This window comes from Lithobates pipiens, unplaced genomic scaffold, assembly GCF_037356315.1.
Source record: "Lithobates pipiens isolate NorthernLeopardFrog02 unplaced genomic scaffold, aLitPip1_a1.2 Scaffold_25, whole genome shotgun sequence".
Lineage (NCBI taxonomy): Eukaryota > Metazoa > Chordata > Amphibia > Anura > Ranidae > Lithobates > Lithobates pipiens.
The window spans coordinates 181618206-181906563 of record NW_027507787.1 but is presented as its reverse complement, the minus strand read 5'-3'; the positions used below and the strand labels follow the sequence as shown (position 1 = coordinate 181906563).

General features: G+C 43.7%; 1 protein-coding gene across 1 annotated transcript; it reads left to right on the top strand.

Annotated features, from left to right (window-relative positions):
• The first annotated feature begins 93322 nt into the window (after positions 1-93322).
• GABRP (gamma-aminobutyric acid type A receptor subunit pi) lies at positions 93323-271790 on the top strand. Its single transcript, XM_077455241.1, has 10 exons — positions 93323-93526; positions 143095-143177; positions 153729-153841; positions 175060-175127; positions 177436-177653; positions 184532-184614; positions 221188-221325; positions 243039-243191; positions 246501-246694; positions 266846-271790. The coding sequence occupies exons 2-10, from the start codon at positions 143134-143136 to the stop codon at positions 267113-267115; spliced, it is 1281 nt and encodes a 426-aa protein (XP_077311367.1). The 5' UTR covers positions 93323-93526; positions 143095-143133; the 3' UTR covers positions 267116-271790.
• The last annotated feature ends 16568 nt before the right edge of the window (positions 271791-288358 follow it).

Here is a 288358-nt window from a genome sequence, read left to right as displayed (position 1 = left end):
CCAGTGTGAGCTATGGAGATAGAGAGAGAGAAAGAGGAAGCTGGAAATCCTCCATCAAGTGGTTCACATGTACAATCCTCTCACTAATCGAGCTCTGGGGCTTTGTTCTTCACTGCGTTCCTGGGTTGCACAATTAAGCCAACCACAATATTCATTCCAGAGAGGAGATGAGTGTAAAAAGAATGTAGGCCAATTGGAGGCATGTAAATATGAATTTTGATGGTGGTGGGCAATTGATTCCTAACCACACAAATATGCATAGTACCAAAACAGTTTGAAATCTGATTAACTCGCTCCACTTTCCCACCTGCAGCCTGGGAACGCCATAGTGAGTGCCACTAGGTAGAGAGGCGGGAGACCAGAAAACCCGCATTCACTGATCTCCCCTTTCTAGTAAGAACCTGGATATGATGTGCATTACATGACGTCTGTGTTTGGCTGTCAGCTGGCTGTGGAAGAAGCTTATGGAGAGCAATCTTTCCTCCATTATTTTCGGTGAAGGGCAAGTTAGACATCAAGGGTCAAACAGACCCTGTCTCAATAAAGAAAACCTGTCTCATCAAAATAGTATCACTTTTGGTTCTCTATCTGGTATACTCTTTAGTAGAAAGCATAACAAAAATAAAAATAAAAGATATAAATAGGTGGACCCAAGCACTTAAACTATATTTGAGCCAACCCTGCCCCACATATATACACATTCAAACGTAAACACACACATCAGGGGTGCTGATTTACAAAAACGTTGATTATGCTACACATTTTACATTTTATCATGCACACCTAAGTGAGAGCAATAATTCCATCATTCACAGTTAATTCTAATTTGAAGGCTGGCAAGAGCCTCTAAAGCAGCCATTCTCAACTAGGGTTCCGTGGAACCCTGGGGTTCCTCCAGAGGTTGCTAGGGGTTCCTTGAGCTGTGGCTTATGAACCACCTTTTTGATGGTGCCTACATAGTTCGAGGTTCAGCATCACTTAGCAAAGCCAGCAGTATGACACTAAATATCTTTTTAGCTGTCTTTAAAGGTGGCATTCTGAGCACCACTTTAAGGGGGACATTCTTCCAATTGGCCACCAGTTTAAGGGGCTTTGTTCCTATTGACCCCTGATAAATTGGTTTTAGTAAGGGTTCCTCGAGTCCTGAAAATTATTTTTGGGGTTTCTTTAGGGTTAAAAGGTTGAGAAGGGCTGCTCTAAAGCATTAGCCATTTCACCTCATTTTATATTTTACCAAAATTTGGGCAATATATTGTGTGCCCTAATATTACATTTGTGCTTCATAAACCACTGGACAAATATTGAGTGGCAAAACATAATTGGAACTACCACTATTGTATCCTCTAGGAACCACGCTTTTGTAAAATATATACTGTTTAGGGGTTTTAACAAATTTTCAGACCTAAAAGGATTTTCTAAACGTATGTAAAAAAACACAAAAGAATCTCTGGCGGCAAAAGAGTTAAAGATAATCTCCGGACAAAATTTTAAGATCTGGAAAAGTGCCGCTTATCAACTCATACACACACTCACAAGCTGTAAAAAGAATGCCTGCTTATTTATATGCCTCCGTTTAGACAGGATTCATTTTAAAATCTCCTATTTTCCTGAATACTGAAGTTGCCTTAAAGCAAAATTATACTTTTTAAAATACGTGGCCTCACAAACTTCAGATCACAGGGCAACTTTGTTTATTTTATATATATACTGTATATATATATATATATATATATATATATATATATATATATATATATACATAGACACACACAGTAGCTCACAAAAATGAGTACACCCCTCACAATTTTGTAAATATTTTATTATATCTTTTCATGTGACATCACTGAAGAAATTACACTTTGCTACAATGTAAAGTAGTGAGTGTACAGCTTGTATAACAGTGTAAATTTGCTGTCCCCTCAAAATAAAGCAACTCACAGTCATTAATGTCTAAACTGCTGGCAACAAAAGTGATTACCCCCCTAAGTGAAAATGCCCAAATTGGGCCCAATTAGCCATTTTTACTCCCCAATGTCATGTGACTCGTTAGTGTTACAAGGTCTCAGGTGTGAATGGGGAGCAGGTGTTTTAAATTTGGTGTTATCGCTTTCACTCCCTCATACTGATCACTGGAAGTTAAACATGGAACCACATGGCAAAGAACTCTCTAAGGATCTGAAAAAAATAATTCTTGCTATACATTAAGATGGCCTATGCTATAAGAAGATTGCCAAGGCCCTGAAACTGAGCTGCAGCATGGTGACATAGACCATACAGGGGTTTAACAGGACAGGTTCCACTCAGAACAGGCCTCACCATGGTAGACCAAAGAAGTTGAGTGCATGTGCTCAGCATCAAATCCAGAGGTTGTCTTTGGGAAATTGACATATGAGGGCTGCCAGCATTGCACTGTGAAACAATAAAAATGAAATATTCCTTTAAATATTGTGCCGGGCGGAGGGGGGGGGGGGGGGGGTGTATAGTATGCCTGCAAAGTGGCAAATTTTTCCCTGTGTTTAGAACAGTACCACAGCAAAATTACATTTCTAAAGGAAAAATTTTCATTCAAAACTGGTCTCGGCAATATATATACAGATAATTAAAAAAAAAAATCGTGAGGTCCCCCCCCATCCATTACCGGGCCTTTGGGTCTGGTATGAATATTAAGGGGAACCCTGAATAAAAATGTAAAAAAGAAAAAAATTGCGTGGGGGTCCCCCTAAAATCAATACCAAGCCCTTTGGGTCTGATATGGAAATTAAAGGGACCCCTGCACCAAATATTTTAAAAAAATGGCGAAGGGGTCCCCCCTAAAATCTATATCAGACCCTTTAGGCCTGGTATGGATTTTAAGGGGAACCCTGCACCAAAATGAAAATGACAAATGAGTCCCCCTAAAATCAATACCAAGCCCTTTGGGTCTGATATGGAAATTAAAGGGACCCCTGCACCAAATATTTTAAAAAAATGGTGAAGGGGTCCCCCCTAAAATCTATATCAGACCCTTTAGGTCTGGTATGGATTTTAAGGGGAACCCTGCATCAAAATGAAAATGACAAATGAGTAGGCCCCCCCCCAAAATCCATACCAGACCCTTATCCAAGCATGCAACCTGGTAGGCCGCAGGAAAAGAGGGGGGATGAGAGAGCGCTGTACCAGGCCACATGCCCTCAACATAGGGAGGGTGCTTTGGGGTAGCCCCTCATAGCATCTTGTCCCCATGTTGATGGAGACAAGGGCCTCATCCCCACAACCCTTGCTAAGTGGTTGTGGGGGTCTGCGGGCAGGGGCTTATCGGAATCTGGAAGCCCCCTTTAACAAGGGGACCCCCAGACCCCGCCCTTACCCCCTGTGTGAATTGGTAACAGGGTACAAATGTACCCTACCATTTCACAAAAAAGTGTCAAAATGGTAAAAAAGACAAGAGACAGCTTGAGACAAGTCCTTTATTAAAAAATAAAAAAATAAAAATGTCCCACGGTTTAAGTTTGCAACCGACCCGCCTCCATGGGCTGTCTGAAGCGTCTTCGCTGAGACAGCTCTTCGCTGAGACAGCTCTTCGCTGGGGGCCACTCAGCAAAGTAAATGGGTGACCCCACCCCCTCTGACATCAAGGGAGCTTCCCCATGGCTTCCCCCATGGTGCCAGAGGGGGCAGGGCCACCCAGTGATGTAAATGGGTCACCCGCCCCCTCTGACACCACGGGATAGCCATAGGGAAGCACCGTGGCATCAGAGGCGGAGGGGTCACCCGGTTACGTCACCGGGTGGCCCTGCCCTCAGTTATATAAGGGCTGTTACAGCGAAGACGCTTAAGACGGCGGGAGCCTCCCATGGAGACGGGTTGGTTGCGCTTTAAAAAGCATTAACAAAATCACTGCTCTTGAAAAAATGGCCATTTAAAAAAAAAATTTGCATTGATACATGTCCCATGGGGCAGGACTCGGGTCCCCAAACACTTTTTATGACAATAACATAAGCCTTTAAAATTAGCACTTTTGATTATTCATGTTCGTGTACCATATACTTTAACAGTGTTTGTGTGTTCTGCCAAATTTTTTGCCTGTTCACATGTTCTGCTGCGAACCAAACAAGAGGGTGGATGAGTACAAAGACAAGTGTGTCTTGCCTACAGTCAAGCATGGTGGTGGGAGTGTCATGGTCTGGGGCTGCATGAGTGCTGTCGCCACTGGGGAGCTACAGTTCATTGAGGGAACTATGAATGCCAACATGTACTGTGACATTCTGAGCAGAGCATGATCCCCTCCCTTTGGAGACTGGGCCACCAAGCAGTATTCAAACATGATAATGATACCAAACATACCTCCAAGAGGACCACTGTCTTGCTAAAGAAGCTGAAGGTAAAGGTGATGGACTGATGTCTTCAGACCTAAACCCTATTAAGCATCACCATGGTCGACCAAAGAAGTTGAGTGCACGTGCTCAGTGTCATATCCAGAGGTTGTCTTTGGGAAATAGACATATAAGTGCTGCCAGCATTGCTGCAGAGTTTGAAGGTGTGGGGGGTCAGCCTGTCAGTGCTCAGACCTTATGCTGTACACTGCATCAAATTGGTCTGCATGGCTGTCCTCCCAGAAGGAAGCCTCTTCTAAAGTTGATGCACAAGAAAGCCTGCAAACAGTTTTCTGAAGACAAGCAGACTAAGGACATGGCTTACTGTAACCATATCCTGTGGTCTGATGAGACCAAGATAAACTTACCTGGTTCAGATGGTGTCAAGTGTGTGTGGTGGCAACCAGGTGAGGAGTACAAAGACAAGTGTGTCTTGCCTACAGTCAAGCATGGTGATGGGAGTGTCATAGTCTGTGCACACAGCATTACAGCGGGAGAGAGTATCATGTCAACATAGGAAGAAGACCGGAGGGAAGAAGATGACAGAAAAGACCAGGCCACCGCTAGCAAAAGAGCGGCAAAAGAACAGAAGATAGCGGAGGAGCCAGGGAGAAGAATCGGAGAGCAGGAGAAGAACTGGAGACCGGGAGAGAAGGCCGGAGAGCGGGAGAAGAGGCTGGAGAGTGGAGGAGTCGGAAGAGACCCCTGGAGCTGCCTAATAAATTACTTTAAAAACCTGTCTAGTGTGTTTTTTTATTGACACTTTTTTCCTCCAGGTGATTGGGTAAGGTTACAATGTAACCGATACTTATTCACATAGGGTGGGGGGCCAGGATCTGGGGGCCCCCTTATTAAAGGAGGCTCCCGAATTCCGCAGACCCCGAAAAACCAATGGCCAGGGTTGTCAGAAAGAGGCCCTTGTCCTCATCAACATGGGAACAAGGTGCTTTGGGGCGGGAGCGCTCGCTCGTCCCCACCCCCTTTCCTAACCGGCCGGGCTGCGTGCTCGGATAAGGGTGAAACAGTGAAAGGTGGTTCTTCAAAGTATTGACTGAATACAAATTCACCCCACACTTTTCACATATTTATTTGAAAAACATTTTGAAAACCATTTATCATTTCCCTTCCACTTCACAATTATGTGCCACTTTGTGTTGGTCTATCAAATAAAATTCCAATAATACACATTTACTGTTTTGAAAAATTTCAAGGGGTGTGAATACTTTTTCAAGGCACTGCATGTGGCATGAACTAATATAAATGCTATTGGGAAAAGTAGACCGGTAAAAGAACATATCCATAACAAAAGAATAGAATGATATACCGGACTAAGAGATTGTTGGACTAAATTGCCATATCATATCCTCATATTACCAACAAGATTGTAGTCTGTGGTTTACTAATCCCCATCCTCAATCCTCAGCTTTTGGGAGGGTGTAAAAGATATAACACTAAAAGTGGAAAAAAACTGTTACACTGGTATAAAGCTGCAAAATCACATGCCAAAAATCATGGACAGGCGGACATTCCCACCAGATATGCAGTAGTGAAAACTGGTGGAATGGCAGCACCAACATAAATCCAAAACATTCCGTTATATCCTTTGTAGCAGCGTTGGACATCTATACCAAGAGAGAAGTCTGAAATTCATCTCATGTGCCTTAGTTGCTAGTGACATTCAGTGAGTAAGAGTAAACGCTTTCCCCCACTCCTCTGTTTTAATGTTAACATTCAGATCTAGTGTCCATTTATTTGTAAATTCCAGGAGATGCGGATGGAGTTTCATAATAAGAACCCTATATACCACATAGAGAACATGGTCTGGTGTAGTATCTTGTAGAACAAGAGACTCAAAGGTATCTGGTTCCCTAATAAATACATTTCTTGGGGAGAAGGAAGACATAAATTATGCTAATTGTCATTATTCTAACCAATGTGTAATTGAATGCTGCTGTGTAAGAATCAGACTTGACAATAGTGGGAGAGTTCCCTGACAAAAGATAAGAGATATTCGGCGGTTTGACTCCATATTACAAGTCAAAGATATGTCCAAGTCAGGGCCGTCTTTAATTTTGATTGGGCCCTGGGCAAACATTTTCTTGGGGCCCCCCCCTCCATTCTGAGACATACAAAAAATAGCAGGTAGACTCAAAATCAGTTTACTGCAGCAGATCATGCAGTGATTGCAATTGTTTGCCAGAGGTTACAGCCTATCCTTACTGCTTGCTGGCTGGTTGCTAGATGTTACAACACATAATTTCTGCTTGCCGATTGGTTGGACAATCAGAGACTGGGGACATACTGCAGGAGACAATCAGAGACTGGGGACATATTTCAGGAGACAATCAGAGACTGCGGACATACTGCAGGAGACAATCAGAGACTGGGGACATACTGCAGGAGACAATCAGAGACTGCGGACATACTGCAGGAGACAATCAGAGACTGGGGACATACTGCAGCAGACAATCAGAGACTGCGGACACACTGCAGGAGACAATCAGAGACGGCGGACATACTGCAGGAGACAATCAGAGACTGGGGACATACTACAGGAGACAATCAGAGACTGCGGACATACTGCAGGATACAATCAGAGACTGCGGACATATTGCAGGAGACAATCAAAGACTGCGGACATACTGCAGGAGACAATCAGAGACTGCGCACATACTACAGGTGATGGTCAGAAAACTTTCAGCAACGCACAGCTTGACAGTTGAATAACACAGCTCAGGGTTTAAGCAGTCAGGCATTTTATGGGTGCAAGGACATACCTGAGCAGCCAAACACACTACATACATTTAGAGGTATGTGGGCGGGGCTTCCATTCTCTGATCTCACTATAACAGCCGGGAGCTCCACTATTGCTTTGTAGGGGGGCCCGTTACCCGTGAATTGGGGTTCCGATGAAGGTTTTGCAGAGTACACAGAGGACACGGGAGGTTGTATTCCCGCGCTAGCCAGCTGAGAGGGGGCGGGGCCGGGAGCTCCATTGATGCTCTGACTCTGCCCCTGTGCAGCCTGTATGCTCTGAACAGAGCGACTGTAGTGAGAGCCAGTGTTAGGAGTGGGAGTGTCAGTGGAGCTCCCGGCCCCACCCCCTCTATACTGGCTGGAGAATAGAGGTCCGGGGGTGGGGCCGGGAGCTCCACTGACGCTCCCACTCCAATCACTGCTCTAACTACAGCCGCTCTGTTCCGAGCATACAGGCTGCACGGGGGCGGGGTCAGAACGTCAGTGGAGCTCCCGGCCCCGCCCCCTCTCAGCTTGCTAGCACGAGAATACAGCCTCCCGTGTCCTCTGTGCACTCTGAAAAACCTTCATTGGGGCCCCAATTCGTGGGTAGCAGTGCGGGCCCCCATACAAACATTGGGCCCAGGGCAGGTGCCCCGTTTGCCCTGCGCTAAAGACGGCCCTGGTCCGTAGGCGTTCCAAGTACGCAGGCAAAATGATGCCATGCCGTGCTTGCGCTGGTTTGTTTGGGGGACAGGAGCCACACTGGGGCGGATGTTTTGTCAGCTCTGCAGGGGCAGGCCGAGAGGTGGTTGACGCCACGCCAGCTTAAGCCAGGAATGGTGCTTTCCGACAATGGCACCAACCTCCTCTCCGCCCTCCGACAGGGACAACTGACCCATGTGCCCTGTGTAGCTCACGTCCTTAACCTGGTGGTGCAGCGGTTCTTGGGCAGGTACCCGGACTTACAGGATGTCCTGAAGCAGGCCAGGAAAGTCTGTGTGCATTTCCGCCGATCATTTAATGCCTGTGCTCGGCTGGCTGAGCTCCAAAAGGAGTTGAACCTGCCCAAGAACCGCCTTATATGTGACATGCCCACCAGGTGGAACTCAACGTTGGCCATGCTGCAGCGGCTGCACACGCAGCAGAGGGCCATCAATGAGTACCTGTGCGACTACGGCACCAGGACAGGGCTTGGTTTTTTCTCACCACGCCAGTGGGGCATGATCAGGGATGCATGCACTGTCCTGTCACCATTTGAGGAGGCCACAAGGATGGTGAGCAGTGACAGTGCATGCATCAGTGACACTGTACCTCTTGTCCACCTCTTGGAGCATACGCTGCATGGAATAATGGACAGGGCACTTGAGGCAGAACAGAGGCAGGAAGAGGAGGACTTCCTTGCCTCTCAAGGCCCCCTTTATCCAGACAGTGTTCCTGCTGTGCCATCCACCACACAGGAAGAGGATGAGGAGGAGGAAGAGGAGGAGGAGGATGATTGTGTCAGCATGGAGGTGGAGGCTGGGACTCAGCATCAGCAGCAGCAGTCTTGTAGGGATGATTTACAGTCCCAAGAAACCCGTGGACTTGTACGTGGCTGGGAGGAGGTAGCTTTGGATCATGTTGTCCTTAGTGACCCAGAGGACTCCGGACCGAATGCCTCAGCTAACCTACACTGCATGGCCTCCCTGATCCTGCAAAGCCTGCGGAAGGATCCTCGTATTCTTCGGATCAAGGAGAGGGACCATTACTGGCTGGCCACTCTCCTTGATCCACGGTACAAAGGTAAGGTTGCCGACCTTATCTTGCCATCGCAGAGGGAGCAGAGGATGAGACATCTCCGGGAGGCCTTGCAGAAAGGTCTGTGCAACACGTTCCCAGAGACTGGGAGGTTACAAACTCCTGGTCCTGGACAACGTGTTGCTGAGGCATCGGTCAGAAGGTGGCCATCTGACTGATGCTTTCAGACAATTTTTTAGTCCGCAGCCCCAAGGTATGATCGGTTCCAGCAACCATCGCCAGCGTCTGATTTACATGGTGCAGGAATACCTAGGGGCAAGGTCAGACTTGGACACCTTTCCCACCGAAAATCCTCTGGCTTACTGGGTCTTGAGGATGGATCACTGGCCAGAGCTTGCACAGTATGCAATTGAGCTACTGTCCTGCATCCAGCGTTCTTTCGGAACGCACCTTCAGTGCTGCTGGTGGCTTTGTTACCGATCACAGGGTGCGCCTGTCCACCAAATCAGTTGATCGACTGACCTTCATCAAGATGAATCAGTCTTGGATAACCCACAGCTACCAAGCACCTGAAGCTGATGTAACCGAATAATTTTTTGGGAAATATCACATCCCTTCAAGACTGCCTATGCTGATGCTGAGTGACTGTCCTGTTATGTTGATTGTCTATCCTCTTCCTCCTCCGCTGATATTTTGGAAGAACATTTCTGGTTCTGGGTGATGCCATCAGCCCAATTTTTCTGCCCCTGTTTAACAGGGGTGTTTAATTACAATTTTTTATGCAATGCTTTGCAGCAGGGCTAATTCCTGCAATAAAACTAGAGTATATGGGAGAGGTTGCAGTGTCGTGGCACCAGCACCAGTGCCTAAGGCCCAATTTTTCTGCCCCTTGTTATGTTGAGAGGTAACTGGAACCTCTAAGGGTATTACAGGTCAAGGAATTGCTTTTCTTTTAGAAAACACAGCATCTCTGCCATTAAAGTGGCAGTAAACACCGCTTGCTCACTTGTACCTACATGTAAGCTTATATTAAAGCTTACAGATAGATACAAGGAATATCTGTTAAACGTGTACCATTTAAGAGATATTTATTACTTCTGCAACTGGAATGGATCACAGTGTTTTCCAGGAAGCTCCACACTTACCAGCCCTGCCTTGGTCCAATCAGATGCCGGTGGCATCACTTCCTGTTCCACGGGCTATGCTGGTCAGTGTGGAGCTTCCTGGTTCCTTGCTCCTGGAGAAACACCATGATCCATTACAGCCAGCTACCTAAACCTTTCCAGCTATCTGGAACAGCGGTGGGACCCGCAGAGCCATATGGAATGCCAAGACTGCATTTTACTTTGACGAGCATGCACCTTCTATCAGCTTGTAAGTGTTTTTAATTGTATCCTATTAAAGTCATAATTTTAATACACTCAGGTCGGCACCTGCCCCTCCCTGTTTTTTCCTTACTTGGAATTCATAAAGACTGGCACAGGCAGATTTTGAGAAAATGTCTTTTACACATTCTAAAAGTGGTGAAGAATGTGCCAAATTCATCTGTCTAGAATTTGTACTCAAAGTTAACTCATGCTGTGACACTTTTAGAATGCATGTAGGACAGGTTTGCAAATTTTTTTTGAGTCAGTATTTCTCTCTGTACATTAAAGAGTGTTGGTCTTAATTATCTCCACTTTTTACATTTGACGCATTCAGTGCGACACAATGAAAAAGTGATGCATTTTTGAATTGCCTGAATTTGGTGCACGAGTCGCTGCCAGAACCAAAAATTTTGCAAATGCTTTATAAGTTTGGCGCCATATATAAACAAGAGGGATTACATCTGGAAAAGTGGCAAAGCAGCTTTATTGAATACACCATGTTCATGGAGTACGGGAGTCTGAGAGTCATTCAAGGGGGGCATGATGGTTTCTGGCATATGAAAGAACAGGATGAGTAAAGCACATGTGGGGTTTGAAGCAAAGCCACTACAAGGGATTAACTTGGCAAAGCAAATTGGAGGAGGACTGCAGTTGCTATGGATAACCAGTAACTAGTGCAAGGCACAAAGCAGCTGGTCATGAAGCGTGGTACCTGGCGAAAGTGACAGGTAATAAAGAAGCAAGGGGGTTGGTGATCTGGCTCCCTCTCTAGTGGTCAGTTCCCCAAGGCATCTGGGAACGAACCCACGGTGCAGAGACCTCATGCACCTAGCTGCATCATACAGGAGAGTGAAGGAGTTAGGTGAGAGCATGCTTGGGGTCCATGCTAGGTGCTCGATGGGACCCCATTCTGTCACTGGGAGTGAGGTGACAGAGCTACACTGGACTGGTGGAGAGGGAACGGGCTCAGCATTATCCCTCCTAAATGCAACATACATCAAGCAAGGGTGTATAGTAACATGGGACAGAATGCTTCACAAAAGAACTCTATACATTTACTGCTGCACACAGTGTATGACTGACCTCTAAGCTGGGGTATCACCATAATGTTTGACTTTCACATGAACATGGCCCCGCCTGGTCCTGGGCATTGGTGAGTGTGTAAACGTGAAAGGTACCCCCATGTGAAAGGTGAAATACCCCCCACAAATATGTATGGAATTTTGCTAAGCTCAGAAGAGCTGCAATGTTTAGGTATTGTCCCCCATGCTTTTTATAATACCAGTGCAAGGCTACTAATAACCTAGGATGACGCTAGAGCTTTTAGCATCCCCAAGCACACCAGCTCTTCCAGTTAAGTCTAGAATCACAAAGCTTCCAGTTTGGGCTTGGAGTAATAACTCAGAATGGTCCCTAATTTGCACAGTTCCCTTTTGAACATTATTTCCAGATTACAATAGCTCACTCAACTTTATGGTCAGGTCATATCACATTTCTTCAGCAAGTGGTGATGCAAGTGAAATGTAGGAAAAACTGTTTCTAGTCCCTATAGGCCCTGGAATCTGAAATGTGTGATGAAAGTCTACCCATTTTCATACTTAAACAAAGGAAGTTTAATTTACTTGGAAATTCCCTTCAAGCCTACCGTTCAAGAGAAAAAAGTCAGACCTGGAATTCAGCATCTCTATGCAAAAAAAGATGATTACATCTGCGAAAGTTCTATGGTGTAAGAAGAATGAACAGTGAAGCAGACATCCTTAACAAATATATCACAGACAAACACATAATTGACCTTATTGAAGACACAGCTATATTTATTTGTCTTTCAGTTCTCATTCCCATCCTCGTTATACATGCAGGATGCTGCCAGTACTCTGGCTAGATTAAATCAGCCTGCAGGTCCTTTATCTTCCTCTGTTTAACATATTCATCTGCTTGCTTTTATTTTTCCTAACATCAGGTTTTAAATCTTGACTTTTTAATATTAATTTAGAAATTATTACATTGCCAACAAACTGATATTATTTTCCTTCATTATTCTTCATCTTCCTTTGCATACGTTATGTTACAAATGATAATTCTAGGAAAGATAAATAGGAATGCTTTCCAGGAGGTGTGTGGCAACATCTGCAGCATGCCTTGCTTCATTTTCTAAAATTTGAAGCAAAATATCTATATATTTTTGCCCTAACAGCACAGCATATATAATCTTTCTAATCTAAACCAGTGGTCTCCAAACTGTGGCCCCCTTGCTTGTCTATACCTGGCCCGCAGGGTACTATTCCTCACATGAGACACCAATCTTTCTGCAGACACCAACAGTGGGGCATAATCCTCCCACTGACATCAACTATGGATCAGAATCCCTCCCACTGACACCAACAATGGGGCAATAGTCTTCCCAATGAAACCAACAATGGGGCAATATTTCTCCCACTGACACCAAGAATGGGCAATATTCCTCCCACTGATACTGACAATGTGACAGTATTCCTCCCGCAAACACCAACATTAGCGCAAAGTTCCTCCCTGCTGACACAAATAATGGGGCACTGTTCCTCCTACTGATAACAACAATGCGGCACTATTCCTCCCACTAATACCAATCATGGGACACTATTCCTCCTCTCACTGACCACAGGTAATTTTTTTTCCACTGGCAACCAAGCTAGTTTCTTGGCACCAGTACACTCAACCTGCAATGTGTGTCTTTGCTGTGCTCACGGAAGTCAGCGTGCATTCCCAACCCAGAAACCGGAAGTAGCATTACTGCAGGGACCGGATATGGCGATCGCTTTACTGCCGCTACATGTTTCCCAGAACCAGGAAGGCTGAGTGTATCGGTGCAGAGAAACTGGCCAGCAAAGAATGCAAGTTCATTATTTTATACTTTGTGGCTATTTTTACCTAGTCAATAAATACTGCACTATGAGATTCTTTATCTCTTCGTGTGTGCAATACCTATTCCGTTGAGAGTTACAGCAGCAACAGTGGGGAAGAAGCAGGTCTGTTAATGGATAAAAATTTGGAGAGCATATCTGAGCCTTTGGATTAAGCGCTTATGACCTACCTTTGCTAAGGGGGTGAAAATATTGTGGCAAGTGCATTGGAGTGCCACATGAAGTGTGAAATACTATAAGAATAAGCAGAAGCAGAGAATACACATTTGTGTTGAAAACACATTATTCACACGGGTGGATGGGATTTTATTGTTTTATTGCTTGTTTGATGGTCAATTAAGAAGTTTCATTTTTATTTAAAGTTTATTTGGAGTTTATTTGTAATTTCATAGGGTGATATATTTATACTGTTGGTAATTGTTAAGTGTCTAACACACTTAAACGTTTTTTTCACCAGAAAGGACAAAAATACTTTTCTGATAGGATAGGCACCCACTATTTCATTAAGACTTTTGTAGATCTACTTACTGGCAGGTAAGCAGATGGAGCTTACTATAGATCCAGGAGCTCACATACATATTTTATTTCTCCACCTGTGACAGACAGAACACATCCACACCGGGATTGGACCAGCGTTCTGTCTGTCACAGGCGCTGGGTCAGGAGGCTAGGCTGTGACTGCGTGTGTAGGAAATTCTAATGTAAGCTGTTACAGCGGGCTATCCTCGCTCTGTGATCTGGCCAGCTCTCCTCTTCCTCCACACTCTCTTCCCCTGGGAGAACGGCTCCTATTCAACCCCACATACCGGTGGTGCTTGCCACCTGCTCCCAGGCAGCCCACGCTCGTCAGCCCCCATTTTGCATTTGCAAAATGCGAGTAGGCGTGTGGAAAATTTGAGGGCTGCTATAGACTAAGCCCCTGTACACACAGTCGGACATTCCGACCACAAAATCCTTCTGATTTTTTCAGACGGATTTTGTCCGAAACTAGTGTTGCATACACACGGTCGGACAAAGTTGTCGGAAAATCTGATTGTTCGGGGGGTGATGACGTTTGTTCGTTCCGTCGGGACTACGTTCAGGCTAGTAGCCAATAGCTTTGCTCTCGTACTTTGATCTGAGCATGCGTGGCACTTTGTCCGATCAGAATTCTCTACAAACGATTGGAAAAAGTCTGATCGGATTTTGTTGTCGGAAAATTTGAGATCCTGCTCTCAATTTTATTCCGACGGAAAAAGTCCGATAGAGTCCACATACAATTGGATTTTCCAACAATATGATCTGATCAGACCTTTTCCGTCGGAATTTCCAACCGTGTGTACAGGGCATAAGAGTGGGATGCCATTAAATTTCATGTGCATTTAAAGGCAGGTGTCACAATACTTTTAACAATGTAGTGCGTGTATATATGAAAAATTAAAAACGCAACAGTTTTGTGCTTGCCCCTATTTATCATGAGCTGAGCTCATAAAAGCCTATGTCTCTCAAAAATTGTTCACAAATCTGTCTAAATATGTGTTAGTGAGCACTTCTCCTTTGCCGAGATAATCCATCCACCTCACAGGTGTGGCAAATCCATGACTATTGCACAGGTGTGCCTTAGGCTGTCCATAATAAAAGGCCACTCTAAAATGTGCAGTTTTACTTTATTGGGGGGAGGAGTCGGGGGGTCTGAAAACCAGTCAGTGGGGATGAGCCGAACACCCCCAGTTCAGTTCGCACCAGAACATGCAAACAGACAAAAAATGTGTGCGAACATGCAAACACTGCTAAAGTCTATGGAACACAAATATGAAAACCCAAAAGTGACCATTGTAAAGGCGGGTACTGCCCCAGGTGACATGTATCAATGCAACAAAAAAAGTTTTAAACAACCGTTTTTTTCAGGAGCAGTAATTTTAATAATGCTTAGTTAAAGTTAAACAGTAAAAATGAAATATTCCTTTAAATATCGTGCCTGGGGGCCCCCTTAGTCTGCCTGTAAAGTAGCACATCTTTCCAATGTTTATTACAGTACCACGGCAAAATGACAAAATCCATACCAGATCCTTATCCGAGCAAGCAGCCATGGCAGGCCAGGAAAGGGGGGGTGAGTGAGCGCCCCCACCTCCTGAACCATACGAGGCTGCTTACCCTCAACATGGGGAGGGTGCTTTGGGGTCCCCCCAGAGTACCTTGTCCCCATGTTAAGGGCCATATTGATGGGGACAAGAGCCTCATCCCTACAACACTTGCCTGGTGGTTGGGGGGGTCTGTGGGCAGGGGGCTTATTAGAAACTGGAAGCCCCCTTTAAGAAGGGGGCCCCCAAATCCCAGCCTGCCCCCTATGTGAATGGGTAGGGGTACATTGTACCCCTACCCATTCACCAAAAAAAGTGTCAAAAAAGTAAAAATGACAAGAGACAGTTTTTGACAATTCCTTTATTAAAAAAAAAGAAAAAAAAGTGTCCCACGATGTCTTTAATCACAACGCCCGATGACTGGAAACATAGAAAAAAAGCTCTGCTTCGATGGAAGGCATTCTACTGGCTGCTGTCTCTTGACTGTGACATCTGTTATATAGGCAAGGGCGTAACCAGATAAACCCACCCCTTCTGTCAGAAGGGGGCAGGTCACCCGGTTTAGTCATCAGGTGGCCCCTCCCTTGCATATATAACAGCTGCCACAGCCAAGAGACAGAAGTCGGCGGGATGCCTCGCATTGAGGTGGAGCTTTTTCCCCCTATTTTTCGGGTTGTCGGGTGGAATGATTGAAGATGGATGGACATCGTGGGACATTTTGTTTTAAATGAAAGGAATTGTCTCCTGTAATTTTTACTTCTTTGACACTTTTTTGCTGAATGGGTAGGGGTACAATGTACCACATATCCATTTACATGGGGGGCAGGATCTGAGGGCTTGTTAAAGGGCGCTTCCAGATTCTGATAAGCTTCCCACCCGCAAACCCCCACAATCACCGGGCAAGGATGTGGGGATGAAGCCTTTGTCCCCATCCAGCTTTGGGGGTACCCTAAAGCACCCTCCCCATGATGTTTAGGGAAAGTGGCCTGGATTGGTTCAGGAGGGGGGGCGCTTGCTTGCCCCCCCTTTCCTGGCCTGCCATGGCTGCTTGCTCGGATAAGGGTCTGGTATGGATTTTGGGAGGTCACCACTCCATGTTTTTTTTTTAATTTTGGAGCGGGGTTCCCCTTAAAATCCATGCCAGACCTAAAGGGCCTGGTATGGATTTTGTGGGGACACCCACGCCATTTTTTTAAACATTGGTGTGGGGTTCCCCTTAAAATCCATACCAGACTTGAAGGGCCTGGTATGGATTTTGGGGGGACCCTCACGCCATTTTTTTTTTATTTTGGCGTGGAGTTCCCCTTAACCACTTCAATACACTGTGTTATTATACTACACTGCCTGCACTGACTGAATATAGAGTCTACACTGAATATCTAGTCTACATTAACTGCAGAGTATATATATATATATATATATATATATATATATATATATATATACACCCCTCACATTTTTGTAAATATTTTATTATATCTTTTCATCTGACAACACTGAAGAAATGACACTTTGCTACAGTGTAAAGTAGTGAGTTTACAGGTTGTAGAACAGTGTACATTGCTGTCCCCTCAAAATAACTCACAGTCACAGCCATTAATGTCTAAACTGTTAGCAACAAAAGTGAGTATACCCATAAGTGAAAATGTCAAAATTGGGCCCAATTAGCCATTTTCCCTCCCCAGGGTCATGTAACTCCTTAGTGTTACAAAGTCTCAGGTGTGAATGGGGAGCAGGTGTGTTAAATTTGGTGTTATCGCTCTCACTTTCTCATACTGGTAACTGGAAGTTCAACATGGCACCTCATGGAAAATAACTTTCTGAGGATCTGAAAAAATATATATATTGCTCTACATAAAGATGGCTTGGCTATAAAAAGATTGCCAAGAGCCTGGAACTGAGCTGTAGCATGGTGGCCAAGACCGTACAGCGGTTTAACAGGACAGGTTCCACTCAGAACAGGTCTTGCCATGGTCGACCAAAGAAGTTGAGTGCACGTGCTCAGCGTTATATCCAGAGGTTTTCTTTGGGAAATAGACGTATGAGTGCTACAAGCATTGCTGCAGAGGTTGAAGGGGTGGGGGGTAGCCTGTCAGTGCTCAGACCATAAGCACACTGCATCAAATTGGTCTGCATGGATGTCATCCCAGAAGGAAGCCTCTTCTAAAGATCATGCGCAAGAAAGCCTGCAAACAGTTTTCTGAAGACAAACATACTAAAGACATGGATTACTGGAACCATGTCCTGTGGTCTGATGAGAGCAAGATAAACTTATTTGGTTCAGATGGTGTCAAGCGTGTGTGGTGGCAATCAGGTGAGGAGTACAAAGACAAGTGTGTCTTGCCTACAGTCCAGCATGGTCATGGGATTGTCATGGTCTGGGGCTGCATGAAAGTTGCCGGCACTGTTCACTGAGGGAACCATGAATGCCAACATGTACTGTGACATACTGAAGCAGAGCATGGTCCCCTCCCTTTGGAGACCGGGCCACAGGGCAGTATTCCAACATGATAACGACCCCAAATACACCTCCGAGACGACCACTGCCTTGCTAAAGAAGCTGAAGGTGATGGCCAAGAATGTCTCCAGACCTAAACCCTCTTGAGCATCTGTAGGGCATCCTCAAACAGAAGGTGGAGGAGCGCAAGGTTCCCAAGTTCCGTGATGTCACTGCCTTAACCCTCTTGGGCATGGAGTTCACGAGAATTTCACAGGTTGCCACTGGAGTCCTCTTCCACTCCTCCATGACGACATCACGGAGCTGGTGGATGTTAGTGACTTTGCGCTCCTCTACCTTCTGTTTGAGGATGCCCCACAAATGCTCAATAGGGTTTAGGTCTGGAGACACTTTGCCAGTCCATCATCTTTATCCTCAGCTTCTTTAGCAAGGCAGTCGTCATCTTGGAGGTGTGTTTGGGGTCGTTATGTTGGAATGTGAGGGGTGTACTCTTTTGTGAGATACTGTATATATACTGTATATGAAAGTTTTTTAGCCAGGAGTTCTGCAGTTTAGCTTTAATGATCAAAGGAAAAGCATTTTTTAAGTATGATACTGTTGAAATGCAAAAGTATTAATAGTGATTTTTTGTGTTACTGAATGGCCACTTCACTTTAGTTGCTTGTGTGCACTAAACCATTCAACTCACTTTTCTGATCGGTACAGTTGCAGCGGTTTAGCAGTTTGAATTGTGTTTATGTTTGACATGTCTGTTTCTTATATTCTTTGCTAAATAGCCAAACATCCTATTATAATCTGGCCCTGCTATTGTTATGAATGTATCATCTTAGAGCTACCCCACCCCTAATTCTCTATTATCCCACATTCATTATGTATCTTGTTGTGTTTTGACAGATAGCGTTGTGGCAGGGCACAGTGTGTAATTGTGCACGTTTCTGATAATTATTCACTTCTTGCTCAGTTTTACCGCCATGGTAATTATCATAATATCGCATATGTCAAAACAGAACCTTGAAAAGGAAATATATATCTGTATTCTTATCTAGCTGGCTTGAAGGTGCATAATGTGATATAATGAAGCGTGTAATTAAAATTTGTAAAATACCTTGTAACGTTTGGTATTTTAATCTTACAGTCAGAATTTCTGACTGCAAATGATTGAAACAAATGAACTGCAACATTTTGCAGTCATTTACTTACACTATTAAAGTCATCATAATGTCTAAACAGCGGTGCTCATTAAAAATATTTAGTTAAATTTAACACAGACATAACCCAAATATGCTTAGTAGGTATCGCTTGTATTTTGCTACTCTAGCTCTGTATTTTGGTGTCTGCCAGCAAATCCTAATCTTCTCAAAAATTGGCTAAGCTTTTGCCCTGTCAACTCAGCTGGAACAAATCACTGTACGCTTTTCCTAAGAGCAGAACATGGGCTGGGGTCACTTTAGTAAAGGGTTTTCACAACCAGAAACAGAAACAGTTTCAAACAAATATGAAGCGGTCCTTCAACACTCACCACTTAGTGGCATTATGTAAGGTGACACTGAACTCTGGTTTAAAAAAATAAAAAAAATAAAAAATTCTATTCAAGTATGTGTTGCTCTCAACCTCCTCCAAATCTCCACATTCCCTTTTTTTTTTGCTACTGTAACCCAACTTCCTTTTATAAGGTGGCCACATGTTTTCTTCATGGTCCTAATGTATGTAGGAGCATAGCCACCATCTCTTTCTTTACTACAATATGGACTATGGACTACGAAATTTGTCGTTTTTGAAATTCCGACACATTTTTTGTTATTCGGAAATCCGGATGTACCGTATATACTCGAGTATAAGCCGAGATTTTCAGCCTCTTTTTTGAGGCTGAAAGTGCCCCCCTCGGCTTATACTCGAGTCATCGCTGTCTGCCTGCTCGATCAGCGTGTCGAGCAGACAGACAGCGGCCATTCTATAATTCAAAAGCCGCGCCTCCGGCTCCGCCTTCGCCTGTGATAGGCGGAACACTGAATTTCCCAGCAGCCTGTGTTCCGCCTATCACGGACATCGTCTCATCCTCGTACTACGGACGAGGATGAGACGATGTCCGTGATAGGCGGAACACAGGCTGCTGGGAAATTGTGTTCCGCCTATCACAGACAGGGAGGCGCGGCATTTGAACAGGGGAATGGGCGCCGACGAAGAGCGGTGATCCTGGGACGGGACCGGACGGAGGCTCGGCTCGGGACGGGACGGGACGGGACGGAGTCTCGGGACGGGACGGGACCGGACGGAGGCTCGGGACGGGACGGGACCGGACGGAGGCTCGGGACGGGACCGGACGGAGGCTCGGGACCGGACGGAGGCTCGGGACACAGGTAGGCTGGACACACAAGGCCACACACACACACACACACACACACACACACACAGATGGACACACACACACACAGGGATGGATGGATGGATGGATGGACACACACACGCACAGGGATGGATGGATGGATGGACACACACACAGGGATGGATGGATGGATGGACACACACACACACAGGGATGGATGGACACACACACATACAGGGATGGATGGATGGATGGACACACACACAGGGATGGACAGGCATATCTCACCCTCGGCTTATACACGAGTCAATAGGTTTCCCAGTTTTTTGGGGGTAAATTGGGGGCCTCGGCTTATACTCGGGTCGGCCTATACTCGAGTATATACGGTATTCGAATTACAATAGTAAAAAATTTAAACCAATTTGAAATAACGAAAAAAAATTGCTGATAAAATTTGAATTCAAATAGTTTTCGAATATAAATAGTTTTCAATTTGAATTCAAATTTCCCAAGAGAGTAAAATAGAATAGAAAATAAAGGAATAGAATAAAAAAGACTGTAAAAGAACAGAATTTATAAAAACAAAACAAAAAAAACCACAATAGAATAGAAATAATAGGATAGCATAGAAAAGAATAGAATAAAATGGGGGGAAAAAAAACAATAAAATAGAAAGAATATAAATATCTTCTGAAATTCAAATAGAATAAATTCAAAATCAAATAGAATAGAAAAGCATAAAATAGAAAATAAAATAATAGAATAGAACAAACAATAGAAAAGAATAGAAATATTATAATAATATAATTTTGAATAGAATGAATCGGAGTTTCGAATAGAGTACATTGTAATTTCAACTAGAATAATTTCAAATTTGAATATAAAATAAAATAATAGAATATAATAGAAAATAAAATAATAGAATAAAAAATAGAACAGTAATAAAATAGAATATAGACAAGGGAGTTTTTTTGGGGGGATTTTTAAGGGTGCCAGTAAATAGTAAATACAAATACTAGGCTGTATATAAAAAAATATAACAAAGATTCTATTATTACATATAACACGTTTAAAAAATGATTGTGCTTTTGGTACACGAGTGCATGGAAACATCTTGCCTTCAAAAATGTTGGAGTCTAGCCACTCAAGGTGACAATAGAGTAGTTATCCCAACATGTTTCGCCACCCAGGGCTTCTTCGAGGGATATATTTAAAGACAAAAGATGTAGCACTGCATAAAACAAAACATAATTAAGAACAAATACAAGAATTTATTACAGAACATAATAAATTACAATATCAAAAGCCATGCTCCATTTTATTATCGCTCACCCACACTTTTTTGTAAGTATGCCATACTTGCATATGGTTTATATCTACATATTTAAATATATTTTTGCATTCATTTAATAACGTTTTTCACATGTTCTTTACATACCTTATAGCTTGTGACACATTTTATTGGCTATATTCTTAGTCAATAATTATTCCAAATTGAATAAGCTTATTACACTGATATACATACAGTTCCCAGCCTGGTCTGTTCGGGCATTGATTGGTCTACACATGGGCAACCTAATGACTGCTGTCTTGTTTTCTGGCATCCAGCTATAGGCAGAAGGGGCCTTATGAGTGTGAGCAATAATGAAATGGAGTATGGCTTTTGATATTGTAATTTATTATGTTCTGTAATAAGTTATTGTATTTGTTCTTAATTATGTTTTGTTTTATGCAGTGCTACATCTTTTGTCTTTAAACATATCCCCCGAAGAAGCCCTGGGTGGCAAAACATGTCGGGATAACCACTCTATTGTCACCTTGAGTGACTAGACTCCAACATTTTTGAAGACAAGATGTTTTCATGCAATCTTTTAACCATGTGTTGTATGTAATAATAAAATCTTTGATACATTTTTTTAAATATAGTCTAGTATTTTTATTTGCTACTTGCTGGCACTCTTAAAAATACCCCAAAAAACCTCCCTTGTCTATATGGCCATTTCAGGGATGTTGGGGCCTTCTTGACATTGTCACCAACCTATATCCCTATCCCCGTCCTAGAATGAAATAAAACAGAATAGAATAGAATGGAATAGAACGAATATAACCATCTTCCAAAATTCTAATAGAATAAATTCTATTTAGAATAGAATTCAATTTGAATAGAATTTGATTCGAATTTTGCAAACTTGGTCAAACTGAGTTCAATTCGACTGAATTCAAAAAATTTGAATCAATTTAAATTTGAATAAACAAAACAGATCCCGAAAACCAATTAGACGAATTGAACAAATATAACTAAACATATTTAGGTAAATACTGAATCAAAACTAAGCAAAACACGTTTTTTCATTCTGCACATGTCTAGTCTGCAAGACTACAAGTGAGGGGGAGAAGAAGAAGTTAATGAGCTTAAGGAGGATGTTACAAAGAGGCTGATAAACACAGTAAGAATTTTTTTTATTTTTTTTAATCAGAATAAAACTTTTAACAGTACAATAAACAATGCATATTCCAAAGTATTGCATTATACAATACATTCACAAAATACAAAGTAGAATAATGTTCTTGTACATAGCCAAAGCAGGTTTTTAAACAAATTGAACCTGAGATATCATTAGTCCTCATTAAGGATGAACTTGGTGTTCGAGTTGAACACATGTAAAAGAGGTGCATTTAGGAATTTGGTGCACAAGTCACTGTCAGAGCCAAAAGTGTTGTATATGCTTCATGAATTTGACGCAATACTGTAACAAGAGGGATTAATGCTAGCAATGTTTTGTAAAGTGATGGCATTTGAAATTTTGTATAATTTACATTTAAAATGTACAGTATATCATACATATCTTCTTTTTTTTTTATTTGACAACTATATTTGCAGGGACTGGAAGAATGTGGGCTAGGGTGTTTAGTTTTTCCAAAGATGTGATTTTCATATGACTTTGCTTACGCCCCGAGTCTCAGTGATGTAAAAGATATATATGCCAAATTTCAAAGATTGGATAATATTTAGGGGTTGCAAACAATGATCACTTTTATCAAAGCAAAATCTGTGGGCTTCACTTTATAATAAGTCATATACAACAATGCTTGATGAAGAAAGTCCCATTCAAGGTTTTCTAGAAGAACGACAAGTGAAAATGGTTAACTACATCCAAAATGTCCTAAAAGACGGAAGTCATCCAAGAGAAGACCACAAAGAGTTATTACACCTCTCACTCCTGTACCTAGGAGGTTGGTCTAAAAACGACTTCAGTTTCAGGATCCCAGGGACACTGCATCAAGCAAGGTGGATGGCAAAGGCAATATATGCACTTAATTGTCCTTTTCACTAAACTAAGTTAAATATTCCTCAACGACAATTGGAAGGAATGAAACACATTTTGTCAGCCTCATATACGTTTGCTTTTGGCATGAGGCAATTGTAAGTCGATGGGCTCCAAAGAATGATTTGGATATGCTACAGCAATTACCCAGATGCAGACGTCAAAAAATATGCTCTCACAGTTGCTAAGAGACACCTTTGGTGTCTGTCAGAAACAAATGTAGGATTGGCTTTTTTGGACGAACGTATTACTCAGGCTGTTAAGAAAAATATGACAAAAAATTTTGAAACCAAACCTGCAAAGAAAAAGGAAGTGAAACGATTAGAGGGTAAAAACATGGTTTTTGCAGGAAAAGACCTGAGCCATTTCGTTACTAATAAAACAAAGACGTTCTTTGAATTGTTTGGGATCCACGACATGACAGAGTACAGGGGATTGCATATTCAAAGTTGATTAATATAACACATCTTTTATCATATTACTTATTAATCTTAGGCCGCGTACACACGGGCGGACTGTCTGGCCAACTAAGTCCGTCAGACAATCCGAGAGACAGTCCGTCCTACTTTTGAATGAACGGACTTGACCACACACGATGAACAGACAGTCCGCTGAAAGCTTGCGCGATGACGTGTACAGCACGTACGACGGGACTAGAAATACGACGTCCAATACACTGCAATGCAACCTCCGGCCGTGTAAATCCTTTCTGAGCATGCGCCATACTTAGTCCGTCCAACTTGCCTACTCACGAGCGGACTGTCCGCTGAAACCAAAGTTGGACGGACAATATTACGGAAATTCCGAAAGACTTAGTCCGCCAGACTGTCCGCTGAAAAAGTCCGCTGAAGCCCACACACGAGCGGACTGTCCGCTGAAACACGTTTCAGCGGACCAAGTCCGTCAGACAGTCCGCCCGTGTGTACGCGGCCTTAGTGTATAGTTTTAATAGTATTTTTTTGTGATTGTGATTTCTAGTTTTCCCAATGAAAGTAATTAACATTGAAAAATGATATTTCTTGCCTACTTTTACAAAACAGATCAGTGAAAAGTGTGCAACCTCTAAATATTATCCAATCTTCTTGAAATTCAGCATATAGATCTTTTACTTCACTCAGACTCGGGACGTAAGCAAAGTCTGAAAAAAATTTACAGTTTACAATTTACAGCTTATTATCATTTCAGAAACCCCTTAGATGATTATATATATATATATATATATATATATATATATATATATATATATATATATATATATATATATATATATATATACACACAAAACATTCCATCCATTAGCTTGGATACAAGAAATACTAGAAAAAGTAAAAAGGAGCCAAATTGAACGGTCCCCTTTCAGTGCAAAAGGCTATGAGTGAGGTATCTTTCAGGAACATATGCATGTGCCAAGAATTGGGGTTGATTTACAAAAGGAGCAGAGCATGTTTACTGTGCAAAGCTGTCTTGAATCATGCAATTATGTGCAAGCAAAACTCACGTTTTTTTAGTTTTTCCCCAAACATGATTGTGTATTATTTGCGAAGTGAATTTTCTTTTTAGCTTGACATCATTCACTAAACTAGGCGAAAATGTACTATGCAAAGGAATCATGCTCTACTTAACCACTTCAGCCCCAGAAGATTTTCTTGCTTAACCACTACAATACAGGGCACTTTCGCCCCCTTCCTTCCTAGCCCAATTTTCAGCTTTCATCGTTCTCACAATTTCAATGACAATTGCGTGGTCATGCTACGCTGTACCCAATTAAATTGTTATCATTCTGTTTGCACAAATAGAGCTTTATTTTGGTGTTATTTATTAACGAGCGGAAATTTGGGAAAAAATAAAAACAATATTTTCTTCTTTCTATTTGAAAAGAAATCCAATAAAATCAAATTTTGTCATAAATTTAAGCCAAAATGTATTCTGCTACATGTCTTTGGTAAAAAAAATTTGGTTAAGTGTATAATAATTGGTTTGTTTGATCACGGACATATGTACGCAAATGATCATATACATATGTGTGCAGGTGATCACGGACATATGTGTACAGATAATCATTGGGACATGTGATTTTAGTGGGACATATGTGGGGGACATGTTTTTATTATTAGGGACATGTGTTTTTATTATTTGGGGACATGTATGTTTTGGGGACATGTGTGTTTTGGGGACATATGTGGGGACTGTGTTTATACTGTGTGGTGTGTTGTGTGTTTACACTAGGCTGGTGATCAGTGAGTAAAAAGCTGTAAAAAAAAGCTCATACTCACTGATCATCAGCCGGCTGCAGCGATCTGCTCTCCTCTCCTCAGCGATGACTTCTGTGTGAGGGGAGGAGGAGCACGTGATTGGACACAGCCGTCATGTGATCAGGAGGGCCAATCACAGAGCCCTCCTGCTGATCCAAGATGTGCCGTGTCCGGGTGACACGGGCGCATCGGGATCGCGCCGTTGCGCAGGCACGCGCGCGCGCGATCCCCCTACTTCTGATGGACGTTCAGGAACGTCCACTCAGAAGTAGAGAGCTCCCACCCGGCCGTATATGTACATTGGCCAGGTGGGAAGTAGTTAATGACCAGGCCATTTTTTGCGATATGGCACTGCACCGCTTTAACTGACAATTGCGCGGTCGTGCGACACAGTACCCAAACAAAATTTATATCCTTTTTTTCCCCACAAATAAAGCTTTCTTTTGGTGTATTTGATCGCTTCTGCAGTTTCTATTTTTGTATTTTTATCTGTTTTTTTTTTGCGCTAAAAACAAAAAAGAGCGACAATTTTGAAAAAAACAAAACAATATTTTTTACTTTTCTCTATAATAAATATCCCCAAAAAATGCTTTTAAAAATCAGATTTCTTCATCAGTTTATGCTAATATGTATTCCGCTACATAATCATTTTTACATTTTTTTGTTAATCTAGACCAGGAGTCTCCAAACTTTCTAAACAAGGGGCCAGTTTACTGCCATTCAGACTTTAGGGGCCAGTGGGAAAAGAAAATCTCCTAATGTCAGTGGAAGTAAACAATGCCCCATCACTGGTATTGGGGGGAATAATAGTGTCCTATCATTGATATCAATGGGAGAAATAGTGCCCCATCATTGGTATCAATGGGAGGAATAGTGCCCCATCATTGGTATGAATAGAAGGAATAGTGCCCCATCATTGGTATGAATAGGAGGAATAATGCCCCATCGTGGGGGTTAGTGGGAGGAATAGTGCCCTATCATTGGCATCAATAGGAGCAATAATGCCCCATCATTATGTCAGTTGGAGGAACAGTTCTTCCTCATTGGTGTCAAAGGGAAGAATAGTGACCCATCATTGGTATCAGTGGGAGGAATCGTGCCCCATCATTAGTGACAGTGAGAGGACTAGTGCCCCATAAATGGTGTCAGTGAGTGAACTAGTGCCCAATTGTTGGTGTCAGGAACTATGCCCCACTGTTGTTGACAGTGGGGGGAATAATGTTCCAAGGGCTGGATAAAACCAGACAAAGGGTCACATTCAGCCCCAGGCTGTCGTTTGGAGACCACTGATCTAGACTATAACTAATCAGAAAATGCCAGGCAATACAGCTGTACTTTTTCGTTGTTGTTAATGACTATCCCATGTTAATGTATTACCTTCTATTGGCTTCAACTTCTATATAAAATTGTCTCCTGTCGGGCAAATTTATATATATATATATATATATATATATATATATATATATATATATATATATATATATATATATATATATATATATATATATATATATTTTTTTTTTTAAACAATCTTACTTTGTGTGGCATGTCATACTTACCTGCTCTGTGTAGGGGTTTTGCACAGAGCAGCTTGGATCCTCCTCTTCATGGGTCCCTCGCAAGCACCCCTGGCCCCTCCCCCTTTCTTGGTGCCCCCACAGCAAGCAGATTGCTATTGAGCCACCCATGCAGGCACGCTCCCGAGCTGCAGCTTTGTGTGTCCATTCACACATGGAGCCGCGGTTTGACTCTACTCCCTCCCTCTTCTGAATGGCTCACTGGCTGTGATTGACAGCAGTGTGAGCCAATAGCTCCCACTGCTGCCAAAAGCCAATTAGGAGTGCGAGTCCCCAGACATCCAAGGCTCTCATGGACATCGGTGGATCGAGAGGGGGCTCAGGTAAGTGTTAGGTGGGGCGCTGCTGCACACAGAAGGTTTTTTACCTTCATGCATAGAATGTACGAAGAGTACGAATCTTGTTTCTTTAAAACCACTTTAACAAAGAATGTACTGTACTTTGAATGCAGTAATCAGGAATAAGAATCATAAAACACATCAGCTTCTATCTTCAGCTTGTTCAGCTTTAAAAATAAAAGCTATGAGCTTATTGGTTGCCATGCACAGCTGCTCCAAATTCTCTCTGCTCTAGTTTTGATAAATTCCCCTAAGGGCTCATTCAGACAGGCGCGGAGGCAGGTCCTGTATGCTGAGCCACTTTTTGCTGCATCCGCATCCACCAGAGAGCTTCACCTATAGTGGGTGCAAAGAGCCAAATGCAGACATTGTTGGTTTGGATACATCTCCGCACGGTAGGCGGCCATCACACTGGGCATGGATGCATATGCGCCATGTGAATGAGGCCTAATTGTCATGTGGGGCAGATAGCAGAAAAGAGGAAATGTTGGGTAATTAAAAGAGTAGCATGGGAATTTTATTTATGCATCATACTTACCTGGGTAGATGCTGTATCTGTCCCCTGCCCGCTCTAAGGCTGTGAACCGAGTAATGAAACAGCCAATCACTTAGTTCTCATAGCTCCCTGAGCAGAGAGCTGGTGGCTGTCAGTCTCTGGCTCTGCCCCCCTCCAATTCTCACCGAAACACTGGGCTGTGGAAGGGGTGGGAGTGGCCGGCTCAGGCTCTCACAGCACACCCCCCAGTCCAGGGCCTCCGGTGTACTCCCCTCCTAGTCCAGGGCCTCCTCTGCACCTCCCCACTCCAGCACCTTCTCTGCACCCCCCCCAGTCCAAGGCCTCCTCTGCACCCCCCCAATCCAGGGCCTCCTCTGCACCCCCCAGTCCAGTGTGCACCCTTCCTAGTCCAGGGCCTCCTCTGCACTCCCCCCACTCCAACACTTCCTCTGTATCCCCAGTCCAGGGCCTCCTCTGCAACCCCCCCCCCAGTCCAAGGCCTCCTGTGTACTCCCCTCCTAGTCCAAGGCCTTCTCTGCACCCCCCATTCCAGCCTCTTTTTTTTGCCCCTTTTCTACACCCCCCCAGTCCAGGGCTTCCTCGGCACACCCCCCTCAGCCCAGGGACTTCACTGCACCGCCCAGTTCAGGGTCTCCTCTGCACCCCTCCCCCCCCAGTCCAAGGGCCTTCTTTGAAGCATCCGCTTCCCTGGGATGCCTCACGCAGGACATAGGCTGTTTGGGCACTGGGCAGGACTAGGAGGGAGACTTCACAGCACTCTGCACTCAACACCAGGGGTGCCGCTTGCACCGTGTGCCTCTGCTCTGGGGTTTCACTGCCTCCGGTTCAAGTGTAATGGACAGGCAGCGCTTTCTGCATAGCATGCCAAATACTGGAGAATCAAATAGGAGGGAGACCACAGAGGTGCACTGGGGCCAGAATCACTCCTCTCCTCCCGTCCGGCTATCCTATAGAAAAGCATTCCAGAGAAACACTGCAGCTACTGTTGCTTAACAACATAGCAATAGTAGCAGAAGCATCACTCTGGAATGCCTTTCTATAGGGTGGGCGGGAGGAGTGGAGTGATTCAGCGCTAGTGCACCTGTGCAGTCTCCCGCCTATTTTATTCTCCAGTATTTGGCAAACTATTCAGTGGGCGCTGCCTGTTCATTACATTTAATTGGGTGGCAGTGACACCCTTAGCCCACGTACACACAGTCGGAGATTTTGCCAAGCAAATCCATCGGATTTTGTCCGTCGGATTTAGTCCGACGGATTGTGTCCGAAACTGTTGCATACACACGGTCGGGCCAAGTTGTCTGATTTAGCGGTTGCCAAGAACGCGGTGACGTAATTTCGTTACGATGGGACTACATTCAGGCTAGTAGCCAATAGCTTTGATGTAGGAATTTGATCTGAGCATGCGTGGCACTTGGTCCGATCAAAATTCGCTACACATGATCGGATTAGGTCTGACCGGCCCAGTTGGTCGGGAATTATTTCCAACATGTTGGAAAATTGGGTCCGACGGAGATTCGAACGGAATCAGTCCGATGCATACCACACACAGTCGGATTATCTGATGACACGGTCCGATAAGACACATTCCGACGGATTCTCCGACCGTGTGTACGTGGCATTAGAGCAGCAGTTCCCAGTGCATGTGGGGGTGGCACCCCTGGCGGCGCCCTCTAGATGCATCTCCTGGGGCAGGCACCGCCCTGCCCCCCCCCTATTTTCAGCCCTGATATACAGTAATAAAAATTAGCTGCTCTGCCTCTACAAGGAATGTTTCCATGATAATTTTGAGCAGTGCCATCTCCTGCTGTAATGCCATGGACACGATGCACAGATACTTATATAGGCATAAGGGGCAGGGTCACCAGGTGATGTCACCCGGTGACCCCACCCCGTATGACGTCACAGTCCCGGGGCATGCTGGGACTGTGGTATCATAAGGGACGGAGTCACAGTATGCCCATATAAGTCGCCGCACACTGTGTCAATGACATTACAGTGGGAGAGAGAGCGTAGTGTCAACATCGGAAGAACAGAAGAAGAAGAAGATGGCGATGATGATGACGAAGGAGAACGCTGGGCCACCTCTAACAAAAGAGCGGCAAAAGAGCAGAAGATAGGGGAGGAGCCTGGGAGAAGAACCGGAAAGGGTGGACGGAGAAGTCGGAAGAAGACCCCCAAAGTCAGAAGGAGAACCCCGGAGCTGTCTAATAAACTACTTTAAAAACCTGTATAGTGTGTTTTTTTTATTGAAACTTTTTCCCCCAGGTGAATGGGTAGGGGTAAGATGTACCCCATACTTATTCACCTAGGGTGGTGGATCGTGATCTCGGGGCCCCCTTATTAAAGGGGACTCCCGGATTCTGATAAGCCCCCCAACTGCAGACCCCGACAACCAACGGCCAGGGTTGTCGGGAAGAGGCCCTTGTCCTCCTCAACATGGGGACAAGGTGCTTTGGGGTGGGGGGGTCGCAGGGCACCCCCCATCCCCAAAGTCCCCCCCAAGGTTGAGGTCATGCGGCCTGACGGGCCGGGCTGCATGCTCGGATAAGGGTCTGGTATGGATTTTTGGCATTAGGGGTTCCCCTTAAAATCCATACCAGGCGACGGGGCTCGCAAGGTGTCAATCTCGCCGATGAAAGCTGCGAGATTGACTTCCCTTTCTAGTCCCGTTGCACCTGGAGTCACTTTCAAAATGAATGGACAGGCAAGTCCGTTCATTTTGAAAGTCCGCCAGGAAGTCTTTCAGACCTAGTTTGTCAGAAAGTCTGTTTGTGTGTACGCATGTCAGCTCGTTCGGAAAGTCCGTCGGACCTCCGCCAAAAGTCCGTCAGGAAGACCGTCGAACCTAGTCCATCGAAAAGTCCAGTCGTGTGTACACGCCATTAAAGTGTCACTAAACCCAGAACCCTGCATTCACTATATCTGGTCTCCCACAGTACACAGAACATGGGAATGTAATTACTTTAGTAAATGTAAACGGCTAAATACCTTTACTCATCAGCAGTCTATAGCAGTCTTGTGACTTCTATCAGTGTCTGGTTAAAGCTTGTAGGAGGAGTTTTAATTTTACTCTAACTTTCCTATAAGGCTGAAGGACCCCTGACCCTCTGTCTGGATAGTGCTGATTGGCCCTGTGCTGATCAAATGCACCCTCCCAAGGAAAAAAAAAACCTCTCCAGCAATACACATCAAACTGAGCATATGCAGAGTGATCCCAAAGGCCTGTTTTTTCAGGAAATGGATTGGGGACAGTAAAAGAAGGGGTGGATCAGAGATGACAGGATCAAACAGCCTTTTTACACAATGCTGAGGATTAACCCCTTAGGTTCAGCAGTGATTATAACAAGCATGCTTTACTGCATATACAGACTGATTTTACTGTTGGGGGTTTAGTAACACTTTAAGGCACTCCCCGTAAGCATCTTAAGATTTTATGTTCCACTATGACTAGAGTCCACATTTAAGTCTCCATATTTTATTTACTTAATGAAACTGCACATTTTTAAATATCATAAATTTATGAATATAAAGCATACATTTTCAAATGTGCATTTTTTATGGTCATCATTTTTTAAACCGCTTTTGTTCATCTCAATTAGGATACACCTAAAATTAAAAATAAATACAAAAGCAAACTCTGTTTGGCCTGAATGTTGATTATGCAAACATAAGCTTTCATCTAGCTTGATGGACTATGGAAAGAAGTACGTTTTTCTTTTAGAATAGAGCTGAAAGAAGAAAAGCGCTTTAAATTTAGATGTATGTAGCCAGAAGCAATATCCAGAGCTAGACATAGTTCATCAATTACAGGACAAGTCAAGGGATGTCATATGCAAGAATGTCAAATCTACACAATTTCACAACCAATCACTTATACACTTTGAAGAGGAAGTATCCAAGCAAATGATTGGCAAAATAATTTTTTACATTAAGTGTGACAGCATAAATTTATAGACAACGCAAGCTAAGTGTTGCCTTAAAATGACCTTTAGGCATTAACTGGTTCTGGTTCATTATATTAGATGTTAGTAAAGAAACAAAGCATACGTTGTCTCTGTACAACTAAACCGACTGGCCAGTGCGGAGTTCCCCTCAATGTTATTTTGTACATTGCTAGAATACCGACTGCCTACTGCCAGGTGATAAATAACAAATACGTGTGTTCTTCAGTGAATTGCCTGATGATTTATCTCATTTCTATATGGTATTTACCTCACATTCAATATTTTACTTTGGTGAATTAACTCTCTTATTATCTCATGTAGTATTTCTAAAGACCTCATGCACACAGGACATTTAATTATTTAATTTAATTATAGCCCAATGAAGGCCACAGCGCGGACCTGAATTTGAATTTGACAGCCTCCCCTTTGCACGCACCCTGTGCGCCCCCTGCAGGGCGTGCACTGTGATCACCGAGTCTCTGAGACTCAGATGATCACAGATCTGAGTAAGGGGCCGGTCACTGACCCCTTACCACGTGATCGGCTGTCAGCTATCATGTGAGCTGTCAGCTCACATGATGTAAGCAAAAGCTCGGTAATCGGCTTTTTTTTCTCCTCACGCTATTAGCTTAGATCACCGGCTTATGTGCAAGGGACATCAGCCCCGAAGAGGAAGAGGCAATTCTGCCTCATCTGTGCCACCAGTTCTCCTGCCAGTGCCACCTGCCAGTGCCCACATTGCCCACCAGTGCCACCTATCAATGCCCACAAGTGCCACCTATTGAGGCTACTAGGTATTGAACTTCCTTATATTTCGTTTTTTTAGTCCTTTTTCTAGCCCCGTGGTATGTGTTGTACGCAACCGCGTTCTTGGCGGTCGGAATTTGGTGTGACCGTGTGTAGGCAAGACAGTGAGTGAGAATTCTGATCGTGTGTACGCGGCATTAGGGCTTGTAATACAACTCTAAACTGATGGGTTAGCCATTTGCATTTTTGGTCATCTTTGTATACTGCCGTTCGCAAGCGGGTGTAATTTACTGTTTTAATCTCCCTGGCAGGATGGTTATTTCAAATTTTAGGTGCCGAAAGCCGTACCATTATTTTGCACACAATCAGTGCCCATCAGTTCCACCTATCAGTGTCCATCAGTGCTGCATATCAGTGCCTCTTCATCAGTGCTCATCAGTGCCGCCTCATCAGTGTCCATCAGTGCCACCTCATTAGTGCCCGTCAATGAAGGAGAAAACTAAATTTTATAACAGAAACAAAGAAAAACTTAAAAAGAAAAAAAAATGGTCTTTTTAAGCTTGTTTAGCAAAAAAAAAGTAAAAAACCCCCAGAGATGAACAAATACCCCCAAAAGAAAGCTCTATTTGTGGGAAGAAAATTATGAAAATTTTGTTTGAGTACAGTGATACATGACAGCGCAATTGTCATTCAAAGTGCGACAGTGCTGAAAATTGCCCTGAGCAGGAAGGGAGTGAATGCGCCTGGCATTGAAGTGGTTAATGTTCATTGCAGGTGAGGCTCTGCCTCACCTGCCTCCCCTGACTGCATGTCCCTGGTAACTAGCAATAGCCAGGACACAGTCTCACCTGGCACCACCTGGTAGTGTATCTCGGGGGTGGGATGGGGGTTATAATGCAGTGAAAAATGCCATATTGGAACCCCACTTCTCCTGATATATGCTTATCAAATCTTGTATCTCAAGGGTCTTGCAAGTTCTAAGTTCTTCCGCTCACAGTCACCTTCATCAGTTGCTAAAAGAGGTAGTCTAATTGTCACTGCCCTCAGGAAGCTTACAATCTAAGGTTAATCTCACATACATACTAATGGCAGTTCAGACAGAATCCAACATGTCTTTGAATTGCGGGAGGAAACCAGAATATCTGGAGAAAACATTCATACTCCATAGAGGTTGATTTACTAAATCTGGAGAGTGTAAAATCTGTTGTAGCTGTTGCATGGTAGCCAACCAGCTTCTAACTTCAGCTTTTTCAATTAAGCTTTGACAATAAAACCTGGAAGCTGATTGGTTTCTATGCACAGCTGCACCAGATTTCGCACTTTCCAGTTTTAGTAAATCAACCCCCATCGTGTTCTGGCCAGGATTCAAACCAGGCAAGGCAATGCAAGGCAGAAGTGTAAACCACAAAGCCACCATGCTGCCCCATAACCCAAATCCAAATTTCTCTAAACTCTTTGTGTTTTTTTCAGAACTACAAACCTCAGTTGTCTTAGGATATTTTATCAACTTTTTGCCTATAAAATGTACAACATTTTTCTTTCTATCCAAGATGAGGATGAAGGTTCTGTGCATTGACCACTACAAACCACCTTCGGACATTAATATATATACCACTATAATGAATTCAGGAGGTATTAAAGTAACTATCCAATATATGAAAACCTACAGTAACTTAATTTCAGACTCCCTTACCAAACCATTTCTTTTATATAATAATTCAGATGAACTGCAATATAACTGCATGATGACAATATTATCCATACAAAGCACAGAAAAACATAACCCACCAGAGGATAGAGACAATAAACACATAATGGTATGAAATTGCATTGTTGTCTCTCCTGTAACATAATGTCAAATAATTTAATTCAAGATAATTAAAGCCATTTTTCAATGTTTAGTAACAAACAAGTGTGAATGAATATTTAGGGAGTCTGATTATCACTCTCCAAATAGCTCTTACAACAACTTATTCTTCTTAAACAATAAAAGAAGATTAAAAACATTTGCTTTAGGTATTCCTTGAGAATGTTCCAATCAGACGCATGGATTCTAATCGAAATTGCTACTTAATTTCCAGGAAGTGGTATTCATTAGCTGGTGGGTGTAGAACTGTGTGAGCTTGACATTGATTAAATATACCTGTTGCGTGTTCTTTCTGTATAAACTGCCATCTGAATATTTATGCCTGTACTCAGAGGTGGCTGCACATTCAGATCTTTATTCTGGTTGTTCAAATCTGTACATTCACATCATTCGGGTCTTCAGATCTGCCAATACTGACTGCTGCTAGAAAGTCAACTATTTGATTTGCCTCCTACACCTAATTATTGATTAGTGAGACTACACATAACATTAGAGACAGCAAAGGGAGGCAGCAAAACCTCCCCTTCTACAGTAATATTGCCTCTCCTGTTAAACCCCAAAGGGAAACTCAAAGGAAACTGGAAGTGAGAGAATATGGCGACTTCCATTGCTGACCTTTCCCTCTAAAACTGTTGATTCAGTGCCTTTGATACTTTCTCAGGTACTGCCCTGGAACAGTTATACAAACTTTACTTTGATGTTCTAATCTTCATGCTTGGTCCAGGGCAGTGATTCACACTATCAAAGCCAGGCAACTAGAATCATTAATAGAAGGTTTCCCTTAAAGCTGACCTCCAGGTCTTCTGCCCAGCTAGACAGGGCTATGCTGTGCGGTAGAGCTGTGTAGATCTCAAAATTGGATAAAGAAAAATACAAATCCTTTGACAGCTTCCTTATATGCTTTGCTTTTGACTTTATGCCTGAATTAGCGCTCCAGTGTGTTTATTGGGAATAACATGGTCTCAAGAACCAGGTAGTGGAGATACAACACTGTTTACTACAACACTGTCTAGTACACAGGGCTTTTTTTTTCTCAGAGAACGGATGCAGGAACTCAACCACTCCCCCCTCGACGAACCGCATTAAACGATGGGTATGGCCATATTGCACTAACTGTGGGAGCATATTAAAGCGGCAATAAATACCAAGAGTGCTTTATGTGAAGTGTTCAGGGGTGTGCTACATACATAGTGCAGAGTTCAGAGGTGCACTATGTGCGTAGTGTAGAGTTCAAGGTAGTGCTATGTACCGAATACAGAGTTCAGGGGTGCTCTACATACATCTACCCGGCTCAGCTCTAGTACCCACCAGCAGTGTAGATGGAAACTCCTCTCTCTCTCAGGTAGATCATTGGTTGGCATCTGTGCACCCAGGCACAAATGGGGTTCATAGTGCAGCTTACCATGTATGACCACATCCCACATGGCACCTTCTGTGTTTACAAGTGACAGAGGTGAGAAGGGAGTGGAGGGTTAGAGCTGGAGGTGGCGGAGCTCTGTTCCACCATGTTGCTGAAAAAAGCCCTGCTAGTACGTCTTGGTACAGTTACACTTCTTGGTGACTCTTCCAACTCACAGAAAATAAAGTTTCTATCCACAGATGGATGCTGCTTTCAGATGCTGCAGTGGCATCTTTATATTAGGCTTTTTTATTTTTTAAGGAGAACAGATTTTATGGTTTCTTTGTATTATAATTTCTTTAATTAAAGAAGAATTCCAGGTATGGCATTTTTTTACGTAGTTACGTTGGTCATACTTGGATCAATGTAACTATGCATATACTATACCTGTAGAATCCCTCTAGAAACTGGAAATTGCTACTCCAGTGATCTCCACTAGCTTTCGATTCCTGTGCCAGGCGGCTGCCCTGCTAGATTCTGAACACAGGAGGTCATCTGTTTGGCAACGGAAGCTAGTGGGAATCACTGGAGAAGTCGTGTCTACAACAGGGATCTCCAGCTTCTAGAGAGATCCCAACTAAAGTGATATTAAACTCAAAAGCAACAATGTAATATATTGCCACATTGGTGGTGGTTGCATTTCCAAGGTTCCTAGGTTTCTACGTTTTTTTTTCTCTTATTTCACCCGGGGATCCAGCCAACAACACAGTTCTTGTCTTGGGGTATCTGCATTTTGGCTGAAGTAGTAAAACAGCCTTTGGACAGGAGCATTGCCAGTCTGGGGGAGGGAAGTGGTAGACTAATAGATTTAGATGTGCATGGACTAACAAATTGAAGCTCAACTCGATCTAACACTTTATAAGCAGTCACAGTGAACATGTTCAGGAAAGGAGGTGTAGATTGCGATAGACTGACTCGATCAGTCACTGCTGTAAGGTATGTAGATGTGGGCAGATGGGAAGAGTTGGATCCCAGGTATCTGTGCTCAGTTGGGGGAAAAGGAGGTGTTGGGCCCTGTTGGGGTCTGGGCTGCTACCTTAGGGAACGGCCTTAAGGTTGACTCCACATATTTTAGAGGAAAAGTTCGAGTAAAGGAGCACCCGGTATCCGGTAAAGGCAGATATTAAAAACATTTGAACGCACAGTCAGTGTTTGGACATCAATCAGTCCGATCTATCTGCCAAAGGCAACCTCTAACAGAATTTTTTTTTACAACTTTCAACCCTGATGAAGGGGCAGTCTTCAGACCCCTAAATTCATTACTCAATTTATTACTGTGACTTCAAATAAAACATTTTTAATACCTGCCTTTACCAGATTCCAAGCGCTACTTTACTCTTACTTTTCTTACAGTAAACATGTGTTCCTTCTGGGATTAAAGTTTTGCAAAAACTAATAAAAGCTGACCATTGTAAGCCCCCTTGTCAGGGTTAAATGGTTTGTCACAGCTCTCTAAGGCTGGATTCACACCTATGCATTTTTTGTGCTTTTTGTTGTTTGCAGATTTGCACTACAGATCGAGTTCCATATGAAACAATGTTCAATGGTCTGTAGTGCAAATCTGCAACATGCAAAAAGCACTAAAACTGCATAGGTGTGAATCCAGCCTAACTTCTACTTTGCATGGACAGCTTGATTTGTTAACCACTTCAGCCCTGGAGCATTTGGCTGGCCAAAGACCAGACCAAGTGCTGACCAGAGCACTTTTTGCAATTTGGCACTGCGTCGCTTTAAATGACACTTGTGCGGTCATGCGCCTTGGCTCCCAAACAAAATTGACGTCCTTTTTTCCCATAAATAGAGCTTTATTTTGGTGGTATTGATCACCTCTGCAGTTTTTATTTTTTGCGCTATTAACAAAAAAAGAGCCTTATTTTTAACTTTTTGCTATAATAAATATCCCCATGAAATATATTTAAAAAATTTTTTTTCCTCATTTAGGCCGATACGTATTCTTCTACATATTTTTGGTAAAAAAAAAAAATCGCAATAAGCGTTAATTGATTGGTTTATGGCATTTGTATGAATTAATAAATTTTTTACTAGTAATGGCGGCGAGCAGCGATTTTTATCGTAACTGCAACATTATCGCGGACACATCAGACACTTTTGCCGCTATTTTGGGACCATTCACATTTATACAGTGATCAGTGTGAAATGCACTAATTACTGTGTAAATGTGACTGGCAGTGAAGGGGTTAACCAGGAGGGGGTGCTGCAGGGGTTAAGTGTGTCCTAGGGAGTGATTCTAACTGTGGGGGGGGAGCTGTGTGTGACACAACTCTGATCACCACTCCTGATTACAGGGAGCGATTATCAGTGACAGTTTCACTAGGCATAATGGAGAAATTCTTGTTTACATCATCATTTCGCCGCTCTTCCTCTCCGTCAGACGATCGCGGGTATACCCGCGGACATCGAGTCCGTTGGATCGGACTCATGGAGATCGCGGGTGGGCACGCGCGCCTGTCCAAGCCTTCGCGAGATCACATACAGTAACGCGATTTTGTGCAGCGGAGCCAACCTGCCGCAGTAAAACTAAGTTGAAAAATATCAGATCACCAGATGAAAATAAAGGAAAAAGTCGAAAAAGATAGAACTAATGCCGCCACTGTATCTAAGAATTGGAAAGCTTAAATTTAATACATTGTTAGTTTTGGGTTTAATACCACTTTAATTGTTGCATGTGTAATTAACAAATTCTTGGTTGCAGCAAGTCAAATACCTAAATTTCTTAGATCTCCATGCATGTTACAATGTTTGTACAATTAAAATCAGGACCCTGCATTCAATATAGCTGGTCTCCCACAGTACACATAACATGGAAATGCAATTATTTTAGTAAATACAAACTGCTAAATACCTTTTCTCATCACCAGTATATAGCAGTCCTGTGACTTCTATCATTGTCCAATGAGGATGCAGGGCCTGTGCTAATCACATGTACCCTCCCACCCAAAAAAAACTCTCTAGCAATACACACCAAACTGAGCATGTGCAGCCTGTCTCCTGGCTCTTTAATATCAGGTTATTTTTTCGAGACAGTGGAAGAAGGAGATGATCAGAGGAGACAGGTTCAAACAGCCTTTTTACACAAAGTAAAGGATAAACCCCTTAGGTTGCACAGTGAATATAACAACCGTGCTTAACACTGCATATATGGACTGATTTTAATGTTGTGGGTTTAGTAACAGTTTAACTTTAGATTTACCAAAGCTATGTGATTTTAGGACCTTCCTAAACCATTTTGTATCAGACAAGCCCTCATACTACAAAGTGGTTTGGTAAAACTAAAGGGGATTTTACAGTCAGATTTTAATGTGTTTGGTAAGCATTACATGTGACCCATCTCTCTCTCTCTCTCATCGGTATAACTCCTTACCTTGCCACAGGAATAGCCTAAGGCTCACACATGGGAGCTACTGCGGAACTCAAACTTTACTTAGCTTTCTCCTCAAATGTCTATTATTCAAAATTGAAGCAAAGAGGGCTGAAACTGCCATGGTTGGCCTCAGAACACATACCTAGTTCGTGTACACATCATCCACTAATCGGTTGCACCCTTCAAATGTTCCGGAAGGCCTGTAAGGGGCACCGTATTTCCTCGTTAAATGGTCCCCTAACCCCAATTAGACAGAATCCGGCATTCCCTGCGGGCATGTCAACCTCTTTTTTGTCGGAATTTTGGCCCCATGATGAGATGCAGGCAAGACACTTCTTTTCTGCGGGGTCGTTTTTAGACCGGGCTGATATCCCCTCACGGAATGTTGATCGCGCTTGCCCTATGTGGACTTATTTCCAATTGCGACACTTCTTAAATGATCCCCATAAGCGCAGTGACTTCTCTAGACAACCCACCTTGTTTGAAAATTTGTGCTTGTAAACAGAACAACAAAGACACGTAATTTCTAATATCTACCCAATGTTGTTTTCGACCCATGATCCTAAATCTAATGTGGCCGTTCGAAGCTGGGAAAGAGATCTCGCCCTTAATCTTTCCCCAGACGAATGGGAAAATATCTACACGCTGATTCATAAAGGTTCTATTAATGTGTCAACCCAAGAGAATGGCTTTAAGATCTTCTCAAAATGGTATAAAACTCCGACCATCTCTTCCAAATGCTGGCGTTGCTCGCAGGATACAGGCTCCATGCTACACATATGGTGGTCCTGCCCCAAACTCCAACCCTTCTGGCAAACTGTACACCGACTGACTTCCAAGATCACGACTTACCAGTTAGATTACACTCCTGGGCAAATGTTATTACATCACTCTTCGATCCCCTTTAATCATTATCATCGTTCATTAGCTCTCCACCTAATCAATGCGGCCAAGATGTGTATTCCCACATTTTGGAACTCCACGAAAGTACCAACAATTGCGGATTGGTTCAACCGCATTTCTAGAATTGCGGAAATGGAAGATCTCATACACCAAGCTAAAGACACAGCGTCTAAATTCACGAAGATATGGTCCTGCTGGAACCACTTTAAGTTATCTGATGAATATAAACTTCTACTTTCACAATGAGAGAATGCATCCCCAGCTTTCGATAGCTTAGGGTAATTGCGGTATAGCCCCCCCTACCACCCTCAGGCTGGCTCTGAGGGCAGCTGTCATCCCTTAGCAGTGATACCACATCTGACGTATATGTGTGTAAGCAGGGCATTTACTTCCTAGTCTGGATACCCCCTTTGTTTGTATGCATCACTCTTGGATCTCTCCATGTCCCTTCTCTTCCCGCTCCCCTCCATCTCCCCTGTTTTGTTGTTGGTTGTTTTTTCTTTTTTTTCTCTTTCGTTTTTGTTTTGGTTTTTCTGTTGTGTAGCTATATGTGTATTCTCGGGTAGCAATCACAGGGGGGTCGCTAGGGGTCCGTGACCGCACCCCCACACCTCTCCCGGCATAGTAATACGGCATAATTGCTACCAATTAAATCCCCAAGCTCCTGGGTATTAAAGTTTCCAGTCACCTTTATGCTTGACTCATGATGACCCATTGTTAAGTTTGTTACGCATGCCTTAGCACGTACTTTTCCTGTTTTGTTTTGTTCTATCAACACGCATTGTTCAAATTTTCCTTGTGTCGGTTCTTGATCTAGAGGAGATTTTAGGTATACGGGGCAGTTTGTTCATGACCCTTGTCTCCTCTAAAGGTTTTTGCCTTAATTTGTAGACATGTGTTTTGTTTCCTTCAATGTTCCTTGATGATTAATCGACTGTGACATCACTGTGATATACTGCTCTGATGTGTTGAACTGTAAGTTTTATGCAACTTTTACAATAAAACTTTTCTTGGAAAAAAAAAAAGAGGGCTGAAACATGTGAAGATGCTGTCATCTTGTTACCACTTATTCCTTTCCTTTTCAGATGGCATTGGAGCCCATAAATAACTCAGGTGGCACCTGGCACTCATGTAAATTCCCCAGTGAATGGCTTATTTGCTGTCCAAACTAAACCTTAAAGTGTCCAAACTAAACCTTTAGCACTGAAAAATACTATACTTGTTTATGATGGGGCTGGGTAATTATGTTTGCCACAATTAACCTTGTACTTCCCTGGCAGATCTCATTATCTGCTGTAAATCGGATTTGAACACTGTCTGAACAAAAAGTTAATGATATAGCAACTGGCCTCCTGTAATGGTAACAACAGGAAAGTCTGTCCATGCCTTTCTTTTGGGGCAGACTCATTTTGAACTTATTCAGAAATGCTTGTAGTCTGCCATTACTGTAGGGATTTGTTGCACTCTATGGTCTGTAAATGGCTATGCTGCTAATGTCACAGAGTTATGTATAATTATGTATCAGCACTTTTTGTCTCTGATGCCGCATACACACGAGCGGAATGTCTGACAGAAAATGTAATACGGAAGCTTTTGATCGTACATTTTGATCGTGTGTATGCCTCATCGGACTTTAAATATTTCTGACGAAATCAATTCCTATCGGGAAAACCCCTCATCTGTATGATGTTCCGACGGACCAAAAACGATGCATGCTTTGAAGCAAGTACGAAACGGAGGCTATTGGCTACTGGCTATTGAACTTCCTTTTTCTAGTCCCGTCGTATGTGTTGTACGTCACCACGTTCTTGACAATCGGACTTTGGTGTGATCGTTTGTACGCAAGACAGTTTCAGCCGAACCCAGTCGTAAAAAAACCTTCAGAGTTTATTCCGACGGGAAAACCGGTCTTGTGTACACGGCATGAGAGGTTGAATGTTTGTTATATTGAAAAGCTGCTGCTAAACCAGACCAGAAGGAATTAATAGGTGCTCCTATGTTTAATATTTTACTATTGTTGCCCTTAGCTTCTGATGCATATATATATTATATGAATTTAGAAGGTGATTGGTTACTATGCACCAGATTCTGTGTGCACAAGTTTTAGTAAATCTCCCCTAGTGTTTATGTTTGTGTGTGTGTGAAGTGGTAACTTTGTTGTATGTTAGTTGGTGAACCTGTTTATTGGGACAAAGTTTATATGCAGCTCCTGGTAATCTATATGTAGCGGCGGGCTCCTGAAGAGCATGCGCTATGTGTTTTCTTGTTTTTTTTGTTTTTGCCCAAACTACAGTTTGGTTTGGGTCTCTTTGCCTAAATTTGACTTCTGTGTCAGTCTGACTGGGCTGTGAGATGTTCAGCCTGGCCACAGGGGGGCGCTGTCTCTGATGGCAGGTGTGGAACTATGGTCTGGTTAGGCGTTTAATTTACTCTCTCTCTGAGTCAGGTCAGTGGGAGTGGCCCTCTCGCTGTGCCCTCTGGGAGAGGGTATTCAAGATGCGGACGTCACGTGGTTCGGGGCTCCGGTCCAGTATGCTGTGCTGATTACATGGTCCTGGTCCTCCTGACCAGCCCCCAGGAAGGCTATGGCCTGGGGTGCGGATCCACCCGACTTTAATGCCTCGGCAAGGGAACTAAGGAAGGATTCCAAGGTGGATGCTGTCTCCGGTTTGGGAGAGACCCATTGAACTTCGAACATTCCAGGGGGGGACTCTTTAGAAGAATACCACGTGTGATATCGCCAAGCAGGCTGAAAGATCCAGGTATCCTACAAGTGTTCTACAGTTTAGTTTCCCTATGTGTTCTGTAACAACATCAGTGATAAAGACTTTGTTCCTGAATTAGCACCTTGTTGGCTGCTGGCCTTCTGAGAGAGGGACTGTCCAACCTGAGTGTTCATCCAGCTGCGAATGTCTATTCTCTGGATGCAGGCAAAGTAAGCAAGTTCTTTAACATTTATAGACTTTGACATTGAGAGTACCTGAATTCCTTCCCAACCCTCTGATCCCAAGTTAAAGACTGTTCAATGGTTGAAGTTTGCAAATAAAATCCATTCAAGTGGATCTATTGTCAGTCTCAAGTTACTGGGTGACCTACCATGGGACATCCCCTAGACGTTCAACAAGGAGAAGCGGAAGGTGATGGTAAGCCCAAAAATAACCAGCAGCTCCTTCGGTGGTTAGCGTTACATATATAACCCTGTCCCTTCTGGTCTGGGAATTTTTTAGCTCAGGGCTCAATAACCAGCATAGGCTAGAGGTAGGTTAGACATCTAACAGCCACTTCTGATAGCTAGAGAGCAGCAGTGGAGTCGGGGGGGGGGGGGGGGGGGGGGTTGGGTCTGACCGGGGCTATAGCCTAGCCCCGAGTGGGCCACCAAAAAAAGCCCAAAGTCTGATATTGGTCATTTAAAATTATTAGCTCCGAGTCCCAAACCTGGGGTTGGCCAGGAACTCAGGGTTATATGGAGCCGGACTACCCGGCACAGCCCAGTGACATATGAAGTCCCACCTTCAGTGGACCAGGTCCTATGATGGACGTCACACTGATCCAATGCCAGAAGGTGTGACGTCCATCATAGGAGCTGCCGATTCAGGAGGTGGGACTTAGTGGACACTGCAGTGGAAGATCCTCGCTCTGTGTACATTGGCGGGCGGCGGCTCTCATCTCCCCATGGCAGCCTGGTGAGGTGACACTGATGGGCACTAGTGACTGGCAAAGCTTCATTGATGAACACAGGTAAGGCTGAACTGATGGGCACTGATCAGGCTGTATTGATGGGCACTGATCAGGCTGCATTGATGGGTACTGATGAGGCTGCATTGATGGAAACTGAGGAGGCTGAATTCATGGACACTGATGATGCTGTATTGATGGTCACTGATCAGGCTGCATTGATGGGCACAGGTAAGGCTGCACTGATGGGCACTGATCAGGCTGCATTGATGGGCATTGGCGAGGCTGCGCTGATGGACACTGGCGAGGCTGCGCTGATGGGCACAGGTGAGGCTGCATTGATGAGCACAGGTGAGGCTGCATTGATGGACACCGATCAGGTTTCATTGATGGACACTGATCAGGTTGCATTGATGGGCACTGATCAGGCGGCAATGATGGTCACTGGTGAGGCTGAACTGAAGGGCACTGATCATGCTGCATTGATGTGCACAGGTAGGGCTGCACTGATGGGCACTGATCAGGCTGCATTGATGGCACTGGTGAGGCTGCATTGATGGTCATTGGTGAGACTGCATTGATGGGCACTGATAAGGCTACATTAATGGGTACCGGTGATGCTGCATTAATGTGCATTGGTAAGGTCGCATTGATGGGCACTGGTGAGCCCGCATTGATGAGCACTGATGAGGCTGCCTTGTAGGACACTGATGGGCATTGGTGAGGCTGAGCTGATGGGCAGGGTAACGCCACAGGCGCAATGGGAACCCCACACCAATTTTTTTTGAAATGGCGTGGGAGTCCCCCCAAAAATCCATAGCAGACCCTGCTCATGCAACTGGCAGGCCACAGAAAAAGAGGGGGGGGGGGACGAGAGATCATGGTATGCAATAGGGATTTACAGAAGATCAAGGAAGACATCAATAATGTTGAAAAAATACTCAAAAGCATCATTGATGTTTTAGGCAGAATCTAAAACACACCAATATTTTTCAAATTGTCTATATTTTTTAACTTTTTAAAAAAAAATTGAAAGCCAAATTTTGAAGATGCACACAGTGTGTCAACATGTGCTATCTGCCCTTACGGGATATCAATGTATGCATTTTTTGGGTGCAACCCCTTCCTCAGAACTAAAGTAGATGAGAGGAAGGGGTTGCACCCCTGAAACACGTCCATTGATCCCCCATGATGGGAGCTAGCACATGTTGACCTTAGGCATGGGATCAGGAGGGAAATTTGTGTGCATCTTCAAAATTTGGCTTTCACAGCGGTGACATCACCCCATCTGATGAAGGAAATATCAGCACAGTTTGGCCATACTAATGTCTGATATTGCCTTCAATTTGTCAAAGTTGAACTTTGTAAGTTCCTGAGTTGTGTATTGTTTTATGGTTTTAAGCATGCCTATTTATCACAAAAAAGGATATTTCTACTGTCAACATTTTTTATTTTTTTTTTAAAATATGTTGGTTTGTTAAAAAACCCTTTTCCAATGCACATGTGAATGTGCACAGAATAAAAAAAAAATCAATTCAACAATGTGTGGCTTCTTCTGTCAATGCTCAATAGCAGTTTTTTGGTAGTAAGTTGGTGTTTACAGTGGCAATGGGGGTTATTTACTAAAGGCAAATCCACTTTGCACTACAAGTGCACTTTCAGTGCAGTTTCAGTGCACTTTCAAGAACACTTGTAGTGCAAAGTAGATTTTCCTTTAGTAAATAACAACCACAGTGCTTTATAATTTGCAACAATCAGGCCATTTTATTCACTCCAAAAAATGAATTCATAATGCTGAAAATGATGAATATTTTTATCAGTAACGCATTACATACATTAAAAACAAAAACAAGGTGTGTGTGTAGCAGACCCACAACATAATAATTAGCTAAAGAAGAGATTGTCACCTCATGTATCAAAGAAATTACATTTGCACTATTGAAGAAGCCAAAAAGAAATGTCCATTGGACAACCTAGGAGACAGCTAAAAGAAACACAAGCAGTAAATCAAACAAAATATTATTTCAGTTTAAAATAAAAATGTTTTTTCAAAATGTTTCTTAAACAATGGCCCCCCTACCCGCAAAGCACTTCATATATTTGAGACGGTCCTCGCGGGCGCTTTGGGATGGGCAAGCCAGGATGGCTAGCTTCAAGCGTCGTCAGGGTTTGGTCTTGAAATCCGGCCTCAGGCCCAACTGAGGCCACATAGTTCACCACTCTTCTGGCTCTGGCCAGCCGATAGTTAAAAACCCTCTGGTCTGGGGTGAGGGTCCTCACCCGGAACGGTCGCATCAGGTGATCACCTAGTCCAAGCGCTTCATTAGCGACAAAGACGAACGGCAGACCAGCCACGTTGTCTTCTGGAGGTGGCAATCCCAAGCCACCACTCTGGAGCCATCCGTAGAACTAGGTCTGGGAAATGACTCCACCATCCGACATCTGGCCATTCTTCCCCACATCCACATAGAGAAACTCATATGTCGACGACACCACCGCCAACATCACAATACTATTAAACCCCTTATAGTTGTAATAGTATGACCCCAAATTGGGGGGTAGGATTATGTGGATGTGTTTCCCATCTATTGCCCCTCTGCAGCTGGGAAAGTCCCACTGCTGGGCAAATTGGGAAGCCACAGTCTGCCATTCCTGTGGCGTTGAAAGAAACTGTGGAGTTAAACAAGAAAAAAAAAATTGTACTTTTGCACGTAACATTGCAAGCAGATTAAACACAAACATTCTTGGCCAACATCAGTATAACATTTATTTGAAGGAGTATTTAAAGAAAAAAAAATCTAAGGTCCACTTATCAGATACCTCACCCCCTCTGATGGACCATTGTAAATTTTTTTTAGGGGGGGGGGGTGTTTTGGACAGGTAGCCCTCTCCACTTCATTGAGAGCTGAATGGATAAATAATTTGGACAGCCCCTCTTTACTTTATACTATTGGCAGCCCACTGGACAGATAAGAAGTGTCATAATCCAAAAATATAAATACACACTGTACAAATTGAAGCACATTTTTACATTCTGCAATTACCTATCAGGATAATAGGAGAACACAACTTTAAACAGTACCATTTGAAAGTATGCAGGCAGGCCCTTTCACTACATGCTTTGGTGAATTCATCCATAAATATGAACACAAAAGAGGTAGGCATAGTGAGTATGGGTTTGGCAAAGTCAGCAGATAGAGGATTGGTATTGATTGACTTAGCATTTGGGAGGAGGGTTCCAAATGAGTTTGGGACCCCAAAGAAAAGCCTCTGGCACTCTGCCTGAATTTAAGGACACAAATAACATTTGTACACATTTTAGAGGTGTTTAGGGTAAAGCAGCACAATGGAGCTGACAAAATACATTGTTAAGTGACTAGGCTAGGTGTATATGGGCCTAGGATAGCATGCTGGGGAGGTTAGTGAGGGCAAATATGCATGAAATCTTACCTTAATATAGTCCTTTTGCTGAACCTGAATGATGGCAGAACAGGTCTCTGTAATAATGATCCCCAGAGCTTGGGGGGTGATGCCTGTCGGGAACTTGATGTCCTGCAGATATGTGCCCATTGCCAAGTACTGCAACATGGTGACTAGCCTCTGTTCAGGAGTGATGGCTTGCTGCATGCAGGTGTCCTGCTTCATAATATAAGGGGACAGCAAAGCCAACAGACGTTGAAAAACAGGGTCTGTCACCCGGAGATAATTCCTGAAATCATTAGGATTATTCTCATGGATCTCCCGCAACAAAGGCATGTGAGAGAATTGGTCACACTGGAGCAACCAATTCTTCATCCATGAACTCCTCCCTGCCCTGTTTATGGACTGGGCATGGGTCAAAGTAAGAACACCAAGCCCCTGCACAGCATGAACTCTACGATGAGTATGTATCCGCAAAAACCGTTGGCTGGTCAGAACGAACTAACAAAATGCACTGAAAATCAGAAACGAGCGGAAGGTCAAATACGTAATATAAAAATATGCACTGAAAACCAGATACAAACCCACAAGCATAAACTGAAGAGCAGTAACGATCTGAAAAGCACGAGGCTGAAAAGCGCAAATCGTCTCTCACCAAACTTCTACTAACACGGGATTAGCAGAAGGAGCGCAAAGGGTGGCACACTGGCTATTGAACTTCCTCTTTATAGTGCCGTTGTACGTGTTGTACGTCAGCGCGTTCTTGACAATCGAAATTTCCTACAACATTTGTGCGACCGTGTTTATGCAAGACAAGTTTGAGGCAACATCCGCCCGAAATAAATCCCAGTATTTTGTTGTCGGAAATGTCTGATTGTGTGTACAGGTATAAGTATTATCTAATAGGTAAGAAATATTTGTAAAACTTTTTTTTCAGATATGCTGTGTGAATGGGAACACATAGCAAGCATACAGTAGGGTTTTTACTCAAATTCTACTGCAAAAATGGAAATACACTTTAAAATAAAAGAAAAATATAGCTACTGACTGATTCATTGGCCAGGAGAAAGCCTCTGCATGCAGCGATCTACTCACAGAGAAGTCCACCAATTGTTGACATAGGTCATAGAAAGTCTTTAGCACTTTCAAGAGTTATTCTGTTTAGAAAATGTAAAGAAGTTCACCCCATTTTCCTCTTACATCTTACAAATATATCCCTCTGGTATCAAATCCTCCTGGCACTTCTCACCCATCAGGAAGGCTAGCGCTAGACTTCATATTAGCGGCTTACCCTTTGCATGAAAAGCAGGCAAAAGTGTTAATTGGTAATACTGCATTTAGCAATTTCATATCTTTCTTTTAACCAGCCTCATTTTTGTTTGCGTAAAACTATGGTCTAATTAAAACTTTTAATGATAATAATAATAGCAAAAGATTGAAAACCGCCAAAGTACAATTAGTTTGCTAAAAGGGTGTCAACTTGCCCTGACTAAGGAAGCATCCTATAATTTGTACAGATTTAACCTACGGCATCAGTCAGCAAGCCAGAAAGTTTAATGAAAGGATTCTACCTTATGATAGTAACATGTTCTAACAGCTTGAGCAGATGGAGGGCTCTGCAGGGATGTCTCAGACGTCAGCTCATCAGTGTATTAGTCATGGCTTAACTGTGATGCAGCACAAGTGTTACTTTCACAAAGATTTTAGGGAATTGATATTGTTTTTTTTTTATTATTTTGAAAGCGGAATTTGTTTGGAAAGTTGCAGAGTCTGTGAGACTGGGAAAGATACAATTGCTAAGGTCAGACACGTATTCTTTGATTATCTAGAACACCAAAGTAGTTCAACCATAAACGACATTGACCATTTCCTCACCTGCCTATTTTAAGGTTTAAAATGCATCCCCAACACAAAGGAATTAACAATGAGTTTAAACTTTACGTGAATGCTGTCTATGTAAGCCCAACTCCAGCCTTGTTTGTGTTCCTTCTTTGCCCTCCTGAATGAGTGACTTGTATAGCGCTACCTACCTATGTGAACTGAATCGCCTCAGGGCGCTTTCTTGCCACCGGTATCCATCTGCAGCTTTTTTATGCGGTCCTTTTAACCTGTAGGGTCCTGACACACTTACAACATTGACATACACATATTATGGCCAATTTCCAAGTTGTAAATGCATTACACACCTTCTCCATGCTACAGTGTTGCTCTTAGCACCCTCCCAAAGCTGTGGTCACTGCATCACTTCCTGGTTGAATGACATCATCCAACCCCTTCCTGTGGGGCCCACAAAGTCATGAACACCGCCCCTGGTCCTCGGTGTCATCAGGCTACATAGATGAGAGCTCACAATCACAAGATTTTGATGCGATAGTCGTATGGAAGAACATCTATAGCCCATACAGACAATGCTTGTGACATGATTGCAGTAAAATTCACATAATCAAGGCACATATTCCAAAAATTATTAAAAGATAATGTGTGGTCCCCCCCCCCCAGGGTTGTGCTTTATTGTAAAAAAGTTTTACCATTATATGAATGAAAATACAATATCTAGATGATATCCTGTTATCTCAAAAATTACTAGGGGTAAGGGTCTAGGTCGAGCTTTATGACAAAGAGAAAGCCAGATGAGGGAGAATCTTTAAAACATCATATACTCTCAAGGAACTATGGACAACCAAGAAAGTACAAATTCAATGTAACTAAGCAAAGATCAATGACAATTCTTTAATAAAAGTTTCAAACTTTTAAATATTAACAATCACATTTTAAAATTACTTTAACATGTTTCCCCCTGCTGAAGCAAATTGGATTCTTATTGTTGTTTTGTTTTTTCGCCTTCCTCTGAATAATCTGTGGATACAATATTATTGTGTAAATTGAGGTTTTTTTTTTTATTTTATTTTTTATATTGGTTGAATTAGATGGACTTGTGTCTTTTTTTTTTCAATCTAACCATGTAACTATGTTAAAACTTATATAAGGTTTTAGTGATTGGATTTAAATATACTTTAAAGTTAGCCTGTCATTAAGTGCAGGGGCCACCATTACTGACCCTCTGAGAATGTCAGTCGACATTTAAGAAGGCCTACATTGTGACCTTGAAACTTTTCTTTAAAAATACAATCTCCCTTAGTAGTGTGCAGAGAATCCGATGATATACTAATGACTTATATACAGTAATGCCCTATAGACACGATAGGATTTTCCGACAACAAAATCCATTTTTTTTTCTCCGACGGATGTTGGCTTAAACTTGTCATGCATACACACCGTTCCACAAAGTTGGTCGCAAATTCCAAATGTCAAGAACGTGGTGACGTACAACACCTACGACGAGCCGAGAAAAATTAAGTTCAATAGCCAGTGCTGCTCTTCTACTTGATTGTGAGCATGCGTGTCACTTTGTGAGTCGGAATTGTGTACACACGATCGGAATTTTCGACAACGGATTTTGTTGTTGTAAAATTTGTGAACCAGCTTTCTGGAAGTTGTGTGCGCCACGTACGAGGCAGCTGTTTGATTGAAACCCCCTGTCCCCAGTAGGGGTGTCAAACACAGTCTAATCCAGACAGTTCAAAGCATTTATGTCAGAAACCATGAAACAGAGTGAGACAGAAGTACAATCAAATCACACTTGTTTATTAATAAAAATAAAAAGGTAAATAGAAAAAAGCGTAGTCAAGCATAGCCAGAGTCCTGTAGCCAGATCGGGTAGTCAGCCAGTCCAAAGTTCATTAACCAGATCGGGGTAATCAGCCAGGCCGGAAGTCAGGGATCCAAGGAGAGCAACCGCAAGCAGGATAAGAAGCCAGGTGGGATGTCAGCAAGCCAGTCTTGAAACAAACAGCAGGAGATGGTTCCCTGTGTTGTGACCAACGCGAAGGCAAATGAAAAAGTGAGCAGGAAGGCTTTAAATAGGCAGGTCAGACGAGCATCATTGGGAACAGCTGGTAACTGTGGAAAGAGAAGAGAGGCAATTAACCGATAGCTGAGCGGCCAGCCCAGAGGAGGAAGGGCTAAGCCAGCCCTGACAGTACCCTTCCTCAATGACCCCTCTCCCTCGGAGGGCCACTGGGCTTGAGGGTAAACCACCTATGGGACTCGGAGGAGGACAGGGGCATGTACGTCAGAGGATGAAACCCAGGAGCGTTCCTCTGGACCGTACCCCTTCCAATGCACCAGGTACTGTATGCGCCCACGGAACCTACAGGAGTCAACAATGGATTGTACCTCATACTCCTCATGGTTCTCAACCAGAATAGGGTGAGGACGTGGCACCGAGGTGGTAAATCGATTACAGACCAACGGTTTCAATAAGGAGACATGAAACACATTAGAGATGCGCATACTAGGAGGAAGGTCCAACGCGTAAGCTACTGGGTTAATCCTGCAAAGGATACGGAATGGCCCAATAAAACTAGGTGCAAACTTCAGTGAGGGAACACGAAGCCGGAGGTTGTGGATGACAGCCAGACCCTGTCCCCAACCTGGTAGGAAGGCGCAGGCAGGCGTCTGCGGTCAGCATGGAGTCTGTACCTATCATTAGCATGACGCAAAGCCTCCTGGACTTGTACCCAAGTGGAACGAAGACCATGGAGATGCTCCTCTAATGCAGGAATAATCTGCTGAACAAACAAGTCAGGCAACATGGAAGGTTGGAAACCATAATTCGCCATAAATGGAGACAATCGGGAGGCATAATTCAAGGCACTGTTGTGAGCAAACTCTGCCCAAGGTAATAGGTCAGGCCAGTTGTTATGATGGTTGGAAATATAGCAACGTAAGAATTGCTCCAAGGACTGATTGGCTCGTTCTGCTGCCCCATTAGACTGCGGGTGATACGCAGAAGAGAACGCAAGCTGGATTCCCAACTGTTCACAAAACGCTTGCCAGAAACCGGAGACAAACTGACTGCCCCTATCCGAGACAATCACCTTGGGTAGCCCATGTAAGCGAAAGATCTGGGTCAAAGCAGTGGTCACAAGGTTTATCAGGAGGAGCATGGACCTGAGCAGCAAGAATTTTGTCACCCAAAGGAGAAGTAAGACTGGTGCGAACCGTAGCCAAGATACTATCAGGAGGAATCATAGGAACCGGAAATGACTCCGACTTGGAAGTGGAGGAAAATTGTTGTGACAAGGCATCAGCCCTTACATTCTTAGTACCGGGTAAGAATGAGACAATGTAATTAAAGCTCGACAAGAAAAGAGCAAATCGCGCCCTTCTGGGAGAGAGTCACTTAGCCTCAGACAAGAATGTAAGATTCTTATGGTCAGTAAGAATAAGAACGGGCACAGTGGTACCTTCAAGGAGATGTCTCCATTCTTTCAGGGCTAAAATGATCGCCAACAGCTCTCTGTCACTAATCAGATAATTGCACTCAGCAGGTGTCAATTTCTTGGAAAAGTAGCCACAAGGATGCATAGCGCTCTCAGAGTTAGGACGTTGAGACAGAAGGGCGCCAACTTCCGTCTCAGAAGCATCAACTTCTAGGATAAAAGGCAACATAGAATCAGGATGTGCCAACACAGGAGCAGAAACAAGAATTAGAAATAGACTTGGGAAACTTAACATTAATAAATCACTGGGACCAGATGGCTTGCACCCGAGGGTACTTAAGGAAATCATTCAAAAAATTGCCAGACCTATATGCCCAATCCCAAACCTGTTACTGGTGGCTAGGACATTGTTGGCTATTTTTTGCCTGTTTGCATGTTGGCTGCAAACCGAAGACCCAGTAACCCAGTGGATGCTCTGTTGGAGAGGTCTCCAAGTCTGCTCTTGCCCCTAGATATTCCTATACCATGTAATGCAGATGCTGGCAATGGTTGCTTGAACCAATCAGACCTTTCATTGAGGACTGAAAAATAGTTGAAAGGCATCGGTCAGCCGGCCACCTTCTCCACTGCTCTTCATCTGACTGAACGAATCCTCAGCAACCAGGATCGGGAAATTGTAACCTCCCAGGGTCTGAAAATGCATTGCACAAATCAAGGCCTCCTGAAGATGTTTCATCCTTTGCTCCCTCTGAAAATGCAGGATGAGTTCTGCAACCTTACCCTTGTAACATGGATCAAGAAGGGTTGCCAGCCAGTAATGATCCCTCTCCTTGATACCACAAATCCTAGGGTTCTTTCACAGACTTTGCAGAATCAGGGAGGCCATGCACGTTTGCAGAGGCATTCATTTCAGAGTCCTCTGGGTCACTAAGGATCACGATCCGTAACAACCTCCTCCCAGCCAGGTACAACCCCTTGGATTTCTGGAGACTGAAAACTATCCCTTGAAAACTGCTGCTGAGTGTTATCCTCCACGTCCATGCTGGCACAATCCTCCTCCTCCTCTTCTTCTTCCTGTGTGTTTGGCGGAATGCTATCTGGATAAAGGTGGCTTTGAGAGGTAAGGAAGTCTTCCTGTTCTGCCTCAAGTGCCCTGTCCATTATTCCAAGAATAGATGAGAGGGACAGTGTCACTGATACATGCATTGTCGCTGCTCACCATCCCTGTGGCCCCCTCAAATGGTGACAGTGCATGCATCCTTGTTTAGTAGACACTGTTGTGGGGAAAAGAAGCCAAGCTCCCCTGATCCTGTCCTGGTGCCATACTTGCACAGGTACTCATTGATGGCCTTCTGCTGCATGTGCAGCTGCTGCAGCATAGCCAACATTGAGTTCCACCTGGTGGGAATGTCACAAATGAGACAGTTGGTGGGCAGGTTGTATTCCCTTTGAATGTCAGCCAGCCAAGCACTGGCATTGTATGACCGGCGGAAATGGCCACAGACTTTTCTGGCCTGCCTCAGGAGATCCTGTAAGTCTGGGTACCTGCTCAAGAACCGCTGCACCACCAAATTCAAGATGTATGCCAAACATGGAACATGGGTCAAGTGTTCCTGTTGGAGGGCGGAGAGAAGGTTGGTGCCATTGTCGCATACAACCATTCCTGGCTGAAGCTGGCATGGCGTCAACCACCTCTGAGCCCGCACCTGCAGAGCTGACAGAATCTCTGCCACAGTGTGACTCCTGTCCCCTCTTTTTGCCTGACAGCTTGCGTAGATCCTTGAATGCTTACGAAGCACCACTGGTTCAGAGGACAAATATGCAGAAGAGGCCATAGAGGAAGAAGAAGAGGAGGGGTGGAGGAGAGAGCTGTGGCAGAATCACCACTAGCATTGTGGAGGCGTGGTTGCAGAACAAGCTCAAACAATAATGAACCCTGTCCTGCATCCTTCCCAGCTGCCAGCAGAGTTACCTAGTACGCCATGAAGGAAAGTCCCTGCCCATGCCTGCTGGACCATGAGTCAGCGGTAATATGCACCTTAATGCTGCCCGCCCTGTCCATCGAGGCCAAAACATTGCCTTCCACATGTCGGTAGAGAGCTGGAATGGTCTTCCATGAAAAGAAATGGCGTTTTGGAAACTGCCACTGAGGTACAGCACATTCCACAAATTCACAAAGGGGGCAGAGTCTATCAGTTGAAAAGGCAGCAGTTGCAGTGCTAGCAATTTAGCCAAGCTATCATTCAGACGCTGAGCATGTGGATTTCTGGGACCAAATTTCTTTTTTACAGTTCAGGAACTGGGGTAGGGAAATTTTCCTGCTAAAATCAGATTGTGGTGTACTGCTACCAGATTGGCTGCAAGAGTACTTGGGACACCTATCGCTATACCTTCTTTCCTCTCAGTGTAGGTTTTTGAGAGGATTGGAGGTATAGTGGGGTTGTAGATCCCAGATGAGGAACAAAGAGAAGTCCACCTATTTTCTTTGATGTGGGTCTTCCAAGTACTGTTGCCAACAGACTGCATGGCAGGTCATCATATGTCTGGTCAAACATGTGGTGCCCAAGCAGCTGCTGTTCTGGCCATGCTTGATCCGCTTCAGACATAGGTTGCAAACAGCAACAATGCGATCTGCTGCAGGCGTGTCGAAAAAGGCCCCCACCAAGGTACTTTTAAAAGTCAGCAGGGAGTCAGCAGCGTCCTTCACCTGCAGAGCTCTGCGGTGTGATGCAATAGGGTGGCTGCCATTAAGCTGCCCCCTAGAGGCCATCCTTCCTCGTTGGAGTTGTGCCTCCTCCTTTCTTCTTTCAGGCACCCATGTAGAGTAAGTGCCCTCATCATCCCCTTACTCCTCATCACTGAAGCAAACTTGGCAGTATGCTGCAATATGCTGCAGCTGGGGGAACATGACTGCCAGTATCTTGTCCTTCTTGGGCACCTCCTCTCTCTAGGCTCACATTACTCCCTTCCTCAACCTCTGAGCCTTCAAATCACTGCGCATCCTCCTGACACTGGTCGAATAGTTCTGGGGACTCTTCCGTGCATGATGGTGGGGCTATGGAAGGAGTGACTGTGGATAAGGAGCCGGTGAAATAGGCCACTTTGGCAGCTGCATTGGAAGGCAAACTACTCCGAGCCTTGGTAACAGAGGATGAGGATGGCTTTGTTATCCAGTCCACCAACTCTTCTGCATGTTCTGGCTCAATAACACTACCAGCAGCAGAAAAAAAGGACAAGCGTGCCCCACGGTCACCTGCAGAGGATGCACCATGTCCACGACCAGCACTGTTGACTGTAGACACAAATGCTGCTTGCCCTCTTTTAGTGGCCTATAAGCATCTGCCTCTGCTTGGTGGCCTTCCGGACATGATGTATATTTTGTTTTGCAACACCTCACTACACTGTATTAGATACTGTGTACACCACTAGAAGTTTAGTAGAAACTCTACACACTGTATTAGATACTGTTTACACCGCCTGCACTGTATTAGCAAGTGCACTATGGCTGCACTGTATTTTACGCTGTATACATCACCAGTTGTGTAGTAGACACTGTACACTGTATTCGATACTGTGTATACCACCAGAAAAGTAGTAGAAACTGCACTACGGCTGCACTGTATTGTGTACAACACTAAAAGTTTAGTAGAAACTCTACACACTGTATTAGATACTGTTTACACTGCCTACACTGTATTAGCAAGTGCACTATGGCTGCACTGTATTTTATGCTGTATACATCACCAGCAGTGTAGTAGACACTGTACACTGTACTATGGCTGCACTGTATTGTGTACTGTGTACACAACCAGAAGTGTAGTAGAAACTGTATACACTGTGTACACCACCAGAAAAGTAGAAGAAACCGCACTACGGCTGCACTGTTTTGTGTACACCACCAGAAGTGTAGTAGACACTGTGAACACTGTATTAGATACTGTATACACTGCCTGAAGTGTATTAGAAACACCACGTACTGCACTGTAGATATAGGCTACACTGGATGCAGAATATATATATATATATATATATATATATATATATATATATATATATATACAGTTGTGCTCATAAGTTTACATACAATGGCAGAATTTATGATTTCTTGGCCATTTTTCAGAGAATATAAATAACACAAAAAATTTTTTTTCACTCATGCTTGGTGTTTGTCTAAAGCCATTTATTATCAAGCAACTGTGTTTACTCTTTTTAAAATCATAATGGCAACAGAAACTACCCAAATGACCCTGATCAAAAGTTTATATACCCCCGTTCTTAATACCGTGTATTGCTCCCTTTAACATCAATGACAGCTTGAAGTCTTTTGTGGTATTTGTGGATAATGCTTTTTATCTTCTCAGATGGTAAAGCTGCCATTCCTCTTGGCAAAAAGCTTCCAGTTCCTGTAAATTCATGGGCTGTCTTGCATGAGCTGCACATTTGAGATCTCCCCCATAGCTCAATTATACTGAGTTTAGGAGACTGAGATGACCACTCCAGAACCTTCACTTTATTCTGATGTGATCTAAAACACATGGCCAAGTGACAGGTCGACTTGGCCATGTGTTTTGGATCAGTCAAGTTGGAAAGTCCAAGTACGTCCCATGCACAGCTTCCTGGCTGATGACCGAATGCAAATGTTCCTCCAATATTTTTTAATAACATACTGCATTCATCTTGATAACAATTTTTACCAAATTTTCTGTGCCTTTGTAGCTCATCCCCAAAACATCAGCGATCCACCTACCTTTCATCATAGGCCTTGTTGACTCCTCTCCAAATGTAGCGTTTATGATTGTGGCCAAAAAGCTACGTTTTGGTCACTTCAAATGGCTTTGTGCCAGAAGGTTTGAGGCTTGTCTCTGTGCTGTTTGGTGTATTATAAAGGATACTTTGTGGCATTTGCGTAGTAATGGCTTTCTTCTGGTGACTCGATCATGTAGCCCATCTTTCTTTAAGTGCCTCCTTAATCTGCATCTTGAAACAGCCACACCACATGTTTTCATAGAGTCCTGTATTTCACCTGAAGTTATTTGTGGGTTTTTCTTTGCATCCCAAACAATTTTCCTGCCAGTTGTGGCTTAAAGTTTAGTTGGTCTAGCTGCCTGTGGTTTGGTTTCAACAGAACCCCTCATTTTCCACTTCTTGATTTGAGTTTGAACACTGCTTTTTGGCATTCTCAATTCCTTAGATTTTTTTTATAACCCTTTCCTGTTTTATACAGTTCAACTACCTTTTCCTGCAGATGTCAGTGCAGCACTGGATGAAACCCCTTTGTGTCAACTTGTGTGCATGTTATCAGGCCAAAATCACTAGGGTATGTAAACTTCATTTGGGTAGTTTCTGTTGTCATTGTGATTTAAAAAGAGTAAACACAGTTGATTGATGATAAATGGCTTCCGCCAAACATTAACCATGAGTGAACGAAATGTTTTTGTCTTATCATTCATATTCTCTAACAAATGGGCAAGAAGTCATCAATTCTGCCAGGGTATGTAAACTTATGAGCACAACTGTATGTATATATATATATATATATATATATATATACACACACATACACACACACATACATACATACATATTCACACACACACACACACGAGACACACAAGACAACGTTACCTCATTTCGCTTCGCCTTTTGGCCACTAGGGGTGAGCACCCACAGCGTTTGCCCAGAGCCAACGCAAGTGCCCAATGGGCGCGATGACTGCAGGGCACCCACGATTGCTCTTGACAGAGCGAGAGCCGGAATCTGACAAATCCAGGTTCATTCAGTGGAGTAGAGACAGATCCTGTGTTCTACTAAGTATGAACACTGATCTCTCTCTCCTCCTAGACAGTCCCATCCATCTTACAGTTAGAACACACCTAGGGAACACAGTTAACCCCTCGATCGCCACCTAGTGTTAACCCCTTCCCTGCCAGTGACATTTATACAGTAATCAGTGGCTACAGCTGATCGCTGTATAATTGTCAATCTGTCAAAAGTGTCCAATTTGTCCATCGCAATATTGCAGTCCAGATAAAAACCGCAGCTCACTGCCGTTACTAGTAAATAAATAAATAAAAAAGGCATAAATCTATCCCTTATTTTGTAGAAGCTATACCTTTTGCACAAACCAATCAATATACCAGTGATGGCGAGCCTTGGCACCCCAGATGTTTTGGAACTACATTTCCCATGATGCTCAAATACACTGCAGAGTGCATGAGAATCATGGGAAATGTAGTTCCAAAACATCTGGGGTGCCAAGGTTCGCCATCACTGCAATATATGCTTATTGTGATTTTTTTTACCAAAAATACGTAGAATACATATCGACCTAAACTGAGGAAAAAAATTGTTTTGTTTTTAAAAGTGGGATATTTATTATAGCAAAAAGTAAACAATATTGTTTTTTTCTTTCAAAATTGTCTCTATTCTTTTGTTTATAGAGCAAAAAATAAAAACCGAAGAGGTGATGAAATAAAGAAAGCTCTATTTGTGGGGAAAAAAGGACGTCAATTTTGTTTGGGTACAGCGTTGCATGACCACGCAATTGTCAGTTAAAGTGACACAGTGCCATATCCCAAAAAACGGCCTGGTCATTGAGCAGCCAAATATTCCCGGGTTGAAGTGGTTATGACACTGTCTGAAGTGCACTGCCTCAGGGCCCCGGACCACTAGGGGGCCCCGTTAGGGTTGCCAGCCTCAGTAAAACCAGGGACAGTATGTAAAAATCTGTGGTTTTTTTTTTACATCTGTCCCTGAAATGTCCCTTTACTGACATCCTTTTGGCCTGAAAATCCTGAGATTATAGCTGCCCTACCTCTCCAGTAGGCTTGTGCAATTAGTTTCGTAACGAATCGAAATTCGGCCAAATTTTGCATCTTTCGGACATTCGGATGCATCCGAATGTCCGAATAAAAAAATAACAAATTACAAAGAATACGAAATAAATATAACGAATGAATTTGAATGAATTCGACATGATTCGACATTATTTCAACTGCATTCGAAATGATTTCAACATGATTCGACATTATTTCAACCGCATTCGAAAATATTTTGTGACCCGACTTTAGGGCCATGTGTCTCTGGGTAACTTGGTGCTAGTACTATTGTGTTTGCATACCAAATTTGGGGTTTCTAGCTATAAGTGACCCCGAGATATGTGGCCCCAAAATCGGGTCGCAAAATGTCATTCTCTGCTCTAATAACTAATAACATTTTGCGATCCGATTTTGGGGCCACATATCTCGGGGTCACTTATAGCTATGCAATGGTATGCAAACACAATAGTACTAGCACTACAACATATCCAAATTTGAAGTGTCTAGCACCAAGTGACCCCAAGATACATGGCCCTAAATTCGGGTCACAAAATATTTTCGAATGCGGTTGAAATAATGTTGAATCATGTTGAAATCATTTCGAATGCAGTTGAAATAATGTTGAATCATGTTGAAATAATTTCAAATGCATTCGAAATAATTTCAACATGATTCAACATTATTTCAACCGACTTCGAAAATATTTTGTGACATGTATCTCGGGGTCATTTGGTGCTAGACACTTCAAATTTGGATATGTTGTAGTGCTAGTACTATTGTGTTTGCATACCAAATTTGGGGTTTCTAGTTATGAGTGACCCCGAGATATGTGCCCAAACCCCAAATTTGGTATGCAACCACAATAGTACTAGCACTACAACATATCCAAATTTGTGTCTAGCACCAAGTGACCCCGAGATACATGGCCCTAAATTCGGGTCACAAAATATTTTCGAATGTGGTTGAAATAATGTCGAATCATGTTGAAATCATTTTGAATCCGGTAGAAATATTTTCGAATGTGGCTGATTTTTCAAATTCGGTAGAAAACTAAACGAAATCCGAAAAGGAATTTAAGGAAGTTAACGAATATAACTAAACTAAATTAATTAATTAACGAATTAAAACGAAACGAAACGAAACAAATTTTTTCCTTTTGCACATGTCTACTCTCCAGTACTTCCTCAGCCAATAGAAACACACTGTATACGCCCCCCTTCTCCAGGGCGGCTTATTTGTCTGTAGCAGAGGAGATACAGACTGCTGGAGGAGAGAGAGTAGGGGAAACAGCCTGCAGTGTGGGTACGGATGGCTGCCTGATAGAAGGTAAGCTAATTGCCCCAGCTAAATGTATTCTTGTCAGTGGCTTACCCTGGTGAGCGGGGAGGAGGATGTGTTTTCTCTAGCATGGCTCCTCCTGTCTCTGAGACGATTCGGTTGTTTTTCTGTGTAATAAGTGCACTGCTTCTGGAGGAAGGACTTTCTGAATGTCTCCCCCAATCTCTGCTACATCTCCCTACTCATTACCTGCCCACCAGTACAGACGGGCACAGTTCCCTCCTCTCCTACATTATCAACTAATGTGTCTGTGAGATACTGGGGCACTACAAGTACCAGCATGACAGGAAGATGGGGCAGGAACAGTGTGTTCTATCAGGATGATTTCTAGATGGAAAGTGCTGGTGTGTGTGTGTGTATACTGTGTATATACTGTGTGTCTGTGTGTATATATGTATGTGTATACTGTGTGTATACTGTGTGTATACTGTGTGTCTGTGTGTATATATGTATGTGTATACTGTGTGTATACTGTGTGTCTGTGTGTATATGTATACTGTGCATGTGTCTGTGTATATACTGTGTGAGTATTTATGTGTATACTGTGTGTATGTGTATACTGTGTCACATACCTGATGAAGGGGTCCTGCGTGGCTCCAAAACATCACTTTTTTTTTTTAACTATGTGACCATTGATTAAAATTTTGGGCTCAGTTTTGGAGATCCCGGTGTGCTGGTGACATTCTCTTTCTATGACTATATGTGGTTCTAGCCGATAGTCACTTCAGCACCCAACTGAAAATACAGGCATTTCTGCAGGAATGTGTGCATTGGGAATATTGCATTGGACATTGTGCGTATGCTGTGTGCATGTCCGTGTATACTGTGCGTGTGCCTGTATGTGTGTATACTGTGTGTATATGTATGTGTATGTATATATATATATATGTATATATATATATATATATATATATATATATATATATATATATATATATATATATAGTATGTGTGTACATGTATGGGTATACTGTGTGTGTGTGTACTGTGTGTTTATGTATGGGTATACTGTGTGTGTATGTATTTTTTATACTGTGTGTGTGTATACTGTGTGTATATGTATGTGTATACTGTGTGCATGTAGGTGTATACTGTGCGTGTGACTGTATGTGTATACTGTGTGTGTATACTGTGTGTATATGTATGTGTATTCTGTCTGTGTATGTATGCGTATACTGTGTGTGTATACTGTGTGTGTGTGTATGTGTGTGTGTGTATATTGTGTGTCTGTATGTGTCTGTATACTGTGTGTGTGTGTGTGTGTGTATGTATACTGTGTGTCTGTATGTGTGTTCTGTGTGTATGTATACTGTATATGTATATTGTGTGTGTATGTATGATGTGTATGTATACTGTGTGTGTATGCATATACTGTGTGGCCCCATAATCTCCTATTGCCTGGGGGCCCCATGAGTTGTCAGTCCGCCCCTGCACACAAGTATGAACTCTTCTACTTGCAATGAGACTTTAAATAGGAAACTATTTAAAAGAGGGACTAACACTTACCGATACAAAGGTGTTAGCGCTTATTTGTACAACAGGGAATACAAGTGTTGATGCAGAGTATAAACTGCATGATGGTGGACAAGTCTATGAACAACAAGTCACTAGAAATCCATAAAAAACATAATATTTAATCTCAGACACTGCATTTGTAAAACCATTTACAATCACTTAAAATTCAATATAAATTATTCCTCATATTAATTAACTTGCTTTTCAATTGTATCTCTTAGCCCACCAAATATAACGATAAAACGGTTGTCTTTCATGTTTCGTTAAATCCCTAATTCTACAACAAGGGATCAACATGATTTGAAAGCTACCCAGAATCCTTTGCAGCAGTAATTTGCCATAGTACCAAGATCTGTGCTCTGGTTTCCTTGAATCTGTATTTTGGCTTTATTCTTTCACATAAAGGAATAAAATCATTCACATTGAGTCATCATACTCTGTGTGTGTGTGTGTCTGGGCAATAAAGATAATGCCGTCACGATACATAAAATTCATGATTAATATGAAGCTCATGCTTGACTGGTTAATAAACTCATCAGTCTTTTTATTTGGGAAAAAAAAAGTAGAAGTCTGCTCATTTATTACTCTTGTACTTTCATAATTAGAGCCAATACTTTTCAATTATGACTTCAGTCGGGTTTTGTAAAATTGATAGATGTGTAAATTGGAGACATTATATGAAAACTATCCTGTAATGCACCCGTATAACGCGCTTAGACCTCAGATGAACTTGTGGGTATGAATTATACTAATGTGTGAGCAGAGATTAGTGGCAATGTTGCAGAATCATTCGTTAACCACAGCAGGGAAATAATTGCATATCGTTATTCTTTGTTGTTCACTAATTGCATTTAAATATTTTAAAATATATTGCTATAACATCAGTTATTAATTAGACACAAGTAAAGCAACACTATTCAGAGTTTGTCTCTAAATGTAAGATGTTCAAATTTTTCTTTAGCTGCATTATTCAAGAAATAAACGTATGGTTTTAACACAGAGAACCTAACACTACGGGCTCAATCGAGCCAAAACTAAAAACTGAGCCTTCTGCAGAATATGACACATCAATGTCCACAAATGAGTTTGTCTTCACTTTGAGGTTTCACTGCCAAGATTCTGCACTTGTAGTTCCCAATGTATTTTCACTGTTGCCATTACAGTTGGCTACAGTTTGATGCAAGGTGTTGAAGTCGAGATTCTACCACTTAATTCTCTAGCCATTAGTGTAAAAAATGTACTAAGGAAGTTTTTCATGAATCTTAAAAAGACAACCTGGCAACCCAGGGGGTGGGCTGTTCTTTAGAGAGGTTCTACATCCAAACCGCCAAACCGGTAGTACCAAAACACCATAACAGACTTTTAAGGTACATCACAGCATAAAGAATAAAAATGGCTTTTGGTATTATTACATAAAAATTTGTTGTTTTTTTTTTGTCCACAATATAAAAAATTGCCCTATTAAGCCTCCGTACTTGTATATAAAGACGTATCTGCTTTATGTTAATACACAAATATTACATAATCAATAGTAATAGCCAGCAAACAAAGACCATTTGATCAGGATCCTAAATAACACTAAAAATCGACATATGCAGGACTTATAATGTTATAATAAAAAGTCCATACACATTTCAATTTGTCAGTATTCAAACTACTGGATCCATGTAAAGATGAAATAGAAGAACCCAGCTTCAATTGTGATGGAAGACAGCACTCAGCACCAAAGTGTTCCACTCAACCCTCTTACCGGATATCAAGAACCTTCAAATTATAGAGTGGCCACCAAAGCTCAAGGTAATACAAATCATCTGATCACTCCAATGGCACCAGTATTCCAAGGGTTAAATAATCACTTACTAACCAGCACAGATCCAGGCCATATGGATATATCCTCATAGAACTAAAAAAGCCTCCATAGAATAATAAGTTCACTTAAAAATCAAACATTTATTAACCACTTGACCACTGGGCACTTAAACACCCTTAATAACCAGACCAATTTTCAGCTTTCGGTGCTCTCACATTTTGAATGACAATTACTCAGTCATGCAACACTGTACCCATGTGAAATGTTTGTCCTTTTCTTTCACACAAATAGAGCTTTCTTTTGGTGGTATTTAATCACCGCTGGGTTTTTTATTTTTTGTGCTATAAAAGAAAAAAGACTGAAAATTCTGTAAAAAAATGAATTTTTCTTCGTTTCTGTTATAAAATTTAGCAGATTAGTGATTTTTCTTCATACATTTTGGACAAAATTTATACCACTACATATCTTTGGTAAAAATAAGTACAAATTTGTGGATATTATTTGGTCTTTGTGAAAGTTATAGAGTCCACAAGCTATGGTGCCAATATCTGAAAATTGATCACACCTGAAGTACTGACGGCCTATTTCAATTCTTGAGACCCTAACATGCCATAAAAGTACAAATACCCCCCAAATGACCCCTTTTTGGAAATAAGACATTCCAAGGTATTTAGTAAGAGGCATGATGAGTTTTTTGAAGTTGTAATTTTTTCCCACAATTCTTTGCAATATCAAGATTTTTTTTACTTTTTTTTTTCACAAAATTGTCCTATTATCAGTTTATTTCTCACACACAGCATATGCATACCACAAATTACACCCCAAAACACATTCTGCTATTACTCCCGAGTATGGCAATACCACATGTGTGAGAATTTTACACAGCGTGGCCACATACAGAGGCCCAACATGCAGGGAGCGCCATCAGGCGTTCTGGAGCACCCAGGACAATTCTGACATTTCTCTCCTACATGTAAAAATTATCATTTATTTGCTAGAAAACTACATAGAACCCCAAAACATTATATATGTTTTTTTAGAAAACACCCTGGAGAATACAATGGTGGTCGTTTCAACTTTTTATCTCACACGGTATTTGCGCAGCAATTTTTCGAACGCATTTTTTTTGGAAAAAAACAGTTTTGTACTTAAAAAAAAAAAAAAAACAGTAAAGTTAGCCCAATTTTTGCATAATGTGAAGGATGAAGTTATGCCGAGTAAATAGATACCTAACATGTCACTCTTCAAAATTGCACACGCTCGTGGAATGGCGCCAAACGTTGCTACTTAAAAATCCCCATAGGCAACGCTTTACATTTTTTTTACTGGTTACATGTTTTGAGTTACAGAGGAGGTCTAGGGCCAGAATTATTGCTCTCGCTCTAACGTTCGCAGCGATACCTCTCGTGTGGTTTGAACACAGTTTTCATATGTAGGCGGGACTTACGTATGCGTTCGCTTCTGCATGCGAGCACATGGGGACAGGCGCGCTTTAAAAAATGTTTTATTTTTTTATTGTTCATTTTACTTTATTTATTTTAGTTTGACATTTTTTTCCTCAAAAATAAATTTTTTGATCACTTTTATTCCTATTACAAGGAATGTAAACATCCCTTGTAATAGGAATATGGCATGACAGGTCCTCTTTACAGTGAGATATGGGGTCAATAAGACCCCACATCTCACCTCTAAGCTGGGAAGCCTGAAATAAAAAAAATAAAAAAGATTCTGGCTTTGATCGTATTGGCGAGTCGGTAGAAGCACCGGAGGGCAGCGGGAGGGGGGCGTCTATGGCTGGATATTGCAGGGTATCACCGAGTATGGCTGGATATTGCAGGGTAACTCCGAGTATGGCAGGGTATCTCCGAGTATGGCTGTGTATCTCTGGGTATGGCAATTTATGGCAGAGTATTGGCAGGGTATTGCAGAGTATTGGCAGGGTATTGCAGAGTATTGGCTGGAATTGTACTGCAGAGTATTGGCGGGTACTGCAGAGTATTGGCGGGTATTGCAGAGTATTGGCGGGTATTGCAGTGTATTGGCGGGTATTGCAGTGTATTGGCTGGTATTGCAGAGTATTGGCTGGTATTGCAGAGTATTGGCTGGCATTGCAGAGTATTGGCTGGCATTGCAGAGTATTGGCGGGTATTGGCAGAGTATTGGCTGGTATTGCAGAGTATTAGCTGGTATTGCAGAGTATTGGTGGATATTGCAGAGTATTAGCTGGTATTGCAGAGTATTAGCTGGTATTGCAGAGTATTGGCGGGTATTGCCGAGTATTGGCTGGTATTGCAGAGTATTGGCAGAGTATTGCAGAATATTGGCAGAGTATTGCAGAGTATTAGCTGGTATTGCAGAGTATTGACTGGTATTGCAAAGTATTGGCAGGGAATTGCAGAGTATTGGCAGGGAATTGCAAAGTATTGGCAGGGAATTGAGGGGTTAAATTCGGTGAGCAGCGATGTGGGCACTGCAGATGCAGCCCACAGCGCTGCTGACACTGATCTCTTCCCCCTCCGCTGTACCGATCGGTACAGAGAGGGGAGGGAGGAACCAGCGTCATAACATGACACTGCTTTGTTTACAAGTGATCACTTCATCATTTGACGGAGCGATCACGTGGTAAACGGCCCAGGCACCCGGCAGTCACGGATGCTCTCGAATGCATGCCCCCAGGGGGCGCGCGAGAGAGGAATTCTGGGAGGACGTCATATGACGGCCTCTCAGAGTTAAACAACCGCCCTGTAGCCGTCATTCGGCTGTGGGCCGGTTGTTAAGTGGTTAAAGTAGTCAACTCACATGTATCATGAAGTAACAACGCTTTGTTTTAAACCAAAAAGATTTCTGCGGCATCCAGCGTGCTGACGTCATATGTCGCAGGTTCGGCCTTACGAGTTTTGTCACAATAGAAACCATCAGAGATGGGATAATATGTTTTCGTACTTGTACATATTCCCCTTCAGGACCCATTAGCTGTTTTGGTATTAGTAAGCCTACTTTAGTGGTCCTACTCTTCAATGCATCACTGTGTTATTAGAAATGCTAATGTAGCAGGGGAGGAGTAGAGATCTCTATCAACATGTTTCTTGGAAATGCTTCTTCAGGAGCACAGTACAAGGTAATTCTTCATGCTTGTAATCTGTAGTGGAATATGGCTGCTATAAAGACCCACCCAGGGTGAGTGCAGGGGTACAAGAGAAGAGGAGAAAACCCAGTACAATGGGTTGATTGTAGACTCGGTTTCACATGAGGATCTAATGTGCCTGCCTATTGATTGGCCATTAGATGTAGATCCATCACCTCAGCAAGGGCTATTTAAACACTTGAAGGCCAGGCCTTTTTCTGACACATTTTATTTACATGTAAAAATCAATATTTGCTAGTTTGCTAAAAAAAAATATTTAAAACCCCCAAACATTATATATTTAAAGCAGAGGCCCTAAAAAATAAAATTGTGGGTTTTGCAATTTGTTATGTCACACAGTATTTGCGTAGCAGTTTTTCAAATACAATTTTTTGGGGAAAAAAACACTTAAATGAATCTTAATCCACAAAAACACAAAATAATACCCTATTGTTTGGTAAAATCCAAAAGATGATGTTACACCGAGTAAATAAATACCAATGACAACAAACTAACTACATTATATTATCCATACGCAATGTTTTAAAAGCCTTTACAGATTTACACAGGAGGTCTGGTGCTAGAATTATTGCTCTCGATCTGACATTCGCGGTGATACATCACATGTGTGGTGTATCGATGCCTGCGTTCACCTTTGTGCACGATAAATAAATAAAATTTAGTAGTGGTGTTCTCTTGCACGAAAAAGGAATGTATCAGTATTACTTTTTTGGAGCTGGAACTGGAGCAAACTGATGAAAACTGAAGCAACTGAGTACTGAGATGTGCTGTGACCCTTGTATGTACTTTATAGCTTAATTTACAATTTTGGTTGGAGTGTTTTATTAACTTTTTCCATGGCAATGATGTCTCCCACACATCGTGGCCTTGAAATGGTAAAACATTCTGATGACTGCAATAGCTGTCCTGGATTTGTTTTATAATTTAAAGCGGTTCTGCACCTAAAAAAAAAAAAATATTAAAAGCCAGCAACTACTAATATTGCAGCTGCTGACTTTTAATAAATTGACACTTACCTGTCCCAGGGTCCAGCGATGTCGGCGGCAGATCCTCTGTCAGGGAATCGGGAAGTGAAGCGTTGCAGCCTTACTGCCCGGTTCCCTACTGCGCATGCGCGAGTCGCGCTGCGTGTCTCTGCTGGTCCCCGCTGTGTCCTGGGAACTGTGTGTTTCCCAGAACACAACGGGGGGTGGGGCATCTGCGGCGGTCTGTCCCGGAAGTGGGTGCAGATACCTGATTATCCAGGTAACTGCACCCCCCTCCCCCCTGAAAGGTGCCGTGGCCATGGCACTTGTTGTTGAAGCAATTTGGGTGGCTTTAAAGCCACTCAATCACTTCTACAGGTTGCCAATGTGCGCCACGATGCAATGATAAAGCTGGCATGTCTCATTAAAGAGAAGAGAATCTATCACCTGGCCAGTGTTTTTCAGCCAGGACTTCTGAACCCCCCCCCCCCGCAAATTTTTTTTAAAATAAAAAATAAGCAAAAAACTAAACAAAAAAAAAAGCAAAATAATATAAACAAGAAAACAAAAACCTCTCTACACATACACACACGTAGGATGCAAGTCCTAGGTGACTAAGTAAAAACATTAGCAGTGAGAGGAATCATTCTTTTATTTATAGTTACCTCTAAACTGATGAGCTGTTAAGGTTTTTAAAGCATCGCCTATGGTAAATTTTAAGTATGTTTGCAATTTTAAGGCTTGACATATTTGATATCTACTTAATCGACATATACTTGTTCTCAAGTCTTATCTGAAAAATGGCAATTATATTGTGTTTGTGCACATTAAGCATAATGGTAGTTTATTTGATACTAAAAAATATAGGTTTGTGTGCAAAAATTATGAAAAATTAGGCCTAAATTTGCAAGCACCATTGTTTTATTTTACAGGTTTCAATATGTGTGCGAAAAAACTTAAATAAAATTAAATTAAATTAAATTAAAAAAACCCTTTTTTTGTACGTATAAATTAAAAAAACAGTTCCTGCAGTGAAAAGGATAAATGTTTTTCACGAGGAAGTGTCCAATGCATATGTGTAAGGCTTCATGCTTCAAGCTCTTAAACGGCTGTTTTTGGGAGTCTTGGCATTTTTTTTAACAGCCCATAAACTCCCCTCTATGTTATCCTATGCACACATGGATGCATTTGGATGTTTGTCAACAGTGGAGTTTATGGGCTGTTTTCTGAATGCCATAAAATCGCGTTCAGGAGTCATTTTTCTGACCACAAAAAACACCAAATGCTTATAAACGCTAATAAACATAGATAAACGCTCTAAAACGGGGCTCACCGGCGTTCTTTAACATTTTTTATCCATTGAAAAAAATAAAAAAAAAACGCTCAAGAATGCTAACATGGAAAAATGCTAAAAACGCAAACGCTATTGCAAAAACGTTAAAAAACGTGGAAAGACTCACTGCAAAGCTACTGGTGTTTTTATAATGTTAATTTAACATTCAGTGTGCATGGAGCCTAATTTGTCTGGGTTGACTCTTTTGATATATTGGGGTTCATTTGTTAAAGTAATAGCAACTGTTCCCTTGGATAAGTGAATATCAGTAAATACGGGGGAACTTGTGTTCATTTTGAATACCCAATCATGTGCTGAAAAAAAAAATTGTAATTTCCCCTGCACATGATTGGATATTCAAAGTACACGCAGGTTCATCCTATTTACCAACATTAACTTTGCTATGTGAGTAGCTTTCTAGACTTCTTTAACCACTTCCCGACTGGCGCACGCCGATGTACGTCGGCAGAATGGCACGGGCAGGCATATTGGCGTACAGGTACATCCAATTTTAAATGCCGCCCTGCGATCGGGAGTGAGTCCGGAAGCGGGTGCCGCGGACTCGATCGCATACCCGCGATCGTCTCACGGGGCGACTGAACTGGGAGATGCCGTTGTAAACAACATCTCCCCGTTCTGCCTAGCAACAAGTGACGCTGATCTCTGCTCCATGTGATTGGAGCAGAGATCAGTGTTCACTAAATGAAAGCCCAGCCCCCCACAGTTAGTAACACACCCCTAGGAACACTTAACCCCTACACTGCCACCCACTGGTTAACCCCTTCACTGCCAGTGTCATTTACACAGGAATCACTGCATTTGTATAGCAGTGATTGCTGTATAAATGACAATGGTCCCAAAAATGTGTCAAAAATGTCTGAGGTGTTCACCATAATGTCGCAGTCACAATAAAAATCGCTGATCGCCGCCATTACTAGTAAAAAAAAAGTCATAAAACTATCCCCTATTTTGTAAGCGCTATTACTTTTGCGCAAACCAATCAATAATCGCTTATTGCGATTTTTTTTACTAAAAATATGTAGAAAAATACGTATCGGCCTAAACTGAGGGAAAAAAATGTTTTTTTATATATTTTTGGGGGATAAAGTAAAAAATAATGCGTTTTTTTCCAAATTTTCGTATTTTTGTTTATAGCACAAAAAATAAAAACCGCAGGGGTGACCAAATGCCACCAAAAGAAAGCTCTATTTGTGGGAAAAAAGGACGTCAATTTTGTTTGGGAGCCACGTCGCACAACCGCGCAATTGTCAGGTAAAGTGGCGCAGTGCCGAATCGCAAAAAGTGGTCTGGTCTTTGGCCAGCAAAATGGTCTGGGACTGAAGTGGTTAACTTAGTAAATCAACCCTAAAGCATACCAATGATCACTCATGGTGATTTATGTTATTTTCCCCTAAGGCCGCGTACACACGCGCGGACTGTTTGCCCAACCTTGTTCGGCAAACAGTTTGTCAAACAGTCCGCTCAAAATTTGCATGAGCGGACTTGCCCACACACGAGCGGACTGTTTGACGAACAAGGTTGGGCAAACAGTTCGCTCAACTTTTGAAATGAACGGACTCGCCCACGTAAGGCGGAGGCAAGTCCGCCCATTTCGAGCGCGTGTACAGGTAGGCGGGGCCCGCGAAGGAGACGTCGCGGGCTCCGCCGCCTGGAATGGGCTTAAAGGGGAACCCCAACGCCGAAAAAAATCGGCGTGGGGGTTCCCCCCAAGTCCACACCAGACCCTTGTCCGAGCACGCTACCCGGCCGGCCAGGAAAGGGGGGCGAGCGAGCGCGCCCCCCCTCCTGAGCCGTACCAGGCCGCGTGCCCTCAACATGGGGGGGTGCCTTGGGGAAGGGGGGGGCCGCGCGGCCCCCCCACCCCAAAGCACCTTGTCCCCATGTTGATGAGGACAAGGGCCTCTTCCCGACAACCCTGGCCGTTGGTTGTCGGGGTCTGCGGGCGGGGGGCTTATCGGAATCCGGGAGCCCCCTTTAAGAAGGGGGCCCCCGGATACCGGCCCCCCACCCTATGTGAATGAGTATGGGGTACAATGTACCCCTACCCATTCACCTGTGAAATAAAGTACAAATAAAAACACAACACAGGGGGAAAAAATATTTTATTGCACAGCCGGGGGTCTTCCGTCTTCGGGGGTCTTCTCGCCGGACTCCTCCGCTATGTGTGTGTAGCTCTTTTGCCAGCGGAGGAGTCCGGCTTTCTTCCTCCCCGCCGCCGGCCTCTTCTCCCGACTTCGGGGGTCTTGTCCCCCTCTTCGGTTCTTCTGCCGGGCCACCGCGCCTGGTCCGGTGGCCCGGTCTTCTGTCGCCGTCTTCCGTCGCCGCCTTCGGTTCTTCTGCCGGGCCACCGCGCCTTCTTGTAGCTCTTTTACAGGCGGTGGCCCGGTCTTCTGTCGCCGCTGTCGCCTTCCGTTCTTCTTCTTGTTCTTCTCCAGGAGATGTTGACACGTCGCTCCCTCCGGCCGGAATGCCAGAGCCGCCCTGCGCTGTGACTTATATAGTGACAATGGGGCGGGGTCACATGGTATATGTCACATGGGTTGGTCACATGGTGACCCCGCCCCCTTACGATGTCATAGTCCCCATGTGACATCAACCCATGTGACCAACCCATGTGACATATACCATGTGACCCCGCCCCATTGTCACTATATAAGTCACAGCGCAGGGCGGCTCTGGCATTCCGGCCGGAGGGAGCGACGTGTCAACATCTCCTGGAGAAGAACAAGAAGAAGAACGGAAGGCGACAGCGGCGACAGAAGACCGGGCCACCGCCTGTAAAAGAGCTACAAGAAGGCGCGGTGGCCCGGCAGAAGAACCGAAGGCGGCGACAGAAGAACGGAAGACGGCGACAGAAGACCGGGCCACCGGACCAGGCGCGGTGGCCCGGCAGAAGAACCGAAGAGGGGGACAAGACCCCCGAAGTCGGGAGAAGAGGCCGGCGGCGGGGAGGAAGAAAGCCGGACTCCTCCGCTAGCAAAAGAGCTACACACACATAGCGGAGGAGTCCGGCGAGAAGACCCCCGAAGACGGAAGACCCCCGGCTGTGCAATAAAATATTTTTTTCCCCTGTGTTGTGTTTTTATTTGTACTTTATTTCACATGTGAATGGGTAGGGGTACATTGTACCCCATACTCATTCACATAGGGTGGGGGGCCGGTATCCGGGGGCCCCCTTCTTAAAGGGGGCTCCCGGATTCCGATAAGCCCCCCGCCCGCAGACCCCGACAACCAACGGCCAGGGTTGTCGGGAAGAGGCCCTTGTCCTCATCAACATGGGGACAAGGTGCTTTGGGGTGGGGGGGCCGCGCGGCCCCCCATTCCCCAAGGCACCCCCCCATGTTGAGGGCACGCGGCCTGGTACGGCTCAGGAGGGGGGGCGCGCTCGCTCGCCCCCCTTTCCTGGCCGGCCGGGTAGCGTGCTCGGACAAGGGTCTGGTGTGGACTTGGGGGGGACCCCACGCCGATTTTTTTCGGCGTTGGGGTTCCCCTTTAAGCCCATTCCAGGCGGCGGAGCCCGCGACGTCTCCTTCGCGGGCCCCGCCTACCTGTACACGCGCTCGAAATGGGCGGATTTGCCTCCTCCTTACGTGGGCGAGTCCGTTCATTTCAAAAGTTGAGCGAACTGTTTGCCCAACCTTGTTCGTCAAACAGTCCGCTCGTGTGTGGGCAAGTCCGCTCATGCAAATTTTGAGCGGACTGTTTGACAAACTGTTTGCCGAACAAGGTTGGGCGAACAGTCCGCGCGTGTGTACGCGGCCTAAGGCTCTATTCACACTGAAACGCATAAATGCCCATTTTTGAGAGTTTGGGTGTTTTTTTTTTAACAGCCCATAAACTCCCCTCTACGTTATCCTATGTGTCCATGCAAACATGGATGTTTTTGGATGTTTATCAGCAGTGGAGTTTATGGGCTGTTTTCTGAACGCCATAAAATCGCATTCAGGAGTAATTTTTCTGACCACAAAAAACGCCAAACGCTCATAAACGCTGATAAATGTCAATAAACGCTCAAAAACGCTGCTCACCAGCCATTATCCATTGAAAAATTTTTTTTGAAAAAAAACCCAGTTAACCACTTGCCGACCGTCGCACGACGATGTACGTCCTATTTTTGAAGAGGGATATCTCGGTAACGCCAGCAGCTGCTGCCACAACCGAGATATCCATCTCTTCAGGCGGCGGTCGGCTGTACGATAACGGTGGTCTCAGTGGCGGATTTGCCGCGAGATCACCGCTATCGGCGGCGGGAGAGGTGCCACCCCCCTCCTGCCGCCCTCCCGCACCTTCCGCCGCTTACCGGAGCCGTCGGTAGCGGCGGAGGCGATCGGGTCATTTCATCTGCTGGGCATAGAGACAAGTGAGGCTAAGATGGCCCCCACTCGTCTCTATACCATAGGAGGTCGGAAGCGACGTCAAAACTTCACTTCCGCCCATACCTCTTAAAGGTATATTTTTTTTAAATGTCAGATTTTCTTCTTTTTTTTTGTTGCATTTTAGCCCAAATATGAGATCTGAGGACTTTTTGACCCCAGATCTCATATTTAAGAGGACCTGTCATGCTTTTTTTTTATTACAGGGGATGTTTACATTCCTTGTAATAGGAATAAAAGTGATCCATTTATTATTTTTTTTTAAAACAGTGTAAAAATAAATAAAATCAATTAAAATAAATAAGAAAACATTTTTTTTTTAAAAAACACCCCGTCACGACGAGCTTGCGCACAGAAGCGAGCGCATACGTGCGTAGCGCCCGCATATGAAAACGGTGGTGAGATATCGCCGCGATCGGTAGAGCGAGAGCAATAATTCTAGCCCTAGACCTCCTCTGTAACGCAAAAAATGCAACCTGTAGAATTTTTTAAATGTCGCTTATGGAGATTTTTGAGGCTAAAAGTTTGACGCCATTCCACGAGCGGGCACAATTTTGAAGTGTGACATGTTGGGTATCAATTTACTCGGCGTACCATTATCTTTCACAATATAAAAAAAATTGGGCTAATTTTACTGTTGTCTTATTTTTTTATTCAAAAAAGTGATTTTTTTTCAAAAAAAGTGCGCTTGTAAGACCGCTGCGCAAATACGGTGTGAAAATGACCGCCATTTTATTCTCTATGGTGTTAGGAAAAAAACAATATAAAATGTTTGGGGGTTCTAAGTAATTTTCTAGCAAAAAAAACTGTTTTAAACATGTAAACACCAAGTCTGAAAAAGAGGCCTGGTCCTTAAGTGGTTAAAAACCGATAATGCGGAAAACCGCTATTGCAAATACGTTAAAAAACTTTGAAAGACTCGCTGCAAAGATACTGGCGTTTTTATAACTTTATTTTAACATCCAATGTGCATGGAACCTTAAGCTGACCTTACAAAGAATGAGGCAAGACAACTGCATTGATTCCAGAAATGACCATTACAGATAAAGTATAGTTAAAAACGATTGAAAATAGGAAGGTAGGTAACCCCTAGATACTCATGGGACTTTAAAGGCAACTGAAGTCAAAAGTAGATAAACTGTATTGTATAAAACATATAGGTTTAATTTGTACATACATAAAAAAGGTGTATACATCACCAGTATACCAGTATCGCACAAAAGGGAGTACACCCCTCACATTTTTGTAAATATTTAATTATATATTTTCATGTGACAACACTGAAGAAATTACACTTTGCTATACTGTAAAGTAGTGAGTGTACAGCTTGTATAACAGTGTCAGTTTGCTGTCCCCTCAAAATAAATCAACACACAGCCATTAATGTCTAAATCGCTGGCAACATAAGTGAGTACCCTAAGTGAAAATGTGCAAATTGGGCCCAATTAGCCATTTGAGTCGTTAGAGTTACAAAGTCTCAGGTGTGAATGGGGAGCAGGTGTGTTAAATTTGGTGTTATCGATCTCACTCTCTCATACTGGTCACTGGAAGTTAAACATGGCACCTCATGACAAAGAACTCCCAGAGGATCTGAAAAAAATAATTGTTGCTCTACATAAAGATGGTCTAGGTTATAAGAAGATTGCCAAAACCCTTAAACTGAGTTTCGGTACGGTGGCCAAGACCATACAACAGTTTAACAGAACAGGTTCCACTCAGAACAGGCCTCACCATGGTAGACCAAAGAAGTTGAGTGCATGTGCTCAGCATCATATCTAGAGGTTGTTTTTGGGAAATAAACGTATGAGTGCTTTCAGCATTGCTGCAGAGGTTGAAGGAGTGGGGGGTCAGCCTGTCAGTGCTCAGACCATACGCCTCGCACTGCATCAAATTGGTCTGCATGACTGTGTCATCCCAGAAGGAAGATTCTTTTAAAGATGATGCACAAGAAAGCCAGCAAACAGTTTGCTGAAGACAAGCCTAATGCCTTTATACACACGGTAGGATATTCCGACAACAAAATCCATCATCCTGGTCACCTCCATGCCCAAGAGGGTTAAGGCAGTGCGGTAAAATAATGGTGGCCACATAAAATATTGACACGTTGGGCCCAATTTGTACATTTTTACTTAGGGGTGTACTCACTTTTGTTGCTAGTGCTTTAGACATGAATGGCTGTGTGTTGAGTTATTTTGAGGGAACAGCAAATTTACACTGTTATACAAGTTGTATAATTATTACTTTACATTGTAGCAAAGTGTCATTTCTTCAGTGCTGTCACATGAAAAGATATAATGATTTATTTAGAAAAAAATGAGGGGTGTAATCACTTTTGTGAGATACTGTATATAATAAAAAAAAGTAATCAAGGATGAAACAGCTGACTTAGAGGAATGTGGGCAATAAAGTCACACTGTCTTCTCTGTATACCTGAAGCATGTCATTAGGGTTCAATCCTTTCTTCAGTGATGTTTTAGAGAAGGTCACATAACGTTATAAAATTATGCGACCTTCTCTAAAACACCCCTGAAGAAAGGATTGAACCCTTTTTGAAACGCGTCGGATTAAAACTATATGTTTTATACAATATGTTTTTTTTCCTTTTGACTTGAGTTGCCTTTAAAGCTCCATGAGTACCTGGGGATTACCTACCTAATTTTTCAATAATTTTGGGATGTTGGCAACTATTGATGGCTTTCTATGGTGGTTTATCCTTTCTATATAGTTAAAAACTATTGTCTAATTTCAACATATTTTCAATTATTTCAATTTGATAAAAATGCAAGCTTTGTAACATAAAGGCATAAATGAATCAACATATAGAATTAAATACCTATTAGATGAATTTGTGAGCCCTTGTACACACGGTCGGACATTCTGAAAACCAAATCCGTTGGATTTTGTCCGACGGATTTTGTCCGAAACTGTTGCATACACACGGTCGGACAAAGTTGTCGGAAAATTCTGATTGTACATAACGTGATGACGTTATTTCGTTACGACGGGACTACGTTCAGGCTAGTAGCCAATAGCTTTGGTCTAGGAATTTGATCTGAGCATGTGTGGCACTTTGTCCATCGGAGTAGGCTACACCTGATCGGAGTATGTCTGATCGAAACATTTTTTCGTAAAATTTTACGGCCAAGTTGGAAAACTTGTTCCGTCGGATACTCCGACAGAAACAGTCCGATGGAGACCACACACAGTCGGATTATCCGACAAAACGGTCCGATAAGACACATTCCGTCGGAATCTCCGACCGTGTGTACAAGGGCTGATACTACTTCTTTGATTCCTAACTTACATGTATTACTGAACATTATATTTACGTTTATTCATTTCACAGTGACAAGATTTTATCAAGCTTATTTAGGAACCCATTGTTAATTTAATTCTATCATATGTATTGTTATTTACTTTCCAGTACATCGACATCACCGTATTTTATCAATCTGTTTATAATATTGTTTCCTCTCCTTTTAAGATAATGTTATTGCAATATATCAATTTTCTCTCTTCCCTTTTCCCTGCTCTCGTAATAAAAAGAAAACATACAAAAAAGGCAACCAGCCGTTTGGAAAATCTCTGCTTTGTTATCTTGTTGTTACCAGAAACCTGATACTATTATTAGTAGGGATGAGCAGAATGATTTCAGTAAAATTTAATGAAAGTAGAAACTCAGTTTCACTCGCTGAGCTGCTTAGGCAATATGTTCCTTTTTTTTCTTTTTTTTTCCAAGGGTGGTTTACTTAGTGTTTGCATTTTTTTAAAATAATAAATTATTTGTATACTGCCACTTTAAATAATAAATTATTTGTAAACACACACTTCCCTGTTCTGGCAGGAGTGACAGATAGTGATGGACGAACTTCCGACGGGACGTTTCGCGAACGCGAAATGCGAACGGACCCAAACGTTCGCGAAACCGAACGTTCGCCGCGGGCCCCATTGACTTCAATGGGAGGCGAACTTTGCAAACCTTCATGTCGAATTTGCGGCCACGTGGTAATTATTAGGGGGTAAAACGTAGTCCCACCATCTGGACAATGACATAATACATGTATGAGGTGAATTTGGGATCGATAACTACAAGCATTTTTATTTTATTTGGGAAATTGTTCTAACAATTCAGGACTATGGAGCTAATGAAGGCAATGGAGGAGAGGGAAGGTCAGGGACCAGGGTAGGCAAAGAAGAGGGTGCAGGAGATGATCACCAGCAGCGTGACATACCGGAATGACACATGCACCGTGATAGAGGCATCTGACAGCAGCACCGTAATACAGAGCACTGACAGCAGCACCGTGACATACAGCGCTGACAGCAGCACCGTGACATACAGCGCTGACAGCAGCACCGTGACATACAGCGCTGACAGCAGCACCGTGACATACAGCGCTGACAGCAGCACCGTGACATACAGCGCTGACAGCAGCACCGTGACATACAGCGCTGACAGCAGCACCGTGACATACAGCGCTGACAGCAGCACCGTGACATACAGCGCTGACAGCAGCACCGTGACATACAGCGCTGACAGCAGCACCGTGACATACAGCGCTGACAGCAGCACCGTGACATACAGCACTGACAGCAGCACCGTAAGCAGCCCCAGGAGGAAGTCAGCACAGCACAGGGATGGTGTGATCCCCTCATAATAAGAACCCCCAGGAGGAAGTCAGCACAGCACAGGGATAGTGTGATCCCTTCATAATAAGAACCCCCAGGAGGAAGTCAGCACAGCACAGGGATATCATAAGCAGCCCCAGTAGAAATATGACACCGCTCAACCTCTTCAAAGAGGAGGGTAGGGGCATATAGTACGGTGTGCTTTTTTGGGTCAAGGAAGTGAGCCAAATGAATTAAGAAGGTCTGTGTGCTTGATTAAAAAAATAGTTTATAGACATATACATGGTCTACTGGTCACATGTGTTGAATTCCTCCGAGATCCATGCCTCATTCATTTTTAGAAATGTGAGGTAGTTAACACTGTGGTGAGCTAGGCGAGTACGCTTATCGGTCACAATCCCCCCTGCTGCGCTGAACGTCCTTTCGGACAGGACACTGGATGAGGGGCAAGCCAACAGTTCGATTGCAAATTGGGCAAGCTCTGGCCAGAGGTCAAGCCTGCCCACCCAGTAGTCTAGGGGTTCATCACTCCTCAGAGCGTCCACATCGGCCGTTAACCCAATGTAGTCGGACACCTGACGGTCTAGGCGTTCCCTGATGCTGGATCCGGATGACACCTGTCGATGGGTCGGCTGAAAGAATGACCTCATATCCGAAGTCACCAACACATCTTCAAACCGGCCTCTTCTTGCAGGCGCTGTTGGATTGGTACCCGCAAATCCTTCTCTGGGAGTGGGAATTGCTCCTCTGCCAGCGCACGCAAAAGCAGAATGCAGCATTTCTCGAAGCAAGGCCTGGAAGTGCTGCATTCTGACAGCCCTCTGCGACGGCGGTAACATTTCCGCCATTTTGTGTTTGTACCGGGGGTCTAAGTACGTTGCCACCCAGTACTGGTCCTTGACCCTCATGCTTTTTATACGGGGGTCCCTATTAAAACACTGGAGCATGAAGGCCCCCATTTGCACTAAAGTGGAAGCGGTGTGGTGGCCTGGCTCCTGCTCATCATCCAGGATAATGTCGTCCTCTTCATTCTCCTCTCCCCATCCTCGCACAACAGGGATCCCAGAAAGGTTTAAAGCATGCTCTTCTTGCTCCTGCTCATCCGCCCCGGCACCATCCTCCTCTGACTCCTCATCAGACTCCTGTTGTTGACTTGTCTCAGATAGAGTAGCCCCCCCTGGGAATTCATCCAGCATTGCGACTTCCTCATCTTCCCGCTCCTGCTCCTCCACAGCCTGATCAATGACACGACGCAATGCACGCTCCAGAAAGAAGGCATAAGGTACCATGTCACTGATGGCGCCATGGCTGCGACTGACCAGTTTGGTGATCTCCTCAAATGGCCGCAGAAGTCTGCATGTGTCGCGCATGAGCAGCCACTGGCGCGGTGAAAAAAAACCCAGCTCCCCAGAACCGTTTCTTTCGCAGAGTTCATACAGGTAGACGTTAACTGCACGTTTCTGCTGGAGCAGCCTATCAAGCATATAGAAGGTTGAGTTCCATCGCGTCGGGCAATCGCAAATAAGACGTCTGACCGGCAGATGGTGTCGCCGCTGAATGTCAGCAAGGCGAGCCATGGCCGTGTAAGATCTTCTGAAATGGGCCGAGATTTTCCTTGCCTGCCGCAAGATGTCCTGGACCCCAGGGTATTTGACAAGGAATCGCTGCACGACCAAGTTTAAGACGTGTGCCATGCACGGCACGTGCGTGATTTTGCCCTGTTTCAATGCGCTAAGCAGATTGGCACCGTTGTCACACACCACTTTACCAACTGTCAAATTGAGCGGTGTTAGCCACTCATCTGCCTGTGAACGCAAAGCTGAAAGGAGTGCCGGGCCAGTGTGGCTCTTTGCTTCCAGGCACAACAGACGCAGCACGGCATGGCAACGTCTCACCTGGCATGTGGAATAGGTTCTGGGGAGCTTGGGCGGTGCAGTGGAAGAGACGCTAGCAGCGGAAAAGGAGGAGGCAGCTGAGGAGGAGAGGGAGGAGGATGGAGTAGGAGGAGGAGAAGAAGAGTCAGGCCTGCATGCAATCCGTGGCGGTAAAACCAAATCTACACGGGTGCCACGGGTTACATGCTTGACGGCCGTCAGAAGGTTCACCCAGTGGGCAGTAAAACTGATATACCTTCCCTGCCCGTGTTTGCTAGACCACGTGTCTGTGGTCAGATGTATCTTGGCACCGACACTGTGTGCCAGAGATACATTCACTTGCCGCTGAACATGGCCATATAGCTCTGGGATGCCCTTCTCTGAGAAATACTTCCTTCCTGGGACCTTCCATTGTGGTGTTCCAATGGCCACAAATTTGCGAAAGGCCTCCGAGTCCACCAGTTTATATGGCAGTAGTTGGCGGGCTATGAGTTCTGACAAGCCAGCCGCCAACCGTTGGGCAAGAGGGTTATCCGGCGTCATCATTTTTTTACGCTCAAACATTAGGCCCACGGAAGCCTGCCTTTTTGCAGAAAAATGTGAGCTTGGCGTGATGGAAGGTGGAGTGGAGGACAATTGTGAGGAGAGAGGAGAAGGAGAAGTAGAAGACGAGGCTGGACGGTGAGAGCCTGCAGTGTGGCTTTGTGTGTTCCGTTGCTCCCACTGGGCTCGGTGATGGCTGCTCATGTGCCTTCTTAAGGCGGTCGTCCCTAGGTGAGTATTGGGCTTACCGCGACTAACGCGTTGACTGCAAAGATTGCAGATGGCAACGCTATTGTCAGCAGCGGACACGTTAAAAAAAGCCCACACTGCGGAGCCATGTGCCGGTGTCCTGGGAGCGCCAGATGTGACCGTACATGGTCGATGACTCGCTCCTGATACATTTGCAGTCTGCTTTGTCCCTGCTGTGCAATGTAAGTCATTGCTGCTTCTCCTCCCTATCTGCTGGTCCATATCTCCCTCTGAACTCCCCTCCTCTTCCTCTCTTGTGGGCACCCACGTGACATCACTAGACACGTCATCATCAACGTCACCTTCCCCACCGCTATAAGTAGAGATCTCGGAGTAGGCAGCAACACCGGGGACCAACCTCCTCCTTGGGCTGATCTGGGTACTGGCGTCAGACTGCTGAGTAGCGCTTGTTGCTACCTCCTCTTCCTGATCCAATACCAAGAGTGGCTGCGCATCAGAAATGTCCTCTTGATATGGATCGGAAAATAATTCCAGTGACTCAAGCGGAAGGTATGTGGTGGTGGTGGTGGTGGTCGTGTTGTTGGTGGTAGTGTCTTTGGGGGTGCACATAGCAGAGAGTGAAGAAGAGGGTGCAGATCGAGAGGATGAGGAGGGTGCAGAAGAGTAAGGCTGAGCGAGCCACTCAACCAAGTCTGGTGCATCCTTTAAAGTAATTGAACGCACCTTCTGCAACTTCCCACTTTGGCTCAAGCCTGTTGCTCCTGCCCTACCCCTACCACCCCTGCGGAAGGGCCTGCCTCTTCCTCTGCCTGTCATTTTTTAAATGACCCTGTGACAAAACTCTTAGTCCCTATACCGATGAAGGACTGCTGCAGTATAGGGCAGCGGTCAGCAGTGGTGCACGTCAACCCTATCTATTGTGGACCGATAGCGGTCCTTACAGAACAGCAGACTGTACCGCACTCAAGCCTATGTACCGTAGCACCCTATACCAAGTTACCAGTCCTTATAAGAACTTTTGTGGACCAAGCAGGTTGTGTATTAGTGTTTAGCAGACTGTACGTCAGTCCCTATACCGCTGAAGGACTGCTGCAGTATAGGGCAGCGGTCAGCAGTGGTGCACGTCAACCCTATCTATTGTGGACCGATAGCGGTCCTTACAGAACAGCAGACTGTACCGCACTCAAGCCTATGTACCGTAGCACCCTATACCAAGTTACCAGTCCTTATAAGAACTTTTGTGGAACAAGCAGGTTGTGTGTTAGTGATTAGCAGACTGTACGTCAGTCCCTATACCGCTGAAGGACTGCTGCAGTATAGGGCAGCGGTCAGCAGTGGTGCACGTCAACCCTATCTATTGTGGACCGATAGCGGTCCTTACAGAACAGCAGACTGTACCGCACTCAAGCCTATGTACCGTAGCACCCTATACCAAGTTACCAGTCCTTATAAGAACTTTTGTGGAACAAGCAGGTTGTGTGTTAGTGATTAGCAGACTGTACGTCAGTCCCTATACCGCTGAAGGACTGCTGCAGTATAGGGCAGCGGTCAGCAGTGGTGCACGTCAACCCTATCTATTGTGGACCGATAGCGGTCCTTACAGAACAGCAGACTGTACCGCACTCAAGCCTATGTACCGTAGCACCCTATACCAAGTTACCAGTCCTTATAAGAACTTTTGTGGAACAAGCAGGTTGTGTGTTAGTGATTAGCAGACTGTACGTCAGTCCCTATACCGCTGAAGGACTGCTGCAGTATAGGGCAGCGGTCAGCAGTGGTGCACGTCAACCCTATCTATTGTGGACCGATAGCGGTCCTTACAGAACAGCAGACTGTACCGCACTCAAGCCTATGTACCGTAGCACCCTATACCAAGTTACCAGTCCTTATAAGAACTTTTGTGGACCAAGCAGGTTGTGTATTAGTGTTTAGCAGACTGTACGTCAGTCCCTATACCGCTGAAGGACTGCTGCAGTATAGGGCAGCGGTCAGCAGTGGTGCACGTCAACCCTATCTATTGTGGACCGATAGCGGTCCTTACAGAACAGCAGACTGTACCGCACTCAAGCCTATGTACCGTAGCACCCTATACCAAGTTACCAGTCCTTATAAGAACTTTTGTGGAACAAGCAGGTTGTGTGTTAGTGATTAGCAGACTGTACGTCAGTCCCTATACCGCTGAAGGACTGCTGCAGTATAGGTGAGCGGTCAGCAGTGGTGCACGTCAACCCTATCTATTGTGGACCGATAGCGGTCCTTACAGAACAGCAGACTGTACCGCACTCAAGCCTATGTACCGTAGCACCCTATACCAAGTTACCAGTCCTTATAAGAACTTTTGTGGACCAAGCAGGTTGTGTATTAGTGTTTAGCAGACTGTACGTCAGTCCCTATACCGCTGAAGGACTGCTGCAGTATAGGGCAGCGGTCAGCAGTGGTGCACGTCAACCCTATCTATTGTGGACCGATAGCGGTCCTTACAGAACAGCAGACTGTACCGCACTCAAGCCTATGTACCGTAGCACCCTATACCAAGTTACCAGTCCTTATAAGAACTTTTGTGGACCAAGCAGGTTGTGTATTAGTGTTTAGCAGACTGTACGTCAGTCCCTATACCGCTGAAGGACTGCTGCAGTATAGGGCAGCGGTCAGCAGTGGTGCACGTCAACCCTATCTATTGTGGACCGATAGCGGTCCTTACAGAACAGCAGACTGTACCGCACTCAAGCCTATGTACCGTAGCACCCTATACCAAGTTACCAGTCCTTATAAGAACTTTTGTGGAACAAGCAGGTTGTGTGTTAGTGATTAGCAGACTGTACGTCAGTCCCTATACCGCTGAAGGACTGCTGCAGTATAGGTGAGCGGTCAGCAGTGGTGCACGTCAACCCTATCTATTGTGGACCGATAGCGGTCCTTACAGAACAGCAGACTGTACCGCACTCAAGCCTATGTACCGTAGCACCCTATACCAAGTTACCAGTCCTTATAAGAACTTTTGTGGACCAAGCAGGTTGTGTATTAGTGTTTAGCAGACTGTACGTCAGTCCCTATACCGCTGAAGGACTGCTGCAGTATAGGGCAGCGGTCAGCAGTGGTGCACGTCAACCCTATCTATTGTGGACCGATAGCGGTCCTTACAGAACAGCAGACTGTACCGCACTCAAGCCTATGTACCGTAGCACCCTATACCAAGTTACCAGTCCTTATAAGAACTTTTGTGGAACAAGCAGGTTGTGTGTTAGTGATTAGCAGACTGTACGTCAGTCCCTATACCGCTGAAGGACTGCTGCAGTATAGGTGAGCGGTCAGCAGTGGTGCACGTCAACCCTATCTATTGTGGACCGATAGCGGTCCTTACAGAACAGCAGACTGTACCGCACTCAAGCCTATGTACCGTAGCACCCTATACCAAGTTACCAGTCCTTATAAGAACTTTTGTGGAACAAGTGAGTTGTGAATGTTTAGCAGACTGCAGCAGAAGGGCAGCAGTCAAGTATAATATCCTTTCTATATTTGGAAGAAAGAATATTATACATGTACAAGCCTATTACTGTACCACTGATACCAGTCCTGAAAAGAACCTTTGTGGAACTAATAATAACAGCAAGTCTTTAAAATTACCCTCACTGCCTGACAACACTGCTTCCTTCCTGTCCCTATACAAATTGGCAAAAAAAGAGAACGATTAGTGGTTACTGGAACAGCTCTTTTGTGGACCTTGATAGTAACAGCTAATGATGATGATGATGATGATGATGATGAAAGACTAATCTGGCTGTCCCTGTAGCATACACCGTCCTTTCCCTTTCTCTAAACTAACAAAAGACACTCAGGCTGCTGCAAGAATCAGCAGCACAGCAAACCTATCAACACCTAACACCTATACCAGTCCTGAAAAGAACTTTTGTGTACCAAATAGCTAGTGGTTTATCTCTCCCTACTCCACACAGGAACCTGTCCCTATCGTAACAGAAGAAAGAATGTAAAATGGCCACCGGATCGGGTGTATTTATAGGTTAGGGGGAATGTACAAGTGTCCATGTGCTGTCATGTCTCAATTGGCTGTCCTGTATCACATGATAAACGTGTCACCAAAGGTTAAAGTTCTTGTATACATTAAACACGTAAGTCCGCCGCGGCGAACGACGGAAAAAGGCGTTCGAACGTGCGGACCGCGAATGTCGGAAATTCGCCGCGAAACGACCGCCGGGCGAAACGTTCGTCCATCACTAGTGACAGATCGTGTGTTCTTATTAGCTAGGAAGCACGATCTGTCACTTCCTGTAGTTAGTCCCCCCCCCCAGTTAGAATCACCTCCCAGGGAACACAGTTAACCCCTTCACTGCCCCCTGGTGTTAACCCCTTCACTGTCAGTGACATTTTTACAGTAATCAATGCCTTTTTAATCGCACTGATCGCTGTTTTAATGCCAATGGTTCCAAAAATGTGTCAAAATTGTTCGATGTGTCCGCCATAATGTCGCAGTCACAATACAAATTGTAGATCGCCGCCATTACTAGTAAAAAAAATAAAAAATAATAAAAATGCTATAATTCTACACCCTATTTTTTAGACGCTATAACTTTTGCGCAAACTTATCAATATATTCTTATTGTGTTTTTTTTTTAACCAAAAATATGTAGAAGAATACATATTGGCTTAAACTGAGTAAAAAAAATATATTTTTTTATATATTTTTGGGGGATATTTATTATAGCAAAAAGTTAAAAAAAGTGTTTTTTTTTCAATATTGTCGCTCTTTTTTGTTTATATCACGAAATAAAAACCGCAGAGGTGATCAAATACCACCAAAAGAAAGCTCTATTTGTGGAAATTAAAGGACGTCAATTTTGTTGGAGTGTAGCGTCGCACGACCGTGCAGTTGTCAGTTAAAACAACGCAGTGCCAAATCGCCAAAAATGGCCCGGTCATTCAGTGCCAAATCTTCTGTGGCTGAAGTGGTTAACATAAAAACAAATATATATAGTGACATTTTTTTTGATATGTAAATTTTAATGTTAAATAGATTCTTAGATTTTTTTAAATATTAAATAGCTTCTTTTTTATTACACTAATCTTTGCACTATAATCATTTAGTTTAGCGCGTCACAATATTTTTAGTTCTGAGTGACTAAATTGATATCACTTAGTGTGCCTGCAGCTGGTTTTCTTAACTATATTTGTTTGATTTATTTGACCACTTGCGTAATCTACCATCTCTAGTTTTTGTTTGGCTCATGGAATTGCGCCAAACTACGACATTTAAAATCCTCCATAGGTGGCACTTTTATGTTTTAGCCTTTATGTTTTTTGCAGATACACACCTTGCATCTGCTCCTGAAGAAGTGGAGTGAATACCATGAAACGCACGCATCAAGCTTTTTTTAGATGCATTATAATCATGCGTTTACAGTGTAGAATATTATTGACTTTCTGAAAACATTAATTATTTGAATATATATTTTATGATATGGATCACAAGCCAGCTCACAAATATTATGCCCTGTACACACGGTCGGACATTCCGACGAAAAATTTGTCGGATTTTTTCCAACGGATTTTGGCCCAAACTTGTCTTGCATACACACGGTCGCAAAAAGTTGTCGAAAAATCCAATCGTTCAGAACAAGGTGACGTAGAAGACGTGCGACAGGACTATAAAGAGGCCAGTAGCCAATAGCTTTTGTCTCGTAAATTAATTCTGAGCATGCGTGGCACTTTGTCCACCGGAATTGTCTACACACGATCGGAATTTAAACAATCGGATTTTGTTGTCAGAAAATTTTAGATCCAGATCTCAAATTTTGTGTGTCGGAAATTCAGACGGAAAAAGTCAGATGGAGCCCACACACGATTGGATTTTCCCACAACATGATCCGATTGCACATTTTCTGTCGGAAAGTGCGACCGCGTGTACAGGGCATTATACTTTATACTATAATGTGTTATTCATGACATCTGTGTATATATATGAATTATAAGATATTATGCCATCATGAGAGATGTATATATATATATATATATAGTATGAAATAATGAATGTGCCATTGTGCATTTGACCATTTTAGCAGCTATGTGTCACGTGCTTCATTCAAAGTGTCAAACCTTTTCCTTTAGTATGTCATGTGCCTCATTTAAAGTCCCAAAACCCTCATATACCCACTTTACAGTTTATCAGTTAAGAGTTACACAGGAGGTCTGGTTCTAGAATTATTGCTGTTGCTCTGAGGTTCGCAGCAATACCTCACATGTCATGTGATCGCCATTTACGCATGCGCGTGGGACTAACTCATGCGTTCGCCTTTTCGGGCAAACATGGGTGTGGGGGTGGGGTGCTTTCAAATTTCTTTTACATTTTATAATTTATTTAATCATTTTTTATACACTGTTTCTTCAAAAAAAAAGTGATCACTTTTATTGCTGTCACAAGGAATGTAAACATCCCTTGTTATCACAGTAAACAGTGACAGGTCCTCTTTATGGAGAGATCTGGGGTCTATTTGACCCAAGATGTCTCCTCTGCCCTTAAAAGCATCTGATCACACCAAGATCGGGGTGATCAGATGCTTTCCCAATTAAAAAATGGTGCTGTTTACATCCAGCGAAACTTGAAATGACAAAATACTCGCCGCTTCCAGTTCACTATATCATAAAGATGATTGGGGACATTCCGACTCCTGACCACCTCTATGGTAGGCTGATAGGACCATTGGCTTCAGTGCCGAGCTCCCCGCCGGGATGAGAGAGCCTGCACTGCAGAGGCACTGGAAGGTGGCAGGAGGGGGGGACTCCCGTCACTGTCTGCAAAAGCAATGCAGTGGCTAATTAGCCACTAGGATTGCTTTCACAAGCAAAGAGAATTTTCTGAAGAAAAAAACAATACCGGGTTAATGCCTGTAGCTGTTGGCATCATCGTGGTATGCCGCTTGAAACTGTTGACGTAAATGTACATTAGGCGATCTTCAAGTGGCTACGTTTCATTACAAGTTTTGGCCTTGGAAACCCATTACTGTCTGGCCCTGGTACACAGTCATTCACCCTTTGATTCTCCCCAGAGTCATCAAACATTACCTTAAATGAGTCGTAGGGCCTCAGGTGGACATGTAGGCTCCAGGGGCATAGAACCTGGCTCATATTAAACTACAAGCCGATCAAATTGCCAGTAATGTCTTTTACAAAAACAAAAATGATGAACTGGATTTGGAGTGGACTTCTGTAGGTCAGTTATTTCCAACAAGCTTCCAGGCTTAGTACTTGGGTTATATCATGCACTTACATACTAAGCAATAATCCCACTGCTGCCACCTGAAAAATGTCAGGGACGATGGTACAGATATTAGAGGGACAAGGGAAGCAGGATGATGTGCAAGCTATCACCCTCTATCTTAGATCATTGAAAATCAGCAAGCACATTGATACATTATCACAGTCACATTTTCTACTGCCCTGACACACACACACACACACACACACACACAATTTAGGGTAGACTGTCACCACCTGTAGCTCATCAACTGACTGGTCTGCTCAGCATCAAAAAACACACACACATCCTCACAAGTCTCCTTTCTTGGCAATGAGACCTGTCCCGATCTATAGCAGATACAATAGCTTTCACACACTGACACTAATCTATATGCAATTAGATTGTCTGCCTTGATCTCTGTTGGCCAACTGATAAAAATACAGAGAACACAAGAGTGTAGCCTAATAAACATAATGAGATTATCGGATGAATGATCGTCTGTTTTTTTGTTTTTTGCATGCTAGTCTCTATTTCCATATCCTAGTAGATACAGACTCAGCAATGGCATGCAATGCCAAGCTGTTGCAAGCAAAGCCAACAGAATATTGGCATGCATCAAAAAGGGGATTTACTCCAGAGATAAAATGATAATTCTCCCACTCTACAAGACTCTGGTCTGGCCACATCGAGTATCGTCCAGTTCTGAGCACCAGTCCTCAGGAAGGATGTGCTGGAGACAGTCCAGAGAAGGGCAACAAAGCTAATAAAGGGACAGGAGGATCTCAGCTACGGGGAAAGGCTACAAGCGTTGAACTTATTCTCTCTGCAGAGGAGACACTTGAGAGGAGATGTGATAGCGATACATAAATACCTTACTGATGACCCTAGAATAGGGAAAAAAAAATTCAGTGAGAGGGAGTTTAAAAAGACATCCGGCCAGTGGCGTCGCTAGGGGGTGGCTTCTGAGGCTATAGCCCCGAATTTGGGGCCCATAGCCCCAAGTCTCTTACAAGGTGCAGCGGTCAGGGCATTCGCAGGGATGGGCGGTGCCATATTTAAATGTAAACAGCAGTGAGGTCTCGATGGGGGCACATACCTCTCATAACGGCCACGTAAGACCCTCTGCATCCTCTGATTACCTCCTGTTATTGCTCTCCTGCACCATTTCTGCAGCCTCTGACATCTCCTCTTGCACCATGTCTGCAGGCTCTGATATCTCCTCCTGTACCATGACTCTTGCTTTATTTTCTTACCGCATATCAAATTTATTTAATTTATATATGGTAAAAGGTGGCCAACAGTTGGGTTTCTATATTCCTCAGTCACATATGTGGGTACAGATCTCATTAATAGAAATTTAAAAAACTGAAGTGAGATATATTGTATAAATATCATTTAATTTTATATACATTATATCATTATATATCAATAACAAACCATGGGATCCACATATATATTATATACATGTGTATGCCCACCCAAGCGTATGACTTTCTTTACTTCACTGCTATGGGTTTTAGCCCCAGATCTTTTGTAGACCTAGCAATGCCCCTGCATGTGGCCATTCATTGAAATCGGAAGAAAAGCAGTTTAACCTTAAACTGCGTAGAGGGTTCTTTACTGTCAGAGTGGTAAGGATGTGGAGTTTTCTTCCACAAGCAGTGGTATCAACAGGGAGCGTAAAAAAACTATTAGATGGACATCACTATTGAAATGAACACACACACACACCACAGGATGAACTGGATCGACTGGCTTCTTTATTCAATCTTACCGACTATGTAACTATATTGAAAATTAATAGGTTACTAAAGTATGAAAATTCTCGTATGACAGAATAAAAATTCAGAAGTTATGTAATATATATGTATTGTATTTTCGGACGAAAACGATACTGATTAAACAAAAATTGTATGATCTGGTATCGTACAAGAAAAAATGTCATGTTTGTCCTCTTGGATAATTTCAGGCCAAAAAAAGCTGTGTACTAACAATCATATTATCGTATGATCCCTTTGAAAGGGGCATTTTTTGGAAAGATTTTCTTATCATGTGTACTAGGCTTAAGCATTTAGGCTGGGTTCGCACACATTCAATTTGCATGACAGGAGACTGTAACCAGCTCTGAATGGAGCCGATTCACACCGCTCCGGGGTCTTGTGCATCTTTGGCTCCATTTCAGATCTAAAGTCAGGCAAAAATTCAGACCCGATTCACAGCTGAAATGGAGAACAGGGATGCACCGGACGCCCTGCTGCAAGCTGCGACCGCAGCTAGTGTGAACCCAGGCACCCTTTCACACATGCGGATGGTATGTCCGTATTTCATCCATCCGTTTGCGGATGAAATACGGGCCATACATTCATCCCTATGGGATAGCGGGTGTCTGCGGATGAGCATCCACAGACACCCGCTATTGTCCGCCTCCGCAACTGTCCGATTCTGCAGACGGAGGAAAATCCTATTTTTCTGTCCGTCTGCAGAGCGGATCGGATGAACACGGACACACGGTCCATGCTCGTCCGATCCCCATAGAGGAGAGCGGAGAGCTGACAGGGCGGTCCCCGCACAGTGTGCGGAGACCGCCCTGTCCGCAGCCGGCTCAGCGGGGACAACGGAGCGATCCCCGCTGAGCGAGCGGATCTTCACGGGGCGGATCATTACTGATCCGCCCCGTGTGAAAGAGGCCTAACTATGTAACTATGCTGAGTGTCCAATCGGACAGTTGTTCCCCTGGTGACCTCAGCAAATCATAGAGTAACCAAGTTCCTCACAACATCCTTCCCGTTCTGCATTGCCGCTTAAAGAGGAGCTGCACCTCAAAAAATAAAAATATTAAAAGTCAGCAGTTACAAATACTGCAGCTGCTGACTTTTAATAAATGGACACTTACCTGTTCTAGAGTCGGCAGCAGGTGACGAGCAATCGCTTGTCTCTCGGCTGCCCCCGCCGCCATTCTCTGTCAGGGAATCAGGAAGTGAAGCGTTGCGGCTTCACTGCCCCGTTCCCTACTGCGCATGCGCGAGTCACCCTGCCCCGTCTTCACTGGTCCCTGTTGTGACCTGGGAACTGTGTGTTTCCCAGAACACAACGGGGGGGGGGGGGGCAGGGCATAGCTTGTCCCGGAAGTGGGTGCAGATACCTGGATTATACAGGTGTCTGCACCCCCCTGAAAGGTGCCAATTGTGGCACCGGAGGGGGGAGGGTTCCGATGAGCGGAACTTCCACTTTAGGGTGGAACTCCGCTTTAAGTTGAGCGCCACCTACAGTGGATAATACAGACTGCACCTCCCTACAAACAGACTGGCTGGAGTCTGAAGTTCAGGGAAACAACACTAAAAAAGTAGGAGCCAGAAGAGTTGAAAGTTGTAAACTGCAAGTGCAGGGGTAAGAACTTTAACAAATAGTTGACTGGGGATTTTTTTTTTCATTGTGCTCAGTGTGTTAAACTAAAAAAACTCTGATACCGCGTATACACGACCAGACTTTTCGGCATCCGAAGGGATTAGTCCGTTGGACAATTCGATCATGTGTGGGCTAGTCCGATCGTTTTCCGAAAAAAAAAATCTGACGGACCTAGAAATAGAACATGTTTAAAATCTATCCGACGGACTCAATTCCGAGGGACTAAAATCAGGGAAACCGTTCGTCTGTTTGCTGGTCCGACGGACCAAATACGACGCAAGGGAAGCTATTGGCTACTGGCTATTGAACTTCCTTGTTTAGTCCCATTTACGTCATCACTTTCAAAATGAACGGACTTACGAACAGACTAAGGCCGCGTACACACGGGCGGATTGTCTGCCCAACTAAGTTCGTCAGACAATCCGACAGACAGTCCGTTCAACTTTTGAATGAACGGACTTGACCACACACGATGAGCAGACAGTCTGCCGAAAGCTTGCGCGATGACGTGTACGGCACGTACGACGGGACCAGAAATTCGACGTCCAATACACTGCAATGCAACCTTCGGCGTGTAAATCCTTTCTGAGCATGTGCCATACTTAGTCCGTCCAACTTGCCTACACACGAGCGGACTGTCCGCTGAAACCAAGTTTGGACGGACAAAATTACGGAAATTCCGAAAGACTTAGTCCGTCAGACTGTCCGCTGAAAAAGTCCGCTGAAGCCCACACACGAGCGGATTGTCCGCTGAAACAAGGTTCAGCGGACTAAGTTGGGCAGACAATCCGCCCGTGTGTACGCGGCCTTACTCTGTTCATTTGTGGCCAAGTCCGCTCGGAAAGTCTATTGGAACTCTGTTGGACCTAGTCTGCTGGAAAGTCCGGTCGTGTGTACACGGCATGAGGGTTTATTATTACTTTTAGGCTAGGTTTCACATTTCTGGTTGTGGTTTGCAGTCCGAAGTCCGGTGCACTTTTCTTCATCGGTTCAGGTGCAATTCAGGTGCAAATTTTTACTTGAATTTGCACCTAAACCAGACCAAAAATTACACAGGACCCTTTTCAGAAACAGACAGCGGTCGCCACAGACATATATGAACCTGCTTCATTGAAAGCCGGTCCAATTCACGTTATGCAAATCAGATGCGGTTCAAAAAATGCATCTGATTCACATAAATGTGAACCGAGCTTAATAAAAGAGAACTGTTACAGCTATACAGTAGTGCAACCAGTGGTCACAAATGTAGGTAGGCTGGTATGAGATGTATTCTACAATATGTCTTTGCAGCTTTAGAAAATATCTAATAAAAGGAAAACTTAACCCAATTCTTATTATAATACTTTGAAAGTACAGTCATCTTCGTATGGCATTCTCAAAAGCACAAGCACAAGCCTGGAGCAAAAAGCTACCTACTGGGTTTATCCCATCATAGTTTTAGAGCACCACCCCTCCAGTGTGTCCTGTAGACTTCCATTGCTCCTATTATAGCACAGACTATCTCTTCTGACATAAGCCATCCCCCTTATCTCCTCCAGCTGTAAACCCTCCAGAGCTTGGCTCTTCTACACATCCAACACACTAACAACATGCACTGATCTGCACTAACCTAAGCAGACTGCCAGAATCTGGATCTCTATGTTACAACTTCTTACAAGATATGCTTCCCAAGCATCCTCATCTCGCTGCATCTGCCATGTAGAAGATATCTTCAAAATCAACTTCTTCTAGGTAACTATATGTCTATATGTTCATTGTCAGTTCTTTTTATTATTATTTTTTTTTTTTACTGTTAATCTTTGATACACTATTTTTATATTGTAATATTCTGGAAAAATCTGCCTTTCCAGGGGATTTAGGTCAGTTTAGGATAGCAGGCAGAATGTGGATGAATTCAGAAGTCTGATTTATTTTCTAACAGACTTTTATTGCCACTGATAAGTCTATACTGTACATGCTTATCTGAGCAAGGAGATGGCAGATGGTTTGTCAGGGTAATGAACTATGGGACTGGGAGAAATACATTTGTCTAATGTCATGTTTAAGAAAATAAAAAATGCAATTAAACGGTTGTCCTCAATTTAAACAAAATTAAAATTGAAAACAATTTGATAGTAAACCTCGAGGGCAAGTGTAAGAAAACTGGATCGAAGGACAAAGGGAGAAAAACTGGATCAAGGGGCAAAAGGAAACCCTTTATTAGGCTTTGGTTTAATATTGTGGCAAAAATTAGGTCAGTTTAGTTGCTATGGGTAGCTGCATCACACTTCTTTACTCCAGTTTTCAGAAATCGCACCTTTATTGCATTTATGCAAGTAAAAATTGCATTGTTAGGTATTGAATTAATTCTTTAGAAAGTTGCTCAAATTCAAGAAAAACACACTTTCTTATGATTTTTTCTGTACTTTTAAAAATGATGCATGCGCATGTATCTGTATTTAAAAAAAAAGTATATATATATATAGATCTATACATATATATATATATATATATACACACACACACATATATATATATATATATATATATATATATATATATATATATATATAAATAAAACATAAAAAATAATATAATTAAGTTTAATAAAAATAAATGTTATATATATATATATATATAGGATATCGCTATAGATATAGAAAAATAGAAGGTATATATATATATATATATATATATATATAATTTTGTGAGTAAAGTTATTCAGATTTGACAGCAGGTAAAATAATTGCTGTATATTATGGATATATAAATGTGTACATAGTGAAAAAAAAAAATGACCTTTATACAACTAAATATAAAACATTTGTTCCTGTTGATTTTTTTGGTGGTTGATTATTATTTTTGCCTAGGCATTTAACAAATATAGGAGCAAATAATTGTAGCTAAGGAATACTTTTCACTTGTGATCATCTTGTGGTACAGTACGTGTTTAATTCCCCACACTGTTCTTTGACCACTTTCCAATATTTATTGGAAAAAAATAAAAATAAAGTTACAGCATGTGACAGATCTGCAAAAAAAAAAAAATTGAAATAAAAGTCAGAAATGATATTATAGTTGTAGAGAAAATGTGATATTTTATATTTTGTAGTTTGCTGTGCAGACTGTTGTTCCAAGTTAGACTGCATCTGTATGTCTAAAGGTGACAGTTCTGAGTAGCCTTGCATTGGATTGTTGGACAATAAGTTGACTTTGTAGAGAAATGCAAGTTTCTGCTATATTACCTTTATTTTCTATAGCTTAAGGTTTGATGCGCTCCTGAAACGCATTTTCAACCGTAATCACTGTTACAAAACTACCGTATGTATAAAAAAGGTTGGTGGCTTTTTAATGGAGGTCACATGCTCTGTCAACATATGTATACATCTATAATGCAGGCCATATAAAAAATGTATTTATCATGCGCATTAATTAAATTAGACTGGCTATAGTGAAAAGCCTTGTTTAAGATAAGCAGAAGGAAGTTAGTACAGTTGGCGCTGACGTTTGCATGCTTTAAGTACACTAGCTATTGCTGGCCTTCTTTTGAAAACACTACTTGCCTGGCTGTGTCTGACTGCATAAGTCTCAAACATAATAAAAGTCAGAGAAAATTCTGTCTCTGGGAATTTACATTTGTCACCTATGACAGATGCACTTTTAGGACTCATGCATACAGACTCATTCAGATGTACACTACTGTGCAAATGTTTTAGGCAGGTATGAAAATGCTGTAAATTAAGAAATTAAGAAACTCATCCCAACCCTGCTGAAAGTACATTATTTTACTTACAGCCACAATCTTCACAGGGTGTATCTTGCTACTGCAGATACACTGCTGTTTCAAGCAGGGAATTCCACAGGCCAGAACTACAACATAGCAGCCAGTTACACAATGTGAAGAGCCTGTCTGTAGGTAAAAGAATGTGCTTTCAGCTCTGTGTAGTGTGGGGAGGAGAGGCTGTGGTAATCCCTGTCCTCTGACTCTAAAGTGGTGATCCCTGTCTTCTGATTCTCCAGCGTTGATCCCTGTCCTCTGACCCGCAAGCCATGATCCTTGTCCTCCCGGCTCGCAAGCTGTGATCCTGTCCTCTGGCTCATAAGCCGTGATCCCTGTCCTTGGGCTCACAAGCCGTGATCCCTGTCCTCGGGCTCACAAGCCGTGATCCTTGTCCTTCGGCTCGCAAGCTATGATCCCTGTCCTCCGGCTCGCAGGCCGTGATCTTGTCCTCTGGCTCGCAGGCTGTGATCCCTGTCCTCTGGCTCTCCACCAATGATCCCTGTTCATTGCCTCTCCAGCAGTTATGCCTGTCCTCTGCCTATCCAGTCGGGATCCCAGTCCTCTTCCCCTCCAGGATTGATTGCTATCCTCTCTCTCTCCAGCAGTGATGCCTGTCCTCTGACTCTTCAGCCATGATTCCTGTCCCCTGTCTCTCCAGCTGTGAACCCTGCCCTCTGCCTCTCTAGCTGTGATCCCTGTTTTCTCCATCTCCAGCTGTGATTCCTGTTTTCTGACTCTCCAGAGGTATTCCCTGTCCTCTGGTTAGTCCTGTTCTCTCCCTCTCCAGCTGTGATCCCAGTCCTCTGCCTCTACAGCAGTGATCCCTGTCCTCTTCCCTGCCAGCAGTGTTCCATGACCCCAGCAGTGGCCCTTCTGCTCTGTCCTGCCAATGGGTATGCCTGTCCCCTCCTTCCCCAGCAGTGATCCCTGTCATCAGCCTCTCCAGCCTTGACCCCTGTCCTCCACCCTGCTTACTCCTGTCCTCAGCTCGTCCCCTGCTGACCTTCCATCCTTTGCCCTCCTGACTCCTTGTACACTGTCCTCCCTAAAAACCAATAGCCACTGTACCTTGCCGACAAACTGCTGATCCTATCCTCAAGCTAAATCTGGTCCTGCTCAGAATCCCACCTATGTGTAGTAATGCTCAGAATACTTCCTATGTTTACTAACACTCAGATTACCTCCTAATTGTAGTAACCCTCAGATTACTTACTTAATTTAAGACCTATCTCATTGCTCCCATTCAACTGTAAACTTCTAGAACGCTTAGTCTACAACCGTCTTAGCTCCTACCTCAGTGAAAATAACCTACTTGACCCCTTACAGTCTGGAATTCGCTTGCAGAACTCCACAGTATCCGCCTTACTAAAACTCACTAACGATTTACTAACTGATAAAACCAATAGCCACAACTCCATACTCCAACTACTTGACCTCTCTGCGGCCTTTGATATTGTTGACCATCTGCTCCTTGTTAATAAACTCTGTTCCCCTAGCCTCCAAGATTTTGCTCTACCCTGGTTCTCCTCCTACCTATCACAGAGCTCCTTTATTGTTGCATACAACTCTCTCTCCTCCTCTCTATTTCCTATTTCTTTAGGAGTACGCTAAGGCTCTGTTCTTGGACTCCTCTTCTCTATACCTCTTCTCTTGGCCGCTTAATAACCTCCCATGGCTTCCAATACCATCCATATGCTGTTGACACCCAAATCTATCTCTCTACTCCTTACCTCACTCCTTAAGTCTCCTTTCATATCACTAACTTATTAACTGACACATCAGCATGGATGTCTTACCACTTCTTTAACCACTTGCTTACTGGGCACTTAAACCCCCCTCAGTCCCAGACCAATTTTCAGCTTTTAGCGCTGATGCACTTTGAATGACAATTGCGCGGGCATACAACACTGCACCCAAATGAAATTTTTATCATTTTTTTCCCACAAATAGAGCTTTCTTTTGGTGGTATTTAGTTACAGCTCGGAGTTTTATTTTTTGCTAAACAAACAAAAAAAGATGCAAAAAAAAAAAAAATCATGTTTTAATAGTTTGTTATAAAATTTTGCAAACGGGTCATTTTTCTCCTTCATTGAAGTGCGCTGATTAGGCGGCACTGATAGGCTGCATTGGTGGGCACTGATGGGCTGCATTGGTGGGCACTGATAGGCTGCATTGGTGGGCACTGATAGGCTGCACTGGTGGGCACTGATAGGCATAGTTAAGTCGGCACTAATAGGCACAGATAAGGCGGCACCGATGGGCACAGATAAGGCGGCACTGATGGGCAAAGATGGGCACAGATAAGATGGCACGGATGGGTGGCATGGATGGGCACTGATAGGTACCACAGATAGATGGTATGTCGAAGGTAAAGTGTAAGCGCTCAACTAGTGTGTCTTTAGTAATCATGCATATTACTATATCTCAAAATACATATAAAGTGATCCCAAAATGAAGGGAAAATATTACAGTAATGTGACAAAGAAAGTGACTGAAAAATAAAAATGTATGTGTGAAAACCACAAAATAAAAACTATGTGGATAAAACTTATCTCAGTGGAACAAAAGCCAAACAATGACTATAATTATATACAAACATTGCTGAAAATATATATTAAAAGTCCATAAACAGGCGTGTAGTCCATATGGGAATGTGCAAAATAACGATCCAAACGTGTTGTGCTGACAACCAAGGTTCAGTGATGTTAAACGGAAAGGGATATTATTTCACCCTGTGACAGTCCCACCACCTTATAAGGTCCAGGCTTACCGGAACTGGATGACCCTAGCAGACATACGTCTCAGGGGTCAATCAGAGCTTATGGTCCTAGCCGAGGATTGGATGTATCAATCGTGCCGTATACGATCACCACAAACGACTAGATGTAATCACAGTTCTTCAAATGTATATGTAAATCCGACAACAACTCAGGCATGGAAGATGAAGAAACAAAGCCAACATGGCATAATAACGTTTTTAAAAAAAGACCTTTAATAAAAAATGTTCTAAAACTCACATTTCCAGAGTAGATAGTAAAACATGTCAGAGAGACAAAAGTGGCAGTAGCGGAGTCCTCCCGACGCGTTTCGACCTACAGGTCATCATCTGGGGTGGGCTCCTGCTACTGTCATACTGCCTTATATAGATACTTGTGCAATAAACCAATACATTTACCCCAAGTGTCATAATCAAGCCCACTTCCGGTTTTCAAAATGGCGGACGGGCGTGCGTTCCACGCCTCTGTTGTTATGCGTTCCACCCATATAGCCAATCTGTTTAAGCCTGGAGGCCATAATTAGAAATAGTAATACGTCTACTTCCGGTTGTGGCGGAAATGACGATGTGGCGTGCGTTCCACGCCTCGACGGGCATGCGTTCCAACCGTTCACAATAAACTGCGATAAAGAAAAAATGCCTATTTAATAAAATGATAAGGCCACTAACTGCAAAGTGGAGCTGTCCCCTTATGTATACATCCGTTTGGGATAGGAGAGCTTGAGAGTTTGTTATACTCATTGTAAATCCCGACACGAAAACCGGAAGTGTGCATGCATGACCACACAGGAACCGGAAGTGAATAAGCATCACTTCCGGTACGGAACGAAAATGAAAACGAGGCTTGGATGTATAAACAACATTATCTCCCTCTGATGCTGCTATAAATGTGCCACAATGACACCTAGTGTTCAAAAAATAGAATAAAACTTAACAATAATTGAAAGATATACTTGACATAAATCCCATTATACACGATGTGTATCGCATGATATGGATATATAATCATGTAGTTTAACCACACTGTCTTAACACAGAAAATGTGCATGTATAAAGCTAGTATAAAACTAGTATAGCCAGAACCCAAAAAGGGGAACAAAAAATGAAATAAAAATAAATATAAAAACAAAAATAATAAAAATAAAACTACATACAGACTGCTTAGTAAAATATACCGGCGAATAGATTTTGTGATACCAGATTACGCATTGTACATGGCATCTATGAGTCATCTATGAAAGCATTAATATCCCACTCTACATTCATTCCGAGTGGGGCGTGGGATTGGAGCTCATAGATCCAAAAAGTTTCTAACCTGGAGACCCCACGTGTAAGGGGACCCCCTCTCCAGGGTGGGGTATACCTGTCTATCACGACAAATTGTGTGCCCCTTAATTCATTATTGTGACATTCTCTATAATGTCTAGGCACAGTATGTTTAGACAATTTGCTTTTGATCAAAGAAATATGTTCACCAACCCTTGTGGAAAAAGGCCTGGTGGTACGGCCGACATATTGTTTCCCACAAGGGCAGGTTATTAAATAGACCACATATTTGGTCTTACAGGTACAAAAACACTTAATTGAGTATCTTCTTCCTGTTACTGTCGATGTAAATTCTGAAATTTTTCGTTGAGTCAATGTATTATGTTGGCATACACTACATTTTTTACACGGGTAGTAACCTATCAAATTGTGAAAAAAAGTAGGCTGGATAGGGGCATTAATGATATTAGGCGCTATCTTACTTTGCAAAGTCGGGGCCCCTCTGAACAAAACATTGGCTTTTTCAGGAAGACTTGGACCAAGTACAGGGTCTTTTCTCAGAATATCCCAATGTTTACTGAAGATCTTTTTCACTTGCCTATGTTGTATGTTAAAGGTGGTTATGAACGACCACCTAAATTTGTCATTGTCATTCCGAGGAGTTTTAACCTGCAGAAGAGTGTCCCTATTTATGCATGCAACCTCTTGTAGTTGTTTTTCCAAGGTAGGACCGTGATATCCCTTATCCAAAAATTGTTCTTTTAGACAGTTCGCCTGTTCAAGGAAAATGCGATCATCCGTACAGTTACGACGTAGTCTAATGAATTGGCTACGGGGTACAGAGGTGAGCCAACTTTTATGATGGCAGCTATCGATGGCAATGTAGCTATTACGATCGGTGGGCTTGAAATGTGTTTTAAAGTTGAAACCCCCTGACGTGATTCCAATCTCTAAGTCAAGAAATTGTATTTTCTCAGTGCTGGTCTGGTAGGTTAATGAAATTCCCCTATCATTGTTGTTTAAACCACTGAAAAATTCACGAAGCGCTTCGGGGGTGCCTCCCCATAGGAGGAGGATGTCGTCTATGTAACGGACCCACAAAATAAGTGATGGGCTCCGCTGAGCATAGACGACATCCTCCTCCCATTTCGCCATGAAAAGATTGGCCAAACTAGGCGCAAATTTGGCCCCCATGGCCACCCCCCTTTTTTGCGAATAGTACTGACCATCAAACCAAAAGTAACTATGGCTGGTGGCGAATTCTAATAATTCTATGATGTACTCACGTTGACAAGGAACTAGTGTGTGTTCTTGATCTAAGAAGAAACGAACTGCTTGGATCCCCTTATCCTGTGGGATACAGGTGTAAAGGGATGCCACATCTGCAGTGGCTATAATGCATTGTCCTTGAAAATATATACTTTCCAATCTTCTAATGGTATCCCCTGTGTCTTGTATGTATGAAGGCATTTTTCTAACGAGTGGTTGGAGGTAAAAATCTATGTACCTGCCTATACGTGCTGTGACAGAATTAATGCCACTCACAATTGGTCTACCAGGGGGGGCGGTCAGGCTCTTATGGATTTTGGGCAGATAGTAGATGGTAGGTATTCTAGGGGATACTGGGACCAAAAAGGCTCTTTCTTTTTTATTCAAAATTTTTTGTTCAAAACCTTTATCGATGAGGGTTTTTAATTGTTTTTTGTAAACATTGGTGGGATTATTGGGTAACCTGCAATACGTATCTGGTTCACTCAAAATATTCGCCATTTCTTCCTCATACTGGATCTTATCAAGTATAACTATACCTCCTCCCTTATCAGCAGGACGTATAATCACCTGTTTCTGATCACAAAGAGACCTCATTGCCACTTTTGGCAAGGAGGTCGAATAGTGCTTTTTGACTGGTAGTTTGTCTAGATCGCTGAGCACTAAATCTCTAAAAATTTTTACTGCAGGGGCAGTGGGTACTGGAGGAGAGAAAAGAGAGGGGTTAGACAACCCCGAATGAACAGTCCCTGACGTACTGGCATGATAGTCTGTACGGTACGGATTAGATGTAAGATATCTCTGGATATTTATCTTCCGTGTATATTTGTGTATGTCTATAAATGTGGAAAATTTGTTGAGTTTGTTAGGGGGTGCAAACTTTAAGCCCTTGTCTAAAATTAACATCTCTTCAGATGTGAAAGACTTGGTACTTAAATTGAAAACCCCCTGGCCAATCAGAGCCTTCTTCTTTTTCCGTCTTTGTAATCTCCTTCCCCCTCTACAACCTCTCCTCGTTCTTGGCCCCTTTTTTTGGGGTGTGGGTCCTCGTGAAAACCCTGTTGTTCATAATTGGTATTAGGAGGATTGTATGGGTAGGGGGAAGGAGGATGCCTGGTATAAGTGTTGTCAGAATTTCTCATGTCTCTTAAAGGTGCAAACCTGTTCTGTGAAGGAGGTATGTCCTCATAATGTTGAATTCCCCGATTGTGATAATAAGGGGAGTTCACCTCTCGAGGGGAAGGGTAGTTCTGATGGTAAGGGGGATATATATTTCGTGGGAAAGAGTAGTATGGTGAGTTATTATAATCACCAGGGGCAGGAGTGTTCCTGTGATGGGAATAACCCCTTTGGTACCCACGTCCTCCTCTTTTTCCTCTTTCCTCTTTTTCCTCTTTCTGTCACAGCACGTATAGGCAGGTACATAGATTTTTACCTCCAACCACTCGTTAGAAAAATGCCTTCATACATACAAGACACAGGGGATACCATTAGAAGATTGGAAAGTATATATTTTCAAGGACAATGCATTATAGCCACTGCAGATGTGGCATCCCTTTACACCTGTATCCCACAGGATAAGGGGATCCAAGCAGTTCGTTTCTTCTTAGATCAAGAACACACACTAGTTCCTTGTCAACGTGAGTACATCATAGAATTATTAGAATTCGCCACCAGCCATAGTTACTTTTGGTTTGATGGTCAGTACTATTCGCAAAAAAGGGGGGTGGCCATGGGGGCCAAATTTGCGCCTAGTTTGGCCAATCTTTTCATGGCGAAATGGGAGGAGGATGTCGTCTATGCTCAGCGGAGCCCATCACTTATTTTGTGGGTCCGTTACATAGACGACATCCTCCTCCTATGGGGAGGCACCCCCGAAGCGCTTCGTGAATTTTTCAGTGGTTTAAACAACAATGATAGGGGAATTTCATTAACCTACCAGACCAGCACTGAGAAAATACAATTTCTTGACTTAGAGATTGGAATCACGTCAGGGGGTTTCAACTTTAAAACACATTTCAAGCCCACCGATCGTAATAGCTACATTGCCATCGATAGCTGCCATCATAAAAGTTGGCTCACCTCTGTACCCCGTAGCCAATTCATTAGACTACGTCGTAACTGTACGGATGATCGCATTTTCCTTGAACAGGCGAACTGTCTAAAAGAACAATTTTTGGATAAGGGATATCACGGTCCTACCTTGGAAAAACAACTACAAGAGGTTGCATGCATAAATAGGGACACTCTTCTGCAGGTTAAAACTCCTCGGAATGACAATGACAAATTTAGGTGGTCGTTCATAACCACCTTTAACATACAACATAGGCAAGTGAAAAAGATCTTCAGTAAACATTGGGATATTCTGAGAAAAGACCCTGTACTTGGTCCAAGTCTTCCTGAAAAAGCCAATGTTTTGTTCAGAGGGGCCCCGACTTTGCAAAGTAAGATAGCGCCTAATATCATTAATGCCCCTATCCAGCCTACTTTTTTTCACAATTTGATAGGTTACTACCCGTGTAAAAAATGTAGTGTATGCCAACATAATACATTGACTCAACGAAAAATTTCAGAATTTACATCGACAGTAACAGGAAGAAGATACTCAATTAAGTGTTTTTGTACCTGTAAGACCAAATATGTGGTCTATTTAATAACCTGCCCTTGTGGGAAACAATATGTCGGCCGTACCACCAGGCCTTTTTCCACAAGGGTTGGTGAACATATTTCTTTGATCAAAAGCAAATTGTCTAAACATACTGTGCCTAGACATTATAGAGAATGTCACAATAATGAATTAAGGGGCACACAATTTGTCGTGATAGACAGGTATACCCCACCCTGGAGAGGGGGTCCCCTTACACGTGGGGTCTCCAGGTTAGAAACTTTTTGGATCTATGAGCTCCAATCCCACGCCCCACTCGGAATGAATGTAGAGTGGGATATTAATGCTTTCATAGATGACTCATAGATGCCATGTACAATGCGTAATCTGGTATCACAAAATCTATTCGCCGGTATATTTTACTAAGCAGTCTGTATGTAGTTTTATTTTTATTATTTTTGTTTTTATATTTATTTTTATTTCATTTTTTGTTCCCCTTTTTGGGTTCTGGCTATACTAGTTTTATACTAGCTTTATACATGCACATCTTCTGTGTTAAGACAGTGTGGTTAAACTACATGATTATATATCCATATCATGCGATACACATCGTGTATAATGGGATTTATGTCAAGTATATCTTTCAATTATTGTTAAGTTTTATTCTATTTTTTGAACACTAGGTGTCATTGTGGCACATTTATAGCAGCATCAGAGGGAGATAATGTTGTTTATACATCCAAGCCTCGTTTTCATTTTCGTTCCGTACCGGAAGTGATGCTTATTCACTTCCGGTTCCTGTGTGGTCATGCATGCACACTTCCGGTTTTCGTGTCGGGATTTACAATGAGTATAACAAACTCTCAAGCTCTCCTATCCCAAACGGATGTATACATAAGGGGACAGCTCCACTTTGCAGTTAGTGGCCTTATCATTTTATTAAATAGGCATTTTTTCTTTATCGCAGTTTATTGTGAACGGTTGGAACGCATGCCCGTCGAGGCGTGGAACGCACGCCACATCGTCATTTCCGCCACAACCGGAAGTAGACGTATTACTATTTCTAATTATGGCCTCCAGGCTTAAACAGATTGGCTATATGGGTGGAACGCATAACAACAGAGGCGTGGAACGCACGCCCGTCCGCCATTTTGAAAACCGGAAGTGGGCTTGATTATGACACTTGGGGTAAATGTATTGGTTTATTGCACAAGTATCTATATAAGGCAGTATGACAGTAGCAGGAGCCCACCCCAGATGATGACCTGTAGGTCGAAACGCGTCGGGAGGACTCCGCTACTGCCACTTTTGTCTCTCTGACATGTTTTACTATCTACTCTGGAAATGTGAGTTTTAGAACATTTTTTATTAAAGGTCTTTTTTTAAAAACGTTATTATGCCATGTTGGCTTTGTTTCTTCATCTTCCATGCCTGAGTTGTTGTCGGATTTACATATACATTTGAAGAACTGTGATTACATCTAGTCGTTTGTGGTGATCGTATACGGCACGATTAATACATCCAATCCTCGGCTAGGACCATAAGCTCTGATTGACCCCTGAGACGTATGTCTGCTAGGGTCATCCAGTTCCGGTAAGCCTGGACCTTATAAGGTGGTGGGACTGTCACAGGGTGAAATAATATCCCTTTCCGTTTAACATCACTGAACCTTGGTTGTCAGCACAACACGTTTGGATCGTTATTTTGCACATTCCCATATGGACTACACGCCTGTTTATGGACTTTTAATATATATTTTCAGCAATGTTTGTATATAATTATAGTCATTGTTTGGCTTTTGTTCCACTGAGATAAGTTTTATCCACATAGTTTTTATTTTGTGGTTTTCACACATACATTTTTATTTTTCAGTCACTTTCTTTGTCACATTACTGTAATATTTTCCCTTCATTTTGGGATCACTTTATATGTATTTTGAGATATAGTAATATGCATGATTACTAAAGACACACTAGTTGAGCGCTTACACTTTACCTTCGACATATTTTCTTTGCTAAAAAATCCCTAATTTTAGCGTGTTAGCAGCCCATAGCTTATCACAATTTCTCTTGGTCTACAATCACCTTTTTTTTCTTTTTTCCTTTTGCTCGTTTTGCGCAGTATTGTTGGTTAATAGTACCACAGATAGATGGGACTGATGGGCACTGATAGGTGGCACTGATAGGTGGCTCTGATAGGTGGCACTGCTGGGCACTGATGGGCGGCACTGCTGGGCACTGATGGGCGGCACTGCTGGGCACTGATGGGCGGCACTGGGGTGCAGCACCTTTGAGGCAGATTGGGTGGCACTGTGGGTGGCACTGTGGGTGGCACTGTGGGCACTATGGGCACTGACGGGGGGCACTGACGGGGGGCACTTACTTTTGCTTTTTATTTTACTTCAGGATGGCACTGCGGGAGGCAGGTGGGCACTGGCAGGTGGCAGGTGGTCCCTTGTATTGATGGCCGTGATCGGGACTGATGTCCCGATCACAGCCGCCGGTGATCGGCTTTTTTTTTTTCTCCTCGCGCTGTCAGCGCGAGGAGGAATAATAGCCGATTACCGGCTCCGTTCTATCACATGATCAGCTGTCATTGGCTGACAGCTGATCACGTGATAAGGGGTCGGGATCGACCCCTTGCACGGATCGGTGATCAGGCGAGTCTCATGGACTCGCCGATCACAGAGCGCGCCGCGCGCGCCCCTCAGGGGGCGCACAGGCCGCTCGTAACCGGGACGACGTCAATAGACGTAGTCCCGGAAATGTAGGTCCGCGCTAATGCCGTCATTTGGCAATAGCGCGGTACCGAAGTGGTTAGGTTAAGTCTCTCTAAAACCAAGCTGATAATATCCGCCCCGCCTGTGCCCCCCTGTATGACTTTCCCATTAAGGTCAGTAATGAAACCATCAATCCCTCCCCTCATGCCAGGGTACTAGGTGTAATCCTAGACTCTTACCTGTCCTTCCAGACCCAAATCGAATCATTGTCAAGAGTGTAGACTTCACCTCTGTAAAATCTCTAAAATGTGTCCCTTTTTAATGATTGAAACATCAAGCTACTCATTCACTCCCTTGTTATCTCTCGCCTTAACTATTGCATCTCCCTCCTCATAGGCCTACCTCTCCATAGGCTATACCCTCTTCAGTCTATCATGAATGCTGCTGCCAGACCTTACCAATTTCTCAGTGTCTGCCATCCCTCTCCACCAATCCCTACACTAGCTTCACATCATCCAGCAAATTATATTAAAAATACTAACTACAAAATACAAAGCCATTCACAACTCTGCCCCAAGCTACATCATCAATCTTATCTCCAAATATCACCCGAACTGTCCTCTCTGCTACTCTGTAGACTTTCTGTTCTCAAGCGCCCTTGACTCCTCCTCTCATGCTCGTCTCCAGGACTTCTCCAGAACCTCTCCCATCCTCTGGAACTCTCTCCCTCAATCTGCCCGGTTATATACTACTCTAAATGCATCCAGGTGATCCCTCAAAACTCATCCCTTCGGGGATGCCTTTCACACCTCCAAATAATATCCTATCACTTCCATCAGCTCATTCCCCACAGTTACAGTACAACCTTTTGTACCACTTGCCCCACCCTATTAAATTGCATACTCTTCTAAGCAGGACCCTGTTAACCCTCTTGTATTTTATTGTATTGTAACTGTATTGTCTCCCTTTTACATTGTAAGGTGCTGCGTAACCTGTTGGCGCTATATAAATCTTGTATGATTAATATTTACTATGCACCTTGCTTTATCTTTGTGGTTATGCCGTTTAGATGTATTTTAATGTGATCAAAGTTAATTTTTAGCTGCATCATTCTGCTTGGTTTAGACACAATTGTATCTTATATGCTATGGCAGCCCCCATGGCCATACATTATACAAATCTCTTGTACAACTTTCCTTTAGATTTACAAAAACCACATAATATAAGGTCAAACCTAAACACTTTTAATTTGTATACAATCGGGCAGGCCCTTGCACTACATAGTTGAAGGTAAAGCTAAAGGAAATTTAATTTAAAAACTGTATGTATGGCCAGCCTTAGTTTAGGTACTGCAGCTCTTTATAGATGTAGCTTCCTTCTAACCTCCATTGGTGTAGCTAATAACAGTTGGACTACAGAGAAAGATGTTTACTGGGCCTGGTAATTATAAATGTACTAAACTGGCCAAGGAACGGCAATGCATACCTTTGTAATGTTTTGATACATGCTCCAGGATGCCTAACTGAACTATGCAGAGCTTAGACTAAAAGAACCAAATTCATAAAAGAGTCCAACAAAGTTTTAATGAAGAAAGCCAACGTATTTTGGGGGCAAAACACCCCCCCCCCCCTTTTCATCAGAGTAGAAGACAAACACAAATATGTAAAAATATACAAATAACTTTGCAAACAGCAGCTCATTCATGGCTGCCTCCTTCCACCTTCAAAACCTACTACTGGCACATAACCATGGTGGGCAATGTAACAGAGGCCCCTGCTTTTCAGCCTTAAGGAAAGCTATATCATTTTTTGGGTTTACTTGAAATTCTCATTATCCACTGCACACCATTACTTCTGCTTTCATAAGTATCTTTTGCTAAGGACATATCACTACAGGCGCTGCAGAATCTCTGCAGATCCTGGTATTCTAGGGACATAGAAGACAATGGAAGAGGCTACATGTTCACATGGGGTGTATAAACGTGTACACTTATGCAGGGCTGTTTACTTGCATGGGAATGCATAGGTGATCAGTGCATCCCCATGCAGGCAGTCCCATTGATGTCAGTTGGGGATGCAGGTGCTGTATGGACACAGGTGCTTGTCCTCGATCTCACACAGTGTGCATTTAGAGCCACACACCCACACACACACACACACGTCAAAATGGGAGAAGCAGCTGTGTCCGTATTGCCTCTGCATCCCAAATTACATTTATGGGACTGCCTACACAGGGATGCGCTGAACACCTATGCTTCACCATGCAGGTAAACACAACTTCACATGGGCATACATTGTGATAATCTCCGGGGTGAACAAGGCCTAAGAATGGAAATAGCTATATGGAAAAAAGAAGTAGTAGTGAAGAAGGAAAGTCATAAATCACCTTTTCTGAATTTGTCATAAAATAAAGTCATGTTATTTACAGGGTACATGAGGGGGACCTGGGTGTTTATAATTTCCATGTAGACTGAGGCCTTGGCAGGTATAGTATCTCACAAAAGTGAGTACACCCCTTACGTTTTTGTAAATATTTTATTATATCTTTTCATATGAGAACACTGAAGAAATGACACTTTGCTACAATGTAAAGTAGTGAGTGTACCGATTGTATAACAATTTAAATTTGCTGTCCCCTCAAAATAACTTACACAGCCATTGATGTCTAAACCGCTGGCAACAAAAGTGAGTACACCCCTAAATGAAAATGTCCAAATTGGGCCCAATTAGCCATTTTCCTTCCCCGGTGACATGTGACTCATTAGTGTTACAAGGTCGCAGATGTGAATGGGGAGTAGGTGTGTTAAATTTTGTGTTATTACTCTCACTCTCTCATACTGGTCACTGGAAGTTCAACACGGCACCTCATGGAAAAGAACTCTCTGAGGATCTGAATAAAAGAATTGTTGCTCTACATGAAGATGGCCTAGGCTATAAGTAGACTGCCAAGACCTTGAAACTGAGCTGCAGCACGGTGACAAGGCCGTACAGTGGTTTAACCGGACAAGTTCCACTCAGAACAGGCCTCGCCATGGTCGACCAAAGAAGTTGAGTGCACATGCTCAGCGTCATATCCAGAGATTGGCTTTGGGAAATAGACGTATGCTGCCAGATTTGCTGCAGAGGTTGAAGGGGTGGGGGGTCAGCCTGTCAGTGCTCAGACCATACGCTGCACGCTGCATCAAATTGGTCTGCACTTGTAGTGCAGAGTGAATTTGCCTTTAGTAAATCAACCCCATTGTCTGCTGTATGGAGAACTTGCACCAGTTTGTACTCCTCACCAATAGTCAAAATCTAGCTGTACAGTTCAGATGGTTTAGAGTTGACTGTGTGCTACATGAACTACGATGAGTCTTGTGACTCCACTCAGAAGAGGACAAATGTTGTTAATATAAATTAACCGCTTGCTGACCAACTGCCGTCATTTTACTGCGGCAGGTTGGCACGATCCCACGAGCCATCGTAGCTATACGTCGGCTCGTGGTGCATTGGCACGCACATGTCTGCTGCACAGCGGGGGTGCCGATGCGATCGTGGGCACGAGAGGCAGAACAGGGACATGTGTGTGTAAACACACAGTTCCCTGTTCTGTGAGGCATGACAGATTGTGATTTCCTATTAGCTAGGAACCACAATCTGTCATTTACTCTAGGTCAGTCCCCTCCTCCTACAGTTATAAACACACATAGAGAACACAGCTAACGCCTTGATCGCCCCCCTAGTGTTAACCTTTCCCTGCCAGTGACATTTTTTACAGTAATCAGTGCATTTTTATAGCACTGATCGCTGTATAAATGCCAATGGTCCCAAAAACATGTTAAAAGTGTCCGATGTGTCTCCCATAATGTCGCAGTCCCGATAAAAAAAATCGCAGATCACCGCCATTACTAGTAAAAATATAATAATAATAAAAATGCTATAAATCTATCTCCTGTTTTGTAGACGCTATAACTTTTGCGCAAACCAAAAAATATTATGTGGCACTAGTACTAAAAGGTTTAGTGACCCCTGGTCTTAAGGGATATAAAAGAGAGGAATACCTTAATTATTCCTCCGTTCACGGAAGCCAGTGCTCTTCTCTGCACCAGTCCTGAAATGTAGATGGTCCCTTAATGCCTTCATTTTATGGGAACCAGGAGGGGATGGCGGCATAGCTGATAAAGAGCAGAGACATCTTTGGTCTGGTCATCAATACTGGCATCGGTGGCAAGGAAGCATGCAGAACCAAGGAATAAGGCAAGTAAGGGCTTTTGCTAATAACCTTTTGTTCACTACAAGCTATTTTTGCATTACCATACAAGTCTATGTGGTTTCGAAACCTCCTTTAAGCAGGTTAAATGTAATGAATTCTGAATCATCTTTAGCAGCACCTCAAACTGATATCAAACTGATGTCATGGACACAGACCCCAATAGTCAGGCCCCCCAGACTAACCAAGCTTTAGACGTTTAGACCCTTTTTATACAATCAGGATGATTATTACACCTCCTTATGCTGGCCTTATATTTGTAGAATTTCATTAGAAGATTAGGGCGAGAAAGTATAAGGCCGCGTACACACGGGCGGACTGTTGGCTCAACTTTGTCCGCTGAACAGTGTTTCAGCGGACAGTCTGCTCGTGTGTGGGGCTTCAGCGGACAGTTTCAGCGGACAGTTTGACGAACAAAGTTTTTCGGAAATTCCGAAAAACTGTCCGCTGAAACTTGGTTTGAGCGAACAGTCCGCCCGTGTGTAGGCTACTTTCGAAATGAGCAAACTGTTCCCGCTCGGAGGGAAGTCTGCTCATTTCGAGCGCGTGTGCAGGTAGGCGGGGCCCGCGACGGAGACGTCGCGGACTCCACCGCCTGGAATGGACTTAAAGGGGAACCCCCAACGCCGAAAAAAATCGGCGTGGGGGTCCCCCCAAAGTCCACAACAGACCCTTGTCCGAGCACGCTACCCGGCCGGCCAGGAAAGGCCGGCCGGGTAGCGTGCTCGGACAAGGGTCTGTTGTGGACTTTGGGGGGACCCCCACGCCGATTTTTTTTCGGCGTTGGGGTTCCCCTTTAAGTCCATTCCAGGCGGCGGAGCCCGCGACGTCTCCGTCGCGGGCCCCGCCTACCTGCACACGCGCTCGAAATGAGCGGACTGTTGCCTCGTGTGTGGGCGAGTCCGCTCATTTCAAAAGTTGCGCGGACTTAGTACGACGAACAAAGTTTGCCGTATTTGTCCGCTCAAAAAGTGCCGTGTGTGGGCGTGTTCGTTCATTCAAAAGTTTGAGCGGACTGTTTGACGAACTTAGTTTCGGCAGACAGTCCCCGCGTGTGTACGCCGCCTAAGAATTGCTTGTCCAATCCGGCAATGGTGCTTTTGTAGGCTTGACTAATAGTGATCAACGTTTTTTTTAGGTACCGTGTCATTTTTCTTACAGCAAATGTTATATTTCCAGATTACCTTTTGACAAGTGCATACAAATAAGACTAGTTACAATTTTTCAATCAGAAGTTTGCTTGTCCCCTTTAGATTCCCCAACATTTTCCATTCTTGTCCTTTGATTTTTTTTTTTTACCTGCTCTGGTTATGACTGATTTGTCAAACTGTCCCCTTAACTCTCAGATAATTGAATGAACGTTCTGAAAACAACAATTTTCGAACAAAATTCTACAGGTGCAAGGAAAGGTTAAGTCTACTTTTTAGACCTTAATTGAGATAGACAACCTCACTAACCAATCATGAGGCCTCACAAAGCAAAAAAGCAAAAGACCAAGCTGAACTTTTACAGGAAAAAGGTTAGAATTGCTTATAAATTCCACTGCTTTCTGGATCTTACTCATTATTCTGACATGAGGTTTTCACTGAAGGTAACCTTTTCTAATGCATTTTTTTTTTTTATCATATACTCAGTTTGAATTGTCCAGGTTTGTGACAGGTTTACTGAGGCATATGTACTTATTTTAATGCCATGGGATATGTCATAAAGCACTCTCTAGAGATAACCTCGTGCAAAGACCAAAGCCAAACCTTACTGTAGCACAGACCAAAAGAAACCAACAAATTTGATCAAAAACATTTAAAGAACATAAAAATAGGAAAAGCAACATTTAGAATAAGGTGTATGAAAGCCAACGGATTCGAGAAATCCAAAGGCAGAAAAACCCTTTAGGTTTAATTTCCCAGCTTCCGTCTACTAATAAAATCCATTATTTTAATTTACTACATGAAATAAACAGTGTTATACAATAAAAAAGGCTTTATTAGAAAAGAAAACGCTGCATATTCAGAATAAAGTGTGTAAAAGCCAATGGATTAGAGAAATCCAAAGACGGAAAACCCCTTTAGGTTTAATTGTCGAGCTTCCATCTCCAATTAAAAAACATTATTTTAATTTACTACATGAAATAAACAATGATACACAATAAAATAAGGCTTTATTAGAAGAGATTCTGCAGGAAGCAGCTGCTTCTATGACTGGCTGCATTCCATCCAGATGTGCCCTGCATGGTTAGCCTGTTAATCCCCCTTCCTAAGTGCTTTTCTGTAGACAGTAATGGAAGCACATTGTCGCATGCTGTCACATATGTTGCATATAAGTAAATTGAATACTAAATGGCACGATACTCATGTTACTGTAACATATTAATGTTCTACTGCATCATAAAAATATAGCATCTATTATTGGGCTCATTTCACGATGGCTTCATTCATTTTCACACCATGGTAGACAGATAAATATAAGAAAAAAATCAGATTATATTTATAGGATCTGTCATGCAGAAATATTTAACCAAGATTTGAACTCCATTAAATGCACTGCCAAGCCATGGCTAATAGCACAGTACAGAGATTAGTAATAGTCACCGAGAGCTGCAGCAATTGATGTTTATGGCATGACTACATGGTTACTTGTTACAGTTATGCAGGAATAATTGTGGCTAGTTGCCAATACCTGGGGTAAATGTCTTGTAGTGTAGTGTCTTTATGTCACTAACACAAGCCTGATTGGCCTGGAAGCTGGTGGTGCCCAATGCAAGGGGGTCACTATCCTGATGTTGAGAGACCCCAGGTGTTTGGTTGGACCTACAAGGCCCCAGCTGGTAACCACATGTATAATGCAAAGCCCTGCATGAGAGCGCATGTTCCAGGCGTAAAGAGGCATTAACATGGATATAGATCGGTGGTGGAGTGGAAATGGGTATCAAATAAGGATGAGCCGAACACCCCCCTGTTCGGTTCGCACCAGAACCTGCGAACAGACCTAAACTTTGTGTGAACTTTAGAACCCTATTAAAGTCTATGGGACTCGAACGTTCACAATCTAAAGTGCTCATTTTAAAGGGTAATATGCAGGTTACTGTCCTAAAAAGTGTTTGGGGACCCGGGTCCTGCCCCAGGGGACATGGATCAATGCATAAAAAAGTTTTAAAAACTGCAGTTTTTTCAGGAGCAGTGATTTTAATAATGATTAAAGTGAAACAATAAAAGTGTAATATTCCTTTAAATTTCGTAGCTGGGGGTATCTATAGTATGCCTGTGAAGGGGCGCATGTTTCTGGTGCTTAGAACTGTCCCTGCACAAAGTGTCATTTGTGCAGGAAAAAAAGTCTTTTAAAATCACTTGCGGCTATTGTCGGGTCCCGTAATACAGAGAAAACTCAATGAGTGTTCTCTGCATTAGCCGACAATTCATTCATTCATTGATAAAAAAAAAAAAAAAAAAAAAAAGCGTGGGGGTTCCCCTAAATTCAATTACCAGGCCCTTCAGGTCTGACATGGATATTAAGGGGAACCCCGTGTCAAATTAAAAAAAAAAATTGACGTGGGGGTCCCCCTAAATATCCATAACCAGACCCTTCAGGTCTGATATGGATATTAAGGGGAACCCCGCATCAAATTTTAAAAAAAATTGACGTGGGGGTCCCCCTAAAAATCCATATCAGACCCTTTATCCGAGCACGCAACCTGGCAGGCCGCAGGAAAAGAGGGGGGGGGGCGAGAGAGCGGCCCCCCCTCCCTCCTGAACCGTACCAGGCCACATACCCTCAACATTGGGAGGATGCTTTGGGGGTCTGTGACCCCTCAAAGCACCTTGTCCCCATGTTGATGAGGACAAGGGCCTCATCCTCACAACCCTGGCCGTTGGTTGTGAGGGTCTGCGGGCGGGGGGCTTATCAGAATCTGGAAGCCCCCTTTAACAAGGGGACCCCCAGATCCTGGCCCCCCCTGTTTGAAATGGTAAGGGGGTACAAAAGTACCCCTACCATTTCACAAAGAAAGTGTCAAAATGGTTAAATAAGACAAACACACTTTTGAAAAATGTCTTTATTAAAAATAAAAAAAATAAAAAAAAGATTCCAGCGGTGCTAATCCACTCTTGCTATCCAGCGACGGGTCTCCGGGGTCCAGCGATGGATGATCATATCCAGCGACGGGGGATCTCTCAGTCCAGCGCTGTCCATACATCCTTCTTCTGTCTCCACTCCGGAGACACTGCAGAGATCCCAGCGCTGACGTTTCTTATATTAGGAGGGCGGGGCCACCCGTCACCTGACCCCGCCCCTCTGACGCTGGAGAGGGAAGCCAGGGGTTCCCCAGTGACGTGTGGGTGACCCCGCCCCCTCTGATGTAACGGAAACGTCAGCGCTGGGCTCTCTGCAGTGTCTCCGGAGTGGAGACAGAAGAAGGATGTATGGACAGCGCTGAACTGAGAGATCCCCCGTCGCTGGATATGATCATCCATCGCTGGACCCCGGAGACCCGTCGCTGGATAGCAAGAGTGGATTAGCACCGCTGGAATCTTTTTTTTATTTTTTTTATTTTTAATAAAGGAATTTTTCAAAAGTGTGTTTGTCTTATTTAACCATTTTGACACTTTCTTTGTGAAATGGTAGGGGTACTTTTGTACCCCCTTACCATTTCAAACAGGGGGGGCCGGGATCTGGGGGTCCCCTTGTTAAAGGGGGCTTCCAGATTCTGATAAGCCCCCCGCCCGCAGACCCTCACAACCAACGGCCAGGGTTGTGAGGATGAGGCCCTTGTCCTCATCAACATGGGGACAAGCTGCTTTGAGGGGTCACAGACCCCCAAAGCATCCTCCCAATGTTGAGGGTATGTGGCCTGGTACGGTTCAGGAGGGAGGGGGGCCGCTCTCTCGTCCCCCCCTCTTTTCCTGCGGCCTGCCAGGTTGCGTGCTTGGATAAAGGGTCTGATATGGATTTTTAGGGGGACCCCACGTAAATTTTTTTTAAAATTTGATGCGGGGTTCCCCTTAATATCCATATCAGACCTGAAGGGTCTGGTTATGGATATTTAGGGGGACCCCCACGTCAATTTTTTTTTAAATTTGACACGGGGTTCCCCTTAATATCCATGTCAGACCTGAAGGGCCTGGTAATTGAATTTAGGGGAACCCCCACGCTTTTTTTTTTTTTATCAATGAATGAATGAATTGTCGGCTAATGCAGAGAACACTCATTGAGTGTTCTCTGTATTACGGGACCCGACAATAGCCGCAAGTGATTTTAAAAGACTTTTTTTCCTGCACAAATGACACTTTGTGCAGGGACAGTTCTAAGCACCAGAAACATGCGCCCCTTCACAGGCATACTATAGATACCCCCCAGCAAGAAATTTAAAGGAATATTACACTTTTATTGTTTCACTTTAATCATTATTAAAATCACTGCTCCTGAAAAAACTTCCGTTTTTAAAACTTTTTTTTGCATTGATCCATGTCCCCTGGGGCAGGACCCGGGTCCCCAAACACTTTTTAGGACAGTAACCTGCATATTACCCTTTAAAATTAGCACTTTAGATTTCTCCCATAGACTTGTATAGGGTGTTCCGGCTTTTCGAATTTGCTGCGAACAGCCCAAATTGTTCACTGTTCGCTGAACAGGCGAACAGGCAATGTTCGAGTAGAACATGAGTTCGACTCGAACTCGAAGCTCATCCCTAGTATCAAACATACCATCCTTGCATGTCTGTGCAGACACGGAGGCCATTGTGAGCTTTGGGGCAGATACAGTACACAGAAGGTGGCGCTTGAATAGCCTGCCTACAGATAGCTTACATTTCATCACAATTTTTTTATGTTAATGAAAAAAAAAACTGTCATATTAGCTGCAACTGAAAATCTGCAAAAAATATTAAAAATCAAGGTCCCCTAATTCAGGGCCGTCTTTAATATTGATTGGACCCTGGGCAAAACTTTTCTTGGGGTCCCCCCTCCATGCAGTTTTGCTCTCCACTTGCTCTGAGACATACAATAAATATCAGCTAGACTCAAAATCTGTTTACTGAATAAGATCAGGCAGCTATTGCAATTGGTTTCCAGAGGTTATATTGTATCATTAGCGCCCACTGACTGGTTGCTAGAGGTTACAGCACACATTAGGGCTCACTGATTAGTTGCTAGAGGTTACAGCACATGATTTCTGCTTGTTGATTGGTTGCAAGAGATTACTGTGGATATAACCTCAGGGGGACATGATATACATATGAATGCCGCCGGCTGCCCCTATTTACATATGAATGCTGGTAATGTACATGTAAACACAGGGTCTGCAGGTGAGCCATCTTTACACAACAATAGGGCAGAGCTGGGCAGCATTAGTAGCAGCACTTCACACTGAGATATTGGGACACAGCACAGGACTAAAACCTCAGGGGACGAGGGAATTTAAACCAGGATAGTTGGCAAGTATGAGGCAGCTGCTTTGGGCCCCACAACAATGACAGGGCCCAGGGCAGCTGCCCCTTTTGCCCTGCCTTAAAAACGGCCCTGCCCTAATTACTTAATTTGATAGAAAGAAGCCATTGTGCTGCTGCACATCTACACTTACAACTTTACAGTAACCAGTGTAAAGCAGGACATCACCAGTGCATTTAGTCTGCAATGGACCCCCCTTCCCCAGTGCCTAATGTGCAGCAAGACCCTCCAGCAGACCCTCCCACCTCCGCAGTATGCACCAAGACCCTCTCAGTGCCAAGAGCGGAAAAGGACCCATCATGTCTAATGTGCATCAGTACCCACCAGTCTTCATTGTGCAGGAACCCCCTCCCAGTGTGCAGTATGACCCCAGTTCCTAGTGCATATCAGGATCCCCCAGTGTCATGTAATGCAAGTACCCCCCCCCCCCCCCCCCCCCACACACACACACACACATGTCCAGTGTGCAGCAGGACCTCCTGAGTGCCTAGTGTGTGGCAAGACTCCTCATTGCCCAGTATATGTTAGCACCACCTGCCCCCACATGCAATGACCAGTGTTTGGCAGGACACCCCCCATTACATACCAGTATCCAATGGGCAGAAGGACAACCTTGTTTCAGTTTAACTGAGCTACATTCTTATTTTGAATCAGTGGCTCACTAAGTAGCTAAGCCACATGATAGACATGACAGCCAAAGAACAAGCACTTACTACACATCGCCCATATTTATTCTCAGGATTACTTCAATTAGCCAGTAGCTACAGAAGAGTGAAATATTGGTTTTGGGCAGAACTGGCTTATGTCTTGTACTCTAATTGCTCGCAGTGAAATATAGAGAGTATACACAACACTGGCCTCCCTCTTAGATGGATTCTCTCTTTTCTCCTCTCTGGAGCTATTGTGAATCAGCATCCAAGTTCAGTCAGGTGTGAAATTAAGTAAATTTGAATAGTTTTGTTTATTTACATCTAAGTGATACTGTATGTTGGGTTAGTGCCAGCTCACCGAGCCGTAGTGAAGGGCCCAGGGCGCAATTACTTACAATGGAAGGCACATTGCCATTTTTTTAATACAATGTATGCAGAAAAATGATTTTACTGTGTAAATTTAACATATTCAAACACTATTAATGCATGAATAACTGAACTACTCCTATAAATATACAAAATATTGACTATAAATATGCATACATTTAATTTTGACATAGGCAAAAATGTTCTATGATAAAAGACTTTATAATAAAGTATTTGTCTATTATTAGATCATTTGTCTGTTTTAGATTTAAACATATTATGTTCTGTTTTAAAGGAAGTGGATTCTGTTTTTTTATTCTTACTTCTCTATTTTTATTTAAAGTGTGAGTTCAGCTTTACAAAAAAAAAAAAAAAAAACACACTATTGCTGCTCTATATATTTATAGAATACTGTACTTTACAGCTTCAGATAATTAAAAGTCAGCGGCTATCAAAATTAGGCACATGCCCCCCCCCAAAAAAAAATTTAATGTCCCAAAAGTTGTAGAGAAGGAGGGGGGCAGAAAAGCAGAACTTCCCCTTTTGGGTGACAGTGCGCTTTAAAAATGAGGGATGATGTGTGTGTGGACAAATTGCTAACAGTGGGTGAGGCTTAAGGGGCATGGTAAACAAAACCACATTTGGCATGCAATTTTTTTTTGGGGTGGACAATCTGAGCGGGACACGTCACAGGTCCCAGAAGACTGCTGGATCACTCAGCATCTGCAGGGCGACTCGCACATGCACAGTGCGCACCCGACTGTGAAGCCGCAAGCTGTAACAGCTGGGTGCCCACAGTTGAAATGCCGGCACTGGGGAGAGGAGAGGGAGAGAAGAGATGGTTTGGGTGACTACATCGCTAGACCCTGGAACACGTGAGCAGGGCAGGACTTAGGGTGGTGGGGGCCCCTGGACTTGAGTCACTTTCGGGCCCTACCTTCTATTACCGCATTTAACATGCACTCCAGCTTTTGGAGGGAATTTTAAGGAAAAAAACTTTTAGGAGGGGAGTTTAAGGAAAAAACTTACATTTAAATGCCCATCAATGCAGCCTTATCAGTGTCCATCTGCAGCCTTGCCCATCCATCTGCAGCCTTGTCAGTGTCATTTTCAGCCTTATCATTGCAGTCTTGAAGTTTAAAAATGGCGCCGCTGAGATACAGAGTCCTGTGTATCTCGGCGGTTCTCGGGTCCTCTCGCAGTCCCAAGAGGAGTCGAGAGTAGCCGAGTGTACTCAGCTCGGCTCACAGTCATGCCCAATCCCTGTGTTATGTCCATCATAGGGCAGGTGTCACGTACCTTTAAGCAGAGCCCGGAGTGCAGGGAGTGGCCTCTCGTAGACCTCTGACTCGAGAGACCCTGGTAGTGGTGACAGGGGCTCAGGAGCACAGAGGGGCACAAGTGCCTGACTGGATAGCAGGTGGTAGTGGCAGAAGACCGTTGAAGGAGGAGGTGTATTGTAGTCCGGTGTCTGAATACAGGCAAAGGTGAGATAAGTTCCAGCAGTCAGCAGAAGGGTTCCGGTAGTCCAGCAACGGCATACAAGTGATTGCAGGAAGTGACAAACAACGGAGGGGTATTGTAGTCCAACAACGGATGCAGGTGTAATGGATAAGCGGAAGCGGAAGAGTCCAGTAGTCTGCGGCCAGAGGTAGAAGGCTACAAACGCAGAAGGAGGACAGCCAGATATTGCGGAGGACTGGGAGGTGTCCTGTAGTACAACAGCAAGCAACTTAAAGTTGACGGATGGTGTAACAGTCCAGGTCAGGCACAGGCGGGCAGATCAGGTACAGAAACGGAATCCAGAAGAGTAGTCGGGTACAAGCCAAAGTCGGGGGGCAGGCAGCAAACAGCAGAGTCGGGAACAAGCCGGGTTCGATACGGATCAGGGTACAGGTACAGATACAGGTACAGGTTCAGGTTCAGATTCAAATACGGATCACCAGGACGCACAGGAACGCTGTTGATCAGGCAGCAAGGCAGTGAGGCATGGATCCAGTTTAAATAGCGCTATTGGCGCCAATTTGCGTCAAACGGCCGCGCGCGCACCCGCGTGCGCGCTCCCGCGCGCACGCGCACGTGCACGTGCACGCGCACGCGCGCACCGCCGATCGCGGTAACGCTCCTGGAACTGGGCAAGAGATCTTCTGCGACTTTCGCCGCTCGGACGTCCGTGAGGAGGATCTTCCTGACATTGCCCCCCCCCAATGGGCAGCCTCCGGATGCCCAACTGGGACATCTTACCTGGGTGAGATCTTTTAAATGCCAGAACCAACCTCTTGGCATGGATGCCAGTCTCTGGTTCCCAGGAGTTCTCTTCTGGACCATACCCCTTCCACTTCACCAGATACTGTACCTGGTTGCGTCTCTTTCTGCAATCCAAAATTGCTTCTACTTCAAACTCCTCTTCACCATTAATAAGTACAGGTTCAGGAGGGCCCACGTTCCGATCGGTGAAGGGATCCTGGATTGAAGGTCTTAAGAGGGACACATGAAACACTGGGTGAATACGCAGCGATTCTGGTAATTTCAGCTCATAAGCCACATTGTTAATTTTCCTGGAAATTGGGAAAGGACCCACAAATTTTGGGCCCAGTTTTCTAGATGGGCATGTTAATTTTAGATTCAGAGTAGATAACCAAACCAAATCTCCGGGTTTTAGGTCGAGCTCCCCTCTCCTCTTTCTGTCAAAAACTGCTTTGTTGCGTTCTTGAGTTCTTGCCATCGTTTCTTGAAGCAATTTGTTATTGGTGCAGAAAAAGTCCAAAGTTTCTTGAACTGCTGGAACCGTGCATTCTGGGATATTGGCTGATAGGAACTGAGGGTGAAAACCATAGTTCGCAAAGAAGGGAGATTGATTAGTTGCAGAATGAACAGAGTTATTGTAGGAAAACTCGGCAAGTGGTAAAAGGGATACCCAATCGTCTTGCGAAAAAGAAGAATAACACCGCAAATATTGCTCAAGGGTCTGGTTCGTTCGTTCGGTCTGGCCGTTGGTCTGGGGATGATAGGCAGACGAGAATGAAAGACCAATTTTCAAGGACTTACATAAAGCTCTCCAAAATTTTGATGTAAATTGTACCCCTCGGTCGGAAACAATGTTCGCAGGTATACCGTGGAGTCTTACAATCTCCTTAATGAAGATCCTTGCGGTCTCAGGGGCAGAGGGTGTACCCTTCATGGGCAGAAAGTGAGCCATTTTGGACAATCTGTCGACCACCACAAGGATAGTGGTGAAGCCTTCTGACGGAGGTAATTCTACAATAAAGTCTATGGAAATCATTTTCCAAGGCCTTTCCGGGATGGGGAGTGGTTTCAGCAACCCCCAGGCTTTGGTCTTGCTACTCTTGTTCTGGGTACAGGTAATGCAAGATTCAACATAAAGTTTACAGTCTCTTAGCAGCTGAGGCCACCAGAAGGTGCGTTGGAGAAGTTCGGCGGTCTTGTGTACCCCAAAATGACCGGCCAATTTGTGGTCGTGGCAAGACTTGAGAACAGCAACCCGTAGTTGTTGGGGCACGTAGATCTTGTTTTCATGCCATAACAAGTTATTGCTAGAGAGTAAAGTGGTGTTTGAGGGATGTGGAGCTGAAGATGAAGCCTGCTTAAGTTGGGATAGAAGATCTTCCTGGAGCATAAGGAAATTTCCGGGCGCAAGGATGGTGTCTGTGGGTTGAAGAACTTCGGGTTCGCTGAACATCCGGGATAGCGCGTCGGGTTTGGTGTTCTTTGATCCGGGCCTATAGGTTATGTGGAAGGAAAATCTTGTAAAGAACAGTGCCCATCTGGCCTGACGCGGCTTCAGCCTCTTAGCAGTCTTTAAATACTCTAAGTTCTTGTGGTCAGTGTATACCAGAATGGGATGGGCTGCTCCCTCCAGGAGATAGCGCCATTCCTCAAGTGCGGCTTTGATAGCGAGTAACTCCCTGTCCCCGACATCATAATTCTTTTCCGCTTCAGACAATTTACGTGAGAAAAACGCCACTGGGTGCAATAAAGCCTTTGGGCCCTGTCTCTGAGAAAGGACTGCTCCCACTGCAACTTCGGATGCATCCACCTCAAGGATGTAGGGTAGCGCAGAATTAGGATGCTTCAGGACAGATGCTGACACAAACTGTTCTTTAAGGGAAGAAAATGCGGCCTGTGCCTCCGGAGTCCACCGGAACTTGATACCTTGTCTCGTTAATCTGGTGATTGGAGCGATGATTGTAGAAAATCCCTTGATGAATTTTCGATAAAAATTCGCAAACCCCACAAAGCGTTGAATTCCTCTTTTATCAGTAGGGGCTGGCCAGTCCAGGATGGCCGAAACTTTTTGCGGATCCATCTTGATTCCATCCACCGAAATAATCAGCTCCAAAAACTGAATGCTGCGACGTTCAAACTCGCACTTCTCAGGTTTTGCGTACAAGCCGTGTTGGCGAAGCCGAGTGAGAACCTTCTTAACGTGTTCCCTGTGAGCTGGTAGAGAGGGGGAGAAAATTAAGATGTCGTCCAGATATACTAAAACAAACAGGTCGAGAAAATCTCTAAAGATATCATTCACAAAATGCTGGAAAGTCGCAGGAGCGTTGCATAGCCCAAAGGGCATTACGAGATATTCAAAATGTCCGAAGCGGGTGCGGAAGGCAGTCTTCCATTCGTCCCCGCTTCGGATACGGACCAAATTATAGGCTCCGCGAAGATCCAATTTTGTGAAGATACTAGCTGATCCAAGGCGCTGGAATAATTCGGGTACCAAAGGCAGTGGGTACCGGTTCTTGACTGTAACTTTATTTAAGTCCCGGTAGTCAACACAAGGGCGGAGAGAATGGTCCTTCTTTTCTACAAAAAAGATTCCTGCCCCAGCTGGGGACGTAGAAGGACGTATGAACCCCTTTTTCAGATTGTCATCAATGTAAGTCCTGAGAGTCTCCAATTCCACTTCTGTTAAGGGAAATATTCTCCCGAAAGGGATTTCGGCTCCGGGAAGGATCTCAATTGGGCAATCGTAGGGTCTATGAGGGGGAAGTGTTTCTGCCCCTTTCTTGCTGAACACGTCCAGGAAGTCATGGTAGGTCTCAGGAACGTGCTGGCGAGTCTCAACATCGGTCTCCATACACATTAAATGGGGTGAAACCTTAGTTGATTCTTGAAAGCAGTGTTGACGACAATAGGGGGAGAAAAAGAAAATGTTTCCGGTGGACCAGTCTATTTGCGGGTTGTGTGCCCGAAGCCAGGGCATACCCAGTATGATAGGGAAAAGGGGAGATTCAATAATGTCCAGGCAGAGTTGTTCCTGATGGTTACCGGAAATAGTAGCAGTCAAAGGACATGTCTCTTGTGTCACTGGTCCTGATTTGATAACTGACCCATCAGCAAGGTGTACAGACAACCCTTTCGCCCTGGGCCGTAAGGGCACTTGGAACTTTTGGGCAAACGATAAGTCCATAAATCCACTGCACGCTCCAGAATCAACTATTGCGGGGACTTGAATGTTCCCTCCGGGTAGCTGAAGAGAGACGGGAACAGCCAGGTGAGTAGCATTACTAGGCACAGCAGGTAAAACAGGAGAAGATACAGAAGAATGCTTACGGAATTTGGCAGGACAGGATCTCACGTAATGTCCGGGTTCTCCACAGTAAAGACACAGATTGTTGAGCTGCCGGCGTTGTCGTTCCTCGGTGGTGAGCGTTGGTCTAAGTAAGCCCAGTTGCATGGGTTCAGGCGTGTCAGCAGCAGGATGTGCAGGGGGATTAGGTACACGGGGTAACATCCAGACTGGTCGGGACGGCCCGGCAGTGCGTTCTGTTCTCCGTTCTCTCAAGCGTCTGTCTATCTGGATGGAGAGGTTGATAAGGGCTTCAAGAGTTGCTGGAACACCCACCCGGGCCAATTCATCCTTTAGAGGTTCAGAGAGTCCCATGCGAAACTGGTATCGCAGAGCAGCATCGTTCCAGGTAGTATCGGAACTCCAGCGCCGAAATTCAGACGCATAGTCCTCTGCCGCTCTGCGGCCTTGCTGAAGAGAATATAAAGCTGCTTCCGCTGTGGCCGCCTGTTGAGGATCCTCATAGAGCAAACCCATGGCTTGAAAAAATGTATTCAGATTATTAAGGCAGGCTTCCTTTTGCTCCAAAAGGCGGTGGGCCCAAGCCTGGGGCTCACCCAGTAGAAGGGAGATAACAAAACCCACCTTAGTGGATTCTAGAGAGAAAGTTCTGGGTTGAAGTGCAAAAAACAATTCACAGGCATTGCGAAAAGCTCTATACTTGCTGCGATTTCCCGAAAACCTCTCCGGAGTTGGGACCTTGGGTTCAGGGGGTAACATAACCACTGATGGCGCAGAAGAAGTTCCCGACACGGTAGGGCCTGTGGTAGATAAGACCTGGACACGCTCTTCCAATCGAGAATAGCCTTCTTGTAGAGATTTAACAGCCTGGGTAAGTCCAGCAAGATGACGGCATAAATCATCCATGGCCGAATCTCCCTGCGTGGGCTCAGACATGGCTGCCTGATACTGTCACGTACCTTTAAGCAGAGCCCGGAGTGCAGGGAGTGGCCTCTCGTAGACCTCTGACTCGAGAGACCCTGGTAGTGGTGACAGGGGCTCAGGAGCACAGAGGGGCATAAGTGCCTGACTGGATAGCAGGTGGTAGTGGCAGAAGACCGTTGAAGGAGGAGGTGTATTGTAGTCCGGTGTCTGAATACAGGCAAAGGTGAGATAAGTTCCAGCAGCCAGCAGAAGGGTTCCGGTAGTCCAGCAACGGCATACAAGTGATTGCAGGAAGTGACAAACAACGGAGGGGTATTGTAGTCCAACAACGGATGCAGGTGTAATGGATAAGCGGAAGCGGAAGAGTCCAGTAGTCTGCGGCCAGAGGTAGAAGGCTACAAACGCAGAAGGAGGACAGCCAGATATTGCGGAGGACTGGGAGGTGTCCTGTAGTACAACAGCAAGCAACTTACAGTTGACGGATGGTGTAACAGTCCAGGTCAGGCACAGGCGGGCAGATCAGGTACAGAAACGGAATCCAGAAGAGTAGTCGGGTACAAGCCAAAGTCGGGGGGCAGGCAGCAAACAGCAGAGTCGGGAACAAGCCGGGTTCGATACGGATCAGGGTACAGGTACAGATACAGGTACAGGTTCAGGTTCAGATTCAAATACGGATCACCAGGACGCACAGGAACGCTGTTGATCAGGCAGCAAGGCAGTGAGGCATGGATCCAGTTTAAATAGCGCTATTGGCGCCAATTTGCGTCAAACGGCCGCGCGCGCACCCGCGTGCGCGCTCCCGCGCGCGCGCGCACGTGCACGTGCACGCGCACGCGCGCACCGCCGATCGCGGTAACGCTCCTGGAACTGGGCAAGAGATCTTCTGCGACTTTCGCCGCTCGGACATCCGTGAGGAGGATCTTCCTGACATTGCCCCCCCCAATGGGCAGCCTCCGGATGCCCAACTGGGACATCTTACCTGGGTGAGATCTTTTAAATGCCAGAACCAACCTCTTGGCATGGATGCCAGTCTCTGGTTCCCAGGAGTTCTCTTCTGGACCATACCCCTTCCACTTCACCAGATACTGTACCTGGTTGCGTCTCTTTCTGCAATCCAAAATTGCTTCTACTTCAAACTCCTCTTCACCATTAATAAGCACAGGTTCAGGAGGGCCCACGTTCCGATCGGTGAAGGGATCCTGGATTGAAGGTCTTAAGAGGGACACATGAAACACTGGGTGAATACGCAGCGATTCTGGTAATTTCAGCTCATAAGCCACATTGTTAATTTTCCTGGAAATTGGGAAAGGACCCACAAATTTTGGGCCCAGTTTTCTAGATGGGCATGTTAATTTTAGATTCAGAGTAGATAACCAAACCAAATCTCCGGGTTTTAGGTCGAGCTCCCCTCTCCTCTTTCTGTCAAAAACTGCTTTGTTGCGTTCTTGAGTTCTTGCCATCGTTTCTTGAAGCAATTTGTTATTGGTGCAGAAAAAGTCCAAAGTTTCTTGAACTGCTGGAACCGTGCATTCTGGGATATTGGCTGATAGGAACTGAGGGTGAAAACCATAGTTCGCAAAGAAGGGAGATTGATTAGTTGCAGAATGAACAGAGTTATTGTAGGAAAACTCGGCAAGTGGTAAAAGGGATACCCAATCGTCTTGCGAAAAAGAAGAATAACACCGCAAATATTGCTCAAGGGTCTGGTTCGTTCGTTCGGTCTGGCCGTTGGTCTGGGGATGATAGGCAGACGAGAATGAAAGACCAATTTTCAAGGACTTACATAAAGCTCTCCAAAATTTTGATGTAAATTGTACCCCTCGGTCGGAAACAATGTTCGCAGGTATACCGTGGAGTCTTACAATCTCCTTAATGAAGATCCTTGCGGTCTCAGGGGCAGAGGGTGTACCCTTCATGGGCAGAAAGTGAGCCATTTTGGACAATCTGTCGACCACCACAAGGATAGTGGTGAAGCCTTCTGACGGAGGTAATTCTACAATAAAGTCTATGGAAATCATTTTCCAAGGCCTTTCCGGGATGGGGAGTGGTTTCAGCAACCCCCAGGCTTTGGTCTTGCTACTCTTGTTCTGGGTACAGGTAATGCAAGATTCAACATAAAGTTTACAGTCTCTTAGCAGCTGAGGCCACCAGAAGGTGCGTTGGAGAAGTTCGGCGGTCTTGTGTACCCCAAAATGACCGGCCAATTTGTGGTCGTGGCAAGACTTGAGAACAGCAACCCGTAGTTGTTGGGGCACGTAGATCTTGTTTTCATGCCATAACAAGTTATTGCTAGAGAGTAAAGTGGTGTTTGAGGGATGTGGAGCTGAAGATGAAGCCTGCTTAAGTTGGGATAGAAGATCTTCCTGGAGCATAAGGAAATTTCCGGGCGCAAGGATGGTGTCTGTGGGTTGAAGAACTTCGGGTTCGCTGAACATCCGGGATAGCGCGTCGGGTTTGGTGTTCTTTGATCCGGGCCTATAGGTTATGTGGAAGGAAAATCTTGTAAAGAACAGTGCCCATCTGGCCTGACGCGGCTTCAGCCTCTTAGCAGTCTTTAAATACTCTAAGTTCTTGTGGTCAGTGTATACCAGAATGGGATGGGCTGCTCCCTCCAGGAGATAGCGCCATTCCTCAAGTGCGGCTTTGATAGCGAGTAACTCCCTGTCCCCGACATCATAATTCTTTTCCGCTTCAGACAATTTACGTGAGAAAAACGCCACTGGGTGCAATAAAGCCTTTGGGCCCTGTCTCTGAGAAAGGACTGCTCCCACTGCAACTTCGGATGCATCCACCTCAAGGATGTAGGGTAGCGCAGAATTAGGATGCTTCAGGACAGATGCTGACACAAACTGTTCTTTAAGGGAAGAAAATGCGGCCTGTGCCTCCGGAGTCCACCGGAACTTGATACCTTGTCTCGTTAATCTGGTGATTGGAGCGATGATTGTAGAAAATCCCTTGATGAATTTTCGATAAAAATTCACAAACCCCACAAAGCGTTGAATTCCTCTTTTATCAGTAGGGGCTGGCCAGTCCAGGATGGCCGAAACTTTTTGCGGATCCATCTTGATTCCATCCACCGAAATAATCAGCTCCAAAAACTGAATGCTGCGACGTTCAAACTCGCACTTCTCAGGTTTTGCGTACAAGCCGTGTTGGCGAAGCCGAGTGAGAACCTTCTTAACGTGTTCCCTGTGAGCTGGTAGAGAGGGGGAGAAAATTAAGATGTCGTCCAGATATACTAAAACAAACAGGTCGAGAAAATCTCTAAAGATATCATTCACAAAATGCTGGAAAGTCGCAGGAGCGTTGCATAGCCCAAAGGGCATTACGAGATATTCAAAATGTCCGAAGCGGGTGCGGAAGGCAGTCTTCCATTCGTCCCCGCTTCGGATACGGACCAAATTATAGGCTCCGCGAAGATCCAATTTTGTGAAGATACTAGCTGATCCAAGGCGCTGGAATAATTCGGGTACCAAAGGCAGTGGGTACCGGTTCTTGACTGTAACTTTATTTAAGTCCCGGTAGTCAACACAAGGGCGGAGAGAATGGTCCTTCTTTTCTACAAAAAAGATTCCTGCCCCAGCTGGGGACGTAGAAGGACGTATGAACCCCTTTTTCAGATTGTCATCAATGTAAGTCCTGAGAGTCTCCAATTCCACTTCTGTTAAGGGAAATATTCTCCCGAAAGGGATTTCGGCTCCGGGAAAGATCTCAATTGGGCAATCGTAGGGTCTATGAGGGGGAAGTGTTTCTGCCCCTTTCTTGCTGAACACGTCCAGGAAGTCATGGTAGGTCTCAGGAACGTGCTGGCGAGTCTCAACATCGGTCTCCATACACATTAAATGGGGTGAAACCTTAGTTGATTCTTGAAAGCAGTGTTGACGACAATAGGGGGAGAAAAAGAAAATGTTTCCGGTGGACCAGTCTATTTGCGGGTTGTGTGCCCGAAGCCAGGGCATACCCAGTATGATAGGGAAAAGGGGAGATTCAATAATGTCCAGGCAGAGTTGTTCCTGATGGTTACCGGAAATAGTAGCAGTCAAAGGACATGTCTCTTGTGTCACTGGTCCTGATTTGATAACTGACCCATCAGCAAGGTGTACAGACAACCCTTTCGCCCTGGGCCGTAAGGGCACTTGGAACTTTTGGGCAAACGATAAGTCCATAAATCCACTGCACGCTCCAGAATCAACTATTGCGGGGACTTGAATGTTCCCTCCGGGTAGCTGAAGAGAGACGGGAACAGCCAGGTGAGTAGCATTACTAGGCACAGCAGGTAAAACAGGAGAAGATACAGAAGAATGCTTACGGAATTTGGCAGGACAGGATCTCACGTAATGTCCGGGTTCTCCACAGTAAAGACACAGATTGTTGAGCTGCCGGCGTTGTCGTTCCTCGGTGGTGAGCGTTGGTCTAAGTAAGCCCAGTTGCATGGGTTCAGGCGTGTCAGCAGCAGGATGTGCAGGGGGATTAGGTACACGGGGTAACATCCAGACTGGTCGGGACGGCCCGGCAGTGCGTTCTGTTCTCCGTTCTCTCAAGCGTCTGTCTATCTGGATGGAGAGGTTGATAAGGGCTTCAAGAGTTGCTGGAACACCCACCCGGGCCAATTCATCCTTTAGAGGTTCAGAGAGTCCCATGCGAAACTGGTATCGCAGAGCAGCATCGTTCCAGGTAGTATCGGAACTCCAGCGCCGAAATTCAGACGCATAGTCCTCTGCCGCTCTGCGGCCTTGCTGAAGAGAATATAAAGCTGCTTCCGCTGTGGCCGCCTGTTGAGGATCCTCATAGAGCAAACCCATGGCTTGAAAAAATGTATTCAGATTATTAAGGCAGGCTTCCTTTTGCTCCAAAAGGCGGTGGGCCCAAGCCTGGGGCTCACCCAGTAGAAGGGAGATAACAAAACCCACCTTAGTGGATTCTAGAGAGAAAGTTCTGGGTTGAAGTGCAAAAAACAATTCACAGGCATTGCGAAAAGCTCTATACTTGCTGCGATTTCCCGAAAACCTCTCCGGAGTTGGGACCTTGGGTTCAGGGGGTAACATAACCACTGATGGCGCAGAAGAAGTTCCCGACACGGTAGGGCCTGTGGTAGATAAGACCTGGACACGCTCTTCCAATCGAGAATAGCCTTCTTGTAGAGATTTAACAGCCTGGGTAAGTCCAGCAAGATGACGGCATAAATCATCCATGGCCGAGTCTCCCTGCGTGGGCTCAGACATGGCTGCCTGATACTGTCACGTACCTTTAAGCAGAGCCCGGAGTGCAGGGAGTGGCCTCTCGTAGACCTCTGACTCGAGAGACCCTGGTAGTGGTGACAGGGGCTCAGGAGCACAGAGGGGCACAAGTGCCTGACTGGATAGCAGGTGGTAGTGGCAGAAGACCGTTGAAGGAGGAGGTGTATTGTAGTCCGGTGTCTGAATACAGGCAAAGGTGAGATAAGTTCCAGCAGCCAGCAGAAGGGTTCCGGTAGTCCAGCAACGGCATACAAGTGATTGCAGGAAGTGACAAACAACGGAGGGGTATTGTAGTCCAACAACGGATGCAGGTGTAATGGATAAGCGGAAGCGGAAGAGTCCAGTAGTCTGCGGCCAGAGGTAGAAGGCTACAAACGCAGAAGGAGGACAGCCAGATATTGCGGAGGACTGGGAGGTGTCCTGTAGTACAACAGCAAGCAACTTACAGTTGACGGATGGTGTAACAGTCCAGGTCAGGCACAGGCGGGCAGATCAGGTACAGAAACGGAATCCAGAAGAGTAGTCGGGTACAAGCCAAAGTCGGGGGGCAGGCAGCAAACAGCAGAGTGGGGAACAAGCCGGGTTCGATACGGATCAGGGTACAGGTACAGATACAGGTACAGGTTCAGGTTCAGATTCAAATACGGATCACCAGGACGCACAGGAACGCTGTTGATCAGGCAGCAAGGCAGTGAGGCATGGATCCAGTTTAAATAGCGCTATTGGCGCCAATTTGCGTCAAACGGCCGCGCGCGCACCCGCGTGCGCGCTCCCGCGCGCACCGCCGATCGCGGTAACGCTCCTGGAACTGGGCAAGAGATCTTCTGCGACTTTCGCCACTCGGACGTCCGTGAGGAGGATCTTCCTGACAGCAGGACTGGGCGTGACTGTGAGTGGAGCCGAGCTGAGTAATCTCGGCAGGGCCCGCGGGGGCCCCCTATTGGGCGGGGCCCATGGGCTTGAGCCTAGTCAAGCCCAATGGTAAGTCCGGCCCTGCACGTGAGTGTGTGTTTTATACAAGTTAACAACTACACTTTTTGTAGCTGCTGACTTTTAATAAACAGAAAAAAGAATGAAGCTTCGCTTTAAAGTAATCAGGGACTGCTTAGCAACAAGCAGCTGTTAATACAATGAACACTTTGGTGAGAATTATGTAATGTACAATATAATGTATATAGTGTAGGCATCGTGCAGGGGTCCAGACCCAAGGATAATCAATACACAGTGTGCAAGGGTCAGGAGTACATATCGCCCAAAGAGGCACAGTTAGTGTTGGGTTAGGGAGTACAAAACAAAGACAGTACAAGAGTCAGAGTTGTGTAAAGCACAGTGAGAGTGCAAAATATTTCCTGCAAGCAAACCCACCAACGGCGAAAAAAAAATACGGCACTAATTTGCACAGTCACCTCTCCCAGCTCAAATTCTTCCCCCAAATCCCCCCTCCCAACATAAATCACCCTACGCCAATTCCCCCTCCCAGAACAAATCCTTTTGCAACCAATTCACACCTCCCAGCACAAATCTTTACTCCCCAGCAAAAAAAAAAAAAAAATGTATCCCCCTAAATACCAACTCCTAGCACAATATACCCCCCATCACAGCACTGCCCCCCCCCCCCCCCAATTCTTGTCTTGCAAAAATCCTCTTTGCACCTAAACTTCTATCCCAGCACAAATCCCCCTGCAACCCCTTCAAATCGTACTTTTAATATAAATGCCCTTCTCCCCCCCCAATTCCCCTCACAGCACAAATCCCACACCCAACACAAATCCTCTCTCCCTTCCAGCACCCTCCCCCCCAACACACACCTTTCCTCCCAACCCACACCTTCCAGCACAAATCCTTCCCCCACCCCACCAAATCACTCTTCCTGGCACACATTTTTGTCATCTGCCCCCCCCCCCCCCCCAGGTCACTGTGTCTCCAATTTTAATTCTCCATTCCAGACAGAAGTATTTCACCCATTTCCATTACAGGCTGACCGGCTTCATCCAAAGGGACATTCCTTCTTCTGGGCTCCTACCTCTCCTCCTGTTATGGATGGTAACGCCAAAGTGGAGGAGGAGTCTAGAGAAAGTTTCTCTTGGTTTTGACATGTATTATTGTAACAGGCAACCAGCATTTCTACTAGCCAGCTGCCAGTCACAACAACAGAGCGGGCAATGGGGAGGGGCTTAACCTCCCTGGCGGTATGATTAGTTCTGGTTTTAGGTGCTGAAAGCGGTACAATTATTTTGCATGGAAATTTGGCGTTTTATATTGTAGTCCTGTAATTCTTAGGAATAACTCTCTTAAATCTGTTCAAACCAGAGTCTAGCAGACATCCCGGGTATGATAAAGTTTATAATATAATAAATAATAATAAAAATTATTCAGTAATGTATTCAAATCCTAAAACACTGAAATTTGCTCATTTGCAGAATTGTCGCTGTCATTAGATTTAGTGTTTGATGACGGATCTCCCCACAAATCTCTATTGCTCAATTCTGCAAGTGATTATAATTTATAATTGCTGTTTTCTAGTTGGTCTAAAATTAATTTTGACATAAAGGGACACTTTTTGGTTGCTATGGACTATCTCCAAATTCCAGGCAGAAAAAACAGTATTTATAATATAAAAGTGCATGCAGGGCATTGCACAGACCACTAGGGACAAAGGGTGTGTGTATTTTTTAATACAGCACTGTAATCTGTAAGATTACAGTACTGTGTGTGTTTTGTGTGTTTTTACTTTTTTGAATTTTGCGTGTATCCCCGCTCCCGTGCGCCTTATCGTCGCAGGGAACGGAGCTCGGCGCATTCGGGCACTGTGTGAATCAAGCGGAGGAAGGCTCGCTCACACAGCGCGGAGGACATTGCTGGATCCAGGGGACAAGGTAAGTAACTACTTCCTGTGTCCAGCGATGCGATCCCGAGTCTGACTCGGGGTTACCGCTTATGATACTAAAATCCCAACCTGAGCCAGACTCGGGATTACCGCTAGGAAGGTTAAAGGTTAACTAATAAATAAAATCCATGCCTAGTCACTGTATGCACTGCACACATATACCACAGTCCTTGTACCCACAAAATAATGCTACTTACTATGTCACAGGTCACAGTCTTGCACATAGACTAAACCTCACAACAAAGAATCATTTGTAAAAAAAAAATTCAGTTTCCATTACATATGCTTTTCTACGCAAAAAAAGTGATCACTGTGTCTTTCCGAGCCTACCTTAAAGAAGAACTCATTAAAATCAGCAGCTGTTGGGATAATGAACACTTTGGTCAGATGTAATGTAATGTACCACTTAATGTATAGAGTGCAGGGGTCAGGAGTAAGCAACATACAACACAACATATAGAGTGCATTGGTCTGGGCCAACCCCCCTGTTTACATCAGAGTCCCCCCTTACTTCATAAATCCCCATCTGAGTAACCCTTACATCATAGTCCCCCTCTACATCGGAGCCCACTCTCCCTTACATCAGGTTCCGCAGAGTCACCCCATACATCTTTACATCAGGGTCCCCAAAGTCACTCCATTACATCAGGGTCCCCAAAGCTCCCAAAGATTAGGGGGGCTGTTGCATAGAGAAGGTTTTTTACCTTCATGCATGAAAGTAAAAAACCTTGAGTCTTTAGAACAACTTTAAGCCAACGTGGGTGGACATGGGTGGAACATGTCAAAGAGGTGCGACCGATGTTTGGGGATGGGCAAGGATTTAAGCTGAAGCCGGTCTTTCATTTACCTTACACTGGAGTTGAATGAAGTTTGCGCTGTATGAACCTGTATGCTATTAGACATGTGCATTCGTTTTCGTCCGAATTTCGGGTACTTTTGTTATCGTTTTAACAAATGTTAACAAGCGTGCAGAATCCAAAAACCAAAAGATCCGACATAAACAAATGCTTTATTTTCGTTTTCGTTGTGACAACAGTTTGATATAGATAGGAGATTTGATATGACTCTGACAATAGCAATCTGTCTCCATCGAACCTGTGGTCGAATGTGCCTAACCTTAGCTCTATTAGTCCAGGATTATTCTACATAGAGAGAAAAGATTTGACATAGAGAGAAGAGCTTCGACATTTTAGAGACAATAGCAAAAAAGGTCGAATGTGCCTAACCTACCTCTATTGGTCCAAGATTATTCGACATAGAGAGAAAAGATTCGACATGAAGATTCGAGGAAGCAGTCACCACGAGTGGACATTTATGGTCAAATGCTCCACCCATAAGCTATAGAAGAATTCTAATGTTGGCTGACTAGTAATAATAATACATATAATTATTACTAGTGTCATACAACAATAGAATTCTACTATAGCTTGTAGGCAGAACATTCGAATGGAAATGTACAATTGCTGCATCGTACAGTTTAGCTGCTCTGTCGAATCTTCTTAGAACATTCGACAGACACCATAAACCTTTAATGACACAATCAACCATAATTATTTCAGATTTTTGGACGAATGCAATTTTTAACTAAACAAAATAAATAAAAACGAATTTTGGGAGTAACTAAATAAATGTATTTTAAGGACGAAAAACTAAATTGCGAAACAAAATATTTCAGTGTGCACATGTCTATATGCTATAGGGGAGTAGAGTTCTCACCCTAGGGTAGGATAACCAGATATGTTAGGACTATAACCTCTCCTCCTCTTCCCTATAACATGGGGGGATCTGTATACGCTTAGTCTCTTTCATAACATTGTTGGAGATAACACTGCAGTGTGCACAGAGCACAGGACAGTACTGGGACAATACTAGGTTTCTGACATGATCTAGAAGAATTTTTTTTGCACTTTTGGAATTGACATAACAAAATGCTGGGAACAGTGTAACTGATAACAGTTAACACAGGCAGAAAGTGCAATAAGTTACCAGCTTACAAGTTTTCTGGCAGGATCAAGGGTTTTATTTTTTAAATTATTTAACTGATAATATGAAACTCATTCAGCTGTACGTATGTTTAAAGTGAAACTAATGGCAACATTGTTTTTTTTACTTTCTGCTATTATAAATATACAATAAAAAAATAAAATGTCTTCATCAATTTTGGCCAATATGTATTTTGTTACTTATGTTTGGTAACAGAATTCCCAATAAGTGTATATTGATTGGTTTGCACAAAAGTTACAGTGTCTACAAACTATATGATATATTTATGGAATTTTAATTTTTTAAATGTATTTCTACTAGTAATGAGGGGATCAGCGACTCATAGCGGGACTGCAGACAAATTGTTTTTTTACACTTTTTTGGGGGCCGATGACATTATTACAGTGATCAGGGGCTAACTTTAGGGGGCGATCACAGGTGTAACTGTTAGCCTAGCTGGTGTTTCAGTGTAGTGGGGGGGATGCTTTTACAAATGGAAGGCATGGATCAGTGTCCCTGCTTTACAGGTACCATGCCTTCTGTACTGACAGAACAGCAATCTGCCTTGTTTACAGATCACCGTTCTGTCTGTGTACAAAATTAATAGTGGGCGCCAACGGACATCGGGTCCACAGGACTCGCTGATCAGCTCCCGCTGTGACTGGGGGCAGCACGCATTGGCATCGGGGCCCTTTGGTGGTAAAAAATGCTCAGAAAGCTGATAACAAAAACAAAAAGCGAGTGGAAACCCCTTGAGAGTGGGGGAATCCCTTGTTATCACCAGAACTAATATCCCCATTGGAAGATTTCCCCTCTATTACTGTTCTGGGGACAACCCAAAATTTGGTATTTTTTTTTTACTTTCACTTTTGATGATAATGGTAAACAGGATAATTAAGGGGGTGATTGTCCCTAACAGGGACATAGATGGCAATAAAAACTTAACAGATGTTATAATCCCTCTCAACTTCATGCAAAAAAAAAGTCTTGCCTTTAGTTAACTAAATAAGCCAAAAGGCAAATGTCCATTGTTAGGATTTACGTTCATTAGAGCTTGCTGCCCATTCTCCACAATATACAAAAAAAAAGGGGGAATACAAAATGGTATTAACTAATTCTTAAATCAGTATTAAACCTAAAACCAAAAAAGTTAAATCTTGCAGTTTATCAATCCTTAGATGTGGTAGCTGCGTTTGTTTTCTTTTATTTTTTAGGCTTTTTCCCTCTATTTTCACCTGGTGATCAGGCCAGTAACACACCTCCTGAATATAGCCGAGTGCTAGGCTGCAAGGACTAAGGCCGCGTACACACGGGCGGACTGTTCGCCCAACTTTGTCCGTCAAACAGTTTCGGCAAACAGTCCGCTCAAACTTAGCATGGACGGACATGGCCACACACGACGGACGAACAGTTTGCTGAAACCGTGTGCGATGACGTGAACGGTACGACGGGACGAAAAATACGACGTCCTATACACTGCATTATAGCTTTCGGCGTGAAAATCCTTTCTGAGCATGCGCGCAACTTTGTTTGACGAACAAGCCTACACACGAGCGGACTGTTCGCTGAAACAAGGTTTCAGCGGACAGTTTTTCGGAAATTCCGAAAAACCTTGTCCGTCAAACTGTCCGCTGAAACTGTCCGCTGAAAGCCCACACACGAGCGGACTGTCCGCCCAAACACTGTTCAGCGGACAAAGTTGGGCGAACAGTCCGCCCGTGTGTACGCGGCCTAAGTCTTGACAGTATCAGTAGCTACATGTTCACTGGGAGCAAGCAGACAAGCTGGACTTCAATGTGCTGCTGGCTTCCATCAGCAGGGGGAGCAGGAGTGCCCGCAGCAACCAATGGACTGTGAAGCTGACCACAGTGGATATTGAAGTCTGGACAGGGAGGATATTTGTGGGCCAATAATCCCCAATGGGTTACATCCCCCACAAGGAGTTGGGACCAGGGAGGAGAGAAAAACAGTATTTTCCCAGGATGTTCTTGAAAACGTGTGCTGCTTTGCTGATGGAAGCAGGAGTGAACATATCCCCGGAGTCACCTGCTTTTGGCTAGAGCTGAGATCTCAGGCATACCACCGTGAGACTGCAGAGTAAGAACATTAGAGACTGTGGAGATTGTGACTGTGTTACCACCACCAAGAGCTTACACCTCCACTAAAGCGGTACCATAGTGTGAGCTAAGGTCCAGATCCATGCTGAAGTGGGGCAGAGGATTCCTTTTCACACAGTGAGATTTCCATGTTGGGCCGCTGATAGTGAGAGAGCGTTGTGGCTATAACCTATAGCCAATAGAGAGACTATGACCTTAGGAACAACTATCCTATAGACTATTACTTCCTGCAACCCTTACTGGAATTGGGCACGGTATAATATGAATGATATAATTGGGTCCCAATGTTAGCTGGCTGAAGATCTAGGACTAAGGACTGCCCATTTACAGTTGTCACATAAAGACCTTTGCTTATTGCTTAGTGCAGAGGTCCCACCCAGGGGTTTCACACAGGACTTAGTCGTTTTCTTTGGTTGCAGTAGTAGTTGCAATATCCCCATTCACAACACGATTCATGTTCATATTCTATGTCCACTACTGATTTTGTTGGTTTATGTGTTCATTCCAGTCTAGTGGTACAGAACTTAAATTTAAGTGGCTTTGGCATAGGACCACATTGTCTAGCAGGCAGTGTCTAAACCTACCAACCCTTGCTAATACATTGAGTTTCTTTGCCATTAACAGTCTTATGTTCATTTCCTGGTATTAGCTTGCTACAACATCAAAATTACTGTAGTCAGTAACCCAAAAAAATAAAAATGACTGCGCTGTTATAAATGATCAAGTGAAAAACAGTGAAATGAATAAACCAAATATGTAAATTGATATGGAAAAAAAAACAAGCTGCAGCTTCCCGTGAGATACGCACATTAATCAATAATTTCAATATTAAGTTGCTCTATATTTTCCTTATAAAGTGAATCTATGCAGTATAAATGGATTGTAATAAACTCCTGTAAAATGAATATCATGAAATAAAATTGATCAATTAGCACACTATAAATAGTCCATTCAGTTAATGATAGATCTCCAATGTGAAATTGACAAACAATACACCCAGGAATTGTGATGCAACTTCCACCTCTACACACGCTGCTTACCGACTCCTGTTGATCGCCTATTACGGGAGATCACATACACTTTTGGCTTAATACCCAGCCCAGGTCTTTAAAGAGGAAGTAAACCCTGATGGGTTTACTTCCACTTTGATTCCCTGCAAAGGTAAAGCATAATGGACTACTATGCATCGCATAGTAGTCCATTATCTGTCACTTACCTGACACAGGAGCCAGCGAAGTCACCGCTGTCACCTGTAGTCTGGAGCCTCCATCTTCTTGGTTGGTCTCGCTGCTCCGGCGCTGTAATTTGTCGGAGCCGTGATGATGTCACTCCTGCGCATGCGCACAGCAGCCGCCACTCGTGGCATATTGCCGTTAACTGCGGCGCGCTCAGTGCGCCTGCGTGCCGCTGTCTATGGCACATACGCTGTATACAGCGGTGCCTGTCTTTCAGCAAATATCTCCTAAACCATGTAGGTTTAGGAGATATTTCTTAGACCTACAGGTAAGCCTTAATCTAGGCTTACCTGTAGGTCAAAGTGTGTTGTAAGGGTTTACAACCACTTTAAGATATGAAGCAAAGGTTCCAACGTCTTCCAAGCCTCCTTAAAGGGACACCAGCAAGTCAACCTGTCTTGACAGCAGCATCACCATGACTGTTTGTGGACAGTTATGCAAGTCCCGGAGTAATGGGCTGCAATCGAGAGCCGGCTGGCTCGGACTTTTACTGTATTATGTTGTTCGTCTAATTGTAAGTGCAATACTTTTTATATATTAAAACTAACAAAAGATTTTATACTATAAAAGCTTTTATTTTCTCATGGGAACCATCTGGCAATATGCACCTTTGAAGGATAACATCTGGGAAGAAGTTGGGACCTTTGCTTCATATCTTAAAGACCCCGGCTGGATATTAAGCCAAAAGCGTATGTGATCTCCTGTAATAGGAGATCAACAGGAGTCGGTAAGTGGCAGTGTGTGTAGAGGTGGAAGTTGCATCTTTTCTTATTACAATAGCCATGTATCCACCAACAGCCAATAGCAGGGGATAGGAGAAAAGAGTGATGCAGGAATGGTATTGCCATTTATTTACCTACAGCCATAGGTGTGCCCAGCCCATTGCAATAGGGTGTGCACCCCAAAGCTCAAACACAGAGCAACAGAGGCAGGGCTGTACATGCCATGGCCATGATGCAATGCTTCGAAGCCATGGCAAAAATTACAGTACAAAGTCCTCCATTATTAAATTTTTTTTTTTAACATTTTGTTTTCATTTCTTTTTTAAATTTTTTGCAACTGCCCTTTTGGGGGGCTTTGGTAAAATATCAGGGTTTTAAACAGACCCCCAATGTCTTAAATTTAGAACAGGACAGAGGACAGCATGAAGGCGCAGGTGCTAGAACTGATCCCCCTGCAGCGCAACCGGCGGGAGAGGATGAAAAGCCAGAAACACTGCAGGGGGAAAAACAAGAGTATCAGCAATAAGGCTGTACAACTGGTCCTCCTGCTCAGCAGATGCCTGGCCCAGCTTTTTTAACTAATAGGACATGGGCCCAGTACAGGAGGGCAGGCTGTACTGCCTTATAATTGGCCCTGGCAACCAGGGCGATTAGGGTGCGCTCAGGTACAGCCAGCACACCCCCTGCGTGCGCCTATGCCTACAGCCAATAGCAAGGGAGAGGAGAAAGGAGAGGAACAGGATAGGTACAGCCATTTATTAACCTACAGCCAATAGTAGGGGAAAGGAAAAAGCAACTGGCTCTTGGACAGGAGTGGTAGTAGTATAATGGTGGAGAGATTAGTGGACAGCAGTCCTCCCTTGTTGCAACTCCCTTGTCACTAAACACCCATGTGGCATTGGCCTCCGTGAGGATGCAATTCACTGCAGCCTGGAGCCAAATTTATGCTAAGGCCTCAGATTATATAAAAGTGTACTCCTGCCTAGGCTTAGAGCCACCAGGGAAGCAGAACTATATGTGTTTGTTAGAACAGGTGGGGTTTAAATCCTTTGGATCTCATCCTTACCCTGAGAGGAGCTCTGGGATTTGTTGGGGGACAAAGAGGAAATATATATATCCAAATAACAGCTCATCCTCAAACTCTTCACCACACACAGCTGCAAAGGTAGGAGAATTCTCGTTTGGCAGTGTATTAGTGTATCGGATGAACACACTTAGACCAAAACCTCTGGCAATTTCTGAATGGTGACTGTAAACAAGAGAAGGAAAGTTGACAGTGAGGGCCGCCGTTTCCAGGACAAGTGGAAAGTGGAATATTTCTTCACTGAAATACGAAATCACTGTGTTTGTCTGATATGCCAAGAGACTGCGGCTGTTTATAAGGAATTTAATGTCAAGAGACACTACTAGTTGTCACATAGCACATATGACAAGCTAACAGGTCCTGACCGCAGTGAAAAATTTAAGCAACTTGAAGCTGTTTTAATGTCACAACAGCGATTTTTCACAAGAGCCCGTGAGTCAAATGAAAATGCCACAAAGGTGAGCTATGAGGTGGCAACGTTATTTGCTAAAAATTGCAAATCTTTTGCTGAGGGTGACTTCATCAAAGAATGCGTTATGAAAATGGTTGAGAATATCTGTCCCGAGAAGAAGCAAAGGTTTGCCAACATTTGCCTGTCTCGTAACACTGTAGCACGGAGAATTGAAGAGATTTCATCAGATTTTAAGAGACAGTTGACATCCAAAGGAGTGGATTTGGGCTTCTTTTCAATAGCCTGTGATGAAAACACGGACCATATCTGACACAGCTCAGTTGCTGATTTTTATGAGAGGGGTGGACGATGAAATGAATGTGACTGAAGAGCTACTTGACCTCCAGAGCCTTATGAACCAAACAAGAGGAAAACATTTATTTGTTTCTGTAAGTTCTGCCATAGACGACATGAAACTGCCTTGGAACAAACTTGCTGGGATTATTACTGATGGGGCACCTGCCATGGCTGGTGAACAAAGTGAATTAGCAACGCTAATCTGTAACAAGGTGATCGGAGAAGGAGGCAAAGCTATTAAACTCCATTGTATCATTCGTCAACAAGTTCTCTGTACTAAACATCTCAAATATGACCATGTTGTGAAACCGGTGGTAAAGACTATTAATTTAATTTGCTCTAAAGCCCTGTGCCACTGCCAGTTTAAACAGTTTCTACTGAACATCCAGGCTGAATATGAAGATGTTTTATATCACAACGATGTAAGATGGCTCAGTCGGGGGTCTGTACTGCAGCGTTTCACACTAATGCCACATACAGGCGACCGTTTTTTTCCGTCAGAATAAACTCTGACGGTCTTTCCAACTGAGTTCCGCTGAAAAGGACTTGCCTACACACGATCATACCAAAGTCTGTTCGTTTAGAACGTGATGACGTACGACAGGACTAGAAAAAGGAAGTTCACTAGCCAGTAGCCAATAGCTGCCCTTGCGTCGATTTGGGTCCGTCAGAATAGCATACAGACGAACGGCTTTCCCGATCGGAATTGATTGATTTAAAACTTGTTCTAAGAAAAAAGGGAATATGTGGGACTTTGAATGAGATGCAACTGGGAATATTGTGCCTCCATCCCTGGTTGTTTGTGCAAAAAAGAGGAGGGAGGGTGGGACTTTAGATGAGGTGCGTGGGGTAGAGCCAGACAAAACCAGATATGTAAAAAATGATATTCTTTATTAGACCAAAGATAGGGCATGGATCAACCCATATAAATGCATAATAGCATATTGGCATATAAAATACAGTATCAACATACATATTGAGGATAGTCACCAACATGACACAGAAAGTAAATATTGTACATCACAGTCCCCCAAATGGAGTAGACATAACATTATATCAGGGGGGTAAAGCATTAAAACGATCTAGAATCATAAAAATTAAATAGATGCATCAAAATAAGCTCAACGACGTTTCATGGACTTCTATCCACTCATCAGGAGTGAGTGCATCCATATAATAAAAAAGGGATAAAAATCACCATTATAGTTTGATATAACCAAAGACTGGGGGGGTGGAGGAATTAAGGATGATGATGAACAGATAAATGCCCATAACTGAAATTACTCACATAAGAACTGATACTGAGACCATGTGATACCACCTGCCGGAGGTCAGCCAGATAAATATGTCCAGCTCGGGAGCTGCAGTCCAGATCTCAGTTTCATCCTTCACATTAGTGCAGGCTGTTTTCTTTTTTTTTTTGAATTGAGATTAATATATTGTAAAATCTCAGTTGATGTCAGTTGGTCTAAATCAGTTATGAATATATTTGGACACACGATGTATACTTGATGTTATGTTCCTGTTCATATTTTTGCAACTTAAAAGTTGACAGACAACCTTTAGGCTGGGTTCACACTGCTGCGGGGGGAGAACCGGATGTGATTCGCACAGCAAATCACATCCGATCTCCGTAGCGCTGCGAGTTCAGCCATACAGATAGTATGGCTGAACTCGCAGCGGTCCCGCAGCAAACTCGCACGGGACCCTTTTTTGGGTCCGCAACGGAATCGGATCGCATGGGGGTTCACACCATGCGATCCGATTCTTGTGCGAGTCGGCAGATCGCACTGCGATATGCCGACGGATCTGGGGGTGTCATTAACATAACATTGACACCCCCAGCCGTCCGCATAGGGCAGTGTGAACTGCCGGCGGGAGGTGTGCGATGCGGGAAAACGCCGCGGATTCGCGGCGTTCCCGCATCGCAGCAATGTGAACCTAGCCTTATTATAATATGTAATTTTCTTTACAATGTTCAGCTTCTTGGATTTTTTTTTCATCTGGCCTTCAGATATGAAAGGCAGAGTGATATAACACCTGTTTTCGATTTGTCACCCATGTGATGAAATGAAAAGTATGGCGTTTGCAATAAACTTTGCATAAAATATTTAATTTGCATTTCATTTTAATGGTTCAAAGAAAGTCAGGCAAAATGGTCGACCCTCACGCACGTTCACTTGATGAAACCCGGTCCTCTTTGAAAAAAGTTTGGACACCCCTGTGTTATGTTATTTTTGTCTAAGTTTTCCTTACTATTTGGTTATTCCTTGTTAGGTAATCTAAAAAAAAAAAAAAAAAAAAAAAAAAGAAAAGTGTGTGTGCGTGTGTGTGTTCGATATTGATCTTTTTCACGTTGTGTAGGTAGATATCTACCTCTCAAAGGTTACTGTACCTACCTGATTGTCATGCACCAAAATGTCCCTATACAGTACATTTTAATAAATCACCACCTCTGTAGAAGTCATGGACGGTCTCGTCCAAGTTTGTGCTCTTGCCAGCTACATAGTGACACAATCTCTTTAAACTGGCTTTGTCTGTGGAAAGGTTAGATGTATCAATCATTTGGCAGATCTGAATTTTAACAAGGTATAAGAATTATTTTTCTGTTTTTGTTTCCAAACATTGTGCAATCTGTTACCCAGACTGTGGCTTGCTGTCAGGATCTAAGAGAGCTGACGCTAAGATATTAATGCCTTTTATTTATCATTGTAGGAAATACTGTCACCTCTGCTTCTATATCCAGTCCTAAGAATGGATTTTCTGGAGATCAAAACACTCGTATCAATCTTGTGCAGGTACATTTTTGTTATGCTAGCGGCAGTGTACTCCTAAAGAAATTGGAGGATTGTTTTGGAAATTTTATGAGCGGCAGATCTTTCAAAATTGGTGCATATAAATGTCTGTTGCATAATAACCTATACTAGCTATTTACCTGATGATAAATCTGTTCCCACTAAGGGCAGCAGCTGGGGCTGGGTGGTAGCATAGGCTACAGAGGAGACAGAGCATAGGGTCCACAGAGCCGCCTGATCTCCTCCACCAGAGGACCCTGCAAGGGGTGATGGCTTTTGCTGCTGATGACTCCCAGGTTGTGGCCCATGGACTTAAGCGGGCAGCTACCAGAGTGAGTACAGCTATAAAAGGATGGGTTTCTTGCAGTACTGCAGTGTTAATAACAAGTAGAGAAGTAATAATAACAAGTCTCTTGAAACACTGGGATCCTTACCAGAGGACAAGTGTAGACACACAAGTGAAGAGAGACTGGATGCAGGCTGGAAAATTCACACAGGTGCTAGTAGCAAGGTGCTGGCTGGAACTCATAGGAAACACACAGATACTGGTTACAGGTGGCAGACTGAAATACACAGTGAGGGTCATTTACTAAGAAGAAGGCGCTGCACCAGTTCACACATTAATTGGTGCGCTGGAGAAGTAATTAATCGAACGTACGATCTGGTGCACATTGAAGCGCAAATAGCGATAATAAATACCCGCATATGTAAACTGCAACTGGTGCTAGAGTAACTGCGGTTTTCTCATTGATAATAGCGCACGCCCAATACAATTGGTTAATTTCATCCAATTGGATGTGTCTTGTTAGGCAATTAGTAGTTAATAGTAGTCTCAGTTAATTAACCCTTTTGATGCTAATCTCATTTTTCTGTCACTTCTAATATATCTTTGAAATGTGTTTTTTTTTTCTTTTTTTACCCAAATACATTACAAAGAACAGAGACGTGTTTCTAAACCCAATACATTAATATTTTCAGATCTTGATCTTTAAAAGTGACCATAAACTGCTTAAATAAATTAGATTTAGTGCAAGAGCCTGTTTGATTTCCTATAATTTGAATGAATTGTTCAAGTGTGTCTTCCTATTACATATTTTGCCTTAATATTGAGTTGTACAGAGATTGGCCAGTCAGATTGCATAGTGCATGACCATCTTGAGTGCCAAATTTGGAATGTAGATGTGTCATGGCCCACTTGTATTTTCCAAATGATATTTCTTGGGCATTATACAAGGCACATGAGAATCCACCTTTTTTCAAGACATGCTAGAGTGATCAGGAATCTTCAAACTACGGCTCTCCAGCTGTTGTGGAACTACACATCCCATGAGGCATTGTAAAACTCTGACATTCACGGACATGATTAGGTATGATGGGAATTGTAGTTCCTGAACAACTGGAGGGGCATAGTTTGAAGACCCTTGTGCTAGACCATTATTATGCCTCCAGAATTGGGAGTGTGGCATCTACCCAACTTCTCTCTGCTGATGGACACAAGAACCTACATCTATAGATATGTAGCACTAACCCCCAAAGGTTTGATTGGGCTTACCATTACCTTCTTCACTTCGATTTGTGTCTAGGGGTTTCTGCTGGTAAATGGCCCAGAAACTTTAGAGACTGATGACAGATTTGCTTAAAGGGATTTTTATTTGAAAAAACATAGTTAACGAACAGTCTCTTAGTATAGGATCAGAGGGTTAGGAGGAAAGTTCAGGTACTCTTATGCCGCGTACACACGAGAGGACTTATGTCCGACAGACCTCCAAAGGAGTTCCGCCGGAGTTCCGACGGAGTTCTGGCGGAGTTCTGGCGGACTTTTCGACCGAACGGACTTGGACACACACCATCACACCAAACTCCGACGGAGTCGAACGTGATGACGTACGACTGGATTCGAATAAGGAAGTTCATAGCCAGTAGCCAATAGCTGCCCTAGCGTCGGTTTTAGTCCGTCGGAGTAACATACACACGAGCTGATTTTTCGAAGGGGACCGGGTCCGGCGGAGTTCCGTCTGGAAAATTTGAAGCATGCTTCATTTCTAAAGTCCGTCAGACTTTGGCGAATCAAAAGTCCGTTGCAGCCCACACACGATCGAATAGTCTGACGGACTCAGTCCGTCGGAGTTTGGATGTTGAAAAGTCCGCTCGTGTGTACGGGGCCTTAATGTCAAAGTCAATCATAAAGGACTCGCTTACTTCGACTAAATACAGAGAATAGCCATTCACAGCTGGACGTTCACTCAAGTTGGATAGTCCCTCTCTCACAAGGCCTAGCAGCCAACAAGGTGCTTAAATCAAGAATAAGTCTCTGCCACAGACTTTGTTGTAGAACATGTAGAAATAAGTCTCTGCCACAGACGTTGTTGTAGAACATGTAGGAAACTAGGACTTGTAGAACACTCATGTGGTACCAGTATCTTTCGGCCGGTTCGGTGATACCCATGAGATTGGATTCACTTAGGTCCCTCAACCTCACCAGGCTCTTGCTAAGAAGCCAACCCTACGTGGCCTTCTTCTGAAGAGTCCTCCCCTGGATAGCTACAAAATTGCTGGGCCTCTCCACAACCGGAGATGGCCCCGGACCACCTCAGAACCCTTTCTTTAGTTTCCTTGCCTCGGGCTAGCCAGCTCCGAGACATAAAGTCGGGTGGATCTGCACCACAGGCCATAGCCTTCCTGGGGACTGGTCAGGAGGACCAGGACCATGGAGTCAAAACATACTTCTGGACCGAAACCCCAAAACCATGTGACATCCGCATCTTAAGTACCCTCTCCCAGAAAGCACAGCAAGAGTGAAACTCCCACTGGGCGGGCTCCGAGAGAAAGTAACTTTAAAGCACCCAACCAGACTGTGTTTCCATGCCTGTCAGAAGAGACAGTGCCCACTATGGCACCCAAACCAAACTGCAGTTCAGGTGTAACATTAAATTTAAAAAAAAAATAGCGCATGCTCTTCAGGAGACGGCGCTACACATCTCTCTCTCTCTCTCTCTCTCTCTCTCTCTCTCTATATATATATATATATATATATATATATATATAGATATATAGATATATAGATATATACACACACACACTGAAGCAGGAAGCAATATACATTGGCCTGGAAGTGATTCTGTACACTGGAACACTGGAAGTAGGTGAGTGTTTTGAGGACACATCTAGCTGCAGCAGTGTTGCCAACCTACCAAATTGAAATTTACTGACAACACCCAAAATTTACTGACACGACCACGTTTTTACTGCCAGTTACAAAATGACAATTTAAAGTGTGAATTTGAGTATTTAGGCTACAAACATACAATATGCAATTAGCAATATGATTTAAGGTGGATAATAAGGCAAAAAATATATTTCTTATTTTATTTTTGATATAGTAAGTAGCTCAGGGACAGGACTCAGGAGGGCAAGAATTTATAATGGGCAGCACACACATATAAAATTGACTCTCACAGTGACACTGACAGCAGAGTGCAGCAGCACAGATGATGATGACATCTCACCGACACAACATGTCCCCTCTTGAGTCACAGTGACAGTCTCTATCCAAGCAAAGTGGTCCCTCCAGTCCACTCCAGTCTAAACATCAACGGCGGTCCTGGTCCCAGCCTGCCTTGCTCCCATACCGCAGATACGAGGCTCTGGCCGCTCTGCTTGGCTCCATTGCACCATGACATCACATGACATGCTCAGGCACCGCCTCCGCCAGAGCTGCCCGATCCCACTGTAGCAGGCACTCGGATGGTCTCAGCTGGGTCTGGACCAAGCCGAGTGTCACAGCTATATTTTTTACTGGCAACCTTTTACTTTTACTGGCAGGAGAAAATAGCCTGTTTTTTATTGGCTGCCAGTAAAAATACTGACGGTTGGCAACTGAGCTACAGGAACCCAATTTTTTATGGAAATTATTAGTAAAGCAGATGTAGATTTCCAGGACTGGACTAACAAATGTTTCTAGTGTAAGGCAACTGCTGTTTTCTATTAAACAAGGTCTTAATGGGCCATTGACATGAATCGAATGCAAGTTAAACTAAATGAAATCCTTTCTTATATTTGCTTGGGGATAGAGTGCAGAGGGATTAGAAGTCTTGTCAGTTTTTGGGGAAGTCTTCACCCCTGATAGGGTGAAGACACCTCCCAAATGTTGCCAGTTTATCCTTCAAATGTATTCACTTCCTGTCACATAGCCAAACAAGAAGTGAGGGTAAAACCCTACCAATGTCTTTCCTTGGGGACACACAGGTCAATCTAAATAGTTTCCACATTAGGTACTGTAAATTGCACTCTAGCATTTTTCTGTGTACACCCCATATTAATAGTATCTTGGACTTTGGGATTTATTTATAAAAGGCAAATCCACTTTGCACTACAAGTGCACTTGGAAGTGCAGGTGCTGGAGATCTAAGGGGGACATGCAAAGAAAATAAAAAAAAACAGCATTTGAGGTGTACTCAACAAAGTGCTAGAGGGCAATTTGCCTAATGGGGACACTAGTTAGATTGACCTGTGTGACCCCAAGGAAATACATTGGTAGGGCTTTACCCTTGCTTCCTGTTTGGCTATGTGACAGGAAGTGAAGCTAATTTTAGGAAAAGGGACACAAAGCCAAACCTAAAAAGAAAAGCAGGGGGTTCTAACACTCACTTGGTTTCCCTCAAATGCCCACAATTGGAATTGGCTTAATATAGATTTGATTTAGCTCAGTGCTCTAAAGCAGTGGTTCCCAACTAGGGATGAGCTTTGAGTTCGAGTTGAACATTGCCTGTTCGCCTGTTCACCGAATTTGGGGTGTTTGCGGCAAATTCGAAAAGCTGCGGAACACCCTGTACAAGTCTATGGGAGAAATCTAAAGTGCTCATTTTAAAGGCTTATATGCAAATTGTCATAAAAAGTGTTTGGGGACCTGGGTCCTGCCCCAGGGGACATGTATCAATGCAGGTCTGGTATGGATTTTAAGGGGAACTCCACGCCAAATTTTGAAAAAAATTGCGTGGAGCTCCCCCTAAAAATCCATACCAGACCCTTTATGCGAGCATGCAACCTGGCAGGCCGCAGGAAAAGAGGGGGGACGAGAGAGCCATACCAGGCCACATGCCCTCAACATTGGGAGGATGCTTTGGGGTTCCCCCCAAAGCACCATGTCCCCATATTGATGAGGACAAAGGCCTCATCCCCACAACCCTGGCTGGTGATTGTAGGGGTTTGCGGGCGGGGTGCTTATCAGAATCTGGAAGCCCCCTTCAACAAGGGGATCCCCAGATCCCGGCCCCCCCATTTGAAATGGTAAAGGGGTACAAAAGCCCTATATAAAAGCCCATACCCCTACCATTTCACAAAGAAAGTGTAAAAAATAGTTAAAAAAGACACACACACCGTTGCAAAAGTCCTTTATTAAAAATAAAAAAAATAAAAAAAATAAAAAAAGATTCCAGCGGTGGTAATCCACTCTTGCTATCCAGCGACAGATGATCATCTCTCCGGGGTCCAGCGATGGCTGATCTGATCCAGTGATGGGGGATCTCTCGCTCCAGCACAGCACATCCATCCTCTCTCTCCACCGGAGGAGACACTGCGGAGATCCTGGCAGCCTGACACTTCTTATATGAGGAGGGGGCGGGCCACCCGTCACCTGACCCCACCCAATGACGTGCGGGTGAAGAAAAAAATTTTTTTTTCCTTGTTTCTGTTTCTGTACTTATGGGTGGCACTGATGGGTACTTATGGGTACCACTGATGGACGGCACTAATGACACTAATTGGTGGCACTGATAGGTGGCATTGCTGGGCATCACTGATGTCACATGTTATATAATGGTGCCAGTCAGTGCCCTTTTGTGGGGGGGGGGGCTGTGCTGATAAACAATCAGCTCAGACCCCCCCCCCCCCCGTCAGGAGAGCCGTCTGTCAGGCACGAGTGAGGAAAAGCCGATCAATGTTTATTCTTGTTGACATCGTGTTTAGCCGTGATTGGACACGGCTGATCACATAGTAAAGACCCTCCGTCAGACTGACACACCGCACCACCGATCACCGTGATGCACTCCCCCACAGGTGCGCGGAGGCTGTTATCCTGAAGGACGTCATAGGACGCCCAGTCAGGATAACTGAACCACCGCCCGGCCGTCATTTTGCTATAGGCCGGGCAGGAAGTGGTTAACATTTACTAAGATTTTGGTTGCGCAGTGAACAAATGCATTTGAACAAGCGCAAGATCTGCTTGCACATGTGCAATGCTTACATTGATCTCACGCAGTTCTAAAAGTACTTGCGGGCACAGCAGGCTTTCTCTGAAAAAGTTACTTCCTCATTCTATTTTGGGCATATTTGTTACTTGGACAGCTGTTACTAAACTTTCTCACGTCACCCCATAATATTATCACCTCCATCTTCTGTTAATATTGAATTGAAGATGCCATGCGCCATGTCCACAGTGGCGCACAGATTGCATTCCTCTGTGCACCAAGATCACTATAATAAATGGGGGATTCGTGCTCTGTTCCCGGTGCAGGGTTCTCACCATGTGCCCCTACTGATGTGTCTTAAAGGAAACATTTTTTCTCTGAGGGCTAACAGGGGTTGGGGACCTTTAGTTTACAGTAACATTAAATGCATAGGATGTTTGTTAAATTAAAGTGAACATGTCTACAAGAGTTATGGTGCACTTTGTATTCATGTTCACAACATGGTCCCTCTATCCCCACTTCCTGGAAATCAGTATAGTTATCTTGCTTTTTATTATATGCTAAGTTGGGATATAGTTCGCCTGAGTCTGGTTTCCACATTATATTTTCTTTGCCAATTCCAATTCCCTTCTCCTCATTCCAGTGCTATTGTGGACTTCCTCCTTGATCCATTGCTGGAGGTAATCTTCAGGACAAAACCACATTTCCCAGCCTGTCATACATTTAGCGGCGGGCTCCTGAAGAGCATGCACTATATTTTCAAAATTAAAGCTTTACCCAAACCATAGTTTGGTCTAAGTCTATTTGACAAAATTTGGCTTCAGTGTCAGTCTGACTAGACTGTGAGATGTTCAGCCTGGTCACAGTCTCTGGTGGCAGGCGTGGAACTATGGTCTGGTTAGGCGCTTGAATTATTCCCTCCCGGAGTCAGGTCAGTGGGAGTGGCCCTCCCGCTGTGCCCTCTGGGAGAGGGTATTTAAGACACAGACGTCACGTAGTTCGGGGGTTCCGGTCCAGTATGCTGTGCTGAGTGTATGGTCCTGGTCCTCCTGACCAGCCCCCGGGAAAGCTATGGCCTGGGGTGCGGTTCCACCCGATTTTGATGGCTAACCCAAAGCATGGAAACTAGGGAAGGATTCTGAGGTAGATGGGTGCTGTCTCCGGTCCAGGAGAGACCCAGTGTACTTCGAGCATTCCAGGGGAGGACTCTTTAGAAGAATACCACGCGTGAGGTTGGTTGGGGATATCGCCAAGTGGGCAGAAAGATCCAGGTATCATACAAGTGTTCTACAGCTTATGCCGCGTACACACGGGCGGACTGTATGGCATACTTAGTCCGCCGAAACACATTTCAGCGGACAGTCCGCTCGTGTGTGGGCTTCAGCTGACTTTTTCAGCGTGCAGTCCGGCGTACTAAGAATTTAGTTTTTTTCGAAATTCTGTCCGTCGTACTCGCATTTCGGCGGACAATCCGGCCGTGTGTATGCCAGTCCGTCGTACTTTTGAAATGAGCAGACTTTTCCTGCCCGGAGAAAAGTCCACTCATTTCGAGCGGGTTTCCAGGTAGGCGGGGCCTGCGAAGGAGACGTCGCTGGCCCCCCGCCTGGTATGGACTTAAAGGGGAACCCCAACGCCGAAAAAAATCGGCGTGGGGGTCCCCCCCAAGTCCACAACAGACCCTTGTCCGAGCACCCTTGTCCGAGCACGCTACCCGGCCACATGGTGACCCCACCCCCTTACGATGTCATAGTCCCCATGTGACATCAACCCATGTGACCAACCCATGTGACATAAAGCCATGTGACACCGCCCCTTGTCCCTATATAAGTGGCCGCGCAGCGCGGCCCTGGCATTGTGGCCGGAGAGATCGTCGAGTCAACATCTCCTGGAGAAGAAGGACAAGAAGAAGAAGAAGAAGAAGAAGAACAGAAGGCGGCGGCGGCGGCGACAGAAGACCGGCAGAAGAACCGAAGAGAGGGACAAGACCCCCGAAGTCGGGAGAAGAGGCCGGCGGCGAGGAAGAAAGCCGGACTCCTCCGCTAGCAAAAGAGCTACAAGAAGATAGCGGAGGAGTCCGGCGAGAAGACCCCCGAAGACGGAAGACCCCCGGAGCTGTGCAATAAAGTATTTTATCTCGTGTGTTGTGTTTTTTTTTGTACTTTTATTTTACAGGTGAATGGGTAGGGGTACATTGTACCCCATACTCATTCACATAGGGTGGGGGGCCGGTATCCGGGGGGCCCCTTATTAAAGGGGGCTCCCGGATTCCGATAAGCCCCCCGCCCGCAGACTACGACAACCAACGGCCAGGGTTGTCGGGAAGAGGCCCTTGTCCTCATCAACATGGGGACAAGGTGCTTTGGGGTGGGGGGGCGGCGCGGCCCCCCCTTCCCCAAGGCACCCCCCCATGTTGAGGGCACGCGGCCTGGTACGGCTCAGGAGGGGGGGGCGCTCGCTCGCCCCCCCTTTCCTGGCCGGCCGGGTAGCGTGCTCGGACAAGGGTCTGTTGTGGACATGGGGGGGACCCCCACGCCGATTTTTTTCAGCGTTGGGGTTCCCCTTTAAGTCCATACCAGGCGGTGGGGCCAGCGACGTCTCCTTCGCGGGCCCCGCCTACCTGGAGACGCGCTCGAAATGAGCGGACTTTCTTCCAGGTGTGTGTGGGCGAGTCCGTTCATTTCAAAAGTAGGGCGGATAGTACAGCGGACTTAGTACGCCGTATTAGTCTGCTCAAAAAGTGCCGTGTGTGGGCAAGTAGCCCGTTCGGAAATTCCGACGGACAGTCTGGCGTACTTTTCCGCCAGACTAAGTACGTCATACAGTTTGACCGCGTGTACGCGGCATTAGTTTCCCTACATAGTCTGCAACAACGTCAGTGACAAAAGACTTTGTTCCGGAGTAAGCACCTTGTTGGTTGCTAGGCCTTGTGAGAGAGGGACTGTCCAACCCGAGTGGTCATCCAGCTGCGAATGGCTATTCTCTGGATGTAGTCAAAGTAAGCAAGTTAGTTAACGTTTATAGACTTTCACATTGAGAGTATCTGAACTTTCCTTTCCAACCCTCTGATCCCAAGTAAAAAGACTGTTCAATGGTTGACGTTTGCAAATAAAAATCCATTCAACTGGATCTATTGTCAGTCTCAAGTTACTGGGCCATCTACCACGGGACATCCCCTAGACGTGTCACAAGGAGAACGAAAGGTAACGGTAAGCCCAAAAATAACCAGCAGCTCCTTAGGGGGTTAGTGCTACATATATATACTTCCCACTAGTAGGTGCATCATTACACAGACTGTGATCACAGTACTCCAACGCTGAATGTCACTCACATATTATGTGAGCACTGCTCAGTCCTGGAAGAATGCCCACCCCTCCACCACAGCTGGTAAGAGTGGAAGCTGCTGTGAGGTTATATAAGATATGTACAGTATATGAGTTTAGCAAGTAAAGAAAAAAATCCTGGTTGGAAGGCGGGCATCTCTATCTTGGTTGGAGTTCTACTTTAACCATATGAATTCTCAGTAAACCACTCACTTTTCCATGTTCTCTGCAGGGTGAATGGTGACACAAATTGACATTTGTTTATAAATGACTGTTGTGAGTGTTACAAGGTTGTTTCTGCCCTGAAGCACTCTGCTAAGTTTGACTAAAACGATTACCTCTAGGGACAGCCTCAGACAAAATAATTAATAAATTAAGAATGTTCACACAAAGTAAGAGTGAAGATTCACTTCACTTATCCAATCATGTGTAGATGAAATGAATAAACAAACATCTGATTTTTCACATGATTGACTGATTAGGCCCCATGCACACTAAGCGCTTAGCCAAAGTGCAGGAGACTCCGATGTTTAGGTGCAGGCGGAGGGCACAGGTGTACCGTCTGGCCCTGATGCCAGTAGCCTGTAAAACTCTGAGAGGCTGACTGCTGCGGCTGGACAGGTCTAGATGGGGATGGACTGTGCACCTAGTCTTACTTACAAAGAATGCCTAGAGTGCAAGCAGTATACATTTCAGGCATCAATCCCTGGTCTCATACGGCCCTACATGTTAGTACCACCAGGTGTGCCATCCAGGTGGACCTCAGAGGTGTAGCTTGAAGCTTGTGGGTCCTGATGCAAAAGTTGACCTGGGTCGCCAACACTACCATCTGCCGCTTCCACCACACGCAACCGCAGGAATACGAAACCCATTTGAGCTCAAATAAATCTCTTTTAAACAGGCTCTAACAGTTCAGACATTTGTATATAGAAAATTGATTTGTTGATTACCATGGGAAACTGCACTTTGTGGTGTCTTAGTAAATAAGTCTGTTTATGTTTGTATAGAAATTAATGCGTGCACCTTTTCTTTTTTCTCATTGCTGCCAGCATCTTGTACAGCTCTTCTGTTAAAGGTGATGGGAAGGAAGGAGAGATTCTTCCCCCAACAATTCAGAAACTAATGAAAGGATACAACAAATACCTGCGCCCTTTCTTTGACAGTGAGTATTGCATGTTGTCCATAGTATGGTGTACAGAGATGTGTTCACAGACTGCAGAGGGATTCCAAAGGTAGGGGTGTTGACCAGTCGTGGCATCTTCTTCTGAATGAAAGCCAACTTTTAGGTGTCCTGCTACTACATTACATTAAACTCACAATCACACCACACACATTTCAGTGTATTCACCCATTTATTAAACTTATTTTCAACTTGCGATCAGATGTGGTTATATGCTCTGATATTGTGTGAGATTGCAACATTGCTGTGATAACAGAAAAGTGCTGTCCATGGTCCTAAAACACAAAACTGAACACCTTTTTTGAACTAAAAAATAAGAAGACAGTAAAGTTAGCTCATTTTTATTTCTATATTGTGAAAGATGTTACACCAAATAAACTGATACCCAACATGGCGACAATCTTTGGCACTTAAAAACCGAAAATTCTGATGGACCTAGAAATAGAGCATGTTTTAAATCTTTCCGATAGAACCAATTCCTATTGGGAAAACCGCTCGTTCCAACGGACCAAAAACGACGCATGCTCTGAAGCAAGTACGAGACGGAGGCTGTTGGCTACTGGCTATTGAACTTCCTTTTCATAGTCCCGTCATACGTGCTGTACGTCACCGCGTTCTTAACGATCGGACTTTGGTGTGATCGCGTGCATGCACGACAGTTTCAGCAGAACTCTGTCGGAACTCTGTCGGAAAAACCTTCGGAGTTTATTCTGACGGGAAAACCGGTCGTGTGTACGCGGCATAACAATTGCAAGACTATGCAGTGGAGAGGGCAGAATTGGGAAATCAGTGATGTAGAAAAAGTGTAAAAAAAGGCAAACATACAAGTGAAATGATATTTCCATCATGGCATTTATTCTTCAAGACCTTCTAAAGGCAGACGTCCACTTGAAATGAATGCTCCACTGTTAACTGACCACACCAGGCTACAGGCGGCCAGATGACCCCCATGACTCATTCAGGTCGAGTGCTGACCATACTCGTCAACAACACTGTTCTTAAAACACTGAGGAAATATACAAAGATCAGCAGTTAGGTTCATATTATAAAACAAAGCTTGGCAGCTTTTGTTTTACATCAAGTAAAGCAAAATGGTCCTTGAAATGTATTAAAAATATAGACTTCTACAGTATGTTTTCGTTACAGATCACTGAAAATGTCTATAAAAATGAAATATGCTTTGATAGGTTGCATTAATATTTCATTGGACAGAATAATATTTACAAGACTCTTTATGTTACCATAATTCTACATCACAATTCTGAAGTGAACAGTGTGACTTATTGGTTGGCAGGATTTATGCAGTTGGATATAATGCAACTAGATTCCTTTAGGCTGCAGGGCCTATTTGTTCCAACAAGCATAAAAGTGGAGCTGTCATTTCCTCACAAAACCCTATCACCGTTAACTGAAGAATTGTCAAGTGGAATGTGAGTAAAGTGTAGGAATATTTCTTCCTGTTGGTAGGGTCACAAGTATACTGTACCTTGCGAGTTAATGTGTATCTAAAACCAGAACTTTGGTAAGGGGTTAGAGCCCTAGCATAGGATGACACATATAGGGAGTCTGATAGGGCTGTAAACCCCGATTCAAGTATTTGAGAAAAAGTGGAAGATCCCCATGGGGTTTTTTAGTATGAGTCAAAAAAGTTTTTTTAAAACAGAATACACATCAATTTTATTTATCAAAGGACAATATGGTTCAAAAGTTAAAATATGAGCTCTGGTGTACACAATACGAGACAATTGGGTTTAAAAAAGGGGAAATCGAACAGTTGACAATACTATATAGCTTAATTTGGAAAAAATACACATCCGAAGATGTTGATCCACAATAATGGTTATGGTTGTACTGTCTGATGTTCAGGAAATGCCCCAATGCATTTCGACCTTAAAGCTTTTGGTCTTCCTCAGGGGGTGCTTATATTTCTATAGATACATCAAGAGAGACACATTTTAATATTATGTAAAGTAATGTACAGTCATATTCCTTTATGCACTAACATATAATGGAGAAAAATGGCAGTCACAACATATTTACCCTTTCCATAGAAAGGGTAAATATGTTATGACTGCCATTTTTCTCCATTATATTATTTATTTCCAAATTAACCTATATGGCATTGTCAGCAGTTTGATTTCCCTTTTTTAAACCCAATTTTCTTGCATTGTGTACACCAGTGCTCATATTTTAACTTTTGTACCATATTTGTCCAATTGTCCTTTGATAAATAAAATCGATGTATATTCTGTTTTAAAAAAAACTTTTTTGACTTATACTTGCTGCTAAAAAAAAACATCGGGATCTTCCAATTTTTCTCAAAGGGATTAGAGCCCTTGTCAGGAATTTCATTGCTACCTGTGTCCCTGTTCGGGACATTCACACTCTTTGGAAAAAATATACCGCGCTAAGAAAAAAACATAAATACAAATAAACTATATGTGAAACAGGCTGCAGAAATAGATGTGATATAACACCCAACAGATATGCAAAAATAGAAAACTGCGCCAACCCTATACTAATGAAATTAATAATAATGAAAGAAAAAAAAAAAAAAAAAATATATAATAAAATTTTTTTAAATAAAAATAAAAATAAAAAATATGAAATATATTATCAAAATGTGTAAGTGATTATCACAAATGATTATAACAATAAGAACACCTTAAGTGCAAAATAAAACACAGAAATGCATCAAGAAATAGTGTCATAAACAAAAGTCCAATCAGGAAAAGTTCATATGTGAATCTGGATAAACGTTTGTGACACCACAGTGATTCAACACGATCCAAAAGCGCATAAAAGTGCCCGTCACCGTATATTAGATGCGCTTACCAGAAAATAGGCAAGTTAGGGCGTTTATATATACTCAATGGGTCCCATCAGAAGATATCCTCCTCTTTAGTGGGTCAACTCTTCATCTCATAATAGTGCCCTCCAGATAATAATGATACTTCGTGATCCCAAATGGGGAGCTCAGTAATGCCCAAAAAAGAAAGGAGCTAACATGGCATAATATTGTTTGGATACTGCCGTCTCCCCGCCGCTCATTCTCCTCCTCATTCACACTCTTTATTTGTCCTGGTGACCCTTGTCACTGAGACTGAAAGTGAAGGAAACTCCAAAATGTGGAGTTGTCACTAGAACACCAATAAAGGGGGGAATATTTCAATAGGACTCTTGCTATAATGAAAAATTACTTCTCACTTTTCATTATACCTAAAGGACAAGAAACAAAGGAAAATATTCTCAATGGGACACAGATAGCAAAAACAAATAGAAATTGTAACCCTTCGCTATTCATTTAGCAAACCGAAATGAGAAAAAGTTAAAGTAATACTAAAGTCTACATTAAAAAAAAAAAAACAAACATGTTATACTTACCTGCCCTATGCAGTGGTTTTACACAGAAGCCAGGATCCTCCTCTTCTCGGGCCCCTCTTTGGCACTCCTGGCCCCTCCTTTTTGTCGAGTGCCCCCATAGCAAGCAGCTTGCTATGGGGGCACCCGAGCTGAGTCGCAGCTCTGTGTATCAATGCAGACATGGAGCCACAGCCCAGCCCCACCCCCTCTCTGTCCTCATTGGCTCACTGACTTTTATTGACAGCAGAGGGAGCCAATGGCACTTCGCTGCTGTCTCAGCCAGTGAGGAGGGAGAGTCTCGGACAGCCAAGTCTCTCATGCAGCATCGCTGGATCAAGGTGGGGCTCAGGTAAGTATTAGGGGGACTGAAGTGGGCTGCTGCCCACAGAAGGCTTTTTATCTTAATGCATAGAATGCATCAAGATAAAAAAAAAAAACTTCTGCTCTTACAAACACTTTAAGGACTGCCCCATAGCAGATATACTGCTACAGGGTGTCCTTCCTGTGCAGAATCATGTATATCTATGCGATTCTACACTTCCGCCTAGGGGGCACACGCGCGTTGCCGGTGGCCCACTTTTGCTGTGATATACACAGCAGAAGCCAATCTGTGTATGTGTCGGGCACTGGATGTCAGGCAGAGACACAGAATGGAGCTCTGCCTATGTAAACAAGGCAGATCTCTGTTCTGAAAGAGGTGAAGGGATGGATTTTGTGTCCCTGCAAAGCAAGAAATAAAATAAAGTCGCATCATGTCATCCAAATGAAACTAATGAATACAAATTCATTTGTTGTTTTCATTATAGCTTAATTCAGATTAGTTGAAATTTGTTGTTTTTGTGATGTATCCGAATAATGAAAATTTTGCCCAAATTTCCATTTGTAACAAAACACATGTCTACTCATCGAGGAGGATCACTGAGGTTGTCTTTTACTTTTCAAAGAGCTATTACTTAAAAATGGTATACTAAAAATGGGGTCAATGGCGCTACCTATTATATGGGCCTATATTTGCTATTATACCCTAGGTGTTTCCGGTTAAACCACATGGGGCTATATACTTTTTTTTTTTTTTTTATAAATTAAAAAATATTCAACATCCAGTGAAAAAAACAAAAAACTTTTTCAAAATGTGTATATGCTTTTTCCTAAAGTTTTTGTTGTTTTTTTCACTGCATGTTGAATATTTTTTAATTTTTTCCTGTTATAAGTATATAGCCCCATGTGGTTTAACCAGAAACATCTAGGATATAATAGTGAGATATAGGCCCATTGACCCCATTTTTAGTATACCTTTTTATGTAAGGTTTCGGTTAAGGGAGCTTTATTTTTAGGGGAGGCTGCAACCGAGATTGTCGACCTAAGCCTTCTGCAAATAATTAAAAATCTATTACTTAAAAATGTATTACATTTCAAGGATTAGTGTCTCAGGGTAATTTCTATTTTTCCCCCTTTTACTTTTTAAAGAGCAATTACTTAAATGTTTACATTTTTTATTAGACCTATTACTTTAAATGTAGAATATTAGAGCTATGGCTTTACTAATTTTCTCATATTTACTTTGAATTTACCATGTGCAGATGTTTGTATTAAAAAATATATTTAATCAATATTTAATGTGTGTGAGTCTTATGAAGCAGATGTGGATACATATTTCTTCTTGAAGTAAAGACAGGCTATTAATACTTGTCAAGGACTTTATTGTATTATGTTCCTTTCCTTATGATTACTTTTGTATTTTTTTTTTCTTCATTTTGTTTGCAGCACAAAAAATTCAATAAAATATTACTAATACAGAAGTATCACTAACTTTATATTTTTAGGCATTTAATATAAATTCACAAACCGAAGTCAGACGTTATTACGGAATATGAAAAAAAAAAAACCCTCCAGTATAAGCTGAGACATTCACAACATTTTAACAGACATGAAAGTCTGTCTTTAGCTGCACCAGGAAATTAGTAAACGTCATTATCGCTGATCAGTTTTAGACTTAGCTGCTGGCACTCACAAAGAAGAGATAATTATTATACAGTTTACACATTGCTTTAAAACATAAGGGCAGAGAGTACAATTACAATACAGTAGGAATCAGAGTGCCCTGCACGATAGAGCTTACAATCTAATAAATGGTCTGCCAATGCGTTTTTAAATACTTGTAACAGAGTTGGAAAAAACACCTTTAGAATTGTTCATGCATGTCCAGTATATATTTTTGTCAATGTGTTTATTTTTTTCCCTTCAGATATCCATATATCTATATCTATATCTATATCTATATCTATATCTATATCTATATCTATATATATATATATATATATATATATATATATATATATATATATTATCATTTATAAAATGAATGTACTATATTAAGGTATGTTAATGTTTAAGGCCCCACGCACACGAGATGCTGTTAAACGCGCATTCAAAAAAGTGCAAAATCAGGCTCACTTCTGCATAGAAACCAATGAGCTTCTAGGTTTTATTACAAAAGCTTAATTGAACAAGCTGGGGTTAGAAGCTCATTGGTTTCTATGCAGAAGTGAGCCTGATTGCACTTTCCAGCTTTAGTAAATAAACCCCATTGTGTACTTAAAAGTGGGGTATGCCTGTAATTGCTTGCAATCATTCATAGACCATTTATATACTCTAATGAGCTCATGATCCAATGCAATACACCACTAGCAATGCTGTTATCCAAAATATAATTGGAATTTGACCCATATGTTGTTAGATTTGAACAAGAAACTTGTGGCAGGTGACGTAGCAAGTGGACAATCCACAACTTGTTGCAGGTGACGTGGCAAGTGATGTGGCAAATGACAATCCACAACTTGTTGCAGGTGATGTGGCAAGTGGACAATCCACAACTTGTGGCAGGTGACATATCAAGTGGACAATCCAGAACTTGTGGCAGGTGACATGGCAAGTGATGTGGCAGGTGACGTGGCAGTTTGCCACATCCACATGCCACATCACCTGCCACACCTTTTGGATTGTCCACTTGCCACGTCACTGCCACAACTTGTGGCAGGTGACGTGTCAAATGGACAATCCCCAACTTGTGGCAGGTGACGTGGCAAGTGACATGCTAAATACAAGTACACTGCTGCTCTCACAGCTGCTGCTAATCACTCTGGTCTCAAAAAATGGCTGAAATAGTTAAATAATACCGTTTTTTGAGCTTGGGGAGGGTTTTATGAGGTTATCTTATAAACGCTTTTGGACGTAAATGCGGTAAAACGTGGCTAAACGTGGCATGCAAACATGGCAAAATGGGCGCTTCTAAACGCCGGTTTCAGCTTTTAAAAACATGCGTTCAGCAGAGTTTGCACCGGCGTCTCATGTGCATGGGGCCTAAGACCTGATTCTCACTAGTGTGATACGTTTTTGAGGCAGTTTGAGGTGCGATTTCTTTTGTGTGAGTTGTGAGTTGTGATCAGGATAGGGGTATCTGAGAGGTGTGATCAGGTTAGCGGTATCTAGGGGGTGTGATCAAAATGGGGGGTATCTGGGGTGTGTGATCAGCGTTGGGGTATCTGGGGTGTGTAGGCAAGATGGGGCTATCTGGGGGGTGTGAGCAGAGCGGGGGTATCTGGGGGTGTGATCAGGGTGGGAGTATTGGGGGTGTGTGATTAGAGTAGGGGGAATCTGGGGTGTGTGGTCAGAATGGGGCTATCTGGGGGGTGTGATCAGAGGGGGGGTATCTGGGGGGCTAAGGGGTGCAAATTACTTGCCTTGCCCCGGGCACGGACAACCCACACTACGCTACTGAATACAGCTGCTTCATTAATGGACCTAAGTGTATCATCACCTATTAGATATGATCGGCAGGGCCGTAGATAATGTTTTTTTTTCTGGGGGGTTAAGGTCTTTCAAACTCAAAGGCATCATTTACACTTTTATGTTGGGGGAGGTACGGTAAAAACATGTGACAGCAGAATGGGGCCATGAGGCTTTGCAATGCAACGCAGCAAAATGTATCCCCATTCAACTGAATAGAACGCAATGCACGCAGTTGTGGTGCGGTAGTGTACTCATTAGTACAGCAAGCTCCTCCTAAGATCCCTAGTTTTTTTTCCGTTCAGCCCGCTGGGTTGAACAAAAACAAAAACAGTGTTAACCAGGCTTTAGATCTCATTCATATGTTCTAAATGGCCATGGAATGGCAAATATACCATGAATGGGCTGAAAAGAGCCACTGCTGCTAACATGTATCTGCACATCCAGTGGTCCCCATGTTTAAGCTTTGGGGGATAAAGCAAAACACATTGGGGTGTGGCCTGGCAGGAACCCAGGCTAAGGTCTCTCCCATCACTACTACATTACCATAGGACTCCGTGGATGTGCAGTACCAGGGATGTATTTCTTTTCTCTCTTCCCTTTAGTGACTACAGGAGCTGGGATGAGCTCCATCCCTTGTCGGCACTCCTGCAGCACATTACATATCATCTACATTACTGCCCATATCGATTAAGCCTGAGCGACACACAAACAAACTGTGAGTCACAGTGGTTACCTGCTGTTAGGGACAAATTTCTGACCCTGGATGCAGAGATATTTTATCCAAGGGCAAAAATGTATCCCTACCTGCAGGTAGCCACTGGATGTGCAGATACATGTGGATACATGTTTACAGCAGCAGACAGCCTTGGCTCTTTTCAGCCCATCACTCAGGTGTACAGGCTGAGTAAAGATTGGAACAGGGGTGTCAAATTCAATTTCGTCAAGGGCTGCATCAGCAGTGTGGTTGCCCTCAAAGGGTCGGTTGTATTTGGGTTGCACTACGTACAGAGTGCAGAGTTCGGAATTACGTCAGGTTCCGAGAATCTCCGAAGATGAATGGCGCCGTGAAGGTTCAAGCCCCACCATCCAAGTGTACATAGAGTTAGAATAAAAAGAGCCGAGTGCAGCGAGGCCGTGCCCGAAGCGTGGCGAGCGAAGCGTGGCGAGCGAAGCGAGCCCACGAGGGGCCCTCTAATATGTCCAGCCCTATGTCCACTTGGATGGTGGGGCTTGCACCTGGACTCAAGGCGCAGGCGCCGTTCATCTTCGGAGATTTTCCGAATCTCCTTCTGCTCCGTACTGCGCAAGCGCTGCGCCTGCGCAATTTAGAGTGGACACTTTGATAGGCAGACTGTATCTGTCACAACACCGGCACCTGAGACCTCGCAGTAATTTCATGCTTTTCAGGGGGACCACCTATTAAACTGAGGTTATTGGGCACAATAGAAGGGGGGCTGGTTGCTGCACTCTGAAACTCTGATTGCTTCTACTGTGCTGATGCTGAGGCTAAACAGCAGGGACACTGTCTGGGCAATTTGCCAGGCTGCTCCGGGGGGGGGGGGGGTTGAACACCCCTGACCCCCCTTATCTACACCCCTGATGATCGGTAACTCATTCTTTATCAGTTTACTATGATATAGTATGTAAGCTCCACATGCAGGGCCCTCCTGTCGCTTCTGTATTGAACTGTATTGTAATTGTGCTGTCCCCACTCTACATTTAAAGCACAAACTGTTGGCGCTATATAAATTGTGTATAATAATAATAATAATGACATGCAAAGTTCCATGCAATGCGGTCATGTATTTACATGTTGTCACTTAGATTTGTACATTAAAGAGTCACGCCTGAGCACACAGGATAAAACAAATGTGATGATTGCAAATAATCAAATAGAGCTACACCACAGCATTCCAAGATATTGTCCCCTGGAGAGGCTTTCTAAAATCGTGCTAAACCACATCAGACAGTTTGGTATTTTATATATTTGCGTATTTCCATTTCCCTCTGGTTATGTGTTCAAATCTCATCACTCAAAGCCATATATATTTGAATGCCTTATTTACAAATCTTTATAATAAAATGCAGCTTTAAAAATGTTTATGTAATAGATTTATTTACTTACAAATACCAGTGAGTTTACTGGCCAACTCCATCTGCCGTATTAACTGTATTTTCTTTCTAGAATAGCTTTTTTTTTTCTAAGTTGCATAGAGCATCAGGAACCATGCTATGACAGGCATCAGGTCTAGAAGCCATCATAATTGCCATAGCTTGCTATAAATGACTGCATAATCCCAATGAATTTTGTGCGGTTTTATCAAATAAGCCCAATAATATCTTGCAGGTTTGGAATATGATTGCTGCAATGTGTTTTTATTTAATTTAGCCTAGGTTCACATATGTGCATGCAGGTTTGCACGCATATTTTTCGGGTACAGCAGCCCATTCATTTACATGGGCTGCTGTAACTACGAGTGGGGAAGAAGTAGCCAACCCTTTTTTTTTTAAATGTTAAGCATGGAAATGTCTGGTATTGCGGCATCATGCTGTCTCATGCATGCAAAAATACATGTGGGTGCCGATGTGTGGGGGTTCCAATAACGAGCAGCATTTTTCTGTGCGACTATGCACAGGTTCCCGACCTACATATACAGTATGTGAACATAGTGATTTACAAATTTGAATCAATGTAACATTCTTAGCCATGTTCACCAACAAGCACATTTAGTATGCTGTCCACAGTACTGAAATGCTAGTAACTTTAAGTGGTTTTAAAGGCTGAAGGTTTTTTACCTTCATGCATATGCATGAAGGTAAAAAACCTTCTGTGTGCAGCACCCCCCAACCCCCCCCCCCCCCCCCCCCCATGACACCCCCCTCAATCCTTACCTGAGCTTCCTCCAATCCAGTGATGTTCATAATAGCCTCATCTGTCCCGGGACTCTCTCTCCTTATTGGCTGAGACAGCAGCTCAGGAGCCCATTGGCTCCCACTGCTGTCAATCACAGCCAGTAAGCCAATGAAGAGCGAGTGGGGGGGGCCCAAAGAGAAGAGCATCAGAGTTGCTCTGTGCATAACCATTGCACAGAGCAGGTAAATGAATCAATAAAAATGTATATACAGTTTGTTTTGCTCATAAGTTTACATATCCTGGCAGAATTAATGATTTATTGGCCATTTTTCAGAGAATATGAATGATAACACAAAACATTTATTTCACTCATGGTTAGTGTTTGGCTGAAGAAATGTATTATCAGTCAACTGTGTTTACTCTTTTTAAGTCATAATGACAACAAAAACTACCCAAATTACCCTGATCAAAAGTTTACATCCTGGTGATTTTGACCTGATAACATGCACACAAGTTGACACAAAGGGGTTTGAATGGTTATTAAAGGTGACAACCCTCACTTGAGATCTGTTTTCTTGTAATTAGTGTGTGTGTATAAAAGGTCAATGATTTTCTGGAGTTCTGACAGACCCTTGCATCTTTCATTCAGTGCTGCACTGACATTTCTGGATTCTGAGTCATGGGGAAAGCAAAAGAATTGTCAAAGGCTCTGGGGATATAAAAAGATATCCAAGGAATTGAGAAAGCCAATCAGAAGTGTTAAAACTCAAATCAAGAAGTGGAAAATTAGGTTTTCTGTTGAAACCAAACCACGGTCAGGTAGACCAACTAAAATTTCTGCCACAACTGGGCAGAAAATTGGTCGGGATGCAAAGAAATACCCACAAATAACTTCAGGTGAAATACAGGACTCTCTGAAAACATGTGGTGTGGCTGTTTCAAGATGTACAATGAGGAGGCACTTGAAGAAATATGGGCTGCATGGTCGAAATTGCCAGAAAAAAGCCATTACTACTCAAATGCCACAAAGTATCCCACTTACAATATGCCAAACAGCACAGAGGCAAGCTTCAATCCTTCTGGCTCAAAGTCATTTGGAGTGATAAGACCAAAATTGGGCTGTTTGGCCACAACCATAAATGCTACACTTGGAGAGGAGTCAACAAGGCCTATGATGAAAGGTACACCATTCCTACTGTGAAACACAGAGGTGGATCCCTGATGTTTTGGGGATGTGTGAGCTACAAAGGCACAGGACATTTGGTCAAAATTGATGGCAAGATGAATGCAGTATATTATCAAAATATACTGGAGGAACATTTGCATTCATCAGCCAGGAAGTTGTGCATGGGACGAACTTGGACATTCCAACATGACAATGATCCAAAACACAAGGCCAAGTCGACTTGTCATTGGCTACAGCAGAATAAAGTGAAGGTTCTGGAGTGGCCATCTCAGTCTCCTGACCTCAATATCATTGAGCCACTCTGGGGAGATGTCACATGTGCAGTTCATACAATACAGCCCAAGAATTCACAGGAACTGGAGGCTTTTTGCCAAGAGGAATGGACAGCTTTACCATCTGTGAAGATAAAGAGTCTCATCCACAAATACCACAAAATAATTCAAGCTGTCGTTGATGTTAAAGGGGGCAATACACAGTATTAGGAACTGGGGTATGTAAACTTTTGATCAGGGTTATGTGGGTAGTTTCTTTTGTCATTATGATTTAAAAAGAGTAAACACAGCTGATTGATAATAAATGGCTTCAGCCAAACACTAACCATGAGTGAAAGAAACGTTTTTGTGTTATCATTCATATTCTTTGAAAAATGGGAAAGAAATCATAAAATCTGCCAGGGTATGTAAACTTATGAGCAGAGCTGTATATATACAACCACTAAAGAACCTGCAATCAATTATTGATTGATTCACTTTTATTGAGAGGTTTTATTGAGAAGGATAAGCACAGGATTTTATATATATATATATATATATATATATATATATATATATATATATATATATATATATATATAGTATATTAAATAAATATATAGAAAACCCCTCCTTCTCTCTTCCCCTCCTGAAGACTCCTGGGATGTATGACATCATTTGCCTAGGCAAGAAACTGAAAGTAACTGAAGAAATGTAAAGAACAAAAATTTAAAACCACTAAACATGATGTACTTTCCTATCTATTTACCAATGCTAGCAGCATAAGGATTAAGAATAATTAACATTAAGGCCACGTTCACACGTATGCGAATTAGATGTGCGTTTCCCCACATCTAAATTGCATAGTAGGAGAATGTGCCTAGCTCCCTATGGAGTCGTTTTACATATTTCCGGGGCGGCTGCGGAGCGCACTACAGAAAAAACTTGTGCGTCTTTGGCTCCGTTCCAGGGCCGAATTCAGGTATAGAATCGGCCCTGATTCGTCCCTGAAACAGGGACGCACAGTGTTCCTGTGCGTTCCGCAGTGGGTTATAGTGTGAACCCGGGCTGAGAGAGTAAAGTTTCACTTCAAAGTCTAACCAAAGGCATTTTTTTATTATTTTGGGTAGAGTAAGGAAGGGTTATAACCCCTGTCAGTTTCCCATAGAGGGAAATTCAGTGTGTCCCATAGAGGAGTCAATGTCAGTGTGTCCCATAGAGGAGAATTCCCTTCAGTTCCTGTTCCATAGCCAAAATAGGAAATGAGAGGTAAGGGAATCCCGGGTCTTCACCAGGGTCACTAGCACTAGGGTACCTAGTGGTTCTGATGGCAACCCAAAATGAGAGATTTTCTTTTACTTTCACTTTCAATGATATTGGTAAACAGGACAAATGGAGAGGGGGGCTCTCCTTAATGGGGGCACAGACAGAAATAGAAATTGACACTCTCCCTTCTATCTAATTTTTTTTTAAAAGTGTTGCCTTTAGTTACTATTTAAAGCCCAATTCCAGCCAAACGGTTTTGTTTTTTAGTTTTCAATGCAGTGGGAAGCGTAAGAACCTCTGCCAGGTTTTTGTTTGCTGTCTTCAACCCAACTGGGAAGACTTTCCCCCATTTCCTGTCTAAATGACAGGACCAGAGATGGGACACATCTCCAATAGGGATTGCAACAAAAACTTTTTTAGTTGAGGGAGTGTTAGAACCTTGCTTGGGTATTTGTGGACTCTTGTATCTTTCTTTTCAGATGACCCCATGTTCCTTTGATTACACATGTATAGGAAGTGAAATCTCCCCAGAAGTTCTATCTCAAAGCTACCCAAATATAAAAAAAATCTTTTGGAGTGAGTTGGGTTTTTAGAATGCTGTACTACAAGCTAAACCAAAAGAGCCTAACAAAGCAAATATATAAATATATTTTAACATCCTGAGCTATATACGATATATAAATTATGAAAAGAGAATAGCTAAAAGAAACAAAAAACAAAATCACACTCACCTAGATGGCTGCAGCGTTGATGCCAGCGGCTCTACCCTGAAAACTGAGTGATCAAACACTCCGCTCTGAACAGAGAGTGGTTACTGTCAGTCACCGGCTCTCTGCTCTGCCCCTCCAGAGCTTATTGGAGCACTGGACTGTGGAGGGGGGCGGGAAGCGGCGGGAAGTGGCTGGCTCAGGCTTTCAGCACACATTGAGAGGCAGAGCCAAATGCCGATCCAGGCATCAGAGTGCATCCCGCCGGTAAATGTTTCCCGAGCCTGAGCAGGCCAAGGGAAAATGGGTCAAATTGCAGAAGTGCAGAACGAACTGTACTACTGTGAACCATAGGAGAAGTATAGCTTTGACTATACTTTTCCTTTAATAAAGGTCATACATATGTAGCAGTACCCCTGTAAGGGATGCTGAGTGTGATGCTGAGCCCCTACAGTGTAGCAAAATAAGGTAGTCCTTGGTGCTAGCTGTACACGTGGCTATGGAGCCCAGTACCACATCTTCAGGCCCTGCCAGCCCTCCTGGTTACAGCTGCCTCTTTCTACTGCTCATGCCACCACAGTCCACTCCTTTGGTTCTGCACCTATCCCAGACTGTGCTCTCCCAGTCCTCTCAAGCGTGCCTCCCCAGTCCCCCTGATTGTGTGTCACTCACCAGCGTTCTTGGCTGTGACTTGTTGTTCCTCCCTGGAGACTTGCCCGGCAGTGCTCTCTCCTGTTGTCCTCTCCTGCTCCTCGTGTGCCTCCTGTCCACGACGCCTCCACGTGTTTTTAGAGGGTTCCGTCCGCACCCAAGCCCAGGCCCAAGGTCACCCCCCCAGACTGGGAAGATCACTCAATGGCCACAACAGCCTAGCACTTCATCTCCAGCTTCCACCGAACAACTCCTCCCCAGATGGGCTGACCCTGGGTATTTAAGGAGGCCTGCCCCCTGTCAATCCAAGTTGGGGATTGGTCAGGGCTCCTCTGAATACCCCAGGCAGCTCCACCTTTCCTCTCCACCTTCCTTTCCAGAAAACACCAGAACATTCTGGAATGAAGTGGGAGGTGTTGGTGATGCTGTCTGTGCGTCACCGAGCCCTGCCCTGAGTTACTCCCAACCCAGATCAAAACACACACCCAGGCTTGGCTGCCAGCCAAGCCTGGAAATTTACCTACTCTCACAAAATAAAACCATACACTATCCTTCAAGCACACAAGAGGGTGCTACACATACATCAATTGTATTATCTAATCAATGTGTGATTTGATTAAAACAACAGCATTTGCATACAAATTGACCAGAGCAGAAAATCATTGATGACTGTGCATCAATTGGCAGCATCCAAATAGTTTGAACATTTTTGTATTTCGATTGATCAGATTATGAGATTATATGATGGAAAATGAGATGCAATTGATTTCTTACAATCATAAATTCCAATTGTATTTTAACTTTCTATCAAAATCCACTTGTCTAGGCTGTCCCTTCATTGTCTAGTTTTAGTGAATTTAAAGGTAATTGCACAGCAATTGTAAATGCAATCAGATTGTAACATTAGCTTAGTGGTGGATATACACTGTAATTTTCAGACAATTTCAATCACTTGTCAAGGCAACCTACAATTAGATTTGAGATTATTTCACAGATTCATTACAAACGGTTGATGGTGGGTTGTGTTTATCCATTTGACTGTTTAGGCAGTAACACACTGATTGCATTTTACCTCTAAGACCCTGATGCATCTCATTATAAGAACATCATAAAGAAGATCTTCATAGAAAAAGTCCTCTTTTTAGCAAAAATCTGTATGATCGTTTATCTTTCTACATAAGCAGTGCACACAGTAGAAAACCCTGTAGAGAGTCATGGTTAGTTTGGCTGCTTGTTATAGGCAGGTATTAGTTTAATATTTCAGAATGCTCATCATGGCTTATTCTGAGCCTCATCATATACAATACTCTTCACTGATAACGGACGCAGGTTGCTTGACATAACACGCTATGACAGTCTGAACTGCAGTGGACGTTAAACATTGGTTTGAATGGACTGACCCTGTTTTGTATCTAATACAGATTAAAGCCCAATGACATTCATCATTCAAGGAAATAATACTGTATATTTATTTCAGAAAACTGAATATTTAGCAACTTTTCAGTGCAACACTTTAGTCCTGATTCATCAAATTGTGGTATCACCTATGGCACGCTAACTACCCTTCCTAACTAACTACTTCCCAAATAGTATAGAGGCTGCTGTCCCCACAAACACCAGCTCAAACAACTTAGTCTAGGGGATGGCTTTTTTATTTTTATATTTATTGCTTGAAGAACTTTAAAACAGAGGGTGTGGGGTGCTCCAAGATGCTGCACAGTAACAGGAGGGACATTTTCCCTAGGCTCCCATTCAGAAATTTTGCTGCAGTACTCTGAGACATTATGAGAGCTGTCTTGGTCCATAGCTACTCCTGGCATTTACATCCTAAAATCACACACAGTCACCAGGGATCAAAACTCAAGGTCAGTACTCACAAGTCCCTAAAACTTTCCAGCTTCCTCCAGTTGAAGAAGACAGTTCTTCTCCAGACCAGATGCCCTAAGGTGAAGTCCCAAAGCCATCTTGTCAGAAAGGATGATTCAGGTTCTCAGCCCTACCAGCGCTGAGACCTCAGAGAACAGCTACATAGGCTGCCTCAGGGGGAAGCAGCCCCAGATGCTTTGAATCCCTCCCTGATGAGGAAAGGAACACTCTCTCCAGGTATTCAAACTATTTATCACATCCCCAACCACCTCCTGTGCACTCCCCTCCAGTGATTGACTGGGCATGATAAATATTCAGGCTGGTCATTTGCCTCTCCCAGCCCCATATTCTGGAAACTTCTTTCAGAAGCAGTCAAACTCTCAGCCTGTGAAGCTCTGGGCAGACCATAGACCACAGCTCCCCTGTCTACAGAACAAGCCAATAACTAAATTTGCCTAGCATCCTATGCTAGGAGGGTGCTATACCAACATAAAGGGGCATTTAGAAGAAAAATAAAATGTGGAACACCTGTAAAACGGGTGTTTTGTAGCTGCAATGTGCATGAGGTCTAAACAGGTTGAGAAGGGTGGCTTTGAGGTAAGCTGGACTTACCCTATTGGCGGCAAAAGTATCTGAATGCCCCAAAAAAATCTCTGAATCCAAAAAATGCTTTGCATTTTTTTATTATTATATGTTAGAAAGTGGAAGTTCAATCATGCATGTATTTGTTTGGCAGCCATTATGGTAAAACTTTAACATCCCATTTAAACATAGCTAAAATATGTGACTGATGAATATTGTTACAATGTCGATTTGAATGTGGTTTATAAGGTGACACAACAGATAGTAAAATAACAGATAATACCCAGACAGATGAAGCAATGTGTCCCAGAAGAAGCATAAATTCTCTTTATATTGTTAAGTAAACTCATAATAAACACACTGGCAGTAAAACGTTTGCTGCATTTTATGTACTTTAAAATGTAATATTAATTTTATTTCTACCAAGTTGTAATGTTTTAATATTGCAATCAATTTAATGTAGATTCATGTTTTTGTTTTGTATAAGCAGCTGTAAAATGCCTATTATACTACAGAAGGCACACGGTGTGATCTGATATTACTAAAGTATAGCGCAGCGACTTTGCCAATGATGCTTTTAAGATTATTTATCTGTTATGTTATGACACTTCCTGCAATCAAGGTTTGATAAAAAAAAAAAGTTCTTTTAACCAATGGGAACTGTGTTTTTTCTCATTGGACTGCTATAGTAATTTGAAAACTGTTTTTAATGATGACAGTCATTTTACTTTCCATTGTTTTATCTGTCCGTTTTTTATTGTTTTTTTTTTTTTTTTTTTTATGAGAAGAGGACACGGGCTGGGGAATACATGCCTTTATTATTATGCTGTTTAAGTTTATGTAATGTATGGCACGCTAGCAGGTTTTAAAGTTTACAATAATCCTATTTGTATAACTAAAATAAAAATAAAATATTTGAAATATAATTTTGGAGGGAATGGGAAAAGTTAAAGTTTCTCTTAGGCCTTAATTCTTGTATGTGACCTCATTGGGCTATTTTTTCTAACTTTCTGATTTACAAAAAATTGAGCAGTGGTTACTTATCACGAGGTCAGGAAGGTGCATCAGTAATAAAATATTAAAAATAAAAATAAAATATTGTCAGATATATATAACCTTTCCAAGTTGTCTTAAAATGTGTTTTTGTATGTGCCATTTAGGGAGATCACTTCTTGCCTCTCCAGTGGAGCCACAGACTACAATCTACACTTAAAGAAATGTGAATGGGAGGCTCTAGATCTAGGGGAAACTTTAAGGATTCATCCATGTGGACAGTTATATCCATTTTTTTATGCCTAATTTTGCAGCGCTTTCATGTGCCCGGGCAGCTCCATGTACTATGCACAGCCTGACATACTTGTAAATGGCTGTAGGCTGCTGTACTCTTGTAAATTCCAATGTTTCTTTGCATCAGCGTTCTTCCACGGATGTGACGTATTTCCTGAATGCAGATCTTCCACATTCGGGAAATACATTGGATACACATGCACAGTTAAACGCTGATTCAAAGAAGCATTAGGGTTTACAAATGTATGGTCATGTATTGTACAGCCATTCACGGTTATGGAAAGCTGTAAGTGGTACGTGCAGCTCCCCAGGTGTAAGTCAGTCTAAAGCCCCGTACACACGATCGGACTTTCCAATAGGAAATGTTCGATAACAAGCTGTTGTCGGTAAATCCGACCGTGTGTACGCTCCATCGGACAATTGTTGTTGGAGAAATGTTGGCTAGCAGGTTCTCAAATTTTCAGTGGACAAATGTCTATTGTTGGATTTTCCCGAACATGTGTACACAAGTTCGTCGGACAAAAGTCCAAAGTACAAACGCGCATGCTCGGAAGCAAGGATGAGCCAGAAGCTGTCGATCTTGTAAACTAGCGTTTGTATTGGTAAATAAACATTCGTGACGTGGCAAATTATGAAATCTCTAAATACAGCGCACATTCTCTTCTTCTTTAATGGAATAATAATGAAGCTGCTTTGCTGGTGATACTGATGGAGTTATTGCATGCAAATTTTCAAAGGCTTTTTATTTCTAGTGATATCAAGAATAATATTATTATGTTTTTTTTTTTTTTTTTTATTTGGGCAAGTTACTACAACACCATTATCCCGTAGTTTTTAAGATTAAAGATACAACTATGTTGGTGACCCTTGTCAATTTTACATCGCATTTTTTTAAATGTAACTGCTACTCCCAAACTGTCATTTGAAGTAAAACACAGAGCCAAGTATTATTCTACATAATTTTTTTTATTGTTCATTAAAAAAAGAAAACAAATAAAATTAGACATGCTATCTGCCAATATAATTTAACCAAAAAGGGCCTTCTATGCATCCAAAAATATAGAAAATATACCAAATTAAATCATTATCCAGCCAAAAAAATTATGTCAAAGCAATAACTCCAAGGCCAATAATGAATAACATTTTATCTCTTCCAATTTCCGCAATATGTCTCGTTGATGGACAGCCATTCAGAAACGAACTGAAAAGCACAAAATTAAAAACGCGAAAAGAAAAGTGCAAATCAACACTCACCAAACTTCTACTAACACAAAATGAGTAGAAGGAGCCCAAAGGGTAGCGCTAAAGAGCTGAAAAAACACGTTGTACTTCTAGTTCATCACTACGTTCGTAATTGTTGGGCAACATTTGTGTGACCATGTGTATGCAAGACAAGTTTGAGCCAACACCCTTCGGACAAAATTCCATGGTTTTGTTGGCCAACAATCCGATCTTCTTTAGATCTACCAACAAGTATAAAGTACAAGGGTTTGCCTGATTGGATATATATATAGATTGATTGGATTGGGTAGGCCCCATAGTACACAGTTTTGGTAGATCTAAAGTTGATTCTAGAGAGTGGACTGTCAGATTGTACTGTGTGTGGTGAGCCTAAGGTATGAGACAACTCTTTGTAGCACCTTGGATAAAGTCTAGTCATATTGCATCCTAGAAATTCAGCATAAAAAAAGCAATGCATTTTGGGGTCTAAGACTGTAGCTCCTTCATCAGGACTTTCAATAGAAGATTCAGTTGGAATAATCAATTCTGAAAAAAAGTATCCACTGGAAAGGCTTCAGCAGCTCCTGGTTTAAGGGCCCATAATGATTAGCCACATGCAGTGTGATCAGGTGCCGAATATTCCCAGTCGCTGCACATAGTGTGAATGAGCCCTTAAGGATTAAAAGATTGAAACCGCTAACTGCCGAGGCTTAGTCAGCCTTGTTTAAATTCTGACACCAGCGCACACAGGAGTTACCTCCCAAAGCAACAAAGATATAAATCAATCATTACATAATTAAGAGTAATTGGTTTAAATAATATAGAGACTCTTTTTAAATAGGTTTAGTTATTATTAATGTGTATATAAGTTTTTATTGTTATTGGCGTATAACACGCACATTAATTTTAAGAGGGAAGTTTCAGGAAAAAACTTACATTTTTGTATTGGTGTATAACACGCACACGCTATTTGCACCTGCTTTTCATGGTGAAAAAGTGAGTGTTATATGCCAATAAATACAGTATATAACTGCATTAATTATTTAATGCAACATTCAGGGAAATCAAATGGAAATTTGGTGTATGTTTTATTTAATGATTGTTTGAGTGATCAATCTAAACAAACTATTCTCAACCAGGGTTCCTCTAGAGATTGATAAGGGTTCCTTGAGTTGAGTTGCATCTTGATATAGAGCGGTCATTTACCCCGTAGGATCTCGCTTACAAACACATACACATACTAGGGCCAATTTTTTTATAGACAGGATCCAATTAACCTACTATGTCTTTGGAGTGTGGGAGGAAACCTTGAGCTATGGCTACCTTACCTTCCATCTGGTGTCTGTGGGGGGGGGGGGGGCATTCTTTTCAATGACCCCCTGATAATTTCATTTTAGCAGCTGTTCCCAAAGATCTGAAAATTATTTCAAGGATTCTTCTTGAGTAAAAAATGTTGAGAAAGGCTAAGCTAAACAATCCTAATCTTGAAAACATTTTTTTTTACACCAAAAAATTTAGCTAAATTTTATTTGATTGTTCTTTATGACCAATTGTTCCTTTTTGACAAAAACAATTAGTGATCAAATTGTGCATTTAGTGAGCCAGTTTCTTCATTGAAGAACTTGTTGTAGGGAACAATTGTATTGAAACACATTTGGCCAGTATAGCACAACAAAAAGTTATACTCTTGCCATTCTTCTATTTACATGTATTGGCATTATTGTATTAAAGGTATAGTACAGCCAAGTACACATTTATTAGTGCCTTCCTCTTAGTGTCACAAGGATTACTGTACCAATGCATTTATTAAAACTGGGCATATCCTCAATATCTTTTTTTTTATTCCACATTATTTATGTCAGGAAAACGGTTAATGAGGATCCAGCTGACAGTCACAGCTGCTCCTCTGCTGGCAGGATGGCATATGCTAATGTTGTGTGAAGCTAGGAACAATCTGAGGGCAAACTTAATGCACTTGGCAGTGACAATCCAGTTAGGGTCAGCCAAAGGAAAGTCACCCTTCTATACATATTTTATAAGGAACTAGATTCATGGCTGTGGTAATAGGGGAAAAAAATACTGTTAGTGTCTCATGATAAATCTTAGTTTCTGGATAAATACTAATAAAGAGAATATAGCCCATGTTCCTCGATCTTACTGTGTTTTGTTTGTTTCAGATGGGCCAGTAACAGTCGGAATGAGTTTGGATATTGCCAGCATTGATACAATATCTGAAATTAACATGGTAAGCTGACCAAATGGGTATGATCTTAGCCAGATCTGACTACTGCTCGAGTCATTTGACTGATCCAGGACAGAATTTAAAGTGACACTTTTAGATTGAGGTTAAATATACAGTATATATTGTAAATATATAGAAGTGAGCAAAAATGTTAAGCAGGTGTGAAGAAATTCTGTAAAGTAAGAATCCTTTCAAAATATATATATATTTTAATTGTTTATTGTTATTAATTTACAAAATGCAAAATGAGCAAACAGAAGGAAAATCAAATTCAAATCAATATATGGTGTGACTATTCATTGGCTTCAAATCAGCATCAATTCCTACACTTGCACACTTTGTACAATTGCACAAAGTCAGGAATTTTGTAGGATTAGAGTCAGGTGTATGATTAACCAGTTATACCAAGTGGGTGCTAATGATCATCAATTTCACAATCATTAACTGAAACAGAAACAGTTGTGTAGGAGGCTTAAGAGTGAATGAGACACAAACTCTGCCACCAAGGTGAGGTTGTGGAAGACAGTTTCATGTTACAGGTGAGCACAGCAACAAGACACATCAACAAGGTCTCTCCCAAGCAAAGACTTCAAAGCAGTCTGGGGTTTCAAGATGTGCTGTTCAAGGGCTTTTGAAGAAGCACAAAGAAATAAACAACGTTGAGGACTGTAGACACAGTGGTCAGCCAAGTAACAAAGCAGCACATGAAAGACACATCATGCTTTCTTCTCTTCAACATAGGAAGATGTCCAGCAGTGCCATCAGCAGAAGAACTGTTGGAGAAGTCTGGACAAAATGTATTCGTCAGCAGGACAATGACTCCAAACAAACAGCTAATGTCATTATGAACTACCTTCAGTGTAAGGTAGAACAAGGAGTCCTGAATGTTATGGTTGGGCCCTCACAGACCCATGCTCTCAACATCATCAAGTCTGTTTGGGATTACATGATGAAACAGAAAGATTTGAGGCAGCCTACATCCAGAGAAGATCCGTGGTTAGTTCTCCAAGATGTTTGGAACAACCTACCTGCTGAGTTCCTTCAAAAACTGTATGCAAGTGTGCGAATTGATGCAGTTTTGAAGATAAAGGGTGGTCACACCAAATATTGATTTGATTTCTCTTTTTTCATTTACTTTCCAGTTTGTTAATTGATAAAAAATAAACTATTAACACTTCTACAGTATTCTCATGTTTTGATAAGGAACACCACCATATTAGGTGAGCCGCTAACCTGTTACCTGAATTGACCAACAATACTGGTCATCAGGACACCGCCAATTGTGTTTTTTTATTACGATTTGTCATTATATATACAGTAATGATCAGAAGTTTGCATACTCTTGCAGAAATTGTGAAATGTTGGCATTAATATTGAAAATATGACTGATCATGCCAAAATACGTTCTTTTATTTAAGGATAGCAATCACATGATGCCTTTTTTTATTACTTTTTTTATCCTTTTTAAATCATCATAATGATAACAGAAATCACCCAAATGGTCCTGATAAAAAGTTTACATACCTTGGCATGTATGGCCTTGGTACAGACACAAAAGGTGGCATACACAGGTTAAAATGGAAATTAAAGGTTAATTTCCCACATTTGTGGCTTGCTATCTGGGTATTTGGTAGATGTGCATATACAAACTTGGGCATTCCCACCTTGTGTCATGTTTCTATCTATCTGTCTATCTATCTATCTATCTATCTATCTATCTATCTATCTATCTATCTAAACACACACACACACACTTTATAAAATCTGTTTTTTGCAATTAATCATTTATCACATGACAAAGTTCTCATAGAGGACTATGAGCAGGGGCGTAACTATAGGGGGTGCAGCAGTCGCGACCGCAACTGGGCCCTGTGCTGCAGGGGGCCCATGCAGCCCCCTCTACATATGGCCGGCAGCAGCATAAGCAGCTAGGGGTACCTGGAGTTCCACCGCCGGACTCGGAGGGAAGGGCCCTGGCTGGGGTTCAGGGGGGCCCTTCATGGTTTCTTGCATCGGGGCCCTGAAGGTTCTAGTTACGCCACTGACTATGAGCTATCCAAAGAGATAGTGATTGAATCCTCTGGCATAGTCATTTGAAAAGGTGGAGAACAATCACTGCTCCGACTCTGATTTTCGAGTCAACACTTAAGTCAATTCTGTTAAATTGGTAAAATAACAAACGCAAATAAAAAATATGTATTTCTTAAATTATTAGTGCACATATTTAGTTTGTTACTTTGTACTATCTATAGAATATTTTATATTACCATTTACACTGCACAGTGCCTCACCATAGATTGTTTTACTTCAGGATTATACTGCAACCATCTTTTTGAGGCAGCGCTGGACGGATGAAAGACTCATCTTTGAAGGCAACAAGAGTCTAAGTCTTGATGGCCGTCTAGTGGAATTATTGTGGGTCCCTGATACATTTATAGTGGATTCAAAAAAGTCATTTCTTCATGACATCACTGTGGAAAACCGCCTCATCCGGATTTACCCCAATGGAACAGTTCTTTACGCTTTAAGGTACACACTTCGCATTATTAATTTGTAATCTGGCCTACACAGGTCAGCATACAGGACAATAAATAGGAAACTCATAAAAATATTCTACAAAAAGGGTTGTGTGCAACCCTTGGGTTCCTCTAGAAGTTTCCAGGGGTTCTTTGATTTGTGGTTGACTGGCCTCCCATCTAATGATGCCTGAATAATCCCAGGTCCAACAGCACTCGCCAGCTGCATGACACAAATTATCTTTTTAGCTGTCTGCAGGTGTGGCATCCTAACCATTACCCTAATGTGGGGTACACACTATAAAAAAATTGGGTGAATGATCGTCCGATTTTCCTCATTGCTTCACAGCAAATTGGAACCAATGAAAGAAAATTTGTATGAAAATTCTGGTACGACAAAGACTTTTTTTTGTTGTTGTTTATTGTTTCTGATCATGTGCATTCTTTCATTTCTGATTTTTCTTGTTCGAAAATCATATGAAAAGGGTACACATTAAGCAAAAAAACTTTTGTTTTGTTCCCATACAAGAAACATTTTGGGACTTGAACCTTCAAAAATTATCATTCAGAAGGTCAGAATCAGCTGTAGAAAGCTGTGTTGTTTGGATGGAAATTCTCACCCCGATTTTCTTATAGTGTGTACGAGCCTTAAGGGTGCATTTTGTCCCATTGACGACCAAATTTTAGCAGACGTTCCTTGAGACCTGACAATTTTTTCAAAGGTAAAGAAAGGCTATTCTCCAGTGTGCCTGGAGAATGAAGTAACGGTCAGTTGAGTATATTATAGAAAAAATTTTTTAAATATTTCTGTTTAGCATGAATTGTATCTTGCATAGCTATACAACATAAGTCTGTTGTGATGAATCTTAAGTTTTGTTGCTGTAAGTGTCCACGCTTCAGCATGTTATAGCCAGAAGGGGCTAAACCCAAAACAAGGTGTGCTTTCAGTGAAAGCACGTGGTGGAATGGCGGTAGAAAAGATGTTGTTTGTGAATGTATACTGCATGTTTGTGTATGATCTTTTCTCTTACTACAAGGCAAGGAAGAAAATGACTTAATACTGTAGGTTATTTTAGTGAGATTGATGGCGCATCATTTTATACCATTATACTGGAGGCAGGTTTTTTACAGTATCAAGCATAACCGCCTATTTCCAGACATTTGACAAATTTGATAAGGCGAGACAGGGAATTGAGATAAGCTCTGTAAATATTATTTATTACACATTGTATTTAGCTATGGCACCACAGGATGATGAATATCCATTGTGCCCAATTACCGGTATATATTGAGATGTGGTTTATCTACAGCAGTTTGCAGGTGACAAAGTACGTAATGTCAATGATTCTCGCAGCAAAATCCTACTATAAAGACATTTGTCACTCTTCATATTATCACCTGAGCAGCAAATATATAAAAGTGCTTACTTGTCTCCTGATAAAGTAGCCATAGGGAAGGGGTAGAAACTCCCCCCTGTACACTTTTGCGTTGAGGCAACACATGCTAAAACACTTGCATTAAAGTAGAACTACTGTATAGGCAAAACTTTCCTTCTGTCTCCATGGCAGCATACATGTGATAGAAGCCCTGCCTACTTCCACCCACAGTGCATAGCTTTAACTATTTGCTGCCCACGCTATAGCCGAAAGACGGTTGCAGCGCGGGCCTTAATTGCCGGGAGGGTGTCCATGGATGTCCTCCCGAGCAAGCACAGTCTATGATACTTGGCTGATCACAGATCGGAGTAAGGGGCCAATCCCAGTCCCTTACCACGTGACCAGCTGTCAGCCAATGACAGTTGATCACGTGATGTAAACAGAAGCTCAGTAATCTGTATTTATTTTCCTAACACTGTCAGCATGAGGCGAAAAAAAAGCTGATCACCGGCTTCTGTCAGAGGGACATTGGCCCCTCACTCAGAAAGCCGTGGCTGTGCCCAACAGTGTCACCTGCCACTGCCCTCTGTGTCACCTACCAGTGCCACCTATCAGTACCCACCAGTGCCACCTACCAGTGCCCACAGTGCCACCCATTAATGCCCACCAGTGCTGCCAATCAATGCCCATCAGTGTCTAATAATCATTGCCACAGATCAGTGCTGCCTATCAGTATCACCTACCAGTGTCCATCAGTGGCCATCAGTGTCACCTATCAGTGCCGCTTATCAGTACCCTTCAGTGCCAACCATCAGTGCCCATCAGTGTCAACCAGTGCCACCTATCAGTGCCACCTCATCGGTGCTTATCAGTGCCCATTAGTGCCACCTTATTAGCGCCTATCAGTGCCCATCAGTGCGCCTATCAGTGCCTGTCAGTGCCACCTATAAGTGCCCATCAGTGCAGTCTATCAGTGCCCATCAGTGCAACCTCATCAGCACACATCAGTGAAGGAGAAAAATTAGTTGTTTTCAAAATTTTATAACAAACTATGAAACAGTTTTTTTTTTCTATTTCAGTCCCTTTTTGTTTTATCTAGCAAAAAATAAAAAATAAAACGGCAGCAATTAAATACCACCAAAAGAAAGCTCTATCTGTGTGAAAAAAAATGATAAAAATGTAATTTGCGTAAACTGTAGCATGACCGAGCAATTGACATTCAAAGAGTGACAGCACTGAAAGTTGAAAATTGGTCTGGGCAGGAAGGGGGTTTAAGTGCCCAGTAAACAAGTGGTTAAAGAGTTAACACCCACACAACAGCCCCTCCAGCAGCATCTGGACATCAATGTCAGCCAATAAGAAAGGCAGGAGAACCAATCCGGTTCTATTAGGTCGCATTCTTTCAGCACTACTGATGGGCTTAGTAGTCCTCACTACAGCTGTCTTTAGCTTGAAGCCAGTAACTTACTCACTTTCTTATGATAGGATTTGCTGAAGCTTCCCATCCTGGTATCTAGTTATTGATCTATCGCATGTATGCTGCCATAGAGGCACCAGGAAAACAGAAAATTGTATCATACAGAATTTTCTTTCTTCCTGGTGCCTATCCATGGCAGCATACTGAACCCACCCAGTTCATTCCTAGAGATGTACAGGAAATGGGATGTTGTGTTAACTCTTTATAGCTATGCACTGGTCCTGTTGGCGGAAGTAGGCAGGGCTACTATCACATGTATCACACGTATCACATGTATGCTGCCAGATACGGTAAGTATGATACAATTTTCATTTTTTTTTCTCATTTTATATAGAGCAAGGGAAGGTTATAACCCCTATCAGATTTTCTATTGCCATCTGTGTCCCATTGCAGAGATTTACCTTCACTTCCTGTCCCATAGCCAAACAGGAAGTGAGAGGAAATACCTGCAAATTAAGGGAATTTCTTGGGGACCCCAAGGTTACCAGAATTAGTGTCCCCATTGGAAGATTTCCCTCCTATTACTTTTCTGTGGACAACCCAAAATTTGTGATTTTCTTTTAATTTCACTTTCAATAATAATGGTAAACAGAACATACGGAGAGTGTGAATCTCCTTTAGTTATAATTTAACATGTTTTTGCAATGCATTATCTGTGTGTGTGGTGCGTTGGGGTACCATCCATTGTGAAACACCCAATGCATTAGATGTTAGAGACCGATGCACAATGTATCACAATACAGTGCGTTGTGGTGTGTTGTGCTTTAAAAACTCTTTTATTCACATATTTTGGACTTTTTATTTTACCATTTGTGGTGTTTTGGAAGTCCACCAATAATGAACAGACTACCTTAAAGCAAATTTGAGTTGTCATCAAATCAGGAATAGAGAAGTCTTTCAATGGGAAAACTTGTTATGGAGACAACTGTATAAAACATGATTTCTTTCTCATTGGAGATATTTCTTCCAACTTCCTGTTGTGTCTACTGAACAGGAAACTGTACAGGAAGTAATGGGCTGTGTTTAAAAACAGGACATTGACAAGGTTTTAACTTATCCTTAAGCTATCAAAAAAATATGAGATTTTGCTTTTACATTTTAGAGCCTGTTCACACTATGTGCGGTGACTGGTGTGTTTCTGCACTTGATTAGTGCCAATTACCACAAGGGTACATATAGTAGATAACAGTTGTATTCTAAGTGCCTTGTTCACACTGTAACGCTGCCTCTAGTATGATGTCCCATTCAAACTGTGGTGTTCCAGGAACGCATGCAGAAATGCACATTTCTGTGCACTTTTCCGTCAACGTGCAAAATACTATGCCAGAGTGCACACCCCCCAAATGCAGATAGCAGTCTTGCATTTTGTGGCAGGACAAAATGCCTGACTGTCACTGCAAAACAAAGGTACAGGAGCTACTTTGGCATGTTTGTTGCATATTAGACATGTGCATTTGTTTTGGTCTGAATGCATTTTCGTCCGAATTGCGGGTATTTTTGTTATCGCTAACAAACAATAACGAACGTGCAGAATCCGAAAACCGAAAGATCTGACATAAACAAATGCGTTATTTTCTAGTTTTTATTGTGACAACAGTGGTCGAATGTGTTTAACCTTAGCTCTATTAGTCCAAGATAATTCTACATAGAGAGAAAAGATTTGACATAGAAAGAAACGATTCAACACAGAGAGAAACAATTCGACATAGAGAAAAAAGATTCGACATTATAGAGACAATAGCAAAAAAGGTTGAATGTGCCTAACCTAACTCTATTAGTCCAAGATTAATCGACATAGAGAGAAAAGATTTGACATGAAGATTCAACGAAGAAGTCGCTGCGAGCGGACATTTATGGTCAAATGCTCTGCCAATAGGCAATAGAAGAATTCTAATGTTGGTTGACTAGTAATAATTAATAAATATAATTATTACTAGTGTCATCCAACATTAGAATTCTACTATAGCTTGTAGGTGGAACATTCGACTCGAAATGTACGATTGTGGCGTCCTATAGTTTAGCTGCTCCGTCGAATCTTCTTAGAACATGACCAGTGTAGCCTGAATGTTCTTCTCCCTCTTATACCCCTTTAACCAATATATTGCCCTTCCCCTTTATCTTCCCTCTTAAATATGAGACCACACCTTTTATTTGGGATAAACTGGCCAAAACAGCCTTTATTAACACAACTTAAACTTACTCCAACAAAATATATATATCAATAAATATAAATATATATAAACAACCCATAAAATAAACAACATAACATGCCCAGTCTGGTGATCTCTGACGGTGACCAATTCTTATACCAAAACACCAAAAAGCACTGCGGTACACATGTATAACTTTTCCCAGGCTTCCACCTGTGACCGGTCAGAGACTACTTCCAGCAGTGAAACAGAACAGTATTCCATCCACCGTTCTGGAATACACCAGAGGGGCCGATCTTTCGATGAGCCCCCCCACACCTTCAGATCACTTCTGATTAAACGCCAACTATCAAAGACCACCAGAAACACTGCCCCAACCCTCTGGAACCAATCTGCTGTCGTGGCGACCTGCGACTGATACCCGAAAAAGAATAAAAGAAACAACAAAACACCACAACCAATCAAAAACACTTTACCTAGGGAGGGAGGGTGGGAAAAATTGCCTCCTCTGTACACTTCCTTTTTCTGAGTTCCTCACTGTTCCTCCCACTCACTTTATATGACTCCTCCCCTTCTTCTGCAAGTTAATTCTTATCGCATACCTCCTTTCCTGGTCTGCTCCACCCCTAGCTCCTCTTTTAACCCTATGGATCCCTCAGTCATCCCTGTCATGTCCAGCACTCCATTAACCCTTTTCAGTCTGCATTCCGTGCTTCTCTTTCGACAGACACGATATGCCTTCAATGACAGATTCGACCTTAATTATTTCGGATTTTCGGACAAATTCATTTTTTGAAGGAAACAAAATAAATAGAAACGAATTTCGGGAGTAACTAAATAAATGTATTTTGTGGAAGAAAATGAAATTCTGAAACAAAATATTTCAGTGTGTACATGTCTATTGCATGTAGGGCAGCCCATGCAAGTGAATGGACTGCCCTATGCTGTTGCATGATAAACGCTCCAGAAAGCGTGAAAAAACATGACACAGTTGTGAATGGGGCCTGAATGGAATGTGATTTCGAAATTTCAAAAAAGTTTTTATAAAGCAGAAAAAAAGGGTAAATCACGCCTTGCATTGCAAAAACATAAGCCACAACCGCTCCCCACCCCCCACCACCACTGACACTGAACGAATGCTAGACTGTGCTATAAAATGCTTTTTTGTGTATGGGTCAGTGTGAACAAGCCGCCAATGCATTTTTTTTTTGCAGGCCGAGTTTTTAAACTATTTACATTTTTTCCTGACAGGGTTGCTTCAATGTGAAACTTTTGGCTTAACCTGCATAGGCAAAGGATGGGTTCACCTAAAAAAAAAAAAAAGTCAGCAATAGCAGCTCCTGTGCTTCTATACTGACAGGTTTCATTTCATTTTATCCTATATATTTCCCAAATTCTGCTGCCGTCTGCACAAATCATTGTACAGCCAGCCAGGGGTAGTCTTTTATAGCTGACGTTCTTTGTTTACAGGCCCCCCGTGCTGGGAGCTCCGGAGCAGATATGACTTTAGTTCTTCATTTCCTCCCAAAATTTATTTCCAGATCTTCAGCGGCTGCTGTGAGTGCCTATACTGTCACGCTGTACTGTTTATACATAAAATAAACTGACATTTTTCAGAGCTTTTCTTGCCTGGCTGCTGGAACACAACTGTCAATCTCACGGAGTTCGGGGATCTCGCTGGTATGTTCTGGATCTCTTTTATTCTGTCAGATTCATTTGCACCACCTGAAATCTGTCAGCTGTTATTACCACAGAGAAATATAAAGAAATATACATTGTGGGGATGTTTCCTTATGACACAGAGAGTACACAGTCTTCCATCAGCAGTGTAATTTAATTTGGTGTATCATCCCAGTGCAGTTCAATCATGGTGATTTATTTCTTGCAGGATAACGACTACTGTAGCATGCAGCATGGATTTAACCAAATATCCCATGGATAAACAGACCTGCACTCTGCAACTTGAAAGCTGTAAGTGCTTATTTTATTATACTTATAATCATATGACTACCACAAATACATTTTGTTCACAGTGTCTATGTAAAAGGAACCCTTTACTAAGACGTACAGGTGAGAGTAATGCCGTGTACACGTGATTGGACTATCCGGAGGACTTAGTTTCCGAACGAGCGGACCTGCCCACACACAACCGGACTTTTCCGGACTTTTGAAATGAACAGACTTGCCCACACACGGAGTAAAGACCGTTCATTTTGAATGTGGCTCCAGGTAGATGGAACTAGCGAAGAAAGTGAATGTCGCTGCCTTCATCGGCGAGATTGACACCTCACGAGCCCCGTCACCTGGTATGGATTTAAAGGGGAGCCCTACGCAGAAAAAACAGCTTGGGGGTTCCCCCAAAGTCCATAGCAGACCCTTATCCGAGCACGCAGCCTGGCCGATCAGGAAAGGGGGTGGGGAAGAGCGTGCACCCCCCCTCCTGAGCTGTACCAGGCCGTGTGCCCTCAACATGGGGGGGTGCTTTGGGGAAAGCCGGGCTCCTCTGCTAGTACAAGAGCTAGCAGAAGATAGCGGTGGAGTCCGGCGAGAAGACCCCTGAAGACGGAAGAAGAGAAGACCCCCGGAGCTGTCTAATAAAGTATTTTAAAGACCCGTGTTGTGTTTTTTTTATGTGCACTTTTTCCCCCCAGGTGAATGGGCAGGGGTACCATGTACCCCATACTCAGTCACATATGCCGGTTTACGCCTTATGATGTCACAGTATCGTCCGGGCTTTGACATCATAAGAGGTGGGGTCACCATGTGACATCACCTGGTGACCCCGCCCCTTGTCCCTATATAAGTCGCCGCACAGCGTGTCCCTGCCATTAAGGCTGAAGAGAGCATTGTCTCAACATCGAAAGAAGGAAGAAGAAGAAGCAGAAGGCGGCGGCGACAGTGACAGAAGACCGGGCCAACGCTAGTAAAAGAGCTGGAAGAAGAAAGGGGAGGCCCAGCAAGAAGAACAGAAGAGCGGGACAAGACCCCCAAAGTCGGAAGAAGACCCTCGGGCGGCGGCGGCAACGAAGGAGAAAGCCGGGCTCCTCTGCTAGTAAAAGAGCTAGCAGAAGATAGCGGAGGAGTCCGGTGAGAAGACCCCCGGAGCTGTCTAATAAAGTATTTTAAAAATAGTGTTCCGTTTTTTAATGTACACTTTTTTCCCCCAGGTGAATGGGTAGGGGTACCATGTACCTCATACTTATTCACATAGGGTGGGGGGCTGGGATCTGTGGGCCCCCTTATTAAAGGGGGCTCCCGGATTCTGTTAAGGCCCCCTTGCCGCAGACCCCGACAACCAACGGCCAGGGCTGTCGGGAAGTGGCCCCTGTCCTCATCAACATGGGGACAAGCACCCCCCCCATGTTGAGGGCACGTGGCCTGGTACAGCTCAGGAGGGGGGGTGCTCGCTCGTCCCCACCCCCTTTCCTGACCGGCCGGGCTGCTTGCTTGGATAAGGGTCTGCTAGGGTCTTTGGGGGGACCCCCTTGCCATTTTTTTGGCGTAGGGCTTCCCCTTTAAATCCATACCAGGTGACGGGGCTCGCAAGGTGTCAATCTCGCCGATGATGGCGGTGACATTCACTTCCTTAGCTAGTCCCATCTACCTGGAGCCACGTTCAGAATGAACAGACTTTGCTCTGTGTGTGGGCAAGTCTGTTCATTTCAAAAGTCCGGCGGACTAGCACACAGATGTGCGGATTGTTACCGGCGGAGAATTTTGAGTCAAAACTGCTTTCTAAGTCCGCCGGACTTTTGGGAACAAAAAGTCAGCCGAAGCCCACACACGGGCGGATTGTCCAGCGAACCAAGTCTGCCGGAACAAGTCCACCAATCGTGTGTACGTGGCATAAGTGGTTCCGAATGCACATTGTCTGTGTTTGGGGCAACCCAGCTTCACCCACATGCCTATCAAATTAGAATGAGTGTCTGTGTCCGTACAGTCACTGCGTCACATAGATTTACATGGGCTGCCTGCATGCAGTGCCTGACAGCTCCAAACATATAGCCAATTCACAGTGTAGAGGCTTCATCTGATGTGTGAATAAGGCCTAATGTGCTTTGTATGTTTCTTACTTTAGTATGCTTTCAACTGTCCCTGATTTCAAAGGACTGTCACCAATTTGGAAAAAAAATCCCTCCTTCCTTTTTTCTTCCTCATTTGTCCCTCATTTTGGTCTGATTTATATACAGTAGTTGTATATAAAAAGAGAAGCCCGTCGCAAAATACGCAGGAATAGGTGTAGGGCTGGCATGACAGGGTAGCAGGGCCAGCTAGCCAATTAAGGGTTAACTGGGAGTTTTTAGTTGGTCAGAGTAGAGGGGGTGGCCAGAATAGCATGCAGCATAGTTAGGGAGGGTCCAGTGTCCGGTGGTCAGTTGGAGGTCACCGGACTAAGAAACTGCTCCCACACTGTTGTCTGTATTATATCTGGAACCTTTGGCATTTATATATATAAAAATTACTAATGCACTACCTGAGCAGGTGTGTTGACAAATATAACAAAAATAAAGTGCTTATGAATAAAGTGCATGTTAAAGTGCTGATATAAACAAATAAGCAGCTAAACTTCTATAGTGTTTATTGTTGTAAATTATAGTGGTTGAGATCTTTGTAGGCCTTCTGAATTAAGATCAGTATGGCATAGTGGGGAACCAACTTGGTATGGGATCCTCAGGAAGATGCCAGTTAACTGAGGTTTAACTGGGCATTTGGATATGGGTAACAGTTTTGGAAGTTGAAGAGTTGGTATTGTCACCGAGTCGATGTCCTGCGACTGGGGACCAGGTGTGTCACGCTGATACAATATAAATTTGGGGTCTTTTCCGTGCCTTCAAAGATCTACAATATGGCTACGATTGATCTGAAAAAGGATTGTTTGTAAATAATAGGTTTATGGTTTATTGTTAATAAAATGACCAGTATGGCCAAGTTTACTCCAAAAGGGTGTCGTCTGGTTATTTAAGATGGTAAACATAATAGTGGGGTATGTGCAAAGGTATCAGGCCAACTTGCATCTGTAAAGGAATATTAGTGGTAAAAAAAAAAAAAATCACTTGTGGGTTTAACATTTTTTTTTTGTTTAATTCTACTTTAAGGGGGCATCTTCTATACCTAAATACTTTCACTAAGATGTGTCCCTAGTTCCCATCTCAAAAATTTGGGAGGTATGCACTTTTTGTAAAGCTGCATGTCCTAAAACTCTGGTAAAAATGCTTATGCCCTGTGGAAAATACTATAATAACGCAGCAAAATGCAGTATTTCTAAGTTCAGTCTACCTATAACTGAGATTTCAGTTTTTGGTAGTTGTTTTTTAAATAGGTGTACACTTGAGTTTCTGGGTCTACCCCTCTGTGGCAGACATTATGAGTGGGGGCCTGATCTGCTGTAATATTCCTTTTAGCCACTTCAGCTCCGAAAGACCTTCTTCATCACCAGACCATTTTTTTGCTATTCAGCACTGCGCTACTTTAACTAGTAATTGCGCAGTCACACAACACTGTACCCAAACAACATTTTTTCACACAAATAGAGCTTTCTTTTGGTGGTATTTGATTACCAGTGCGTTTTTTTATTTTTTGAGATATATATAACAAAAAAAAAAAAAAAGTTTGAAAAAAAATGGAATTTCACAATTACAAAAAGTTTTTCCTAGTGCTAAACATTTCATCCAATTTCTAAATTGCTAATATAAATTTTAAAAGCTAATATAAAGAAATAGTAGTGGTAAAAAGCTTTCTTTTGGTGGTATTGATCACCAGTGTTTTTTTTTTGTTTTTTTATATAACAAAAAAAGGTAAAAAAAAATTGAAAAAAAACTTTGATTAAAAAAAATCTTGTGAGCTGCCATGCATATTCACAAAATAACTAGAATCGCTGCTGACACTAATAACAACAATTTATTATGTGCCATGCTGTGTAATTGATTCAAAATCACACATAAAATAAATGTTTAAAAAGTGGAAAGTTGCATTGCAAAAAAATTAAACATAAATGAAAAACTCAAACGTGAGTAAACATGATACTCCCAAACACAATGTGCCAACGTGATCCTTAATATTGAAAAAAAAAAACATGCAATACCAGTGTGTATATTAATGTATACAAAATTACTGTATAATCAAAAGTGCAGTCCGTATGATATTTTACATGGTAAATCCCACCATCCGGATTCACATTCACATTAAAATGCTTCTGTGACAAAACCCACTGTCACTGTGTGTTTTGGAGGGGGCTGTGGGCTCGCCTCCTACCCACAGTCCATGGCCCAGCAGAGAACAAGAGATTTGGAGGGCTACTTGCCATCTCCCACCACCTGGAGAAGATGCCACCTCCAGACATTTGTGTCCAGAGTCACCAGTTCATCGGAACCGGGTGAATGCGGTATCTGTGGCTGGGCTTGTGGAGTCGTTCCTGGCTACCTAAACCTATTGGCCCGGCTGGGCTAAATATATACTTTTATTCCACAATGTACTTTTAGCTGATAAAGACATATACAAGATGGTGGTATTCCCAAAGCATGGGGCTACAAGACTTGCAGACAAAGTGGCATTGAGATAATGTAATGCTACATCCCTTCTCCCCCCCCCCCCCTCTTGTTGCTGTGTTTAATTATGTTGGGTCATGGCATGTAGACAAAAGGTTTGGTCTGGAGATACATCCCAGCAGGGGATGTGTAAGGAAGGGCTGCCTATTCACCATAATCCCTTCATGTGCTAGTTAGTTTTCGTTAGTACTTCGCCGGCGTTTCATTGTCATATACAGACAAGGAGCATCCTCATTTGAATATCGGGCGGAGTTGTCCCCGCCCAGTCCTCTTAACTGCGCTTCCGTTCTAGACTCCCATATCCCAGTTGAAGTCACAGGAAGTGACGTAACGCGTAGGATACGGAGACCGGAAGTGACGCTTGCACCTGAGCGGTTCACTTTTATTGTTTTGCTGCTAGTATTGCCTGACTCACCCCATTTGTTTGTGAGTATTATAACCTTTAAATAAAATAGTGACGGTTTTTAAACTTGCTACACTATGGTTGCCCTTATATTTGTTCTTTAAGCCATACTGGAGTATATTGATGGAATTCACATGGACGGAGATCTGAGAGTGCTTCCCTGAAGTACCCCCTTCCCCCCCCCCCTCTGACTCCTGGTGTATCTTTGAGGAGGCTACATATACGCTATATTTTATATAGCGGGGAGGTAATTACCCAGTGTGTACACTTATACGTGGATTCACCTGTGTGGAAGAAGATTCGTTATGTACTTTATAAGCACGGAGTCACTTTATACTTATATTTGATATTTTCACTGTTCACTCAGTTAGCTCATTGTGTGTGGCCCAATTACTTTGCGTTTATTATATGCACTTAGCACTTTTTATGCAAATTCGTTTCACAGTTAGATTATTGAGTGTGTTGCAATTTTTCTTTTATATATGCACTTAGCACTTTTGATACAAAATGTGTTTTACAGGTACAAGATGCACTTAGCACTTTGATATCCAATCTTATGTTTATTGTTTATACACAGCTTGATGCATATGAGCACTTCAATTAGGGGCTATACTATTTCCCACGTTGTGTTTGGGTATTTCCATTTTTGTATTCGATTTTATTTTTTCGGGGTGGTTCCAAGCTGTCTAAGGTAGTTACACCCCCTTTTGACGAAATAAGTCTCCTTGAGTTCTGATTGAGTGCTCCACCTCCTTTGGAAGCGCAACACTACTCCCCTTCTTTTCAATAGTGCTTATATGGTTTAAAATGCTATCTCTTCCTTTTAAAATCGGTACTTATGTTTACCTGGTGCTTGCAGCACATCATGCTATAACAGGCCAAAAATACAGTCTGCGATCCGGTATCTCCGTACTGTAGCAGTAACCACTGGGGCCCTGTGGACTCCTAGCGCCACGCTTTCCGTTCTTGATCCTTCCCAACACGTGTCGACACAGGGTCATCTGTCTTCCTCAGGGAGATTTCTATTCCAGAAATAGCACCTAAATCCAACGTGGTGCTGGGAGTCCACAGGGCGCCAGTGGTTACTGCTACAGTATAGAGTTACAGGATCACAGACTGTATTTTTGGCCTGTTATAGCCTGGTGCGCTGCAAGCACCAGGTAAATGTGAGTACCGATTTTCAATGAATTTTAATAAAGAGATAGCGTTTTAAATTATATAAGTACTATGGTAGTGCACAGTCAATCAGCAGGTCCCGGTCATGAATGGGACTTGCTGACAGGCTCCCACTGTGTTCAACAACAGCTGGGGCCAGGCGGGGGCACACGTGTGCACGCTCTAAACCCAGAAGTGGGCAGCAACGTAAAGGTACATCACTTTACCTACAGTGGCTGTTACCCCCAGTACAAGTGGCTAAATTATTTATTTATTGATTAGAAGCAATTATATATCACAAACAATTTACACAATTCTTTACAAACTGAACATTCATATTAGTCTCTGCCCTTGATTAGTTTACATACTAAGGTCCCTATCTGACATGCACACTAGTGCCAGTTTTGGCAGGAGGCAGTTATTTCTACCAGCATGTCTTTCGAGTGTGGGAGGGAAAAGCAGGGAGAATATGCAAACTCCATGCAGGTAGGGTTCTGCTTAGGATTTAGACCAAGAACCCAAGTGCAGCAAGACAAGAGTGCATGTGAAAATAATGTGAAGCTGGTAGGCAGTAAAACCGAAAAGTCTCAGGTCAACAGGAGCAGAATTGGGAATCATGGCTAGGAGATCTCACTGTTGGAGAATCCTAGATGTATAAGAAGCCAAGGGTTGACAGCCCACTTTTCAGTTCATTAGAGAGAACTATACTATTGAAGACAATATTAAAAAAAAATCCCAGGGTTGGCAAGGAAGGGATGTCATCTACCTTTTGCTTGCCATGATTCATGGATAGATTGTAATGGACAGGTTGCCTTTTGGGATAAAGGTTTCACATGAATAAATAAAAGCTGATAATTTTAATCAGCTCTGCCAGTGTTATGTGGCTTGTCTCATCCATGTAAACAGATACATTCTGCTGGAGAACGTAAGCTTTCTGAAAAACAACATACTTGCTAGCTGGATCACCAGATGAAAATAGAAGAAAGAAAGCCTAAAAAGAAACAAGTGCAGCCATCAAATCTAAGAATTGGTACGCTGCAATATAATAAATGGTTGCTTTTACATTTAAAGCGGAGTTCCGCTTAAAAAAAAAATGAAAGTCAGCAGCTACAAATACTGCAGCTACTGACTTATAATAACCAGACACTTACCTGTCCCAGTGTCCAGCCATGCAGGGAACGAAGCCCTGCTCGTATCCCCCTCCTCTCTGTGGTGCCGGCATTGTCACTGTGGGCGCCCGGCTGTGGCTTCACAGCTAAGCAAGCACTGTGCATGTGAGAGCCTTGCGACATGCCGTGCCTGGCTGGGCAAACATCTGGGACCTGTGACATGTTACAGATGATTGCCGAGAGGGAGGGGGGAGAGATTAACTTGCTTCCGGCGCTGCGATGCGCCGGGAGGAAGTGGGAGCTGGAACCCTCTAAAAATAGGTTTTCTGCTCTCCCCCCCAAAAAATGACATGCCAAATGTGGCATGTCAGGAGGTCACCTTCCCTTAAAGCGGAAGTTCCATTTTTGGGTGGAGCTACACTTTAATATTGTTTTAATTACAGAAAGTAAAATATTGTTTTTGAGACTAAGGGGAGGGAGGGAGTTCTCAATAAGGAAGTGACTGCTCTGGGCTTCAACAAAATGACAGCCTCCAGCAAGAAGAAACAGGAACAATGCTGGAGGTGGTTTACAGCGTACACTAATTTTGGTAGCATTATTATTAATGTGGAATGTATGTTCCTTGGTAAAGAACATTATTTTTTATCAAGTTTATTTGGCTAAAGTTCTGCTTTAAGAAGAAGGGAAGCACAATTAGGAAGTGATCAGGGTCAGGTTTATCTATTTGCAGACCGCCTAATGTAAATATACGTTGGCACTTTAAGTGGCTATACAGGATGATGTCTACAACTACAGGCATCATCCAACTATTATTTTTTTAGTGCTTGTGTTTTTGTTTTCTGTAAAAGTCATCCTAGCGGCCAATTAGCCACTGAATTGCTTTTACAGGTGGCGGGAGGGGTCTCCCCCTCCTCCTGCTGCCCTCCAGTTTCTCTCTGGGCTCTACCATCCCACCGGCAAGCCCGGAATGAAGCAGGCTTACCATAGAGCTGATCATCTCTAAGGTATGTGGACCCAGAAGTGACAAGTATTTTGTCACTTCAGATTTCTGCGGGATGTAAACAAGGCATTTTTGACTTGTAAAAAGCATCTAATCAAACTGATCTTAGTTTGATCAGATGCTTTAAAGACAGACTGGGGTCTCAGTAAAGAGGACCTGTCACTGCCCATTGACATTATAAGGGATATTTACAGTCCTTGTAATAGCAATAAAAGTAACCAAAACAAAATTAAAGGGACAATGGAAAAATAAGAAAAATATAATAAAATAAATAATTGTAATTTTTTTAAAAGTGCCTCCTTCAGTCGTGCTTACGTGCACAGGCGAATGCATAAGTAGGTCACATACTCATATGTTAACAGTGTTAACCACAGTGTTAACAGTGTTGCACCACACATGTGAGGTATTGTCGCAAACGCTATAGCAAGAGCAATGATTCTGGCACCAGACCTCCTGTGTAAAGCCTTGTACACATGATCGGATTTTCCGCAGACAAAACCTCAGACTTTTGTACCTGGATTTTGTCTTGCATACAAACGGTACACAATTGTAGGCCAACAAACACGAACGTAGTGACTTACTAGACGTACTACGAGCCGGAAAAGAGGACGTTCAATTGTCAGGCACCACCCTTTGGGCCCCTTCTGCTATTTTTGTGTTAGTAGAAGATTGGTGAGTATTGATTCGCGCTTTTCATTTCACACTTTTCATTTTGCACTTTTCAGTTTGTTTCTGAACGGCCGTTCGCCAACCAGCCATGTTACGGAATCGGTGGAGATAATGTGTTATTTATTATTGGCCTTGGAGTTATTGCTTTGACAAAAGTCCAGTCCAGGAACAGGAGGAGGAGGGTTTCTTGGACCAAAAATTGGTTGCTTTATTAATCGTGACTTATTATGTCATATGTCTTTGCTGCGGGAATTCTAGGAGAATAATCCAGATGATTTTTGGAATTATCTCTGGATGACGGACCCCTGCTTTCACCAACTCTTGGCATTGTTGACCACCTATATTAAGAAGCAGGACACATGCATGAGGCTTTTATTTTACTTTTTGGTTGAATAATGATTTGATTTGGTATATTTTCTATATTTTAAGATGCATAGAATGCACTTTTTGGTTAAGTTCTATTGGCAGATATCATGTATAATTTTATTTGTTTTCTTTTTTTAATGCACAATAAAAAAAATGTGGAGAATAATACTTGGCTATGTGTTTTACTTCATTTTTTTATTTTATAATCCACATTTTTATTGATTTTTATAACAAACAAAGCAGTTTAAAACAGTATATCATTTCCAGCTTCTCATTTACATGTATCGTATCTTATCTTCCCCAAAACCAAAAAAAAAAAGAAAGAAAATTAAGAAATATTCCTCTCCTTCATTCCTGTCACATCCCCCTCCGTCCCCCCTCCAAAAAAGGGAAAGATTCACTTTAAGCAATCTCTGATGCATAAAGCTCCCATTTTGTCCATTTTCCCATATATTCCTCCTTTCTATTTTGTACCATATATCGCCATATTTCAGCCTCCTTTATCCTATCCACTTCTTTCTTCCATTCTGTCAAAGTTGGTCATATAGTCTGTCTCCATAGTCTGGGTATTAGTAGTTTTAATAAATGTGGTCTTATACTCTCTTTGTATGTTCTGGCTGATGTCATTGTCCCATGGAATAGAAAGTTTAAGGGCGTTCGTTCAATTCTTCCAGAGGATGCCTTCTCTATCCATGGGGCAATTTCCTGCCAGAAACCCTTAATCAGAGGGCATAACCCCCAAATATGAAGAGGGGGGCCCCTCTGCCCACACCCTCTCCAACAGTTAGCATCTACTGTTGGATAGATCTGTGCCATTTTCCTTGGAGTTTGATACCACCTGGTCAAAAATGTATGTTACATTTCTTGAATTTGTGTGCTTATAGATGTCTTATAAGTGGATTCAATAAGATTTCTGACTTGGCTCGGAGTGAAACTGCAATTTAATTCATTTTCCCACTCTCTAATATAATATAGTTTTAGGTTTTTCTTGGTCCCAAGTACTAGTGTATGCATTTGTGATAGTAAATGGCCGGCCCTGACTGTCTTCACACAGCTTGATTCAAATATAGTCAGTGTGTTTGTAGGCCTTATCATGGCTTTTATTTTATTATAGAAACATACCAGTTGATAATACTTCCATTCAGCCATTGGTCTTGATCCTAACTTCTGTACTAGTGCTTCTAATGGCAGTAATGTTCCATATGGGGCAAATTTTCCCCATGACGTATCTCCATCTTTCCCCCATGGGCCCATTGATCCGTCATCTTCCCCGGGCATAAGCCATGGGAACCCTTCCAACGGAGCCAGGGGGGATACCCACGGTGCGTATTCTCCTGATTGGTTAAGTTTATCCCAAATTTTTTATGTATTCTGAGTTAATGGTGACGTCCATTTTGAAAGCCCTCAATTTAACTTTGGAATCCAGGGTAAACCTGTCAATTTCCTTCCTGACATTTTTTGTTCTAATGTTATCCAAATTTTATTAGGTTGATCATGATGCATATATAAAATACGAACTACTGCCATTGCCCTGTAGTATGACCTGATATCAGGTAGTCCCATACCACCTTCCAACCTCCCTTTGCATATAATTTGATATGCAAGTCTTGGTCGTTTATTATTCCATACAAAAGAAACAAAGGCCCTCCTTATATTTTTAAAGCGGGACTGTACTGGGAAAAAAAAATATTAAAAGCCAGCAGCTATAAATACTACAGCTGCTGACTTTTAATAAATGGACACTCACCTGTCCCGGGGGCCAGTGATGCAGGCAGCAGAGGCCGATCGATCGCTCGGCTCTCGGCTGCTGCCACCACCATTCTAGGTGAGGGAATCAGGAAGTGAAGCGAATCGGCTTCACTTCCCGGTTCCCTACTGCGCATGCTCGAGTCGCGCAGCGCAATAGGAATTGTCCGCGCTGTCTCTGGGACCCGTGTGTGTCCCAGCAGACAGCGCGGCAGGACAGGAAGAGGCATAGACTCCCACGGGAGTCTATGCCCAGAAGTGGGTGTAAATACCTGTCTTTGACAGGTATCTTCACCCCCCTCCCCCCTGAAAGGTGGCAATTGTGACACCGGAGGGGGGGAGGGTTCCGATCAGCGGAAGTTCGACTTTAGGGTGGAACCCCGCTTTAAAGAAACTCTGGGAGTTGAATTGGCACTGTATATAAAGTATAAATTATTATAGTATATTCATTTTTACTGCGTTCACCCTTCCGAACCAAGTCAGAAACTGCCCTCTCCATCTATTCAGTTCCTCTATTACCCCATTCATTAAGGTGTTGTAGTTCAAATCATGCAAGAGCTTAAAGCGGAGGTCCACCCTAAAATGGACCTCCGCTCATCGGAATCCCCCCCCCCCTCCGGCGCCACAATCGGCACCTTTCAGGGGGGAGGGGGGTGCAGTTACCTGGATAATCCAGGTAACTGCACCCACTTCCGGGCTAGCTCTCTGCGGAAAGGGGCGTACGTTACGCCCTTTTCCGCAAGCGCCCGCCCCCTTCAGCAAGTGCCCCGCTGCCTGCTGGGAAACACACAGCTCCCAGAGGCAGCGGGGACCGTCCGGATTGCGCCGCGCGGCTCGCGCATGCGCAGTAGGGAACCGGGAAATGAAGCCGAAAGGCTCCATTTCCTGATTCCCATACCCAAGATGGTGGCGGCACGAGCGAGCGATCGGCTTCGGGTGCCGACATCGCGGGCGCGCTGGACAGGTAAGTGTCACTATTTAAAAGTCAGCAGCTGCAGTATTTGTAGCTGCTGGCTTTTAAAAAAAAAAAAAAAACGCGGAGTCCCGGTGGACTCCCGCTTTAAGATCTGCTGAGATATGTATTCCCAAATACATCAGAGGCTTTTTATTCCATACAAAAGGGTAGGAGTTTTGCAAAGTCCTGGTCATGTTGGAAGGCACATGACATGGTAGAATTACAGACTTTTCAAAATTAATCTTAAAATTAAAATCGCCAAACTTAGTCATTTCTACCATTAATGCTGTTTGTGTTTTACTTCAAATGAAATTTTGGGAGTAGGCCGCTACATTTTAAATAAAATACACTGTAAAATTAACAAGGGGCACCAACATAGTTTTTGATCTTAAAAAATACAGGATAATGGTGTTGTGGTAACTTGCACCAAAAAAAAAAAACCCCAAAAAAACAAAAACAAGCATAATAATATTATTCTTGATATCTTTAGAAAAAGAAAGCCTTTGAAAATTAGTTTGCAATAACTCCATAAGTATCACCAGCAAATCAGCTTTATTATTATACCATTAAAGAAGAAGAGAATATGCGCTGCATTTGGAGATTTCATAATTTGCCACGTCACAAATGTTAATTCTGCATTATGAACTCTAGTTTACAAGACTGACCGCTTCTGGCTCGTCCTTGCTTCTGAGCATGCATGTTTGTACTTTGGACTTTTGTCCGACGGACTTGTGTACACACTCTCGAAAAATACGGACAGACATTTGTCCACGGAAAATTTTAAATCCTGCCATCCAACATTTGTCCGTGCAAAATCCAACAACAATTGTCCGATGGAGCGTACAAACTGTTAGATTTTCCACCAACAGCCTGTCATCACACAATTTCTGTCGGAAAATCCGATCATGTGTATACAGCTTTACTTTAAACTGGTTACCTGTAAAGGCTTTTAAAGCGTCACCCATGGGGCTTTTTAATTATCATAGTTTGTTGCCATTTCGGGGGCATGCACAATTTTAAAGTGTGACATGTTAGGTACTTATTTACTTGCTGTAACATCATCTTTCATTTTTTTATCAAACAATTGGGTATTACAGTATTTATTGGCGTATAACACTCACTTTTTCGCCATGAAAATCGAGTGCAAATAGCGTGTGCGTGTTATACGCCAATACAAAAATGTAAGTTTTTGCCTGAAACTTCCCTCTTAAAATGAGTGTGCGTGTTATATACCTGTGCGTGTTATACGCCCATAAATACGGTATATTGTGTTTTTGTGCACTAAAATTAAATAAAGTATCTTTTTTCCTCAAAAATTTGAGTTTGAAAAACCGATGCGCAAATACCGTGTGACATACATAAAAAATTGCAACACCATTGAATTCTCTAGGGTTTTGGCTTAAAAAAATATGAAATGTTTTGGGTTTTTAATCATTTTCTAGCATAAATGCTTTTTAAATGTAAACAAAAAGTGTAAGAAAGGGCCTGGTCTCAAAGTGGATCTCAGCCAAAGGAAGAATTTATGACTCAGGCTTTAAGCTTGTAATAAATCTGTCTCACAGTGGGTCTCGTTGCTTTTGTTTAGCATTGCATTTCCATGCGACAGGATTGATTAATTTCCCCATCTAGATATTTAGATGCACTTTAAGGCAGATGCCTAGGTAAAAAAAAAAAACATTTAGTATAGCTCTGCAATACATGCACATTTCACCATGTTTTACCTCTTTAAACATGCTGTACATTCAGAAAAGTACTGTTACCATGCCAGAAATATAGCGTGCTCCTACCCTCCTTTTTTACATGACAGCACAGCTGTGAATTCCTATGTACATGCAGTACATTTGTTCCATGTTTCTAATGCCGCGTACACACGATCGGAATTTCCGGCCAGAAAAAGAGCGATGAGAGCTTTTCATCGGAAAATGCGACCGTGTGTATGCTCCATTGGAATTTAGCTGTCCGAATTTCCACCAGCCAAAAACTGATAGCATGTTCTCAATTTTCCAGACGGAAAAACTTTCTATCGGTAATTCCGATCGTGTGTATGCAATTCCGACACGCCAAAAATCACGCATGCTCAGATTCAACTATGAGACGGAAGCTATTGGCTACTGGCTATTAAACTTCCTTTTTCTAGTCCCGTCGTACTTGTTGTACGTTACCACGTTATAAACAATCGGAATTTGATGTGACCGTGTGTAGGCAAGACAGTTTGAGCCGAATTCCGTCGGAACTCCATCGGGAAAACCATCAGAGCTTTTTCCGACGAGAATTCCTATCGTGTGTACGTGGCATAAGTGCTTTCTAACTCTAGGTATGAGGTCCAACCTGCCCCCCTCCTGCCACAGCCAATCCAACAACAGCTATGAAGGAGACGGCTGATTTGTAGCTTCAGCTTGACTCATCTGTGAGCGCTTTCCCCAGACAAGCAACAGTAGAAGAAATGCAGAGGGAAGGGGGAAGTGTCAGCTGCTATATTCTTTTTACCATGGCTTGTGTCAGAAAGTACTTACAGCTGAGATAAACTGCAACTATGAATCAATCGTCTCCCTATTTGCTGTTGTTGGATCGACCATGAAGGAAGGAGGGGGCGCAAGTCAGACATTTTAAAGGGTTAGAAAGCATTTAGCAATGCTGTACACCTGAATGGCTCTTTATGCTGATTCTCCCTCTCCTAGTCTGAGCTGTTGTCTGCTGTACAAGGATTGCAAGAAGCTGGAAGCAAGTTAAATCTAGGTATTTACAACAGCTTGCTTCCAGGCTAACTCTCTCCACACCAGTCCTCCAAACTGACTCTTCACCAGCCCATCCAGCTTACTCTCACCAGCCCAGCCAGCTGACTCTCAGGAAGACTTAAGCACAATGCTGTCTTCAGGGAGAATGGCTACATGTAGCAGTCCCCCCCCCCACCTATTGGTCCTCAGCAGTACTGATCTACACATGTTGTCCTCTCTCTTGCTCCCATGCCTCCAGGAAGAGCTTCCTCCTTTGTGTTATGGCAGGATCCTTCCAGCGACTGAGCTTGCACACGGCCCACCCAGACTAGAGGGTGGCCCTTTAGGCACACCGACAGCCTCCTTAACACCGCATCCCCATGCTGGCTTGGTTCATGTCTATTTATGAGGTAAGCTCTGCCCCCTGCCAGCCCACTACTGGGGATTGGCCAAGGCCTTATAAATATTCCAGGCAGCTCCTACTAACTTCTACCCACTAGCGCTAGAACATTCTCCAATGTCCCAGAAGCAGGGGGAGGCACTAGATGAGCTGTCAGAAAGAGTCAACTAGCCCTGAACCATTGAACTCTATCCCATATTCAAAACTTAGGCTTAGCCCTGAGCTAAACTAGAACTTACTTATTCTATATGCATCATTGTCCTCGTAGGGCTTGTGTTGACTTCTTAGGCCCCCCTCTGCTTAACTGCAGACAGTTGCTGGGGGGTTTTCACATTTCCCCCCTTACTCCGGTTTGCTCGCTACTCAATAAACAGTCCAGGATATTTTCTTTTTTTATATATTTAATGTGGAACTTGGATGGGAGAAGGGAATAGTGGGGTACTCCAACTGGAACTATTCACAGCAGAAAAGGGCAACTTCCTCTTGGCCTCATCAGAATACTCGTGGAAGCAGACACACTGGTTTTATCATACTGCCACATGAATGAAAGAATTAAAGTGGTTGTAAACCCTTACAATGCACTTTTTACTACAGGTAAATCTATAATAAGGCTTACCTGTAGCTACCGTGGATAGCGCCCAAACCTGCACGGTTTAGGAGATAACCCCTGTATCAGCATATGTCGAAGTCATCGGCGCATGTGCACTGAAGCAACGGTACGTTCGCGCCCTTGCTTCAGCTGACCTGCAATTACCGGTGGCTCCCGCGTGCATGGCCAATCACAACGCCGGAGCCCGATATACTCTGAAATTACTCCAGGAGCAATGTCTCTGGCCAGAGCAGTGTGAAGGGACCGCTGCGGCGGCTTCAATCTAAGGTGAGTATTTCATTATAAGCTAGTATGCTATGCTATATACTAGCTCATTATGCGTCTACAACCACTTTAAGTCTTCTTGCTCTCTCTAGCAGCAGACTTGATGTAACTACTTTCTCTTCAGGACACTATCTAGCATCTCCTTGACTGACACCTGTCCACTGACTCTTCCAACTGAAGAGATGGCTCTCACAGGACAGGCCCCATGACCAGGTCTGTACTCAGTAGGCAGAATCAGATCCTTCCTGGTGTCTCCCTTCCAGTCAGCTCTGCAGGACCTATGGGTTCAGCTTCTTTCTGACTTTCAAGCCCTCAAGTTGACTACCCAAGGCCGCATGGCAACTTCTACAGTCTCTATTCGAAGACCCCCAGCACATGTGCCCTTGGCGTTCATACAGTCATCCAGCATGCAACAGGGCACTTTCCTCTGCCAATAGCCAGGGCTGTAGCAATGCCTTTGCCCTCACTTGTCAGGTTTCCTCCCACTGTCCAATATGCCCCCTATTGTGAAACATTCAGACAAGCTGAGCTGCACCTGAACACCATGAGCCTACCTCAGTAATAGATCCTGCTCAGACTATCCGGCGGACTTAGTCTGGCGGACAAACCGCCATAAAGTCCGCCGGACTGTCCGAACGAGCGGACCTGCCCACACACGTAACTTTTATCCGCCATACTTTTGAAATGAACGGACTTGCCACACGGAGGAAAGTCCGTTCATTTTGAGCATGGCTCCAGGTAGCCGGGACCAGCGAAGGAAGCGTCGCTGGCCCCGTCACCTGGTATGGAGTTAAAGGGGAAGCCCTATGCAGAAAAAACGGTGTGGGGGTCCCCCCTAGGTCCATATCAGACCCTTATCTCAGCACGCAACCCGGTCAGTCAGGAAAGGGGGTGGGGATGAGTGAGCACCCCTCCCTTCTGAGACGTACCAGACCGCGTGCCCTCAACATGGGGGGTGCTTTGGGGTAGGGGGGCCGCGCAGCCCCCCCCACACCACAGCACCTTGTCCCCATGTTGATGAGGACAAGGGCCTCTTCCCGACAACCCTGGCCGTTGGTTGTCGGGGTCTGCAGGCGAGGGGCTTATTTTTTGTCGAGGTCTGCAGGGGTCTGCAGTCGAGGGGCTTATTTTTAAAAAAAAAAACACAACACACAAGGGTTAAAATAGTTTATTGCACAGCTCCGGGGGTCTTCTTCCATCTCCGGGGGTCTTCTCGCCAGACTCCTCTGCTATCGTCTGCTCTTTTGCTAGCTCTTTTACTAGCGGAGGAGCCCGGCTTTCTTCTTCATCACCGCCCTCTCCTTTTCCGACTTCGGGGGTCTTGTCTCCCTCTTTGGGGGTCTTGTCCCCCTCTTCGGGTTCTTCTTGCCGGGCCTCGATGCCTTCTTCTAGCTCTTTTACAAGCCGTGGTCCGGGCTTCTATCGCCACCGCCTTCTGTTCTTCTCTTCATTTCTTCTTCTCTTCTTGAGCTGTTGCCTCGTCGCTGCCTCTGGCCACAATGACAGGCATGCAGCGTGTGGTGACTTATATAGGGACATCGCCGGATAATGTCCCCGCCCATTATGATGTCACAGTCCCTGCGGAGGCCCAGAAAGAAGAACCGAAGAGGGAGATAGTGGATGAGTCCGGCGAAAAGACCCCCAAAGACGGAAGAAGACCCCCGGAGCTGTGCAATAAACTATTTTAACCCTTGTGTGTTGTGTTTTTTTTTACATTTTTTTCACAGGTGAATGGGTAGAGGTACATTGTACCCCATACTCATTCACATAGGGTGGGGAGCCGCGATCCGGAGCCCCCTTATTAAAGGGGGTTCACGGATTCCGATAAGCCCCCCGCCCGCAGACCCCGACAACCAACGGCCAGGGTTGTCGGGAAGAGGCCTTTGTCCTCATCAACATGGGGACGAGGTGCTTTGGGGTGGGGGGGCCGTGCGGCTCCCCCCTTCCCCAAAGCACCCCCCATGTTGAGGGCACGCGGCCTGGTACAGCTCAGGAGGGGGGGCGCTCGCTCGTCCCCACCCCCTTTCCTGACCGGCCGGGTTGCGTGCTCGGATAAGGGTCTTATATGGACCTAGGGGGGGACCCCCACACCATTTTATCGGCGTAGGGCTTTCCCTTTAACTACATACCAGGTGACAGGGCCAGCGACGCTTCCTTCGCTGGTCCCGGCTACCTGGAGCCACGCTCAAAATGAACTGACTTTTCTCCGTGCGGGAAAAGTCCGTTCATTTCAAAAGTACGGCGGACTAGCACACACACGGCCATATTTTGATGCAAAACTACTTTCTTAGTCCGCCGGACTTTTGGGAAAAAAAGTCTGCCGGAGCCCACACATGGGGGGATTGTCCAGCGGACTTGAGTCCGCCGGACTTTTCCACCAGATTGTTTGATTGTGTGTACGCGGCATAACACTACTTCTAGCACACACTAGAGGGTGCTACAGATATATTGATGAATGCATAGCTACATTAATTTGTGTCTTATATACTGTATGTGACTGGACTGCATCTTTAAATTGATTTGATCATCACAGCCGCAGCAATCAGCCATCTCTCATGGATTAGCCTCTACAGTCTGTGAACTGCTGCCTTTCCCTCAGCCACATTTCAGAGAGGAATACGTAAAAAGCGTGGCTATATAAAGTTCACACATCTATATATAATTAATAATGTCTAATAGTTATTTGACATAAAGACTGATTTCAAGCCCTGAGCATCCACAACTGACAAAGTCATAAAATATTTACAATACACACTTAATTTGAAGATGAATTTTTCTTTGTGAAAAAAGTACCATTCATTATGACAAAAATGAATGAGTTATTTAGGTCAAATGACCCATCAGAATACTTAACTTATTTTTTTATGAGATTTTTCTTTTGACTCAAACATTGAATTTATAAGGTTGTATACAGTATATTCTGTACTAATCTGTAATAAAAAATACCTAAACAATTGATGGCCAGAGGCACTGGCGGGTTGGTGCTTAATTTTCTTGGGGGCGGCCTCCCCGGCCAGCCAGACACCCCCCCCCCCTTCCCGGTGCTCGCTCGATCGCCGCTCCCTCCCTTGTTGCTTGATCACGCATCATTTGCCCATTACACGCCAGGCCCCCGGCCAGCGCCTGCACTTACCCCATCTAGGTTGCGGCCTCTCCTGTGTCTCCTTCTAAGTCCCGGCAGTCACTTCACCTCCTGGCCAATCAGGACTTAGGACCCACAGCCAATTGGATCTTAGGGCTCCCGCTTCTTGATTGGTCGGGAGGAGAAACAGGAAGACATTAGCGAATATTAATTCGCTAATGTCACACAACTGAGTGGGCTCCAGGAGCAGTGCTCTGTGCCCCGAGCCTACCCTTTTTGAAACCAATTAGAGCCTCTGGCTTTAATCATGTGCTTCTAAAAATAAACAAAAACCCCATTGCAATCAATGCATCCTGCGCCCTGCATGTAGATTAACCACTTGCCGACCGCCGCACGACGATGTACGTCCTATTTTTGAAGAGGGGTATCTCGGTAACGGCAGCAGCTGCTGCCACAACCGAGATATCCATCTCTTCAGGCGGCGGTCGGCTGTACGATAACGGTGGTCTCCGCAGCGGATTCGCCGCGAGATCACCGCTATCGGCGGCGGGAGAGGTGCCACCCCCCCTCCCGCCGCCCTCCCGCACCTTCCGCCGCTTACCGGAGCCGTCGGTAGCAGCGGAGGCGATCGGGTCCTTTCATCTGCTGGGCATAGAGACAAGTGAGGCTAAGATGGCCCCCACTCGTCTCTATACCATAGGAGGGCGGAAGCGACGTCAAAACGTCACTTCCGCCCATACCTCTTAAAGGTATATTTTTTTTAAATGTCAGATTTTCTTTTTTCTTTTTTTTTTTTTGTTGCATTTTAGCCCAAATATGAGATCTGAGGACTTTTTGACCCCAGATCTCATATTTAAGAGGACCTGTCATGCTTTTTTTCTATTACAAGGGATGTTTACATTCCTTGTAATAGGAATAAAAGTGATCCATTTTTTTTTAAACAGTGTAAAAATAAATAAAATCAATTAAAATTAATAAGAAAAAAAAAATTTTTTTTAAAACACCCCGTCACGACGAGCTTGCGCACAGAAGCGAGCGCATACGTGAGTAGCGCCCGCATATGAAAACGGTGGTCAAACCACACATGTGAGGTATCGCCACGATCGGTAGAGCAAGAGCAATAATTCTAGCCCTAGACCTCCTCTGTAACGCAAAAAATGCAACCTGTAGAATTTTTTAGATGTCGCTTATGGAGATTTTTGAGGCTAAAAGTTTGACGCCATTCCACGAGCGGGCGCAATTTTGAAGCGTGACATGTTGGGTATCAATTTACTCGGCGTACCATTATATTTCACAATATAAAAAAAATTGGGCTAATGTTACTGTTGTCTTATTTTTTTATTCAAAAAAGTGAATTTTTTCCAAAAATAGTGCGCTTGTAAGACCGCTGCGCAAATACGGTGTGAAAAAAAGTATTTCAATGACCGCCATTTTATTCTCTAGGGTGTTATAAAAAAACAATATAAAATGTTTGGGGGTTCTAAGTAATTTTCTAGCAAAAAAAACTGTTTTAAACATGTAAACACCAAGTCTGAAAAAGAGGCCTGGTCCTTATATGCAAGTAATTGGACATACAATGGTTATGGGGGTCTGGGTTCTGCACTGGGAGGACATGTATCGATGAAAAAAGTTCGTAAAAAATATAATTTTAAATGAGCAGTGATTTATTGATGCTTAAAGTGAAAGTATAAAAATGAAAAATTCCTTTCAGTATAGTGCCTGTAAGGTGGCACATCTGTACTGTGTATAGAAGCTGCTGCAGCAATAATTGCATTTATAAAGCCCACAAAATGACATTTTCCCTGCAAGCTTTCTTTATTTTGTAAGCAACGGCTTGGGGAGCCAATCTGTATGATGAGGCCACAATATAGTGCATGGGGAACAAGATTAGAGATTTTTTGGATACATTCTGGTGTCTCTACCATAGACTTTGGATTTCTACTTCTGTAACGGGTGCAGAAAAATTGTTCTTTCAGTGTCGGTGGCGCCTTCACACCGTAACCCTATAGAGGTACTCTTGATGAAAGTAAGAATTGGCCTTGCTGTCAAAAATTGTAATGATATGCATCTGCCAAACAGGTGTGTAAAAATTGATCTTTGGGTGTTAATTGTGCCCATAAAACCTACACCAAAAACATTCTTCCAGATGAAATCAACACACACAACACCTTACAGCCTAGAAGTCCTGCAGAGATTCCCCATCCAAAAACACTTAATCTGTGACATCGGCATTAGGGGCTTCATAGCTGGTAATCCAGGACTGATTCGTTTTGATAAAAGTCAGACGGTCCACCAAATCTGTGGACAGATGCATTCTATGATCAATAACAAAACCTCCAGCAGCACTGAATGCCCATTCGGAAAGCACACCGCAGCAGTTCAATAGCACACTGGGCAAGTTCTGGCCAGTGGTCTATTCTCATCACCCAGTAAGTCAGTGGATCGTCAACTGGAAAGCTCTCCATCTCTGTTTTCACCCCTAGATAATTGTCCACCATGTGATGCAGATGCTACCGATAGGATATGGAAGCTGACAGCTCTGGGTGTTGAGCACTAAAAAAAATTGAGAAATTCATCACTTAGGTGGCCACCTTCTCCACCGCTCCTCTATTGACCAACAGAAGCCTCAAAACTGCATTTTCCATGACACTGTAACCTACCAGAGTCGGCAAAAGCATTTGATAAACTTCTTTTTAAGTTGTCCTCAAGAGATTTCACCTTCTGCACTCTCTGTAGGGATGGGATGAGTTCTGAGACTTTCCCCTTATAACAGTAGTCAAGGAGGGTTACCAACCAATAGTGATCCTTCTCCTTTTATGGCAGATATTCTTGGGTCCTTTCAAAGACTTTGAAGCATGAGGGAGCTCATGCACTGCAAATTTGTGGAGGCATGAGAAGCAGATTCCTTGGGGTCACTGAAGATTAGAGTATCTGGAACTGCCTGCTCCCAGCCACGTACTACTCCCAAGGGTTCTGAGGATGAAAAACCATCTCTTATTGTTTGACTTATGTCTTACTCTTCTTCAATGCCTCAGAAACTGACAGAATCCTCCTTCTCCTCTCTCCTCTTGTGTGTTCTGTGGCATAGGAACAATGGTGTTTGCATAAAGTGGGCCTTCAGAGGGAAGGAAGTCCTCCTCTTCCTCCCACTGCTCTGCCTCGAGTGCCTTGTCCATAATGCCACGCAGAGTCTGCTCCAGCAGGAACACAACAGGATTTGTGTCACTGATGCAAGCATTGTCATGGCTCACCATCTTGGTGGCCTCCTCAAATGGTGACAGTGCAGTGCATGCATCCTTTATGAGCAGCCATTGACATGGAGAAAAAAAGCCAAGCCAGCCTGAGCCTGACGTTGTGCCATACTTACACAGGTACTCGTTGACAAACCTCTGCTGCATGTGCAGACGCTGTAGTATTGCCAAAGTCGAGTTCCACCTGGTGGGCATGTAACAAATCAGGTTCTTTAAGGGCAGGTGGAATTCCCGCTGAATTTCAGCTAACCGAGCACTGGCTGTTTATGACCACCTAAAATGGCTCTTCTGGTCTGCTTTAACAGATCTTACAACCCTATTTAGGAAATGCTGCACCCCCAAATTGAGGACATGTGCCAGGCATGACTCATGTGTCAACTTTCCCTGTCTAAGGGTGGACAGGAGGTTTGTGCCATTATCACACACCGTTCACCATTCCTTGCTCCAGCTGGTGTGGCATGAACCACCTTTGGACCTTTCCCTGCTGAGGTGCAAGAATCTCTGCTCCAGCGTGGTTCCTGTCCCCTAGACACACCAGCACTGCATGGCACCTTTTAGCCTGACTCGTTGAATAGCTATTTGAATGCTTAAGGGGTACTTGAGGTTTATAGGACAATTCAGAAGAGGAGGGCATGAGGGAGAAGGAGGAGGGGGTAGAGCTGATGAATCTGCTTTTCCTTCCACGTGATGGTAGAGAGATTGCATGGCCTTATGTGAAAAGAAATATCGACTGGGAACCTGCCATTGCGGTACAGCACATTCTGCAAATTCTTGGAAGGGGGCAGAATTCACCAAGCGGAAATACAGAAGTTGTAAAGCCAACAGCTTGCATTTAGACACTGGGCGTGTGGGTGGCAGAGACATGATATTGTTTTTTCCATGTAGCTGTCGCGATCAGGGGTCAGACTCAAAGACCAATTGCTATAGCAGTTGCAGGACTACCACCAACCAGCAGGATAGGTACACAGGCAGTCACCCTGGCAGGTTCACCTGAGGTGCAGAGCCTAAGGCCGCGTACACACGGGCGGATTGTCTGCCCAACTAAGTTCGGCAGACAATCCGACAGACAGTCCGTTCAAAATTAGCATGAACGGACTTGACCACACACGATGAGCAGACAGTCCGCTGAAAGCGTGCGTGATGACGTGTACAGCACGTACGACGGGACTAGAAAAACGACGTCCTATACACTGCAATGCAACCTTCGGCCCTGTAAACCCTTTCTGAGCATGCGCCATACTTAGTCCGTCCAACTTGCCTACACACGAGCGGACTGTCCGCTGAAACCAAGTTTGGACGGACAAAACCAAGTTTGAACGGACTGTCTTACGGAAATTCCGTAAGACTTTGTTCGTCAGACTGTCCGCTGAAAAAGTCCGCTGAAGCCCACACACGAGCGGATTGTCCGCTGAAACACTGTTCAGCGGACTAAGTTGGGCAGACAGTCCGCCCGTGTGTACGCGGCCTAAGTACTAACTGGCCTTCACCAGAGCTCCTGATGGTGGAGATGGATTTTGTTGCATGTTAGTACCAGGTCGCGGTCCTCAAGATCGCCCCACCAGGAGGTGAGCAAGCCAGGGTTCAGTAGTGGATAAGCAGGTAAGGATCAAACAGAAGCATGGTCAGTAAACAAGCCAAAAGGTTGGTACCGAGTAGTTGCTGGTTGGGATCAGGCTAGAGTCGCCACCTCATCCCTTTAAATCCGAACACCTTTGATTAACACCGCTTCTGAGTCTAATTAAATGCAGATAAGGCACCAAGTGAGTTTAATTACCACCTTAATCAGCCACAGAACCTGTGTAATTAATATGTGTTCGGGTTTAAAGGAATGAGGCAGATAGATCAGGCAGAAGCATAGTCGAGGAACAAGCCAAGGGTCGATAACGAGCAGCAGCAAATATGGATGGAAGCAGGGGAGACAGGAGCGAGATACAGGCTGGAGATAGCACAATATTCTGGCAAGAAGGAATTGCAGAGACATGGCTTATATCAGGAAGTTTATGGGAGGAGCAAAGAGTTCTAGGTTCAGCAGAAATCAAGGCACAAGGCAGGGTTGTCCAAAGGATCCGACAAGGCTCTGTCCAGCATCTCAGATAGCTCAGTGAGAAGATTTATTGCCAGACACAGCTGAGGTCCTAGGGTCAAGGCCAGCTCCTGACAGGGGCAGAGATTTGGCTATAGTCTACAGCTGACCGATGTGCTACAAGGACCTGGGACACCCTGTGCCATACCATTATTCCTACCAGCGGAGGCTGCTATGAGGTATAGCAGGGACAGACTGAGGTTAGTAAGGAGAAGAGACAGATCTGTGCCCCTTTTGTGTGGCTTTTGCCAATGGTCTGAGTGGTGGGAGGTTAAATGCCTTGTCAAGCATGTGGCACCTAAATGGTTAGTGTTTTTGCCATTCTTGATGCACTTGAGACAAAGTTTGCAAATAGCAACATTGCGATCGGCTGCACATGTGCTAAAAAAGGCCTAGACAGCTGAGCTGTGGGAAGTGGGCCGGGAGATAACAGCTCCACAATGTGATCAAATAAGATGCTCTCTTCTCTTCCATGATGGCTGCCTCGTTGGGATTGTGCCTCACCCTCACTTTCATCCTCTACTTTATCTGGCGACCAAGTCGAGTCAGTGACCTCATCATCATCATCATCTCCTCCATCTTCATTAACACTGGAGACAACTTAACAATACGCTGCGGCTGGGGGAAAATTACTGCCAATTTGTGTACCGGTGTTTGCCCCTCTCTATTTGCTCATGTTCCTGCCTTCCTTAACCTCAGAGTCAGAACCAATATCTGAATATCTGAATCGAGTGATGACTGTGCATCAGTAAGGAGCAAGTGGCTTATGCTGTGTTCAAATAACTCTGCTGACTCCTCCATGCCTGATTCTGGGGCTATGGCAGGAATAGCTGTAGACAAAGAGGCAGGTTTTGCCATTCTGGCAGCTGCAGGGGACTGCACACTAGTCTCTGCTTGGGTGATGGAGGATGAGGAGGATACGGACGGTTTAGTAAGCCAGTCCACCACCTTCTCTGCATGCTGTGGCTGGATAGCATGGGCAACATTACTAAACAGAAGAAATTATGCCCTGCCTGAGGACTGACCATTTCACCATTGCCTGTGGACACATACACTAATGCCCCCCTTAAAGTGCCATGAGAACTCCTGTCTCTCTGTCAGAGAATCACCAGACTTCAACGTCGGCACTTCCCCGTGCGCCTGCGGGGAAGAGCTGCACAACGACGCATGCATATGCGTCGTACGATACAATGTCGTACACGCATGTGCAAGCCTATGCACACGGCTATGGGCCTTACCTGATTGGCCTGACAGTCCTATAAAAGGCATCAATGTGCTCTGTGTCTTTGCTGGTTTGTCTCCTCAGCTCACCTGTGTTCCTGTTTCCTGTTTCCTGTTTCCTGTTTCCTGTTCCTGTTGACCACTTCCTGTTGTGACCCAGCTTGTTTGAAGACCACTCTGCTTCTCTCCTGATCTGACCCCTGGCTTGTTTAAACGGACTTTCTGCACTTAGCCTTGCTGGCTCATGGACTGAAACCTGTGCTTGACCCTCGGCCTGCCTCTGGAATATCCTTTATCTCACGGACTGATACCTGTGCTTGACCCTCGGCCCGCCTCTGGAATATCCTTTATCTCACGGACTGATACCTGTGCTTGACCCTTGGCCTGCCTCTGGAATATCCTTTGTCTCACGGACTGTACCTGTGTTTGACCCTCGGCCTTCACTCCAGGTGTTGGAACCCCTGGCAGGCGTTTACCTCTACCAGTTCCAAGATCTTTGGCACGGGCATCTCTTCCTTCAGTAGAGCTGCTGCATTCCAGTCACCTGCTGGCAACCTGTGCCTCTCTGTGCCCTGTACCCACTGTTCCATCCTCAGGGGTACTGTGCACCCAGCTGCAAGGGAAGCCGCTCTCAGCACTTCGGCTTTGGTGAGTACCTGACAGTACAAACCAGCCATGTCAGAAGCCGACAGGGCTGGCTCACCTTTGGAGGCTCTCTGCCAGCAGGTTGCAGCCCTCACCCAGGCCGTACAGAGACTCCAAGATGGCTACTTCCAGATTGAGGGTCGCCTTCAGCACTTGGCAGTCGCTCCCAGTCTACCAGATTCTTCATCGTCCACAGCCAGCAGCCCTTCTGCTTCGCAAGCCCAAGGCGATGCTACACCTGCGGTAGTTATGACCCTTCCGGAACCCAGGGTCCCTACTCCTGAGCATTTTTCGGGCAGCCGGAAGAAGTTTAGATCATTTAAAAACGCATGCCTCCTGTATTTGGCTTTGCAGCCCAGGACCTTCCATTCTGAGTCGGTAAAGGTGGGTTTCATCATTTCCCTGCTATCCGATGAACCACAGTCCTGGGCCCATAACCTCCTAGAACAGAAGAGCCCCCTTCTTGATTCAGTAGAGACTTTTTTTGAAGCTATGTCATAACTATATGACGATCCCCAGCGCACCGCTACAGCTGAAGCCATCCTGCATTCCCTAACCCAGGGAAAGAGACCAGTAGAGGATTACATTGTGGAATTTCGGAAATGGTCTGGGGACACTAACTGGAATGAGGCTGCCCTTAAGTATCAGTTCCGTCTGGGCCTGTCTGAGACCTTAAAAGATGAACTAGCCCGAGTAGACACCCCTACATCCCTGGAAGATCTGGTCCAGTTGGCTACCAAACTTGATCGACGTCTACGGGAGCGTCGCTCCGAACGCCTCCAGTCACCTAGACCCATGTGGATGCTACCCCGGGTACCCCCAGTACCCGCACCTGTTCCAGCTCCTACCTCCTCTACAGATGGTGAACCCATGCAGCTGGGCTTGGTCCGGGCTCCACTCACCCCTGACGAGAGACTCCGTCGGCGTCAAGCCAACCTTTGTCTATATTGTGGTGAAGCGGGCCATTTCCTACGCAGCTGCCCTGTGAGACCCAGTAAGTGCCAACCTCGTGTTGCTGTGAATTCCCAGATTGCGGTTTCCACCCAGTCTCACCTTGTCCTCCCAGTTTCATTACAGGTGGCGGAAGAGGAGGTTCGGCTGGGAGCCATCATTGACTCCGGGGCCTGCAGTTGCTTTATGGACATAACCCTAGCTCGGAGCCTGCACGTTCCCCTCTGCTCTAAAAAACAACACCTTCAGATTCATCTGGCCGATGGCTCCCTACCCTGCTCCGGTCCTGTGACCCAGGAAACAGTACCAATCTTGACATCCACAGACTCTGGTCACTGCGAATTTCTTCGCTTTGACGTTATCCACTCTCCTATGTTCCCAATCATTCTGGGTTTCCCTTGGTTACAAGCCCACGACCCACAGATCAACTGGAACAAGAAAGAAGTACTCTTTTCATCTGCCTGCTGTTCACAGCACTGTCACCTGCCGACCTCCCACAAGTCCACCTCCTGCCTAACCATACAGACCATTCCTGATAACCTGCAACATGTCCCTTCAGCCTATCATAATTTTTTGGACATCTTTGACAAGAAGAAGGCTGATACTCTGCCACCCCATCGGCCCTATGATTGCCCGATAGACTTGCTACCCGGTTCCGAAATTCCGTTTGGTCGGATCTTTCCATTATCAGAGACTGAACTAGAAGCCCTACGCTCTTACATAGATGAAAACCTGGAAAAGGGATTCATCCGACCATCCTCTTCTCCAGCTGGTGCAGGCATCTTTTTTGTCGAAAAAAAGGACGGTTCTCTCAGGCCTTGCGTGGACTACAGGGAACTTAATAAAATTACCATTAAGAACAGGTACCCGCTTCCACTCATCCCTGAACTTTTTCAACGCCTAAGAACTGCCAAGATATTTACTAAACTAGATCTTCGGGGAGCATATAACTTAGTCCGAATCCGTGATGGGGATGAGTGGAAGACGGCTTTCAGGTCTAGATTCGGGCATTTTTAATATCTAGTGATGCCCTTCGGGGCTCTGCAATGCCCCGGCCACATTCCAGCATCTGGTCAATGATATATTCCGTGAGTATCTAGACAACTTCGTGATAGTATATCTTGACGATATTCAGATTTTTTCCAATTCCTTAGAACTGCACCGTACTCGCGTCAGGAAGGTCCTCCTTGTCCTCAGAGAACATGGGCTCTACCTAAAGGGAGAAAAGTGTGAATTTGAGAGAGACACCATCCAGTTCCTTGGATTTATCATCTCCACAGGAGGAATCTCAATGGATCCAAAGAAGATCAAAGCCATTCAAGAATGGCCGGCACCTTCAGACAAAAGGTCTGTACAGCGATTCGTTGGCTTTGCCAATTTTTATCGCAGGTTCATCCAGGGCTTCTCCACGATTATTTCCCCCATCACCCAACTAACCCGCCAGCAGGTCAAATTTCGATGGTCTCCACAAGCACAGGAAGCCTTCGATGAATTAAAGAGACTCTTTATATCAGCTCCTATCCTCCTACATCCAGATCCAAGCCTTCCCTATGTGTTGGAGGTGGACGCCTCTGAATTCGCATTAGGTGCTATCCTCTCCCAAAGAAGTGGGCCGAAGGCTCTCCTTCATCCAGTTGCCTTCGCCTCTCAGAAACTCAGTCCTCCGGAGAGGAATTACGATGTCGGAGATCGAGAACTTCTCGCTATAAAGTTTGCACTGGAAGAATGGAGGTACCTGCTGGAGGGTGCGTCTCAACCCATCATGATCTTTACAGATCACAGGAACCTGGAGTACCTCAGAGCTGCTAAACGCCTCCGACCCCGACAAGCACGCTGGGCTCTCTTTTTCTCCAGGTTCAATTTCCATATCACCTTCCGTCCCGGTTCCAAGAATGGGAAAGCAGACGCACTCTCCCGAATGTTTCCAGAAGCCGAAGAACCACCTGAACCCACAACTATTCTGTCTCCACACAACTTCCTCCAAATTATCCAGCCCGATCTAGAAACTGCCATCAAACAAGCCACTAACCAACTCTCCAAAACTACAGCATCCTCCCTGGAAAGGAAACACGGTTTGCTATGGGCACATGTGCCCATATGTGCCCTGTACCCACTGTTCCATCCTCAGGGGTACTGTTTAGACCGTCGTGAGACAGGTTAGTTTTACCCTACTGATGAAGGTATTCATTCCTCCTTCAGTAAGACCTCAGATTTTGCAAACCTTTCATGACCACAAGATGGCAGGACATTTTGGGATCCAGAAGACTGCCGATTTAATCAGTCGTTCGTACTGGTGGCCGGGTTGGAGAAGGGATCACTTGCCAGCGTAACAAGGGGGCAAACACCAAGGCCTGGGGACTTTTGAGGTCCTTACCTGTTCCCGAACGCAATTGGAGAGAGATCTCTATGGATTTTATTGTTGACTTACCACCTTCTGACCAGTTCACTACAATCCTAGTAGTGGTAGATCGTCTCTCGAAGATGGCACATTTTCTACCTATGTATGGCACCCCTTCTGCTTCAGCTACAGCAAGTATCTTTATCAAGGAAGTCGTGAGGCTACATGGCGTCCCTTCCAACATCGTGTCTGATAGGGGAATCCAATTCACCTCCAAATTCTGGAAAGACCTCTGCAAAGCACTAGAAATCAAGACCTCACTATCCTCCGCATACCACCCGCAAAGCAACGGGCAAACAGAAAGAACAAATCAGACACTAGAACAATACCTTCATTGCTTCTGCTCCTGCTCTCAAGACAATTGGTCCTCTCTCCTGCCCTGCGCGGAATTTGCGTATAATAACTCTGTACATTCCGCCACCAACCAAACTCCATTTTGGGCGAACTATGGCTACCACCCTTCTTTCTTGCCAGATTCCGTCCCTGAAGTCTCCGCTCCTGCAGTCCAAGAACGGGTAAAGTCAATTCAGGACAATTTCCTACAGATTCAGGAGGCCATGAAGAAGGCTCAAAGAGACTATGAGGTGTACTACAATAGAGGAAGAAGAAGTTGCCCAAGTTTCAAGATCGGGGATAAGGTTTGGTTATCTTCTGCCAACCTGAGATTGCCATACCCGTCACGGAAGCTCGGTCCCAAGTTCATTGGCCCCTTTGGAATCAAAGGGGTGGTAAACCCAGTAGCTTTTGAACTGGCGCTACCTAGTTCATACAAAATTCACCCGGTGTTCCATGCATCCCTATTAAAACCAGTGATTCCAAGCTCCTTCACCGGAAGACAAGTGGCACCACCTCCACCCGTCCAAGTCGAAGGTGAGGAAGAATTCGAGGTTGAAGCCATAATGGACTGTCGAAAAAGGGGAAGACAGACCCAATACCTGGTAAAATGGAAAGGGTATCCCCCTGAAGACAGTTCTTGGGAACCCTCCAGTAACATCCACGCTCCTCGCCTGATACGGTATTTTTACCGGAGACACCCCAAGCTACCAGCCAGATTGGGCATCCTGAGGCTGCCCCTTGGGGGGGGCACTGTCAGAGAATCACCAGACTTCAACGTCGGCACTTCCCCTGTGCGCCTGCGGGGAAGAGCTGCACAATGACGCATGCATATGCGTCGTACGATACAATGTCGTACATGCATGTGCAAGCCTATGCACACGGCTATGGGCCTTACCTGATTGGCCTGACAGTCCTATAAAAGGCATCAATGTGCTCTGTGTCTTTGCTGGTTTGTCTCCTCAGCTCACCTGTGTTCCTGTTTCCTGTTTCCTGTTCCTGTTGACCACTTCCTGTTGTGACCCGGCTTGTTTGAAGACCACTCTGCTTCTCTCCTGATCTGACCCCTGGCTTGTTTAAACGGACTTTCTGCACTTAGCCTTGCTGGCTCACGGACTGATACCTGTGCTTGACCCTCGGCCTGCCTCTGGAATATCCTTTATCTCACGGACTGATACCTGTGCTTGACCCTCGGCCTGCCTCTGGAATATCCTTTATCTCATGGACTGATACCTGTGCTTGACCCTCGGCCTGCCTCTGGAATATCCTTTGTCTCACGGACTGTACCTGTGTTTGACCCTCGGCCTTCACTCCAGGTGTTGGAACCCCTGGCAGGCGTTTACCTCTACCAGTTCCAAGATCTTCGGCACGGGCATCTCTTCCTTCAGTAGACCTTCTGCATTCCAGTCACCTGCTGGCAACCCGTGCCTCTCTGTGCCCTGTACCCACTGTTCCATCCTCAGGGGTACTGTGCACCCAGCTGCAAGGGAAGCCGCTCTCAGCACTTTGGCTTTGGTCAGTACCTGACACTCTCCTTGCTGTCCTCCCAGACGTGATGGGGGTGCTTATTAACAAAATGTAATAACGATGTGTATATGTGTACGTAGATGCACTTTAATCAATGAAAAGTGGTGTTTAGTGCACTTTAATTTGAGTATTCACGACACATACACAGTCCACAGATACACTATAATATTGCAGTAACGAACAGAACTATATGGCGTTAAACTTGCAGTTACGCACAGAACATTATGACGTTAAACTCGCAGTAACGCACAGGATAGTATGGCGTTAAACTTGCAGTAACGCACAGAAGTATATGGCGTTAAACTTGCAATAACGCAATAAAATATATGGCATTAAACTTGCAGTAACACAATGAAATAAAAAGCATTAAACTTGCAGTAACGAACAGAACTATATAGCGTTAAACTTGATGTAATGCACAGAACTATATGGCGTTAAACTTGAAGTAACGCAATGAAATATATGGCATTAAACTTTCAGTAACGCAATAAAATATACAGCGTTAAACTTGCAGTAACGCACAGAACTATTTAGCGTTAAACTTTCAGTAATGCACAAAACTATATGGCATTAAACTTGCAGTAATGCAATGAAATATATGGCGTTAAACTTGCAGTAACGTAATCAAATATATGCAATTAAACTTGCAGTAACACACACAGAACTATATGGTGTTAAACTTGCAGTAACACAATGAAATATACAGCGTTAAACTTGCAGTAGTGCATAGAACTGTATAGCCTTAAACTTACAGTAACACAATAAATACACAGCGTTAAACTTGCAGTAATGCAATTAAATATATGATGTTAAACTTGCAGTAACGTAATGAAATATATGGAGTTAAACTTGCAGTAATGCAATGAAATATACCTGTCAGGTCACCTTGAGGCCAGGTGACAGATGCACACCGTAGGGATTAGGAGTGCACCGCAAGGTTGTGGACCCTACGGCTGACTGCTGCGGACGGGGGTCAAGGTGATAGGAAGGCAGGGCCGCCAGAACACCAAGATGGATCCCACCGGGGTTAGAGCATAAGATCCCCTGGGGCGCGGAGTCTAAGAGCCAGCAGGTGTTCACCAGAGCCTTGAGTGGTGAGGATGGACTTGGCTGCAACTGGCTCCAGGTCGCGACCCCCAGGGTCCCCCAGCTCACACCCACAGTAGGCAACAGGAGGATAGGGATGGTGAGGGACAAAGCCAAGGTCGGGGCCACAAGCAGACAGGAATAGTCAGGGACACGCCAAAAGGTCAGGATCACAGGCAAACAGGGATGGTCAAGGACACGCCAAAGTCGGTAATGGAATAACAGCAGAGCACATGGCAGGTAACAGGAAGCTAACACACAAAGGTTGATCAGCAGGGCTGGCCTGCAGTGCACAGGTTAATATAGAGTTGTCTGATAGGAGCTAGGGTGGAGCCATGCTTAGAGGAGAGGTTATAAAAACCACCAGGTGAAAGTGGCTGGCCTCTTAGTCAGAACACATGAGGGGAGGTAAGCAACCAGAGGAAGGTCACTGCATATCCAAGACAATACCGCATTAAACTTGCCGCAATGCAAAGAACTGTATGGCGTTAAACTTGCAGTAACGCAATGAAATATATTGCGTTAAACTTGCAATAACACAATGAAATATACAGTGTTAAACTTGCAGAAACGCACAGAACTATATTGTGTTAAGCTTGCAGTAATGCACAAAACTATATGGTGTTAAACTTGCAGTAATACAAATAAATATATGGTGTTAAACTTGCAGCAATGCACAGAACTATATGGCATTAAACTTGCCTCTGAAGCCCGGTCTACTCGATCTGCTTGAAGCTACACTTCCTCACTGCCTGTTTTAACCCCATTTTTGCCCAAAAATATGCCACAACTGCATGTGCTGTATGTGGTTGCAGTGTATTTGTGGCACTTCCCCATTAATGTTCAGCGGGCTAGCTGCCTGCCGATTGTTGCAAGTCGGGCCAACTTTTCCGCAGGCACTAAGCAAAGCTTCACAGCTGCAGGATGTAAACTCTCCCACCAACTGCCTATTACAAATTAAGGAGGGGCATTTGGCAGTCACAAACACTGTTTATTTTTGCTGCCCTCCAACCACAGGTCCAAATGAGGACTTAAGATCCATGTACACTAGGCTTAAAAATAAGCCAGTTCCCATTGCAGAAAAAAAAACACTCATATAGTGCGTTTTTGTACACACATTTAAGCATGAAGAGGTCAGGTCATCTCTTGCCAGCATGCATGTGCATGAGACATCTCCTTATGGACAAGTCTTGGTTAAATAACAGATGTGTGGACATTCTACATAGTTGGATAGAGGATCCCCCCTTGCAAGCTACATATTTCCAACTAGGAGGATTCGGCAATCTGGGCCTCCGCAGTCACTGTGATCTTGGCCTCTCCTCCCACTCACCCCTCTACATATAACACCTTCACCTCCTTTGAGAATAAGGAGGTCTAAGAAATATTTGGACCACAAGGCAGGAAGGAAGACCATTGCATGTTTTTAAATTGGTACAGTGATATCCTATCCACTGTTCAACTAATTAGATGCGATCTTGTACACAACCCTGATGAATGAAACGTGTCAGGGGACCAAAGATAAACTGTATCGTATGTAACATGTAGACAGTATTTGTGTTCTTATGTACCATACCATGTATGCTAGTTTTAAGATGATTTTTGATGATGTATCAATAAAATAGTTTTTAACATATGTCAAAGCGTAATATATATTATCTCAATTACATTGTAACAGTGCATTAAAAATAACGCTGGGGAAAATCTCTTTTTCCTTTATATCCACCACTTTTCTTTTTGTCAGGATAATTTAAAAGAGCATTTGTAACCCTCAAAAATCAGTTAGAGCTTACTGCTCCCTTAAAGCTGAAATTAAAGGGGTTGTAAAGGCTCATGTTTTTTCACCTTAATGCATCCTATGCATTAAGGTGAAAGAAACAGCTGGCAGTCACCAGCCCCCTAGCCCACCGTTTTACTTATCTGAGCCCCAAATTTCCATTGGCACATCCCCAATGTCCCTCTCCAGGGGTTCCCGGCTCTTGACTGGAAAGATTAATAGCAATGTAGCCATTGGCTCCCACTGCTGTCAATCAAATCCAATGACACGGGTGCGGAGGGGGGAGGAGTCCGGCATTCGTGTTTGTGGACGCAAATGCTGGACTCGGGAGGGTGCCCGCAAGGTAACCCCCTCGGGAGAGCACTTCCCCAAGGGGGTTATCTAATGCAGGGTGGAGCTGCAAGAGCCACCAAGGGACCCCAGAAATGGATGTTCGGGACTACTCTGTGCAAAATGAGCTGCACAGTGGAGGAAAGTATGACGTTTGTTATTTAAAAAAAATAAAAAATTATCCTTTAGTATCACTTTAAGTATGTCAGAGGTAAAAAATGTATTTTGTTTAGGAGTACCATAAAAAGCAACTATAAAATACCTTATCCCTCGCTCCTGCAGGAGTCCTGCTAGCAACATCCAAACTATGTTTTACAAACCTCTTGTATTCCCAACCACACTGTGAAATGAGACAGATTTGTCTATTTTAAAGTTTAAAAACTTTTAAAAACAACCTATTCAGTTTAAAATAGAAACAAAGATAGAAATAGAAAAGGCAAAACACTTTTGTATAGATATAAAAAGAAAAAAAATATATAAATACCTTTTTTTCCCTTTTTATTTTATAAGTGATCACATTCCCTTAGTTCTCAGCTGCATATAAGCTGGGAGAGGAGCAGCAACTGTACACTGAGCATCCCTGTGTGTTGGCTGTGCAAAAGGTGTGTGTCAGGATAAGTCTGATCATTGGAGAAGAGCAAGCAGAATTCCTAGCACAGCTAAAGAACTGACCACGCTCTGCTCTCCTGTTTAGTGTGGTCAGTTTTTAATAGGAAAGCAAGGGGACTAACAGGAACACCAGGGATTTCACACAAAGGAAGCAATACAAAGATAACAGGATACTTTCTCATACAATTACATGGTACAGCAGGCACATTTTGGAAATATGAATAGGTTTTTGTATTTTAATTCAGTCATTGAGTGTTTTATTTGCTATCAGATACAAAGTAACTGTTTCTATAATATAAAAGAAAAAAAGTGCAGCGCTTGGCCACTAAATGTGAAAGTGACCTAAAAAAATGTGCAAAAAAATGATATCAGAAAAAAGCCGTGAAACCGAATACACAAATGCTGTGAAAAAAATGTTATGGAATTTTTTTTTTTTTAACTCAAGTGTCCAATGAATTAATATAAAAAACACATTGTGAGTTCAAATGTCCATATGTAAATTAATACAAAATATAAGTAATGTCCAGTGTATATATAAAGTAAGTGTAGAGATAACTGAAACTTGTTTATTCAATGAAATAGTACTTGACCACGTGGACCCGTCACCTCTAAACACCACTGATAGATGGAGGCTTACCAGATCCCCAGTGACCCCCCTGTTAGGGGAGGTCAAACTGCGCGAATTCGATCACAGATCACATAGACGTCCCGATAACCAGATGCTGGAGATTATCCCTATTGTTCGGATGTCCCATGATCTTCGGATCCGCACGGATGCTCTCAGCACGCCTCCAAACGATGTGTCACCATAAAAAAAAACAGAAAAGCGCCAAATCGTGTGATATAGTTTCAAAAAAATTTTTTCCAGAATATTTTTTTCACAGCATTTGTGTATTCGGTTTCACAGCTTTTTTCTGATATAATTTTTTTGCAAATTTTTTTAGGTCACTTTCACATTTAGTGTCCAAGCGCTGCACTTTTTTTCTTTTATTTTCTTTGTGCCCAGTATCCTGGTTATGGTGTTCAGCTGCTGATTTTTTATTGTTTTCTTACTAAGCGCAGATTTTTTCTCTTTTTCTGTTTCTATAATATGTTCACCAATGCGAGTGCAGACATAATTTATTTGAGTCTTTTATATGTAAGTAGGATAAATACAGTTGCTTTTTATCGTATCCACCCCCCCGAGATGAAAAAAGTATTTAACCCTTGTAGTGCTGGAGGAGCCCTCAATTTTATTGATCGTTAGCCCTCAGTTCACTTTCTTGAATGCCTAAATGTAGCTATTGTTGCTTCTACATAACATATCTTCTTTCCACAGGGGGATACAACATCAATGACGTCATGTTCTACTGGACGCGAGGAAACGACTCGGTGCGAGGTCTGAACACGCTTCGTCTGGCGCAGTATACCGTAGAAGATCACTACACCTCGGTATCGGAGGCCGTGTATGAAACTGGTAGGATCAGCAGTGTCATTCATACCACATCAAACTCTTTTAGATCAAACTGTGATGAGAATTCCCTCACAAAGTTGTCACAGCCTGGGGCATCCCTGGCCAGCTGCACCTGTCAGGCAGATACTCTAATATACAACGGGCAAGGTGGAATGGAGAAAACATCATCAAGATTTACTTGCAAGATGCAAATCTTTCTCATTTTCACAACTCATACTGTGCCTGCTGCCAAAATTATGTGCCACTGTCATTGTAAAAGATTCATTAAATTCGGGATTCTAGAAACTGAGAAGCTGTAACTATAGCCAATTAAAGAGAGTCGCTTTGCCTATTAGGAGGTAGGCTTTAAATTATAACTAAAGACAAAACAGTTTTGGATAAAGTGGAGAGGGATTAGAACCCCCTGTCAGTTTTTATTGCTGTATGTGCCCCCCCCCCATTAAGGAGATTAACCCTCTCTACTTGTTCTGTTTACCATTATTATTGAAAGTGAAAGTAAAAGAAAATCCCAAATTTTAGGTTGTTCCCAGAAAAGTAATAGAGGGGAAATCTTCCAATGGGGATTTCCCTTCATTTGTAAGGATTTTCTCTCACTTTCTGTTTGGCTATGGGACAAGAAGTGAAAAGGAAATCTCTTCAAAGGGACACAGATGGCGAAAAAAATGTGACAGGTTTATAACCCTCCCTTACCCTATCCAAAATGAAAAAAAAAAAAGTTTTCCCTATAGTTCTACTTCAAAGAGACTAATGCCGCGTACACGTTTTTGACGGACTAGGTCCGACGGTCTTCTAGACGGACTTTCGGCAGAGTTTCGATGGACTTTTCCGAATGAACGGACTTGGCCACCCACAATCACACCAAAGTCCGACAGATTCAAATGTGATGACGTACAACCGGACTAGAATAAGAAAGTTCATAGCCAGTAGCCAATAGCTGCCCTAACGTCGGTTTTCATCCGTCAGACTAGCATACATAAGAGCGGATTTCTCCATAGGAACTGGGTCCGGCGGAGTTACGGCGAAAAAATTTGAAATGTTCTATTTCTAAAGTCCGTCAGATTTGTGGACAGCAAAGGTCCGATGGAGCCCACACACAATCAAATTGTCCAACGGATTTGCTCTGTTGGACCTTTGCTGACAAAAAGTCCGGTCGTGTGTACGTGGCATTACTTTGCCCAGAATGGAGTCTCTTTACACCTAGTACTTACTTTCCTTTCAATGGGAAGAAATCATATGCAAATCTCGTGCCAGATGCTCTGACAGCATGCTAAAAAATACCACTCATACAGTAACACAGCAGGGAAAGTTTCTACAGGAGGAGACATTTAACCAGTTTCGACATTTCCCAGCTACGACCTGCCAAGAATAAGGAGGAGACCACACTAATGCCGCGTACACATGACTGTTTTTTCCATCAGAGTAAACTGTTTTTTAAACGGTTTTTCCAACGGAGTCCATCTGAAAAGCATACAGGTGAATGGTTTCCTGATAGGAATTGATTCCGTCTGAAAGATTTAAAACATGTTCTATTTCTAGGTCCATCAGAATTTTCAAAAAAAAAAGAAGTCTGATGAGGCCCACACACGATCGGAATATGGGATGAAAAGATTCCGTCTGACTTTTTGTGCCGGAAAGTCTGACTGTGTGTACACGGCATAAGCAATTTGACATTTCTGTATACTGTATGTGTTTAACAGGTTAAGGCAGGGGTATCAAACTCAATTTCATTGTGGGCCACATCAGAATAATGGTTGCCCTCAAAGGGCCAGTTGTATTTTCAAGACTAGATGTCCAGAACACCCCAGCCCCCTTACATCATATGTTAAGAGTCCCCCCACCATCAGGAATCAAAAGTCCCCTGCCCTCCCTTTCATCTCAGTGCACCCCCCTTACCTTGTGCTGCTGCAGGGAAGAAGCTGGGAAGCAGAAAGTGCAGGGTCTGGAGGAGGACCAGAGCAGGGCTGGAGGCAGCTCCCGGAGTCTGCTGAATGCTGAGACCAGGGGAGACAGAGACAAGAGGGTACTGCGGCAGGACAGAGGTGCAGGATCTGTAGGGATCTGTAAGAAGAGTCTCCACCCAGAATCTCTGTCAGGAAAGACGTCTGCATCACACAGCTGCCATTCCCAGACACACACATGTGTGCAGGCACCAACAAAGAATGAGCAGAACAGCCAAGGGCACATGTGCGAATGCGCATGTGCGAACGCAGCCACACTTTGGCGTACGTGCACCTGTCACCAGGACTGGTGCCAAACAGCCTAAAAAAACGGAGCTTCAGCCCTGTCTAATAGCTGCCTGGTCTACAGTGTTTATGTGAATCCTGATTCCTGTGTTGACTTTGGATACTGATCTGGCTTGCTCTCAACTACCCCTGTCTGCTTCCTGCTCCAACCCCTGGCTAAACTGCAGACTCTGCCTGCCTGCTGCTCCTGTTTACCCTGCATCTTTTGCCAACCCTGCCTATTACCCGCCGTTTATGTCTGATCTGCCTGTCTGTTACTGACCCGGCTCACCTGACCCTGCTTCCAGCTCCTCCAGCCTCCTTCAGTCCAGCTCAGCACCTCCAGGTTCCTGTATCCTGTTGTGCATCCACAGTCTGTCACCAGCCAAGTCTGCCAGCCGGTCTGCTGCCTCATCTGCCTGCTACCAGCCAAGTCCGGCTTCCTGCCTGTGAGTTTCTGGCTACTACCTGCACAGACTTCTGGACAGATCCTAGGCACTCTTACCCCGCCGTGCTCCAATGGCTGCTGTCTCACTAGCAGTAGACCTCGAGACGGAGCTGTACGAGAGGCCTTCCTCTACGCGTCAGGCTCACCAACCAGGTACGTGACAATCTCTTTAAAAAGAAGACTGCTACAAATGCCATAAATTCGATGTTGGGAACTCACTTATCTGTGGGGAACGTTTCACACATCCACACAAGGGTAAACAATACCGTATACGAGAATATCTTAACCGCAACACTGAGTATTGTGTTTATATTCTCAAATGCCCTTGTGCACTCACATATGTGGGCAAAACCATTGATCCCTTTAAAAGAAGATTTAAAAAACCCAGGGGAGACATCAGGGTGGCACTTACAAAAGCTAAGAACAACAGACAGGCAGATAAATAGAATAAACCAGTTGCTGTGCACTTTGTGGACCACAAACATCGGACACACAAACTGAGGGGCATGGCTATTGAACATGTTCAACAACCAATTAGAGGAAGAGACCATGGCCGTGACTCTTGCAATGTGAGGCTTCCTGCATTCATACCCTTGGCACGGGACTAAACACCAATCTATCTTTTGTATGTTTCCTTGATGAGAGGTGAACTAACTGCCAGCTTTTGGACACTATATATGATTGATAGTATAATCAGGTTTTGCTCATCAAATGCCTGACGAAGGGATCCTGCGTGGCTCTGAAACATTGCGCTACACTGCTTTGTAATGTGATCTTTCTTAAATAAAAAAACATTTGGATGAAATTTGTGAGCCTTGGTGTTCTGGTGAATATCTACGTATCTGTGTGTGAATGGACACAGAGCAGTGGCCTGGTAACAAGTTTGCTTGGGTGCCCCCATTGCAAGCTGCTTGCTGTAGGGGCACTTAGCAGGAGGTAGGGGCCAAGAGTGTCGAGGGACCCGAGAAGAGGATGTGTGCTGCTCTGCGCAAAACTGATGAAAACAGAGCAGGTAGGTATAACATGCTTGTTATTTAGAAAAAGAAAAAAAAATGTATATTAATTTAATTCCCACTTGGTGTTTAGCCCCCAGTGCATGGGAATCAGGCATTTATTTGCAGGCAGTGGATACCAGTGCATTATCAAGCCCCACTCCGGGCAGCTTGTCAAACTCTTTGAGAGACTGACAGCTGCTGCGCTTGGATGGTGCATCTATGTTTATAGACAGATGACTTATATTTAGGGCAGTATGCACTCAAGTATAAAGGCCTGGAATGCAAGCAAGATAAAAAAAGTGGGTGCTTTTTCCACTGCCTTCCTGCCTTGCTACAAGAATTTTCTTCAACAAATCCCTTGTATATCATAGCAAGGTGCTCATATATACAGCAATGCTTAGTGCCTGAATGGCCAACTTTCGGGCCTGAGAACTGTCGGGGGTGGGGGGGTGCAGAGGAGCTTGCTGAGTTTGGCCCAGCTGAGATCAAACATGCAATTATTGGTAGAATGATCACACTACTAAAATCGCTAGTAATTGATTGCTAACTAGAGCAAATGATTGCTAAATATTTGTAACAAATGGCTTCTTATGGAGTGGGAACACAAGTAGTATACTGTAGCAATTAATCACTAATGATAGCACAATACTCTAAACACGCAATTAATTACTACTACATTCTACTACTTACTACAAGTACTTTACTGCATAGGTAGCCATTTTGTTCAAGAGCCGTAGCACTGATCACATTACTAAAAATCGTCCATGCACTCCCACCCTTCAAGTTTCAACTTTTTGTGGTCAAAACCTGCTCTGGAAATTGAGGGTCTCCAATGGGGCATTCTAATGTTAGGATAGTAAGGCACAGGTAAGAGCTAACATCTAATGGTGCCTACTATGTAGTGTTTTTGTATTTTATATGTATTTATTTATTTTGATACAGGGTCACTTTAAAAAGAAAGTAAAAGACATGTTGCAAGTGTTGTTTTATTTGTGCCTGCGCAGTTCAGTTAAAGGAAAAAAGAGATGTAGCACACTGTAGACCTGGCTTCCTCAGCTCTAAACTATACTGTGACTTATGTAACCTGCATCTGCTTCTCTCCTTTTGCCCCCAGCATGCTAGACGGCATCAAAGGCACTCAGACAGAATAATACTTTTTAGCTGGTCTGTCTGACGGTGCAGGGTAATGAGACAAGTTCACTGGCCAAGTATTAAGTTTGAAATGTAAGGTACATCAGAAACAGGATTTTACAGATCTCTGTCCATTGACCTTTTTTTACAGTGTGGACATAGCAGGACATTGTCCTTAACAGAAAACCTGACAGTTATATTACCTGGCTGCTGGAGAGACAGAAAAACTGCTACTTCTTATCATTTCTTCATCACAAATCATGTTGTGTCACGGGACAAATACATCAGAAATGTACATTTTAAAAAAATGTGACACATAAAATAAAATACTTCCAAATATGATGGCAAATTATGGTGGCATCTAAAAACAAAAAACAGAAAAAAGAACAGTGCAGAATGAATGTGAGTGGAGTCTGAAGAAAATATTTTTTTTCAGTTTTTAGAAAAAATCCGGCTAAAATAGCAACCTTTTCACAACTGGATTTCACAACCCACGGATAGACCTCCTCTCACTAGGCCTAGCAGCAGGTAAGGTGTTAAGCAAAGTCTCTGCCACAGACTTGAGCGTAGGATATTTGAGAAAGTCTCTGCCACAGACTTGGTCGTTACTAAGAGACGTAGACAAATTTAGAGAGCCATCATACGGTACCAGTATCTCTCAGCCGATCTGGCGATACCGTATGAGTGTAGATCCATGTAGTGTCCAACTAAGCCTCCAGGCTACTTCAGAGAAGCCAGTCTTATGCACGGCCTTCTCCTGAAGAGTCCTCCCCTGGGGTTTCTCCAGTTCCTGGGCCTCTCCCTTGGATGAGACGGCACCGGACCACCTTTGGATCAATAGGCCCCGAAATCCATTCAGGCCTGTCCCTGCAATTATGTTGCCTTGGGCTAGCCAGCCCGAGACTCAAAATGCATGGTTCCGCACCCAGGCCAGGAGGGCCATGGGGCTGAGTCAGGAGGACCACCCGAACCGAACAGGCAGAAAATCTTCTTCCGAACAGAACAGAACACCCAAAGCATGTGATGTCTGTACCTTAAATACCACCTCCCAGAATACACAGCAGGAGAACACTCCCACTGGGCGAGTTCCGAAAGAACAGTGGCATTCAACACACCCAGCTAAACTGCATTCTTACTCTTGCCAGCGGTGACAGCAACACCTGTGGTCAAGGAGAACCCAGTGCAACCCAGCTGGACTGGTACTGAAACCAGAAATTTTGAAAGTTAGCCCCAAAACCCAACTGGGGTTTCAGGAAAATTAACTTTGAAAAACATATAGTGCCTGCTCATCAGGAGCCAGCGCTACACAAGAAAAGGGCTGCATCTGGCCCCAGGGCTTTAAACAACAATTGGAAGTATCTACAGAATGTCTACATGCTCTGGTGACCAGTGTAATAAATAGGTGCTGGCCCTGTCTCATAAAATACAATACATCACCAAGTGTACACGGAACATCATTGAATATCCAAAAGATTAAACAGTTACTTTCAGTCCTCCTTGCAAAGTTCACCTGGATCAACCCTTGATGGAGAGTGGCTTATTTTGAAATGGGTTGGGTAGTGAGTGAGCTGGACAGTGGTGTGATAAAGCAGGAGAGATTGTTAACCTATTATAAATTGCATAAGAGTGCCAACCTCTAGAGAGTAAACATTAATGAGAGACTGTTTCTAATTTGCTGGTTCCACCATGCAACCAAAACCTCCTGGTCTCCACCAACCGTCTTTGGGCAGACTATCTCCCCAAAGACCAAAGCGAAGAGTCTCGGGGTTATTTTAGACGCACAAATGTCAATGGATGCGCAAATAGGATCTGTAGTCAGTGGATCTCACCATTTGCTGCGCATGCTTCGCAGACTCATCCCTTTTATCCCAAAGAATGACAAAGCAGTGGTAGTTGGAACAATCATTAATTCACGACTGGACTACGCAAACTCGCTTTACTTAGGATTACCACAATATCAACTTGCGCGATTACAACTGATCCAAAACACGGCGGCAAGGCTGATAATAAGAAAAAAACCCTGGGAATCCATCTCTCCTTCGCTGAGGAGCTTACATTTGCTAACCGTAAAAAATCGGATCACGTTCAAGACCCTTTGCCTCACCCACAAATGCGTGCATAGAGAAGCTCCGCAATACCTAATGGAGAAAATAAATCATTACACACCAAACCGCAGTCTTCAATCAGCCAACAAAAACCTCCTCCTCGTGCCCAAAGCCCGGTATAAATCCAAGGGGGATCGGAGATTCGCTGTCCAAGGTCCTCGGCTATGGAATGCTCTACCAATCAACGTCCGCCTGGAATAAAATCACCTGGCTTTTAGGAAAAAAACTCAAGACCTTCCTCTTATAGCAGATGTTCAAAGCTCGCCACAGCGCCTAGAGGCGATTCAGTTTGCATTGTGCGCTATACAAGTATTTCATTCATTCCTTCATAAGCTTATTGAATACTGTACAAGTAGAAGGCGTATCTTTTATCTACCAGAGGTGGCTGTGGGGTTTCAAAGAAGGGCATGTCTATTTTCTCTGCCAGAGGTGAAAAGTAGGTTTGGTTTGTAGAAGTTCCTTGGAGGAGTGACAAGATGCTGAGAGTGCTGTAGCTTTGATGTGGCTGGGAACGCCAGGTGAATTTTGCATGGAGACATAAAAGTAATTGTTTAGTCTTGGCTCTATAAGAGATACTTTTATATCCTTTTCTGGCAGATTTGTTCAGGATAAGGAGAGCTTATATCATAGCGGAACTAAACCCTCCTATCGTTTACTGTCAAGACAGGTGCCATTTTAGCTTCCGTTTGGCCTGTAGTTGCCATGGTGCTGCACATGTGATCAGTTATGACATCAGCCATTTGATGGCTTGACAGTTTGGTTGAGAGCACAAGCAACAGTGATAGTTATCCCTGCTTGTGCATACATGTATGTATATATATATATGTAGCACCCTGCTCCTGATGGGCAGACACTATTGTTTTTTTTTTTATTATTTAATTATCTGAAGCTGTAGTTTGGCTCAGACTAATTTCTCTAAAGGTCTGGTTTCTGTACCAGTCCAGTTGGGTTGCACTTGGGTTACTGATTCCTACCTGACCGTAAGGTGTCACTGTCACCGTCAGTGGGTGTGGAACAGCAGCAGGCTGGATGTATTGAATGTATTGAATGCTCAGATATGGTTCAGTGGGTGTGGTTTCCCTGCTGTGCATTCTAGGAGAGGGTATTTAACCACTTGCCGACTGCCGCACGACGATGTACGTCGACAGAATGGCACGGGCAGGCATATGGGCGTACATGTACGTCCCTGCCTTCCCGCGGGTGGGGGGCCCGATCAGGCCCCCCCCCGGTGCCAGCAGCGGTCGGTATCCGTGCAGGAGCGATCCGGGATGAGGGGGCGGCCATTCATTCATGGCCACCCCCTCGCGATCGCTCCTGACGAATGGGAGTGAAGCATTGCATCACTTCCTCTCCTGTAATGTAAACACAGGAGAGGAAGTGATGTAATCTCTCCTCCGTGTCTGTATTTTTCGTTCCGGCACCGAGGAGAGAGAATCGGTGAGTTGCACCAACACGACACTTCACAGTAGAACATGCCAGGCACACTCACACCCCCCCTTTACCCCCCGATCACCCCCCAATTACCCCTGCCCCCCCAGTCACAGTGACACCAATTGCATTTTTTTTTTTTTGCATTGGTGTCATTTGTGACTGTAATAACTGTTAGGGCAGTTAGGGTTAGCCCCCTTTAGTTCTAATGTACCCCCCTAACCCCCCAATAAAGGTTTAACCCCGTGATCACCCCCCGTCGCCAGTGTCACTAAGGCTGGGTTCACATTGCAGCGGTTTATGAGAACGGATGTGATTCGCACCGCACTGCAGTGCAAATCACATCCGATCTCTTTGCGATTCGAGTTCAGCCATTCGCCGCACCCGCCGCACCCGCCGCACCCGCCGCACCCGCCGCAAATTCGCACGGGACCCTTTTATTGGTCCGCAGCAGAATCGGATCGCATGGGTGTTCACACCATGCGATCCGAGTTTGCAGATCGCACTGCGATATGCGAACTGATCTGGGGGTGTCATTAACATTTCACTGACACTCCCAGCAGTTCGCATAGGGCAGTGTGAACTGCCGCCGGGAGGCATGCGATGCGGGAACCCGCCGCGGATTCGTGGCGTTCCCGCATCGCTCCAGTGTGAACCCAGCCTAATAAGCAATCGTTTTTCTGATCGCTGTATTAGTGTCACAGGTGACGCTAGTTAGGCAGGTAGGTATTTAGGTTCGCCGCAGCTTTTTATAGCGCCAGGGACCCCCATATACTACCGCATAAAGCCCCCTGATTGCCCCCTAGTTAACCCTTTCACCAGTGATCACCATATAACTGTTACAGGTGACGCTGGTTGGTTAGTTATTTTTTTATAGTTTCAGGGCACCCGCCATTTATTACCTAATAAAGGTTTAACCCCCTGATCACCCGGCGGGTGTCATTTGTGACTGTAATAACTGTTAGGGCAGTTAGGGTTAGCCCCCTTTAGTTCTAAGGTACCCCCCTAACCCCCCCAATAAAGGTTTAACCCCGTGATCACCCCCCGTCGCCAGTGTCACTAAGGCTGGGTTCACATTGCAGCGGTTTATGAGAACGGATGTGATTCGCACCGCACTGCAGTGCAAATCACATCCGATCTCTGTGCGATTCGAGTTCAGCCATACAGATAGTATGGCTGAATTCGCGCCGCACCCGCCGCAAACTCGCACGGGACCCTTTTTTTGGTCCGCAGCAGAATCGGATCGCATGGGTGTTCACACCATGCGATCCGAGTTTGCAGATCGCACTGCGATATGCGAACTGATCTGGGGGTGTCATTAACATTTCACTGACACTCCCAGCAGTTCGCATAGGGCAGTGTGAACTGCCGCCGGGAGGCATGCGATGCGGGAACCAGCCGCGGATTCGTGGCGTTCCCGCATCGCTCCAGTGTGAACCCAGCCTAATAAGCAATCATTTTTCTGATCGCTGTATTAGTGTCACAGGTGACGCTAGTTAGGCAGGTAGGTATTTAGGTTCGCCGCAGCTTTTTATAGCACCAGGGACCCCCATATACTACCGCATAAAGCCCCCTGATTGCCCCCTAGTTAACCCTTTCACCAGTGATCACCATATAACTGTTACAGGTGACGCTGGTTGGTTAGTTATTTTTTTATAGTTTCAGGGCACCCGCCATTTATTACCTAGTCTCACTAGTGTACCCCTAAATTTAGGGGTGTCTACTTTCAAAAATAGGGTAATTTGGGGGGGGGGGGGGGTTGTGCCATCTTGGCATTTTATGGCCTTCAAAACTGTAACGCCCTTAGAAAGCCTGAAGGCGGTGCTTGGTTTTCGGGGCCCCGTACGCGGCTAGGCTCCCAAAAAGTCCCACATATGTGGTATCCCCGTACTCAGGAGAAGCAGCAGAATTTATTTTGGGGTGTCATTTCACATATGCCCATGGCATGCGTGAGCAATATATCATTTAGTGACAACTTTGTGAAAAAATAAAAATAAAAATAAAAAGTTTGTAATTTTCCCGCAACTTGTGGCAAAATATAAAATATTCCATGGACTCAACATGCCTCTCAGCAAATAGCTTGGGGTGTCTACTTTCTAAAATGGGGTCATTTGTGGGGGTTTTGTGCCATCTTGGCATTTTATGGCCTTCAAAACTGTAATAGGTAGTGAGAAGTGAAATCAAAAATGTACGCCCTTAAAAGGCCTGAAGGCGGTGCTTGGTTTTCGGGGCCCCGTACGCGGCTAGGCTCCCAAAAAGTACCACATATGTGGTATCCCCGTACTCAGGAGAAGCAGCAGAATTTATTTTGGGGTGTCATTTCACATATGCCCATAGCATGTGTGAGCAATATATCATTTAGTGACAACTTTGTGTAAAAAAAATAAAAATAAAAATTTTTTTCTCATTATTCAATCGCTTGAGGCAAAAAAATAAAATATTCAATGGGCTCAACATGCCACTTATCAATTTCCTTAGGGGGTCTACTTTCCAAAATGGGGTCATTTGGGGGGGTTTGTACTGCCCTGCCATTTTAGCACCTCAAGAAATGAGATAGGCAGTCGTAAACTAAAAGCTGCGTAAATTCCAGAAAACGTACCTTAGTTTGTAGATGTGACAACTTTTGCGCAAACCAATAAATATACAGTTATTGACTTTTTTTTTACCAAAGACATGTGGCTGAATACATTTTGGCCTAAATGTATGACTAAAATTGAGTTTATTGGATTTTTCTAATAACAAAAAGTAGAAAATATCATTTTTTTTCAAAATTTGCGGTCTTTTTACATTTATATCGCAAAAAATAAAAATCGCAGAGGCAATCAAATACCATCAAAAGAAAACTCTATTTGTGGGAAGAAAAGGACGCAAATTTTGTTTGGGTACAACATTGCATGACCGCGCAATTACCAGTTAAAGCAGCGCAGTGCCAAATTGTAAAAAGACCTCTGGTCATTGACCAGCAAAATGGTCCGGTCTGAAAGTGGTTAAGGTACTGACGCCATTTTTCTGGGTCGTTCATTTTGCTTTCTGGAGTCCGTGATTCCAACCCCAGGGCCCTCCTGGCCTGGGGTCTGGACGCATGGTCCTGCGCCTCAGGGCCCACTGACCTGAGGCTCTACAACTGAGAGTGTAGGCCCAGGAATGTCTTGGGGCCTACTGATCTAGGGTGGTCCTGTGCTGTCTCACCTGCGGGGAGAAGCCGAGGAGAGCTGAAGGATCCAGGGGAGGACTTTTCCAGTGGAGGACCGAGCGCAAGGCTGGTGTCTCTGGAGGAGCCTGGAAACACAGTTTGAGGACGCATCCCGGATCAATATCCTTACAGTATTGCAAAAAAAAACTCTATAGAAATGAATCAACACATCTAACGATAAATTCATCCATCAAAACAGAGTAAAAACAGCGCATAATATTATATTTACGTTTACAAACAATAGCATTAGAGTGCAATAAATGATAAGATACTCCTCATTAAAATTGTGTAAATTCACAATATATATGTAGTCAGTGGATTCAAACGCTGTATCTCATTTTGTCCATCTCCAATTTTAAGTTATTAGCACTTGATGGTAAGATTTCAAATCTTACAGCAATTTAACATAGTTCGTTAAACTCTTGACATATATTGCACCATTGCCCGGAAAACACCTCCACGCGTGCACGTATACAAACACCGAAAAAAATCTGTGCTGGTGACAAGTCCCCCTTTGGTATTCCTCATACCAGACTAGGCTGGTTTCACAGGCCTTATCAAGGGTTCCTGTTGGATGTTAATTCAGGTTTCCTTCACCTTCATATATCACACCACTCGATCTCAGAAAGGGGGATAATCACAAAAAACGCATATAGTGTAATTCCATCACACCAAAAAGGTACTTTATTCAATTAAAAGCCATCAAATATTGCACTCACAAACAACAAATCTTTCAAAGCATTGGTTCAAAGCACAGCTTGTTGGATCGACTATGTTAAAGGATAGTCCTACCGCCCTCAGCAATAGATCGCTCTCCGCTGATATTTCCCAGATCGGACCCTTCTCCTCTGTCTCTCCTATCAGTCCTGCTGTGTTCAACTCGTATGGTTCCACACTGACGCGTTTCGTCGTATTGACATCATATTGCCGGGTCGGCTGAAAGAATCTGGTACTGTATGGTAGTTCTTCCTAAAAACTCTCAAGAATCTCTAAGTTTAATTAACAAGTCTGTGGCAGAGACATTGTTGCGCATCTACTTTCAAGAACCACTAAGTTCAATTAGCAATTCTGTGGCAGAGACTTTGTTTGTCATATCATCGGATGCTAGGTCAAGTGAGAGGGGCCTATCCGGTGACTGCTGCATCCAGTCCGTGGAGCTGTTTGTCCTTTAGATCTGATTGATACCTCTAACCTGCAATTACCAGGTGCCTGAACTATATATACATATATATTTTAATATACTTACATATATTGAGCCAGACGGATCATGGGAAGGGAAGAGCAAACATTGCTATCCTTTGTTTTTTTAAGCATTTTAATGTATAAACATTGGATAGTGTGGCATGAGTTGGTTTATTTGTTTTTACATTTGAGCCCACCATAAGAGTTTGTCATGGCTGCTATCTGGAAGCTGTGAGCCGAATGGGAGTTACCTAGGCGACCGTCCACCTACTTCGCTGTCATTGGTTGATATTGAGGGGAGGAACTGTTTATAATCTTCACACGTCGCGTTGTTAGGCCACACCCTCGGATGATGTCAGTATGACGAAACACGTCAGGGTTGAACCTAGCGACTGCCAGTAAAGTGACATCATCGCACCTATCGAAGTCGGAAGCAGGAACCCACATGTGTTGAGTATAGAGCGAAGTAGTATACGCCACCTGGTAACTGTTCCCGTCTATGGATGTCAAAATGCCTATATTATTGTTTTCACATTGTAAGTGCTTTTCTTAAAATGGGGGCTCATTTTTGGATTAAAGCATTTTAAAATGATATCATGCTATGGATTATATTTCTTTTGCTTGAGAGCAATAGTGTGATATCCAGCCCCCCATGTACGAGAGCGTCAGTGAGGACATTGTTTACAAAGAAATATCAGTGGTCCCCTTTTGAAGCGTATTATCCAATGCAATTTGGTAAGAAAATTTATTATAGGGGAGGCTCACCCCCCCCCCCCCCCCCCCCGAGTGGAAGTGTTGGTGGTGTATTTCCGTGGATAATGGATTGGGAGACATCTGTAGCTGGACGTAACCCATCCACTTTATATTTGACTGTGTGACTAATCACCTGCTTTTTTAAACACCTATTGATGATTGCACTGCATTAATGATATATGTGTTCCATTGTTTTAGCGCTGCCTTGGTTGTGTATTGAAGTGATAGTTATTCACTGTATGTCTTGAATGTAATTGTTTTGGGAAACAGTTAAATTGATGGCTTTAATTCCACTTTGAAGGCTAACTGTTGGACTTGAAGGAATATTTTAAGAAAGAGACAGAGCAAGGATCACCTTGTTGTCATTTGTTTGACATCATTAAGGATCTCAGCCAAGCCTGGTGCTCCAACAACATATAAGGGGCCTGGGCTGAATACTAAACTAACACTGCATACTTAGTGCATCCTTTTTTATCCATTATACAGTTAGGCTTTGTGCGCACTGGCTTAAAAATCACTGCTTCTACAGGGGCTTGTGTTTTACTTGTGGGAGCAGATTAATGTTATCCTATGTGTCCATTCACATTCGGAACGATTAGAGGCATATTTTGAGCTCAGCATTTGGAGGCAGAAAAAAACTCTTCTGGTTTGCGTTTCTGATTGGTGTTTTCTGGCAGAAAAAAATGCTAAACTCACCTAAACTGTGTACAAAAATGCTCTATATGAGTGAGGTTTTTTTTTAAGCCCAGTGTGCATGGAGTTTTATCATGATGGACTCATCTACAGTGTGAGTTTCAATGTATGCATGGCCTGTCACCCTAATATTTAGTATTTCATTAATAGGTTAAAGTGAGAGAGCTATATTTGTAATTACTAATGCCCCTCTAGGCAATAATTTATTTATAAACTGCAAAGGTACGGTATCTCACAAAAGTGAGTAAACCTCTCACATTTTTGGAAATATTTTATTATATCTTTTAATGTGACAACACTGAAGAAATTACACTTTGTTACAATGTAAAGTAGTGAGTGTACAGCTTGTATAACAGTGTAAATTTGCTGTCCCCTCAAAATAACTCAACACAACACACAAAAGTGAGTACACCCCTAAGTGAAAATGTCCACATTGGGCCTGAAGTGTAAATATTTTGTGTGGCCATCGTTATTTTCCAGCACTGCCTTAACCCTCTTGGGCATGGAGTTCACCAGAGCTTCACAGGTTGCCACTGGAGTCCTCTTCCACTCCTTCGGGACAACATCACAGAGCAGGTGGATGAGAGTTTGTGCTCCTCCACCTTCTGTTTGAGGATGCCCCCACAGATGCTCAATAGGATTTAGGTCTGGAGACATGCTTGGCCACCCCATCACCTTTACCCACAGCTTGTTTAGCATGGCAGTGGTTGTCTTGGAGGTGTGTTTGGGGTAGTTATCATGTGGGTATACTGCCCTGTGACCCAGTCTCCATAGGGAGGGGATCATGCTCTGCTTAAGTGCGTCACAGTACATGTTGGCATTCATGGTTCCCTAAATGAACTGTAGCTCCCCAGTGCCAGTAGCCCTCATGCAGCCCCAGACTATGACACTCCCACTACTATGCTTGACTGTAGGCAAGACACATTTGTATTTGTACTCCTCACCTGGTTGCCACCCCACACGCTTGACACCATCTGAACCAAATAAGTTTATCTTGGTCTCATCAGACCACAGGACATGATTCCATTAGTCCATATCCTTAGTCTGCTTGTCTTCAGCAAACTGTTTGCAGGCTTTCTTGTGCATCATCTTTAGAAGAGGCTTCCTTCTGGGATGACAGCCATGCAGACCAATTTGATACAGTGTGCGGCGTATGGTCTGAGCACTGACAGGCTGACCCCACACCCCTTCAACCACTGCAACAATGCTGGTAGCAGTCATATGTCTATTTCCCAGAGACAACCTCTGGATATGACGCTGAGCATGTACACTCAACTACTTTGGTCGACTATGGCAAGGCCTGTTCTGAGTGGAACCTGTCCTGTTAAACCACTGTATGGTCTTGGCCACTGTGTTGCAGCGCAGTGCCATGGTCTTGGCAATCTTCTTATAGCCTAGGCCATCTTTATGTAGAGCAACAATTCTTTTTTTCAGATCCTCAGAGAGTTCTTTGCCATGAGGTGCCATGTTGAACTTTCAGTGACCAGTATGAGAGAGTGAGAGCGATGACACCAAATGTAACACACTTGCTCCCCATTCACACATGAAACCTTGTAACACTAACGAAGCAAGATAAAAGGTCTGCAGTCACCAGTGATACACCTCCATCCCTATATACATATACAAAAAAAGAGAGGGTCGCCCTGGGACTTTAAATGAGGTGGTCACAGTTAGCTACTGAGTAACAAGAGTAGTAGCTGTATAAATGTTTATTAAAATGAATGTGCATACATGGATAATATAGCATATTCGCTCAGCCAATGAATTTGCACATAATGAAGAAAACAAATAAAGTTTATAAAGAAAAAGATAAAAATAAAGTTGATACAAACATTATACAATGCAGTATATACTATATATATCGCTAAACCCCCAGCCAGAGTATGGCATGGGAGCTGAGGGGGAGAAGACGAACATGGGCTGTTGTCGTCCATTTGGGGGTTCAGCGATGGAAACTCTGGTTTCGTTCCTTTACCACTGTGATGCATCTTTTTGTCTATTTAGATACATCTCATCCACATCCACCCTTGATGAGCGAGCAATGATCTTGAAAAACGCGAATCAGGTTTTCTGATGCGTGCATTTGTATATACTACATTGTAGAATGTTTGTATAAACTTTATTTTCTGCATTATGTGCAAATTCATTGGCTGAGTGAATATGCTATATTATCCATGTATGTGCATTAATTTTAATAAACATTTATACTGCTATTACTCTTGTTACTCAGTGGCTAATTGTAACACTAACAAGTCACATGACACTGGGGAGGGAAAATGACTAATTGGCCCCAATTTGGACATTTTCACTTAGGGGTGTACTCACTCACTTTTGTTGCCGGCGGTTTAGACATTAACGGCTGTGTGTTGAGTTGAGGGGACAGAAAATGTACACTGTTGTACACTGATTGGGTAAGTTGTACATTCACTACTTTGTGAGATACTGTATATGTGGTGCTTAAGCGATCCAAACCTGAGTGCAATCAGTTTACATATTCTGAGGCTTTGTTCAGGTCAGGAGCTGCTGTCAGATCAGAAAGCCAGAAAAAGAAGCATTCCAAAAAGCCCAAACGTGTCAGTTTTTCTATTTATTATGATACCTAGTTTAAAAATAAAATCATTGCTCAGAGGGGGCAATAGTAATTATAAGTAAGACTTCATAACCTTAACTTAAAAAAAAAAAGACATCAGAGTTTCCAATTTAGTAAGGCGAAAACCAATGACCAATAACTCACGACTGCCAATTAAAATGTAGCTTTCAATGATCTGTCTGTAGGAATATGAAACCTAACCGACTAATATTCAGAGTTTGATTCAGAACTGACTGACTAAATGTACATTATTTAAATAAAAACATGGGGCCTGGTGTATGAAAAGAAGATGCTACCAACAGCCAGCGATCAGAAGCTTGCTCTCATTTCCTACCTGTAGTGATTAGCTGCTAATGTCAATACGTACAATTTCATTTTCTCCACTTTGCATACTCTAGATACATTAAGGCTGATGCCAACATCTGATGGGTTTAGCACTCCTATACAGGTCTTTCGGAATGCAAAATCCACTTGAAGCAGATGAAAAGCAGGTTAGAAGAGCGTTTGTCAGTCAAATACAATTGTCAATGAATTCTGAATGATCTCAGAATTCTCTCAAATTGATGGCATCGCTATAAGCCCAATTCCCATTGACACAAGCCCTACAATTGGAGAAAAGGGGTAGCACAGTGGCTTAGTGGCTGGCCTCTCTGCCTTAAAGCACTAGGGTCATCGTTTTGAAATTCAACCAAAATACTATCTGCATTAAGTTTGCATGTTCTCCCTGTGCTTCTATGGACTTCCTCTAGGTACTCCAGTTTCCAACCACACTTCAATATGCTAGCATTTTAATTGGCTTCTTTACAAATTAGCCCTAGTGTATGTGTGTATGCATAAATGTAAGAACGGGCTCCTTGAGAGCAAGGACTCATATAAAAGTACAATATGTAAAGCATGGTTTAAATTTGCAGCGCTATATAAATAAATCATAAAAGAAAAAGAACACATAATTGAGTTGTTAGCCATAGTGCCCAAACAAAACTTATGTCTCATTTTCTATTTCCATGTTCTAAAAAAGTGAAATTCCACTCCTGTTTGTGAAACTGAGCTTTTGGGGAGGAGGCGGGAGCAGGTACCCGATTTTGACAGGTACCTGCTCCCACTTCTGATCCAGTCCCCTTAGGCAATTGGAAGCTGAAACTGTCCCTCCGGAAATCTTCTGGGACACATGACAGGTCCTAGAAGACTTGGGGACCAGTCACAGTGCTCAGCGCTGCTCACGCATGTGCAGTGGGCACCCGGCTGTGAAGTCGCAAGCTGTCACAGCTCGTGCCCATAATAGAGATTTCTGTGCCGCTGAAGGAGGACACGGGGAGAAGATGGCTGCAGTGAGTACGGCACTGGGTCGTGGGACAGGTCAGTGTGTCTTTATTAAAAGTCAGCAGCTAACATTTTTGTAACTGCTGACTGTTAATAAACCAACAAATGACTGTAACTCTGCTTTAAAGAATCAGCCTCAGTTTCAATCGAAAATAGAACCAAACGCAAAACACAAAAATGTCATATGCGTCTTCCTGGTTCACATATATGCGATGCGGGAACCAGTGCGATTCCTGTGCGGGTGCCCGCATCACATAAGCTTCGCAGGCAGTTCACACTGTCCTCTGTGAACCTCCGCCGGTGTCAATAGAAAGTTAATGACACCGCCAGATCAGTTCGCAGATCACAGTGCAAGCTGTGAAATGGTGCAGGAATCGGTTCAATAGTTGTGTACACCCATGCGATCCGATTCCAATGTGGGCAAAAAAAAAGGGTCCTGCACCATTTTGGTGCAAATGCAATGTGATTTCAGCCATACACTTTGTATGGCTGAATTTGCATTACGCAGACATTGCATGTGATGTGCACTGAAATGTGACGCAAATCACGTGCAATGTCCGGCATCGCTCAAACGTGAACCCAGCCTGACGTGCTAATGTAATGTAAAAAATAAAAATAAAATTCAGTCTTTGTTAACATTTCAGTAAAATAATACCTGGTGATTGAGCTATGGAGAAACTTTTTTTAAAGAAAATGTTGAGTAATGGCAGGAAAATGGTCCAATGAGAAAGCCCCTTTTTCAATTTTCTTTTTTTTTTTAACCTTTTTGTTCGAGTATAGTTCAGTGTTAATCTCAAGCATGTTTAAAATTACATAGATAGATTGAGGATGAAAAAATTCAAAAAATCGCAGCATTTTCCACACTCAGGGAGCTGTAGGTGGCATGTGCAGTCTTCAGAAGAACCCGCCCACTGCTGCCAACCAACATATGTTATACCTCGGTGGCTGTCAAAGTTTTAAAACACATACTGCAGGAAGATTTACCTGCAGAAAATGTTTGGTGTATGTCTTAGCCCTTGTACACACGGTCAGACATTCCGACAACAAAATCCGTCAAATTTTGTTTGACGGATTTTGTCCGAAACTGGTGTTGTATACACACCGTCAGACAAAGTTGTCGGAAAATCCGATTGTTCGTAACGTGATGACGTAATTTAGATTTGACGGGACTACGTTCAGGCTAGTAGCCAATAGCTTTGGTCTAGGAACTTGATCTGAGCATGCATGGCATTTTGTCCGATCGGAATTCTCTACAAACAATTGGACAAAGTCTGATCGGATCATGTCGGAAAATTTAAAAGCCCAACTCTAAAACTTTGTTGGTTGGATATTCCGACGAAAACAGTCTGATGGAGCCCACACACGGTCGGATTATCCGACAACACAGTCCAATCGGGCATTTTCTGTCGAAATGTCCGACCGTGTGTACAAGAGATTAAAGTGGCAGTGTTTTCTGATACTTTTACCTACAGTTAACCTTACCTGTAGGTAAAATGAATATCTCCTAAACATGCATGTTTAGGGGATATTCCATGGAGAAACAGCAGCCTGTAACGTCACCGATGCATGCTCTCTGAAGGAACGGTACGCTGCACCGCTCCTTCAGAGATCTGTGGCGGAAACCTTGACTCAGTCAGATGGCCGGAACCTGCGAACCTGCAAGGAAGATTGGGTGAAGATGAAGCCCAGTCAGCAGTGGCAGTGCACCGCTGGAGGGCTACATTTTAAGGTAAGTCTCTCATAATGTGCTAGTATGCGATGCATACTAGCACATTATGACATTGCCTTGCAGGGTGAATTTACTACTGCTTAAAAAAAAGTATATATATCTCTCTCTATATCTATATCTATATTGTGAGGGGTTTGCTCGGCAGCGGGTGTGTGTGACCCCCTGGATGGGTTCACAACACAAAATCAGGCACAGCAGACAGCGTTGTAGGTGGAAAAAACAAAAGGTGCGGTTTATTTATGACACATGCACTGAAAAATATAACAGCCAAACAAAAGAAAAACATGAAAATAAATCCTGGTCAACTTGACCTCCAATTACACACATAGATTCCCTGTCTAACAACTGAGTGCAGCCTTGTGCTGCACCAGTCCCTGTCTCTGTCTCTGTTGTAGAGGTTTGCCACACAGGCGTTAACTCACCGCACAGAACAGGTGTCACACTCCCCAGTCTATACAAACACAAAACTGGTTCCAGGATGGAGCATCTCCCTAAGCATGCTGGGGTTTTTTGTAGAGGTCTTAATGAGCCCACTTACTTCAGCTGGGCTCATTAACTCTTCCCCTATAGGACTCCCAGGACTCCCCTCTAGTTGTACAAGTCCGCATAAAGCCTGAATCTAGGGCATACATATTTTCCATCCTGGATACAACCAGGGGATTTTACCTGCGTGCTGCTACAATATATATATATATATATATATATATATATATATATATATATATATATATATATTGTGTATCAGCACAGATAATGTGACGCCACTAAGAAATCCTCAAAGGTGAAAACATATACTATAGGTATAAAAAGCAATGTGATGTGAAAAAAAGGCTTTCGGGGGGGAAATTTTACAGAATCTCAAAAAGTATTGAATTTATAACAAAGAAAAGTCAGCAATAGTGTAAATCCACTGAAAATAGGTTTATTAAAAAGGGTTAAAAAGACTCACATAAGTTGCAGTGTACAAACTCTCATCAAACGGATTATAGCGGCCCTGGATGCCGTGACACCAACACCCATACGTGTGTTTTGGTGAATCGGGTGTTTTTTTTATGGCTCTATGCTCCTCTCCTGAATGTGCAAGTGGTGCTTTTTTTTCTGCCTCTAGACACTGTTGCCTCTAAACCATACCTCCCAACATTTTAAGATGGGAACGAGGGACAACTACTAGCAATCGTATGTAGGCATAGGGCATGCCCCTGCCATGCCCCCCTCTGAACTGTAAAAAAAAAAACCCTGAGCCTGTGTGGCCTCTCTAAATAGACCACGATAACCAGGACTGCTCTGCCCTGATCACTGTGGTCAAAGTGCCTCCCTCCATTATAGGCTGCCTGCTCTCTGCTCTCCTCTCTCCCCCTCCTTCCTGCCTGCCACCCCCTTCTGTGTCTGTCCCTGGCTGGCCCCGCCTCCCCCACACGCTATTCCTGTAAAATGGCGTAGCACACTGTGTCACTAGTTAAAAAAAAGAGCACTGTAAATACCTAATTTGAGCTGTCTTCAGGCCGATCACGTGACTTGTAGCCGCTTGACGATTGTGACTGTAGCAGCTACGATACATTGCTTCGGCAGAAGAGACGGGCGACCACAAGTGCTTTTTTTTATACCAATAATACAGACATAGATGCTTATGCTTTCTTGAAAATTCTGAATGCCAATTTCTTCTCCAAGCCATAATGAACCCATTGCTGGATAAACACTGTACTCTGGGTATGTGGATTTATTCAATAAGGCGATATACAAAGTGCAGTGCCCTTTAGCAATGAGAATACACCTTCTGCTGAACTGACTGCAGGAAACTCAGATGCGGTTCTTGCGGCTTACTGCACATTCTCATTTCTTTTTTAACTGTTTCTCTGTGTATGCCAGGGAATGTCACAGCCAGGGTAGATCACAGCAAATCTAATTTTCTCTTGATTTTCCTACACAGGGCGATACCCGAAGCTGGTATTTCATTTTGATTTGAAAAGAAACATCCTGTATTTCATTCTGGAGACCTATGTGCCATCAATCCTTCTGGTTGTACTCTCATGGGTATCATTTTGGATCAGCCAATCATCTGTACCTGCAAGAATTTGCATAGGTAACATTTCTCTTGCTTGCTGCATTCTCCATAATGGTTTACTGTGACTGAAGGTTCTTGAAGAAGGATCAAGAATACTAACCATCACCTGCAAAGCTATTACTTTTGTGTCAGTGGATGATGTCAGCATGCAAACATCTTTATATTAATCACTGCAGCACTGATGTGACGATCCAGGCTTCTTAAGCCCTAAACATATAGGAATAATGTAATCTTAGGTTGGAAAAGCTCATTTAAACTACATCGGTTTTATCAAGCCTTTAGGTTTGAGCAGCTTTCTTAACACCCTTAAAGCACCGTTTAGCGCCAGCCTGGAGGGGTTGGACACAGCTTCTATTGGGAGTGCTGGCTGTCATTCAGGGAAAAGGGAAAAGTCGCAGCAGGTTATAGTCTTCTATCCCGGCTTATGAAGATGTGTTTCATCGATGTGCTCCCTTGCTCTGTTGCTCTAATGAAGCTGGGCTTCTGAGTATGGCAGAGTATGGGAGCTCCTCCTTGTTGACAGTGCTCAGGGCTGAGTTTCCAATGACCAGGCATAGACACAGGTTACATGGGAAGGGCAATGACTACATAAACTTGTGACAGTGTCTTTTAAAATACACTTTTGGAAGGTGTTAGCAAGCTTTAGGCACTGCCTGTGTGTCCCATAGTAACACAGCGGCCAGTGGGATGAGCCACAGTTCCCACCATAGGTATCGCTATGTGACCCAGAAGTGTTGATAAACAATGGCCCATGGCCCACGACTAAACTATGTGAAATACACACTTCTACTTTCTGATTACATCACTTTCAGGCAGCTTCTCCCTTGGTTTTTAGCCCCTTGATTAGGCAGCAGGGATTTAAATCATGCCATGCATGGGAGTCAGTCATTTACAATACAGCAGGGGTCAAGTCCTGAGGAAAAAAGTGCGGGAACTCCCACCCAAGATCCACTCCCCCACCAAAAAAAATGATACGCTCCATACGCTCATATGCACGGACACTTCAAAAGTGGTATTTATCATCCAATTTTCATATTGTGTGTATGAAGCTTAACTGTTAGTACATAAAAAAAACATAAATACGGTCATTTTCTGAATAATCAGCATTCATTCAATTGTGCTTCCATGCAAATGTGAACATCATGTTCTGATCTTTATTGGGGAATGTTATTTTGTATATAGAGTGTTTATGTGGCGAGTTTACACTTTTCATTGAACAGAGTTTGGAAAACACAGGGTTAAATGGAAAGGTCATAAATGAACTGCACATTATCTGGACAGAATGCTTGGGGAGATAGTGATGTGTTCCTGCTTAGGAGATGTATGTTAGCTTGGGGGGCTGCAATCTCTGCAGGGCTCCAACACACACTCGCTGCTATTCCAACCCTTCACATATTTCCACATAAACTTCCCTCCTGGCATTAAACTTTGCGAGGTATTGTGCTCAGCTTACCACCCCAAACTAATGTTCCTCCCTCAGCTCACCTCTCTCCCTGCATGTCCTGTGAGCAGAATAGCTGTGTTCCTCCTCTGGGTTCTCTCATTTAGCGGGACACACAGAGAAAGTATGCAGGAAACTGGGGGGGGGGGGGGGGGGATGAGGAGACAGAAAATAAGGAGGGGCCGACGGGGAGGAGCGCATCACAAGAGGTCTGACTAAACACAATCTCTTAGCAGCAAGGACCTGATCTACCCGTCAGCTAGCTGGGATTGACAGGTAGATCGAAGAGGAAGCTGTCATGGGGCCCCCTACTGGCAATGCCTGAATGGTCAGTCCACCCCTGGTGTGCAGCACTTACTATTGCGAGCTGTGTCGGTGGCTACTGGTGTAGCACCTGTCACACAGCTCTCATACTTCAAAGTCTTGCAGGATGCAGCTGTTAATGGGAACTGAGTTCATGTTGTGGAAAAAGTACAGGAACTCCGTTCCCATGCGTTTCCGCAGGACTTGAGCCCTGCAATACAGTCAGAGCATGCAAGGAATGCATGCTGAGCTGCATATGAATGTACATTCATTAGAGGACTGTGAGCAGGCAGGCAAGTGTATCTTATTGCAGAGATGATATAGCATGTCTCTTCTGCCCTAAAAAGTAGCCAGTTTGCATATTATAGAATTGCTAGGTTTAGTTTCACTAAATATAAATCTTCTTTTTTAGTGGGCTCCGCTGGTTGCTGGTATTTTTTTAAGGTAGCAACATAATGGCTTTAGATCAGGGGTCTCTAAACTGTGGCCCGAGGGCTGCATGCGGCCATTTGCTAGATTTTATCTGGCCCTTGAGGTGCTATTCCTCCCAATAATATGAGGCAATATTCCTCACTCCACCTAGTATGGGGTACTATTTGTTCCACTGATACTAAGTATGGTGTACTATTCCTCCAACTAACACCAATGATGGGGCACTACTTCTTCCTGCTTACCATCAACCCCGCGGCCATGTTTATTCTCACAGATACTGGGCATGGGACATTTTCTACCCCACTGGGCACAAACCAGCACCCCTAAAATCTGTAGGGCAGTAAACTGGCCCTTTGTTTGAAAAGTTTGGACACCTCTGCTTTAGAGTTTCAAAAAATTGTCAAGCTCTGCTAAATGCTTTGTAAATGGTTGTTGGAGCTGTTGCTCTTTAGGATTGCATTTACCAGTAGGGACTGAACAGTACTGATGTTTGGGGCTTAAAAGGGAATCCATCAGTGTAAAAGAATAGCGAATACCTTGAGCAGTGGATCCAGATCTATAGGTTGGGATCTTCTGCCATTACTGCTCATGCTAGTACCTCTGCCTATCGAAATGTAATGTTATTATTATCTGCCATTGAGAATCTCCCAGACATAGGCAGGCAGCAGCAGTGTGTATTACATAGTGAACGAATGGCAAACCACCACAGTTGAAATACTCATATGGGAATTGTGTAACCCTTCAGAAATTGTATTTGTCCATTTTAACATAGACCTGATAAAATGTAGATAGTACATTATAAATCTGAAATAACTCTGCCACAGTTAGCAACACAAAGCAACAACAGACCGATAAGGTCACGTCTCATTTTGTAAGCATGCTTCTTATCTGCTGATGTGAATGCTGGACACTTGATTGGCTCAGAATGTTGCCCCTACCTCTCCCAGGCTGAGTGCTGTTTCACAGAGGATTACATAAGACTGAGGTCAAATTCAATGTTTTTTTCTAACTGCATTTAAATACATAACTGTATTAATATACTTAAAATAATTTTTAAATCTTTATTCAAAGTTCAGCTTTTATTGGCTCATGTATAATAATGTATATGTGTAAATTTGATGTGAAACACTTATGTTTTATGATTCCTCTAGGAGTGACTACTGTTCTTACAATGACCACACTCATGATGGGTGCCAGGACTTCCCTCCCCAATGCCAACTGTTTCATAAAAGCCATTGACGTCTACCTTGGCATTTGCTTCAGCTTTATATTTGGTGCACTTCTGGAGTATGCCATTGCCCATTTTTGTACTCTTCATCGCCCAGATCTAAAAAAATCTGTCCAGGTAGTGTATGGTATACAATACTTTCATGATGTAATAGATTTGGCCAAAAGTTTGTGGACACATTACCACTAGTTATGAGCTTATTGGACATCCCATTTCAAAATTATACCAATAATATGAAGCCCACCCACAGCTTTGTGACTGTAACAACCTCCAATCTTCCGGGAAGGCTTTCCATAAGATTTTGGTGCATGTCTCTGGGAATTTGTGCCCATTCGACCAAAAAAATACATTTGTAAGGCCAAGTACTTAAGTTGGACAAGACAGCGTGGCTCTCAATCTGCATTCTAGTTCATTCCAAAGCTGTTAAGTCACCCATAAGTCTACGCTCTGTTCAGTTCTCAACAACAAACATACTGGTCAAACTGGAGTTTATTTACTAAAACTGGAGAGTGCAAAATCAGGCTCACTTCTGCAAAGAAACCAATCAGCTTCCAGATTTTATTTTCAAAGCTTAAATGAACAAGCTGAGGTTAGAAGCTGATTGGTATGCATGCACAGCTGCACCAGATTCTGAATGCACCAGCCTTAGTAAATCTACCCCACTCTGACTTTATGGACCTGGCTAGCTATGTGCCCAGGAGCAAAGTCATGCTGTACCAGAAAATGTATTGCCCATACCTTGCACTGTATGCTGTAGCATTAACAGTACCCTTCACTAGAAAACACATGACCTCCCTCATAGGGAGGGATTTTCACATGCTTTTGGCCATATAATGTGTCTGCAAATGTATGCAAGCAAAAAAACATGTTTTACAGAACGATTGGAAACATTCCAATGTATATAGTCAAAGACCGTGGGAAAAGCAACAGTTCAAGCAGCAATGTATAGAGACCAGCAGAGGATCTTCATAGTGTTGGACCTTCATGTGTAGTGTTATAACATTGCAGCAGTTTATTATTTTTTGGCAACAGTCTTTATCAGTTTCCTATAACTAACTCTAAAAAATGACCTCTGCCCAAAAAAGGCAAACGACTAGTCACTAGCATTGCTTAAAGGCTGCCCCCAGCTGATCTTTTTTTCGGTTATTGCCTTCTCATGCCTAACACTGTGTCTCTGTGTGGCAGTAGCAATCTTTGCAGAGGAGCAGGGCTGTGCTTCCTAACTTTACAGTTGTCCGCCTGATGACTAGTGATCTGATGACTGGTGGGGTAATGGTCAAGAAACAGCAGGAGAGATGTAGTAAGAACAGATCCACAGAATTAAAATAGTTGTAAAGGTAAAAACCATCAGTGTGCAGCTACCCCTTCAGCCCCCCTAATACTAAGCCTGATCTCTATCTAGCTTTGTGCATGAGACCCGAGGCTCTCCCAGGTCTCTCTCTCATAATTGGCTGAGATGCAGCAATGGGAGCCATTGTCTCCCACTGCTGTCAATCACAGCCAGTAAGATGGGAGCAGGAGGCGGGGCTGAGCCGTGCTTTCTGTGTCTTATGGACACAGTAGAGCTCACTTGGGAGCGAGCACACACTTGTGCCCCTACAGCAAGCAGCTTGCTATGGGGGAACTCAGCAAGGGGGGTGGGCCCAGAGCGCTGGTAGGGGACACGAGAAGGATTGGGGCTGCTCTGTGCAAAACCACTGCACAGAGCAGGTAAGTATGACATGTTTATTTTTTTTAAATAACATTTTTTCCTTTAAAATTACGTTAATGAAGCATAAGTAGGAAGATGAATGCACTTCGGGTCTTAAGGTATAGCTTCCTCTCCAGCAAGGTCTCAGGAGAACAGCATACTAGTGACATCAAGAAACCATTCTAGACTGTCAGTCAGAAGCATAGTGCCTTGGATGATCTCAAACTGTAGATAAACCGCTATGAGGCTGTAGAACAGGAGTGCCTAGACACACTTGCTGTCACGTACCTGACTGTGGAGCCCGAGATGATGAGGGTAGCCTCTTGCACAATTCCCATCCAAGCACCCCTGATAGTGGGACTGCTAGGGCAGTGGAAAGGTGCAGGTGCCTGGCAGCCGTAGGAGTGAGCTGTAGCTTGAAGACACAGGTGTCCTTCCAGTGGGGGTGTGGAATCACAAGCCTTGTTCAGTGGGAGCCAGGCAGACAGGTGCAGAATCAGGATCAATTTCAAGGTCGGGAACAGGCAGAAGTCGGTAACGTGCCAAATCAGGAGACAGAGACGTGGTCATAGCTGGGGTCAGTAATATAAGCAGGAAGCAGATATAACAGGCAGAGGTGTCAGACATAGCCAGGTCAGGAATAAGGTTATCAGACATAAATAGAATCAGGGACACATTAACCAAAGCTGAAGACATTCCAGCACTGAAGGCAGGCAGACTCCCAGTTTAAATAGGCTGCGGGGCGCCAGAATCTGTGGGTACGTGCGCACGCTAATTGGTACGCACGTATGCGCCAATACGTTTCCTTGCTCGTCTTTGGACTCTGCAAATGTGCATTAGAATTAGCACTTGCTGAATAGGAATTAGCAGCTGCTGAACAGGAATTTGAATTTACTGAGCGGGAATGAGCACCTGCTGCACGAGATCCCTGACACTTGCATATTAAAAAAATATTTTGTTTTAGGAATGTAGGATAAAATCTACGTTTTTCAGAGTACTGCTTAAGTAAAATTAACCTTTCAATATATTACCTATAAGATAGCAATTCCTCACTTTTTGAGTCCCAGTCCAGGTTCAGTATTAGTCTTACATACTGTGCCATACCCGTGGTAGTATGCAGCCTGCTAATGTCAAACAGCAGTCCTTGATTATATGATAGCAGCAAAGAAATGGTTTTGAATAGGTCTGTGTTTATAAACTCTGCTAACTGTGTTGCTGGTACAAGTAAGATTGAAAAGTAGAATGTGGTTAGTGTTTCCAATATAACTTGGGTAAAGTTCTATAGAATGAAACCCATGGATATATCCTGTGGCAGCTAGTGCTGTATATTTGGGGGGAGGGGCAGCAAACAAGACACCTGCCGCCACACCCTGCCGCCGGTCGGTCGCTTGGTCAAACCCCCCACCCCGTCTCTATTTCGTCCCCCCACCTTATTCCATCTAGGTTCGCGCACAGCTATGGCTCCTTCTTGCATCTCCCCCTCCTCAATGGCTTCACCTTGCGTCTCCAACTTCACAACAGATTCCTCCTCATGGCTTCTCTCTCCTTCCCTCGGCAGCCTATTCGATCGCTTCTCCTCTCGCCTCATGCTCTATTCATGTGCTTCCAAAAAAATCCATTGAAATCCATGCGTCCGGCATCATACATGTAGATTAGGGGCCGGATGCATCAATTGGGAAATTTGTGTGAATATACAAACTCAGTTAAAGCATATGGGACTCGAATGTGAAAAATCAAAAGTGCTAATTTTAAAGGCTAACATTGCAAGTTATTGTCATAAAACGTGTTTGGGGACCCGGGTCCTGCCCCAAGGGACATGAATCACTGCAAGAATAAGTATTAAAAATTATCGTTTTTTTGTGAGCAGTGATTTTAATAATGATTAAAGTGAAACAATAAAAGTGAAATATTCCTTTAAATATCTTGACTGGGGGGGTGTCTATAGTATGCCTGTAAAGTGGCGCATTTTTCCTGTGTTTAGAACAGTCCCTGCACAAAATGACATTTCTAAAGGAATAAAATTAATTTAAAACTGCTTGCGGCTGTAATGTAACGTTGCCCCCCCCCCTATCCACTGCCCATTACCAGATCCTTTGGGTCTGGTATGGATATTAAGGTGAATCCTGCACCCAAATTTAAAAAAAAAGGTGTGGGGCCCCCAGGACCTATATCCTCTGAACAGCAGCAGTATACAGGTGGTCCCCAGGTTAAAAACAAGATAGGGACTGTAGGTTTGTTCTTAAGTTGAATCTGTTTGTAATTTGGGACAGGTTCATTTTGTAAGTTTAGCTCCAGAAAAAAAAAAATCTATTTTTAAGCTTTTTGGATAACAAAGGGAAGGGTTATCACCCCTGTAACATTTGTTTTGCTGTCTGTGCCCCTGTTCAGAAGATTTCATCTCACTTTATGTCCCAATGAGAATTGGATTTTGAAAATGTTGTATTGTTGTAGAAACAAGGATGGGTGATAAAGCATCAGTGGAGACACCTTTTTCCCATATTAACTGTTACAGAAGAGAATTTTCCTTCCTAGGGGTAGATTTCCTTTCGCTTCCTGTTGTCTCCCTCCGTTTGTAATTAGGAGTCGTTTCTAAGATGTTTGAAAATAGGGGATCGCCTGTATATACTATACGACCTGCCCTATACACTCGGCATAAAACTGGGCCTTAGGTGTTGGTGGTACCAGAACACTGTAAGCCCTCACAGTTACTCTTGGTGGGCACTGGAACGGGCCCTGCTGTAAAATATTATATCAAGAATTGTAATTACGTGCCCCTGTTAAACAGGGGCATAAAAATTGGGACTTAGGCGGTGGCGGTGTCACAACACTGTAAAGCCTCACAGATTCTTTTCTTGAGTGTAGGAATAGGTCCTGCTGTGAAATATTAGATTAAAAATTTTAATTACGCGCCCCTGTTAAATAGGGGCAGAAAAATTGGGCCTTAGGCAGTGGTGGTGGTGCCACAACACTGTAACCCCTCACAGATACTATTGTTGAGCGCAGGAACAAGCCCTGCTGTTAAATATTTGATCAAAAATTGTAATTTATGCGCCCCTGTTAAACAGGGGCAGAAAAATTGGGCCTTAGGCAGGGTAGTGGTGCCCTGAACCGAAAATATGCCTAGAAGCTATCATAATTAAGATTGAGGAGGAATAGGATAGTCACCCAGCATAATAAGATAGTCACTCACATATGCAGTCTTCAAGGGATACCACATCCATAGAAAAATCCATTGGTTACATCAGCATCAGGTGCTTGGTAGCTGGTGAAACAAGACTGATTCATTTTTATGAATGTGAGCCGATCAACAGAGTCTGTGGACCGGCGCAATCTGTGATTGGTTACAAAGCCTCCAGCAGCACTGAATGTGCATTCAGAAAGAACGCTGGATGCAGGACAGGCCAGTAGATCAATTGCATATTGAGCAAGCTCTGGCCAGTGGTCCATCCTCAAGACCGAGTAACCCAGTGGATGCTCTGTTGGAAAGGTCTCCAAGTCTGATTTTGCCCCTATATATTTCTGCACCATGTAATTCAAAGGCTGGCGATGGTCGCTGGAACTGATCAGACCTGGGTGCTGAGGACTGAAGAATTGTTTGAAGGCATCGGTCAGCCGGCCACCTTCTCCACCACTCTTTCTATGGCTGCATGAAGCCTCAGCACCAGGAAATTGTAACCTCCCAGGCTCTGGAAACGCATTGCACAAACCTTTTTGCAAGGCCTCCTGAAGATGTTTCATCCTCTGCTCCCTGGATAAGTTCTGCAACCTTACCCTTAACATGGATCAAGAAGGGTTGCCAGCCAGTAATGATCCCACTCCTTGATACTACGAATCCTAGGGTCCTTTTGCAGGATCAGGGGGGTTTGTAGAGGCCTTCGATCCTGAGTCCTCTGGGTCACTAAGGATCACATGATCCTCAACTACCTCCTCCCAGCCACATACAACTCCATGGGTTTCTGGAGACTAAAAACGATCCCTTGAGACTGCTGCTGATTCTGAGTGTTATCCTCCATCTCCATGCTGACACAATCCTCCCCCTCCTCCTTTTCTTCTTATTTTGTGATCGGCTGGCCTGCAGGAATACTAGTATTTCGGTAAAGGAGGCCTTGCAAGGTAAGGAAGTCCTCCTCTTCTTCCCACTGTTCTGCCTCAAGTGCCCTGTCCATTATTCCACGAAGTGTGTGCTCCAACAGGAAGACAAGAGAGACAGTATCACTGATGCATGCACTGTCACTGCTCACCATCCTCATGGCCTCCTCAAATGGTGACAGGACGGTGCATGCATCCTTGATCAGTAGCCACTGGTGTGGGCGAAAAAAAAACAAGCTCCCCTGACCCTGTCCTGGTGCCATACTCACACAGGTACCTGCAGCATTGCTAACGTTAAGTTCCACCTGGTGGCCATGTCACAAATGAGGCGATTCTTGGGCAGGTTGCATTCTATTTGAATGTCAGCCAGCCGAGCACTGGCATTATATGACCAGCGGAAATTACCACAGACTTTCCTGGCTTGCCTCAGGAGATCCTGTAAGCCCAGCTCCCTGCTCAAGAACCTCTGCCCCACCAAATTCAGGATGTGAGCCAAACAGGGAACATGGGTCAAGTGTCCCTGTTGAAGGGCAGAGAAGGCGTCAAAAAGCACCTCTGAGCCTGCCATGCAGAATTTCTGCCCCAGTATGGCTCCTGTCCCCTAAGCAGACCAGCTCAAGCAACGCATGGCATCTTTTTGCCTGAGTGCTTGCGTAGCCCCTTGAACGCATTCGGAGCACCGCTGGTTCAGAGGAGAAATCTGAATAGGAAGAGGCTATAGAGGAAGAAGAAGGGGAGGGGGTGGAGGAGAGAGCTGTGGCAGAATCACCACTACTGGCAATTTGGAGGTGTGGTGGCGGAACAAGCTCCAACAACACTGAACCCTGTCCTGCATCTTTCCCAGCTGCCAGGAGAGTTACCCAGTATGCCGTGAAAGAAAGGTAACATCCCTGTCCATGAGTCAGCAGTAATATGCACCTTACTGCTGACTCCCCTGTCCAACGAGGCCAAGACATTGCCTTCCAGATGCTGGTAGAGAGCTGGAATGGCCTTCCGTGAAAAAAAATGGCATTTGGGAACCTGCCACTGAAGTACCGCACATTCCACACAATAGCAAAAGGGGGCAGAGTCTACCAGCTGAAAAGGCAGCAGTTGCAGTGCTAGCAATTTGTCAAAGCTAGCATTCAGACGCTGAGCGTGTAGATGGCTGGGACCGAATTTCTTTTGACGGTTTAGCAACTGGGGTAGGGTATAAGTGTAGCGCTAGCAGATTGGCCGCAAGTACTTAGGACACCTATTTCTATACCTTCATTTCTCTCAGTGCAGGTTTCTGAGAGGACTGGAGGTGCAGTGGGGTTGGAGATCCAAGCTGATGAGGAGCAAGGAGAGGTCCACCTTGTTCTTTGAAGTGGGTCTTTTAAGTGCTGTTGCCAATGGACTGCATGGGAGGTGGCCATATGTCTGATCAAGCATGTTTTGACCATGCTTGATATGCTTCAGACATATGTTGCAAACAACAATGGGGCGATCTGCTGCACACGTCAAGAAAGGCCCACGCCAAAGAACTTTTCAAAATATGTGGGGAGTCAGCTGTGCCCTGCACCTGCTTAGCTCTGTGGTGTGATGCAATAGGATGGCCGCCCTTAAGATGCCCCCTGGAGGGCATTCTGCCTCGTTGAAGATGTGCTCCTCCTCCTCCTCTCAGACACCCAAATACAGTCCGTGACCTCATCATCCCCTCCATCCTCATCACTGGAGAAAACTTGGCAATATGCTGCAGCTCAGGGAACATGACTGCTGTTTCTTTACCTTTTTGGGCACCCCCTCTCTCTAGGCTCACGTTACTCCCTTTCTCAACCTGGTTACCATCATCAGAGCCTTCAAATCACTGTGCATCCTCCTGCAGCATGTACCCGACACTGTGGTCGAATATTTCGGGGGACTCCTCCATGCATGATGGTGGGGCTAGGGAAGGAGTGACTGTTGACATGGAGCTGATGGAATAGGCCACTTTGGCAGCTGCATTTTCAGACAAACTACTCTGAGCCTGGGTGACAGAGAATGAGGAGGACAAAGAGGGCTTTGTTATCCATTCCACCAACCCTTCTGCATGTTGTGGCTCAATACCACGGCCAGCTGCAGAAAAAAAGGACAAGTGTGCCCCACGGCCACGCGCTGAGGATGCACCGTGTCCATGACCAGCACTGTCGACTGTAGACACAGAGCCTGCTTGCCCTCTTTTAGTGGCCTGTAAGCGCCTACCTCTCCTTGGTGGCTTTCCGGACATGCTGTAAATTTTGTTTAGAAAAACCACACTACACTGTATTGTGTACTGTGTACACCACCAGGAAAGTAGTAGCAACTGCACTAGGGGTGCACGGTACTGTGTGCACCAACAGAAGTGTAATAACAACTATGGGTGCACTGTATGTATTGTGTACACCACCAGGAAAGCAGTAGCAACTGTACTAGGGGTGCACGATACTGCGTACACCAACAGAAGTGTAATAACAACTATGGGTGCACTGTATGTATTGTGTACACCACCAGGAAAGTAGTAGCATCTGCACTAGGGGTGCACGGTACTGTGTACACCAACAGAAGTTTAATAACAACTATGGGTGCACTCCATGTATTGTGTACACCACCAGGAAAGTAGTAGCAACTGCACTAGGGGTGCACGGTACTGTGTACACCAGCAGAAGTGTAATAACTATGGGTGCACTATATGTATTGTGTACACCACCAGAAAAGTAGCAGCAACTGCATTAGGGGTGCATGGTACTGTGTACACCAACAGAAGTGTAATAACAACTATGGCTGCACTGTATGTATTGTGTACACCACCAGGAAAGCAGTAGCAACTGTACTAGGGGTGCACGATACTGTGTACACCAACAGAAGTGTAATAACAACTATGGGTGCACTGTATGTAATGTGTACACCACCAGGAAAGTAGTAGCAACTGCACTAGGGGTGCACGGTACTGTGTACACCAACAGAAGTTTAATAAAAACTATGGGTGCACTGCATGTATTGTGTACACCACCAGGAAAGTAGTAGCAACTGCACTAGGGGTGCACGGTACTGTGTACACCAGCAGAAGTGTAATAACCATGGGTGCACTGTATGTTTTGTGTACACCACCAACAGAAGTATAATAACAACTATGAGTACACTATATGTATTGTGTACACCACCAGGGAAGTAGTAACAACTGCACTAGGGGTGCATGGTACTATGTACACCAACAGAAGTATAATAGCAACTATGGGTGTACTGTATTGTGTACACTACCAGAAAAGTAGCAGCAACTGCACTATGGGTGCACAGTACTGTATACTATGTATATTAGTATACTCTAAGTATATTCTAAGTATATTAGAAACAGTACACCAGGAACAGCCTGCACTGAGATATAGCTAAACGGTATGCAGTGGCTATATATATATATATATATATATATATATATATATATATGAGATTATCTGTATATATATTAAATGCACTGCAGTTAACTGAACCGCCTGCAGTGAGATATAGCTAAACTGTATGCAGGGGATATATATATATATATATATATATATATATATATATATATCTATATATATAGATATATATAGATATATCTATATATATATATATATACAGTGCCTTGCGAACGTTTTCGGCCCCCTTGAACTTTTCAACCTTTTGCCACATTTCAGGCTTCAAACATAAAGATATAACATTTTTATTTTTTGTGAAGAATCACCAACAAGGGGCACAATTGTGAAGTGGAACGAAATCTATTGGATTTTTGAAACTTTTTTAACTAATAAAAAAATGAAAAGTGGGGCGTGCAAAATTATTCGGCCGCCTTGCGTTAATACTTTGTAGAGCCACCTTTTGCTGCGATTACAGCTGCAAGTTGTTTGGGGTATGTCTCTATCAGTTTTGCACATCGAGAGACTGAAATTCTTGCCTATTCTTCCTTGCAAAACAGCTCGAGCTCAGTAAGGTTGGATGGAGAGCGTTTGTGAACAGCAGTTTTCAGCTCTTTCCACAGATTCTCGATTGGATTCAGGTCTGGACTTTGACTTGGCCATTCTAACACCTGGATACGTTTATTTGTGAACCATTCCTTTGTAGATTTTGCTGTATGTTTGGGATCATTGTCTTGTTGGAAGATAAATCTCCGTCCCAGTTTCAGGTCTTTTGCAGACTCCAACAGGTTTTCATCCAGAATGGTCCTGTATTTGGCTGCATCCATCTTCCCCTCAATTTTAACCATCTTCCCTGTCCCTGCTGAAGAAAAGCAGGCCGAAACCATGATGCTGCCACCACCATGTTTGACAGTGGGGATGGTGTGTTGAGGGTGATGAGCTGTGTTGCTTTTACGCCAAACATATCGTTTTGCATTGTGGGCAAAAAGTTCGATTTTGGTTTCATCTGACCAGAGCACCTTCTTCCACATGTTTGGTGTGTCTCCCAGGTGGCTTGTGGCAAACTTTAGACAAGACTTTTTATGGATATCTTTGAGAAATGGCTTTCTTCTTGCCACTCTTCCATAAAGGCCAGATTTGTGCAGTGTACCAGTGTTCCAGTCAAACTCGTGTTCGGCCCGAACAGAAAGCTCATCCCTAATCTCTACTATACATTCTACACTCTACTGCAGATTCTATGTAGCCAATATATGAAACACTCACATCATTACATCCTGTGGCATGGATAAAATTCTTCTTCAATATCTGTTGATACAGACCTTTAATTTTATGGAAGTAAAATACTTTAAAAATGCTAGTAAGCAATTAAATGTATACTTGTCTCAAACTATAAAACATAATCTACTGGCAGCTGTGTGAATTGTTCCTCACCGCTGCACATTGGTTTACTTCTACGCTTTATTACCCTTCTATATATTTTATAATCTTAATTAATACAGCCAAGAACAAGTGTAAAGATCAACATCTTAGTAGGAGCCTCCTAAAAATAATTGCTCATTTTCTGCCTCTCAGAACAATAACTGCTCTGTGCAAACCGCAGCCGGCTTTGTACTTTGCTTGTCAGTGAACAAAATTGTCTTTTTTTCCTTTAGAAGCTATTCCTTCAAGTTAAATACTAAACCAATTATGACTTTCCAGTTGAAATGACCTTTTTTAACATGCTAGAATGTGGTAACTTTTTGCAAGGATCATGGATGTACACTGGATGACGCATTGAATGACATGTTACGTTTTCTTTAATAGAATTTGGTAAAATGAGCAACGGTGATGTTCAGTGATTCATGTACAACATTATTGAAAACTCTACTTTGATTCATTTTTTTTTTCCATAAGCTATCCAAACCCTACACTTTCCAAAATCACCTTATTGTATGAGTGTAGTCATTAGTGAAGGTTTATTGTATGTCTGTTGCCTCTACCTTGGAAAAAAAAAACTGACTTTGACTTGAACTGTAACCATAACTGGCAAGTGTGCACAAAGGGACAATAGAGAGATAAGCTGTGATATATGGGAGACAAGAGAATGGTTTGTGGAAAATAGGGCAGTAAAATCATTCCAGTTACAGATTAAAGAGGAAAGTTGGTAAAAAGAAAAAAAAAATCTTGCTTGAGGTACAAAATCTGAACTCTAGGTATAATCTTTATTGCATGCTTGGACCAGCTTGGATCAATAAAAGTATGAATATTCCATACTTGGTGGACCACTAAGAAGGCTGACAATTGCAGATGCAGCAGAAAACTCTATAAATTCTGGGAAACTAGTGATAACTCCAGAACAAATGACTTTCTGGAAAACAAACTTTTTATTCCGCTAGTGAAAGACACTCAGCCTGACTAGCACCAGCATGCTAAGTGTGCCCATATGGGCAGTTACAGCATATATATATTTCAACAATTACATAGACATCGTGTAGGCCTCTAAAAAGCTTGTTAGTGAATATCATCTGAAGTCTCTCAGCTATCAGCTACCAAGGGCTGTGCTTTCTGGCTTCACAGGAGAGAAGGAAGAGGAAGGGGGGTTAGATGCAAGTATTCGGAATTTAACTATTTACTAGTTACACTTACATGTACAAAATCTTACTTAGAACTTTCTACAAGTAAGAACAATTTATCGCTTTGCCACGTACTACCAAACACTCTATACATCACAGGTGACATTCAATGATGAAGACTTGGCAACCTACTTGGAATTCCGAGGTTGACATTCCCGTCCTCACTGACAAGTATAGGAAGGGACTAGACAAGCCTATCACCCTACACGAGACACTTAAAGCACTTAAATCTATGCAACCGGGGAAAACCCCTGGACCTGATGGGATACCAGTAGAGCTATACAACAATACCCTGACATCTTGGCCAATAGACTTTATGCCATGCTGACCGCAGCAGAAGACACACAGTCACTCCCACACTCCATGGGGGAAACAGTCACAACCGTTAGGCTCCATGCACACTGGAGCTGATAAACTGCAGTTTATTGGAGTTTGGGCGTTTTTTGTAAAAGCCCATAAACTCCACTCTATGTTAGGCTATGTGTCCATGCACACATGGAAGTTTTTTAGCTTTAATGAGCAGTGGAGTTTATTGGCTTTTTTCTGAACGCCAGAAATTTGCATTCAAAGTGCTGTTTTTCACCGCCAAAAAACGACAAACGCCGATAAACGCTCATAAACGCTTATAAACGCTCATTAACATTCTATTTTTTCAATGCATTGTGGGAGTTTGGAATGCACTGTGGGATTTTTGGAGTGTCCTCTGTGTATTTTTATTGAAAATGCCCATAAACGCTAACGCTAATAAACGCTCATAAACGCTAGTACAAAACGCTATTAAAAGCAAGTTTTTTCAACCAGCGTTTTCTGCCAGCAATCTGGCGTCCAGAAAAAGCTTTTTTGAGCTCCAGTGTGCATGGAGCCTAATTCCGAAGCTCGGAAAAGAACCTTCTCTCTGCCACTCCTATAGGTCAATTTTGCTGTTACATGTCGATGCTAAAATATTGGCTAAGATATTGGCAAACAGATTGAATACGGTTATCACAGCATTGGTGCACCCCAACCAAACGGGATTTATGCCAGGCAGGGGCACTGATATAAATCTCAGGAGACTATTTACCCACATAGCCAGGGCAGACGCAGAGGGGGAGGGACTGGTAGCCTCCCTCAATGCCGAAAAAGGCCTTTGACTCCGTTGAGTGGAGATATCGCCAGACTAACTTCAGTTTTGGTTGTAAATAAATCTTGTGGGTTAAATTGCTGTACACCGCTCCCCAGGTTAGGGTGTATACCAATGCTTGTCTCTCTGAGCCATTCCCGCTGCATCAAGGCACGGGGCAGGGCTGCCCCCTGGCCCCCGGGCCTGTTCGCCCTGGCCATAGAGCCTCTGGCCACCCTCATCAGAGCGGATGCTGAGGTACGGGGTATTCAAGTCGGGACTATTCAAGAAAAAAAGTCTCTATATGTAGATGACGCCCTACTGTATTTGGCTGACTCATCCACCTACCTTCAGAAAGTTCTGACCCTGTTTAACCGTTTTAGTGAATTATATGTATATGTATTAACTGGGATAACTAAAACCAGCATGCTGAAAATTATATAAAACCTGACCTATTAGCACACTACCCAGGGCATCAGGATGGGCTAACTTTAAATTGATATATAAAATATGTCAATAAAAAAGTTGCAAGAATATAAATGTAAATATAAACCACAGCTGCTGCTTTCTTTCAAAACAATATTATAAAATATATAAAAAGTTTTAATCCTGACAGCAAGAGTCCACTCTCTATATATAGCAGTGCATAATTATACACTTTCATTCAAAGTGACTTCTTACAGTGCCCAAGAAATGATGGTGATCGGAAACAGTTCTATTTGTGAAAAGAAGGGATACAGAGCAGCTTCCACCCCACGATCCACCTCTTGTGTTCCAAACGAAACCCCTTTTGGGGGTACACTCACCAAATCACTGAAAATCTGAGCCTTCACAATACCAAAACCAACTCCTCCTTGGCCGCTAGATGTCTCTGCTGCTAATATGGGGGTCCAGTATATCTGCTTCTTCTATGTAGGTACCGGGTGATCCATGGACGCAACTTGCAGGGCTGCTGTTGGAAATCTCGGGCCCCCCCGTACAGCCTACCTTCTAGATAAAAGCAAAGCGGAAGTATTTTTATCCTTCAGATGAAGAGCGGCGGAGAGGCCGATTAAAACTTTTTATATATTTTATAATATTAACTAGGATAAGTCCGAAACATTCTCACTCCATCCCTCCACAACCAAACCAAATTTCCAGACGCAGCTTAAATGGGCGGAGGAAATGAAATACCTGGGGATAAAGATCACAGCAGACTTAGGGGAATATACAACCCTGAACCTCCAGCCCCTTATGCAGCAAGTCAGCACCAAATGCACAGCTTGGCACTCGCTTCCCCTGACACCTGCTGAAAATGGTGCTCCTGCCCAAGTTCCTGTATTTTTTCAGAAACACCCTGATTCATATCTCCAGGGCTTTTTTCAGGAGACTGGTGGGGCAGCTGGGGACCTTTGTCTGGGTGAGACCTCCCAGAGTGGCGAAACAAATACTACAACTACCCCTTTCCAGCGGTGGACTAGTGCTTCCCAATTTTCAAATGTATTATTGGGCAGCCGTATTGGTCACAATTCGGTGGTGGTTCTCCCAGCCCAGACAAAATCCAGTGGTTACATTAGAAGCAGCCATAATGGGATCATATGCAGCTCTTAGTAAACTTGCATTTAGGTTAAAAACGGCTGACCCCTCAGTGACGACCCCCATGACAACCACAATAAGGGCCTGGCAGGAAGCTGGGGCGATATATGCAAAACCCTTTCACATATCCTCTCACATGCCCATGTGGGCAACCCTCTCCTGCCTCATTTCAACTCCTTGCCAGATCCCTCAGTATGGGCAAAAAAGGGGATAAAGACTCTAAAACACATAATCAAAAACGGTAAACTTATGTCTTTCCAGATCCCTTTACTCACTACCAGCCAAATTGACATTTCGATACTGGCAACTGGGCCACGCTTTTAGGGCCCAGTTCCCAGAGGAAATGACACTGGAGTCAGACTCAGTGGAGAGACTCCTGACCTTCAGAACAATGGGACGACCCCTCTCTTCCCTCTATGTCTATGTGACTGTAGCTCATGATATCAAGCTGACCCAATCCTTTGACAAATGGAAGACTGACATACACACTCTAGAGGACGAAAAGTGGGAGGAGTGTGTTTCCAAATACATCTCGACTAGGGATGAGCCGAACAATCCCAATCCCACCCCAGTTCGGTTCGCACCAGAACTTTCGAACGGACCGAAAAATTCCATCAAACTTTAGAACCCCATTGAAGTCTATGGGACTTGAACGTTCGAAATAAAAAGCGCTCATTTTAATGGCTAATATGCAAGATATTGACCTAAAAAGGGTTTGTGGACCCGGGCTCCTGCCCCAGGGGACATAGGTCAATGGCAATTTTTTTTTTTAAAACGGTTGTTTTTTGGGAGCATTGATTTTAATGACGATTAAAGTGAGGGAAAAAAAGTTAAATATTCCTTTAAATATCATGCCTGGGGGTGTCTATAGTATGCCTGTGAAGTGGCACGTGTTTGCCGTGTTTAGAACAGTCCCTGCACAAAATGACATTTAATGGAAAAAAAGTAATTTAAAACTGCTTGCGGGTTTAATGTAATATCTGGTTCCGGCAATACGGATGAAAATCATTGAGAAAAAAATGGCATGGGTAGCCCCCCCTGCCCCTTTGGGTCTACCCCATACCCAAATTAAAAAAAGGAAAGGTGTGGGGCCTCCAGGCCCTATATACTCAGAACAGCAGTATACAGGCAGTGAAAACAAGACAGGGACTGTGTAGGTTTGTGGTGTTAAGTAGAATCTGCTTGTAATTGGTACATTTTTAAAGTGTAGCTCCAGTCAAAAAATCTATTTTTAAGCTTTTTGGAAAACATAAGGAAGGGTTATCACCCCTGTATAATCTTTTGGGCCGTCTGTCTTTTTTCATCTCACTTCCTGTTGTCTCCTTCCGTTTGCAAGTAGGAGACGTTTGTAAGTTTGAAAGTAGGGGCCTGCCCTATATGCTCTGCAGAAATGTGGGCCTAAGGTGTAAGAATTTAAAGTGACTTTTGGTGGGCGCTGGAGCACCCTGCTGTGAACGATTATATCAAGAATTGTAATTACATGCCATTGTTGAACAGTGGTAGAAAAATTGGGCCTTTGGTGGTTGTGGTGGTGGTGGTGCTGGTGCCATAACACTATAAGTCCTCACAGTTACTCTTGGAACAGGCCCTGCTGTGAAATATTATATCAAGAATTCTAATTAAATGCCCCTACAGGGGCTGCAAAATTGGGCCTTAGGCACTGGTGCTGGTGCCACGACACTGCAACCTCTCCCAGATATTCTAGTTTTAGTGCAGGAATTAACCCTGCTGCAAAGCATTGCATCAAAAATTGTAATTACATGCCCCTGTTAAACAGGGGCTGAAAAATTGGGCCTTAGCCACTGGTGGCGTCACCCAGAACCAAAAATATTCTTCCAAGCTATCAGCAGGATCATTGAGGAGGAATAGGATAGTCAGTCAACATAACAGGACAGACACTCAGCATAAGCATACGCAGTATTGAAGGGATGTGACATTTCAAAAAAAATTATTTGGTTACATCAGCTTCAGGTGCTTGGTAGCTGGTGGTGATCCAAGACTGATTCATCTTTATGAAGGTCAGTCGATCAACCGAGTCAGTGGACAGGCGCACCCTGTGATCGGTTACAAAGCCTCCAGCAACACTAAAGGCTCCGAAAACATTCCGAAACAATGCTGGATGCAGGACAGGCCAGTAGCTCAATTGCATACTGTGCAAGCTCTGGCCAGTGAGCCATCCTCAAGACCCAGTAAGCCAGAGGATTTTCAGTGGGAAATGTGTCAAAGTCTGACCTTGCCCCTAGGTATGCCTGCACCATGTAAATCAGACGCTGGCGATGGTTGCTGAAACTGATCATACCTTGGGGCTGCAGACTATAAAATTGTCTGAACGCATCGGTCAGATGGCCACCTTCTCCACTGCTCCTTCTGTGACTGTCTGAAGCCTTAGCAACACGTTGTCCAGGACCAGGAGTTTGCAACCTCCCAGTCTCTGGGAACGCGTTAGACAAACCTTTCTGCAAGGCCTCCCGGAGATGTCTCATTCTTTGCTCCCTCTGTGACGGCAAGATAAGGTCCACAACCTTACTCTTGTACTATGGATCAAGGAGAGCGGCCAGCTAGTAATGGTCCCTCTCCTTGATTCGAAGAATACGAGGATCCTTCCGCAGGCTTTGCAGGATCAGGGAGGCCATGCAGTGTAGGTTAGCTGAGGCATTCAGTCCGGAGTCCTCTGGGTCACTAAGGACAACGTGATCCGCAGCCACCTCATCCCAGCCACGTACAAGTCCACGGGTTTCTTGGGACTGTAAATCATCCCTAAAAGACTGCTGCTGCTGATGCTGAGTGCCAGGCTCCACCTCCATGCTGACACAAGCCTTCTCCTCCTCCTCCTCCTCTTCATATGGGATGGGTATGACAGAAGGAACACTGTCTGGATAAAGGGGGCCTTGAGAGGCAAGGAAGTCCTACTCTTCCTGCCTCTATTCTGCCTCAAGTGCCCTGTCCATTATTCCACGCAGCGTATGCTCCAACAGGTGGACAAGAGGTACAGTGTCACTGATGCATGCACTGTCACTGCTCACCATCCTCGTGGCCTCCTCAAATGGTGACAGGATAGTGCATGCATCCCTGATCATGCCCCACTGGCGTGGTGAAAAAAAAACGAGCTCCCCTGACCCTGTTCTGGTGCCGTAGTCGCACAGGTACTCATTGATGGCTCTCTGCTGCGTGTGAAGCCACTGCAGCATGGCCAACGTTGAGTTCCACCTGGTGAGCATGTCACATATAAGGCGGTTCTTGGGCAGGTTCAACTCCTTTTGGAGCTCAGCCAGCCGATCACTGGCATTAAATGATTGGCGAAAAATGCACAGACTTTCCTGGCCTGCCTCAGGTAGCCCAGGTACCTGCCCAAGAACCGCTGCACCACCAGGTTAAGGACGTGAGCCACACAGGGCACATGGGTCAGTTATCCCTGTCGGAGGGCGGAGAGGAGGTTGTCGCAAACCACTATTCCTGGCTTAAGCTGGCATGGCGTCAACCACCTCTCGGCCTGCCCCTGCAGAGCTGACAAAATATCTGCCCCAGTGTGGCTCCTGTCCCCCAAACAAACCAGTGCAAGCACGGCATGGCATATTTTTGCCTGCGTACTTGCGTAGCCCCTTGAACACCTACGGAGCACCGCTGGTTCCGAGGACAAAGCACTGGAAGAGGCCATGGAGGAAAAAGAAGAGGAGGGGATGGAGGAGAAAGGTGTGTCACAACCAGTAGTAGCATTTTGGAGGCGTGGTGGCGGAACAACCTCCAACACTACTGCACCTTGTCCTGCATCCTTCTCAGCTGCCAGAAGAGTGACCCAATGGGCTGTGAAAGATAGGTAATGTCCCTGTGCATGCCTGCTCGACCATGAGTCAGCGGTAATATGCACCTTGCCTTCCACATGCTGGTAGCAAGCCAGAATCGCCTTCGGTGAGAAAAAGTGGCGTTTGGGGACCTGCCACTGAGGCACCGCACATTTCACAAACTCACAGAAGGGGGCAGAGTCTACCAACTGAAAAGGCAGCAGCTGAAGTGCTAGCAATTTAGCCAAGCTAGCATTCAACCGCTGGGCGTGTGGATGGCTGGGAGTGAACTTCTTTCGACGTTCCAGCAGCTGGGGCAGGGAAATTTGCCTGGTACAATGGGACGCCGGTGTACTGCTATCAGAGTGCCTACAAGTACTTGGCTGTGACACACCTAATTCTACACCTTCATTCCTCTTAGTGCAGGTTTCAGAGAGGACTGAAGGTCTAGTGGGGTTGGAGATCCCAGCTGATGAGGAGAAAGGAGAGGTCCGCTTTGTTCTTTGGTGTGGGTCTTTAAGGTACGCTTGCCAAGAAGCTGCATGGCAGGTCAACATATGTCTGGTCAAGCATGTGGTGCCCAAGCGGCTGATGTTTTGGCCATGTGAGATACGCTTGAGATATATGTTGCAGATAGCAGCGGTGCGATCTGATGCACTCGTCTCAAAAAAGGCCCACACCAAAGAACTTTTGGAATAACGCGCAGAGGCAGCGCCCTGCACAGGCGGAGCTCTGCTGTGTGATTCAGTCGGTGTGCTGCCCCTAAGCTACCTGCCTTGTTGGAGATGTGCCTCCTCCACCTCTCTCCTATCAGGCACCCATGTGGAGTCAGTGACCTCATCATCCCCTCCCTCTTCATCACTGGAGCAAACCTGGTAGTATGCTGCAGCTGATGGAACATGACTGCCAGATTGCTGTCCTTTTTGAGCATCCCCTCTCTCTGCGCTCACACTACTGCCTTCCTCTAGCTGGGTATCATCATTAGAGCCTTTAAAACACCGGGTATCCTCTTGGAGCATGTACCCAACACTGTGGTCAAATAGTTCGGAGGACTCCTCAGGAGGACATGGTGGGTCTAGGGAAGGAGTGACTGATGACATTGAGACGAGGGAAGAGGATGCATTGGCAGCTGCTTTGCTAGTACACTGAGCTTGGGTGAGAGAGGATGAGGAGGATGAGGAGGGCTTGGTCATCCACTTTACCAAGTCTTCGGCATGATGCGGCTCAACACGTCCAGCTGCCAAAAATAAGGACAAGCGTGTCCCATGGGCACGTGCTGATGATGTTGCACTGCGTCCACGACCAGCACTGTTGTCCCTAGACACAGAGCCTGCTTGCCCTCTTTTATTGGCTCGTGACTGTCTGCCTCTCCTTGTTGGCCTTCCAGACATAGTAATGGCCTGCAGGGAGATGGGAAAACCAGCAATTGGGTAGCTTTAGGTGCAAACTGAGCAGATGACATAGTACACCGACTGTAATTACTGCAGCTGCCTGCCTGTGTTACAGAAACAGAACAACACCAGCAATAAGGGGTAGCTTCAGGTGTATACTGTGCAGGAGGCACACAACACCCACTGTAAATGCTGCAGATGCCTCTATTACAGAACACCAGTAATAAAGGGTAGCTTCATGTGTATACTGTGCTGGAGGCACACAACACCCAGTTTAACTGCTGCAGGTGCCTGTATTACAGAACACCAGCAATAAGGGGTATCTTCAGGTGTATACTGTGCTGGAGGCACACAACATCCACTTTAATTGCTGCAGGTGCCTGTATTACAGAACACCAGCAATAAGGGGTATCTTCAGGTGTATACTGTGCTGGAGGCACACAACACCCACTTTAACTGCTGGAGATGCCTGTATTACAGAACACTAGTAATAAAGGGTAGCTTCAGGTGTATACTGTGCTGGAGGCACACAAAACCCACTTTAACTGCTGCAGATGCCCGTATTATAGAACACCACAATAAAGGGTATCTTCGGGTGTATACTGTGCGGGAGGCACACAGCACCCACCCCAAGTGACGTTTAATACCATCTGATTTATATTTTACAGAATGATCCAGAAGAAGAGGAGATAGATATGAATGGAACCATTGCAGCAGTTTCTAGCAGAGAAAATGTCCAAACCGAAGTCGACAGCAACAGAAAAAAGAGGAGCAAGGGCAGCCACCTCGCCATGTCCACTTTGAAGAGAATCCTGTGTATTTTCTATTGTTTCCAAGTTGAAAACCCACATCAGATAGACAATTATTCCAGACTCTCCTTTCCTCTGAGCTTTATAATAGTAAATGCTTTTTACTGGGTGTACTATCTATATTTCTAAACTGTTTTGGCTTATTTAAATCAATGGGGATGGCCTTATTGAAGTGCAGAAATTGTGCCAAGGCCCCAAAGCATCGTGAAGCCATGTGAACTTGAAGCAGGTAAGATAGGTGATGCTTTCACTAATAAAGTGTCCACTAAGTTGCTGAGCTCTGAACATTCAATGTATTTGGGGAAATCCTTGACATACCAGATCATTCTTTTGTTTTGACATGACTTTGTACCCTTCTCTGATCCTGTCACCCTGTGCAGAAGGCTTGTTATTTTTAGGGTTTTGTAATCACTGGCAAACAAAAATGTAGACATAAGGGATTACCAGATTATTATTAGAAATAACCGCATTAGGCCCCTTTCACATGGCTGTTCCGATCAAGTCCACCTGTACGTTTTCATGGCAGATCTGAACATAAGTTTAGTGTTATTTAATGGACAATCTATGCTAGTCTATGTATATCAAATTAGCTTTGAGTCTATCTAGGTCCAAATAAAAAGAAAAAAAAAAAACACGGAAAAGTTTTGTAACCTTTTCCATTTTTTAGCATTTAAACATGACCGATTGGAGGTAAAAGAATATAAATAAATGTGCATTCTTTTACATCTGCCTCCCCATAGATCTAAGATGGGTCCATCAAGCTCCATTTTGAACTCTATTACAAGAGCAAGTTAAAAAAATAAACAAAAGTGACATCCATTCTGTTCTGCAGTGTTTCAGCAGAGAATTTGTACATAGATCCCCTGCTGATCAGAATGGACGCCTGTCTGAAAGGACCATTTCACACCACCAATACTAAGTGGTCCATCTGATCTGCTCATTTTTTTTTCAAGGGAATGTATGATGGTTTTGTATATAAATTCTTTCTCTCTTTATTTATTATAGTCAGGGATAAATAAATATATGTTTAAAAATATATATACAGTATATATATTTTATAAGTCCGGTAAATATAGATTATTGCACTTTAATTTTTGCATTCTGCTTTTAAGTAAGCAGATGGTGCTTAGGGCTCGTTTTCACATTTACCTAGGCTCTCACTTTGCTGTAAAGCCTGTTATTTTGACACAGGTGCTTGAGACTCTTCAACATTGACTCATCTCTTATTGAATGGCTCAGTTCAAAGTTTCAATTGTAAAATGACAGGCAGCTACTGCTGAGGTGTCTATGTAGCTATCCCATAGTACCCTGGGAATCCCTTGTCATTTATTAAATGTTTATTTATTAAACAAAGATTGTATATACAGTAGATAGTGAAAACAGGCCACAATTCAGTATAGTTTTCTTTTAAATGATACCTTTTTTGTAAGACAGTGGAAGGCAGCTAAGTAGATTACGGATCTGTGATGCCCCTGGGCCCCCATTAACTAGTAGACAACACCAGCAGTGCCATGTATGCCAGCAATAATACCCAGGAGTAGGCACAACACAATCCTAATGAAGATTTTGATTTCATTATTTTAATCTCTGATTCACAGAAGTCTCTATTTGAAGGTAAAGAATAAAATGTATTTCTAAACACATTTTTATAAAAATATCTTAAGTTATCTTTCTTCTGTGCATGGTCCACCCTAGTTTTCTAAGGATAAACAGCAGGGAAGGACACAACTTTACAGTGACGCTTACTACTACATTATATGCTCAATCAGGATCTGTGCAACGTTTAGGACGTGGGTCCAAGAAAGGCACAAATGTTTTTTATGAAGTCAGTATGCAGTTCATTTACCCTAAACATTCCGTTAGGAATTTTCCTGATTAGGACTAATTGATTATGCCAAATGCTAGTTTCCTTGATATTGACATTCATGCAGCTGCTTTCATATCATTGTTCACTCTATAGCAAGGACACAGCGACAACACAAATTGTAACATTGTCCATTCAAGTACAGCTAGCACAACATTACAAAAGAAATTTAATGTTTGCTGTTTTTTTCTGGGAGAAATTCAGAAAGTGTAATAGAAAGCCTGAAAAACAGCATTTACCCTTCCTATAGAAACTGCTGTTTCAGGCTCCTTGGTGGCTCCTCACATTATCAAATACTGAATCAGATGCTGGCTCAATTATGTGATCTTGGCTGAAGAAGCATAATAGAGCAATGGTCAGAATGAGATGGCCAATCAGCATCAGCCCTCAAGCCCCTTCAAATAAAATCACATCACAAAATGCTGCCTATAGCAGTAGTTTCTTTTGGATTGGTACATTTTTCAGCCTATTAGTCTTCCTTTTTTTCCAAGAAAGCCTGTTACCATACATTTATCTTAATAGAAATCTGTAATAAAAGAAATACATAACGCTGCCATTGATGACTTTGTTCTAAGAATACCAGGTGCCTGGATGTACTGGCTTCAATACTTTGAGTCACTGACCTTGAAGAAGCCTGACAGTTGGGAAGTCAGAACTCCTGATCCACGTATGCATTCCAATTCAATGATATACAGTAGAATGTACTGAAGCCAATGGAACACCTTGATACCCAGTAAATATATAGAAACCAGGTCAACAGCTTCCAGTAGACTATTGTTCTTTTACAGTACAAGATCCTTTAATCTGCCCCCACCTGCAGCCTAAACTGTACCAGCAGCCCCAGGCAGCTATGGTAAAGCATTCAGTGTGTTGTAGATCCATTTTACTCTGGATTGTCTCACCACAATGGCTGGCAGCCACTGCAAATAGAGGTATCAGCTGATGGACTTTCTAAGGCAGTCTTTCTAATTTAGGGTTCCTCCAGAGGATGCTGTGTTCCTTGAGCAATAAGCAACTTCTGCCTCTCAGATGGGTAACCACTGACCACAATGATCTTGTAAGCTATCTGTAAAATGTAAGGACCATTCTTCAAAGTGACCATCCCAGTAATGCACTGTGAGCTGTAGATATAGTATTAGCATAGATTTTAACAGGGGTTCCCTGAGCAGTTATTTCAAAGGCCCCTCACTGATAAAAAGTTTGAGAAAGTTATTTAATTGGTTCATCCATATTAAAAAAAGGTTGATTAAGGCTGCTCTAGGGTCTTCCCAGACAGTCTAAGAAGGCACAAAACATATTGTGGAAGTAATGGTATATTTTATGAAGCTTTTTGTCTATCATTTCTAGAAAAAAACGTGACCTTGCTAAAATGTACTCTCCACTGACAGACAACAGAGCAAACAAAATGCAATATTAAGCAGTATTTGTATGTAAGACACACTGGTGTTACCCTTCCTGCTCCACAACAAACAATTCAAATTTTCCCTTTTAACAAGAAGGGTATAAAAGTAAAAAACAGCCATATGGGATTTGGGGCAAGCTGAAGTCACATACCTCAGTGGTCATCAACCCTGTCCTCAGGGCTGTACTTAGAGAAAAATAGGGGCTGTGATTGTTGGCTTTTTTGTGAAAATTCAAATTGCCCCATGGTTATGAGCCATCTGCTACTGCAGCCTCGATTAGCATTTCACTTATTAATTTACTTTACATTTATTGAACAAAGTGCAAGGAACTATAACTATATTAACGTGTGTAAACTATAGCAACGAATTGGTAATCAGTTTGATTTCTGACTGGTTGCTAATTACTGTAGAGTAGGTTATTGTGCTTTGTTCAATACCATTATGGTTGATGTGCTTGACACTTGTCCTCAAGGCACACTACCACCAACTGACACAGTGTGTGTTTTTTCTACTGCCAGAAATTGTCAAAGTGACAAAACCTTTCTTTGGCCAACGCAAAGTCAAAGAAAATGGCCACGTTTTTTCCCCTTCCCAGTAGCATGTATTCATCTTTTCTTGACAATGCTGGCCCTATATAGGTTGACAGGATTTACCATTTCATGTTATGGCTAAGCATGTAACTTATTCTCCTTCTCATGTCTCTTGGTGGCCCAATGTCATGCCATGGGAGCAGGGAAGGGGACCATAGCCCTTTGTAAGCATCAGGAAGCCATCGTGGGGCTTACGCAGGTAGTTCTTTCCCCAGCAGAAAAAAATTAAGTTTAGAAATAGTTGTTGGTGAGGTAGCTAACTAAATGTTAATTAACTTTGTCCTGCATTTGCAAACATAGAGCACCTTGTCCTACCTGCTAGTGTTGATCTATAATTGGCAACCATAGTATAAATATTAGACTCATTTTACATATTTGCAATGATATCTTATTTACTGAAAGGTGTGATCAGCCAACATAGAGCAGATCTATCAAAACTGGAAAAAGAAGCACCCAAGCAAAAGCCAAAAATAATGGCAATACCTATACCCCCTGTGAAGATAACTGAAAAACACACTGTGGGCCTGGATGACTGGGGATGAGCACCACCACCTTAGTCAATAACCTCACAGGGTGTTAGTATTTATTTGCGTGTGTGCCTCATGTAGTGCCTGTGTGATGTCATTAGCTTTCTTTGAATGCAAAGAATGCATTGTAATGTTCCATCCAAAATATGGCTGTCGCTGTATACTGGTAACAAAACACAGGCATTTTGCATATAAGCATTTTTATTGTATAATGTATATAGCATATTTATTAAGATGTATTTAATTACTGAAAGAAGTGCAATCATGTCCTCTGCATCAGTTCTTTGTAAGTAAAATTACTTTCAGTAATGAGTATTTCCTTAGGTTGGATTATTAAATGTTCATGTACTGTATATACACATGCTATTGTAATATACATTTTTATTTGTATGTACTTATAACTGATTGCATTAATAAATAATACAGCATTGTATATACTTATTACATAGACCTCGTTCTTGTTATTCATATTTAATATGGCAAAGCACAGGTTTTCTTTATAGCTCATTCATTGCAAAGGAAATTACACAGCATTTCAGTCAGTACACATTGTGGCTCATTGGTTTAACATTTACCTGCAAATCATTTTTTCATGTGACTAGTGGCCGGTTCACACTTCTGTGGAGAGATGCATTTTTCTGCAAAATGTTTTTCTCTGTGGGTAGGGTGAACCTACCCTAATGGTTTTCTTGTTTTCTCTTTTATATTCTTAGAACCTTTTTATATACAGATTTAGCTCTTACTCCAGTTCTTTCTCTAATGCCGCGTACACAAGATCGGACTTTGTGGAGGACCAGAGTGCATCGGACAATTCGATCGTGTGTGGGCCCCAGCGGACTTTTTCTTCCCAAAAGTCCGGCGGACCTAGAAATAAGACTGGCTTCAAATTTGTCCACCGGATTCGGCTTTTAGCGGACAATCCGTTCGTCTGTGTGCTAGTCCAACGGACTAAAACCAATGCTAGGGCAGCTATTGGCTACTGGCTATGAACTTCCTTATTCTACGTCTCCATGTTCGAATCCATCTGACTTTTGGAGTGATCGTGTGTGGCCAAGTCCATTCGCTTGAAAGTCCGGCGGACCTCAGCTGCAAAGTCCATCAGATTGTGCGATGGACCAAGTCCGCCGAAAAATCCGGTCGCGTGTACGCGGCATAAGTTGAACTCTGATGGTGTGCGCTAAACAAAACTACAACATGGAAAACTTTTGTTTAGTGCAACTTGGTGAGACACAATCCATCATATTGCATAGTGCTGCAGCCAATGGAACCTAATGAAATGTCACTATAGAAAAAAAGTTTGCCACAGCTAGCTGGCTGTACTGTTTGCGGACCACATCCCTAGTACATATAGTAAAAAGCTACGGACCAAAAACAGTAAAAGTAAAAAAGTACACATTTATTAACATGCATAACAATGAACAACATTCAGGTGAAAATAAAAACAAACACATGTGTTGGGGGCAGAGATGGAAACAGCTGAGACCAAAAGCCCAAAACTGTCAGAGAGAGCGCCCGGCGGGTTTCAAAAAAACAGTGCAGATCTTGTTCAGGGACAAAAGGGCTTGAAACATCCAAAACTGTTGTTTAAATCTACGATAACCAAATACAGGTCATAAAAAATATGCAGGAATGCAGAAATATAAGTGTATAAGCCATCTTACATTACATACATGAAAATCATACATACATATTGTAACAAAGCCAATAAAATGATAGCTGAACATACTGACCCCAAGTGTTAATGCTCCACCCAAACAACAGAAAGTCATAACTCAACAAATAGAGAAAGAGATTGGTCTGTCAGAGCCACGCATGAGCATCAGGCCAGGAGATCAACGACAACCAGTGATCCAGGTCAGACAAAAATGGACACCCAAAACAAGTGCCACTAGCCTGTGTATTTGACTATGATGTGTCTAGATGGGTATAAAGATGAATCCACCAATTAGTTCAGATATATTGTGTTTAATTATTGGTGAAAGATTGTGTTCATATGGTAAATGAACACAAACCAAAAAGTCAAAGGCCAGAAGATCGTTATACCTAAATTCACATATGCTTTAGACGGGATAAATGGTATTTGTCCTCCAGAAACCTATCATGATGGTATCAAATAGAGTCAATGTTTAAATATAAGTGTGCAAGACATCCCGGCCATACATTAGTACAGGGGTCTATCAGCAGGCTGGAGTAGCCATATAATCTAAAAATAGCAGCAGAAGAGATCTATCAGCTACAGAGATTATAAAAAATATAAAAAAGTATAAGGCATAGTCCTAGCCACTGCTAGACTAGCGGTGAAATTACCACAAACAGAAGTATCCAGAGTTGCAGCATCCCAGCCGCATGGGGGACTTTCCTTGTGTTTGAGATGAACCGGTGTGGCTCTTTCCATCTGCCAGGTGGAAGAGAGACTGAGAGGTGGAAGAGAGACTGACGGAAAAGGCCAGGCACTATATATACACATGTTACGCAAAAAGGGGATGATTGTAGACACCTGGAATGGAACATCAGATCCTAGGTGTGGCACCCCCCCCCCCCCCCCCCAGTGTGCATAACCAGGAAGTAAGCACATTGTGGTCGGCATCTAGTTCTGATGTCAACATGCGGTGCCAGGCGGCCCAATGGCATAACGACGCTAGGGCGTCATGTGGTGCGTCATAAGTAACTAAATAGACTCAGTGCTGGTTATAGGGTGGCTCCATAGCAACTGCTGAAAACCCCAAAAATGTATCACTGGGAGTATAAATAGCCTCACAGGAAAACACAGTTTAGAACCTGCAAATGTTGGACAAAAATGTATTCAAAGTGAGGCCGATCACCTCCAGCCACATGGCATGTGTAGCTCTGGTGGAGCATCAAACACTGAACTGAAAAGTGTGAGATATCCTGTGTGGAAAGTAAAATGAGAGCTTGGGGAAAGGGAAAAAATTATAAAAATGTTAGAAAGACTAAGGAAGGCAATGTGGAAATCAGAGGCGCTAGAGATTCAATGAATGGTACATATATATTAACAGCCGGAAAAATGCCTGGGTATTATATTGTGTTCTGTCCCACACATGGGATCAGTATGAACATGTTGGATACCATAAGTGTATACATGTACAATATTTTTCATGCCATATTGGCTCAGAACATTGTGTAGGGAATCATTAAATCACAGAGTTTAATATCAACTTATTACATCGATCATATATTCCAAGTTGTTGGAACGTTGGAAAAATGGGGGGAGGGGGAAAGAAGGGGAGAAAACAAGGAAAGGTAGGGGAGCCGTAAGAAGGGGGAGGGAATATATATACAAGCTGGTGAAGGCTAATATAGCTCAGGGCTCCCAGGGATGAAACCCTCCAAAAACCATTTGAGTCTAGGAAACAATGTTACATTCAACTTGAATATCTATCGCTGTAATAAAATGCAATTACAGTCACCCCCCTTATACCCAGGTGCACCTATTTACCTGGTAAATGCTACCATGAAAGTGTGTTACGTGACGTCCTAGTGGTAGGTCTGGGTTACACGATCGCATGCTTAGGAAGTGGCAGTATGTTCTTTGCCAGAATTTGTTTTTGGTTTTACCTACATAAAAGCATTTGCATTCACACTGCAAGAGGTACATGCCCTGCAGTTTGCAAAATGCCTAGGGGTGAATTTGACTTTGGAAGAATTTTCTGGGTAACAGTGTCCATGTATTAGCAATAGCCACCTCCTCCACATTTGAAGGTACCGAGCCTCTTACAGGGGTCCTTCGTACCCCCCTTGTATACACTGGAAACCAGTTTATCTTGCAAAGACCTTGCTCTGCGTAAGGTAAATACTGGACGCTCCGACATTACTGGTCCAACTATTGGATCCAGTGCCAAAACTTGCCAGTATTTGTGCATGATATTTTTGAATCGTTCTTGTTGGTTCGAAAAGCGGGTGATGATCCATAACTGGTCACCATCAGCTTTAGGTGTCTTAGACTATGCCTTATACTTTTTTATATTTTTTATAATCTCTGTAGCTAATAGATCACATCTGCTGCTATTTTTAGATTATATGGCTACTCCAGCCTTCTGATAGACCCCTGTATTAATGCATGGCCAGTGATGTCTTGGACGCTTATATTTAGACATAGACTCTCATTTGATACTGACATGATATGTTTCTGGAGGACGAATACCATTTATCCCATCTAAAGCGTATGTGTATGTAGGTATAACGATCTTCTTGCCTTTGACTTTTTGGTTTGTGTTCATTTACCATATGAACACAATCTTTCACCAATAATTCAAGACAATATATCTGAACTAATTGGTGGATTAATCTTTATACCCATGTAGACACATCACAGTCAAATACACAGGCTAGTGGCACTTGTTTTGGGTGTCCATTTTTGCCTGAACTGGATCACTGGTCGTGGTTGATCTCCTGGCCTGATGCTCATCCGTGGCACTGACAGACCAATCTCTTTCTCTATTTGTTGAGTTATGAATTTCTGCTGTTTGGGTGGAGCATTAACACTTGGGGTCAGTATGTTCAGCTATCATTTTATTGGTTTTGTTACAATATGTGTGTATGATTTTCATGTATGTAATGTAAGATGGCTTATATACTTATATTTCTGCATTCCTGCATATTTTTGATGACATGTATTCTGTTATCATAGATTTAAACAACAGTTTTGGAAGTTTCAACCCCTTTTGTCCCTGAAGAAGATCCGCACTGGGTTTTTTCTAAATGCGTTGGACGCTGCGTCTGTTGACAGTGTTGGGCTTTCTCTCTCAGCTGTTTCCATCTCTGCCCCCAACACACATGTTTGTTTTAATTTTCACCTGAATGTTGTTCATTGTTATACATGTTAATACATTTGTACTTTTTTTACAATTACTGTTTGTGGTCCATTTAAAATCCCAATTTGAGGAACTGGCTTTTTACTAAATGATATGACACTATGGGGTTTTTGTTTACTAAAGCTTTAGAGTTCAAAATTCTGGCTGACTTCTGCATAAAAACCAATCAGCTTCCAGGTTTTATTGGCAATGCTTAATTGAACAAGCTTAGGTTAGAAGCTAATTGATTGATTCATTGGTTTGGGTAAAAGTTATCGTGTCTACAAACTATGGGATAGATTTAGGAACTTTTATTTATTTTTTATTGTTTTTACTGGTAATGGCGGCGATCTGCCATTTTTAAGCAGACTACGACATTTCAGCGGACAAATCTGACCCCAAATGACACTTTTTGGGGACCAGTAACATTATTACATTGCTCAGTACTATAAAAAATGCACCGATCAATGTAAAAATGACATTGGCAGGGAATGGGGTTAAAACTAGGGGGAAATCAAGGGGTTAAATGTGTTCCCTGAGTGTGTTCTAACTGTAAGGTGGTGGGCTACCAGGGGCATGACAGGGATCGCTGTTCCCAATCACTAAGAACAGAAGATTTCTGACATGTCATCTGGCAGAACAGGAAATTGCCTTGTTTACGGCGGTTTGCGCAGGATTGCCGACCTGCCGTAGTATAATGACGGCAGCTGGCCAGCAAGTGGTTAATGGCTGTGTGTTGAGTTATTTTGAGGGGACAGCAAATTTACACTGTTATACAAGCTGTTCACTCACTACTTTACATTGTAGCAAAGTGTCATTTTTTTCTGTGTTGTCACATGAAAATATTTACAAAAATGTGAGGGGTGTATTCACTTTTGTGAGATACTGTATATATGCAGCGAGAGGGTGGGCAGGCCTCAGCACCCATCCACCTTAAAAATGCTTGGCTGTCTAGTTCTGGGACACTCTCTCTATCGGTGCCCCCAGAGCTGTAACCATACTGCCATAGACAGTTCGTGGTCAGGTACTGGTGTTCGGGGGGAGGGGGGGTTATAAGACAGATTCTAGATAACATAAACATTGTGCAGACAATCATAATGTTATCTGATCGTTAGTACCCTCCTACCAGCCCTGGGTGTCACAGCCCATTTAAAGCACTGCCTCCTCCTGAGGTTTATCAGTCTGAACTGAGAAAGAGGACAACCACTATGTGGCACGGCTAAGCAAGAAATACAGCCTGTACGAGGTGGTATCTATTTGTTGTAGAGTGTTCTCTGACGATCATCATGCACAGGGTGTTGAATGTTTTTTTCCTTTTCAGGGGTTGAGCTCATTGAAGGTCTTCCTGATCATTTGTCGTCTTCCAGTGATGTTCTTCCGCTCTTGAGGTGCGCGTACCACTCAAAAACCTCAAACTACTCATTGCATCATTGCTGTAAACTTGTCGAATCATGTCAAACATCTCTGTGGTGGATTTGCCCAGTTTCATGCAAATCTTTACATTTGCTCTTTGTTCTAACTTGCTGCCAAATGCCCATGATAAAACAGCACATGTGGTAACACACCTGGTCAGAATAGCACCAGTTGCACAGTTCCCGATGTACACAGGACGATGTCTTTTGGCACACTGACGTTTGAAGGTCTGTGCTCCCCGTGACTGTGCGTCATCTGTTGGCGTGTTACAAAACTAGTCTTGAAACTTTTTGATACCAGCTCGTATATCTAATAAATAAATATGAGCACCCTAATGTACAGTATATAGAAAAATAAAAGCAATACAACACACACATTGTTACATTAACATGATATGTAGTGTGACAACAGCATGTTAGAGTTTGCAATTCCCCATTTACTGGTTGTGATTTCCCAAGTATGTTTCTTTAACCATTGCAGAATATCATAAAAGAAAAGCTGAGAAAGTTGCATTAATATTGTTCTTATACCTGGGTGACAGTCTGTTTCAAGACAGCGTTGCTATAGATTTTCAGAAAAGTACAAAAAAAAGCAAAATAGAAAGATGCACTCTTGTCTTTTCTCATTTAAAAGAAACTGCTGACTGTAGGCTTAAAGCTCTAAAACCATACTTTACACATATATCAAAACCAATCTTTATAGCCATCCATTGGGCAGAGGTCAGATAGAAGCTATATATTTCAGAGTTGGGGTAGGATAGAATTGCTGATCCCAATGCCCTTCAAATACTGTCAGTATGCTTCTGCAAACTCAATTTTCCACAAGCAACTTGGTACATAAAAAAAAAAATATGTAAATTAAGCTACAAGCAGAAGAGATTCAATTGTATCGATCGGTAGCTTTGTCTAAATCTGTAAACCACCAATATACTGCCAGCTAAAAACCCCATTTTAATTTCCGTGGGAGTTATTAAACACTTAAAGTGAGCTATTCAATGACTTCTTTACATGACTGCTTAGTTCAATTTCTAATGTGTCATAAATAATATACAGAAACAATTAAAGTTTTTCAATAAAGTCGCACTAGAGCTCAAATCAAGTGCCCTTGGCAAGGCTGAGATGATATAGTCTGCTGCAAGCAGGAGGCATAGGAGGCATTTTTTCAGTCCCCCAACTCATCTCCTTCACTCCACACCACTATCCGCCTCTCAGCACAAAATCCTCAGACCCCCATGGATGCATATGTGTGGCAGCTGGGTGTTAAGAACCACCCATCCTTCCACCGCATAGATGTGAGGTGCAGCGGAAAGAGGTTATATACTTGTATGTGTTACATCTACATATTCATTTCCAATTAACTTAGCATGAGGCAATATATCTGATGCAAGGTACACTTAATTATTTATGAAGGAATACTCACACCTGTTTAAGTAACTTTGTGTGCAGCCTATTTCTTAATGTTAGTTGTCATGTTAGGCAGAAAGAGGCACCAACTAGCAGTAGTGCTCTCCACTGCTGTGCCTTTTCTTTAAAATATATTCTATTGTAAGTCTATAGACACTTGTGATTTAACCACTGGTTTATTTAAACTTTTAGGCTCTCCGGTAGCCTGCAACCCATACTACTGTTTTTGATCTTTTCTTCTGCAGTGGAATGTTTTGCCGCATACAGATGGGGGTGGGAACTGATGACTTTATATATTAGTGAGGAGTTTCATTCAGAAATATCATTGGAAAGCTGAGGTGGAGAAATCTGACTGAATTGGCATATAATATCTAAGTTGATAGGTGAGGAATTCTGGAAATAGCCACCCACAGGAGACATTTTCACAATATCACAATGTAATTTTAGGAAATGAGCCAATGCATTTTGTGTTTTAATTTTAATTCTCCATATCCTTAGATGATCCAAGAGCCCTAAACTTTTAAGAAAACGTTAAAACTCCACCAGATAGTAGCTTCAAAGTCCTTAAGAGGTGAAAGCTCCCAACCCCTGAAATTTGTTGGCTCTATTCCTACCTGTTATTCTTAAACTACATTGTGATATTGTGAAGGTTTGCCTCTATTTCTGGGGCTCCCCACCTACCAATTTACATATTTTACAGAGGGAAGCATCACAAAACTCACATAAGGCAAAATTAATGTTAAATGCTACAGAGAGTTTGAGACTTATGTGAATAGGTGGCAGCAGGTGGCTAGAGCGCGCGAAACTTAGGTGCTAATATTCTGTTGGCTTCTTACAGATCTAAATATCTCAAATGTGATCCTGATCTGAAGAATCCAATGAAAACTAGCATATTAGGGTTAGTTGGACTGACACTTTAGAGGGGCTTTCTACCCTGTACAAATGTTTTCACCCACAGCTACTAATGGCTAACCAAAGAAGCGTAGCACAAAAATCCAGAGTCAAAAATTGAGAACATCATTTTAAAAGTCAACCATTGTAGAACATTTGAGATTATATATAGCATTTATAGGTTGAATGTATGTGAACATAAAGTCATCATAAAATTATTCATGTCACACAGAAGAGTGTCAAAGATGGGCACCAGAAGGAACAATGATCTCCAGAAAATGTTATTTTGCTTTGAAGAACAATTTTCATTGTTCATAGTTTGCAGATAATACATATAACAAGACATCTTAAGAAAGCTGGTTGAACAAAATAAACTCCAGTCACCATTAGTCAGGCATGAAGTGGCTGGTGCAACCACAGGAAAAAGGAGATTTCCTTTGACTTGTCAGAGGAGGCATATAAGAGTGAAGTCATTACTAATAATAATCACTTAGTAGCAAGTTGTTTAAAAAGACTTCACAAAGGAGGTCAGATATGCTTTGAGGGCTTTATAACTGAACAGTTTTTGATGCGAACTGAAGTTTTTTTTTTAGGTCAAATGACTGCTGCCTCTTTAACCCTAATTGATAACATGAGGTTGCAATGCAGCAGTTGTTGATTATCTGTTGGCAAGAATGACATTTCACAAATCTGCCTTGCTTAGGATGCCCTGGTATTGAAAAGCAGAGGTATAACAGAGGTATAACCCATGTTATGGTTTTTATTGTTCCTTGTAGTCTAAACATTGAACAGATTCCTCCATCCTCGCTAACACTGTGGATGGACGAATCTTCCTGCAGGTCTATTGTATAGAAATACAGTTTCTGTGACTGTTCAGGACCAATTATCCATCTAGCTACTTCGATTTTTTTATTTAAAGGTGGTAGGAGCATTTGGCACCTGGGGCGGATCCTATAGCTGGCACCCACCCCAGGCAGGGCACATTGATGTGCTGATGGCAGCATCAAGTGATGTCACGTGTAGTGCCTCTGCGCACTGCGGTCTGGAATCCAGAAGAATCCTCCTCTCTCTGCTCCCCCGGGTGGCCAGACATCTCCTTCTCCTCTACAAAAATGGTGCTGACTGACCCGAGGATTGTCATCAAGTGGCCGATGCCAGACAGGAATACATGTAACTTGCATTGGCACAGTTACTATGTGCTACTGCCAGTGGCATCACTAGGGTTGGTGTCACCTGGTGCAGTAAAACATGGTGTCACCCTTCCCCCAAAAATATTATTTCCTGTTTTCTGAAAGTTTTCTCTACACAGCCCCCATACCTCTGGACCCCATTACATTACACAGCCCCCATACCTCTGGACTCCTTTTACATTACACAGCCCCCATATCTCTGGACATCTTTACATTACATAGCCCCATACCTCTGGACCCCTTTACATTACACAGCCCCCATACCTCTGGACCCTTTTACATTATACAGCCCCCACACCTCTGGACCCCTTTACATTAGATAGTTCCCCCACACCTCTACATTCCTGGAAACCTGCTTTCCATGTGCGTTTCTCGCACTGCATTCAAAATGCACTCCAGTTGGGATCTGCAGTGGGTGTCAATGTTAAATTAATGACACCATAAATGCAGGTTCCAAATGTAATGCATTTACTGGATTACTTTATTGGATCGCATGGTACAGTAGTACCATGTAATCTAGTTCCTGTGCATCTTATCTTGGTGTGGTCCAGCGCAATTTCAGCCCATTCAAATGAATGGGCTGAAATTGTACTGCACCTGGGAAACATGTGAATCGCACAGGAATGCACAGTCTGATCCTGTGTGATTCATCATGTGAACCGGCCCTGAGTCCTGGAGCCCAGTGACAGAATAAGTTCCACCACCTGACTCCACTTACTTGCCTGGCAGGGGTGCACTAGTGTGATCACCTGGGGAGATTGGCCTGCATGTCTAGCAGGGCACCCTGATTGTCCCTTGTGTAGCAGCCAGCATCTCTTTGAATTAGGGGTGGGGGAGAGGGTACTGCATAAGCTAGGGGGCACTTTGGGAGGAGGGAGAACTTGTGCTGGGGGGGCAGATTTTCCTAAAACGCCCCCTAGCACATGCAGTACCCTCTCCCCCACACCCAAATCACTGCAAGTATTAATTTATATCAGCTCCCCCCAGGCAAGTGTCACCAATAGTTTGCGTGTGATAATGTGTGTGTAATAATAACAGACCTTAGATGAGTGGCACGTGCACAGCGCAGCAGCGTCTCGCCTCCTCCCCGGCTCCTCCTCCTGTCTATGTACACAGAAGACATCAGAGTGGAGGAGGCGTGTTAGGGGGTGGGTTGATTGGCATTGTACTGTGTGCATTGCCAGTGAGAAAGGCAGACAGTGTTCTGTCAAAAACTGTCCGGCCATCTTATAGTGTCCTCCCCGTACTGTGCAGGTGCAACGCTTGCGCAGTACGGAGGAGAAGGAGACTCCAAAAGTATCCGATGAAGAACGGCACCTGCGCACTGAGTCCAGATTCAAGCTCCACCATCCAAGTTGACATACAGTAGCACTTAGTAACATGGCCCCTCACGGGCTCACTTCGCTCACCATGCTTCGGGCACGGCCTTGTTTCGCCCGGCTATTTTTTATTTCCACTCCACTTGGACGATGGGGCTTGAACCTGGATTCACTGCGCAGGCGCCATCCATCTTCGGAGACCTTCAGCGTCTTTTTGTCCTCTGTACTGCGCAAGAAAAAATCTGACGGATTTTGTAGTCGGAATGTCCGACTGTGTGTATGGGGCAAAAGCGTTATCCACGTCCTCCAGGAAGAGAAGCATATCGTTGGCATAGAGCATTATTTTCTCATGCAATTCACCATAGCATAATCCCTTGATTTGTGGACAATCCCACACCTGGGCAACGAGAGGCTCAAAAGCCAGTGCAAATAGCAGGGGGGACAGGGGGCAACCCTGCCTAGTCCCCCTGCCTAGTGCAAAGACATGAGACATCCTGTCTGACATGCATATGGTGGCCTGTGGAGAACTATACAGTAACTGTACCCATGCGATGAATCGTGGGCCAAAACCAAATTTGTACAGTACAGAGGTAACGCCAGCTGACACTGTCAAATGCCTTATTGGTGTCAAGAGAAAACAATGCCCTGTGGCCAGCTTCATCTGCTGGGGTCTGCATGTTCAAAAAGAGTCTTTGGTTAGTCGCAGTGGATTTTCGTGGCATGAAGCCTGCCTGGTCTGGGTAACTCATAGACAGAATTCATTAATTAACCCTTAAGGCCAGAACCTTGGGTAGTATCTTTACGTCATTTTTCAGCAATGAGATGGGCCTGTAAGAGCTTGGATCTACCGGATCCTTTTCTGGTTTAAGTAATAGTATAATGTTTGCCCTGGTCATAGTTATAGGTAGCTGTCCCTACTTTAAGGAGGAGTTAAAGACTTCTAGTAGTTTGAGTAAAATTACCTCCCCGTACTGTGTATAAACTTTTATGGGGATCCCCTCATCCCCTGATGCTTTACAGGTAGGGAAGAAGGCAACCACCTCTTTCAGCTCGTCTAACATGAATGGAGCTTCCAGTTTCAGGCGTGCCTGACGGGTCATAACCGGTAGGGATATAGTTTCTAGATAACCTTGTAGTGCCTCATCAGAGTAATCATCACAGGGCTTGTACAAATCTGCATAGAAGGAAGCTAGTTCAGTGGTAATTAGCTCAGGGTTATTCACCAGCCACCCAGTGGAATGGCTCTTATGGCTGGGGATGATTGTTGGGATCTGATGATTCTAGCTAACAAGCGGCCTGTTTTCTCCCCCTCCTCATAGAAAGCCTGAAGAAATGTTTCCACTCTGCGGCGGAGGATCTCAACTGATCCAGGGAATCCTGGCCTGATATCCATGCCTTCCTCACAGAGTCTGATGGGTCTGTGACATAGGAGAGCTCCAGTTGTCGCACCTCATCCCCAACCCGCTCCAGGAGGGCAGACAAATTATGTTTTATGGCCTCAATCTCTGCTATGAATGTGCCTCTAAGGCAGCCTTTCTCAACCTTTTCAACACAGAGGAACCCTTGAAATAATTCTCCGGAACCCCTGATAAAAATTAGAAATTTACAATTCATGATACATTAGTGTGATGGTCAGTGGGAAGAATGGTCCTTACACTTGTTGTCATTGGGAAGAATTACCTCCTTACAGATAGCTAAAAAGATCAATGGTGTCAGTGGGAACTTATCTGAGAGGCAGAAATTGCCCAATGCTGAAGGAACCCCTAGCAACCTCTGGAGGAACCCTGGTTGAGAATCACTGATCTAGACTATACATAAAGGCATCCTATTTCATTATAACATCTAGGTATGATTGGTTATTATAAAAGTATTGTTCTATTTCTTTCATCACCAACTCATGGGAAGTAAAAAATTTTTGCCAAAAGGCAACCTTGTTTAAATAATTGAAAAAACATACTTTTAGATTACTTTGTGTGTTATGGTTCCTATAAAGTCAATTTTGAGTCTATTGGTTTAATTTTGTATATAATTTAGGATGTGGCACCCTTTTATTATATTAGCATCTACAGTACCCACCCTGTGGGGATGATTTATTTTCTCATTCATGAGAAAATTGAATAACGTGACACATTTCTTTCCAATCACCGTATATACTCAAGTTTAAGCCGACCCGAATATATGCCTAATTTTACCACAAAAAACTGGGAAAACATATTGACTCGAGTATAAGCCTAGGATGGGAAATGCAGCAGCTACTGGTAAAAAAATGCCCATCTGCAGCCTCACTGTGCCCAACTGTATCATCAGTGCTCATCTGCAGCCCCACTGTGCCCATCTGCAGCCCCACTGTGCCCATCTGAAGCCCCACTTTGCCCATCTGCAGCCCCACTTTGCCCATCTGCAGCCTCACTGTGCCCATCTGCAGCCTCACTGTGCCCACATGTACTTTTGATTACAAACAGCGGGTGTCTCCTGCTGTGTCATACAATCGTACAATTGCAGTCTTAACTGTTCGGCGGCCATCCTCTGTATTAAAGCCACGCCTCCTCCTCACCCACGATAGACAGAACACTAATTCAGTTTCCCAGCATTGTATCAGTGTTCAGTTTTCCGTCTATCACGGACGAGGAGGCAGGGCTTTGTTACAGAGGATGACCGCCAAACAGTTAAGGCTGCAGTTGCATGACACAGCAGGAGACACCCGCTGTTTGTAATAAAAAGTACAGGTGGGCACAGTGAGGCTGCAGATGAGCACAGTGAGACCCTCACTCGAGTATAAGCCAAGGGGGGCTTTTTAGCATAAAAAATGTGCTGAAAAAGTCGGCTTATACTCGAGTATATACTGTATCTCACGAGATGCTGAAATATGTAAATTCATAGTCACCTCATGAGTTATATACCTCACTAACCAAAAATACCCACAGTGGTGGCTGGTGCTAAACTTTTTTGGAGGAGTGACAAACAAACCACCCCCCAGGTCTGCACTCACCCCTCCACTGCAGCAGATTCCCTGGCTTCTCCTCCCGGGCCAATCCGGTCTTCTTCAGATCCGCCTCCTTCCCTAAATGGCAAGAGAAGAAGCTGTAAACCAATAACGAATATTGATTTGCTGGTGTCACAGGTGGGTGGGTTCATGGCACTATGCTCTGCACCCAAACCCCACCTTTTTCTAGCAAATTAGAGCCTTGGGCTCTAATCGTGTGCTTAAAAAAAAATCATAGAAAGCTATGAGTCCGGTGTCCTGCATGCTGAGGCGGCTCTAGGCTTTGGGAGGCCTTAGGCAAACCTTAGACATGAGGCCCCACTCACTCCCATAACTTAAAAAAATATTTGAGCGATAGAAATTATTTCAGAAAAGACCGCATACATGATACAAGAGATGGTCAGAGGCTGCAGACATGATACAAGAGATGGTCAGAGGCTGCAGACATGATACAAGAGATGGTCAGAGGCTGCAGACCTGATACAAGAGATGGTCAGAGACTCCAGACATGATACAACACGGTAACGCCACATTGCTGCAGCACCCACCCAACACTAGAGCCACAGACAATCCCGTCACAGAGTGCAGACAGATAATCCCTCTATACGCTCCTCTGTCCTCTACGACAAGCAGGTGAACCTGACACATTCGCTTTGGGTGCCCTGCAGTGCATCCTGTGAGTTGTAGTCTCTGCAGAGTGCAGGCACTGGAGGGCCAAGTCTAGTGTGTGGTGTGGAGAACTACAACTCCTACATGCAATGTGGTTCTGGCTTTGGGTGAAGGCTAGGATGGCGGTAGAGCCTGCTATTGCCTGCAGCTGATGAGATGTTCTCCGTGTGAGGGGGAATACAGCTGGCTGTAACCTCCATGGCTTTATCTAAAAAAAAACATGTTAATAATGTAAACATAAAGATCTGGTTCACACGCACTGATTGCTTCAAGCTCACTGATTGGTTACTAGAGGTTACTGCACATCATTACCACTCACCGATTGGTTGCTAGAGGTTACTGCACATAATTACTTCTTAGCCATTGGTTGCTGTAGGTTAATGCACATCATTACTGCTCACTGATTGGTTGCTATAGGTTACTGCTTATCATTATCACTCTCTAGTTGCTAGAGGTTATTGCACATTATTAATACTCACTGATTGTTTGATAGGGGTTACGACACATCATTACCGCTCACTGGGTGACAGAGCAGTATTGTTGTGTGTGATGCAATTGTTGGGGTACTGTTGGTTGGATGACAGGATACAGTTTAGGGTGATGGTGGCAGCATTGGGGTGAGAGGCTGAGATATCTCCCCTATAATGATAGGGGGTAGGGTGATAGGATGCCAGAGGTGGGGTACAGGAGGGATGTGGATGATAATGACAGGAGGCAGGGTTGTAAGATGCCAGAGGTTGGGTACAGGGCACAGAGGTTGGGTACAGGGTACAGGGTGATGATGACAGGAGGTTGGGAGGTAGGATGTCAGCAGAGGGGGAGGATGATGACAGTGGGGAATGGGGGGATTAAGATAAGGATGGTGATGGGGATAGGATTGTTGGATGCTAGACGTGGAGTACGTGGAGTACAGGGGGGTGATGGGGATGTTGATGACAGGGGGCAGGGTGGTAGGATGTCAGAAGTAGGGTATGGGGATGATGATGATTATAGTAGGTGGGTGGTAGGAAGCTGGAAAAGGGGTACAGGGGGGTAAAGATGACAGGGGATGGGGTGGAAGGAAGCTAGCAGAGGGGTACTGGGGGAGGTTGAAAATGACAGGGGGTGGGGTGATAGGATGTCAGAGATGGGGTACAGGGGGATGAAGATGAGAGGGGTGGAGTGGTAGGAAGCTGGCAGAGGGGTACAGGGGGTTAAGATGACAGAGGGGTGGAGTGGTAGGAAGCTGGCAGAGGGGATGAAGATGACGGGGGTGGTAGGAACCTGGCAGAGGGGTGCAAGGGGGATGAAGATGACAGGGGGTGGGGATGTAGGAAGCTGGCAGAAGGAATGAACATGACAGGGGGTGGTAGCAACCTGGCAGAGGGGATAAAGATGAAAGGGGGTGGGGGTGGAAGGAACCTAGCAGAGGGGTGTAGGGGGATGAAGATGACAAGGGGTGTGGATGTAGGAAGCTGGCAGAGGGGTGCAGGGGGGATGATAAGAAGTATGATGATAGGATGCCAGGAACAGGATAATGATGATGACAGGGGTCAGTAGGTGGCATCATATGTTGGACGGCAAACATATCAGTGCACTGCTCTGTGTCTGAGTGAGGTCACAGTGGCTGGTAGTGGTGATTTTCTGGGTGCCGGTCATGGGATGCTGTTAGTGTCCGGTAGTGTCGTGTAGTACCTTGAGACCTGGATGATCGGCAGGCGCCAGCTCCATTACAGATTTGATCAGGGAGCTTCTCAGCCGCTGGGGGCATTATCGGAGCTCTGTCTGCAAGTGCGCATGGTAAGAGAAGGAGATCCTCAGAGAGCGGCGGAAGGGGAGGAGCCAGAGGAGGGGACTACATGCAGCCACTCATGATCCTGGGCTCTCGGGCAGTTCTCAAGTGGCCGGGGAAAACCTAGTTGTGCGTACCGCAGGCTTTTGCCCCTCATTAAAGGCTCTGAGGGCGCTGACCAGGGGACATTCACTCCCACACACGGTAGGCAAATTAGGTGGCCGCAAGGCCCCTGGGAGCGGGAGGCCTTAGGCGACCTCCTAATGCAAACTGGGGGTGGCGCCTCTGCGCCCCTTGTCAGTTTTTAGAGCTGTCTGTGTGTCCCGTTAGGGAGATTCACCCTCTTTATTTGTCCTGTTTACCGTTATCATTGAAAGTGAAAGAAAATCACACATTTTGGGTTGTCCCTAGAAAAGTAATAGAAGGGAAATCTTCCAATGGGGACACTAGTTGTGGTGACCTGGGGGTCCCCAAAGAATTCTTTTAATTTGTAGGGATTTCCTCTGATGTCCTGTTTTGGATATGGGACAGAGTTGAA

Bases quoted from the DNA above. Each gene is read 5' to 3' on its own strand.
- GABRP (XM_077455241.1), top strand. From the start codon at position 143,134: ATGGATTTTCTGGAGATCAAAACACTCGTATCAATCTTGTGCAG. The intron at 153,842-175,059 runs GTGAGTATTGCA...TGTTTGTTTCAG, and splicing joins CCTGCGCCCTTTCTTTGACA to ATGGGCCAGTAACAGTCGGA. The intron at 243,192-246,500 runs GTAACATTTCTC...TGATTCCTCTAG, and splicing joins ACCTGCAAGAATTTGCATAG to GAGTGACTACTGTTCTTACA.